At 39.1% G+C, this 288358-nt stretch overlaps 1 protein-coding gene and 1 non-coding gene across 4 annotated transcripts; both read right to left on the reverse strand.

Moving 5' to 3' along the window:
- Positions 1 to 1684: 1684 nt before the first annotated feature.
- LOC132504696 (U6 spliceosomal RNA) lies at positions 1685 to 1790 on the reverse strand. Its single transcript, XR_009535034.1, has one exon. It is a non-coding gene; the product is annotated as a U6 spliceosomal RNA (small nuclear RNA).
- An 8873-nt stretch (positions 1791 to 10663) lies between these two features.
- On the reverse strand, positions 10664 to 201346 carry MCTP2 (multiple C2 and transmembrane domain containing 2). Of its 3 annotated transcripts, XM_060170520.1 has the most exons (22): positions 200879 to 201346; positions 180174 to 180236; positions 178897 to 179005; positions 158189 to 158331; positions 157376 to 157452; positions 156774 to 156885; positions 152639 to 152674; positions 141546 to 141710; positions 139146 to 139276; positions 129611 to 129797; positions 126841 to 126934; positions 112981 to 113083; positions 111500 to 111602; positions 95999 to 96100; positions 93766 to 93840; positions 91344 to 91463; positions 48656 to 48778; positions 45671 to 45712; positions 32232 to 32341; positions 20074 to 20183; positions 14199 to 14296; positions 10664 to 12022 (listed from the first exon to the last, which is right to left on the reverse strand). In XM_060170520.1, the coding sequence occupies exons 1-22, from the start codon at positions 201344 to 201346 to the stop codon at positions 11954 to 11956; spliced, it is 2640 nt and encodes an 879-aa protein (XP_060026503.1). In that variant the 3' UTR covers positions 10664 to 11953. The 3 variants fall into 3 exon arrangements, with proteins under 3 accessions (XP_060026503.1, XP_060026505.1, XP_060026502.1); XM_060170522.1 differs by lacking the exon at positions 91344 to 91463; XM_060170519.1 differs by lacking the exons at positions 156774 to 156885; positions 157376 to 157452; positions 158189 to 158331; ... (1 more) ...; positions 180174 to 180236; positions 200879 to 201346 and having other exon boundaries at positions 139146 to 139211; positions 152639 to 152696.
- Between the last annotated feature and the right edge of the window lie 87012 nt (positions 201347 to 288358).

Raw genomic sequence — 288358 nt, forward strand, 5'->3', positions numbered from 1 at the left:
CTGATTCAAATTATAAACAAGAATGTTTATTACAAAACAATTAATACTAATATTAATCTTCATCTTGAACTCCCCAGCTTTCTTGTAGTACAAATCAAGGAAATAACTTTTCTTATTTTCAGCTGTACTACTCCACTAAAATATACAGGTTAATTAATATGTTAATGTTGTCTGTTGCAAATTACTTCAGATCTCTTTTTGGGAAAGGCCAGATGTAAATGATTAAGTAAATACTCAAACTGGGGTAGTCATAGGGTACACATATGTACAGCTTAATAAATCCCTATAAATACTGCCAACAGTTTCCCAGAGTGGATGAACTAATTTACACTTCTACTAGCAAAAATTGGTAGGAGCTAGGGAGAAATGGGAAAAGAAGACATTTGGAGCCCCAGGCCCCAGGAGGATGTGGATTTCAGAACTCCTAGGCAGTGTACATACTTGGTAGTAGTTGGTACTCAGAAGTTTCTCTCAACTGCATGAGTCCCCACAGAGGACGGAAGACAGAGGAGAACAAGTGACAGCTCACACAGGAGGTGCACCTCAGGACTTAGTTCCTAGTGGTATAAAGAATAGTATATAGCAGAGGTTCTCACCTGGGGGACATTTTGCCTCACCCCAACCCACCCCCCCAAAATTTGACAATATCTAGAGATACTTTTTTTTTTTTTTTGCAGTACGCGGGCCTCTCACTGTTGTGGCCTTTCCCGTTGTGGAGCACAGGCTCCGGACGCGCAGGCTCAGCGGCCATGGCTCACGGGCCCAGCCGCTCCGCGGCATGTGGGATCTTCTCGAACCGGGGCACGATCCCGTGTCCCCTGCATCGGCAGGCGGACTCTCAACCACTGCGCCACCAGGGAAGCCCTAGAGACACTTTTGATTGTCATATTTTGGCAGGATTGGGAGGTACTACAGGCATCTAATTGTCAGAAGCCAGGGATGCTGCTAAACATCACGCTGCCACTGCTCTGCATCAAAGAAGTATCCGGCTCCAAATAACAATAGTGCCAAGTTTGAGAAAACGTGCACGTACCCTTGAGGGGTAGAATGAAAAGAGGTACAGGAGAGGCTTCTGGGGCGCTGGTAATGTCAAGTTCCTTGACCTGGGTGCTGGTTTCATAATGATATTCAATTAGTAAAGATTCATCAAACTGCGCACTTGATATATGCACTTTTCTGCATATATATATATATATATATATATACATACACACATATATATACATCTTAATTTAATAAAAGCAGAGAGTGTGTGCCCGACACTGTCGAGTATTTATATTCTTTATTTAAAATCTGATAATTTGGGTGCTATTATTTCTAATCTAGAAATGAAGAAACTGGGGCTCCAGGAAGATTAGTGTGTTGCCCAGACATACAGTAAATTACCACCATAGTACCCAATCTTGGACTTGAACCTCTCTCTTTCTAGCTCCAGGTCATTGAGGTCACCCAAGCCAATAACAATCAAATGTTAATGAAAGGCAGTTGGAGGAAGGGAACTGGTTTTCATTTCGATATAGTCCAAATCTGGGCTCAACCAGCCCTCTGAGTTTTCAAATCCCCCCTTTTAAATTGCCTGTTTCAGGACGTGTAAAATGTTTGCCATCTTTGAGTTAGAGAATTGACAGCTGTAAAAGAGAGAAAGTGAGTGAAACACAGATTAAATAAGGTAACAATTGTATAGTTTATCAGTTTACGCTTCACAAATTTGCATGCCATCCTTTCACAGGGGCTGTGCTAATCTCTGTATCATTCCAATTTTAGTACATCAGTCTTTTATTTTTTTAATGTTTTATTTTTTTAACATCTTTGTTGGAGTATAATTGCTTTACAATGTTGTGTTAGTTTTTGCTGTTTAACAAAGTGAATAAGCTATACGTACACATATATTCTCAAATCCCCTCCCTCTTGCATCTCCCTCCCACCTTCCCTAGCCCAACCGTCTAGGTGGTCACAAAGCACTGAGCTGATCTCCCTGTGTTATGAGGCTGCTTCCCACTAGCTATCTATTTTACATTTAGTAGTGTATATATGTCCATGCCACTCTCTCACTTCAACCCAGCTTATCTTTCCCCCTCCCCGTGTCCTGAAGTCCATTCTCTACGTCTGCATCTTTATTCCTGTCTTGCCCCTTGGTTCTTCAGAACCATTTTTTTTTTTAGATTCCATACATATGTGCTAGCATATGGTATTTGTTTTTCTCTTTCTGACTTACTTCACTCTGTATGACAGACTCCAGGTCCATCCACCTCACTACAAATAACTCAATTTTGTTGCTTTTTATGGCTGAGTAATATTCCATTGTATATATGTGTCACATTTTCTTTATCCATTCAACTGTCGATGGACACTTAGGTTGTTTCCATGTCCTGGCTATTGTAAATAGTGCTGCAATGAACATTGTGGTACATGTCTCTTTTTGAATTATGGTTTTCTCAGGGTATATGCCCAGTAGTGCGATTGCTGGGTCGTATTGTAGTTCTAGTTTTAGTTTTTTAAGGAATCTCCGTACTGTTCTCCACAGTGGCTGTATCAATTTACATTCCCACCAACAGGGCAAGAGGGTTCCCTTTCTCCACACCCTCTCCAGCATTTATTGTTTGTAGATTTTTTTTAATTTTTTAATTTATTTTTTTATTTTTGGCTGCGTTGGGTCTTCCTTGCTGTGCAAGGGTTTTCTCTAGTTGCGGCGAGTGGGGGCTACTCTTCATTGCGATGAGCTGGCTTCTCATTGTGGTGGCTTATCTTGTTGTGGACCATGGGCTCTAGGCGCGCAGGCTTCAGTAGCTATGGTGCATGGGCTTAGTTGCTCCGCAGCATGTGGGATCTTCCCGGACCAGAGCTCGAACCTGTGTCCCCTGCATCGGCAGGTGGATTCCTAAACACTGCACCACCAGGGAAGTCCCTGTTTGTAGATTTTTTGATGATGGCCATTCTGACCGGTGCAAGAATATACAATGGAGAAAAGACAAGCTCTTCAATAAGTGGTGCTGGGAAAACTGGACAGCTACATGTAAAAGAATGAAATTAGAACACTCCCTAACACCATAGACAAAAATAAACTCAAAATGGATTAAAGACCTAAATGTAAGGCCAGACACTATAAAACTCTTAGAGGAAAACATAGGTGGAACACTCTATGACATAAATCACAGAAAGATCCCTTTTGACCCACCCCCTAGAGAAATGGAAATAAAAACAAAAATAAACAAATGGGATCTAATGACACTTAAAAGCTTTTGCACAGCAAAGGAAACCATAAACAAGATGAAAAGACAACCCTCAGAACGGGAGAAAATATTTGCAAACCAAGCAACTGACAAAGGATTCATCTCCAAAACACACAAGTAGCTCATGCAGTTCAATATCAAAAAAACAAACAACCCACTCCAAAAATGGGCAGAAGACCTAAATAGACATTTCTCCAAAGAAGATATACAGATTGCCAACAAACACATGAAAGGATGTTCAACATCACTAATCATTAGAAAAATGCAAATCAAAGCCTCCCACTTCTTATACCAGATTCGTGTCCAGCAACCTCCAGTTTCTGCCTGGGTGCAGCCCAACATAGAGTTTACGTAACATACAGGTGATTCATGCCTCGACTAAATAAAACCAATCTGCAGTCTCTCTTCACTGTGCCAGGAATGTTCCACTTGTCCCTGTTAACTTTGCTTGGCTGGACCACTGCTCTGGGTTGTGCAGACCTTTTGGGGATAAAAATGCCCGAACAAAAACAAACTCCCAGCAAGCATTTATTGGGTAGATGCATACTGAGTCAGTTAGGGCAGCTATTTATTATGCAGTTAAACAAATGATTTCATGTGTTTTCACTTTTCCAACCAGTTGTTTTGATCTGATAATGAAAATACATGGAGGGTAGAAGCTTGTATGTATTATTGTAATGAATTAAGGGAATGGAAAACCAACAGAAATTTTAGGATTTTTCAGCCTATATAGACTAGCTTAATAAAACATTTCCCAGAGAAAAGCTGGATCAGAAATAAATGAGTCGGATTCTGGCAATGAGCACGCTACTGACATTGGGCTCCTAGAAAAACACACCCTGCACCCTGATGTTTCAAATGCAGCAAGAGACAAACTTCTAATAGTTTACCTGAAAACACAGTTCTTGGGTTCTTAATTGGAGTCTTTGGATCAATTTTTGGAGATATGTGAAATTTCACAAAAACGTACGACTATACATGTGTATGTATATACATATTGAAGGAGTACAGAATATACCATTGTGACATAAAAATTATTTGGAGCTGAAGACATTTGAGAATCAACAGATGATTTCTTTTTTTTTTTTACGAACTCCTTTATCTGACTGGAAGCAGAGCTTCCAAAAGAACTCAGTTGTTTTAAATCCCCTGCCAAAGAGCAAACTAGGAAGGTTGACTCTTATCACCAGGGACAATGAAAAGGCACCACACCTAGACAGTCATTGCCACAAAACTATTCTATCTCCCATCCGTCTATTCTCCTAAGGGCCCATCTAATTTTCCTAAAAGTCATCTGTTTTCCCATGTGCTATTCCTCCCTTCTCCCCTCTAACAAGTCATTTGTCTTCCCATTTTACATGCCCTTCTCCTCCTTCCCTTCGCCTCTTAAGATGGTGTTTACGTCCCAAATTCAACCGCCCTCTTTGAGTCACATTTCTTTGTGAACTCCCTTACATGGTTAAAATCTGTTCTTTCTCTTGTTTATCTGTTAGTTGAGTTTAATTTGTAGGCCTCCAACTACTGAGCCTAAGAAGGTAAAGTTTTCACTTCAGCTATATATATATATATATATATATATATATATATATATATATGCATATATATGTATATACATACAGTCTCATCTATATCATCTATATTTATATCTATCATCTATCTCTATCATCCATTTATCATCTATCTATCTATCTACCTATCTATCATCATCTATCTCTATTTCTTCCCATGGGAGAGAAGACACATAGCCTTTCTCAGGAACCACAAAAATTCCATCACCTTTTTGCTCTACAAGCTTTAATATGTGAAAAGGGAAAAAAAATAACTCATGTGAGAGATGTTGTCCTAGGATGCCAGGCTCAATGAACCTAAGTATAAACTGTAAAAAGTTAAAATTTTCTGGAACACTTAGGATCCTGAGCTTTTATGGGTCAGTTTGCTCATGCAAAGCAACTTTTTAATGCTTCATCATGCAATCAGTTAGAAGTCATTTTTAGTACTCCTGATAATAAAGATTTTCTAAAACTGATGGTTGATTTAACATGAAATCGAATACTCAAAGGCAATAAGATTATGTAAGAACTGCCTTCTTTGGGTTTATCGTTTAAAGTGACTCCCAACTTTTACACAATTTTAAAGGTTTATTTGAAGGAGTTCTCTCTTTTCATGTTTAAAATACTTAACAGTGATTGGTCTTGGTTTCTTTCATTGTAAATTAGGGATAAAATTGTCATGCTTCATCGTTTTCCTTTTCTTTTTAGGAAACATGCAGGAAATTACATTAGTCTTAAGTTCAGGGAATTTCACAAAGTGAACAAGTTCATGTAACTAGAGTCCAAACCAAAACAACTGACCATTACCATCATCCCAGGAGCCCACTCATAGATTCTTTTAGTCACCATCCCCACAGCCTCCTAACTTCTAACACCATAGACTGTATTCTCCCTGTTTTTGAACTTGACATAAATGAAATCATACATTGCATTTATCTGTGCATCTGTCTTGTTCCTTTTGCTCAACATTATTTGTGAATTTTTTCCATGTTGTTGCATGTAACAGTTTTTCATTTCATTTCTCTATGTATTCCATTGTAGAGTCACAATTTACTGATCAACCCAGCGATTGATGGGTATCTATCTATATCTATCTATCTATCTATCTATCTATCTATATCTATATCTATCTATCATTCTATATACTGTTTTCAGTTTGGAATTATACAAGTAGCGCTGCTACAAATATTCTCGGGCATGCCTTTTATTGACATGCACATATCTATTGGTTATAAACCTAAGAGTAGATCTGGGGGAAGGGTCATAGGGTATTCATATAGCCAGCTTTAATAGATACTGCCAACCAGTTTTCCAAAGTGGTTGTACCAATTCATGTTCCCACCCACCAGCAAGTATGAGAATTTTTTCCCCATATTCTTGAGAATGTTTAATATTGACTTTCCTACTTTAGTTATTCTGGCTTTGTGCAATTGTATCATTTTGTGATTTCAGTTTGCATTTGCCTGATGACTAATGCTGTTAAGCACCTTCTTATATATTTTCTGGCCATTTGGATAGGCTCATTTGTACAGTGCCTGTTCAAGTCTTTTGCCCATTTTTCTACTGGGTTATCGGCCTTTTCATTGTAGAAATTCTTTACGTATTCCGGATAAGGATCCTTTGTCAGTTTACATATAGAGATTGCATATCTTCTCCCACTTTGTGGCTTATTTTTACACTCAGTCATATTTTTTGAGGAAAAGATTAATTGTAATGATCAACAACTTAACAATATTTTCCCTTTATGATTAGCATCTTGTCTCCAGTTTAAGAAATCTTTTTGCTTATCACATAGATGTGAAAATATTTTCCTATGTCTTTTTCTGAAATCTTTATTTTGCCATCCACTTTTGGACCTGCGAACTCATATGGAATTGATTCTTGTAAATTATATATGGAAGAGGTCGATTCATTTTATCCACATGGATACTAAAATAACCCAGCATCATTTTCCAAAAAGGTCTTTTCCCTACGCATTGCAAATATGTTACCTTTGACATAAATTAGATCACAGGTTACCAAATATGTGTGGGTCTGCTTCTGGTCTTTTCTACTTCTTTGATCTATTTGTCCACGCTTGTGCCAATACCACATTGTCTTAGTTACAATAGCTTTGTAATACATCTGGACATCTGCTAGTTACTACCTGTAAGATTGCTTTGACTATTCTTGAACTCTTGTATTTCCATATACATTTTAGAGTCAGCTGATTAATTTCTGCAAAAAAAAAAAAAAAAAACCTCTAATTTTTACCAGGCTTACATTCAATCTACTGACATCTTAATATATTGAACTTCTAATCCATGAACCCCATCATTTGTATATCTTCTTCCTTTCATTAATATTCTTCAGTTAGAGGCTTATATATCTTTCATAATTTTACATTTATATTCATAAGGGATTTTGGTAAGTTTCCATTCTTGTATCATCTTGTTGGGTTTGGGGATGAAGATTATCCTGGCCTCATAAAATGTGTAGAAGAGTGTAATCTTTTTTGCTGTTTTCTAGGAGAGTTTGTATAAGATCGGTGTTTTTTTTTTTTTTAATAAGTATTTAGAGGGAATATCATAGTTGCTTTTCAAAAAATTATTAAATGTGTTATTACATATAAAGCACCTAGAAAGTATCTGGCATTTGATAAGTGCTATAAAATGTTAACCGTTCTGATGTGCTTGACTATCGATTTTCCTGTGTAAATTATTACATTAAAATGCCGGAACAGAATGGCAGGTTTTATACAAAGAGACCTATATAAAGAGGTAATGTGCTTTAAGCCATTCTTGAGAAGTCACCCTTCAACTTTTATTCAATTTTCAATTGACTACTCATTATATTTTCAGAGAATATTCTATTTCGATTTTTCAACCATTCTGTTGCCATAAAAGTTAGATTAAGACTACATAAATGAGAGATGGGTTTTGACAGAACATAATTTTAAATAATGAATATAGTTAACTCCATCTCATACTCATGAAGAATTTTTTGTAGCTGATGGGTATACACTGAGTTCATGACACATCTAATTTTTTCTCTTACTACAATCATCCTGTAGCCCTTCTTTCATTCCCAATCTCTGCCCTCTCTCCCCCGTCTCCCTCCAGTGGAAATTTGCAAAGTTACCTCCATTCAGTCTCCACATTCTGACATCCACTCACGTCTCAACCCCGATCTTTTCTACTCCTACCGCTCCCCTGAAATGACTCGTTGCCAAGGTCCTCCCAAACTGCCATGTCATTACGGTCATCATTCTGTCCTCAATCTATGTGATCACAGTGGCATTTAGCACTACCGACCACATCTTTCTGGAAACATGCTCTATCCTTGAATTCTATGACAGCACATGCTTACTGCTTTCCTATTTAATTCAATTTCTATTTACAGTCTTAGCTGACTAATCTTTATATATATATATATATATATATGTGTGTGTGTGTGTGTGTGTGTGTGTGTGTGCGTGTGTGTGTTGAGTTCAATCTCTTAAAGCATGTAGCTTCATTCATCTTCTATGACTGTTGGCCCTTAAATGTATCTCTCACAAGTACAGTGTATTTCTTTTAGCTCCATTTCAGTCACCTCATAGACATCCCCGTTTGGAGGTTTCTCAAGCATCCCAAATTCAACGCCATCTAAAATTGGGCCCCTGCAGTTCTTCCCCTGGCTGCTCTTACAATCCTCTCTCTTGGTAAAAGGCAAGATGATCTTTCCAGACCCAGAGACAAGAGGACTGAGTGCCATCCTTGATCTACTCTCTCCCTCACCCCATAGTCAAGCAACTGTGAAGTCCTGCTCACTTTAATCTCTTAACCATTCTCTGATTTCACTTACATGTGTTTCTTTTTCCAGTGCCCTTATTTGAAAGTCCAGGCAAACATTAACTTATCAGGAGCTCTACAACTGGCTCTTCTCTGGTCATTCATAATTGCTTGTGTACCCACTGCAGTCAGAATGATCTCTTTAAAAGCTGAATCTGAGAATGTCATGCCATTGCTTGAAAATATCTGTTTAATGTCTGGCTCTACCAAGGGAATGTACTCTGTTTTGTTCAAGTATATCATCAACATTCAATATATGTTTGTTCAGTGATAAATAATAAGAAAAAGAATCAAAAATTGTTTTACAACCTACAAATAAACATTATATTTTCCTTTGACATGTAGGTAAGGACTTCTCCAAATATGACACTGTTTAGTTTAAAAGTTTATAATCAACATAGCCAGAGCTTTTATAAGTAATATCACATAGTATGAGGTGTGCACTTAATGCAAGAAATTATTTCCTGGGATTGAGCACACTAATTTATCCAGCTCAGGCCTCTGTTCTGAGAATCACACATGAAAGGGCAGAGAAAGAAATGTTTTCTATGACCTGGTCAGTTAATCATATATTTTCTGAGTGACTATTAGATGCCAGATAGGATGGGCTATCCAGTGGAGGGAAGTGGGAGTCAAGGCCTCTGGTAATTATGAGCGATGGCAGAATAAGGCAGATGCCAGAAAGATATCTAAGATGTCGGGGTGCAAAAGAGAAAGGTGGACTCTAATCCAGCCAAGGAACTAAGAAAACCAGTGTGGGTAGGAGACTTCTGAAAGCTCTGAAGGAGGTTAGGATTAATTTGGATAGAAACTGGGGAGAAAGTATTTACAGGGAAAAGAATAATCCGAATGAATATTGACCTGGCATAATGTAATTGGCACCATTACCTTGCCTTGTGAGAGGTTACAGAGGCCTCAGCTTGGGCGGTGGCTTGGGTGGTCACGAATGGAAATGTACAAAACATAAACGGACAAGATAATGTGTCAACACTGATCTACCAGATTTTATGGGTTGGGAGATGGTGATAAAAGCACGAGGAATGAAAAAAGGGATGCCAAGGGCCTCCCAGCACATAAGATGCCTGTGCCAATAAGGAATAACAAAGCTAGAAGGAGACTGTGGGGTTAGGGGTCCTGCACACATGGAGGGAAAGATAATGCTGAATTTCCGAACTGCTGAGGAAGAGATGCCTGTAAGACACCAAGCAGGACTGGAAGAACCAGGAGAGCTTGGCCAGACTTCAACATTCCTACTAAATTATCTTTAATCATCACACTGTGAAACCATAATCCATAAATTTTATCTAAAGCATCCCCAAATCTTTCATACGAGTTTGACTACTTGTATGAATCTTAACATTTCACTTGCAGATAGCATTCATTTTTAACATCCCATGCCTACTTAATTAACAACTGTTTTCCATACAGTTTGTTAAAGGTTCATTCTGTCCTTGCTCTTGCATCCCAGCTACTGTTTGTGTCCTAAACTTAATGCTGAAAATTCCAGTCGGACTACAGAAGAGATAAGTCTAACTAATGATGCCTTCTTTTCAGGCGAATTATTTCATTTTGAAATTCTATTGCAAGAGAATAACAATAAAGTATTGGTTCCACTTTTTAATAAATAAGGGGTTATTTTGCTGCTGAAAGTTTTCATTCAAATGACTGATCAGATCTCACGTGTCTGTTTAAAAATGTCTGACTTAGGTCCTTACAAAATGACAGACTATGATAAACTAGATGGTAGTTGGGAGTGAGACAATGAGGCATTGTTTACACAGAAGATTAACTGGTTTAACAAAAGAGGTTCTTGGGTATCTATTGTATGTACAACTCAGAGATTTACTGGAGCTTTTATAATTTCTGCAAGGTTCTTTTTCAGCCAGCTTCATTAACTTGAAGTAAATCAAATCATGCAGAAATCTGGCTCAGCCAGAAAGCAACCCAGGAAGATAGAATATGAAGAAAAACAGACACAGGATGATAAGGTTTAGAATCTTTGGCATTTTTCATAAACATTTTGTTTGAAGATTATTAAATTACAACCCAGAGAGGGAGAGAGAGGAAAAAAAAAAAAACAGTAAAACTCACTATTAGATCTTTTTACCTCAACTTTTCTTTACAATACATATATATATATTATATATATATATATATATAAATCTGCACATACAAAGTACGTGTCAACAAAATACAGTCTTTACAACTTAAACATTATTTGAACAGAAAGGTATTTGTATACATTTTATATATGCATAAAAATTGGGATTTTTACTTGGAGGGGGTTACAGTGAAACGATGAAGGCTGATATACTCAAAAAGACTTTGGGGGGGTACTTTTCTGGGAATGGGGTTCTGAGATATATTTTTATTATGTGTAGCCTATTTTGCTCAGGAACAAAAGATCCATTTGGATTGCTACAGCATTTTCACTTTCTTAAAAACGCAGGCAAATGAAGGGAGTATGACAATCAGATAAGCAGCCTCGTACATTGGTCCCTTGCTGCTCAGCCTTTATCTTTCAAAACACTTCTCAGAATTCATTCATTCATTCCCCTCCCCCTCTTTCTCAAGCTATAATATTGAGATTTTACTTGGGAGATAAGCAAAAAGTCAAGTCAGAAGAAATGGCTATTTGAGGCAACCACATACTTTCAGGAAACCTTCAGGTTTGGGGTGAATGATCCCTTGGGGCCTTCCTGGGACATCCATTGCCAGCAACGGACCATGATGCAGGCTGGCATCCAGCACCAAGCAGCTTACTGAAATTTTACATATAGGTCTTTGGTAATTAAAGCTGAAAGATCCCTAAAGAATTGGGCTAATCCTGGTAATTATTTTAAAAAATCTATTTATAATATATATTATTTGGGTGGACGGTGACTATCTATCAAGGACTTGTTAACTCAGAGAAGAAAACGGACTCATGAACAATCATCTGAAAGGAGTGTAGGGGTGGGGAGTGAAAATAACTGAATCTTAATGAGAATCTGTTGGATGTGTGAAAACGAGTTCAAAGTCATGCTCGAATCCAAGTGGCCTCCTGGCTGTTCTCAAGGAGGGTGCTCAGACCCATGGAAGCCTTGCTTTATCTCCTACTTGAGAAGGGATGTTAGTCATTTACCATCTCTGAGTTGCTCCCTTTTGCTGGGCTGACTCAAGATGCAACCAGGACACCCCTGCACACGGATGCACACACATGTGCGTGCATCTGTGCCACGAAGAAGGGGGAGGATACAGACAGGGCTCCACACAGCACGCATTTCAGACTGACACCACGGATACCACTGAACGAGAGAGGATATTGGTCTAATCAGCCCAACACGGAATCGGGTGCTGGCGTCCAAGGTCGGTGTGTGTCCTAGAGTGCGCTGCGCTTCTTCCGAAGGGGGCTCTGGCTGCTGCCGGGCTTCAACTCTGCATACTGCACCTGTGAAAACAGACAGACGTGACACTGGCAGTTAGGTAACCCTAGCTCACCACAGTGTGCTAATGGCTCCCCGAGGACACACCAAGGCAAAGGAAGGAAGGTTCAAAGGTAATGAATCATTTTCTAAACACAGGAACATGGAGGGATTAATTGCAGGAAGGATTTGAAGAGTCATGCATCATTTCTTGAAACCAAAATATTAAAAGCAGATTTTTCTAATGAGATGCATGGGTTTCTGGGTTTCTACCTGCTCTCAGCACTGCTAGATGGTTTTAGTTCTGTGTATGCCCGTGTTCAACCAGAGAAGAGCTTAATAACAGCCTCTTGGGAATGTTTATCTTAGTATATGATACAGCAACTTACTAAGAATTATTCATTTAGAAATATCTAAAATCTTGGGGAAAAAAATCTCTGCCAATTACATACATTTCTTTTGCCAGAGGGGGGAGAGATGTTGAAATTAACGCTGGCCCCAGACTAATAAAGATTTCTCTTATAAATGAATTTCATTTACAGTGTAATGGCTAAAACATCTGTGACAAATATAAGCACGTGGGGAGTCCCCAGTGGCAAACTGTCTACTGTGTTATTAGCAAGTGCTCTTGGAGATACACGGAGATCTTGCTAGCTTACTGTACATCTTCCTCAAATGCTGTTTTGTTGTATCCCTCTGTATTCACGCCAACTCCAACTGGATGACCTCGCTCAGGGCTGGTGCCCAAACTGTGCACAGATAATCCTTAGCAGGGGCTTGATGGGAATTTCCATTCTTCAAGGATGCAGGCACAAACTCACATTGTGACTCAAGTGATGGTATGTTGCAGTCGTATTGCTTTGGTGTGTGGGCTTTGATAGGCTGATGGTGGAATGGCTTTATTTAAAGTATTGTATTACAGACCACATGTGCTCACTATTTTGAGTATTTGTGCCAAACTCCCCAAGGACATCCTACCCCATCACATAAACTGAGCTACACTTGGTGGAAAGCAGATATGTGAAAAAAGCATGCTTTCTTTAGAGTGTCTTGTGAAGGTCCCCTAGGGGATGACACACCTGCCAATCTTCAAGGCCAAACAAACAGGGGCCAAGTTACTATTTTACAATCATGCAATGCAATGTTAACAAGGAAATTCATATTTATAGAATGCATTTTAATAGATAATTATATCATTAAATGAAAGTTAAAAGATAAAGCATCACAAGGTCTATTTTAATCTCTAGAAGTTGGAATGAAGAGGAAAGAAACTCTCCGGGGCCTTTCAGCCTTACGTCTCTGCAATCCACCCGGAGCTGCTGGGAAATGAATTATGGTACAGTGGCCTAGAAACTGATACTTGATTTGGGATTCTCTCAGACAATAAAAGATTGTGTCGTTGATCGTCATGATGGCATTTCATGCCACGGTCTCCCCATCTACCTATTCTATGATTTCTCTTCTCCATTAGAGAGGTCTTTGCCTGCCCTCCCGCCTCTGGATTTATAGCAGCCTGATCTGCAGGGGCCTGAATTAGGCTGCTCTATGGACTTTCCGGTATTGTTGCCTTGGTTAACCTCTGTGTATCCAAAGAAAAGGGACACTGCTGGACTAAGTGACCATTACCTGTGAATAATACTTCTGACTGATCTCAAATTATTGCATGCTGTCTCTGCCTCTATGTGTATTAGAGTAAGTGGGGGCTTTGCCCTCAGCATCTTTAAGTCTTCAAAGGGAAATGGATAGGAGGGTGGCCTAGGAGATAATCGGGGCAAAGAAGAATCAAAAGAGTAATCCTCTTGCCCCCTACTTCCCGTAGAATGCCTGCCATCCGGAAGAGGAGGAAAATAAGCAGGCCTCCCCCAGCTCTGGATCTCACGCTCTCCTACTCGCTGAGCCCATCTTATCCTCTTTGGGAAGGCAAACGATCAGAAAAGGGACAAACCTCACTGCACTACAGCCTCACAGTGTGAGTTCCAGATCATTCTTAAGTAGCTCTTTTTCAGGATAATTTTCCCCAATCATCTCATGCTTCTGGACAAAGGTTTTCTTGCCACCTCTTTGCAAGGCAGGCCTCTTTAAGGATTTTCTGATTCGTTATCTCAATGACTCACACAAGCACAGCCCTGTGCTCCTCTGGCTCTGAGGCAGGCCAGACTTCGGGGTCGGGGCCCCTGTTGGGGGTGAGCGTTCATTACATACCTTTTGAACATCAGACGGTACTCTGGAGAGGAAGTCTAGTAGCTCATTATTGTCGATGGCGTAGGGATTTCGAAACTTCTTAGTAAATTTATTTATGCCTGAAATACAGAAATATCGGGAGATCTCTGTATGTCTGCTGATGTCTCTCTATCCATCTATCTATCTTTAAAAACTCACCTGACTGGGACAGGGGAAGCAATCACAAGTAAAAATTAGTGTGAAAACAATTACTGGACCTCAAGTCATGCACACGTTGCTGTCATGTGGAATCATTCACAAATGTCTTTTCTTGGAGGAAGGAAAGGGGGATCATTGGAGAGGGGCTTTGCCTTCTTCAGCTGTGAAAATCCCATTACAATTCCATCAGCAGGGCGGCAGAAACACACACTAAAACTGTGGAGCTCACTGGTTTTTTGGACGACACTGATTAACAGCCTCCTTTGCTAGGAAAATGAATGTCCCAGATGGGAAAAGGCCTTCACTAGCCCAAACAAGTCTCTGCTTGGGAGCTCTGGACCAAACCTAGCAGCAGGAGGTGGAGGGTGGGAGTTGTTTTTCTGTTGTTAAAAAGAACCCACAAGAAATCTATCTCCCGCCCCCCGTCCAACTCATTTTCACAGGTTTCTCTTCTCTCACTGCAGAACAGAACTTGACATGTTGATTTTACTTTGATGCTGCAGGAAACTGTGAAAAGTTATTATTGGAAAATTATCTTACTGTGGTTGCTAGCTTAATTTATGGACCGTGGCACTGGTGCGAGGGTTTGGCGGGGCCATGAAGTCGGTGCTGATTTAGGACAATGGTAATTAGAAGGGGGTGTGACGTTTAACTTGTCCTTGGTGGCGGCACCTTGGGCACGTGGGCACGTCCAGGACAAGCTCTGCCCACGGTTCCCTCTTCAGAGGGAGGCGCCCCTCCACCAGCTTTTGTCTCCTACTCTGCTCCTAGGAGCTTCTTGGAGGTGTGTGTGCCTGTAGCCAGAGTTCATAAACGTGGTCTTTTCACTAAATGTCAACCCTTTGTGCCGAGTCTTAGAAGCAGAAGGTGGCCTTCTGAAGTTTGCCCACAGAGTCCTTGTTTATTAAGGACCATATCTGAAGTCCTTGTCAATCTCCGTGATGCTGAATGTTCACCTTGGTGGTACCCTGACTGGCTCTTACTCTGAAGGCAAGGTAACATTTACCTGTTCAATAGTCTACAACACAGTAGAGGTTTGATGTTTTTCTTCTCTCATTAAATATTATCTTGCCTTCATCTAAGAACTGGACTTTCGGCATGCCATTACACCTGACACAATGCCAAACTCCTGGTAGTTTCTTTAGAGAGGGTCGGGTTCACATCTGCTTGGCAAATGGGACCTGGCCATGTTCATAAGTCAAGGGTGCTTGTTGACTGGGCTGGGGAAGACTTCCTGCAAATAGCCCACTTTTTCTCAAGTCAGAGCCACTCTATGCCTTTCTTCCCTCTACCTCCACAGGCAGCTTCATGTTTCTAGCTAAAATTTCCCCCAGTGTTCCTTTAAAATACTCTCCACTGTGTTATTCTAAAGACATTTAATTGTAGCAGGGGCTTTCTGGCAAAAGAAAACAGACAAGGCAAAATGATGAAGGGAGACAAAGACGTATTGAGGAAAGATATATCTTCTATTGTTAATTATATATAGTGTGCGTATCTGGAGTCTTTACAATGAACAGCCAGGCAGGGATAATATCACAGCCGATCAAAACACTGCATTCTTAGTCACTGAGTAGATTATAAACCTGCCCAGTAGCTCAAATGCACCAATAAGGGCAGAAGAAGTCCACAAAGCACTCCGACAGTCTATGTTTGAAAAACTTTGTTAGAATAAAAATTATAAGGAACTCAGATTGTGTGCTTCAAAAGCACATCTTGTTTTTTTTAAGATGTCACAGGCTCAAATGTCAGTAATTCCACCATATTATCTACAGTGTAAAACCAAGTGTCAAGAGGGGATCATAGAGCCTGTGGTCATCTTTAAAGGGCAACTGGGCAAGGAACAAGGGTTTGGGAACAAGAATAGCTGGGTTCCAGTTCTGGCCTCACCATGTACTATTAGCTGTAGTTTCAGACAAATTACTTAACCTCCCTGAACCTTAGATTTCTTATATTAAAATTTGAATAATAAAGACCTATATTATATAGTTCCTTGGGTTGAAGGGAGAATCACATTGGACAACAAAGGCAAGAGGATTCTATAATCTGAAATTCCACCACAATGAAGGGGGCTACCATCATTACTGTAGATGTCAATAACCCAAGAAAACAAAGCAGGCGGTGATGGAAGAGTCTTTATACTGGCAGGTATGTGACTACATACCAAATTTGGAAGTTGTGGGTTTCTCCAGTAGCATGCTAGATGTACCTTTAGATTTTTTCACCTAAACAATACAGATAGAGCATATCTGCCGTAAATTTTTATGTTTTTTTTTTTAGCCAAAGAAAGAAAGTGGGATTTCAATACCAAGGGATTAACATTTGGGAAAGACACTATAATTTAATGATGATAGATTGAATAGATCAGTGGATTGGAATGAGCCCTCTGGTTAAAAAAATAAATCACTCGGAGAAAGAGAGAGGAAAAATCGCATGGCTGCTTTGCACGTATGGTCACTAGGGAATAGACACTTGAAACTGAATTAGAACACTTTATGAGTGACTGGCATGTAGCCCTAACTGCAAAATACTGGTGGGGATGGGCGAGATGGGGCAGAGGGTTCCTGCTTGCTCCTGTATCAAACACTAAGTGTCTTCCATGTGATATATATTGCACTATCAAATGGAGGTACAAAGTTAAATAGTCACAGTTTCTTTCAAGCAGCTCAAAATCTGGCTTGGAGAGTTTGTAATCTACCTGGGAAATCAGAAGTGGCTAAGATCAGAACTGAAAAAGTATAATTAGAGCATCTATGATGAAGAACAGAATGGAAGGAATATGGAAACCTCTCAAAAGGTACAGAAAACCTCCATGGGATCTAATCCTCAAAGGTGCCTTGCCTTCTAGAAACACATACAACAAACAAATGACCAAAATTCAGTAGATACAGTTTTCTAGAGAAAATTCCAGACATCCCTCTTAAACCACTTCTAACTTAATTTTCATAATTACACTCCCAAATAAGAGAGGTGGTGAGCTCAAAAAATGCCATCTATGTAGATCACAGGTATTAAACTTGCAGACTCATCCACTCATAAAATATTTGCCAAGTACCCACTAAAGATCTATTACCGATATGTAGCTGCACTAGGAATTATACGGTTGAAGAGGAAAGAAAGTATCTCACCATTTAAAACCTTACAATAAAGTTGGTGAGTCAAGGAATATTCCCCACAGCCATCATGAAATTAGGCTGCTTTCATAGACTTATGTTAAATAATTATGCTACTTAATAAATACTTATACAAAAATGTTATTTGGATGTAAAGAATAGGAAAATACAGAACACAGAGTTAAAAAATTTTGCTCCAAAAGGTTAAAAAACATCACACACAAAAATTTAAGGATCTTATCCACCACTTCAGGACTCAATGAAAATGAGTAACTTAGGATAAGAAATAGTCTTTTGATGCTTAATATGGTTAAAAGGAAAATTAGAAATTTAAGACGTATAAAGTTGTCTTCTTCTACATGATAAATTCTCTGCCAAGAATACGATCACGTAAGAGATGTGCAAAGGAAAGTCCTGGATCTGTGCTAGCTAATAACTAACTTGTCTTGGAAAAGAATAAATCCTAACAGAATGGCAGAATATATTCCATGATGGTATGTCAGGTTTTACATGATGAGAAGAGGCAACAGATCATGTGATAAGTCAAGGCTTATCTATGGTAAGCTCATCAATAAACTATAAACCTCTGTCTAAAACTAAAGAATGAGACACAGAACATAAAGATCAAAGGGTTATTTTCATCCAGGAGAGCATCTTAAACTCCATCCTATTTCATAATTTCATCCATAAGTTGAACAATAAATAGAACAATGTCTCATTAAGTAGATGCAAAAAGTTGGTGTTGAAAAGCTGTCAAGAACTTGGAGGATAAGATGAGAAGTCAAAGGGATGTGGGGTAAATTGAAAGATGGATTGGAATCCCAATACTGACAATCTAAGGAAGAAACATAGTATAGTCTTCTTTCTGGAGGGAGAGATGCAGAAAAGCAAATCAAGTATATACCAGAAGGATGAAGAAATCGTGCAACAGTGTTTAACAAGCTGACCGTCAACTCACACCAACTTTTTAAAAAGAGCAAAACACTGGCCAAATGCTTATAATTCTGGATCAAGTTCTTGTTAGGGTCAGACAACAGTTTTAAGATCTGTGTTTTAAATGTGATCAGCAAATGGATTGAGAAAACGAAAAACAAGAAAGAATGAGATTATTCAATCTATACAGATAACATTCAGTATATGAGTATTCAGGGAAATGCTTTTATAAAATATGTATTCCTTCTTAATCAATGGGCCTCTGAAAAGCTCCATGCTCTCCTTCCTAAAGGTCAAATATGGGCCAATGTGCTGAAACTGAAAAACACAACAGAAAAACAAACAAAAACTAAGCATGGATATGAGACGACTTTCTCCAAGAGTAAGAGTCATGAAGTATTCAAATGGACCCCTGAAGAGGGAGTTAGAATATCTTTTCCTTTTCTAGGGCTTGTTACAAAGGAGACAGACTTTATGTAATAGGATTTTCACCTCCTGGATAAAATAGAGAATGGATTATGAATGGATTAGGCTCTCTCAAAATCATTCTATTTCTGAAATGTTATGAGTTATTCCATTTTCCCCATGACTTTTCCCATTTCTGAATGTCTAGGTTTGGCCTTTCTCATCAGCAGGATTCTGCCTGGGTTCTCTTTGGAAATGGTCCACATTTAATGGTTTTAGAAATATTATAGCTCCCCCTCACCCTGGCATTTGCAGGCTTTCAGCTTTTGCTTACAGATGAATGCATCTCAACACAGTCACCTACATTTGGAACTTCTCTGAACCTCTCTTAACATCTGAAGATCCCTAGAAGTAACTATGGTTAAGAACTGAGCAGTGGTCACAGGAGCTGAGCAATGGAAAACGAGAACTCATAGATTCTTCCAGAAAAGTGTTGATTGCTTCTCCAATTAACTAACTGCAATGCACTCTCCTTATATCAACCCAACGCCCACCCAGCAACAGACACAACTATTCACGAAGTTGCTTGTAATTTTTCCAATTGCTAGCTTGAGTAGGAAATCAAGTCCTGAAATTTATTTCCAGTTTGCTGTTTTTGTTTCTACTTTTTTTAAAAGCAGCTGAACTTTATATAGGCTCACCATTTCCCCTGGTAAATAATAGCTTTTTCTTTCCTTTCAGGCACTGGTTAGGTAGTCACTGAGGGTCCCTCCCTTTCACCTCACTGCTTCTGGATTTAAGTATTGGGTTAGGTTATTTTTTTCCTTCCAGGGGAGATAAAGTGTCAGGAGCAGGCTAGCAGTGGCTAGATCTACTTTTACATAATATAAAGGGCAAGATGCAGGTGTTTGCTCACTCTGAATAACAGTGTTTCCTGAAAGTTACTGGGCCACAGCAGTATATTATTCAAGAGTATTTATGACTCTGAAAGCCCAAAGGGAAATAGCATGCACAATCACATTTTTATTTGATTGCAATTATGCAAGAGGTCTATAAATATCTATGCTAATCGTTCATGTAACTGGCCTTTTCAGGGAGGTCCTGGAAGTTTTTGTTCCCCCAATACTTTTCTTAATCTCATGTTTAATTGACAACAAGAGCACATTTAAAGTTTATAGCCACGCTTTAAAAATGAGTTATTGGTTCTTACCTGGAATTGATTGCTAGCAAAAGGACCGTGCCAAACTTACCCCAGATTAAAATGATGTACCGCAGTGGAATGAAATACAAAGTGATGGTGGCGACTGCCAGTATCAAACAGGCCAGGAAGGAAAGGAATGGGACCGTCCAGTTAAACGTGCTGTAGACAAACCACATACATGTCATTTTCTCTGAGGCTCAAGAACAGCTGTAGATTCATTTTGCCATGTTTACTTCTTAGTTTATACACATGAGAAAGGTCTATTGGAAAGGTTTCTTCTCAAAACTTGGAGATAAAAGTCTGCCAAACTGATTGGGCAGTAGAAAAACATTCTTGAGGAGAAAGTCACAAGACCGACTGCCATTCGGCTTGTCAGAATCTTGGTGACTTTGCCTTCCTGGAACCGACAGTACTGAAGAGACTTTGGCTCTCCAAAGTGATTAAACACTGCAATACTGTTATGTGGCTCTGTGCATGCAGAGCTTCAAAACGAAAGGTGAGTTAGGTCGCTTCAAAGTCAATATTTCTCTCTCAATTAACACATGGTTGCCAGTAAATACTGAGAAAACGGAGGATATTAGTACAGTGCTTTTGCATTTTTCTAATAACTTATATTTAGAATTTCCAGACTCACTGACTCCAGAAGGTTCATAATGCCCTGAAATGGGCTGGGGAGCATCTGGCTATAAACCATTACACCACCAACCCATAGACAATGTAGGGAATGTTGCCGTACATTATTTTCACAAGGCCCGTGGCTCCTTTTGTTCTATCTATTGCCTGCTTTGACTTGAGATCTAGAATATGGGATGTAGAACTGAATGTACTATGGAAATCCTTGCACAATCCTAGAAAGTGATCATTAAATCCAGTGCCCTGATGAGAGCTCATGAGTGTCTGGGGCATTTCTTCTTCTGGGCCTTCATCTTTACTGAGATGAAAGATTTATTTCTGTTGTCTGTTTTTTTGGTGGGGTGGGTGTTAGGGGATTTGGGAAGAGCAGCTTATAATAGTTATTGGGCATTTAATATGTGCCACTGTCCTAAGTTTTTTTTTATATATTTAGATTGTAATGCTCACAAGTAAGGATTATCCCCCTTTACAGATGAGCAAATCAAGCCTGAAATTAGGAGTTTGGTGTTAACATATACACACTACTATATATAAAATAGTTCAACAACAAGGACCTACTCTATAACACAGGGAACTATACTCAGTATCTTATAATAACCTATAATGGAAAAGAATCTGAAAAAGATATATATATACACACACACACACATATACATACACAACACTGTAAATTAACTATACTTCAATAACAAATTTAAAAGTATAAGAGCAATCCAGTTATACCTCACTCTCTTGTTAAAAATTGTTATTAATATTTTAAATCTTTGCCTATGGAGAGATACAATATTATGTACACATGTGTGTGTATTTAATGTCTCACTTCTTTAAATTATAAGCAAAGGTGAATGCATTTTAATATGACTTTTGGTCATTTTAATGTGTTTCTTAGTGATATCCAGCTTATTTCCTTGCCAGAGGCAACTATTTAGGGAAGTGCTTAAGAAAATTGATTTTATAAGCAAACTGACATGGGTTTGAGTTCAAGCTCTACCTCTAAAAGTTGAGTGACTAGAGGAAAGTGTTTCAATCAGTCTGAACAATAATTTATTCTCTAAAGAATGGGAATAATAATAATACCTATAGCATAGAGTTTTGCTAGAATTTAACAGGTACTTGCATTTACAATAGCTCTGATAACACGTGAAAGGTGGTTAGCTTAGTTTTCATATTAAATTTTTATCTTAAGTTTTGTTTCCAAAAAAAAAAAAGTTAGCTCTGCTTCTAGCACACTTGTAAAAACTCAAAAAAAAAAAAAAAAAGGAAAGAAGTTACTATTTGTCTATCCCCACCCCCCTTGATGTTTTCTTCAAATAAAATCTCTTTGGATACTGAAGAAATCAGTCCTTTGTCATATTTGTTGCAAACATTTTCCCAGTTTGTTGCTTTCTTGTCTTTTTAAAAAATCTTGTTTATAATTTTTTAAAGATAAAAATTATGTATTTTACATGACTAAATTCATCAATTTTTTTCCCTGTTGATTTTTAGATTTGGTATTTCTTGTAAAAGACTTCCCCCAGTCAAGTGACTTGACATCAAGAATTTGAATAATCAATATTTCCCCCACTCCTTTATCATATTGCTTTCTATGTTATTTTAAATGTCTACATATTTGTAGGTCCATTCCTGACTATTCTCTTCCATAGAAGAATTTGTAGTAGAACTTTTTAGTAGGCAACCTCACAATATTTGAGAAAATGTTATGGATGCCACAATTGCTCCTGTTATGCCAGGGCAAGAAATTTAACCTGCAAATATCTTTGCACAAGGACACAGGGATAGTACATGAATGTGTAATGCAGTATGGTTTGCAGTAGTTAAAAAAGAAAATAGCTTCAGTATCATCAATAAGATAATATCTAAATAAAATAAATATCTAAACTTATCTAAAGAGGAAAAACTAAATAGATTTACACTCTGCAATACAATACAGCTTAAAAAAACAATGAGAATATGAAAAGAACACCCACACAAACACCTTTGCCCTCAACACAGAGGCTCAAAGCTAGATACACTGAAAAACTAAGTTTCAGAAATATGTAAGTATGTATATATATACACACACACACACATACTGAGAAAACCTCTGGAGGATATACTCCAAACTGTGAATGATAGCTCAATATGATGGGGGGAGAGGGAAAGAAAGAGGGAAGATGGAGCTACAGAGAATAATGAGAAGCTTTCTGTTTGATTACTTTTATAATGGATGTATATCACATAATCAAAATAAATAAAAATATAAAATCAATAAATTAAAACTGAAATAAACAAGTAAAAACAAATACCAATCTGTGTGCCCTATTTCTGTTTTCGTTGTTGTTGCTGCTTTTTAAAGCAGCGACATAGTAAGTGTCAGATCCTGGATGCCAGTCCACAGGTAGGTAGCAATGAACCCATCTCTTTTCCATTAGGTGAGCCTAAGCAATGTACTCTACTTCTCTGTGCTTTAATTTTCCCATCTGTAAAGTGGGAATAATGACTTTGTACTTTATAGAGATGCTGAGGGGATTCAATGAATTAATAAATGTAAACCCCTTAAAAACAATATCTGGCACATAGTAATTATTCAGTAAGTGTTACTTAGCCTCATTTTTCTTGTTGTTATTGCACAAAAGTGACATAAATATGAAAAAAGCTAATTATATCAGGTAGCATTTTGAAGATAATAAAAACTATGGAAAATGCATGGAACTACTTTTTATAAAGAAATATACATTATGGCTCCTTTTCTAAAAATAGCAAACCTGCCTTTAAAAAAAGTTAAATAATAGCTAAATAATTTTTAATACCTTGAAAAAAAAGAGAAGGCCACCATTAGGCTGACATAAAAATAAGAAAACATCAGAGTATAAAATATATTGCAAGAATTCTGGAGATTACCAACCTCCAAAGTCAATTTCACTCTAATAATTTCTGCCAAATATTGAAATTTTGAACTCCTGCATCTGTTACCTGCATGGGGGGCAGAAGATAAAGCCTAGGGCCTCCACAAAGGAAGATTCAAGTAGAAGAACACTGCATAAAATTTACATTTTCAGGGTAAGGATGAATTGAGAGAGACAGACAGAAAGACAGAGACAAAAAAGGAAGAAAGGAAGGGAGGGACAAATCCACCATATATAAGTGGATGCAAAGAACTCTCTTGTGTGTCACGATGCTAGTGCCAGGATTTATCATCTGAGTTTATGCTACCAGTATACTCTGAAAAGCCTCAGCAAAAAATTTAATTAAAAAAAGAGATCCCAGTTTGAGTCACCCCAAAGTGACTCGAGCAATAATCCTCTCTAAGGAAATGCACTATCAACTCAGATATCTGAGTAAGCCTCACACACGCCCAAATCCAAGGAATATGAGTTCATAATTAAAACTGCAAAATATAAAAGGACACACAGCATCATGAGTAAGAGCCAGCAGAAGTAACAGCAAAATCCCAAACAAAAGTCTTCAAATACGGAAAGCAAACACAATGTGTTAAATAATAATGTTTAATAATTTAAAAGTCAAAAAACAGAGGCTTAAAAATATAGTCAAGGAAGAGATGATGAAAATGACCAAGAAGATTTGAAAACAAACTTTAAAAAGATATGCAGTGATTAAAGTTAAGACCCCCAGGGCTTCCCTGGTGGCACAGTGGTTGAGAGTCCGCCTGCCAATGCAGGAGACACCGGTTCGTGCCCTGGTCCGGGAAGATCCCACATGCCGCAGAGCGGCTGGGCCCGTGAGCCATGGCCGCTGAGCCTGCACGTCCGGAGCCTGTGCTCCGCAACGGGAGAGGCCACAGCAGTGAGAGGCCCGCGAACCGCAAACAAACAAACAAACAAATAAACAAAAAGTTAAGACCCCCATGCATGGATTAAACTGGATTTTAAATATCAGAGGAAATAAGGTTGTGCAAGATAGTCCAAAGAAAGTACTTAGAAGGCATCACAAAGAGCAAAAAGATAGAAGATGTCAAAGAGAAGAGACATGGAACATAGATTAATTGACTGAATTGACTGGGAAGATGATAATAGTAACAATTAATATTAGACTGTGGTAATAAGCCCTGCTGTAAACTCTAGGGTAACAACAACAACAGCAACAAAATAGCAAAAGGGTGCTTATATATAGAGGAAAACAGAAGAAAATTACAGAAAATAATGAAAAAAAAACCCAAATAACAGAGCAAGGGTAAAAAAGACACAATAAAAACCACAGATTTAAATCTAAGTATATCAGTAACCACATTAAATTTGCATGCACTACATGCTGCAAGTAAAATACAGTGACTCTCAGAAACAAGAGAGATATCTAAAACATAAACAGGTTGAAAGAAAGTGATAGAAAACTTGTATTATAAAGAAAGCACCAAAAGGAAGACGGTATAGCCACATCATTAGTTAAACAAGACATTAAGGCCAATTTTTAAAATCGGTCACTTTCTATTGATTAATGATCCAATTAAACAGGAAAATACAACAATTTTAACATGTACAAACCAAATAACATAACTTCAGAATATAGAAAGCAAAACCTGATCAAACTACAAAGAGTAGACAAATCCATGACCCCAATGGAAGGTTTTAACACACATCTTTAATTAATACAAGAAGAACCAAAAATAAAGACCAGTATGAGTATAAAAGATTTGAACACCATCAACAAATTAATCAATAAATGTATATAAAATAATACACTCAATAACCTTCTTTTCAAAAATTTATAAAAGTTGGCTATTTGTTAGAAATTAAACAATATACTTCTTGGCAAGGAAGAAATAAAAACAGAAATTAGAAAAAAGTTTTTACTAAATGTGAATTGATAATGAGTATCAGTGCCTAAATGTTTGGCATGGAGTTAAGCATTTAGGAAACTGTAGCGCTTTAAATGCTTACGTTAGGAAAACAGAAAGATTGAAAATAAATGATCTAGTTATCCATCTTAAAGAGTTAGAATAAGAATAATAAATTAATCTGAAAGAAAGTAGAAGCAAGAAAGTAATAAAAATAAAAGTAGTAATTAATGGAAAAGAAAACAGGCAACAGGGAAGATTAACAAAGGCAAATGATGGTTCTTGCTAAAGACTAACGATTGATAAGTGACTGTCAAGAAGAAAGAAGGGAAAACACAATTTTGAGCATAAAAAAGTGAACAATGCTACAGATTCTACTGTCATCAAAGACAGTAAGAGGATTTTATAAACAACTTCATGTCAAAAAGTAGAAAATTTAAATGAAATGGAAAAACTCTTAGAAAATGACAACTTAACAGAAACAGATATGAGAAGAAATAGAATAGCTGAACAGATCTCTATATATACTACAGAAACTGAATATTTAATTAAAATCTTCCCTGAAAGAAAACTCCAGGCCCAGATACTTCACTAGAAAATTATATAAAATCTTAAAGGAAGTAATTACAACAGGCTTACACAGACTCTTCCAGATAATGGTAAAGAGAGAACACTGCCCACCTATTGTATGAGTCTAGAATAACCTTCACACCATAAAGAATTTTCAAAAACAGAAAACTATATATCAAATCTCACTGATGGTCACAGCTGCAAAAATCCTAGGCAAAAAAACTGTAAATAAAATCCCAGCATATATAAAGAGATTGGATAGCATGATGAAGCTTTTATTCCAGAAATGTAAGATTGGTTTAATATTTGAAAATCAATCATAATAATATACCACATTAACAAAAATAGGAGAAAACAAAAACAACCATAAGGTTATCTCAATGAATGCAGAAAAATGTTTGACAAAACTCAACCTACATTCACGATAAAAACTCTCAGCAAACTAGGAATAAAAGGGAAATTCCTTAAGCTAATAAAGCACCTTTACAAAAACCTACAGAAAACAACATTCTTAAGGGTAAAATGTTGAAAGCTTTCTCTCTGAGATTGTGTATGAGAAAGGAATGTTCACCAACACCAATTCTGTTCAACACTGTACTGGAGCTCCTAGCCAGTACAATAAAGCAAGAAAACAAAGTAAAATGTATAAGGACTGAAAAATAAGAAAGAAAAAAAAATATTCCTAGATGATATGTTTATGTAATACAACAACCAGAATAATAATTTTCATATAAAAATTAAGATAATTAAGTTTATCAAGGTTGATAGATTCAAAGTCAATGTAGGAATATTAATTTCACTTTTATATCCCAGTAACAAACAGGTAGAGATGAAATCTGAAAAAAAAGATACCCTTTAAAATAGCATAAAACCGGGCTTCCCTGGTGGCGCAGTGGTTGAGAGTTCGCCTGCCAATGCAGGGGACACGGGTTCGTGCCCCGGTCCAGGAAGATCCCACATGCCGCAGAGCGGCTGGGACCGTGAGCCATGGCCGCTGAGCCTGTATGTCCGGAGCCTGTGCTCCGCAACGGGAGAGGCCACAACAGTGAGAGGCCCGCGTAATGCAAAAACAAACAAACAAACAAACAAAAATAGCATGAAACCAATCAAATACTTCAGACTATATCTCACAAAAATGTGTCAAATTTTTATACATAAAACTCTCAAATACTGAGGTAAATTAACGATGATCTAAGTAGATGAAGGAATATATTACATTCACATGTTAGAAAACATAAATTTTAACAAGATGTCATTTTTTTCCCAATTAATGCAATCCTTATAAAGATCTCAATGATCGTCTGCTTGTGTGCATGGTGTGTCACATGTGTTTATGTGTTGGATGCTAAAAGTGGAGATATGTACCAGACACATTCGTACACACACTGCCAGATTAGCCCTCCCAACAGCCAAGTCAGTTAAGTCATGTATTTTTCTCTTGGCAACCCACAGTTTTAGTGGTAAAATGTTTAAATGTTTCACAGTTTTTTAGAAATTTAAGACACAGAGGAAGAAGGTCAAAGCAATTTACCCAAAATAATACTCATAATAGTTAATATTTTTATGTGATTACTAAAGGCCATCCACTGGTTTAAACTCTTCATAGGTACTAATTCATCCAGAAATGTTATGAAGTAGGAATTATTATTATGCCCATTCTACAGATGAGAACTTGAGTCAGAAAAGGTAATAATTGGCCCCAATCACTTACTCCAGTATAAGTGGCAGAACTGGGATCTGAATCCAGAGAGTTGGCTCAAGAGCCTACACTCACTGTCTGTATAGTAGACATTTCAGAAAATGTAAGATGGCACATTTTACTCATTTAATCCACTGAATATTCCTGCTTGTAAGACTGAGGACTTAGTTCAAAGATACTGGCACTAACACTCAAAAACTTACTAGACCATCACTCCAGTTACCATGGAGTATCTTGTCTTTCATAGAATGCCCAAGATTGAAGAACTCTGATAAATCAAAGCTTTCCATCTCAAAATTAAACAATTTGTTAAATATTTTCATAGAAATCCCCGGACTTCCTGACTTGGCAGCTCCCTAAATTCTAAATAGGGAATCCCTGACTCAAACCTTTCAATGAATGAAAAAATCCAAGGAATCCCCATTCATTCATTCAACTCTTCAGGTTTACTAACACATCCTAAGAATGTCTTTGACAAAATTTCAAAACAAAACCCAGAAATTACTGTGATCACATCCAGTAAGGTGGGTAAAACTCCATCCTAGAGTTTCTCTCCCAACTGGGTGCCCCACTAGTTGACCTTTGTGTCAATGAAGTCATTATTTTCCTCATTTCCTAGGCATGGAAAAATGAAGTCCTCTGACTCTTCTACCCATGGAAACAGAAACGAGGGTCATAAAATCCTGTAGACCATTCTTTCGTGATTTACCCACATGATGCTTTCCTTCATACACGCATGGTGTTCACCACAGTTTGTGAACTCTCTCCTCACAACTGGCCTCCTGTCCTCACCTTGGTCTTTCTGCCTTCATTCTCTGTCCCTTAAACATGTAACTTTAGATAAAATATAAGATCCATCAATCTGTCATTCCCCACGTGCTCACCATCATTCAAACTTCACTTATCCTGCTTTCTCATCTTCGTTGCTTAATATTTCATAATATTACTTCAAAGAAGTTCTTCTTCCTAGGAGTGTGCCTTCTAAGCCTTACTCTGGAACATTTGCAGGGATGACTCCCCTGTCCTAGGTCTACCTTAATTTCATTACCTCCTCTGTGGAGATTTCTCTCACCACTCAAGGACACAAGTGTTGGAGCCACCACTCTATCGTAACAGGACATACAAGATACCTCAGTATTCTGACCGACCCTGTCTGCTGCCTGGGATAATATAAACGTCACATGTTAAGCAAATGTTAGCCTGATGCATGCATACATTTCAAACCTGTATACAATAAAAGAAGGTAATTAGAGAATGTAGAGAAAAGAAAATACCGTTCACTCCATGTAAATGCAAAATCATCAGGGTCTTTGCTGTCAGGAGCAGGGAAGCCTTGCTCTGAGAGATTTATGTAAGTCTATCTATTTGTTAGCTGCCAAAAGTTGGGGTAAAAGTTTTTCCTGGTCCTTATGCGCTGAATTACAATGGAATTCCAACAGAGTTACACATGACGTTGTACTTGAATGCCCAGTGGGAACTTTAAGGTCACTGTAGTAATGAATGGCCAAAGAATTAATAGGAGTTGAGCCTCATGTGCCTTCCTGTGTTGCAGCTGGGTAGAATAGTGCTCTGTTCATGGCTGAAAATACGTCTCAGACGTGGCCGCCACAGCTGTGTTGGGCACAGCCGCCGTCAAAAGCACTGTAGAGTTGGGGGCCTGTTTAAATCACTCTGACCTCTTCTCATCAGACACAGTTCCTTGACCATTATCAACTGCACAACAGCTACATTTGTCTATTAACAGACATTCAAACATGGAGATACTTTTACCAAAGAACATGGCCTTCTTGCCTCAGTCTTGCCCCCACTCCACATCCTCTTACCTTCTTTGCTGCCAGTACCTCCCTCACTCAATTTTTTTCATTTGCATTTCCATCCGCTCAAGGCCCTGCATGACCAGCCGCATCACCAGGCTCTGCCACGTCCATCCCCAGTGGCACAGACCTACTGACACCCCTCCATCTCCCTGTATCTAGCACAGTCTTGGGCTTTGAGCCTCTGCACAAAGGTGCCCACCTACTGAAGCCCCCATTCATCAACTCTGTGCCCAGCTAGCTCTTCTCATTCTCAGAGATGCTGATAAGTTGTTGCTTCTTCAGAACTTTCCTTTGTTTCTCTCTCTCTCCTACAACCTTCCTGGGATGTAGGACCTCCCCCCGCATCCTACCTAACCTCTACCTAGTATCAATGCTATTCTAATTGTCTTATTAGTGTTCTTCTCCCTCGTTGGAAAATAGATTCCTAGAGAGAGGGAAGTGGGGAGTGGCAAGATGGGGGTGGGGGTTTAAAAGGTACAAACTACTCTGTATAAAATAAATAAGCTACAGGAATATATTGTACAACACAGGGAGTATACCCAATATTTTATAATAACTTTAAATGGAATATAATCTATAAAAATTTACTATCTTGCACACCTGAAACTAATATACTATTGTAATCAACTATACCACAACAAAAAAAGAATTAAAAATAAAGTATTATTTATTTTAAAAAACACACAAAGAAAGAGAATAGATCCCCAGAGGATAATGACATTATAGTGTAAAGTGAGGAGGGGAAGTTCAAACCGAAGATCCATGGCTTACTCGTTGTGTGATCTGGGCTTCATATTTAATCATTCTGTACTTCAGTTTCTTCATCTGTAAAATGGGGATACTAACAATCCTTACTCTGTAGGGTTGTTGGAATCACTTAATCCAATTCCTTTAAGTAACTCCTTAAAGAAGTTGCTATGTAAAGGCCTTAGAACAGTATCTGGCTGGCACATGACATTAGTTGATGTTTCTATACCGCGGGCCTCTCACTGTTGTGGCCTCTCCCGTTGCGGAGTACAGGCTCCGGATGCGCAGGCTCAGTGGCCATGGCTCACGGGCCCAGCCACTCCACGGCATGTGGGATCTTCCCGGACCGGGGCACGAACCCGTGTCCCCTGCATCATCAGGCGGACTCTCAACCACTGTGCCACCAGGGAAGCCCACATTTCTCATTCTTAAACAAAGCCAGTGCCTGAAACTCAAACACTGATAGTTGAATGTGTGAATGAAGAATTATAAATGCTCTCTTCATCATTTCACTATTTTCTACTGTCACTTATGTTTTTGCTAAGCAATTTTGAGGGTACATTCAGGAATCATGTTTCAATTTATATGAAACCTAGAGAAATAAAGCAGATAAATATCAATGTACATGGCCAAAGCCCCCTACTGCTCTTTAATTTTTCTTGACATTGTTTGTGGGAATAACAATGTGTAAGTTCGGTAAAAACTCACTACATTTGAAGATGACTTTGAACCTGTTTTTTTTAAGCAAAAGAAACATGTTTGCTATGCCAACAATAAATGGACACTCAAGGGCAATTTCATGTAATAAGGGATGGAGGAATAGCATCAGTAACCACAGAAAGTTCCATATCAGCTGTTTATATTTCCTGATGTTAATCACCACTTATTGATTTTCCTGCATCTTGACAGACAAAATTTCACTTGGCTTTTAGCACTAATTTTAGTCTCTTCTTTACCCATGTAATTTCTAAATATTATGTTCTTTACTTAAAGAAACTAGAATGGCCAATAAAATAAGAAACAGTATTAATTAATCTTTAGAAAGAACAACATGGCTGACACAACTCTGGATTTAAAGGGGGAACAAACATCTACAATTCAAAAGAAAGAAAAAACCTGCTCTGTTCATTGGTATCATATGAAGACCAAGTTACGCAGAGTTCACAATGTATAAAACAAAATAAATAAAAAAATAAAAACATGAATCACAGAGAGTTTTTCTCAACTGAGACTCCATTAGAGAATTTAGCCTTTATGCCCTAATGTAGGTGGATGGCAAGCTATGGGTTGGAGCTGAGTCAAATCTAGCCTGACATCTGTTTTCATAAATAAAGGTTTATTGGAATACATATCACATCCATTCATTTACATATTAACTATCTGCTTTTACACTTAAACAAGGGAGCTGAGTAGCTGTGACACAAACCATAGAGTCCAAAGCTGAAAACATTTACTCTTGGTTCCTTTATGGAGAAAGTTTGTTGACCCCTGTCCTAAGCTGTCCATGTATGTGATGAATTAACTTTACATCTTTGCATCTGCAATGTTACTAGTTTGGTACCATTCTTTGGAGAACAGAGAAAAAAATTTCACTCAAGGCACTTACTGTATTCTGTGATTCAGATGAAAAAGCCTCCTTTAAAGCATATTTGCTTCCTTTTTTATTTCTGTATAGGACAATCTATTTTTTAATCTATAGCTTATCACTTAAACCAGAATATTTTTGAGAATGAATAGAGACACTATTAATAATTATGCTGGGACAACTGGTGTAAATTGGGCCATACAGCCACCCTGTGAAATTGACAAGCCCAAAGAACACACCAACCAAAGTTAAAAGGCCCAGACTGTTGCTTTTGTTTTTTCTTTGTTTTTGCATTTTCTGATCCTATCCTTCCTAAGACTCCCCACCCTCGTTTGTCCTAGTGGATGGCAGTTTCACTTCACAACAACACAAACGTAGAACTTACTTTTTTATTCTTTCTCCAAAAGAAGCTATCTCCTCCAAGATGTTCTGAACAGTTGAGACAATATCCTGTACCATATAGATTCTTTCAATTAAGCCCTTTTTCTCAGATTCCTAAGAAACATAAAAGATTTAACTCAGTTACTTCATTTTTATTGGTCTGCTATAGAAATTATTATGCCATATTATCATAGCATGGTTATTATCAACAGAGTGACTTCAGAAGATAAATTTACGTTTTTCACAACTTATTTATTGACTCCCCCAGATCCCTGCCTACTCGTGAGATGTGACCACTTGTAGTGTGCAAGCATGTCGCTACCTCAATATCATGAGCTGATAAAGGGGAGCCCCGCAGACAAAAGAACTTCATTTCCCTGTGGAGTTGCTGCTTCTCTCAGAGAATTCTGCAACCCTTTCCATTGGCTGACCCTGATTTCTTCTGTCTTCACAAGGTTAGCTTACTTACCCTTCTCTCATTAGTCCTTCAGAAAGGTTTCCAGCAGGTAACAATAAGGCATGTTGGATATCCAGATTTTGGAATATATGGAATTCAGCTTTCTAAGAATATTACCCTTACTTCGCTTATAGAAAACCTAAAATGTGTTTTACCATGTTAGGTAGCTAATGTTTATAAAAATAATTTAGAAATTACTCCCATATTGGAGAAAAGAGGATTCCCTGAAGAGTGGCATTTTCATGCTATTTCTTATATTCTGATACCATATCCTAGCTCCCTCATGAACTCTACTGTAACTGGGATTTAGTTAGTGTCTTCTTAGCTCAGGCCTAGCTGGGTCACTGTAGCTGTCACATCTAACATATAGTACCTAAAACCTCAAATAAATCTAACAAAACTTATTTCTTTTCTACCTAAAATTTTACTTGGGTTAGAATTGTACTAAATTATTGAGCAAATATCTTCTAAATTTGAGACCATTTCTATAATAATCTTCTTTGCAGCAAAAGAAAAAAAAATCATTCTCATCTTGTATTCTCTGTCCCATCAAACTGGACCCATGGATGGAAGAAGGGAAACACACCACCCCATACTGATTGCAGTGACTGGTAAAAGCACCAGTATGGCTGAAATGTCAAAGAGCACAAATTTCCCTTCTTGCATCTGCCCTTGTTTATGGAGCTACTGGCAGAAACAGAGCAAAGAGAGGGGCTGAGATTAGAATATACCATTGCTACCCCCTTTTGAGTAAGGGTGCTGGGCTGGTTTGAATAACTTCTTACCATCTGTTCTGTACCCATTTATGCCACCATTCTGTACAGAAGGAGAGGTCATACTCATTGCTTCCTCTTGCAAAGTCAAACTCATAAGACATTTTTACTTTTTCACTCTAATTTTAAATTTCCTCTTTCCCTTATTCTCTTACTGACTCTAATTCTTCAAGTCGTTTGCATCAAAAATTGGATAGACTGTCAGAGCGACTTAATTCATCTTCAGCAATCCACCAACATCTATTAATGGGCACAATGGTGAAAACCCATCTCTGTCTGCCACAGAAGCATTCATGTTTATAAAGGAGGATTTGAAAGCACCAGGGAATTTGACCCAAAGGGCAAAAGTGGCTTCCTCTTCTCAACAGTGTAGAGTTTAGGTCAAAACAATTTCTTGGAAAATGACTCAAATTTCCATGTGGCTCAATTTCATAAAAATTTCCTATTTTAGTTGACTGATTTTTTTTTCCCCTATGGAACAGCCAAATGTGGAGGTTCTGGTTGTGAAGAAAAGCCTGAGTTAGTACACGAAAATAATAAATGATTCTCACAATGTTCTTTTACTTTTTAATGAATTTGATGTTTTAGTTTGAATATTCAATATTTAAAGACTAGGCCAAAGAATTCCACTGTATCTAGGGTACCAGCATAATTTATGAACTGTATCTGTACACTTTTAAGAGTGAAAGTAATCAGAATTATAAATTTTTGAAATATTTATCAACTGACAACTTGGTTTATTAGATCTATAAAGTTATTTCATTAAATTTTCATAATATTGTTTCAAAATAAAAAAATATATTTTACATGCATTAGAACAAAAGAGATGTGCTTATATTATCTGAATTTTAAAATGATACATGAAGAATGATTATTCATACTACATATTCATATATTTAACTTGTTTCCTAGTTATATCTGTTCATAGTCCCATGTTAAGATTACTTTTCCAAAAAATGTACTTCTTTAATGTCATCTTTTCACTTATAATATTGCATAAAATTGTTCTTACTTATCTTCAGAATTGCACTTAATGGTCATTAAATTGACACCTTTAATTGACTCTACTGTAGGCCATAATTTTAATTACAAAAATACTCTCTCTCCAGGCACTGAGGTACCTTGAAAACTCACAACAAAAATGTGATACATGAAGAATATTCTCAATTCTATATTTTAAATATTGAAATCTGTATATATTTCTGCCCAAATAATTTCAAAGTCATGATATCTTGTATCCATTCATATGAACTTTCTCTGTCAATCTTTTTTCAAGATAAAACTTTAAATAAGTTGTCTCTATGATTCTCCACAAAATTTATGCTGAAAAATTAATGGCTTCTCAATTTCCTTCCATTCCTGGGTAGAATTTATATTTATCCTATTAAAAATCAAAAGATTTTTTTTATCCCACAAATTGAGATAATCCAAAGTGTAACTTCAGAACTTAAACACTGAATCGTGCACAAATAGGTCAACTATTTGACCTCACAGTTTGCTTTGTGCTGAATATCCCTTTCTTCCGTAAAGAAAAAAAAAATCAATATCTTTTATGCCAGTTCTTGTAAAATTCACTTCCATTTACTAAAGGCTTCCAAAGATGAAGTTACTTAGCATTTTCAGTCATGAAAAATTTTGATTAGGTCTTCCCTGGTGGCGCAGTGGTTGAGAGTTCGCCTGCCGATGCAGGCGACACGGGTTCGTGCCCCAGTCTGAGAAGATCCCACATGCCGCGGAGCGTCTGGGCCCGTGAGCCATGGCCGCTGAGCCTGCACGTCCGGAGCCTGCACTCCGCAACGGGAGAGGCCACAACAGTGAGAGGCCCGCGTACCGCAAAAAACAAACAAACAAAAAATTGGTTAAAAATATTCCAACTGGGCTTCCCTGGTGGCGCAGTGGTTGAGAGTCCGCCTGCCGATGCAGGGGACGCGGGTTCGTGCCCCGGTCCGGGAGGATCCCACATGCCGCGGAGCGGCTGCGCCTGTGGGCCATGGCCGCTGGGGCTGCGTGTCCGGATCCTGTGCTCCACAATGGGAGAGGCCACGGCAGTGAGAGGCCCGCGTACCGCAAAAAAAAAAAAAAAAAAATCCAACTGATATGACCAAAATGCAACAAACATTTAAAAGATTTCTTTTTTTCACAAGAGTTCAATAGCTTTGGGGAATGTTTAAGTTGACTGAGAGTTCTTCAAAGGTTTCAAACATTCTTAAAATCAGATTGATGGATGGACGACTGGCAGCAAAAACAAAGTGCACACTGCCATGCTGAAAGTATATTTTTATATCTGAACATATCTCTACCATGAAAACTGCTGTTGCTATCCCAACTCTGTATACATAAAATATTTATAAATGTGGACACTACAGCTTCTAATTCAATTGGTGGTGCATTACCACTTGTCTGTATGCGATCATGGATAATCAGGGCACCATGATCTATCAATTGTACATTTCTGCTTCAAAGATCCCTTCAATTTATATGAATATCTTATTAGCCATGATGCTGTGCTTCATCAAAATCTGCATTCACATTATCACTACAAAATTAAATAACCCTCAGTGCTAAATGTTTAAACTAAATTTACAATAGCATTCCTGATGTCAGAGATTTCATTGTTTGTAAAATTAACTTGCAAAAGCTTTATTTTGATTCCGTATAGTGGATGAAAAAAAATCATAATTTCAAGTCATCATGGTGGCGTATTGGAAAAGTTTTCAATTAGCAATAATCATGCCTCATTGATTGAGGCATTGTATGAGTACAACAATTTCAGAATTAACTTATTTGATATTCTGTTTGAATCATTTGATGGCATGCTAATAAGACTGGTATCATTTGACTCTTCACAAGGTTTTTAATATATTGATGCAATTGAAGTCAACACATTAATACCTTCCTTGCCCTTTTTCATACATGCATAATTAAACCTTGGAATGGAAGATGAGATAAATGTGGAAGAACAGTCATTTGATCTAAAAGAAAAGTCATGCTGCACAGAGAAATTTTTAAACACATCTTTCGGGCTGTGTAAATTAACATCATGTTTCCAGAAATAGTCTCCTAAAAGTAACTATTGACAGCTGAAGGCTCTTCAGCAGGTTTGTAACTTAAGTTTACATGTTTCAGTGATGTGATCATGGTCCCAGTGGTAGACAGTAAATGTGAACAGACATTCATCAGTTAGTCTGTCAACAATTATCTTGAGAAATGGATTGTCAGTACTTGATTATTCATTAAACATGTACTCTTTATTATTATTATTTACTCACTGAAAAAGCATTATCAAACAGTAAGAAGTAAGAAGTAAGATTCCAGGCTCCCAACTCCAGCAGAATGACCTAAAGGTCCAACTTATACTCCTGGCCTTCGTGAAATCTTTCCTAGGGATGCCAGTCCACACCAACTACAGTCTTGTTCTTTCAATTTGCATCACACCTCTACTCTTTTCATCATTCTAGTAGCAAATGTTCTTTTCACTCTCTACACTGCAAACTTTATCTTTTAAAACATGTACTATTGATTTCATGGGTCTTTAATTATATCTGCCAGTATACCAATGGACATGTTATATGTCTTTGATATTAGCATTTCCATTAATAGGAAACCAAGGTACAAACAGGTTAAGCGATGTGTCTATGTCCACATTTGTCTATGTTCACATATATGTGGCAGAGAATTCCAGTCCAGGACTATTAAGTCCAAAGGAAGAGTGGACATTTTCTAGTGGACATTTCACAAGGTACACATTCAGCTCACACTTGTTCTTTTTGTCATTTGCTTCTTTAGTGTCTATGGATCTCTGTTCTCTAGACTCACTATATAATACATGATTTGTAGACATTTCATTCAGTTACATATTTCTATCTACTGTTCATTTCCAGTATTATTTGCCCAGTTTTCATGAGAATGTATGTTAAATTACACTTTTTGAAAATATTTGGGGGAAAACATTTCTTTCCATTCTTACTTATTTTTTAACTTTTCTTGCTAAACATTTTAGCAAACTTTATGTATAATTTGCATAAAATACATACCATAATTTACATTACAACACAATGCATTCATTCTTACCTAGGAGCTGGAGTAGCCAGGGTTTACAACAGATGCAAAGTTAGGGGGAAAAAAACAAAAAAAAACTTAAGATGTACCAACTCCGCAGGCCTGCATATTTTATTAATCACAGGCTATGGAGTCAGAGGGAAGTGAGTTCAACATGGGTCTTGTCATCTACGAGCTTTGTGATCATGTCAAGTTCCTACTGGGTTCTGAGTCACAATTCTGCTATCTGGAAAAGGGAGATCATAATCCTGACTCTGACTGGAGTATTTGGAGAATTAAATATTGTATCATATGCAAATCATTTGGTACACTCCAGGTGCTTCCTAAACGTAAGTCCTTGCCCTTCAAGAATGCGAAGAGACAAAAGAACAAATAACCTTTTGTCTAGTTTAAAGAATCCTGGGGTTCATTTAAGTTTCAAAAGCAACGATCTTCCAGGACAAGTCTACTCATGTTGCCCTGCGTTGTATGAAAGATCATCTGGCAGTTCTATCTGCAACATGCTGGCTTTATTTACACATTTCAGATTGAACCAGGGAATGTGGTGATAACACAGTTTAGCAAACACAGCATTACATCTGCGGCTGCTACCAAATTGCCTAGGAAGAGTAACAGTGATTCATTCAGAAAAAGGAAACTGTTATCACATGTGCTTATATTTTTCCTTAACATATAAGGCTTTTAATTTATAGAGGGAAATGTGTAATAAAAATAGTGATGGCCACTGGTGTGATTAAACCAATGAACAAGATAATTGTGGCTGAACACGTATTTTTAGATTCCTACATTTCAGAAAGAATGTATTTTACTTCTCATTACTTGAAAAAAACACCAAGGCATAAGTAAAAGTTGCATGATTTAGGGCCTACTTTATGAGCAAATAGGTAATAACATATAACAGAAGAGATGAAAGCATGGAAATTTTCAGATCCAGACTTCAAATTTCAAAAGGTTCCTTTGCTTTGTTATATACTACAGAGAATGACTGTAAGAATAATAATGTAATTGCAATAATAATTGTAAGAAAAATAATGACCAACTCCAAATCTGTAACCTAAAAATGCATATTATTATATAAAATGTATGTAAGATCATCATTTTTTCACTGTCCTTTTGTTTATAAAATGTCAAAAAAAAAAAAGAAAAACAACACTGAGTCTTTAGTGGCTAAGTTTTAGAGACGGTTGTCTGAAGAACAAATAATGTGCCTGTGTTGTAACATGGTTGCTCTTTAAGAACAAAGCCAATAAATAAATAAATGAATCAGTCAGGCAGTGGATTTTTTCTTCTTCAAGGCTTTGTTGGCTTCCCCAATATCTCCAAAGAGCATAGCACTGTAGGTGCAATAAACTAGCTTCGAGCCTCTGGGAGAGAATTAACACCATCAAAATGAATTTACAGCTAAGAATTCATTATATAATCAGTATGCTACTTTAAATCTTTCCCACATGTTCTGGTTCAAGAAAAAAAATTCTCATTTCTCTATTAATTACCTAAGCAAAACCAAAGAGTTAGTCCTGAAAATTGACCACGTCAGGAAAGATCCTTGGGACATGCTTAAAAACTGAGTAGTATTTGTCACAGGATGCCCAGGATTCCCACAAGGGATTGATGCAAAATTTCTATCTCAGGATCGTCCCAGTAATGCCAACCACCCAGGGCAAAGATAACGCAAAAATACGACTTTAGACTTTAAGTGGGAATCTGTTTGGTCTGTTTCATCCCACTGAATATTAAAAGCCTGCAATTTGAAAACTTGAAGAATTATAAACATCAGAAATAGACTGAGTGGCATTTAGCAGGGAAAATAAAAAAAACCTCTCAGCATCTGTCATAACAAAGAATAAAAAGTAATATTTCTGATACACAAGATTAAAAATTGTTCTTTGGGAATCTGGCTTAATGCACTGGGAACTGTCTTTAAGGTTTCTTCCCATGAGCTATGTCCTGTGTGCATGGACGGACACACACACACACACACACACACACACACACACACACACACACCCCTTTATGGTATGCTATTAAAATGGGGGGAAAAGTCTGCAGTCTTTCAGGAGAATACTTCCTTCTCAAGTAGTATTTTTGCTTTGGGAAATGAATGTGAAACAGACTGGATTTTGAACCAGTATCATTTCTAAGTAGTTATAAACTGCTCTAACTATCTGTCCATTACATAGAGCCCTTCCTTCTACACTGACTGGTATTTACCAACATGTTTCTTTGGCCTGCAACAGGATTCTCATCAGGGATCAAATGAGAGGGCTGAAAAAGTAAAAGGAATAAACATCATCATGAGGAAGATGTTGAAAAAACACTTTTGAAAAATTGGGAACAATTTGGGAAAAAAAAATATTTGGAATTAGACCCTGGGAAGATTGATTTCCTTAAAAGTTTCTCTGAGCCAATTGACAGATGCCACGCCATTACAAGGCAAACAGGGCTAATGGTTTTCTATAACTGTCACTACCATAGGTAAACACACAATTAGCTGCAGTTGCTGATTTAGCTGTGTGCGTCCTTTATCTTTCTTTGAGGTGGGGGAATGAGGAGGGTAGAAGATAAAATATTTATCACCTAAGACTCAGCTCAAACATCACCTTTAGCAGTCCTGACTCACCCAGGCACTGCATCGCTAACACCCAACGTAGTATACAAATTTTGATGAAAGTAGCAATCACAGATACAGAGAAAATACTCCATAAATGTTGTCAATAATAATGCGGAAAAATGGACCAATAAATTAATGACATGTTTCCTTCATAACAATGTAACATAGTCCAAAATAAACAGGATTTAGATCAGAAGGGCTGGATTTGAGTCTCGCTACTATCCTGGCTGGGAAATCTCTGATGCATTATTATATTTCTCTTCACCTGGGTTAGTTCATTCGCATATGGGGAAAATAATATCAAATTTAGTGGTTTACTTTGAGTACTGAATGAGCTAAAGCCTATAAAAACAGCCTGCAAATTGTAAGCACTCTACAAATAAGAATAATCTTATAAATCTAATCATTTAAATAATTCTTACTCAAAATGGTCTCATTTTAAATTATTATTTTTGTGTCATTTATTACTTACTTTAAATTACTATATTCCCTTGAGGAAAAAGTGATGTCCCCACCTTTCTATCAATTATTTTGCAAATTATCTATCAATTACCTTGTAAACTCATTGGAAAATTGGGACTTAAGGCAAACCACACTGAAACAGAGTGGATTTCAATAGGAAATTCCTCTTGTAGGAATGGCTACTATCCTCAGAAAAATAATGACTTGTGGATAATTGAGATACAATGTCCAATGTATTCTATATTAGCATAATGTAAAACTTTTAGACCACAGCAAGATAAATATCCAGATGTAGTATAGTCTATAACGTCAGAGCACCAGTTAGTGCACATTAGCTAATAAAAGGATGGCTAATCCACCTAATTTATAGTCTGGCACATCATATTTCACAATATTTGGGAGTAGCCTACCAAGTATAATCCTTACAGTAGAAATCACAAAGAAAATCCATAAGTACTGGGGCTATTAGTGAACCTGGTAGCAGAATAATGCTTCAAATGTCAGATTGATAACATTTCTGGATTATTTCTGAAGGTAATGAAGCCAAACATTTTTAAGAATGGAAGTTTGAGTTTTTAAAAGGGATGTGAGCAAATCAGTGGTTCAGAGAAAAGACGGCAGGAAATAGGGAAGCCGATCCCTCTTCATGCAAAACATGCATAAACTGATCATTAAGAATTGGCTGGAATCCATTTTAATATTAAAGTCTTGGAAGTAAGATGGTACAGTTGAAATGTTAGCAATTAAATCACTTCATCACTGAATATAATATTAATTCAAATTAAAAGGAGTTACATCGGAACAACCATTTACTTTATTCCCCCGAAAATTATCCATAAGTAGGTCCTCTACAACATGCCCTGTATATAGACTGTATAGGCCTTGAAAATATGTGTGTATATTCAACTATTGTTAACCTTTCAAAGATATTACCTGACTTTTCATTTTCTTAAAAATATTACACCATCTTAAAGTACCATGGCTTAGTCAATAGTTACCAAAAAAAATCACTGATCAAACTAATTTGCTTTGTTTCTGACATTCTTAAGAAGGCACAAAGGAATCATAAACAAAACTACTCTATTAAATTGTAAGAAGACTTCTTCCAAGAACGAGTCTTCCCTGGTTGAGATACTATAGATCATCTTCTCTTTCTGAAACAAGAAAACACAGGGCATGAGCTATGCTGGCCCTGAACAACTCAACCAAGGGACTATGAGGTTAATTTACAACAAGAACTCCTAAATATTGATACATAATAAATATTGATATATACGCCACATCCTTCTCTCTCTAAGAAGGCTCTGCCTGGGTAATGATGAGTGAACTAATCTATTTGCAGGATGAAAATCATTTTTACAACTAAGATTGATGGTTTAAAATATACTTAAATTTTAATAATATCATCCTAATTTGTAAAAAGAGAATAGAGATATAATATTCATTTGCATCCTTTCATTATAAAATGTTCCACCACGTTCCATCATCAATCAACAAAAATGTATCAGATATTTCTTATTTTCTTAAAGGAAAACATCCATATCTGTTTTTCACCCATAACTGACATGAAAGGATGATCCCCACCCCCCCAAACACTGTAAAGCAATTGTGAACTCATTGATAATCTTAAAAGAACAGATGATTCAAGTCCTATTTCTGACAGCTGAGTTAAAAACAAACCAACCCACAATGCAGGCATCACAATGCAGTCTCTTTATGATAGCAATAGGCAGTTTTTTGTTTTTTTTTTTATTACATGTCCTTATGATTCTTTCTTCCTGATGTTACTAGTAAATGCTGAAATATTCTACCTAAGTGATTGTTGGGCTGGAAAAAAGAAAAGAAACTCTAATGCAAGTATTTATACCTTCTGCAATGAAAACAAGATATTATTGCCCTGCATGACCTTTCCTAAATATGAGATACAGCATTTTACACAATAGTTTCTTGGTTCACGCTTCAATTACTGACCTTTACTGTGTAGAAAATTAATGCAATTTTCATTGTAATCCGTCTGTACAAATAAGGTCCACATAGAAGAATTCCACATATGGAATCTAATACAAATAGGAAATGTCAGCTGATTGCTGTTGGCTGAACTTAGCCGTTATCTGTTTGTTCTGGGGTCCCCAGCAAACTCTACTTGTAACAAGCAATTTCTTGTGTGGAGCCATCAGGTATAAGAAAGAAAAATCTCCTCAAAGTTTAGTTTGTACATTTAGTTTCCTAAAAGCCAAAAAACTAGTGACCTGAAAGTTCTACATTGTAACTGAAAGTCCACAAAAAGAAAGGAAGGCAAAACTGTGGAGCCTAATTTGGTTTCTAAAAATGCAGGTCATTTTCCATGGACTTTCAACAATGAGAAGAAGCAAGAGGCTATAATGATGTCATTTTACAACCATCCCTGTTCCAGACAATAAAAAGATGACAGACCCCAGACCACGTACTGGCCTGTGCATCAGAGACAGGCAGAATATGGGAATGCGTCCATCTCCCAAGGAAGCTGTGCCAAGGGGCCGCAGCATGCTTTCATCTTCCACAGTCGTCCATGATGGTATTTGGTGGGAAGGGGTGCTGGCAATTAAGGAGTGTCACTTTCAAGATGGATTGTTTGGGTAGAAAGGAGTTCCTCTCCTCTTCTGGTTTGGAAGGAGACGGCTGTGTGTTTATAATCTGTAAACAGTTCATCTCTCACTGGGTGTGTTACAGTTCCCAGAAGCCCGTCTGTCATGTCGAACACACAACAGAAGCCAGAAGGGCGCTGTGGGGAAGCCCTTGGAGTCAGCACACTGTGGAGGGCAGTGGCCCAGGGCCTGTGTGCTGGAGGGACCCATCCCAGGCATGGGGGCTGCTCTACATGGAGAAGAAATGATGAAGTGTAATAATATATAGGTGGATGTATGCTCCCAAAGTCTTAAAAGTTGAAAACTGCTCTAGTTTACCCATCTCTTAGAGAAGTGAGAGTGAAGAGACGTGCAAAAAGACTGCAAAGTTTGCCAAAATCCCCTCACAATAGAAGGCTTGTGTTCAGCAGAAGAGGCACAAACAGAAGTCAACATTTCATTTCAGACTTATTCCTCTAGAAGTTTCCACAGAAATATGAAATTGAGGAAGCAAAACAAACATGGCCACGTGGGGCTATTAAAGGCCCTACAAACATACTACAATCAAAGTATCTCAAGAATGGAACGGCCCTGGAGGAGACATGAAGAACCCCAGAGCCAACGTCCTCAGTGTGGGATGGGCTGTGCTGCATCTGTTGCGTGGAGGGCTGTGCTTGGATGAACGCAAGAGCTCCCAGGCTCATGCATGTAGATGTAGATGTTGTAGTTCCAACTCAGTTATCCTTGCCCAGAAAAGCTTGATGCACAGCCCAAATGGCTCTACCTCCACACCCCCAGGCCCCCAGACAGCCCTTGAAGGACCACAATGGAAGGTTAGATGGTGAAAAACGCTGGTCTAGACTTTCATGGCTCAATCTGTTGCCTGACAGTTCATCGACACCACTTTTTCATCCATTGTCTTCTTGTTAGATGTCTCCTTTATCAGATGGAACAAAGCCCCATGGTCACAATTATCTCTCAAGGGTGGATGGCATCCTCCTTCCATGGGGTGGCCCGTTTACACAGACTTGGTCCAAGAGAAAGAAATCTTCTTCACTTCCAAACTTTGGTTAATAAAATTGATAATTATGCCTAATGTAGGTTTAAAATAATTTCATTACTACCTGTGTTTCCTTTGGTTAAACACCCCCTCATGCACATTAGCTTAGCTATGACCATTTTAATGTTCAAGGAGTTACATCACTCAGAAGCCACTCACGTCAATTCATCAAGAAGAAAGTTGCAGGCCTTCCCTGGTGGTGTAGTGGTTAAGAATCCACCTGCCAGTGCAGGGGATACGGGTTCAATCCCTGGTCCAGGAAGATCCCACATGCCATGGAGCAATGAAGCCGGTGCACCACAACTACAGAGCCTGTGCTCTAGAGCCCACGAGCCACAACTATTGAAGCCCGCGAACCTAGAGCCCGTGCTCTGCAACAAAGAGTAGCCCCTGCTCGCTGTAACTAGAGAAAGCCCGCGTGCAGCAACGAAGACCCAAAGCAGCCAAAAAATAAATAAATTAATTAATTAAAAAAAAAAAAAGAAGAAGAAAGTTGCATCTTGGGACCTTCATTCTAAAAAGCGTCAATTCCCTTTAAAAAAAATATACTTTATTACTTTGCTATTAATGATCATTTTAGCACAACAAATAAGATTTACTTTGTAATCTGCCCAGCATCCTTCAAATGGGCAAAACCATCTGGCTCGTTCAATTAATTTTAAGGCTGTCTGTGTCATGGAGCTAGTGTTTTTAAATTCGTTTCTATTTTCTGGACATTTTATATTGGATACTTAACTCTTAAGTTTCCCCCGTTCACCCCTTTCCTCTCCTGTCAGCCTTCTACACACTATCACCTTAGCCCCGTAGACCCATAGGTTCTAGGGGACTGGGCGGCCGTGAAGCTAGTAGCATCTCATTTGGCATTTCACTTTTTTTTTCTTTCATTTTATTCCAGAAGGTTTGTCTGAAAGCGTAATGACAACAAAAAGTAGCAGATTTGAGAGAATCTCCCAGGAGGAGAGAAAGGACAGATGTACACAGACGTGGAGCTGAAAACGTTGCCAGCAACAGCTGGGCAAGTGACAGGTTCTGAAGCGGGTGACCACCCTGCAGAGTGCAGACATGAGCCTAAAGGAATAGCGATTGCACTTGATTTACTTTTGACTTCCTGGGCTACCTTTCATCTACCTTTCATCCACCAAGGGGAAGGCTAATCTTTGCCTCAAATGACAGGCCTCCTAGAGGGATGCTTCTATAACATTTCAGTTATTCCTTATATTTCGTCCCTTTTCATCCTCATTTTAAGAATCTTAAAAAGGATACCCTTTATACATTATGAGAATATCGCTATACTGGTCACCCTATAGTAGTAAAAATATATATATATATATATATATATATATATAGCTTGACTCAACCGGCTAGAACACTGGAAGCAGTCATGTTCCCCCTTTGTGTCCTTTCTCGAGCACACCCACCTTGTCATCTTCATACTTCTCCTCATCTACGTCCGTGCTCTCCTGTAAGGAAAATCCATAATTTGTAATAAAACATCAACCGAAATTACCGACTACAAATGAAATGCATACTCATGCTTAAAGTTTTCCTATATCATTGCAACACTAGTCTTTTTAAAATATACTGTAGGGCTTCCCTGGTGGCGCAGTCGTTGGGGGTCCGCCTGCTGGTGCAGGGGGCATGGGTTTGTGCCCCAGTCCGGGAAGATCCCACATGCTGCGGAGCGGCTGGGCCCCTGAGCCATGGCCGCTGACCTGCACGTCCGGAGCCTGTGCTCCGCGACGGGAGAGGCCACAACAGTGAGAGGCCCGCGTACCACACACACACACACAAAAATACACTGTAACTTCTTTAAAAAGGACACTTTTAAAGTTAAGGGATGCCTTGCCAAGGTTGTAAACAATATGTATAATCTACATAAAACTGTTAAGTATAAATAAAGCTATTAGGGGAGTGCCTTTCGAAGGCAGCCAGCTTTAAAAATGCATTGCGGAGTTGTACTATCTGTAAACAGTTTTGTTCTGAGTCTGACAAATGAAGCAGCTGCTGTGTTAAGGCTGAGAACACCACACTCCGTCTGTGCTGGGCTCATTGTTAGAATGACTGCACTTTTCCTCTGGGTCCATTACCGAAACATTAGACAGTATTAAATGCATTAGTCTGAATGTAATCAATCTCAAGAATAAGCTACAGGTTTCTATACGGCATTCTTGTTTTCCTTGGGCTTCAGGGTTGGTGCGGGGCAGGTGAGGGAAGGAAACTCAAGGCTCAGATCTGGACTAAAGGGGGGACTGCCTTTAGTTCAGGGGCCCCAGCACCAGCTGTGCTGCACAGAGGCTTGTTCAGATTCATTTAGAGATCTTGGCTAGTTAACAGGTACACTTGAATCATATCACTGCTACATTTAAAAGCTAACACATGTTGGTACACAATCCAACGATTTGGTAGCTTCAAAAGAATGCTGGGTATCAGAAAACCAAGGACTATTTTCAGTTTGAACACTTACCTTTCTGCTTAACCTTGCAAAGGTCAGGCATGCTAATTAGATGCCATTGTTCCAATAGAAAAAAGAATGGTCAATATAATGCTTGTATAAGGGAGTAACTCTGAAGTATCCAGACAGTACTCTGCTATCCTCCATAAACCACTGAGCAATTTCTTCAGGTCTGGTACTGTATTACTTCCCAGAATTCCTAGGAGCTCTACCTAGCAGTCTGTGGGATACTTAACTGATGCTGGAGAACTAACCTATTCAATGATGACAACAAGCATGTTTCATAAAAGCACATGGATAAAAATGAATACAATGAAACATGTTATGGGAGGAAAAAACTCTGTAATGTAATTAGGAGTCAGAAGTCTTCATCTTGAGACAAAGTCTTCAGCTGGAGACATTGTTCCAGCACTGTTTTGCTGTGTGACTTTGAGCAAAATCACTTTGCCACTCTGAATGTTAGCTTTATGAAGCATGAAATGAAAACAGTAGTTCTTGACTCTTCATGGTTATGTTACCAAGATTAAATTAGGTAATAAATTAGAAAATGTTTAGTAAATTTAAAAGGTTTCATATACACACATACACATTTATATGCATACACACACAAGTACACTTATGTACCCATATTTACACACACACACATATATACATATATATACCTGCCTACAAATAAACATGTACACATACACACATATATACACATGCTATAAACATATACATATATATACCTGGGAAAATAAAATCTGATTAAAACTAAAAATGTTAGTTGACAGCACTTTTACAACAGATGCTTCTCTGTAAAAATTTCCCTCATCTGTACCTCTGTGAAACTTAGTCCTTACATAAACCTGTACTTTAAAGCTATTTATTTGTTACTTGGTTCTAGCATCTTCAGGCCCCTCATTTATTGATATATGCACATGCTTATTGCACTACACAATCAAAAACCAAACAGAACAGAATTTGGAATTTGTCTGAGGTTTTACTCCCGGCCATAACACTCATTTCCCCCATCCCAAATGAAACCAGAAACATTCCTTAAATATCCATTATTTCAGAGATGATTTTTTAAAATAATCAGAACATTTATAAGGAAAAATAAGTGAAGATGGTCAGCTTTTGAGTCTTAGAAAACCTAATGTGCAGGTGATTTTTCTAAAGGATGTTATCAGGTCTCAAGACCTTTGATTTTTGTTTTAAAAACTTGGTTCTTGAATCTGGAATGCCAAGATTATATCATAAAGCAAGTCTATAAATACAAGTTCCTTCTAACCCAGAGCAGAAAAAGATTCTATGGGCTGGGATAAGAGGGGTAGGGGAGGGAGAGCTGGGGAAAAATTAAGAAAAGTAAATGCTGGGCGATGTCTTTGAGAAGAGGCCTTGCCTGTGCTTCCTTTAACACCACGGCGAGTTTGAGAATTGCAAGAAAAACTTGGGCACTCAAGAACAGAGGGGCCCATGCCCACGCACTCTCTGATTTCCCTGGGGGTTGGCAAGCCTCAGAGCATCCCCTGAGGCTTCAGCCTAGAGGAGAATATCGCACAGGATAATTACATGGAGAGGCCTGAGGCAGCCTCCCAGTTGTGTGTGCCCTGAAGGGGCTCAAGGAGCCACCAAAGGCTTTTCTCTAGCGATTGAGAATCTCATTCCCAGGAACCTCATGGAGAACCAGATGGGCACGCAGACATGTGCTGCCCGCATGGAAATGCTGACCAAGAACCAGATGGCTCACTCAGGCTAAGAAGGCAGGCCAAGACTCAGGAACACGAGATGCTCTAGGAAGAAGACTCCAGATTACACATGATAAATATCTTCCCTGTAACATGAATACACGTGCAGTGTTGCTCCTCAGATGCAGGGGACTCAGGTCATGATTTGGTGGTGGTGGTTTACCGCTAACACATTTTTTCTTTAGTCAAATGTCAGAATTATTGGAATGTTTGCTCACCTGGCTGTCCTGGATGCTGCCAACCTTCCCCATTGTAGGTCCGATGAAATTGTAGACACAGAGGAGCGATAATGCCAGCGGGATCATGTACAGTTCAAAATTCCAGACAGTGACTAAAAACACCTGATTGGAAGACACAGACAAAATGACTGCTTGAAAAAACAGTATGGGAGCAATCTTCAATTCCTATTCATTGACTTAAGGAGATTAAACCCAGGACTCTCTATATAGTTCCAAATAGGTTAAAACACACACACATACACACACACACACACACACAAAGATACACACATGATGACTAACACAGTTTTAGAACTGGTAGCAGAATAAGGAAGACAGAGAAATGAGTTGGCCTGTCACACTCTGGAATAGAGTTCCCATATTTGGAAACCTCATTACCCTATCAACCTTATTCAGAGTTTTTTGCTGCTGGATTCAATGTACCAGAATTTAGGAAAAGTAGTGTGGAAAATCCAAAAGTCACGAAGAGGTTGGCCACAGGCCAAATTTTGACAACAGTGAAGTGTATATGAACTAGAAAGAATGATTACTTTTCAAAGAGGCTGCCAATGCTGAAAAATTCAAATATCTTGGATAAAAACTTCAGTTTTCTGAAGTCTCTTTAAAATAATTTCTTTTAATTTTATTGAAGTATAGTTGATTTACAATGTTGTATTAAGTTCTGCTGTACAGCAAAGTGACTCTGTTATATATATATATAATATATATATATATGTATATATTCTTTTTCATATTCTTTTCCATTATGGTTTGTCACAGAATGCTGAATATAGTTCCCTGTGCTATACAGTAGGACCTTGTTGTTTATCCATAAAAATCTTAAAATCTTCCCATTTTGAGGCTACATGGCCACAAGAAGATGATGATCAGTGTGAATCTTTGACACTTGAGGAGACATAAGGTTTATATTAGAAATAACATAAACAGTATCAAAATGTTGAGATCATTCTGGAATGTTTTTGTTCAATACTATGTTTTATAGATCTATTGGTGGTGTTATGTATAAATCAAGCATATTCATTTTACCTGATCTATGGTACCCCATTCCAATGAATATTCTGCAATTTTTCCATTATACTCTCTTATCAATGAAAACTTAGGTTGAAACAGTGTCTTGTTTTTTAATATAGTCAAACATATTAATCTTTGACTTTAGCATTTCTGCCATTTAATATTCAATGTTCTACTTAAGAAATCATATGCTACCCTGAGGTGATAAAGCAATTTCCTTGTGTTTTCTTCCAAAAGATAATTGTGTGTGTGTGGGTGTATGTGTGCGTGTGTGTTCCTTGTTTTGTCTCAAATGCTTTTTGGTTTATCGTTGGAAACAAGCATCTGATTTGAACTCCATCCTCACATATAGCCAACTTTTATTTTTATTTCAGTTTTTTAAATTGAACTAAAGTTGATTTACAACGTTGCATTAGTTTCAGGTGTACAGCAAAGTGATTCAGTTATACACACATATATATCTTTTTTTTTTCAGATTCTTTTCCCTTATTGGTTATTACAAAATATTGAGTACAGTCAACTTTCAGAATTAGATTACTGAAGGGATCCATACTTTGCTCACTGATCTACATGCCCACCTCTGTCACACATCAGCTTCCCACATGACTGTGTTGGTTGTTTACGGACCCTCTCATCCCTTCCACTGAATTATATTATTGTTCTTTCACCAAGACCATGTTGTTAAACAGCAGTTTAGTAACCAGATGATATCTGAGTGGGTAAGTCCCAATTACTTCACTATCAAAATTATCTCGGATCGTTCTTTGCCCTTTATCCTTCCACATGTATTTAAAAATCAATTTGCAACATTCTATAAAATTACTGGTGAAATTTTTATTCAGATAGCCTTTAATGTATATGTCAATTCAGAGAGAACTGAAATCCTGACATTGACCTTCTGAATTATAAGGACTGTTTATTTCTCCATATACTCAGGACTTCTTTTATGTTATCTCAAAATATCTTTTTTACTTTCACCATAATGATTTTGCATATGTTTTGTTATTTTTTGTAAGTAACTTAACACTTTTGATACTATTACAAATGGGGTCATTTTCAAATATGTATACTTTAGTTGGTTACTTCTAGGTACAGGAACATTGATTTATATGTTGTTCCCATTATTTCTGAGCCCTCTTATTGCTTGTTATGAGATTGCAAATGTATCATTTTGGAGATGTGGTGTGGAAAATCATAAACTGCAAATCATGACATTTTTCTTTAGCCTCCCAGTCTATACATTATATTTTGTTTTAGTGCTAAACCTCTATGTATTTTTTAATAAGTACAGAATTTTTGAAATACTTTTTGATTCGATGCAAATTATTACACTGTTGATGTCTTCCAGTCTATTAATTTGGTGTGCTTTACCAACTTTCTTTTATTTATTATTTCATAATATATATATTTTCCTATAATTTCCTAGCTTTATAAAGCTTTCTTTTTCTTTGACTTTTTTGTCTTGTTTTGTTTTATTATGAACAACATAGAGAAAAGTAGAGAAAACAGTACAGCAACTTCTCTACTATGTAAAACTAGTGATTTTCCTTATTGTTACCTATTTCCCTTTCCCTGTTCTTAAAGTTCTTTTAGGATTAGAGGTTTTAACTGTGTTCTAAAGGATTACTATTTCTTAATGTGTATCTACTGGATAAGTGGGGTTTTACTGTTCTTTTAAATTTCTAAATATAATTTCAAGTAAAAAGAGGCTGACCTAAAACTATTGAGAAAAAATAGGAAACAACATATTTTTGATTTATTTTCATCATCAACTATTTATAAAATGTCTTCAAAAAAATTACTTGTGCATCAACCAATACTAGAGAGACAGCTGTGTAGGACAAACACCTCATTTGCCATAATATTTGCCTCCACCAGGTATAGGTAAGTAAGCCCAGAGTGTTTTACAAAAAAAAAAAAAAAAAAGAGCCACATTTAAATATCACATTCAAAGGGCTTGAAACTCTTTTAGAGTGAGAGACTAGTACCTTCAGAAACATTTTAAAAATCAATGCCTAATTCCTACTTTTGTAATAAAGAATTAATTTCCTAGCAATAGCTTCTAGCAAAAACAAATAGAAACCCTTTGCAGGGAGGGGAGACCAATTATCTGAGAGTCTGAAACAAAGTTATTTAATTTTGCAGCGGAGTTGAAACCTTGGGAAAAGAACTCAGACCTGAATGGAGTCACTTTAACGTTTCTTGCACCTTTTGACTCAAGAGCAGCTGCAGACACAGAGATGATACCAGTTGGTACTCAACAGAAAAATTTGCCATCTTTCTGAATGAAGGATATAGGCAAAGGAGTCAGTGACAATTAGGGCCACCAGAGAGTGTACAAACACACTGGAAGGAGAGAGTAAGCAAAAGAAAATCCCAAATTCTATATGTGAACTCTGCTACGGTCTGTACCACACACATGGGGCAGACTCAAAGCAGTGTCTGAATTGGGATCAAAGTTGCCACCCACAGCAGGTGCGACCAAATGTGCAATTTGAGTCTAACAGGATTAATCCCTAGAGCAATCACTAAAGAACAAGCAGAGAAGAATAGATAAAAAGTCAACAGATGAATTAAAATGGAATTCTAAAAGGTAAGAAAAGGGAAATAGGAATAAGAAACATAGTAGACAAATATAAAACTAATAAAATGGTAACCTAAATTCAACATATCAATAATTACATTGAAAGTTAACAGAATAAACATTGCAAGCATAAAAGGTAGAGATGAGAATAAAACGAATAACTCTGTGGCAAAAACTTTGACCACTTAAACAAAGGAAAAATTTATTGAAAAATGCAACTTAACAAAATTGAACAAATGTCCCCACCAAGATAAATTCAGGTTCAAATGCTTTTACTGTTGAATTCTCTCAAACATTCAAAGAAGAAAGAACATTATGTTGGAGGGAACACTTCACAACCAATTTTATGAAGCCAGTGTTACCCTGATACCAAAACCTGACAAAGCCATTACAACAAAATAAACTACAGGCAAATATTCAACAGGAACAAAGATGCAAAAATCCTTAAGAAAATAATAGTGAACCAAATCAAGAAATATATGAAAAATATATACTACAGTGTGACCAAGTAGAATATGTTCCAAGAATGTAAGATTAGTTTCACATTAAAAAACAATGTAATTCACCACATTGACAGAAAGGAGAAAAAAACACTTGATTATTTCAATAGATGTGGAAAAAAATATTGACAAAAAATTCAACACTATTAATAAACAATGAATAGAAGGAATTTCCTCAATCTGATAAAGGACACTTACAAAAATCTTACAGTTATCGTATTTGATCATATTTGGCTATAGTTTGTAATATGTAAATTATGCTTTGAGAAGTTGCTTTTAAAAAAATCAACACTTGCTAGGAAGGAAATTTCTTAGGCATGCAACCACATGAATAAATCTCAAAAACACACTGAGAGAAAGAAGCCTTATACAAAAAAGAGCACATACTGTATGCCATTTAGATGAAGTTCTAGAACAGACAAAATGATTCTATGATGGAGAAAACTGCATGATTTCCTTCTAAAATTAGAAACAAGGTAGGGATGTCTGCTCTCACTACTCCTGTTCAGTATTGGACTGAATGTCCTAGCCATTGCAATGAAGGAAAATAAATGAAATAAAAGGCATAAGTATCAGAAAGGAGTAAAGCAATACCTTCTCTTTTCATTGATGACCTGACTTTTTACATAGAAAATCCTAAGGAATCTACAAAGCAAATCCTAGAAATAACAAATCCAGCAGTGACAGCGTATAAAGTTACTTTTTAAAACTCAATTATATTTTTAAAACTAGCAGCAAAAATCTGGAAAATAAAATTTAAGATTTTCCATTTACAGTAGAACCGAAGCCCATAAAATACATGGGAATAAAATTCACAAAACGTGAGCAAGATCTCTTCCCTGGAAATTATAAAATATTACTGAGGAACGTTACAGAATACAGAAAGAAGTGGACAGAAATGCCACTAGTTCATGGATTATAAGACTCAATATTGTTAAGATGGCAGTTCTTCACAAATTGATCCCCAGATGCAAGCAATCCCAATTTTGTAGAAATTGACAAGCTGATTCTGAATATTATATTGAAATGTAAATAACAGAATAATCAAGCAATTTTAAAAAATAAAGCTTATACTACTTAATTTAGTTTACTATAAAGCTATAGTAATGGAACAGAAAATAGAATCCACATATATGTAATTAACTGATCTCTAAGAAAGTTGCCAAGGTAATTCAATGGGAGAAAAGAGTGTCTTTTCAACAAATGGCCCTGGAACAACTGGATATATGTGTGGGGAAAAAAAAAATCACTAACCCTTACCACTTACCATATTTAGAAATTAAATAAATCATAATATCTAAAAGCAAATGCTAAAATTTCAAAACTTCTAGAATACACATATGAGAAAACCTCTGGCATAGGGGAGGGTAGGCCAAAGATTTCTTAGGACAAAAAAGCACAATAAAATAATGTAAATAAAATAAAAAGGAAACTTCATTGAAATTATTCTTCATTTGCTCTTTGGAAGACACAATTAAGAAATGAAAAAAAAAGTCACAAAATGGGAGAAAGTATTTTCTACACATATACTGAAAGAGAACATGTATCTGGAATATAAAAAGAATTCTTACAACTTAGTAAGAAGACAACTCAATAAAGATTGGTGAAATATTTGATCAGACTCTTCACGTACACACAAATCTATATGAATGTCTAAAAGCACATGGAAAGACATCCAACTTGATTAACCATCAGGAAAATGAAAATAACTCCTATGAAATAGCACATATTAGAAAGGCTAAAATTAAAAAATAAAACTGACAAGATATAAAGTGTTGACAATGTGGAACAACTGGAGGTCTTATACACTCCTGGTAGGAATACAAAATGATATCTGATTTGGGAAACCACATGGCAGCTTTTCAAAAAGTTGTGCATACACCTCTGTAATTCAAGCTCTCCTACTCCTAGATATTTAACATATGACCCAGAGACTTGCGCACAAATGTTCAGAACATGGCAGCTTCATTCCAAATAACAACAACAACAAAACTGGCAACAGCCCAAATGTCCAACAACAAGTGAATATAATATATCCATTCAAGGGAACAACTACTCAGAATTAAAACAGAACCACCCATAAAATGTCAGAATCAGTGAAGCCTGATTTCTCTGACACCAAGGAAGCTTCTCACCCCACCACGCAGGTTTCCCTATGTTCCATGATGCAGATGCTATGGTGACCCCATCTGAACCTTCCCCAAAAACGTAACTTTAAGAAATTACCTCAAATCTTCAGCTTACAAATATTTCTTCACTTTCTACCCCAAAATGTGTTTGCCATAATTTTTATGAAATTAGATATGAAGAATATAAGCATATCTATAGATATGAAGAATATAAGCATTCCAAATCATGAGGAAAAATGATTCATAAAGACACTTGCGTTTTCCTGGGGGAAAACCTAAAAACAGAAATACTATCTTAGGGAGTCAGTGGTTCCAAGGTAGCTGTGATTGAGGAACTTAGTCAGCATTGCCATAGACGAACATATCTCTTGAACGAATCCTCTAGGTATTGTTTCTTTAGGTAGGGCTGAGAAATATATTATCTTATGTCACAAAGAGTTTTAAAGAACAAATCAGGCTACATTTTTCTCAGGTTTCATTATGAAGTGGTCAATAAAATTGACCAACCAACCAATTATTAAATATCTTCTATACATCCAAGAGGATGCCTCACTATAAGGTAGTTAACTTGGAATACCAAATACAATAACATGGCTATTTTCCCAAATACTTCAGGATTTACTCATTTAAGATTATCTTAAAATTTTGTCCTACTGTCCCTTGAGAGTAGATTTAAGACTAGGAAATAGCTCAATTAAATGAAATCAAGTTTCTAAATAACCAGAAACATTGCATTTGTTAAAACAAATGAAACAAACATACAAAGTGTGATTATATAAATTAGCATTTTCCATTTGTGACCTACACATTGTTCATAATGTTTAAAAGAAATTGAACAATGGAATCAAGATCCTCATTTAAATATATATATATATTTGTTTATTTATATACACACACACACACACACACACATATATATATTATCGTAGGGGTGCTCATACAAAATCATGGATTATTTTATGTTTGTTCTCATAAATAGCTAAGGATGCCACAGAAATTTGGGGAGCTGCTCAATACAATCATTATTCAGAGTATAACTTTGACCCAACATTGGTCAGATTAACTAGGTGATCTCAAATTGCTACTCTACTTTGTAGTAGAATGACATAACTTAAGATAGCATATAAACACTAAGCATGTAATAACAAAATTAAATGTTCACTTGTGGTAGAAAATCTTTGAGAAACTTCTATATCAAGTTTCAGCTAATGGAAAATCTACTCTCTGTTTTAAGTTACCCATTCCTATATCCCTAAGTAAACACTGAATTGTAAGGAATAGAATAAAGAAGTCAAGATTCACCTCATAAAGTCAATTAAGGCTTAAGAGAAAATTATTATAAAAGTGGAACTGATTATTTTAGAAGAAAAACAGACAAAAATTAACCAAACATCTACCTGCCTGACTAGACTCCTGGGTTAAAATTGTATGGAGAAACAGCATCTCAAGAAGCACAAAGGAAGGGCTAGTTGATTTAGTTTGGTTAAGGCGCTGCTGCTTTAAAGCCCAATGACTTTGAATGAATATTCAAGGGGTTGGAAGATGTTTCGTTTGAAAAGTACTGAAGAGGGGTCTAACTTTCTGTGAAAACCACTGGTGTGGCCCCTATGACAAAGAAAATGAGAAAGAGAAGCACACACACACCTTTCAGAATATTGTGAAAATCAGTTCTTTTGTTACACTAAAGATTAAATCTAGACATTTGAAAACAGTGTCTCTTGAAATAATCAGTCTTTATGAACATCCATCCTGTATGTGTCTGGCCCAGATTGGGGGGGAGTCACACACAGATGATTATTTTAGAATAAAGGTATTGAGTACTGTGAAACAAACTATGCTAGTTCTGATCCAAAACACTCAAGGGTTAAACAAAGAGAAAACAATGCAACAATTTGTTCTTAATTTGACCACATGCAAGTTCATTTCTATGACAACAAATCAGTAAGTGGCCCCTTCTCAATAAAGTATACCTGGATTTATTGTCATTAAAAGAGAAAAACAGGGGCTTCCCCGGTGGCGCAGTTGTTGAGAGTCCGCCTGCCGATGCAGGGGACACGGGTTCGTGCCCTGGTCCGGGAAGATCCCACATGCCGCAGAGCGGCTGGGACCATGAGCCATGGCTGCTGAGCCTGCGCATCTGGAGCCTGTGCTCCGCAACGGGAGAGGCCACAGCAGTGAGAGGCCCGCGTACCGCAAAAAAAAAAAAAGAGAAAAACAAAATGCCTTATGTACCACCATAATAAAGCAAAACAATAGAAAATAAAAAAAAAAAAACCACCTACAGGTCATGTCATGCCCTTTCATCTGAATATTTTCTATTGCTTCCTGGCCTACCTTATGACATTTAGACCTCATAGTTTAACATCTAAGACCTTCCTCGAACTGACTGATACTTGACTATTTCATAAGCCAACACCCACCACACATCCTCGATTCCTAGTCATGTTGCACTATTTGCAGAACCCAAGAGATGAAATGGTGTCCAGGATTTTGCTTCTGAACACATCCTTCTCTCATGTAGGAAGCTACTGCTTGAACATTTCCTCACTCTGAAGTGTGACCCCCTCACTCTGACCCTGAGCACTAACACACTAACCCCATCTTTTTGTCACTGCTTTACTTCATGCATAAAATGATTGTCCCAGCATTTATTGAACACCTACCATGAACCACACTGATTTAGACACAACAGTGAACAAAACCAAGCAACCAACCAACAAACAAAACAGCCTTCATAGAGCTTACATTATATTTGGGGATTAGGGATGAGATTGATACATAAGTAAACTATATATTCTACATCATCAGATGGTAGGAACGGCTATGAGGAGGGTGACAAAAAACAAAACAGGAATGTAAGAAAGGGAATACCAGGCGATGGGGCTGGGACTGCAATTATAAGTAGAGTGGTTAGAGACAGCCTTGCTGAGAAGGGCAATATGTGGGCAAAGCCCTTGGAGAAGTGTGCAAATCTAGGTGAATAGAGTTTCTGGTCAGAAGAACAGCAAATCCAAAGGTCCGGAAATGGGAGTATGCCTAGTACGTTCAAGGAATAGTAAGAACCCCCTTGGCTGATAAAGAGTGAGCAAGAGGATTAGAAAGGCAAGAAGTGAGAAAGGAACAGGAGCCAGTTGTGGGCCTTGAAAAACTGGAAGACTGGATTGGTTCATTAATGGAGACAATAGTCTGTAGAAAGAACAGGTTTGGAGAAGGAGAGTCTGAGGCACCTATTAGACATCCCTGCAGAGACACAGAGTAGGCAATGGATAGAAGGTTTGGAGTTCAGAAAAGAGGCTAGGGCTAGAGGCACAGATTTGCATATTATCAGCATCCAGATGGTATTTAAAGGTATCAGACTGGATAATTTTAACAAGGAAATAACAGTAGAGAAACGGCCTACAAGTGTAGTGATCCCTAGAAAAGTGCAAATTTATGGGTTGGAGAAGATTAAAAGGAACCAGAAAAGGAGACTGAGGAGCAGTCAGAGCAAAAGAGATACACTGGGAGATTGTGCTGTCCTAGAAAACAAGATAAACAAAGAGGAGGGCAACAATACATTTCTAAATAAGATGGTCACTGAAAATTGGTCATTGGTGATTTGAAATGAGCAGCTGACTGGAGTGATAAGACAAAAATCAGATAACAGTGAGTTTAAGAGAGAACAGCAACACTACAGACAGTGAGTAGAGATAACTCTATGAAACAGTTTGATATAAAAAAGAGCAGAGAAACAGGGTGGAAGCTGGAAGGGGATGTAGCAACAATACAGGAGAGAGAGGGAGAAAAAAATGATGATGTAGGAAACAGAAGAAAGAAGAGTTGGAACAATATTTTTGAAACAGTGGGTAGGAGTAGGAGCCAGTGCACAGATGGAGGGTTGGTCTCCAGAAGCAACAATTCAGTGATTCACAGTTAAAGGAGGAAAAGCAGAGGATACGGACGTAGATGTTGGTAGGGGGATAGGTAGGTATGGTGAGGGCAAGATAGCAGTAGATGGGTACTTGTGTCAACCATGGTCATGATCTGAGTGAGGACAGGGAGAAGGTATTAGAGTTTGAGGACAGAAGAGAAGTTATAAAATAGTCTAGAAGAGAGGAAAAGAGAATGGCTCATAGAAATGTAATATAACTGTCAGGAGGCACTGTATGTTTTTCTCTAGCCATGCTTACTTGAGGTTGCTAATCAAGTATAATGAAGGTAGAGAAGGAAAGAAAATTATTTTTAAAATGGACCATGGAATCTGAGCTGGATTACTGGTGAGGAACAATATAAAGTGGAGAGGATAAAATTTAAATGCAATGGCTATGTTGATTAACAGATTATAAACAGCTGATAAGAAAATTAGTGAACTGAGAAATAATTCCAAAGAAGTTCTTCAGAATGGAGATGAGAGAAACAAAGATACAGATATGTAAGAGGTTAAAACACATGGAAGATAGAAACAAGAAGGTCTCACATACGTCTGATGGGTGTTGAGGGGGCAAAGGGTTAATGAGAGAATGGGGAAGCAATATATGAAGATACAATGCCTGAGGATTTTCCAGAACTGTTGAAATATACCATATAGGAAGATCCAAAAAACCCATATTAGGATAAATAAAGAAGAATTTAGGCCTAAAAATGTCATGGTAGAACAGAAGAATACTTGGGGAAAAAGTAGAAACATTCACAAGCAGCTAGAGAGAAAAGACAATTCAACTTCAAAGAAAAAGCAATTTGAGTGACTTTATATCTCAATGCAACAAGGGAAGCAAGGAGAGAGTAGAATAACTTAAATACATATGCTTTCAGTCTTTCAATTTGCAAACTTGTACCTAGCAAATTGTCTTACAAGTAAAACTGAGACTTTTCCAGAAAAGCATGAGCCAGCAGTGCTTATCACCCAAAGACCCTCATGAAAGTACATATAATAGATTTATTTCAAAGAGAAGGAAAATCATCCCTGGTATAAAAAGGCTGAACATGAGAATGTATGTGTTCAAAAGCAATGGTAAATGTGTATACCAGTCTAAATAAACATGGACGTATTAAAAAAAAAAGGTTTAATTTGTGTGTAATGAGACAATCTAGTAGTAAAACAGGGGACAGAAAAAGCCCATAAACTGGGAGAGGTATGGGTTGATTTGAAAAATTCTTAGACACCCTTGTTGTTAAGCCTGTATGTTAAGTAGACGTGTAAATTTCAGCTTTTCAGTATGAAGCTGAAGCTTTCTCTCATTCTTTCTGCATAAAACAAAATAACCCACAAAAAACAAACAGAAACCCCCCAAACAGCTGTAAAAACTGAATAATCTATACAAACTCTGTATGAAGACATTTAGGGAGAATCAAGGCATCCAGGACCTGAGGGGACAAGATCAAGGATAAGAGACAAATGCAGCGAGGTACATCTTAGTTTGCTATTGCTTTAACTCCTTCAGAGTTTTTTGTTATATTTTGTTTTATTTTTGCCAATTCACTGTGTAAGACAAGTGGCTGAGCACACAGGAGCAGTTTAGAGCTCGCTTCAATCTTAATTGTCTAGGGAGGTAAAAATTGGAGTGCAGGGGAACTATGGCAGCCAGGACTTGAAGGACGAAAGGAATCGCAGAGATGCAAGCCTGACATTCTGCATGCATGTTCCCTTGAGAAATTTACTGTTTCCTAAAGCATGTGAGGCTAGGATGAAAAGTTGAGGCCAAGCAGAAAGTGGGAACTAAAAGTTTTTGGCAATCACACTGAGTTGGGAAATAAAAACTGGAGGTTAAGGACTCTTAGAAAATAAGGGCTCTAGTAAACACTACAGAATTTTATTAAGACTCCTGAAGCACTAAGCATAGGGGTAAAACCAGAAATAGATCAATCCTCAAAATGCTTGAAATTCTTCCTACCTTGGATCATTTCAATCCCTAACTGGATCATTCTGACTTGCTAGACCCTCACTGCCTCCTCTACATCCTCTCTTGTGGAAAATAACATATTCCATATCCTCTAAAATGTTTTAATAAATCTTATCCAGTATTTGATAAAAAAAATAACCAGGTACGGTCAGGATTAAAAAACAATGACCAAAAATCAAGAGAAAAACAGACAATGAGAACAAAAAGTTTATTTAGATGTAAGAGTTACCAGTTATAAATTTTAAAATATCCATGATTAGGGCTTCCCTGGTGGCGCAGTGGTTGAGAGTCTGCCTGCCGATGCAGGGGACATGGGTTCGTGCCCCTGTCTGGGAAGATCCCACATGCCGCGGAGCGGCTAGGCCCGTGAGCCATGGCCACTGAGCCTGCGCGTCCGGAGCCTGTGCACCGCAACGGGAGAGGCCAAAACAGTGAGAGGCCCGCATACCGCAAAAAGTAAAATAAAATAAAATAAAATTTAAAAAAATATATATCCATGATTAATATATAATATATATGTGTATATTAATATATACATGAAAATGGATTAAAATAACATGGAGAATATCAGCAGAGAACTGGGGTCTATGAAGTAGAATCCAATGGAAATGGAAAATTTTTTTTAAAAAGATAAGTGAAATGAAGAGCTCACTAAATGAATTTAATAGCAGAGCAGAAAAGAGAGCATTTGTGATTTGGAGTATTAGTAGAAAATATCTATACTTAAAGCAGATATAAACATGATGACAAAATACACCAAAAAAAAAAAAAAAGCAGCTACATGGCACATTTAGAAAGTTTTAATTTAGATGTAAAAACTTGGAGTCCAGAAAAAGAGAGTAAGAGAGAAATGGGGAAAAGCTATAAATGATATTGAATGAGAATTTCCAAAAACCTAATATAAAAGCTGTGAAGTTACAGATTTAAAGAACCTCAAATAGGATGAAGGGGAAAAAAATCACAGGCAGGCATCTCATAGTAAAACTGCATATAATTCATGACGAAAAGAAAGGGGAAAAGTAGATATAGTGAAGTTTAAAGAAAAATCACATTTCCTCCACAATGAATAACAATCAAACTGACAACTGACTTTTTTTTTTTTTTTTTTTTTTTTTTTTGCGATACGTGGGCCTCTCACTGCTGTGGCCTCTCCCGTTGCAGAGCACAGGCTCCGGATGCACAGCCTCAGCAGCCATGGCTCACGGGCCCAGCCACTCCGTGGCATGTGGGATCTTCGCGGCTTGGGGCATGAACCCACGTCCTCTGCATCGGCAGGCGGACTCTCAACCACTGTGCCACCAGGGAAGCCCGACAACTGACTTTTCAATGGAAAAGATAACAGCCAGAAGGCAGTTAAAAAGAATCTGTATAATATAGGATTTATCTGCTCCTTGAATGTTTGGTAAAAACGTGTCTCTAAAGTTGCCTGGGCCTATGATTTGTTTTCTGGTAAGACATTAAACCACTGATCCAATTATTTAGTAGGTGTAGGACCATTCAAGTTCTCATTCTTTTTCAGTCATTTGGATACACTGTGGTACAAGTTTCATCTCTTTCATATATCTTTCAACATTTTAAGCATAAAACTTCATAATATCCTCATATGTTTAATCTCTGCCCATCTGAATTATCTCCCCATTCAATGCCTGCTGTTATTTATTTGTGTCTTTACTCTCTGTACATTGAAAACTCTCAGGAAAGAATAACACATTTTGTTAGTTTTTCAAAGAGACAGTTTTTAACTGTTATTCCTTTTTATTTTACACACATTTTCTACTTCACCAATTTTTCTCTTATTTTTATTTCTAATTTGGCTTCATTCTGCTGTTCTCTATCAATGGCACGATTCTGACAGTTAACTCAATAATTTTGATTCTGACTTATTTTCCATATTGGCTTTGTCTTGTTCTGTATTTTGTGAAACACATGTCAATTCTAACTATTACGTGGAAGAGCAAAATGCCAAGAAGAGCCTAGGCATTCTTGAAGATGAAAAACAAATTGGGAAGGACAATGCTAAATTCAAATGATGTTTCTGTAACATTGGTACTGGTGTAGACAAGAGACCAATGAATGGACAAGCCCACCTATATAAGGAAACCTGATTTACAATATAACCTGGTGGAAACTGTAGATCTCTGAGGAAAAGTAGAATATTCAAGAAATGGTACTGGATCAGTTGGTATCCAAAATACAAAAATGAAATCAATTCACAAGCAGATTTTAAAATTTAATATAAAAAGTAAAACCATAAAAAAATTAAAGAGCATCTTTATGACTTTGAGACTGGGAACGATCCCTCTACAGTGACACAAAATGCACAAACCACAGCAAAGATAATTAATAAATTTGACATTAAGTATCAGAATTTTGTTCATCAAAATATATAATGAAAAAAAATAAGCCACAAACTTGGAGAAGATATTTCTATTACAAAGACGTTCTATCTAGATTACATAAAACACCTCTACAAATCAATAAAAAGGTAGAGGGGGGAAGAAAATTAGGCAAAAGGAGAAAAAAGGAGTGGAAAGGTCCCCAAACCTATATATATTATTAGTAGTGAGGAAAATGGAAATTAAAACCACAACAAAGTATGACAACTCAAGAGATTGACACAACTTAGAAGTCATATAATGAGAAGAGTTTTCTAAGATGTAGAACACTGATAACTTTTATTTGATCCTGACGGTTCAGTAACTTGGGAAACGGTTACATTAACTATTAAGCAGAATGTGTATATCAGATAATCATTTTTACTCCTAGGTATACACTTGGGAGCAGTGGGTTTCAAACTTTAGCATGCATGGGAAATGCCAGAGGACTGGTGTAGACAAGATCTCTGGGCCCCACCTACAGTTCCTGGTTCAGCAGGATTGGGGAGGGGCCCGAGAAATTCATTTCAGCCAAGTTTCTAGGTGATGCTGATGCTACTCTCCAGGCACTACATATTGAGAGCCATTGCTCTAAAGTCTTGCACATGTCCGCCAGATGAAATGTACAACGTTGACAAGACCACTTTTCACAATAGCTGAAAAACAAGCAAACCAACCAACAAACAAAAAACCCCAATCAAGCCTGCAATCAATTCAAATACCTTTCTAGAGTAGAATGGATGAATAACTTATACATAAAGTTATATATCATACAGAATGAAGATATCTGACGGTCACATTTTGACCACATGGACGAAGGTCAAAAACAATACTGAGTGAATTAATTTGTAAGTCACAGAGTAAGACCTAAAAATATTACACAATTCCTTTATAAAATCTTAAAAAAGCAGACAAAATTGAATTACACTGTTCAAGATAGATACAAGGGTGGTAAAACCACAATGAGTAAATGACAGACATTCAGTGTTACCACTACTTCTGGGGATGAGGGAAGAAGGATTCAGTAATAAAGAGGCAGAGGAAGAACTCTAAAATAACGGGAGGGTGGGACCTGCAAGATGATGGAGAAGTAAGACATGGCGATCACCTTCCTCCCCACAGATACATCAAAAATGCATCTACATGTGGAAAAACTCCTACAGAACACATACTGAACGCTGGCAGAAGGCCTCAGACTTCCCAAAAGGCAAAAAAGTCCCCACATACCTGGGTAGGGCAAAAAAAAGACAAAAGCATAGGGACAGGACCTGCACCTCTGGGAGGGAGCTGTGAAGAAGGAAAGGTTTCCACACACTAGGAAGCCCCTTCGCGGGTGAAGATTGCAGGTGGCGGAGGGGGGGGGAGCTTCGGGGTCGCGGAGGAGAGCGCAGGGGTGAGGAGGGCAAAGCGGACAGATTCCTGCACAGAGGATGGGTGCTGACCGGCACTCACCAGCCCGAGAGGCTTGTCTGCTCACCCGCCAGGGCGGGAGGGGCGAAGAGCTGAGGATTAGGCTTCGGTCGGAGCGCAGGGAGAGGACTGGGGTTGGCGGCGTGAACACAGCCGGCAGGGGGTTAGTGCGCCACGGATGGCCGGGAGGGAGTCCGGGGAAAAGTGTGGAGCTGCAGAAGAGGCAAGAGACTTTTTCTTGCCTTTGTTTCCTGGTGTGCGAGGAGAGGGGATTAAAAGCGCCGCTTAAAGGAGCTCCAGAGACGGGCGCGAGCCGCAGCTATCAGCATGGACCCCAGAGACAGGCATGAGACGCTAAGGCTGCTGCCGTTACCACCAAGAAGCCTGTGTGCAAGCACAGGTCACTCTCCACACCGCCCCTTCCGGGGAGCCTGTGCAGCCCGCCACTGCCAGGGTCCTGTGATCCAGGGACAACTTCCCCGGGAGAACGCATGGCGCACCGCAGGCTAGTGCAACGTCACACTGGCCTCTGCCGCCGCAGGCTCGCCTCGCACTCCGTGCCCCGCACTCCATGCCGCTCCCTCCCCCCCAGCCTAAGTGAGCCAGAGCCCCGGAGTCAGCTGCTCCTTTAACCCTGTCCTGTCTGAGCAAAGAACAGACGCCCTCAGGCGATGTACATGCAGAGGCGGGGCCAAATCCAAAGCTGAGCGCCTAGGAGTTGTGCGAACAAAGAAGAGGAAGGGAAATTTCTCCCAGCAGCCTCAGGAGCAGCGGATTAAATCTCCACAATCAACTTGATGTATCCTGCATCTGTGGAATACCTGAATAGACAACGAATCATCCCAAATTGAGAAGGTGAACTTTGGGAGCAAGATAGACTATTTTTTTCCCCTTTTCCTCTTTTTGTGAGTGTGTATGTGTATGCTTCTGTGTGAGATTTTGTCTCTATAGCTTTGCTTTCACCATTTGTCCTAGGGTTCTGTCCGTCGTTTTTGTTTTTTTTTTTAACTTTAAAACTTTTTAAAAATAATTTTGATTTTTTATTTTAATAAATTTATTTTACTTTATCTTACTTTATTTTATCCTCTCCCTTCCTTCCTTCCTCCCTTCCTTCCTCCCTCCCTCCCTCCCTCCCTCTCTCTCTCTTTCTTTCTTTCTTTCTTTCTCCCTTTTATTCTGAGCCGTGTAGAGGACAGTCTCTTGGTGCTCCAGCCAGGCGTCAGGGCTGTGCCTCTGAGGTGGGAGAGCCAAGTTCAGGACATTAGTCCACAAGAGACCTTCCAGCTCCACGTAATATCAAACGGCGAAAACCTTCCAGAGATCTCCACCTCAGCAACAACACCCAGCTTCACTCAATGACCAGAAAGCTACAGTGCTGGACACCCTATGGCAAACAATTAGTAAGACAGGAACACTGCCACATCCATTAGCAGAGAGGCTGCCTAAAATCATAATAAGGCCACAGACACCCCAAAACACACCACCACACGTGGACCTGCCCACCAGAAAGACAAGATCCAGCCTCATCCACCAGAACATAGGCACTAGTCCCCTCCACCAGGAAACCTACACAACCCACTGAACCAACCTTAGCCACTGGGGACAGACACCAAAAACAACGGGAACTATGAACCTGCAGCCTGTGAAAAGGAGACCCCAAACACAGTAAGATAAGCAAAATGAGAAGACAGAAAAACACACAGCAGATGAAGGAGCAAGGTAAAAACCCACCAGACCTAACAAATGAAGAGGAAATAGGCAGCCTACCTTACCTGAAAAAGAATTCAGAATAATGATAGTAAAGATGATCCAAAATCTTGGAAATAGAATAGAGAAAATGTAAGAAACATTTAACAAGGACCTAAAAGAACTAAAGAGGAAACAAGCAATGATGCACAACACAATAAATGAAATTAAAAATACTCTAGATGGGATCAATAGCAGAATAACTGAGGCAGAAGAACGGATAAGTGACCTGGAAGATAAAATAGTGGAAATAATTACTGCAGAGTAAAATAAAGAAAAAATAATGAAAAGAACTGAGGACAGTCTCACAGAACTCTGGGACAACACTGAACGCACCAACATTTGAATTATAGGGGTCCCAGAAGAAGAAGAGAAAAAGAAAGGGACTGAGAAAATATTTCAAGAGATTATAGCTGAAAACTTCCCTAATAGAGGAAAGGAAATAGTTAATCAAGTCTAGGAAGCACAGAGAGTCCCATACAGGATAAATCCAAGGAGAAACATGCCAAGACACATATTAATCAAACTATCAAAAATTAAATACAAAGAAAACATATTAAAAGCAGCAAGGGAAAAACAACACACAAGGGAATCTCCATAAGGTTAACAGCTGATCTTTCAGCAGAAACTCTGAAAGCCAGAAGGGAGTGGCAGGACATATTTAAAGTGATGAAGGAGAAAAACCTACAACCAAGATTACTCTACCCAGCAGGATCTCATTCAGATTTGATGGAGAAATTAAAACCTTTAGAGACAAGCAAAAGCTGAGAGAGTTCAGCACCACCAAACCAGCTTTACAACAAATGCCAATGAAACTTCTCTAGGCAAGAAACACAAGAGAAGGAAAAGACCTACAATAACAAACCCAAAACAATTAAGAAATTGGGAATACGAACATACATATCGATAATTACCTTAAATGTAAATGGATTATATGCTCCCACCAAAAGACACAGACTGGCAGAATGGATACAAAAACAAGACCCGTATATATGCTATCTACAAGAGACCCACTTCAGACCTAGGGACACATACAGACTGAAAGTGAGGGGATAGAAAAAGATATTCCATGCAAATGGAAATCAGAAGAAAGCTGGAATAACAATTCTCATAACAGACAAAATAGACTTTAAGAAAAAGACTATTACAAGAGACAAAGAAGGACACTACATAATGATCAAGGGATCAATCCAAGAAGAAGATACAACAATTGTAAATATTTATGCACCCAACATAGGAGCACCTCAATACATAAGGCAAATACTAAGAGCCATAAAAGGGGAAATCGACAGTAACACAATCATAATAGGGGACTTTAACACCCCACTTTCACCAATGGACAGATCATCCAAAATGAAAATAAATAAGGAAGCACAAGCTTTAAATGATACATTAAACAAGATGGACTTAATTAATATGTATAGGACATTCCATCCAAAAACAACAGAATACACTTTCATTTCAAGTGTGCATGGAACATTCTCCAAGATAGATCATATCTTGGGTCACAAATCTAGCCGTGGTAAATTTAAGAAAATTGAAATTGTATCAAGTATCTTTTCCGACCAGAACTCTATGAGGCTAGATATCAATTACAGGAAAAGATCTGTAAAAAATACAAACACGTGGAGGCTAAACAATACATTACTTAATAACCAAGTGATCACTGAAGAATTCAAAGAGGAAATCAAAAAATACCTAGAAACAAATGACAATGGAGACATGATGACCCAAAACCTATGGGATGCAGCAAAAGCAGTTCTAAGAGGGAAGTTTATAGCAATACAATCCTAAAGAAACAGGAAACATCTCAAATAAACAATCTAACCTTGCACCTAAAGCAATTAGAGAAAGAAAGAACCAAAAAAACCCAAAGTTAGCAGAAGGAAATAAATCATAAAGATCAGATCAGAAATAAATGAAAAAGAAATGAAGGAAACAACAGCAAAGATCAATAAAACTAAAAGCTGGTTCTTTGAGAAGATAAACAAAATTGATAAACCATTAGCCAGACTCATCAAGAAAGATAGGGATAAGACCCAAATCAGTAGAATTAGAAATGAAAAAGGAGAAGTAACAACTGACACTGCAGAAATACAAATGAACATGAGAGATTACTATAAGCAATAAAATGGACAATCTGGAAGAAATAGACAAATTCTTAGAAACGCACAACATGCCGAGACTGAACCAGGAAGAAATAGAAAATATGAACAGACCCATCACAAGCACTGAAATTGAAACTGTGATTAAAAATCTTCCAACAAACAAAAGCCCAGGACCAGATGGCTTCACAGGCGAATTCTAGCAAACATTTAGAGAAGAGTTAACACCTATCCTTCTCAAACTCTTCCAAAGTATAGCAGAGGGAGGAACACTCCCAAACTCATTCTACGAGGCCACCATCACCCTGATACCAAAACCAGACAAAGATGTCACAAAGAAATAAAACTACAGGCCAACAGCACTGATGAACATAGATGCAAAAATCCTTAACAAAATACTAGCAAACAGAATCCAACAGCACATTAAAAGGATCATACACTATGATCATGTGGGGTTTATTCCAGGAATGCAAGGATTCTTCAATATCAATCAACGTGATACACCATATTAACGAACTGAAGGAGAAAAACCATATGATCATCTCAATGGATGCAGAGAAAGCTTTCGACAAAATTCAACACCCATTTATGATAAAAATCCTGCAGAAAGTAGGCCTAGAGGGAACTTTCTTCAACATAATAAAGGCCATATATGACAAACCCACAGCCAACATCGTCCTCAACAGTGAAAAACTGGAAACATTCCCACTAAGATCAGGAACAAGACAAGGTTGCCCACTCTCACCACTCTTATTCAACATAGTTTTGGAAGTTTTAGCCACAGCAATCAGAAAAGAAAAAGAAATAAAAGGAATACAAATCGGAAAAGAAGAAGTAAAGCTGTCAGTGTTTGCAGATGACATGATACTATACATAGAGAATCCTAAAGATGCTACCAGAAAACTACTAGAGCTAATCAATGAATTTGGTAAAGTAGCAGGATACAAAATTAATGTTCTTAAATCTCTTGCATTCCTATGCACTATCAACAAAAAATCTCAAAGAGAAATTAATGTAACACTCCCATTTACCACTGCAACAAAAAGAATAAAGTACCTAGGGAGAAACCTACATAAGGAGACAAAAGACCTGTATGCAGAAAACTATAAGACACTGATGATAGAAATTAAAGACGATACAGACAGATGGAGAGGTATACCATGTTCTTGGATTGGAAGAATCAACATTGTAAAAATGACTCTACTACCCAAAGCAATCTACAGATTCAATGCAATCCCTATCAAACTACCACTGGCATTTTCCACAGAACTGGAACAAAAAAATTCACAATTTGTATGGAAACCCAATAGACCTTGAATAGCCAAAGCAATCTTGAGAAAGAAAAATGGAGCTGGAGGAATCAGGTTCCTGGACTTCAGACTATACTACAAAGCTACAGTAATCAAGACAGTATGGTACTGGCACAAAAACAGAAAGATAGATCAATGGAACAGGATAGAAAGCCCAGAGATAAACCCATGCACATATGGTTATCTTATCTTTGATAAAGAAGGCAAAAATATACAATGGAGAAAAGACAACCTCTTCAATAGGTGGTGCTGGGAAAACTGGACAGCTACATGTAAAAGAATGAAACTAGAACACTTCCTAACACCATACACAGAAATAAACTCAATGCATTAAAGACCTAAATGTAAGGCAAGACATTATAAAATTCTTAGAGGAAAACAGAGGAAGAACACTCTATGACATAAATGACAGCAGGATCCTTTTTGACCCACCACATACAGAAATGGAAATAAAAGCAAAAATAAACAAATGGGACATAATGAAACTTAAAAGCTTTTGCACAGCAAAGAAAACCATAAACAAGACAAAAAGCCAACCCTCAGAATGGCAGAAAATATTTGCAAACGAAGCAAATGACAGAGGATTAATCTCCAAAATATGCAAGCAGCTCGTGCAGCTCAATATCAAAAAAACAAACAACCCAATCCAAAAATGGGCAGAAGACCTAAATAGACATTTCTCCACAGAAGATATACAGATTGCCAACAAACACATGAAAGGATGCTCAATATCACTAATCATTACAGAAATGCAAATCAAAATTACAATGAGGTATCACCTCACACCAGTCAGAATGGCCATCATAAAAAATCTACAAACAATAAATGCTGGGGAGGGTGTTGACAAAAGGGAACACTCTTGCACTGTTGGTGGGAATATAAATTGATACTCTCACTATGGAGAACAGTATGGAGGTTCCTTTAAAAACTAAAAATAGAACCACCATATCACGCAGCAATCTCACTACGGGGCATATACCCTGAGAAAAACCATAGTTCAAAAAGAGACATGGACCACAATGTTCTTTGCAGCACTATTTACAATAGTCAGGACATGAAACCAACCTAAATGTCCATTGACAGATGAATGGATAAAGAAGATGCAGCACGTATATGCAATGGAATATTTTTCAGCCGTAAAAAGAAATGAAATGAGCTATTTGTAGTGAGGTGGATGGACCTAGAATCTGTCATACAGAGTGAAGTAAGTCAGAAAGAGGAAAACAAATACCATATGCTAACACATATTTATGGAATATAAACAAAACAAGTGGTTCTGAGGAACCCACGGGCAAGACAGGAATAAAGACTCAGACATAGAGAATGGACTTGAGGACATGGGGAGGGGGAAGGGTAAGCTGGGACAAAGTGAGAGAGTGGCATGGACATATATACACTACCAAATGTAAAACAGATAGCTAGTCAGAAGCAGCTGCATAGCACAGGGAGGTCAGCTCAGTGCTTTATGACCACCTAGAGGGGTGGGATAGGGAGGGTGGGAGGGAGGGAGACGCAAGAGGGAGGGGATATGGGGATATAGGTATACATATAGATGATTCACTTTGTTATACGGCAGAAACCAAAACAATATTGTAAAGCAACTACACTCCAATAAAGATGTTTAAAAATAAATAAATAAAAATAAAATAATGGGAATTTTCATTGTTTAAGTTGAGTGGAAGTAAACAAGTGATTCTTATTCTTTAAAATGTACACGTATGTGCATGGTTTTATCAACTCCCTTGCATATACAATATATTTTATAATAAAATTTTTATGGCAGGTAACATACCACAGGAAATAATGGCTATGATTTTGCACTGACCTAGGAATGCCTTCCAAAGGCTTGGAATTAAGCGCTCCCAAGCAGCCACTTCTATTGTTTTACAGCTGCTATGAAGGACAAAGAGCTGATTTTGAAAGTGAGGAAGGCCAGGATGGGTGATAAAGAAGAAAAGGAGGAAAGACACCAACCAAACAACACACACACACTCACACATCAAAACTATGATGGGTACAAAAATGGGGGGTGATGCCGAGGTCCTGAGCAGCAGCTGTCAGTGTGCTTTTCTCACTTTCTCTATTATCGGCCTTGGGAATAAACGAGTAGCAGCATTCTTCCTAAAAGTCCCACCCCCATGACCCCTGACACCTCTCCCCCACACCTGTACAAATTCCTTTGTAGTCAACAGTGTTTAAAAAAAAAAAAAATCTGTGGTCTAATACATTTGTAGACACTGCATAAACATAATAGGACATGCAGATTTTTTTTTAACTCTGTCAAAACTTACTACTTGATACTTTTGTTTCCCCATCTTATCTGAGAAGGGGGATACAATTTGTTTTCCCATATCAGATATATTAATGTGTGAAACACTGCTTATTTTACATCAGTTTCAGAAATGGTAGCTACTGTCAGGGGTTACAGATCCAGATGCCCACAGGGGTCAGGGTAAAATATAAAGTACAGGAAGCCCGGGTGTAAGACCATAGGGAGCGTTGGGGACCAGAGTGTACTCAGATTGTAAACCTTCTCCAAGGGGTCCACCCCCTACTCAACTTTAGCTGACCGTCATCATGTGAGATTAGGTCTGATGTTACCCAGTATTCTGATTTTTCAAAAATTCATGACCGGAGTGAACTATTGTTGCATGCAACTTGGATGGATCTGAAAGCCATTACGCTGAGTGAAAAAAAAAAAGTGCATTTCAAAAGGTTACATAATATAAGATTCCTTCTATATGACATTCGTGAAGTGACAAAATGATGGTGATGAAGACAGATAAGTGGTTGCTAGGACTAGAGTTGGGGGTGTGTGAACATTAAGGGGCAATAAGAATGAGCTTGTTTGTGATGATAGAACTTTCCTAGAGACACAGGGAATAAGGCGTTGAGAAGGAAAACAATAGACCAGTTCGTGGAAAGACCTGTATGTCATGGTAGTAAGTTGAAGATGTGATCGTAAACTAAATGAGAAGTCTTTAATGGACTTTTTAAGAGAATAAAAATAACAGGATCAGATATTTAACTAGATAATTCTAATAGCAAATTACTCTTAATTATGGGAATGGGGTAAGGAAATGAGAAACTGAGAAAAATTTTAGAAAGAAACAGCAATAGCCCAGGAAAAAGGGCAAAATCACTTTTCTCTGGGATGCTGAGGGGTATTTTACAGAGAATATAGGCTTTTGTTGGTTCTTTAAACATGGCTTGTATTTTGGTTAACCGCAGGGAATCAAGTGGGGAAATGCCATGGATCTTATGCCCAGTAACATTCAGCCACTTACCAGGAACTACATCTGAGTCCTGGACAAACTTTCAAGTCACTCCTCGTCCCTTTACCCCTTTTGGTTGCCCTCTAGAACTAGCCCATCCATTCCTCTCCCCGTTGGGGTTCTGATACTCAAGATCTGCTGTGTGGAGAGGAACATAGCTTCCTCCTAGATGTCTGACCCTCCAGCCATACACTATGAGCACAGGGAAGCAGACAGAGCAAGCCAAATACCAACAGTCTCTCAAGTTACTACTAACATGTGACTTCTGTATATTTGTAATTACAGCCCTCTCAGCCATTCTCAGGTTTAAATGTCCATAATATATAAACTCTTCCCCCCTCCCCCCAAATGTATGCTAAATTAATTTCTATGCAAGGAACCAGCTCTTGCTTCAGAAATCCTTATCCAACAGAAAGCAACATAAATAGAAGATAGGCATGGTTGTGGTAGGCAGAATAATAGTACCCCAAAGATATCCACGTCCTATTCCCCGGACCTTGTGAATATGTTACACTGCAAAGAGAAATTAAGACTACTGATGGAGTTAAGGTTGCTGATCATCTGACTTTAACAAAGGAAGATCATCATGGATTATCTGGTTGAGTCTAATGTAATCAAAGGGTCTTTAAAAGTGGAAGATGGGGGCAGAAAAAGAAATTCCGGAAAAGATGTGAGGGCAGAAGCAAGGTCAGAGTGATGCCATGTGAGGATTGAACCTTGTGCCCTTGCTGGATATGATGCAGGAAGGGGCCATGAGCCAAGGAATGTGGGCAGCCTCTAGAAGCTGGAAAGGGAAAGGGAACATATTCTCCCCAAAATGGAACACAGCCTTTCCAACACCTTGATTTTAGTGCAGTGAGACCTGTGGTAGACTCCTGACCTCCAGAACAGGAAGATAATAAATTTGTGTTGTCTTAAGCCACTCATGTGTATGGTAACTTGTTACAATAGCAATAGAAAACTAATAAAGTAGTATAATGTAAAAAAGGTGAACACATCTAGGGAAATTATGAAAGGTTATCTAGACTGACCAGAAAACCAATTTTACACCTTTGGAAGGAACCACTGGGTCTAGGCAAGAAATTGTTTTTCCCAGTCCTTCCCAGTCCAGCCTCCACCTAGAAGGAGGTAAGGAGAAAACAGCACCAATCAAGGAAGAATGACTTTGGCAAACCTCAACTCAGATTGGGTCCAGAACTGTAAAGTCCTTTCCTGCTCTGACCCTCACTTTTCTCCCATCCTCTAACAAAACCTTTGTGCCTCGACATCATGCTCGAGCAACATACATAGAAAGTTTACCAAATCCAACATTGATTAACCACCTATTTTCTTGGGTGTCAGAATATACCACTTTTGGTGTTTATTTGGCATTGTCTTTGACTATTTCTACAAGACATGGAATGATCTGGTCACTTCATTGCGAGTTAAATCAAACTAGGTGTCTTGCCTTCTCTTAGAGTTAGTTCATCAATTAGTTCTAGGTTTGTGTGAGAATGATCACAACTGGTAGTTTATTCCCAATACTTTTGCAGAAAGATACCTGGATTATGTGTTCCCTACTTTTATTATCCTCTGTAACTGTTTGTAATTTTCAAACTGCCAATGTCACAATAACACTAAACTGAACACTTCTAGAAGAATGTAGCTTATTCCATTCTGATTTTAGAGGAAGTCTATACATAAAAAGTCCATAAAATACTAATATTAAATATAAATTGGAGACTTTTAGACTGTATTTTTCTAGACAGAGGTTTTGTTGACATTTATTTTCCCCTTTTGACTGTATAATGGGATTTTTTTAAAAACAGAAAAAAAATGATTCTAACTTGTATTTATGCATGCATTCCTTTCTAAATACATCATCATCTTTTCCCTCTTTTAAATATAAAGTATTTATTAAAATCCCATCATGTTAAGGTTTGTATCATGCTACCGGCCACTCTACACTTTACATTTCTTGATGATTCTAAATAAATGGGAACAAGTCAATCACCTGTAGCCCAATAAAAATCCTCATACCACTCATAAAGGCAGAACAGCTACTTTAAAAAGTAGAAAAGCACTAAACTAAATGAGACAAAGAAAACATGTAATGTGCTGCAACTATTGGCTTTTTCACCCAGAATGATCATCATTCCAGGTCTAGAACCAGACAGTAAATTTCTCATTATGCGTTTTTGCTGAAGCTAGCAATTGAGCAGTGGAAAGTCTGATTTTGGTAAATACACCTTTCAAAGCCATCAGCAAATTATCTGCTCTGATTAAAGGATGTTCATGTGACTTTGGTCACATGAACATCAGGCTGCAATTCTGACTAAAAACTTCAACTGAACACTTAAGACTTATTCCTTCATATTCACAGAAAGATTGGATCAGAATGAATACAGGAAAAACGCTCTGGGTAATAAAGCAAGTGTATCTAATTAGCATTAGCACAGTGATGGAATAAAGCAGTTCACTGTATTAAGTTCCTCCACTTACAGCTTTATTTCTGGCACTCAAAGAAGCAGGGTTGCAATATGTTCACATTAAGCCTGCAGTAGCTCTTTACATGTTCAGTGTGCTTAAAATAGACTAAGGTGCCTTAACTCGAGAACTCTCCCACAGGGGTTAGTGAGCAATGCTCTTTATAGCAAAGAACAATTCCCTTAGGAATTGGATCAAGAATGTCTTGGATGGTCTCCCATTACTCGGATAGGCTACCTATTTGCTTAATCAAAAAGAAAATTGTGCTTGTATCAGAGCCACACATCCTTGCCACTAAAAACAAAATTGATGCCAAGTTTGGATCTTCCTTTCCTTTAAAAATGCTCTTAGGAGTCCTGAGTTTATTTTGATGAGGAATCCAAGCAGCTTTCCGACAAAGCTGAGACATCACTATAAACCGGGAAGGAACACAAAATATGGTCTTTAAGCACGTATGTGCACACATACATACACACACACACACACACACACACACACACACACACACACACACCATTGACATTCAAACAATCTTTTGCTCACCAAAATAATAGTTCAAATCAAAACCCAGCAAGTACGAATTCAATTTTTGGCCTGTTATGTTTAAAATCTGTTGCATCATGTAAGTAAATGTTCCCAAAACAACCACCAAAATTCCTGAAACAACAATGATCTTATTTAAAGACGCTGTGTGAATTTTAATGTTTTTCCTTTCAAACAAAAAATAATAAGTTTGATGACATGAATAGAAAATAAAGTCTTCCTCAGCTTTTTTAGGATCAGATTCATTTAAGCACAGAATGAAAATATTTTAAAAGGCCCTTTAAAATCCAAGAGGCAGATGTTCAGGTAAAAGCAAAGCCAGGGGGCTGTTTATTTCAATAAAGCTATTATATGTGCTGCTCCGAATTAGGAGTGGCACTGAGACTAGGGCATGTCTAAACCATCACCACCTGTTTGCCCTGAAAAATCAATTAAAGTCACACTTTCATAGCACGGCCTTTCTAACCAATAAAACTTAGACAGCTTCATCGTGAGACTTGAGTTGCTCGGAGGGAGTGTACTTGAAACCCAAACCCTTAGTCTCACATTCCTGCCCTGCTTGCATTCATATAAACGAACCACAGTAAAACTAGCCTTCAGGGGCAGTGGTAGAAATCAGAGGGAGAAAGAGACGAAAACAGGAGAGAAAAAGAGAGAGATTCTGACTTCTATTGGTTTCATACTGAGAATCATACCTCCTTTTGGTGAATTCCTTCTTCAAAGGCTCTTTTTTCCCCCCTTTTCTTTTTTTATCCTTCAGAACAGAATCCTGTGCTACATTTTCTGTGCAGTAGAAGAGATCCAACTTTGCCAGTTGAAAGCAAGGGCAGGAAAGCCATCCCAAGTGTTTTAGTAATTAAACGAATATGCATAATGAACCATATGCCCAAAGGGCCTGTTCTTCATGTGGGCCAGATTTTTGTTTGAATTTTTAATTTTTATATACAGATGAAACATTCAGTGTAATCTACCAACAGTGCAAGGGAACATACAATAAGACGAAGTGCGAGGGACAGTCTACATAGGAGCAGGAACGAGAGACACTGGAGAAATTCTCTCCTGAAGATGTTGATTCCAATGTGTTTTTCCCCCTCTAGCAATAGTTCTCGTCGTCTGCTCAGCCTTCAGGAGACACACATAACGCATACACTGACAGCTTTACACAATATGAGTAAAATACAGTGCCGTCAGCTGAAAAGTGTGAAAATCCCGTGGGACAAACAAGGATTTCTTAAAAAAAAAAAAAAAAAATCCATCTACACCCATCATTCAGACTACCATCTTGAATTACAGGGAATCCTCCCAAGTCTCTTTTGGAAGCTACATAAATATATTGCAGGCTCTAGGCCACATATATTAGCAATTTGAACCGATCTAAGAGGAATTCTTACCTCTCAATGATGCAACTGCACATGGTGGGCGGAATATGCTCAGGGTGAAATGCAAGCTTGCCCTCCCCACTCCTACAGAGAGGCAGACTATGAATTTAAGGAATGCAATATCGTATCTGCAACATACAGATTCCCGGGATTTCCTAAACTCCCATCATGGAAGAATTGGTATAAGCTTCCTTCAAGCTTTTCGGTGTCATTTAGAAAATACTAAGTTAAAATCAAAGCAATGTAAGAGATACAGAGTCTGATAAAATTATATCTCAGCTTCCAGACACCACAGAGGAATGAGTAAGCATTCTTTAATGCGGAGAGGAGAGGTTTTTAAAAATGTGTTTGCACAACGTATGATATTTATAATGATGGTCTGGACAAAGTTATCAGGTCCTACGTGTGGGTCAGTCTTGTACGTGCCTACTTTAGGATAAACATTTCAGAATGGAGTGTGTGTGTGTGTGTGTGTGTGTATTGGTGGGGGAAGCAGCACAGAGGAAATGCTAAAGTCCACTATTCTTTACTTCTTTAACGGAAATAACTTCAATGCAAAATGCCACACTGGCCCTTATGTCATTGAGAAAAGATTATGAAAACAAACCTAATCAAAAGTCAAAGTGAAGCCTTGGATTTCTTTCAGCCCCCCTTTTTGAACGTGGATACACTGTTGTTTTCACAATGTAAACACCAGAGATGGAATGCAAAGCATTTAAAGAGCAAGTCATAATGGAGCTGTAAATAACATCTCTCCTTGCTTTCACTATTAATTCAGAGTTTATGCCTTTGACACTGGCGAGGCTACTTGATCTAGTGGTCTCAGTGGAAAGACAGATAAACTTCAACTGCAGGCAGAAGACAAAAATTGACAAGGAGCATCACCTTTCCTGACTGTTTAAATCCTTTAAGGAAGTGTCAGAGCAATTAGAGAGGGAGTGTAATCTTTGCAGAGTGCATTAACACTCATCTGACCTCCCAGACAATAGATCAGACCTCAGACACATAATGCTTCCCTAAGGCTTTTTAGCCAGTGTATTTGATCTCTTAGTCACTGCGTGTGTGTGACTATAGGTATCGTCCATGTAGAAGGCATTATTCATTAGCACTACTGTCCACTGGCTCCAACACTGGACGGCAATCAAGCAAAAAGCAGGAAAATCACCAGAATCCACGGTATTCGGTATTTCCTGTATCCACTATTTCATGTACCTTTAAGATGGGGGGTGAGGGTGAGTCCAGACTGGAAAATCATCTTTCACCATTCTCTTATTATTTTTTAAAGCTACAGACTTCGCTCTGTAAAAGTGAATTAGTTACATTAATCTGAATAGGTTACTGATGAGCATCCGGTATGCGTGGCAGGGGTGGGGCGTGGAGGGGGGAGGTGACCTCCAAAACACTGGATGCTTTTTGTCTATAAAATGAACTTTGGAATAGATTTGTTGATAAAAAGCACCATGGGTGATAAACAACACTGTGATATGCAAAAGAAGGCAAAGGGGGGAAATCAAATAAACTTCTTGCACTGCAAGCTTTTAAATCTTCATCTATCCTGCAGGTTACGCAGCAGGACACACTGGTAAGGCAATAACCTATTTCCTGATGAACACATCCTGTTCCAACTGCTAATCTCACAGTGGAGGCTTGGCTTTTACCATTCATTATAAACATTTTCAAGAACTGCTTACCACGATATATTTTTTAATGGATTAGATTTTGGTCAGTTGCTAACAGAGCACAGAATTGAATATCCTTTATGTGAAGGCAGCAAAACAGGTTTTCCGAGGGTCTGACTTGCTTTCCACTCTTCCCCCTCATGAGTAATTGGAATAGCAATTGAAACAGAATATTAGAAGGCTAGAAGGTTTCTTTTCTTTTCTCTTTTTCCCCCTCTTCTATTATAAGAAATTCTGTATTCGACGGTACAGTATACAAGACCTTATTGGTTTTGAACTTCACCATAAGACTTAGTGAAATGTTCAGGAGACAAAGACTGAATTTCACGTAATTTGCTCAAGACCATCACAGTTGTCTGCTGATGACACTCAACATCTAAAGCCTAAAGCATTTAAACCAAAATAATTACATTTTCTAGAATCAAGGCAGTTCCCCTTGAAAATGTGCACTGCAAAGGTTTTTTAAATGAGGCTACATGAAAAGACGAGAGCTGAAAATTAGCTTTATGTTTAAGCAAATCACTTTAGAGTTTGCATCTTTGAACACAAACTTAAGAAAAAATGGCAAGTGAAAACATACATTCACAATAAGCAATTTAAGAACTTTTGAACCTCAACTAGCAGGAAAGAAAGATCTACTGAATGTTTTAACTTTGCTTGAAGAAAGCCTAATATCTAAAATAAAATAATTGAAAAAGTGTTATCATATCCACTATGTAATTTCTAGTGTTTTCAAACAAACTGTTTATGTTGCCTTTTTATTGTTGGGTAAAATAAATAGCTTTCAAAGAATTTGTGATTCCTCTCAGATTAAAACTAACCTTCAACAATTAGCTAAGGAAGGAAATGTCCTCTGGAAGCAACTGATGTGATACTCTGATACATAAGCAAACACTGACACACATACACCCACACAGCACTACCCTTATACAACTTAATACTCAATAGCAAAAGATTTTATGAACCTAACTAATGGCACAGGCATCAAATTTTAGCTATATGTTAAAAAAAGTAAAATAAAAATTAAAAAAACAGGCTTAAAATGGTTATTTGTCATATAAAATCTGGACCAGCTCGGCAATAACCTAGATCTCATCTCTTGTGCATAAAGATGAAAACGCCATAAAATATCTGAGAAAATTTTTATAAAAACAGAGATTACACAACATGGACATTTGAATTTTTTCTAATGTAATGATTTCGGCTTGTAGATGACTGTATCAAATTAAAAATAAATTACTGAAATTAAAATCCCCAAGAAACAGTGCACAGAAATTTACTTTGGGATTTTTATCATTTATGAGATTCTATCGCCACCTGCAGGACTGTCTTTAAGTAAACTCCAGCAATGGAAAGGCTATTTGCTATCCCTTCTCTTTTTTTTTTTTTTTTTTTTTTGCGGTACGCGGGCCTCTCACTGCTGTGGCCTCTGCCGTTGCGGAGCACAGGCTCCGGATGCGCAGGCTCAGCAGCCATGGCTCACGGGCCCAGCCGCTCCGCGGCACGAACCTGTGTCCCCTGCATCGGCAGGCGGACTCTCAACCACTGTGCCACCAGGGAAGCCCTATCCCTTCTCTTTTCCCTTTTCCTTTCTCTCCTCTTCCTCCTCCTCTGCCCCCCTCCCCCTTGTATATGTTCGTGCGTGTGTGTATGCACATGCACAGAATTTCCTGGAAATCAATTATTTTTCTCTTGGAATGTGTACATTACTAAAAGTCTAAAAATCATGAAATGCAAAATAAAATGTATGGAAAGAGGTATAGGCGACTGAGGCCACAGGTGGCTAATTTTTTAACAGCTAAACACACATCACATTTTCCTATTTTGCAAAGTAGAATCTGGAGCACAAATTAGCCTACAGAAATTTCCTTACCAGAAATGTGAGGACTTCAATGGTTTCCAAGGAAAGCCACTTTTGCTACGGAATAATTGACAATAAAGTTTATAATTGCATGTACCTGGCTTATACCAGAGCAGAAGAAATGTTGCTATTGGCAAATTCATGCTTAGTATTCTGTTGCTCTTTAAACAAAAGATAAAATTTGAGACAGTATTTCACTAAAAGTGTTATTGTAGCCCAATAAAGTAAGAACAAGTTGAACAGCAGAAGTCAAAACTTAAACACCCAGAACATGCAAGCAGATTATCATCATCATCCTCACGTCATCATCTTTAGCGGCAGCAGCACTACCCCTCAAGTCTTAATGAGGAAGATTCATCTGCTGTAAGAAAAGCCCACATGAAGTAGCAGATATTACAGATATTTGTTCCTCCAGGGCATATTACCCCTCTGAGTAGCAGCTCTCCAGACTTATAAAATATTTTCCAAATGTAAGACTTGCAGAAAAGTATGTTTTAAAAAAAATTTTTAATAACCCAATCTGTGGACACTGTTTAAATACAGCTCATACTCATGAACTAAAACCATAATTGCAAAATTTATGACCACAAAAGCCACACACTGTAAAAATGGTATAAGGACTGAAAATCCTCTGTTCTAACAGGCCAGGAGAAAAATCACCTTCCCGAAGCCTTCAGTTTCTTCCCCCATGAATGAACGTAAAGACCCTCTGACTTAACATTCTATAGCTCCATGCTTTTCCAGACTTAAAATCGTAGCCATGGAGGTCTCAACACCAATTGAGCTAATGAGTATATTTCTTTCTTTTTATTTTTCCCTGACAAAGTGAAGTATCCCTGGCAACGAGTGGAAACAAAAAAAAATTTTAAAGCTAGGCCAGATATAGAAAAGTCATTTTAAAGGGCTAAAAAACATGGATTTGGGTTATAAGAAAATCCCAGGGAGACTAAAACAGTCTGTAAACACTGTACAGGAACATCGTTTAAAAGATGACATAATGAACTGGCTGTTTGATTTAATTGTCTTCCTATCTTTTTAAATAAAATTGGGAGCTACAGTATCAGTCCAATGAAAACTACCCCCTCCAAATTAGCGCTGTTATTTCAAAAACCAATGATACAACTCCAAGCTCGGCGGAGAGGTAGCAAAACACAACTTCCTGAATTATAAATCAAATGGCAAAAGTAAGACACAGTATAGTAAACCCTAACCAGACCACAAAGAAGGTTTCTCTCCATAAACATCAGATCAGGCAGCTAGAATGATTACCAGGCTCTCTTGTAACTGTCATCTGTGGTGGGTCTAATTACAGGCTGTCCGGCAAGCATGCCCGCATCACACAGCAATAAAAGGGCCAGCGGCTTGCCAAGCCCAGTCAGACAACGGAAAGCACGCGCCACCTGATGGGGAGCCCCAAAGATCAGCCAGAGAGACTAATAAAGATGACAGCTTCCAAACAAATGACAAAGCTCGGACCACCAAAAAGGCAGTATCAAATTAGCCCGAAATGTAAGTGCTGAGCATGGTTCTTCAACAGATCAAAACTGAAGCAGGAAATGGGTCCTGACTGTTTTCAGACACACCAGCACTCTATTCCTCCCTTCCAATCCTCTCTCTTTTATTTCTAAATCTTCTTTTCCATTTTTGCATCAGACAAAATGTTTGCACATCCAGGTGTCATATATAGCAACAGATGGAGTGGGGGGGAAAGCACTCAGCTCTGTAAGAATCAAAAATAAATCCCTCCAGATTCAAGGGCTGTTTATCTGGGTTAGAGATTTGCCAACCCCTCTCCTCCAAGTCTGCTTAGTGTTGACTGTCTTTTGGACATTTTGCTGCAAATTTGCACCATCACCACCCCACCCCACCCCCGCCACCATGGGCAGGGTCGAGAAAAAGGTGGGAAAATGCACATCAGAAAAGATTATGATTAAGTTGTTCAGTTGTCTTTGAATTTTACCCTCTGGTGGGGTCATAGATTGCTATGGTCAGAGGAGTAGTTGGAATACAAACAAACAGTATCTGGTAATAGATGGTCTGCTTGAGTTCCAGTATTCTTCTAAGAAGCATTGATGAGATATCTGCAACGTACTCAGCACCATCATAAGCGGTAAGGACGTACACACAGATAAAAGACGGGGTCTCTGTCATTCAATCTGTAGCTCACAGTGTCTTAACATAATCCTTCAATCATATGGCTACGTTACACTGAATGATTTTTTTAGCATATGACATTAACCTGAAATATTAAAATAAAATCCCTCCTATTTTGATATAAAGAACTTAATTTATTAGGTCAAACATGAAAAGTACTATCACAGCCTTAAAGGCAGAATCACATAATTTGGAATTTGGTGGTTCCATGCACATTAATCAGCCCTAGAGATAGTTGACCCTTGTACATTAATTACACGACACAGAATACAATTGTCTGCATTTCTACCCCATTCTCGAACAGGTCCTCCACATCCTTTGCAATGAAACAGCAACTCTGTGTGTGTGTGTCTGTGTGGGTACCTGTACCCACTTCAGTGAAGCTTTCAGCAATTGTGTGTGTGTGTTTGTGTGTGTACCTGTACCCACTTCGGCGAAGCTTTTCTCTGAGTTAGGAGAGCAACACCCTAACCTCCCAATAGTTATATCAGCTAATAATTCCTACCCACATTTGTAGCTCACTTTATATGTTTAAAATAGTTCCATGCTTATTATTTAATTTGCTCTCCAAAGGGCAAACTTAATTTTTCTTACGGTGTGCTTTATTAAGTAAAAGTTTACTGCTTTGGTTTCAAATATAAGAGGAGGACAGTGGAGGGAAGCTGGGGGAGAGAAAGAAAGGGTACAGCAAAGGAGGTGGAGAGGGATACTGGGGAGAGGCTGGGAGGCTGGCGGATGGGGTGAGAAGGGAGAGAGAGGGAGAGATGAAGGGGGGAAGAGAAGAAAAGAGGGGAGGACGACAGATGGTTGGATGACTTACTATGATCATTTCATCTCTGTATCTCAGTATCTAGCAGTGTATGAGACACTGGACAAACAATGATTGTGGAAAGGGAGGGACGGAGGGAGGAAGAGGGGCAAGCTTGAAGGAGGCAGTGAAGCACTGGTTTGGTCAAGGAGGGACATGATCACTGAAGTCTTTTCTTCATCTAAGATTTAAGCTCCTAAATTCAGGATCAAGTTCAAATTAACCGTAGGGTATCTCTGGACAGCAGAGAGAACTAGACTGAGTTCTCTGGAATCTGTAAAGGACAATGGCTCCTAACCAGAAAATTCACAGAAGGCAAAAAATGTGTACTTGCACGTACATCTCAATAGAAAGCTTAGGAAAGGCAGCAGGTAGAGACAGAGAGTCTCCATACAGGGCCTGGACCTATCAGAACCATTCACTTATTACCCAGCAGGGCCGTGTGAAGACTGACAACATATGCTATTCTGGGATTTTAAAACATGAAGATCTAATGCTTACTATTCAAAATTGGGATGCTCCAAAATACCAGCTGATTTCATTCAGTATAGCTAGGATTCTGCCTGGAAATGCAATTCAATTATCAAGTTGAAAATATAAACATGAAATATACTAAAATAGCTAAGAGTGTCCTTTTAAATTTTCAATAGATAATCTTTTAATGCAATTACTGTAATTTTATTAAATGGCATAATTAGTTAATGCCTGAGAAGTTGTCAATAGAAGGTGAAATTATGTTGTAAAAAATTATAATCACAATGTGCAATAATGGATTGTTCTTATGGAAAAAAAATACTGAAAAAGAACTTTAAAGTATTTTTAAAAGTATGTTAGGTAGTCCACTGCGAAAAGGAAGATTTTGGAAATCATTGTACAAATGTTAAATAAAACGAATAATAAACTGGCAAATATTTTAAGCATTTAATGTAATATATTTATACATTTTTGCATGTAAGTATATATACGTAACATTTAAGATGCCTAAAAAATTTTCTCCAGACAAAATGGTGACTGTAACTGTGGATTTTTTTTCAGTTTAACTGTTAATCTTTAAGCAGCAACTGCACAAACACCCACCAAACAGGCAGTGATGCCTGCTGTGCACATCCGATTGTGACTTCTGGTGGATGTGGAAACAGCCACCAAAAGTTGAATCAAATGCAGTGCATCTAATTGTGAATAAACTGGTGATATAATTTTTTAAAAAAAAAAGAAAAATTTTTTAGACCCAGTTAACACATAAATATCTAAAGCATCAAAAAGACAACTGACCAGCACTATTTAAATCGTCCAATCTGAAAACAAAACATCCAGTGTAATTGTCATCTGTACCAAAGTAAGTTCAATCTGAATGTCCTGTGGGCCACAGAAGGGATTATAAACAGGGACACTCCGCAAGGTCTCATGAAATTTTTATCAAATCTTTCTTAGAAAACTTTCAGCAGCGAAACTTTTTGCTTCCCAAATGCCCTCTGCTTCTCAGTGTTTTGTGTGTGAGTGTGTGTACGCACATATGTGTGTGATGGAAGGGTTCGTTCTGTTACAGTTGTTATTGTTTTTAAGTTCAATGTGAAATCATTTCACACTTCTCAAAATTCTAGGATCCCTAAAAGCTAAGAATTCTATATATGTTAAATAGGGGCTATCACTAAGAAAGTGGAGAATTGTATTTTAACCCTATTGGGGAGCGGGACAGTTGATTGATGCTTTAAATTATGTATCATATTGCAGGCCCTGTCAACTCTGAAGAATTAATTCTTCATTTTCTTACAATCCAAAAATGCAGGAAAAAAAGTCACAGATGTTAAAAGCATAGCTTTATGAAAATACCCATTGATATATGGTAGACTTAGATTGCTTTTTAACATCAAAGGTCCCAGTAAAATTTTAATAAATAAGGAATCCATCAATGCCCCCATAGACTCCTCTCCCTCAACGCAAGAGGCGAGGGCCTTAAAGAGTGGTGGAAAACCAAACTACATAAATGCAATCCTTTTTGGCAGCATTGGGAGACCTTTGCTATTAAAATAATTTTCTGATGATGCCAACTGTCAAGTAAATGTTTCCTGCCATATGAAAAAATTTATGCCATAATATAACCTTAGGTCTTTTTATAGACAATATTTGGGGCTTGTATATAAAGTAGAATTACCCAAGAGAAAAACAAATCAAAAAGACTCATACAGATGATTGCTTCTACAATACAAATACCACAATGCAAAATTATCTTTTGAAAACAAACTCAATTCCTCTTAACTATCATCAAATAACGTATTTGCACTAGACATGGGAATATATCGTACAATAGAGCACCCTTCCCACAGTAGAAATATGAGCCAATTTCTCTGAAAGCCACTGTTTTAAGATATTTTGTAGTAATTTACTAATGTAGATAGTTACTCATCTCCACTACTAGCCCTTATTCTGCACAACCTGGAACTCTTGAAGATCTGAAAACTACAGATTCCTTCCATGGCTCCTTCCTTTAGTTGTTTTCACTCTTCACTCTCCCCTTGAAAGCTCTTCAACATCATCTAAGAGCTTCCTCCAAAAGCGGGAAAAGATAACTCAGACCTCAATTTGGGGCTTAGCCTAGAACCAAGCACTGAGGTTTTCCAGACCATCAAGCTGAATTCCACGGATGTCATAAGCATGAGATTCCCACGGTCTGGGCTGTTCCCCAAAGATGCCAGAGACATTTCTACCTTTCACTTCTTTAATTTTACTCCATCTCTTGTGAATATAATGACTATGTCTGAGAAGTATTCTTACCCATATAATAAGGATTTCTTTCTCCCAAAGCATCTTGGAATAGGCTTAACTTCCATTTATAACATCTAGATATTATACATATCTGAAATGACTCATATGGTTGTCCCTAGAGCCATGATATCTATCTAAATACAAGGATCGTGATCACTGAATCCTGGGCGTCAATGACAGGCAGTGTAGCCCAGTGTTTACATGCATGGACTCTAAATCCTGATGGTCTGGGTTTAAATCTCAGCTCTGTCTCTTAAAAGCATATGAGCTCTGACACTTTAACCTTTATTTAACTTCTATGGGCTTATTTTTCTTATCTGTAAAAAGAAGGAAATACTGATCCTGGCATCTACATCAGCAGCTTGTTATGAGAATTAAGTGAATTAACACTTATAACATGCTTTAGGACAGTACCTGACACATAGTAATCACTGAAACAACAAAAGCCATTAATTATCCCTAGAGTTCAAAGCCTGTGACTGGGAATGACCACGGGCATGTATACAAAATACCACGTATATTTACAAATCCATTCATAGGGAAATATACAGATGTGCTTCTTCTAGGCATGATGTTTCAGTTATAGGTCTCTGTCCATAAGTTGATATCTTATATTCATTTATCTTTCAATTGGAAAAACTGAGAATGTGAACTTTTGAGTGAAAAACAATTATCTTTAGCTTAAAGCAAGTAAAGCTCAGAAAACACATTAAAAAAAATCTAGAAAACTTAGAGGAAGGAGAAAGACTCAAAAGAGGTAATGACACGGGGAGGGGGAAGGGTAAGCTGGGATGAAGTGAGAGAGTGGCATGGACATATATACACTACCAAATGTAAAATAGATAGCTAGTGGGAAGCAGCCGCATAGCACAGGGAGATCAGCTGGGTGCTTTGTGACCACCTAGAGGGGTGGGATAGGGAGGGTTGGGAGGGAGCCGCAAGAGGGAGGAGATATGGGGACATATGTATATGTATAGCTGATTCCCTTTGTTATAAAGCAGAAACTAACACACCATGTAAAGCAATTATACTCCAATAAAGATGTTAAAAAAAATTAAGCCTATAGAAGTATGATTTGGAATCTGACTACTCTAAACAAGTTCACATTCAGTGACCTACTGTATAGCACAGGGAACTATATTCAATACCTTGTAATAACCTATAATAGAAAAGAATCTGAAAAAGAATAGACATATATATATGTATAACTGAATCACTTGGTTGTACACCTGAAACTAACACAACATTGTAAATCAACTATACTTCAATAATAGTCCACTTTTAATTTCTTACAATAACAATGAATTAAACAGTATATAGTAACAGTCACGTGGCAGGTGTCAGGAAATGGAAGATAACGTTCTTCTCTTAGTATTGGGAGAACAACCACCCACGTTAAGTGGAGAGGGGATTAATCCTCTGGTGGGGGAGGTTAATGCTTAGACAGTCTAGCAAGATAAATTTTCTCATGTTTGTTCATCCACTTCTGACCGGACACCACAGGACCTAGATCTTAACAGGATGCTTTCCTTTAACTCCTGCTTTCAACAAGATACGATATATTCATACATACATCCACAGGATCCCTTAGAAAATGTATGGCTTGCTTTCATAAAGTCTTAAGATTAACAACCAGAATATACTAAACATGATCCTATAACATTCCTGCTTTGTATCAACTGAAAATAGAAACATGAACATGATGTTAGTAAAGCAATTTCATGTTACCTGACAAAACAGAAGTGAAAAATTCCTATGTTTCTGCCCTTAGCTTGTGGTGCTGTACCTCTAGGGGAAGGAAAAGCCCCAATGGAGACAGGTTTAGCCAAAACGGTTCTTTTCACACCTGTGCAGTGAACCCTCAAAGAGCACTGATCCTAATTTCTAATAGAGAAAGGCCTTCACATGCAGTCCTATTGTTTAATAAATTCTTGGCTTAAGACCTTGCTTCAGACCAGCACGAAACTGCCCTGCCCCTGAAATGCCAAGGCAAGTGGACGAAGCATGAACAAAGTACCACATGGATGGATAAAGACCCGGAGCAGCATTCTGTCCTCAGTAGATCATAGGAGAACATCAGTGTGTACTGTACCACCAAGACAAACACAGTGTTCTCAGTAGTGGAGTGAGGGAGCGAAGCCAGGCTTCAGCAACACAGTCTCCCCATTCCTCCCTCTCTGGCCCAGGTCACCCGAGGATCCAACATTCTTCAGAAAGACAACCCTGAACAGAGTCCTACAGAGTCAGGGGCACAGCCAGTGGCAGCCCACAGGCCTGGAATCACCCTTCAGCACTCCACAAGAAGCTAGCGTTAAGTCTGTAAGCAAGAGCCATGAAAGCAAAAATGTTTTCTGAAAAATATGAAGGCTTGGCTACCCATGATCTTATTAAAGAAAATAAGAGAGGCTACAGTGCATTTTTTATTTTATCCTAGAATGTATTTTTCTTTATATGTTCTCGCTTTAAGAGCAGAAATAGTTTTGGAGTGACCATCATGATGGTAGCAACAAAAACATTCTCTAATGAAATTACACATCATCAGCTTAGAGAGGGGAGATACCTACGTCTCTACATCTGCAGTATCTCTGAGATCCACCATGGCTGGTCAAAGTAAATGTGAGATAAACATTCAAAAGTAGAGTTTCAAGTGAAAACAGAAAACTAAGTGTATCTGAATGAAGCTGTCTTTATTTCAGTACCTTCAGGACAACCTAGAGAGAGAAAGAACGAATGCACAGAACGGATGCACAGGCCCCATCCACACCTGCAGTGGGGCCTCCCACCGTCTCATAAACTCAGGACCCTTGCAAAATTACATTTTGGCAAACCAGCAAGAAGAGCACTCCTCTATCTTTCGTTCCTTGGGCCTCAGGGATTTTAAAGGAGGATGTGCTAGCCTGCCTCTGGCAGCCAGCCTGGCAGAGGGCTGTGCGGTGCGGTGTCAGCAAGGAGGGTCCACTCAGGTCCCAGGCCACGCAGAAGTGGCCCCAATGCCAAGGCTCCCTTCCCGTTTAGAAGCCCCCTCTATGAAACAACTTATTTCTATTCATTGTTGTAATCTTTCTTCAGATCAGGCTGACAGCCCATTAATCATTTCTGTCATCCCCCTACATAATCCAGTGCAACAGATCTCTGTTTTTCTAAAAATCTCAGTGCCAGAAACTAAGCTCAAGAAAGAGGAAATCCTTCTTCCTCCAAGGGACTGGCCGGGGTGCTGACTGGAAGAAGCCACCAATCATGTTGACTTGCCTCGTTTGCCCAAAATCACACAGAACATTCCCTGGAAAGTTTGTAGAGAGGACTCAGGTGGGAAACAGAGGCAGGGAGGCTGAAGAGGAACCCAACACACGAAGTCCCCAGCTGAGGAGAATGTGAGAAAGGGAAGTGGATAAATCAGTGCCAAGTCAACGGCAGATAGGGATTAATAAAATCCTTCTTAATTTTGTTTTCAAGCCCAATTGTTCTAGCAACTTTAAAACAAAGAAAAAGTATATTAAACGCCAAGGCCGCAGCCATCACAGGGCTTCTACCTCCTGAACCAATGAAAAACTAACATTAACTAAAGATAAAACAAAGTGCTAAAATGGCTAAGAAAAAGCCTCTTATGGAGCCAGTATACAGCTTGCATAATAAAGGTGGGAGTGACCTCCAACCCACTGACCTCTGGGACTGATTTTTTTTTTTTTAATGTGGATAAGCCTGGTGGGTAAGAGAGAGCATGGATGATAGAAACCAGAAGACAAAAGAGCCGTGATCATGACTCAACCACTCACACATCGTATTAGGTCCTACTGTGATCTTTGCACAGTGCAGAAGTTAATGGCATAATACAAAAGGCACAAGATTAGCAGTCGAGCAAATTGGTTTCTCCTCCCATGCCTGACGCTACCAATCTGATCAATGACAAGTGCCTTTACAGAGGAGGGAGGATGCCCAGAGATGTAAAGTGAGGACATTATGCTGACTTTCGAGTCCTTACAAGATTCTTGGACTCTCTGGTTGACCTAGGTGGTTTTAAGATCTCATGCAGTTCTGAGATTCCGTGATTTTATTATGCTCATAAGGAAAGGCCAACTCTTATTATAAGAATGTATTTCACAGACAGTGGTTCTCCTTTGTGGTGTTGAGTCAACTTGTAATGTGTAGTAATCAGTTACGTCTCAAGAGGTTTGATCTGAATAAATGTTTTTTTTATACCAAAGCTTGCCAATGATTTACTTAAAACATAAATTAGAGTGATTTAGTCTTCATTTAGTTATGTGATTTTTCAACTGCCATTTTTCAGAAAACACTGGCCCTCATGAGTACAGAAGGAGACAAACACATTGTGGGTACTATACGAATGGTTTATAATAACCACCACAAAAACATTTAAAAATGCATAGAACACTGGCTCTCTTTACCTTATCAAGAGATAGTATATAAGTATGATTTGGCTAATTTAAGGGATTTCCAAGGGTAAATCCGACAAGTATGGTCTTGGAAAGACACCTCCTACATAATCTCCTATGTCATAATATATTTTAGAAAGATGAATGACTATCCTTTTTTTTTAAAGTTTCCTTACCAGTGTAAACTTCAGCTATGTTGAATGTGCCTCATTCTGCTTCACGTAAGTAAAATAAAACCCATCTGCATTTGGACTTGGGGCTCAGAAGCAAATAAGTTGAACATAAAAAAGGAAGCTTACCACGAATGCTACTGTACTTCTCAATGTGGATTCCCACCGGAAGCAGCTTGTAAGGAACTGTACTATATTCCAGACTGTCATGGTGAGTCTTTTCACTCGGTCTACATCTCTTGATAAGATCTGATTAAAAAAATGGAAAACAGAGAACTAGGTTTAAACACTCCAAATATTCTCTTTAGATCAGACAGCTTGGTCATTTAAATTATATTCTGTATAACTGCCAATGAACAAAACAGTAAAAATGAAGAGTCCTAATACTTTCTCTAAAGTTCATTTTTAAACTATGATCATCCTGGGAGGAAAAGAAAATCCAATGCATTTTATAGCTCCTTTGAAGGTGAATAGGCTGTTTCAATAATGTTCAGCACAAAACTGAGCTGGTAAAAAATACAGCAGTCAGGGGACTTCCCTGATGGCGCAGTGGTTAAGAATCCACCTGTCAATGCAGGGAACACGGGTTCGATCCATGGTCTGGGAAGATCCCCCATGCCGTGGAACAACTAAGCCCATGTACCACAACTACTGAGCCTGTGCTCTAGAGTCTGCGAGCCACAACTACTGAGCCCACGCGCCACAACTACAAAGGCCTGAGCATCCTAGAGTCCACGCGCCACAACTACTGAGCCTGCGTGCTGCAACTACTGAAGCCCGCGCACCTAGAGCCCGTGCTCCGCGACAAGAGAAGCCACCAGTGAGAAGCCCGCCCACCGCAACAAAGAGTAGCCCCCACTCGCCTCAACTAGAGAAAGCCCACACACAGCAACAAAGACCCAACGCAGCCAAAACAAACAAACAAACAAAAAACCCAGCAGTCAGGCATGTGAAATGTGTGTGTGTGTGTGTGTTTGAGAGAGACAGAATGGAATGAGGGACTATGTTGCTTAGTTTGGAAGGAAATGGGTAGATTTACAGTAGAAATGTACATGTACTCTAGCTCATCTAATCCAGAAGAAAAAGTCTATTCTATAGGAAAGTAAAGCTCTGGAAAGGAAATCCGGCTCTCCTACCTCTTTGCTGTGTGACCTTGGGCCAGTTTCTTAACCTCTCTCTTATTCAATGGGGTTGACAGGAGTGCTAACCTTGTAGGTTGTGAAGAGAATTAAAGGGCTTAGAAGAGAGCCTGGCACATACTAAGTGATTTTAAGTATTTGTGTCATGAGCACAAGTTTCAACTTTATAAAAATCTGGGGACACTTAGTGCTGAGAGGAACTTGGGGAGAAACCTAACATACCCCAGGGTCTCAGCCCCAAAACTCCCGGTGCTCTCAGAGCCCAAAGCCACCCAACGCGGAGGTCCTGTTTGGCAAAGGAAATGTCTTTTCTCCCAGTTGTAGGTAGATTCATTTCAATTTGTTTGCAAAGCAGCTGTGCCACCTACCTCAACTCAGGTTTTAACTTTCAAGTAAACAGAGCAAAAGGCAATAATAACAACAATAATAAAGCCATTTACTCAGATTACACAAAATAAATATTACACTCAATGTTACGCAGACCAAAACAAAACATTTGGACGTCCCCTTCAGAAGAGGTTTAAGGCCTTTCCCGAGGGTGTCCAGAAGTTCATGGGAAACCAAAGGATGATAAGATGCCTTTATATTTAACTTGCTTTCTGTAATCCACAGCTGCTCACCCCACAGGAAGTGGTGGAAGTAATAAACACTTTAAAAAGGGGACACTTTGTTCTTTGCTACACAACTGAAGAGGGACAGTAAGTACAGAGTGAAATCCTGAACTGTGTCTGAATAGGACAGGGAGGGGCTCTGAAAAGAACTGTAAAGGTCATGTTAAAAAATAAATAAAATGTGAAACTTCCTCTACTTGGCCCTGATCTTCACTTTTTGTTGAACTGATGAGAGAGGAGTTAAGGGCAATAGGCAGAGGGAGTGAGAGTTAATAGGAGGTAAAATGCCAACACAATCCAAATTTAGGCAAAAAAAAGTGGTAGGGGCAGGTATCAGTGAATCTGAGGCTGGACATCTCGAAAGATCAACTGGGTTAATTCCATGATGAACTCCACTGGCAGAATGCCTCCCTGAAATGTTGAAAGATGGAGACTAAAATGGCTGTGATTAAAGGAGGGTAGGTGGGGCAAGTAAGTTCAAGAGAAGGTTTATGGCTTGATGCTCAGAATTTTTGTTTAAAAAATGGTTCAGGGGATGAATGGAGGGCTGACACCCTCTGCAGCATCCAATAGATATGTTCTGAGTCTTTCCCTTCTTACTGAGCCCAACTGAAGTCCTTGTCTAGGGAGAGAAGGAGAGATAGAGGAAGGAGTGGAGAGATGGGGAGACAAGCGGGGAGAGGGAGGAGGGAGAGAGGAAAACAGAGAAGGAGGGTGAGATGCAACCAAGTCATGACCAGTAAGTACTCTGGGTGCTGGGTGCCGACTGTACCAACAAGCCAGTTTACTGCACTGACCTACCTTTTTGGACAGCTTGCGGCTATCTTCAACAAAGCGCTTTTCTCTGGGAGTAAAGGTCCGAATACTTGCTTTGATCTAGAAAGACACCAGTGTTAAAAGGGGCAGCATTGAGATAGACTTCACTCTCTTCTTTTTCTAATAATTGAGAAGCTCTGGAAACCAATACCTTCTGACCCTAAGGGCGCGGGGTTAGGGGTTTGGGGGGTGGCAGAGACATGGTGGGTACCCGGAGCTCTGCATGGGTCTCCGGAGTCTCATTTCATGAGCATCACTCGGGTAGGTCACACTGGAGATTCCAGAGTGTTGTTTCCACATTGCAAATCAAAGAGATATTTTAAACCACTGCAGAGATGGGGCTCATGAAGTCCTCAAACCAAAGTCTCTAAAAAAGTAAAACTTCCTTTCACATCAAAGTTTTGAACTACTCTACTCTTTGCCAGTAATACCTTGCATGTGAAAATCAGTTTCCGGCTTATAAAAACATCTTTTCCAAAGAGAATCTCATTTCCTCTCAATGATCCAGAAAAATAAGTAAATGAGTCATTTTAGCCCAGCTTTCAGGGAATAAACTGAGGGTCAGAGAGATTTCATGGTTTATCCAAATCACTAAACTGAGGAAAACCTGAAAGAACAAAATTCAAGTCCTTCTCCTCTACATCAGATGGACAACTAGAACATTACTTAACAGTTTTTAATTTAAGGCTGTTTTTCCCCCTAAAACTCAAGTTTTACCTGTGTGCATGGTCTATATACAAGTACCTGCCAGAAGAAAAGAGGAGATGAAGGGTGATCTGTGTGCAACACACACATATGATCTCCTGAAGGGAAAGGTTAAGAAATGGGGGAAAAGAGGAAGTAACAACAGACCCCATACTGGAGGCTGTGCCCAGAGTTCTAACATTCCCAGGAATAAAATATAAAACTTCCCTGCCATTGATTTTATGAATAATCTCTTAAAGATAGTAAACAATCAGCAATGCAGCATCGGGATAATTGAGAAGTCAGAAAGATCTGGATCTGGATCCCGACTCACTCATTTATCAGCAAATCAGCTCCCCTGTTTAATTCCATTTGCTCATCATAAGATGGCATTCATGATAGCTAGGGACCAGGCTTATTGCGGGGATGAAATGAAATAGTATCAGAGCCTGGCCCATCGTAGATGGCCAATAAATGGCTCCCGTTCTTCTAATTATTGTAAAAGTGCCATTATGCTACATTCATTTACCCCACTAACTGGATTAACCTGTGCTCTCCCTTCCCTTTCTAGAACTTACTGCTGATACTATGACAAGGAATGCTCACAGCTAAGTAAGCCATGTCTGCGCACGCCTAGGGATTTCTGCTCCTGGCACTTGAATAGTATGCCCATCTAGAACCAACTGTGCTAATTCGCAAACCTGTTTATGCCCATTTTACCCGTTACTATAATTCTATATTAATTATATAAATTATTGAAATACAGATCAAAAGACTTGAAATCGATGTTGCTCTAGAAAGTCTTGAGAAAGGTCAGTGACTAAAAAGATACTGCTATTGAGGTGATGATTTTATGGAAAAATAATCAGGAGGAATTCCACATTCAGATTGTTCTGTGAGTGTTTTTTAAAAAAATATCTCTACTTTCAAGAAACTGAAATTAGAAATCATAGATGTTACGGGTGTATTTATGCAAGGAATATGCTGTAGAACTAAAAATAACATGTCCATGCTATTTAAAAAAAGGTTTTAGGCCCACACCTAAAAATTGGCAAGTGAATGTAATATTTATGTATTTTATTTATATTAAACTAAAAGTTTAAGATACATTTTAAAAAAAATCCTCCTTTAACTGTAGTTTTCAATTGAGTAACTACCTGTCTTGATAGTGTTGGACAGCAGGACATCTACTATAATAATTAAATAACATGTGAGAGGCTTGAAGATCTCTCTGTCCAACAGCCAACTGTTGCCTCGGAAGAAGATTAAAGGTAATATAGCTAAGAACCTAATTTTCCTCTTATTTTTTTTTCCCTTGACATTTATTGAGAATTACACACCATCAATTCTACTGGTCCAACAGGATTAATACCAGACTGTCCAGCACTGATTTTTCTTGGCTCAGTTTTAAAACACTATTTTCTTTGTAGCTGCAAAAATTCTGAAACATTTTACATTGATTTGAATCTCTCCAGGCTGGTCACCTTTTACTTTCCATAGAGAGAAGCTGGGACATATGTCCAGTTAGACCTACCGGATTATATATGAGGTCCATCTCCAAGTAAATAACTCCTTTAAAAGCTTGTTCTAAATCTTTATTCTTCAACACGTAACAGTTTGTCTGTCCGTCTCGAATCTGTCATAAACAATAGATAAAATACAGACTTTCTATGGGATTTAAACTGAACGAGCTGACAAAATTGAAAATGCAGAACGTATACACAGATGAAGCCAATATTAAGCAAATATTAAAACTATGTAAATATTAAATCATAAATCAACTTTTAATTCTAGAGTGCTGCTATAACTGATAAGAAGATAAAGTAACCATCACCAGGCTGAAACTGATATACGAGAGGAAAATTAGTGGTACAAATGATTACTAAGCCTACCAGGGTTTTCATTCAAAAATCCCAGAGGTTAAACATTTTTATTTGTTAAAAAATGATGAATATTCTACAAAATTTCTGGCAAGTACTACTCAAGATTGCCAAGGTCATGGGAAAAAGGAAAAACTTGGAAACTGCCACAGTCAGAAGACTAAGATTAGATGATAAAATGCAATGTGGTACCCTGGGTTGGATCCTGGAACAGAAAAAGGACATTAGTGGAAAAACTGGTGAAATCTAAATAAAGACCAGAGTTTAGTTAATAGTAATGTACAATGTCAGCTTTTTTTTTTAGTTTTGATAAATGCATCATGGCAATGTAAGATGTTAACATTAGAGGAAACTAGGTGAGGATAGATGGAAACTCTGTATCACTTTGCAAATTTTCTGTAAACCTAGAATTATTCCAAAATAAAAAGGTTATAAAATAAGATGTTTTATTTATTTATAATATGCTATTTTATTTTATAAAAATATAAAATATTTTATACAATATTTTATAAAATATTGCCTTGTAAAATATTGCCTTATAAAATATTATTTTATACAAATATTATTTTATACAAATACTACGAAATATTTTAAAGAAATGAATAAAGGAACGAGTTTTCTAAAAATGACCAGTGATCCACAGCCAAGGTGCAATGCAAATTAAATAAATCAGCACAGCTAAAGTTGAGGTCAAAATACAAGAACATTTCAAAAGAACAATGTGCTGATAAACCTACAAAATAAACAACTTCTTCTGATAGCATCTCTCAGCCAAGCATGTCACATCAATGCCACATACCAATCTACCTGTGGACCCCAGCGTGTGAGGCATCTAAGAAAAAATCCCCTGTATCATTTTGGAAATGACTTGGCTCCCATTATGGCATCTTCTTTTCAGATTTGATAGCAGCAATACTTATATTATACAGAGTGGTAGTATATGCATTTAACTTCTGGCTTATTCGAAGCATATCTGTTAACTCCAACAGGGCAGAGCAAAACTTGAGCTGACCAAAAGCTCCATTTGGGATTGTAATGATCAAACATCTGAAATAACATAGGAAATTTGAGGGCATGAAATCTGAGCCATATTTTAAATGACTATTGCTGTCACTACAAGAATCCAGCACAAGTGTTCTTATAAACAGTGGTGGAGATGAGTTGAATAAGTCACGGGGGGGAAACAGAGCCATTCCACTTTACAAGGGAGAGGTCACCTTCCTTCCCAAAATCACCCCACCTCTCTCAAATTGAATAGGTTTTAAACAGAAAGATGGTTTTCCTGGCCAGTGGCTAAGAGGAAGGGGGTACCCCATAAAGACCTGGCTTCCTTCCTAAACGGTATCCAAACAGGATTCTGAGCTTCCTCTTTTATCCACTGTCTCACTTAATAAATTGTGGGTGTTAAAGTTGAAAGAAATAAATACAAAAACAGCATATGACAATTTGCCAAGCTGACTTTGGTCCAGTTTAGTTTTGCCTCAACCCATAATCATTGTACTGTTATCTTAAAATTTCCATGATTTCTTAAGGGTTAGGAAGGGCAACAGAAGAACAAGAGGTATCAGTATAAAAAGAAATATTTTATAGTCAAAGAAGTTTTTTTTGGGTAAATGATCGTTTCCTCTTTCTCAATGTCCTTGAATTGTGTCAGCAAAGCACAGAATCCACCTAGGACATTAAAGAAGTTTTTAAAGCTAGAGATATAATTAAGGCTACTCATGTTTGGCACTTTCATATATTATTTTAAAATATATAAATTGTAAGTTTAAAAATTTGTAAAAAGATTGAAAAATTATAGGAAATAAAAAAGTCCCTTTGAATGTCCATAAATAACCACAATTCTTTCTCTGAGAAGGAAATTAGATAGGGATTTGGCACGTACCCTTTCTAAATTTTTATTGAGAATTTATATTCATAAATATATCCTTGAAGAAAGTATTTTACATTTTTTTGTGTTTCAAACTGTATATATTTTGTAATTTCATTCTGTATGTATCAATAGTATTTGGTAATGTGTCTGTATTAGTATATAGATCAGCCTCATTTCTTTAAACTGCTATGTAAAATTCAAAATCTGAATAAACCACAATTTATGAACCCTTCTATTTATGAATATTTGGTTGATTCCACTTTTCAGTCTGTCCTCTATAAGAATATCTTTTGGGAAAAGATAAACTGAGAGATAGAGGAAATACACTACTTTGTATTTGGGATATGCTTGGGTTAAGAACAGACCAATGCATTTGAATATTTAGTGTTATAATTAAACACTGAGATAGTAACCAAAGAAACTATTTGTTAAATATTTTCATTTTCCATGGTGTTTATATAATTGAACTTAAAACACATGAATACAGGATAAAAAGTTCGGTAACACCCCAACTTGCCAAACTCCTACATGACAGTATTTATATAATAAATGAAAGCTAAACATATGTTTTTCCAGTCAAGAACTATATTTATTTATACTTAACTCTGAAAATTATTTCTAGCATTTCATAATGTTAAAACCTCTATGAAATAGGACAACTAAAGCACAGCTAAAAGAAAACTTAGAGCAAAGAATCTATATATACTTTTGTCTTTAGGTATGAGATAGTCACTTCAATTAAGACTTAAGTTTAATTCTGAGAACTCTATCACCCAAGGCAAACTGTGACAAATGGAAATCTCGAAGTTCAACTGGAGAGTCTTCCTGGGCTGACATCGGGGAGGATTTCATTTCACTCAGATAGAAGGATGAAATAATAGATAATGTCCTTAAGTTTAGTGTTACAAGAAAACTCTTCAAATTGACTTATCACACACCTTTACATACTTGCCTTTCCATAGGTGAGGAGTACAGATATCAGGCAATAATTTGGGGAAGGCATCTCTGCAGGACAGTTATAAAGATTTAACCTAATTAGCAATTAAACTTCCATAATTAGGGAAATGGGCATTTCCATGTTCCTTTACATTATTTTCAGAAACAAAATGATATATCAGAAAGCTAACCATGCTAACCGTGAATTCTTGGTTACATCAGACAGCGAACGAAAGAGCACAGGAAGTCTGTTTCTGAGTAATGATTCAGGATTTCAGAGCCAGAGAACAAGTTACAGAGAAGGTAGTCTGGTTTAGATTTTAATCTGACCTGAAGTTATCTTTAACCTATGCAATTTTTCTCTATCTAAAAGAATTTTAAATCTGCTTACACAAGCTTTAAGCATGGTAAATATGAAGAATTTTTAAAAAGTTTGGTGATAAAACTAATTTTTGAGCCAAAGAGATACTACATTCATTATATTAGAAAACAAAACTTTTTAAATTGGCATATAACAAAGGTTAGTATGTGGGACAGAGAAAAAATATTTTTCTCAGCTGGAACTCTTTTTAAAGAATTCTCATTATTTAAAAAAAAACAAGAAAAATAGAGAATTCTCATTATTATGCTTTACTGTAAAGTTTTGATGTGACAAGATATCAACTAATTCAACAGCAAAGTTAATCAGAATCGATATGAAGGAATAAAACCATCAGTTGCTTTAAGGAGAAAAGATACACATTTAACATCAAAATCCTAACTGAAGAGTCATATTGATCCTCCCCAGCCCCCAATTCGACCTTCATGTGAATAAATGGAGAACATTTGGGTGTAAACAAGTGTTATTCTATCAGAAGCTTTTCATTGCATGCAAAAGGGAAAATAATGTGACATAACAATACAGCAGGTGATCCCCACTAATGCACATGCAAGATGACTCCAACAAAATGTGATGTGAACAGACACATATTCACATGTGATATGTGGCTAGGAGAGAAGAAAAGTAAATATCCTTTACTTGGTAGTGATTCTATTCACATCCCCAGTTGGAAACACGCCTGTTTACCACCGCAGGAGTTACAAACAGCACGAGAGATTGAAAAGCCCATAAGGTCACTGTTTGCCCTGACACAGTCAACCACCAGCCAGTAGAGGCAGCACTGAACTCATCACCCCAGCTCTCCACATACAACTCACCTTTCTCTGTACAAGGCAATCCAACCCACCCATTGCCTGAATCCAAAACCCAGCACTGAACTTTGGTAAAGGCAGAAAACCCTGCTGTACCCAAAATGTATTATCAACTCCTCTCCCTGAAATAGAAGCTGTCTTTACAAAGTAATATTTACTAATTGTAAGAATGGTGTACAATTTACAAAAATAGCTTAAAAAAAGGAAAAAAAATGTAACTTTTACAATATTCCATTTTTTAACAAACAGATCTCTAATTTTTAATGTACTTTTATAAATATTTATCTTATGAAAATAGGATCATAGTATATTGGATGAAGTTTGGGACTCCTTAGAGGCAGATGAAGTGAGTTTAAATTCTGGCTCTGCCTCAGAGTGGCTGGGTAACTTTGGATAAGTTACATAACTCCTCTCTTCTTCAGTTTCCTAATCTGTAAAGTGTGAGTTAAAAAAAAAAAAGGATACATATCTCAGCAGTTGTTGTGAAATAATCAGCAAAAAGCAGTAAGAACAGTGACAAGTACACAGAAATTGCTTATTAAATAACATGATTTTTTCTGTCTTACTTTCATTTATGTACTTTTTAATCACTCGTGTTTTAAACTTAAAAAAAGTATGGGAAACATTCTCCAATGTAAAAATCGATTCTCCATAATTTAGAATGGTTCTTCATCTTAAGAATATTCTATAATTAGCTTAACCAATCTTCCATTGTAACTAAGATTGTTTCCAATTTTTAACAACTGTAAACACTGTGATGGTTTAACACATAGATATCTTTGTGCTTCCATGATGCATTCCTAAAAATAAAGTCTTAGAGGTGGAGTTATTGAGTCATATGGTACACCTATTTTTATCGTTTCGGCAAGTATCGCCAATTTGCTCTCCTAAAACGTTGTATTAATTTATACTCCTAGCCTCAGTGAATGAGCCTGTCCGTTTCCTTCCAATGTTGCCAACCATAGGCATTTTTACTTAATATACAGCAATTTCATAGGAATAAAATGGCCTCAGGTTGTTTTAATATGTGCTTTTTTTATATAACTAATGAAACTGAACATTTTCTGTCGTATGTTTATTAACAGTGGGCCATGGTAGGACCGTGAAACCAGACAGACTTCACTTTAATTCCCATTTCTGGCGTTTAGCATCTGTGTGACCATGGGTAATTACTGTATCTCTCCAAGCCCCAGCTGCCTCTCTAAAATAGATATCTAGAATATAAATGCTCAGAGATATGTGTCTATTAAATTTTAATCCAAGGTGCCTTATAGGAGGCTGGTAGCAGGTCATGCTCCCTCCAAAAGCATCTGAGAGAGTCCTTTGACTACACTTAATCATCACTGCTCATGAAAAATCTTGACTATATTTCTTAATCTGACTGCTTAAAGTAATTTGGTAATTTAAGCTACTAAAACAAGGGTGATGAAGATAAGAGCTTACACTTTAAGTGCTTCCTGTGTGCTACTGTACTCTTTCTACATTTACCAAACCATTTAAATCCTCACCACAGACCTCCAACACAGGTACTGTGATAATTTTCATTTCATAGAGGAGGAAACAGAAACAGAAATGTCAAGTAAGGTGTCAAAAGTCACATAGCCAGTTAATGGAGAAGACTGGGGGCTAACCCAGGTGATCTGGCTCCCTCTTCTGCACTTTAAAAAAATAAATAAATTTATTTATTTGGCTGCATTGGGTCTTCATTGCAGCTCGCGGGCTTTCTCTAGTTGCGGCGAGTGGGGGCTACTCTTCAATGAGGTGTCCGGGCTCTAGGCACACAGAATGTAGCACGCAGGCTCAGCAGTTGTGGCGCACGGGCTTAGCTGCTCTGCGGCATGTGGGATCTTCCCGGACCAGGGCTCGAACCCGTGTCCCCTGCATTGGCAGGCAGATTCTTAAGTACTGCACCACCAGGGAAGCCCCCTCTTCTGCATTTTTAACAACCACGATGGTGGTTGAATAAAGCATGAGCCATTCATATGCTTATTAGCTATACAGATTTCTGCTTCCTTGATTTAAATTTTCTGTTAGGTTGAATTGTCTTTTCCATATTGATCAAAAAAAAAACACTTTTATATTAGTGCTGGCATCTATTTGTTTTATGCTGCAAGTATTTTTTACCAACCTATCCTTTGTCTTTTAATCTTCTATGGAAATTTTTGTTTTCACCATGACATCTTAAATCTTTCTTCCTTTATCATTCCTGTTTTTCAGTTTGTTTATGTAGCACTTCCCATTATTTTAATAGTTTTATTTACGGAACTATAAATAAACAAATATTTATTTATTTTGTTTCAAGCATTTGACCTTTAATTCACCTTGAAATAGTTACTGTGTTTGGTGTAACATGCCGATGCATTTTTCCCTGATGGATAAGCGACCAACTTACCTCAGAATCACTTATATAGTGATCACTTAGTTTATCCTCTCAATGACTTCATGTTTCAAGTTTATCATATATTAAATTTCTCAATTAGTCTTTTTTTCATGTCCTTCAGTATAGTTCAGAAATTCCTCACATAGTTAAGCATTATAGCATTTTTTTGTTTCCTGTTATACTCTTTAATTTTTTTTTTAGGTTTTTCAGATTTTTTTTTTTAGGTTTTTCTTTAGGTTTTTAAGATTTCTATTGGGTATGGGCACTGGTTTTCATTTTCTTAATTTTGATATTGTTTATATATAACTGACCTTTTTTTATTCTAATACAGTGTCTATTAATTTTCTTTATATTTACAGATATTATCAGCTAGTACTTGCAAATAATGTGTTTCCTTCATTCAAATATCATTTATTTCTCTTACATTTTTGCATTGGCTGGATCTGACCTAAAAGGTTTAATTTTAATAGTTAATTCATAAGTATATAAGCTCATTAAATTCTTGCAACAATCCTAGCAGTAGAAACTACTGTTATTTTCATTTTAAAAATGAGGAACTAGAGCAGCTTCCCTGGTGGTCCAGTGATTAAGACTCCAGGCTTCCACTGCAGAGGGTGTGGGTTCCACCCCTGGTCGGGGAAGTTCCACATGCCACGAGGTGTGCCCAAAAAAAAAAAAAAATGAGACACTAGAATAACTATCTCTAGTGTTTCAGCAGTAAGTCTTAATGTTTGTGATACTTCTGATAGATATCATTCATCATGTTAAGGCACTGCTCATCATTTACTAATTTATTAGACTATTTTTTCATAATCAAGAATGGATGTTAAATTTTATCAAGTATACCTTCTACATCTATTGAGATTGTCAAGGTGTTTTTTTTTCTTAACTCAATAATATAAATTACACAATTAGATTTCCTAATGTGTTCAATCTTACTGATGTTCCATGAAAGGTATATAATTTGCTTTTTTTTTTAAATGTGTTTTTTTTAATATCAGAATTATTTTAGTCTCAGGGAATGATTTCACACATTTTCCATTTTCTTTTATGTTCTCAATAAACTTCAATAACATTTAAGAATTGCCTGTGCAGTTAAGGTTTCAAAACTCATGTTCATTAAATGATTGAAATGTGTTATTTTCTTATTCGGGGGAGGGGAGTATGCAGGGAGAAAAGGGTGGAGTTATTTGATAACTGTTTCTGATACTTCCATCATTAATGATTTTCACTAAACAGTGCATTTAATACCTGATATTCAAGTTCCTCTAATTATATTTTTAAAGATAATTTCCTTGATATTTTTATACATTAATTTCTTCAAATGGGGTACTGTATTATATTTTTAGTTAACTTGGGGAGATTTTTATACCTTTACAATACCTAAGTCTTCCCAAGGTATGTCTCTATATTTATTAACGTTTTCTCTCATACTTAGTAAAATTCAGTTATGTTCTTCATAGCAATCCCCATATTTCTTGTTGTTCACTCATTCTTAATAGCATATGTTTTCCCTTTCTTTCATTAGCCTTGTAAATGGCTTGCCTGTATCACTGGTTTTGGGGGGAACTAATACTTGGATTGATCAAATACACTGTTTAAATACTTTCTATGTAATTGCTCGTTTATTAATCTTCATAAATTTCTTTATAATTTTCTCAGTTTTCTTTATTTTAGTTCGTTTTGTTGAGATGTTTAATTGATTTTCAACCTTGTTGTTCAATTATAAAACCATTCACGTAACTTCCCTGGTGGTCCAGTGGTAAAGACACTGTGCTTCCACTGCAGGGGGTACAAGTTCGATCCCTGGTCAGGAAACTAAGATCCTACAGGCCCTGTGGTGCAGCCAAAAAAAACTTCCTCTGAATAACACTTTTGGCCCTTACCCATAGTTTTTATATATTGTATTTCATTGTTAGTTACTAAGAAGTTTATAGTTGCAGTTTTGGTATCTACATTAGCTACCTGAGATTTTTTTTCTACCAAGGGTTTTGATACTTGTTTCATTTTTGTTATTTATTTCTCTGTGCTGTGATCACAGTACAGGTTCTGCCTTTTTGAAATCTATTGAAGCGTTTTGGACCCACAACATAATCAACAATTAAACAAGTTAAGTGGGTATGTGAACAGAATATTTTATGTATTTATGTGTGTGTCTACCCATACATATGTTGGACAAAGCTTACGGCTGATTCTCTAGTCTAAGAACCACCATTTTAGTTTGTTTAAAATTCACCTGAGAACTTGCTAAAAAAATAAAAACAAAAGAGATTCCAGGGTTTCATCATCAGAAATTTAGTAGCTGTGGAATCATGTGCAAGGACTTTCGCTATTAGCATACACTTCATGGAACTTGGAATTTCAAAGACTTGGCACTTTAAAACATCACTTCAAAGCTTTGTTTTTTGTTTGATTTTTAAAAGCTAGATAGATAATATACGTTATTTTTCTGCGATTCCAATTTTGTAATTTTTCTGGTCTTTCAAATATTATATATATATGTATGTATATACATACGCACACACACATTTCCATGGGAAGTCATTCACAAAAAGTTCCTGTCTTTATAACTTTATTGATAATCAAATTATTTTGTAACTCATAAAATAGCCTCCTCTGTATGTTTCTCACTTACCTTTTATTTACATTTATGTGTTACACTTTTGTTCATCCATTTTAGTATTGCCATGTTTGAGGTGTCTCATCTAGAAGAAGCACTTAGATTTTACTCTTTCACTCATTATGAGAGGTTTTTCCATTTAATAGAAAAGTTTAACCCAGTCAACGTTTACCATCAGGTAAAATCAGGATAAGCTCAGATTTATACTTTCTATCTTCCCGTTATAGGACAGTAGAGGAATCCCACTAGTCATTCTTCTTTCTCCCTTGGCCTGTCGTAACCAAATATCATCCACCTTCTACACCAGTTATGGTTCATGATAATTCCAGCATATTCATGGCACCCTTTGCTGGTTTCCAAGGCCAACAGAAAAATGTGCCTTATCTTCCTTTACTTCAATGAACATGTTGGACCAGGATTAGATGAGGGAGAGAGTTGAATGTTTGTGTCCAAAAATCACCATTTTGCCCTGTTAAATTTTGTATTTGGTTATACATCCATAAACATTTATGTAAAGTAAAATAAATATTATATATTTCAATGGCCAAAATTTCAGCATTAACTTAAAAAAATATGATTAAGAATGTCCAGTACAATGTGCAAAATCCATCATAGGTGAGAGTTGGGCAAATACTTAATTGGAAATGCAAATGAAGATGTGCATGGACATTTATTTGGTACAGCAATTATAGAAAATTTATCCCATAAAGCTAATTAAGTGAGGCTGTTATTGGTGCACCTAGTTACCGTGCACTGGCTTCACAGAGAAAGCTAAGGGCTGCATGAAGGCCTGTGCTTCTGATATAAATTCACATATGCATGTTGGCACAGCTTACACAAGAGGACTCAAATTTGTTTCAAAATGTAGGACCTGGGCTTCCCTGGTGGCGCAGCGGTTGAGAGTCCGCCTGCCGATGCAGGGGACACGGGTTCGTGCCCCGGTCCAGGAAGATCCCACATGCCGCGGAGCGGCTAGGCCCATGAGCCATGGCCGCTGAGCCTGCGCGTCCGGAGCCTGTGCTCTGCAACGGGAGAGGCCACAACAGTGAGAGGCCCGAGTACCGGAAAAAAAAAAAAAAAAAAAAATAGGACCTCATCAAATTGAGATGACTTCTCCATAGATAGTAGGAAATAACAACAAACAGATGCTTTTCCTATTTTACAGAAAGCTGATTTTCAAAGTCTTCCAAAATTGACCCATTAGATAATTAATTCTAGGAGGGTAAACACATGTTTAAATAAGAAGGATGAGAAGAACTTAGCCAGATTTTCACCACAAAATCAAGATCACTTAATTGAGAATAGCAATGAAAAATAAATCTACTGAACTGGATAATTATTAGGAGACAATGTCAATGTTGGGAATGTTTTAAAACTAAAACATTCCTACTGTTTTCCAATGTATATTTACTATATTATTGATTAGAAGATTTTTGGAAGAATGTGGAAATGTACAAATATTAAAAGTTTTCAGGACTTCCCTGGTGGTACAGTGGTTAAGACTCCACACTTCCACTGCAGAGGGCACAGGTTAGATCCCTGGTGGGGGAAGTTCCCTGTGGTGCGGCCAAAGAAAAAATTTTTTTTCAGATTATAATCCAATCCAACTGCAATTTTCTACTGCTTTTAATCATGAGTAAAAAGTTTTGCATATCTATATAATCATTCTAAAAAACTGTTTTTTAAAAAGTTGAACAGAAATGAAATCTATGGAAGGATGGCTCACTGTCCTGTATTTTTTCAATTCTGATGTATATCTGAGCACATGTATATGCTTTGAACAATTCACCACCATTAATAAATATACTGATTTTAGAATATGAATTTTAAGGGAGCCAAGAGTCGTCCAATATATTCACCCTGATTAAAAGATATAGTGAATTCAGAACAGGCTCTTTATTTAACAGGCTGAAATGCACTTAGCACATTACCATTTCGAGAGAGTAAAAGTTGAAGTACTTCCAATACTTTACACTTAGACGTTTTAAAATGTAGTTTGCATTTTCTCTGAAAGTGTAAATCAAGTTTTAGTTATGACTTGATTAAAGAAAACATGTTCTCACAAAAATTACGCACACTCTAAGAAATACAATTTTTGTTTTTAAATACGAAACAAGGTATTATAGGACACTGTTCCATATCCTATAGAGGTAATAGTGAAGTACCAACGAATCTATTTTTATGACTAAAAATATTAAAAAAGCAGGGAAATAAATCCTTTTCCTAAGAGGCATAGAACACAGAATTGAAGGGTTTTCTCTCTGATGCTTTTTTTCTGGAGTTAAAACCAATTCCTCCAGGAAGTCTTCCTCCCCTATAATTGCTTCACACAGGAGCCAAGCTTTCTTCCTAGTTAACTGCTCTGTTATATCCATGCCAAAGCCTGCAGATAATCCCCCCTCACAGAACAGGCCCCAAACTCTCTCTACCCCTCCTGAGCTGCACTCTCCAGCCTCCCTGTTCACACTGAGAGCTAGGCACCAAGGTTGCTCTTTGCTTCCAGAATGTGGCCTCTCCTTTACCCTGCTGTTTCTCTGCTCATGCTTTCCCCTCTGCTTGGAATGACCTTCATTCTTCACCTCACCCAGCAGTCCCTATCAACACCATACTCCTTCCTGGCCAGCTCAGACTCCCCACTTTCTAAAGTCTTCCCAAAGTTAAATTCAGCCCTCCCACCTTGCATTTTCCTGTTCCTTTTATAGGGCACCTAACATTTTCAGTCATCTCACAGGCATCTCCCATGAAATGCAAGTCTTTACTTAACTCTGTATCCCACCTGCCCCCCTGCCCCCCACCTCCACTGCACTGAGCCCAGTGGCTGCACAAAACAGATCTTGGTTATGGCTTTTGGCACAATATTTACTTAACAGCTACTCACTATGGCAGCACAGCATCCTCTTAGGATGGGTCTGATATGAGACTGCCTAATTCAAACCCAGCCTCCCGTACTTACCAGCTACAGGTCTTTCTTTGCCTCAGTTTCCTCGTTTGTAGATGGTCATAATAATAAAGCATGCCTCACTAGGCTGTCATAGAATTAATGATGGTAAGTGCACAGCACAGGGCTCTAGGTAAGTATTGCTCAATAGACATTAAATAAAGAAAAAACCTAGACCTAAATACATTTTAAAATATACCCTCTAAATCACAAGTTAGAATTATTTTAAAATAATTATAAATATAAACAAAATTTATAAATATAAATACTATAGATATAAGTAATATAATTTTTTTTAAAAATCAAATGATCAATGAAATAACAAACAAAATTTGCCTGTTACAGATACTGAGGGTTATGGCCTTTTTTTCTATCACATTTATATCTACACTTTAGGTAGGGAATCATTTCATTTGGAGAAGGTATGTTGCGGGTGTATCGGGAAGAGCCCACACAGATCTTATGTAAGATCTGATCACTTTCCCAATCTACTGGTCAAAGCATCAGAAATAAATATGAACTGAAACAGCCATGCTGAACAACAACTACTGAAATGTCTTATTCAGCTCAACATCCCTGGGCCCCCAAAGTCCCTAAGGGGAAACATGGCTCAGGCCACACTGCCTTTACACAGTGGAGACCTTTCAGATCTGGGCTTATTTCTCCACGTGCTACATTTATATTAGAAACAAGCAGTATAAACCAAGTCAAACACTCCCTGGCTGGAAACCTCCCTGTGGTTTCCCATCACCACTAAGAAAGAGCCAAAGTCCTTCTAACTTTCAGGTTGTCAGCGTCCTACAAGGTCCTCTTCCACGCCACCCTATCCCCTATTCTTTCCTATCTCACATTTGCTATTCTCTACTCACTCTATTCCAACCACATTGCTCTGCTATTTTTGGAATTTGACAGTCAAGGCCTGGCCTTGGAACCTTTGAACTTGAAGATTTCCTGCCTGGAAGAGTTTCCCCAGATATCCTCCTGGTTTGGTTTTCTCCCCTCCCTTACTTACTTAAGTTCTCAGTCAAATGTTCCCTTTCCAGTGAGGTAATCGCTGCCTGAACCACGGAAAATTGCATCCCTTCCCCACACACATCCTCTTGGAGGCCCCTCCCCCTGCTTCATTTTCTACATAGCACTTTTCACCATCTAACCTACTGTGCATTGCTTTTTTTTTTTTTTTTTTCTGGTTTGTATATTGCCTCCTGCACTCAAAAGATAAGTTCCAGGAGAGGACATAGCTTCACTGCGATCATTGTTAGAACATTACCACCTAAAACAATTCTTGGCACACACTGAACACTTGATAAATATTTATCAAATGAATGCTTAGATTGTGGGGCAGCTTATCAGCAACCTGAAAAATTAAGGGGGCTAATGGGCTTGCCTGCATTGAAACAAAGTCTTTCACAAATCCCTCTATCTTGTATTTTGAAGGATATAGTTTGAAAGCTCTATTAATTTAGGTCAATGGTTCTCCACTCCACCGGGAGTGACTCTGCCCCCTTCAGAGCACCGGGCGATGTTGCAAGACATCTTTGGTTATCACAACAGTGATGGGTGGATAGGTGCTACTGGCATCTAGTGGGTAGAGGTCAGGGATGCTGCTAAACTTCATACAGTGCATAGGACAGTCCCCGCAGCAGAGAATGATCCGTCCAACAATGTCAGGAGTGCTGAGGTTGAGAAAACCTAAACCTGATTTAGCCAGAGGTAATTTCTTAGATCTAACTCCACAGCGTATAGCGATTGTACATTCCTTGGGAGGGAGGAAAGAAAGTCAGTCAACTTGTTGGTATTCTAGGAAGACCAAACACACAAAATGTTTACATGCGAAACAGAGGGAGGTTAATAAAGATACGAAGTGGCGTTCACCCAGCAAGGAATCAAACATGCTACTAAGGATTTATCTATAAAACAAGAGGAGAAATGTCCAAAAAAAATAAATGTTAGAGAGAAAGGACACTAAATTCTAATGGAGAGCTTTGGTTCCTTGTCCCTTTAGACCTCTTTAAAATTGTGCGCCATGTTCTTGTTACATGTATGCTTTTAGGAATAACTGACAAAGTTGTAATAAAAAAAAAAAAAAGGAGGGAAATCCCACATCACCATCTCCTCTCTGAGAGCCGGCGTGGCTTGCTGCTGGTGGCTCAGAACATTCGGCAGCAGCCAGCTCTGCAAGGGAGCAGCTGCTCCACCATGCTCTTCAAGTAACATCAGGGATATGAGAACTTGGGGAGAAATTAACCAAGCAATCAAAAAGATAAGAGATATTGAGAGGTGCAGCGTTTCCCCCTCTGTAAACACCATGTGAGCTAGTCTAATCTCATGGATAAATTACAGACTGCTCCAGCCACAAAAATGCACTAAGAGCTTTGGGAAAATAAGTCTTTGGGAAGAAAGAAATAAAGCCTTCCTCACTGATAAACGCCGTTACAACTCTACCACACATTGTATGAATGGCTGGATGAAAAACTGAAATTTTCTCCTCTAGAAGAGTACATTTGGCATAAACATAAATGCCCAATTAATAGGTGAATTCAGATCCCAGCTTTCTACCTCTGCCCATGTAAAGACATTGTATGATGCTCTGAATTTTATAGGGTATTTTATTTTCATTCAGCTCTTAGCTCACTCTGACACATTGCCTTTTAAGGGGACTACCAAAACAGCACTCTTTTTCCAAGAGAGGCTCTCTGCTTTTTCCCACAAAGCACTTTTGGAGACTGAAAACAAACGGGACTACTAAAAAGACAAACAGAATTTTTGAGAGAATGGTCTTTAGTGGAATTGAGAACAACTATGCAGTTACCAGCAAGTAATCTTTGAAGAAATGGGCAGTAAGGAAGCAATGAAGAAAAACATGGATGTTTTTCATTCACCAATGGAAAATCAGTCATAGATATGTATTCCCTGAAACAAAAGAGAAACTCCTATCTTAAGATGGAAAGACTGAGCGTGGATTGAAAGACCGGTCAAAATGTTTTGGTTGGTTAGATCAATACGCAATTGACACACAGAGAAAATTATGTGACTTTACATCTGAAACTACTGAAAGTACTGGAGAAGGATAAGGAATAAAACAGCTGTTTCCTGCTATAGCTGGGAGGATTCCCCCCCCCGCCCCCAGATTGACAAAGATAAAGCAACTCTAGACCATAGAAACTTGTCAACTGTAAAATGACTCACACACTGTGTATTAACGAAGGTAACTTACAGACAGCAAGGGAATGGCAACTTTCCCAAGAAAATCAGGGGGTTTATCTCCATCTTCATCAAACACAGTCACTTCCAAAACATCATGAATATCTTTAACGGGACTGAAACAAGAAACACACCATGCGTTAGATACAAAAACACAAAAGTGAAGTCTGTTCCATGAAGATCTGAAAACACGGTTTCACTAATTAAATCTGTATGTCCTCAGAGTATAAAAGTACCATTTAATTAAATTCCAAAAATTAAATCAAACTGACTATTCCCAAACCTTCCATCAGAGAAGATTCAGACATCCATATGGAAAAAAAAGTCAACTTTTTTACTATGACATTTTCCATGTATATGTGTACTCAAGGGCAGAACTGTTAAAGAAACAGGATAAAGAAAGAGAACAGGGGACAGAATAAGGAGGACAGTGATTTCAAAGTAGCTTCCAAATGAGAAGAACAAAAATCAGATTTACTTTACTTTAAACTAATGAAGAATTCCCTAAAAAAAAAAAAAAAGGTCAAAATCACTATTTGCCGAGATCCCTAGATAGCATCCTATTGTTGAAACACAGAGTACTAAAAGTCTCATGCATATTTACATACTTATAAACAGTTTTTATGTTGACCGGAAGCCAGACATTGGCTACAATGAAACACGGAGCCATGGTCATTGGCAGGGTGTTGACCAAACCAGAGACTTGCATATGGCAATTTGCAAACCTGCTTAGCACAGTTAATCCTCTTCTCATAGATCCTTGGGAAGTTTCTGCTTGGGAACCACCAATTCCATTCAATACGAACTATATTCTTTCAGTTATAAGCACAGACAGAGCATTTCTTCAGTGTTGTGAGGCCAGGGTACCACCATTTCACCCAAATTCTAAAAGGGGCCTCCCCCTTGATGGCCAGACGCCTTGGAATCTAAAGCAAACTAGGAATATACCCAGCCTCCTAAATGCCTGAGTCTGAAAAGTGAACATCACTACGGAGCAGGTCATTCAGAGAATCTGGAATATAAGGGGACTTTGGGAGTCCTTGAGGAATTGCAGATAATCTATATGTTCCAAAAGACTCTGGCAGGATACAAGCCTTCAGATATTAAAATAATGTTGTACCATATAAGCTCCTTGAATTAAAGACAGGTCTACATTTGTAATTTCCTTTAACCCAGGAATGAAGTAGTCTGGATTTATGGAAGCTTCCTTCTACTCACAGATTAATTTAGTCACTAAAAGACCTACTTTACAAATGCCTCTCCTATAACACTCCCTTGCAGTTCCAAATGGTCTCTTCTATTATTAACACTATACTCTATAAAATGAAAGCATAAAAGGTTTTCAGAAAAAGACAAACAATAAACTTCACTCTTTGCCCATAAAAATGGACAGAAAGGTCCACTCAAGAACCCCAGACTGCCCCAAACATATCAGGGATAATTGGTCTCTGAGTTCAAGCTGCTCTTTGATATTCCAGGGGCTAAAGTACTTACAATGTAAAAACTTTGTTCCACTCAGGGTTGAGGTTTTTGTAAATGGTATGTGTCTGAAGTCGGTCATTTCCCAACTCCAACAAGCAAAAGGGATCGCTCTTCCCTGCAAAGAGAACACAGACGTGGGTCAGAGACAAAGGAATCTCCTTGGTCAGAGGCAAGTGAATCTCAAAAGTGACAGAGGCAAAGTGAACAAAAGTCATGCACTTTTTTTCCAATTATTATTATTTTTTTAAATTTTATATTGCAGTATAGTTGATTTACAATGCTGTGTTAGTTTCAGGTGTACAGCAAAGTGATTCAGTTATACATATATCTATATCTATTCTTTTTCCGATTCTTTTCCCATTTAGGTTACGATAGAATACTGAGTAGAGTTCCCTGTACTATACAGTAGGTCCTTGTTGATTGTATATTTTATGTATAGTAGTGTGTATATGTTAATCCCAAACTCCTAATTTATCCCTCACCCCACCTTTCCCCTTTGGTAACTGTAAATTTGTTTTCTAAATCTATGAGTCTGTTTCTGTTTTGTAAATAAGTTCATTTGTATCATTTTTTAGATTCCACATATTGTAACAATAAAATTGGGCTTGCTGATAGAGAACAGACTTGTGGTTGCCAAGGGGGAGGGGATGTGAGGGAGGGATGGATTGGGAGTTTGGGGTTAGCAGATGCAAACTATTAGATATAGAATGGATAAACAACAAAGTCCTACTGTATATTCAATACCCTGTGATAAACCATAATGAAAAAGAATATGAAAAAGAATGTGTATATATATATATGTATAACCATCACTTTGCTGTACAGCAGAAATTAACACAGCACTGTAAATCAACTACACTTCAATTAAAAAAAAAATTGTGCTTGCTAAAAGATTGGACGTGAGCCTCTCTTGTTAGCAAGCCGTGTAAGCCCTGTGTGGGAATTGGGGAGGTGGACAGACATATAGGTGTCAGCACACTTATTGGACTGGGACTGACACACAACCCAGATGCAGCCTTGAGAGCAATGGTAACACTGGTTTCACAAGAGCAGGTGTCAATGTGGCATGTTAGAGAGTCCAAGTTTGTGTTTTGTTTCAAAACAGAAGCACATCTCTGTTTCCTTCCTAAATTCTCTTTGAGCCAATATAATTCTTTTTTCTTGTTTTGGCCACATTGTGTCTTAGCTGCGGCACGCGGGGTCTTCGTTGAGGCATGCGGGATCTTCTGTTGCAGCACGCAGGCTCTTTGCTGTGGCACGTGGGCTTCTCTCTAGTTGCGGTGTGCGGGTTTTCTCCCTCTAGTCACGGCGCACAGGCTCTTTGCTGTGGCACGCGGGCTTCTCTCTAGTTGTGGTGTGCGGGTTTTCTCCCTCTAGTTGTGGCACTCAGGCTCCAGAGCGCACGGGCTCTATAGTTTGCAGCACACGGGCTCTCTCGTTGAGCCACACGAGCTCAGTAGTTGTGGCGCACGGGCTTAGTTGCCTCGCGGCATGGGGGATCCTAGTTCCCCGACCAGGGATCGAACCCGCATCCCCTGCATTGGAAGGGGGCTTCTTTACCACTGGACCACCAGGGAAGGCCCTGAATGGATATAATTACTCGTCTACGACTGGAAGTCTATGATAACTTACATGCTTCTACGAGGTGATAAGAGAAATGAGAAAAAGTGTAACCATGGGTTTAGGAGTTAAAACTCTGCTCTGGAGTGAGTGGCCACACACACATATGATCTTATATATTTAGTAAATGGTGAGAATACACATGGGACATTTTTGGTGCTCAGACACATGTAGAAGTCTAATTTCATAAGGTTAAGTTCAAAGTTTTTATCTTAAAAAATAATGAAGCTTAACCTTTACTTCTCCCATCTCACCTCCTCTTCTTCCACCCTACCTCACACAGCCTCCAAAAGAAAAAAATAAAAAGATTAAAAAATCCTGAATCCAAAGGGGCACACAGAAAGCTACCGCATAAGAAGTCTCTCCCCTTCTGTTGGGATTGGCAGAGGGATCCAGAGTTGAAACCGTCAGGGTCTTTAACGTTCGCAGGACGTGAACACACGGCCTACCTCTGCGCACACTGGCACTTTACAAAGTGGTGTGTACTAAATTAATTGGGAGCAAAAGGACAGACATGCCTCCAACAAATGGCCAAGGAATCCCAGACCAGGGCCTAACTCAGACAGTGCTCAGGCCACTTGACCTACTGGCCTACCATTCAGGTCACTGAACCTACATCTAATTCACTTAATAACCGGGAGCTCTGAAGTACTGCAAGTCATTAGAGAGACACATGTGCAGGAGCCAGCATGAAGATGATATTTCAAAAAAGGAAGAAAAGAAGAGCAGCTGCATGGCTAAGAGTCAGTGTTAAACAGGAGATTCCATTCAGCTGACTAGTGGCCTGGACACTTAGATGCCTGGCCAAAGCTTTTAAGTCAAGGCTATTATCTCAGTGGCCAGCAGACAGTGATCGAGCCATGGACACAGATGAATGCGTTGGGGTCGTCACTTACAAATAATGGAAATGATCCCTGTCTAAATTTAGCAGAAAAGGAATTTATTAAAATAATAGCAAGCAGCTCTCAGGATCAGACCACAGATTGGAGAATCAGGCTGGAAAAATCACTGGAGACCAAAGAATGCTGAGGCACAGAACCTCAGTCAATCTCTCACCCCAGGAAAAGTCTGGCATGGCCTCTGCTTCCCAGGAAAACTGGCCCCACCAACACTTCCGACCCCAGCCCCTAAATGTAGCTGCTTCTAATATGAATTCTCCACTCCCGCTTCTTTGCCTCACTTGATGTAGATGTAAAGGGATCGCCCCTGCCTAGCAAATCCTCATGCCCTAACTTCCAGGGCTCAGAAAGGGAGTACATATTGGCTTTCCACCACATGAAAGTGGCTCTGAGACCTTCCCCAAAACATTCGATGAGAAGCACCCCAAACCTAGAAGGGGTTTCAGATGTTGGGCAGCCCAAATCAAACACACACACAAATCCATCTGCATCTGTAAAGAGTCTTGCTTCTTTAAGACATTTTACTCAGCCATCAAAAAGTGAAAAAATGCCATTTGCAGCAACATGGATGGACCTAGAGATTATCATACTAAGTGAACTGAGTCAGATAGAGAAAGACAAATATCACATGATATCATTTACTTACGGAATCTAAAAAAAAAAAGGATACATTTTGTAATTTTGTTTCTAGTTGTGGCCTCTTCTTTTCTGCCTAGATAAATTCCTTTAGCATTTGTTGTAAAGCTGGTTCAAAAGAATTTGATACAAATGAACTTATTTGCCACATATAAATAGACTCACCAACATAGAAAACTTCGGTTACTTACACAGTTACCAAAGGGGATGGAGGTGGGGAGATAAATTCGGAATTTGGGATTACCACACTACTATATAAAACAGATAAACAACAAGGACCTACTGGATAGCACAGGAACTATATTCCATAGCTCATAATAACCTATAATGGAAAAGAATCTGATTCACATGTGTATAACTGAATCACTCTGCTGTGCACTTGAAACTAACTCAACACTGTATATTCACTACACTTCAATTTTTTTAAAAAGGCAGTGTAAGTCTGGGACTGTGTTTCACGGGGCACAGGGTAGGGGTTGGGTGACAGTGCAAAAGGTCATGACATCTCTCGAGTAACATGAAAAGAACATGAACATGAAAGAACACACATGTTCTCATCCTCAACCCAAGCTGAAAGCACTACTTAACCGTTTGTCAGACTGTTGGGAGGTGTCAGGGCTGCTCCTCCAGAGACACTGACATGCCATCCCACCAGCACTTGCTCGGGGGGAACCGTCTGACGCTTGTAATGAAAGCCCGGGGGCTCCTCCACAGGGACGTGGAGAGGGTCCGGGCCTGTACCTGCACAGGTGGGCTGAGCCCTGCCTACCCCACCCCTCTCCAGCACACTCTTCCGCTATCCCAGCTAATAAGGAACAGCCTTCCTTCCAGGAACTGGGAACTTCAGTTGTGTGTCTCCAAGGAACACACTGCGCCGACTCTCTGAAGATAATTCCGTCAAAGCTCATTAAAATGCTGCATTTATTAATATGACAGTATAAACAGGCAGAGAGGAGGAAGAAGAAGCGAAGACATTAACACATTTATAGAGTAATGTATATACACTTTAGGATTGATTTCTTGCCCTTCAAAGATTCCAGATAGACAGGGACTTTCAAAAAAAATTTAAATGATGAGTATTTTTATTCAATCATGATAAAACGATCTCCCATCACAAATGTTTCCCAAGAGTGCCAAGCAAACAGTACCAGACAAAGTGACATATATACACTTGGGTCTGCACTTTTGCTCTTTGCTCCACCTGTTTTTACAGGTAAAACATCTAGATGACCTCTTCTACATCCAGATGCCGTGTCACCTTGACACGGCTACACCACTGGTGATTCCGATTCACAGTGGGGTGGTGTTTCAGCGCCTTGCTCTCAATAGCCTTTGCTATTTTTGAACAGCATGTTAAAATTCATTTGTATTCCTTGAATGGCAAGTGGAGGTTCCTCGTTTAAATAATTTTACCTTTATATTAGTTACAGAAGTTGAATGACAAGCAATAAAAGTATTTTAGAGGTCAAATCATTCATCCAACAAATATTTATTAAGCGCCCATTCTGCTCTTGGCACTGAACCAGGCCGGCCCCAATGTACACAGACCACCAAGTCATTACCTTCAAGGAACTCTCATAATAATTATGATTTTCAGCAAATGTCACCTTTCCAGTGAAAACTTCGCTCACACCCTCTGCCAGAGGGCTAAGCTGTTCCCCTCTGTGATCTCCAACTGTATATTTTCCTTGCCCCTTTTCCACTGCACACCTGTACATCTCTGTTCTGTATTTAGCCCTGTATTTCATTGAAGGGGCCCATTGCAGGCACAACCAAGGTATGCGTGCCCCTCTCATGCCCTGTGAAGAGTGTCCTGGCCCAGTGACAGAAGGCAGCAGGGGACTTTGGGCTCTGCTGATGGGTGTTGGCTGGAGGGAGCCAGGCTCCTCCCACTCTGTGCAAAAAACGATGCTTCATGCAGGTTCTCCTTTAATCTTCACGTCCATTCTATGAGGTAAGGTATGTCTGTGCCATTTTGCAGGTGAGGAAACTAAAGTTCAGAGACATTTAAGTTGGTTGGTTAAAGTCCAGAAAGATTTCACAGTGGAGGTGAATTCTAAGCAAGGTTTAGGAGGAGACTGATTCGGTTAAAAGAAATGGGTAGGTCCTTGCTGAGGAGATAGGGACAGATCGGAGCCTAACATTCATTAAGTAGATGGATAGATAGATAATAGATAGACAGATACAGATATCGATACATATATATGCATATATACAGCTAAAGAGTGGTGATCAGGAAATATAAGATATGGGTGGATAAAGGAAGAGACTGGCTGGAAGCCTGGAAGGCCATGACTGGTGCCGTTTTTAAAAATTTTATTTCTTTTTACTTATCAAGCAGCCAGGAGCCACCAAAGACTGTCAACACAAGGGGCAAGACTTTCTAGAGGAAGGTAATTCCTGAAGCTAACTGTGGAGCATTATAGCTCAGGCTAGGGGCGGATGTGGGAGTGGGGACAACAGCCACTCCAGACTTCATTTCCAAAATCTCTCCCTTCAATTCTTGCCCCCAACCGTCTGTTGATAAACCTTACTTTTGCATATTGGAGCCAATTCTAGTGTTCATCCTGAAAATCTGTGTTCTCTGACAACTTATCCCACACCATCCATCCTGATCTATCTCCTATTTCCTAACCTTTATCAAGTTGGCGTGTCTGTGCCCCACCCCTGACCAGCACATAGAGGTACGGGGCTCAGTCATGCTTCCTAACTCTGCGTGTGGAATGGCTTCTTCCTGCAATGCTCTTTCAAGCCCTGCTCCTCTCCAAAAAAAAAAAAAAAAAAAAAAAAACAGGACCAACTAACCTCCGAGGCCTAGTTCAAGATGCATCATCTGCATGGAACTTTCTCTGCCACCTTAAACTCCAGGGAGCTCCCCACTCAGTCTCCTATGATCATTAGTTTGGGCATCATAATGCCACACCGTATGATGTACCTGCTCCTCCCTTCAACAAATAATTTATGGTTTCCTAAAATGTGGAAAGTACTGTGCTGGGCTGTGAGACGGATTTTAAAGAAAGAGAAAACACTGATCTCTATTCCTTCTGGACCTAACTTTCAAGTATCTCCTGCCTTCCCGAGTGGGTTGCAAGCATCTTTAATCCAAACAATGGCCTCGGTGGCATCCTGCAGATGAAGACGGATCGCTTCACCGCGGCAGACATCCAGAGCTGGGGACAGACAGGTCTCACTTAGGACTGTGAGGTCTGCAAAGGAAGAGGACACTATTGCTGAAATGTTTTTTAACTACATTTCTGATGTTGTAATATTCTAGCACCAACAAGAACTGATGACATGAGAATTTTTCCTTCCTCTAATTCCATTCCCCTGTCACCGCTCAAGCTCCATAAAGCACCATCATCCGCTGAATCTGCCTAACATCTCCCCATTTTCAGTCTTGCACCCCCAAAATCCCTGCTCTTTGCAGCCACCAGAATAAACTTGTATTTAAGTTCATATCGGATCATATCAGTTCCCTACTTAAAAATGTCTCTAATTTCTTCACCTGGACGCCATGTTCCTATATAATCCGGTCCCACCTAATAACAATAGCCTCCTTGCCCCTAAGGGTCTCCTTGCTCTGTTCTCCAGTTCCACTTGCTTTTCTGCATGTCTTGGGAAAGCCCTGCAGGCTTTGGAACATGCTGTTCCCTCATTTGAAAACTTCTTTTCCTTCAGCTCTACTGTGCTAATCCCTCCTTATCCCTGACACCTCAGCTAAAACACCACTTCCTGCAGGAACACCAGTCAGGTGTCCCTTTAATGAACCTGGACACCTGTTCTTGACCTTGACAGTATCACTGTCTTTAGATGCCACTGGGTTAGCAGTCATTCCATGTGAAGGCAGGGACCAATTCCTCTCCCCCACCATGTCACCAGGACCCACCACAGGCTCACACACAGAGGAGGTATGCTGGCTGAGTAAATGAAGAGCGTACTAAGATGCCAGCCAGTAAGATCAGTTGTTAATCAATGAACTGAACTCATTCACTCACAAGGTACCAGGTAAGCTCCAAACTGCTAAATCTTCGATAAACTCCCAAACTTTACATCAACTAGAGTTCATGTTCCTTGGCAGACCGCTAAAGCAGACGGCCTGCCAGGGCAGATTTGTATCGTTTTTTACGTGTTTTTAAAAAGTTGTTCTTGACTTGGGCTCATCTAGCCATGAGGTTCTCATGAAAATTAAGAGCACTGAATCACTATGGTTGAGCTTCCTAGAAATTCAATTACAGTCAACCCTTTGAAAAGGGGGCATCTTTAAGAGGGGACATATTGCTATGAATATAGCTTCAAACAGCAGACAATGAAAACAAACTAGAAAATGGACATGTGACTTAAAATTCCCAATGAACAACAACCATAGGACTATTTTATTTCTCTTTCGATACAAGCAGTCTTATGTTTCAATAAAACCCAAAACAACAGAAAACAAAGCTAGTGTTATAATTTACAGAAACTACTCAAACGTCAGTATTACAGCATATGGCTGGAAGATCTCTACACTATAATATGGTATCTAACTGCAGTATTTTGGTCAACAGTTTCTCAAAACAGCACTTTTATATACAACAAAAAATTGAGCTCATAAAAGCATTTTATATCGATAAAACTATTATCCATATTATCAAAATGTGAATACAAGCACTAAACTGGTTTAAGTAAGAGAATTTTCCTACCATGAAGCATGTTTTTTCTTCACTTTTATCAGGCAATAGAAACAGAAACAAAAAGAAACAAACATCATAGAGTGGTAACTATAGATTTCTAAAAGTGGTTGAAAAGCTAAAAGTGATTAGCAATGCTGATATTTCCAACATTATTTAAAATTAGAGAAATCATAAACAAAATACCAAGAAGACAATAACCTGTGAAATTCCCCAGGTCAACTCTACTCTAAAAAAATAAATTTAATAAAGAATGGGAATAGCATTTATTGAGCATGTAATATGTGTCAGGTATGCTCATTTAGGTTTTAATTTAACTCTCAAAATACCCATGAGAAGCTGGAGGCTTAAGTGGACCCAAGGCTGGTACACATCTGTTTCTATACATCTTCTATACCGTAATACATGGGGATTAAAATGAAAGGCAGCTACCATAAAAATTAAGAGCAAATAAAATGGGGAATAATTTTCATTTTCAGTGAATAAATTATTGAGCTGAAGATTAATTTACCCAAAGCATGAGTTTCAGTCTCTTGGAAAGGGATCATGTACTTAATGAATGAATGGAGAACTTTACCAGTCATGGGAGAGCAACCCTGCGTGTGGAACAGAGAGCTCCTCCTAATGGCATTGCCAAGGAACCACTCAACTAAAAATGCCACCCAATTTTGAGCAAGGTCCTCATTCACATCAATGATACTCACTGCCCCCTAGAGAAGGAAGAGTGAAGTGATCACAAGCTCCCTACAGGTAGGTGTGTCAGATCTGTAGTAGATGCTCAATGAACATTTCTTGTAGATCACTAGATCTACCCACCAAGGTGACTTTTCTTAAATTAAGACAAACTCAAAAAGCATTTGGAAAACTACACTGGGCTCCCTGAAAAGAAGTATGGAGTTCTTGAATTAAATGTCTTTGTTCTCCTGGATCAGGCACTGTTATGGCTCCTGACATGCTTATTTATCACATAAGACTACTTCCCCATAACCCATATTTTTTGTTTGAAAACATAGTCTTTTCCATTCCTCTGATAAAGATTCTCTAATTACAAGATTCTGTTAACTTGGTAGTTGTCTTACTCACATTGGAAACAGAGAAAGGGTCCAAGTGACAATCTTACAGCCAAGAAGTCAAAAAAATCCCGATATATTTGGAAAATTTTTGTGTTTTATGGGTGGGTTTTGTATGGCAAAAAGTAACAAAAAATCGCAATGATAAAAAGACCCCTGGAGAACAGTAACTCCAAATTGTGAGGAAAGATGGTTATTTCCAGTTTTGTTCCTTCGTTGCCTCCTGATAATTCCCCAGCTTCTCATCATGACATAGAGCGTATTATGACAGGAACATGAAAAATTAAGATGGGATTGTGCTATACCAAAAGAAGGGCTGTTGAGACCCACACCCTATTATGCTATGTTGTTAGAACACTTACTATCATCCTATATGGAGGTGGGCTTGCAATGCTGTTCTCCTTGCTCTTTTGCCACTGCTGGCATGACGAGGTAAAGAAAACTCTCCTAAGCTTCTATCGCCCCTATTTTATGTCAGAATACTTAATGGCTAGGGTCATCTTGGTGGTGTTAACACGGTGGAGGAATAAATTGGAGGAAGACTAAAGAATAACCCATCCTGCCACTGGAAGATTCGTTAAGGAGAAGGGTGTTAATATATAAGAACTCTTTTAGAACAAAATTAATATACAGAAAGCTTAATTAGTAGGGAGGAAGATGTGTGAAACCCACACTTTGATTCTAAGAATATAAGAGAAGGATCACTGACTAAGTGCTGAATTTTGGCAGGTGCGTTATGCAAATAGAGGCCGTGATGGTTTCAGTACTGATACACGGAAGGAGCCCCTCCGTCGTACAATTCTGGAAGCTTCCCCACAATATTCTATCAATTATAACAAGGCTATCCAGAACATTTCTCCGTGTATGCGCTGAACACAGTAAATACTTTCCTACTCTTCACTGGTGGATCTCCCAATAGGTAAGATAAGCATTGCCATTTGTACTGAAATACAATTCTGATCAGAAAATATTTCAGTTCCCTATTTTTCTGTTTACCTATTATCTACTTGATTACCTTTTTATAGCCTATGAGACAAACTGCATTGTTTTTGTTTGGTTTTTATTGCTTTCTTCTCAAAACAGCTGAGTTCTAAGACTAGTGGCAGCTGAGTGAAGTATGTTGCTCTCATTAAACATTACCAACAGCTGTGTTCACCTTGAGTTTCAAAGTACAATTTATCATCTGTTTTGTGAATCAAGGCTATGGCCTTGTTTACTACAGAAGCACTGACATCAGGCAGGATAACCTATTACTTAAAAATTTTAGGTTACATTGGACACAAGGTGTTTGTGAGACAAATGCTTTAATAAAAATATCTGACAGGCTTTTCTATTAGAATAACTGTGTATGGCTATCCATATCTCATATTGGCTGTAGAGAACATTAAAATATCTTTCACCAATTTTAGACTGCAAGAGAAGTTAATTACCTCCGATTCTTTAAAATAAAAAGTCTTCTCACTTATATACAAACAAATGTCAGATACACACACAAAAATGCCAAGCTATATATAAATTTAAATTTATTAATTCTAGGGTAGGTTCAATCACACAATAAAATAGCATATTTAGAAAAGAATGAATTAGTTTCAAAAATAATAAATTGTCTTTTCTACACACTAGAACACTGAAGCCTTTATCTTTTATAAATATCTTAATATTGGTAACATATCTAGATTTAGGTTATTAATATCTTATAACATTTGGAAAGCTACACTAATTGTTTTCTTTATATAAAAAAGTTAAGGGCTTCCCTGGTGGCACAGTGGTTGGGAGCCCGCCTGCCGATGCAGGGGACGTGGGTTCATGCCCCGGTCCAGGAGGATCCCACATGCCCCGGAGCGGCTGGGCCCGTGGGCCATGGCCGCTGAGCCTGCGCGTCCGGAGCCTCTGCTCCGCAACGGGAGAGGCCACGGCGGTGAGAGGCCCGTGTACCGCAAAAAAAAAAAAAAAAGTTAAATTTTTAATTACAAAGAAGTTCACCTTAGTGCCTGTATATATATAATCTATATATATGATATATATTATTCCAATATTCTAAAGTACTAGCAAAGTAATGAGGATTCAACGTCCCCCAAGTTTAATTTATTTTTACAGCTACATAATCATAACATCAATAACCACTCATGAGGAATATCCACCTAACTTTGATCCGATTAGCATAAGTGACTGATATTTTCTTTTTCTAATTGCTACTTGCAAATATATAGATAACTTTAAAACTGGCAAACCACTGATCGCAGGGCTGCCAAGTGCTTTCATTTCTCCTCTAGGACAAAAGCTCCCTGCACTCTGCAAACCGTAACCTTCACCTCCATATGGACCACTGCCAAGATCTGCTCCCATGGACTTTTGTTTTATCAGAGTCCCTGAATCTAAGTTGAAGCATCAGTTATTATGGTTATTTGGTATTGTTTTCAAGAAACAAACAATTACAGAAAAAAAAAAACCCACAAAACTATCATGAAAAAAAGTAGGGATGTTGGAATGTTCCCTTTTGCACTGTCTAAAACGACCACCATTCTTTGAGAATGTGCCTGGTTATTCAGAGTAAATGCAGTTCTTTTTAATTTGCAGGAGTGAATACTTTGTTCCCTGAGCAAGTGCAATGAAACACTCAGTTATAAGGCAAGGCTGACTGGAAAATGCTGGGTATAATGCTGGTTATTCTTTAAATGTTTCCGGCACTGGCAATGATGAGTACCTCTTCTGATCCATGATCAAGTGAAGCTGGCATTTTTTTTTCTGCATAATCAAGTGAATTGGTAACAATAATAACAGTAATAATGTATGAGTCGCCACTATATGATATGATCGCTAACATCTCGGAGGCATTAATTACATCTCTACTGCTACCTCACAGCAACCTGAATCCACTTCTTTTTTCACATAGAAAAGTTACTTTACAACTCTCTGGACTAGGTCCACTTTGTTGCCCTAAAGCAACACCTTGGTTTGGAAGAGACTGGATGAGGCTACCAACCTATAAAGAACATTAGACTGTGAAATTTGATTCTAAGAATAAAGATCGATATGGTCTAAAGACATGCTTAGCTAATGACAAGTATCTTTGTTTCAATTCAGAAGAGTGATGATTTTCTCATAAATAATACAGATATAGTAAAACACCAGGGCATTTAGCTAAATCGCTTAGCATTATTTGGCTTCTAACCACTGCTTTTTGTTCATGGAATCCTCAGGTACTCACCACCTTCATCCACTCCAAAACTATCTACTGAATATCTTGAAGATAAAGAAAATGACAAAATGGTAGCATTTTGCCCCAAAATTATTCTCCTGAAAAGTGGGTTTTGCCTTATCATCTGATCTTTATAAAAAACTTCCATTTTCCAGGTTTCTCTCCGATACACTTTAATAGTCAAAGTACTCTTTGGAGAACTCACATTGGCCTGAAACAACCTCCATCAATACTAGTTTTGGGGGTGTTTTATGGAAGTCACCTGATAGGAAGCATAAACTAAGGTAAGTTTTTAAAAAGTATTTCCACATATGGATGTAGTTGTACACAAGCCTTTTAAAAAAACGTTTAATGCATTTCAATTAGTTCCTGGCGAACACAAAATACACAACTACAGAAAGAATATTTGAAAATACTGCTTGAAAGCATAAATGAGTTCTTGGCACCTGAGACATCAACAATCACAGATTCAAACAGTGTTGTATCTAAACACTGAGATGGAAGTAAAACACAATTTGCTCTGGAAAACTGGTCGATAACTCTACCTGTGCTTTAGTGATGAAAAAACTACTGTCAAAGGCACATGAAACGTCTGAATTAAGCATTTTCATAAACTGTAAGTTTCAGAAGGAAAATTTCTAAATCAATCTAAGACTATATAAACATTTGCAAGTAAACTGATGAATATTACAAGTCATTACTGAAGTATTTCATCCACAACCCTGAGAATTTATATATTCATATTGGCTGAAAAAGCATTTTTGGATATTCTCACTAGGCATTTCCTTAAAGTTGAGATCACCTTATTTGGGGGGCTTATAGAGTAGTGATTTCCATTGGTTCATTTTTTGAAGGAGGTTGAGGAGAACTCTATTTTTTTAAGCTAAGTTCATATATCCCATCATTTTTGTAATATAAAGTGCTTCTAATTAACATTCTCTTTTCCAGAGTTTGAGCTACCTCAAACTCAGAAGTTCAGAGGTTACACAAATATAGAGTAGACCACATTCTAAAATTGATATAACAACAACAAAAATGCACCACTGCATTAACAGATAGATCCATGTTGTGTAATAGTCTTCATATTCATCAATTTACTTGGTAAATAGCATCTGTCATATAGGTGCTTAAATTGTTAGTCAGTACAAGGGGGTAATTCGGCAATGAGTGGAGAGGCATCCTCTGATCAGACACTGGAACGTTTGGATTACCCTCCTCCACAGTCAAGCATAATTCAGCACAAAGCATGTCAGTTCCAGCCTCTGTCTATAAGTTCCAGGTAGTGAAGCACCGAGAGAGATTTTGTACATAACAATGGCAATGGCAAAGTGGTTCCATGGCCAAGACCTTGGCTACTGTTACAGAGAAGTGCCAGCCAGCCAGATTTAGGACCCATGTACTGTACCCTGTGAAGAATAAAACACTGTCTGCACACAGCGCTGCAAGAAGTCAAATCTGCCTTCTGAGGTCCTATAGAAAAGCTTGACCAAATACTCAACAAATAAAGAAGTCACGACGTGAATCATCCACAAATATCTTTGAAAGCTAATGGACGAGCACATTATCTAATCGTAGGAAAATTACTTGAAAAAGATAATTTTGCGAAAAATGTGAAGTGAGAGAACTTGTTGTCTGCACCTTTTTTTCTTCTGTGACTCTGACTGAAAGAGTATGACTGCTCTGTACATGCTTCTACTTAGTAAAACATTTCACTCTGCCACCGGATCACTTCAAAGCAGGAAATAAACAAAAATGAATAAAAAGATGAAAATTTTCTATACCTGAGAAATCTGCTGCTAAGAGATCTACCGCCTTTAAAACCTTCACTTGTAAAATGCCGACGTCCTTCATATTTTTCAGGGAGTTCCGTAAGCTCTGGGGGGGGAGAAAAGTAGATCACAAATGAACATAGCTTTCTAATATACTGTTTAATGCCAAAAAGTCCCTATAGGAAGTACCTTCTAGATTTATCATCATCTTTCTCATGCAATGCTAAGAAAAGTTCCAATGTGCATTGCATCAGTCAACAGGAAACTTAGGCATTTGCAGCAACCAGATTAAAAGTGACTGAGAATTAATTAACTCCCCTTTCAAAATAAACAAATTACAAAGCACATGCAATCTACTTTTAACATCACCCCCTGGCGATAGTACAGACATCCCACCGGGAAAATGGGTGTAGAACTACATTCATTCTCTTTTCCCCCTTTCTCTTTAATGAAACTTTTAAATCATCCGAAAAGGCAACATTATTCTGACCTAGTTAGAACAAACTTTATGGATATCAGAGGACTAAACTTGGACCCTCCGTAGATACTTATTACTACCAGAAAGAGAGTAGGGATGGAAATGGAATGAATTTTCTAGTCCATGTTACAGCCAGCTCATTAGAGACTGAGCATCTAGTACTGCTCTGTAATCACATTTACTTTCATTTTTAGTTTGCATGTGCCAAAGCTCTAATATATCTACTGATAATTCTTAAGCATGTATAGAAATATTTAGATGTCTAAGCACATTGCCTTCTTTAGAAATTGTGCATGAGATAAGAGGTAAGCAAATAAATGCTCTTTGCATGCCTCCAAAACACGTTTGCTGAAAAAGATGCTGCTTTCAGACCTTTAGATACAGTATTTCCGTCATCATTAGATAACTAAAAACCTGTGGTAAGTGGACCCCAGGGATTTATGGAAGGGTAGTAAAATCCTTGTTATTTAGGCATTTCAGGAAAGAATAACAAAAGCTTAATAATAGCTAAGGTTTGCCTAACGTAAACCTTAGGAAGCATCATTCCTAAGAACTTTTGGAAGTTGTTTCTTCAAACAGTATTTTCAATCTTAAAAAAAACAAACAGAAGAAAAACTAGTGTTTAAGCTAAAATGGAAACATCTGAGATAAAGTACTTTCATAATTTAGAGGCAAAATGCCTTTGAAGATTATCTATTCTTAAAACCTAAAAAACAAATCCAGGGGTCCGGAACTTGTGTCTTGTAACACAGTATCTTTCCCTCTAGCATGCCGGTCAGCTCCTTAGCTAAAAAAAAAAAAAAAAAAAAATTGATATTTTTATTTTGATTACTGGCTTTTCAAATCTCTTTTCAATCAGTATCCCTCGAATCCTGAGACATTATTCAAAGCAGTCATTATGATCTTACCTAATGTCACCTTATAAATGCATGACACTCCTCATGAATTTGGTAAATTGTGCAATTTATCCATGGGAAAGTTTGGGGAAGTGTTTTATTTTCACTTGCTTAACTAAAGTCATCAAAGAGCATATTAAAAGTGGATTTTGTCAAAACTTCTTTAGAGTACATCTACCTTGCATGCAGAATCTTGTGTTGTCATTAAGATGTGTGGCTAGGCTCTGTACTCCTGAAGATAAAGGTTTATTCAATTAATCAATACGCCTGCACAGTGAAGGAGTCTGGAGGCACTAAAGTTTATGCTGAGAATAATATTCCCATTAAATAGGTATTCATCTTTGCTTCACTTCCATGCCACTTTCCTAAAACATGCCTTTCGTGTGTGTGGCAATAAAATAAATGTATTGATTCACAAAGAAGATGGAATAAAACGAGAATGCAAATAAAGACACCTAGAAAGCCAGAGCACAAAAAATAATGACAAGGACAAAGCCATTTGATTTAAAAATGCTGAGTGGTCTTTTAAGCAAATTGCAACTACTTAGGCAAAAATCACAAACTGCTCTTATCCAGGGTAGTATGGAATAAGTCTTTCTTTCATGCCTGTCTACGGCTTGGCTTTGCTTTATGAGACACAAGCGCTTTCTCACTTGATCTTAAGAGGTTCTAGAAAAGTATCTACAACATGGCAAACATTAATATTTGTTTTTTTAAAAAGCAGCTTTTGTGAACTTATATTAAAATTCCTAAAAATGATACAAATGAACTTACTTACAAAATAGAAACAGACTCACAGACTTGGAAAACAAACTTATGGTTACCAAAGGGAAAACGTGGTGGGGAGAAATAAATTAGGAGTTTGGGATTAACATATACACACTGCTATATGTAAAACAGAAAATCAACAAGGACCTACTATATAGCACAGGGAACTATACTCAATATTCTGTAGTAACCTATATGGGAAAAGAATCTGAAAAAGAATGGATATATGTGTACGTATAACTGAATCACTTAGCTGTACACCTAAAACTAACACAACATTGCAAATCAACTATATTCCAAAATAAAAAGTAAAATAAAATTCTTATTTACATATACAGACATGCTAAACAACCTTTTGCCCCCTTGAGGATTTCAATTTTCTCCAAAGAGATCCAGGATACTAAAAACTCAAATACCTTTCTTTTGGCTTTTAAAATAGGAAGGCAAACTCTAATCTACTGTCACCTTCTCACTAATGCATTAACCTCTAGGGCTGATGTCTTGTTTTAGGAGACATACCATTAAACTTTGGACAAAGATCTCTTTGGAGGCAGTTTTTCAATTCATAGACTTTGTTTCAACTTAGAAGTGGGGGTGGGTGCGGGGGTCGGGAGCGGGTGTAGCAAGGCAAAGCACTCACGAATCGCTGGGCGATCTGCTTTCTCTCGCTGGGATCTGCCAAGGGGCACACACACAGATCTGAGACGGAGACTCCCGCGCAGGGCGTGAGGGTGACCAGCATCAAGAGTGTCCCCAGGCAGCTCTCCAGAGGCAGCTCCAGGCAGTTGGCTTGCTTCAGTGGGAGGGCTGAGATATCCACTTTACACCTGGAGAAGTTGCAGGAATCAGAGACAGAAAAGAGATTAACGCGTGGCAGCTGCTGAACCTCCAAAGCACCTGATTTTCATTCCATCCTCCCCATGAAACCTCACGCTGTCTGGGCATGGGCGATTCCAGTTACTAGAATCCAGCGATTCCAGTTACTAGAAGAGGTGGCAATTAGAGCTTTTGCATGTAATAAATTCATCAAGTATTTCTACTGGAAACACATTTATATATGGGCTGGTTGAGTAGTGAAGGTTGCAAGGGCTCCCCTGGCTGGTAACACTCCATCCCAGCCTAACACACCCTGAATGAAGGAGAGAAAGTGATCAAGGAAAAACAAAGAAAAGGCAGCGCGGAGAAAGTGGCAAATGAACCTGAGAAGCAGCAGATCTTTGACAAATAAGGTCTGCAGAGAAACGATGAGATCAAGAACGAGGAAGAAAACAGTTTCAAAGTTTCAACACTATGGATGCCGGCTCTAGAAGGCTGCTCTGGGCTGCTCTTGGCTGGTCTTCTACCGGCAAAGAGAATAAGAGACATTGGTTCAAAAAAAAAGGAAGAAAAGATAGGAGCTTTGCAAGCTGGAGAGGGTTAATGGAGAAACCACTTTCTTCTAGATTAATGCCGACTGGCCAGTTTTTATTTAAAGAAATGTGTTAAGGTGTTTTCCTAATAGGCATAGTTCCACAGGATTTCCCCAGGTGGGTTTCTGTTAGACAAATGGAGCGTGAAGTGCTACTGATGGATCCCATTTTGGCGGCACTGCCAGAAAAGGCTGCACCCATCTGCTATAAATTGCATGTTTTCCGCCTCTTAACAGTCAATGTTCTGGCGATGTTGAAAACCTCAAACACACTTAAATACAGAAGCAAACACCCATAAGGGGGGCGCTGAGGTGCTAAGCCATTTATTTGCTTTGACACGAAAAGTCTGGGATTGCCTGGACCACACTTGCTTTGTTTATGTGCAGGTAGGTGAGGTAGGCAGGGCTGAGCGGAGTGAGGGAGGGTAGTGTGTGTTTTTCGTTCTCATTTGCCATCTCTAGTTTTTGAATAAGATGACTATTCAAGACATTATTTAAAAATGGAAGCACGGCCTCAGAATGTCTGACAGGAATGGATTCTTACCCTTAATCATCAATGGACTTTGTAAGTTTGCAGATAATAGGAAATAGGTAAACTTACTTTATATATAAAGCAAAGACAATTTTGAGCCACATGGATATGGAAAATGTTCCAGTTCAATAAATTTAAAAGAAAGCTTGCAATCCCTTCCCCAAAAAACATCAATATTAAAGGTCTATACCAGCTTTTACCACAGAAAATATTTTAATAGTGATATGTACCTATAAAATTAAATATATGTGGGTATTTACTTCCTAATTACCAAAAGCGATTCCAGTTACTAGAAGAGGTGGCAATTAGAGCTTTTGCATGTAATAAATTCATCAAGTATTTCTACTGGAAACACATTTATATATATATATATTTTTTTTAATAACCCTCTATGATTTGAATCAAAACAATCTTTTTTTCTGTGCAATAAGGGATATTTCAAAGTTAAAGTTCACTACTGTGAAAATAGGGGTTAGTAAATATTTCATAAGTATGTAAATGGGGAATTAATTTTGCTTGGAAAGAAAGAAATGTCAAGTGCTTTAACTGTGCCATTTCTACAAAACTAAGTACCCGCAAATTCTGAACAAGTATAGCAGTAGTTCATCTGCTTAGGAATACTTTGCTAAGCATTATTTTCCACTGTTATATACATTTTCATTTAATAAACCTCTTTCTTACGGAAAGACGAATGATCCGAATTTGTAAGACTTTTCTCTGGTGGTCACCTCCATTAGTCCAAAGTAGCAATAACCTATTTATGACACATTCATTTTAATATCATTAATAATGGCAGTTTTGTCCTTTGAAGTTTACCTTTCTGTTGTGGTGGTGGTTTTATTTATCTTCTGAACAAAGGAAAAGTTACAGGATCTCTGAGAGCAAATAATGTTTGGGAGTCAAAAATGATGTATAATGAGGAAATAATAATTTTTTTCTTGGATAATTCAAAATGGACCTGACAGTAATTCTAAAAAAGTCATCTAAAAAGACTGTGAGCAATATTAGCATATTTACAGTAACTCTGCACACTCTCCTCCTGACTGTCCAAAGGCACAGCTTACTTGAACAGAGCAGTTTATTAACTTAAACAAGTGTGAATCACATCTCAGATGAAATGCAAACTAAATATTGAATTTTGTCTCAGAAATTACACATTTTCACAAACTTTTCAGTCATTTCTGCCCACTGTGAAACTTTTCCACCTATCCCAGTTTTAAAGATTATTTCGATAACGAAGAAAGAAACCCTGCACAAAACATAGCCTTGCCTATTTTAGATAAAAGAGCCCCATAAACACCAGATGGGGGATTTCAGGACAAACTTAATGGATTCTACATTCCCAGTTAACTAATGAGTGAATTCAATCAAATACTTACTTTTACTTTCTTAGTGACTTGAAAGAGCAAATTAAATTGATACATAGGCATCAGGCCAATCAAAATTAAACCTTGATCCTTCTGCACATAGATTATGACCCAGTTTCTTAGGGTCCCTGCCCCATCACATGAATTAATTGATTCTTAAAACACTGATGTCTTTAGTTTTATGAATTAATGTAAAGCTACCTTCTCCCTAGTGTTAACCGCCCGCTCTAAGGATGACTTTCTAGAACTGAACTGCTCTATCCACCTGGCTTCCCCATTCATTTTCACATTCTGGAAGACAGAAGGAAAGATGGGAGTAAGAAGAAATGAATCTCATACAAAACCCTTTCCTCCAGGCCTCCCATTTTTCTCTGTTTCAACCTCAGTCCCCATGGCTTCAGCTCATCCTCACATCTGAAGGAGAACCAGAATGTTCGGGAGGTTAGCCAGAGGCTGAAGAAATATTTACATTAACACCAAGCTAGGAACTAGCTTGTATGATCAGCAAAAGCAGTAGAAGGAAAAAAAAAAAATTAAGGACTTTTCTTCCAGAATTTCAGAATACTTTTACCACAATACTCATTGAATCTTCTAAAGAAAGGTTAAGTATCATATGAACTAAATGGCTTTCTTTAGTTTCAAGTAAAGATAAATACTCTAAAATCTTTAAGATATAATCATTCTGAAATATATTCATCAAAGACATGTTTAATATAAAAAATCTTGAAAGGAGACTCTGGGCTGCTTCCTTAATTTTCTATAGGGTACCAGATTCTACCCTGAGAAAGTACGAAATAATTTGGTCAGTCTCTTCATTTTTTCTCATTGCTACTGAAGCACTACAGAATCTGCTGTTCTTTCCCAAGGCTTTCTGTTAACTGTTTAGTTACCAGTTCTGGGAAAAGTGCAGGGTTGGCCCCTAAGAATGCCTAGGAGAAGAGATCCAGCCCAGCTTCCTGGGCAAATCAAAACACCTCCTCCTCCCTTCCTTCTCATTCTTATAAACAATACTTGCTCACTCATTGATTCCAGAATTTTACAGGTGTTGTTATATATTCTCTTTCTCTTCCATTTTGTATCCCCTAAGTTTCTTCCCAAGCTCTACCCAAATGGCAGCCTTGTATGAGCATTGATGAAAACTGAGCTTACTACTATGGATGCAAATTTTGCTTGAAAAATAACCTCAGTTTTCAGATATGTGGTTTAAAGGGCTCTCATAATGAGTGTTCCAATGATCATTAAAAACCACACCAATATTAATAAGTGATAGGAACTAAGACCATTTTTTCTGTGAAGGGCAAGACAGTAAATATGTTTTTAGTTTGTTGGCCACCTGGTCTCTTGCAACTACTCAGCTCTCTTCTTGTAGCATGAAAGCAGTAATAGACAATGTACACAAATGAACAAGGCTGTTTTCCAATAAAACTTTACTCAAAAACAAGCAGCCATCTGCATTTGGCCCATGGGCCCTAGTTTGCTGGCCCCTAACCTGGAGAAATGCCAGTCATTCAGCCGTGGTGAATTATAGCAATGGAAGTATTTAAAAATTTTTTCCCAGGTTGGTAGCTGACAGTACAAACGCATTGATAAAGGTATCAAGAAATACTGACCTGAGAATAATTTAAAAGAAAAAATAAATTTTAACTCACCATGGCCCACGAGACTCCGGCCAACATATCTAAAGACACGTTTGTTAACAAAAACCGATAAAGCAATAAAACTTATAAAACTATTCTTCTATCTGAGGAAACAATGTGGAAAACACGTGCTCAGGGCATCCACGTAAAACACATGAGTAATGAGCACTAGCAAATTAGGTCTATTCCCGTGGCATCATGTGTGACTCCACAGGCAAGGGGGGTGACCGTGTTTGGACCATCGTTCAGCAGGTGCTACACGCTGGCCCTTAGGTGACCAGGAAATCCTCATTCCGAAGTCAGAACTTAGACCATTCAGTCCGAAAGAGCTCCACTACGATAACAAGCTTTGCATTAGGAACATAAAGTAGCAGAGCACTAATGCATCTGTGTCTAGCCAGGAGCTGCTGCTGTTCATCTGCAGGTCATGGAATCCAATGGTTTTGTGACCTCACTCCTGCCTTCCTCTCTAGTTTGATCGCATGACATCACCCACCCTTCTCGTTCCTTTCCAGTTTCTCAGAATGTGTTCTCCCTCCTCTCTAAGCCTTTGTCCATGTGGTCCCATCTTCCTGGAAAGTTCTTCCTCCTTGTCAGGCTAACCACCACTCATGTTACAGGTCTCAGCTTAGACTCTCTTCTTCCAGGAAGCTGCCCTTCCACCCCCAAGACGCTGTCCACAACCTAGTGCCTGAGGACAGGATCCACCTCTGAACCCCCAGCACTTGGCAGGATGTCTGATACACGAGGTGCTCTACATTTGTTGAATAAAATGAACGAACGGACAAATGCATCCCAGTGGCAAAATAAAATTCCAAGTCAAAAACTCCAAATTATAAAGTCAGTGTTTTTTTTTTTTTGTTAACCAACCAAATATTCTGTAGTGTCTATTTCCTCCCCTATCTAAAAAAAGAAGGGGAAATAAATATATATACTAGGTGCCTCCCAGATTGAAAAGTCTGCGGTTCTATTCACCTGGAGGAAACAAGGACTAAATTACTTCTTTTTTTCCTCTGCAAGCTTTTTTTTTTCTCTGCATATATTAAAGCCAGCCCCTCTGGCCCACAGGCAGTTAATGTGCTGATTTAGCGTTGTTTCTGACCTCCTGTTCCTGTCTTTCTCCATTAATCCCACCGCATTTTAATGTTTTAATTCAACACATAATTTTACCATATCAGTCAGCCAAACCTGCTTAAGTTCCACTTGCCATGATAGCTTTTAACCTCTTATTCATTACCATAATTCTATGCTTTATATTATAGACTGGTCAGCTTTTCACTTAAATGCAAGGGGAAGAAAAGGGTGCTAGAGTTTTAAAAGCTGTACATCTCAGAGGCTAAGGAAGGCGGTGAACAGGAAGAAAATGGTGGCTGCGTCATGCCTGGCTGTAAGAGCAGATCAGCGACATGGGGTGCAGACTGTCCAAAGAAATCCTCTAGCCCTGATTCCCCTCTGCACCACAGTCACCAGTAAACTGGTAGCACGTCAGAGCCACTTTCTGAGGCACCGCGTGGGGCTGACGATTGGCTCTGAGGCAGCCCAGTTAAAATGAACTTGTGCATTCTCATTCTTAAGTTTCCAAACTAAATTAAGTCTAGAATATTCTGTGACAAATTAATCTCCGGAATCACAGGGAAATGTAAAATATACTTTAAGAAAATGATACGATCATGTTGAAATGGCACAGGTTGACAAGGGGGTTAATCTGTATTTCTACTCTTGCCATTTTGTTTAAAAGTTGGGGCAGGTTATATTTAGCTTTATTTCTTACTCCTCCCTAAAAATTCTGTCTCTAGACCACCGATGGACTCAAAAGACTGGATTATTTTGGTCCATGAATAAACAGCTGAATTAGTGTAGGCACCCTGGTCTGGGAGGGCTGTTGGGTTTGCCCAAGCACCTTCATCTTACCAGCCCTGACTTCCTCAGGAGTTACCTGTGGCTCAGTGGAAGGGATTTCAGAAAGTTCCCCGTGACTCAGGAGAGCCTGGAGGAGGCTGGTTACCAGGCGGGGGTGGGCCATGCCTGAACCATCACCAAGCCAGCAACCCACCAATGCCAACGTGATTTCTCTTCACATAACTGACCACTACTCCAGCTTTCTGTCCACAGCTACAAAACCCAGTATTGTTCAGGCTAATTGACACTGCTCAGATCTCCAGTCAACGAATGTCCTTCCCACCATGTCCTGGAAGACAGTCACTGCTCACTTCTACCAAAAAATATAAAAAATGTCTCTCCTGTTTTGAAGAAACAAAAATATGCTGAATTTTAACTAGTGTTTCAGTTACTTAAATGACACAATTTTAGTTGCAAATGTTGTGGGGATCTATAGTTACCATCCAGAAAAAAAATCTCAAAATTAATAGGAATAATAATAGCTACCAACAAGAGACATTGTTGCCAACTGCCATGATGACCTGCAAATTGGTGGAAAACGCCATTACACAAACAGAAAACCACAAAATCACTGCCCAAGGTCACGCACCTAGCAAACACCGTGGTTACCAGCCAGCCCAGGAAGTACAACTCAAAGGCTGGTGTTCCTTCCCTCATATCAAACTGCCCGGCAGAGGACTTTCTTAGGCCGTGCAGAACTTTAAATTACTAGCATCAAGGTGTTATCCAAACACAAAATATGAGACAGGTCTGAGGACAGTTATGACTCATTCAACATTGTCAAAGACCCTTCTCATGCAAAAAGTTATTTCCCAACAGTTGGGAGATAAAATAACTGAGGCTTAGAATTACAACAAAGAACAGGAAAACAATAAGTGAACATTTTCAAATAAGAAGGAACGGTAAGTAACAGGTCTGTGATACGCATATGCCAGCACAATCTCTCTTTTAACTCTGACAAGAAGTATGTATTTTAGGGTAGGTCTCACCCCACCTGGAAGTTCACTCAGGGTAATGCTGTGTAGCCAACTCCCAAGAGATACTTTTGTTATCTTTTGTACCTTAGGAGAGGAAAAAGGAAAAGGATACAAAAAAAAAAAAAAAAATCCTTTAAAATCCATGAAAAGGAAGGACAGAATGACCACTGGGGCAGGTATACATCTAAGTTACAAACAGGAAATAGCTCAAATAATAAATGACAAAACATGGCATAAGAGGGACATCTCCAATTATTCTTTGTGTCTGTAAAGAAACTTAACACTCATTTGGAAAAGCGTTTCCTATTATGTGAAAGAAACATAACAGCACAATGACATGCAGAATGAAAGGCCATTATTTTCTGCACCTACTAAAATAACACGCTGGCCATCCATCACTGGGGGCCCAAATTCCCACCATTCAGATAACGCTTTGGGACACAGAGTTCTCTGCATTTGTGCATTTACGTGACTTATTCCTGCTCTGCTGGCTAGCACAAAGTTTCTGACCCTCCTACCATGGGTGTTGGCAGGGCACTGGGGTGTCACGGTGGTGACCAGGGTGGGAGACACTGGCAAGACTCTGAGGTGTCTCAGTTACCCCACGGGGGAGAGGGTTGGGGGGAGACTAGTAAGGCATCTGACAGGCAAAATCTGTCAAATGGTTGACCACAGGAAGACCTCTCTCCTGGGTTGGAGAGTGTGACATGACCTAGTTTGGTACCCCAAAACACAAACCTGGCCCTGGAGATCTCCAAGGAAGCATGGCTACTACCTGCTAGAGCAGCACAGAGCTGGGGACGAGAGGGCTGTGCAAAGCAATGTAACCAGGGCCACGACACGTGGAGGGAAAAGCACCCATGTCTCAGTCAGCAGTGCTGCTCTCCTAGCAGGTGTTTGGACATGTGTGGATGAGCCGTCAGTATGTGTGTGTGTGTCTTCCACAGGATAATTGGGGAATGTAGCTGGCATCAGGTGGGTGAGGGCCAGGTTTATTAGGCACCTGGAACATGCCCGGCCGTCCCATGAGACAAGGTGCCTCTGCTGAGAAGCATGGGAGGAATGTTCCATGGCCTCCAAACTCCCACCTGTCTATCTTAGGAGGAGCCACTGAGGTGGGACAGGGTAACGGCAGCAAAAAGAGCTGACGTTCCGTGCACCAGGCTCTGCTAAGTGTTTTACACAGAAAAAGCACTGCATCAGGTATCGGGTTAGCTGGGGCTCATCCCATTTCTGCCCCTAAATTCCTTGCTGACGGAAAAAACATGACTTCTCTGGGCCTCTGGACTTCTTCATCTATAAAATGAAGGGGTTCTACTGGATGAGTGTTTTCAATCTTTCATTTTCAGCAGGAAACTCTTCCCTCGAATGGAGCTCTACCAATGTAGAGCACAGGTAAAAGTGGAGATGCTCTGGTTTCAGGAGACCCCCGTTCTCCAAGGTGACCCCAAGGCATCTCCCTGAACCCAGGGTTCCAGAGAACTTGGTTTGAAAAAGCCCACAAACAGCCGTTGAGAGTCCTTTAAATGCTTATACTTAGGACTGGTGGACAAACTGTATGCATATGGGCTGAACAAAAGGCAGTGGTTTGGTGGGAAAAACTTGGTCTTTGAAAACACAGAATCCTGACTCTCGCACTCACTGCTCTGAAGCCTACAGCGAAGATGTATGCAAACCTTTTGCACTCCATTTCCTCATCTATAAAACAAAAATAATACCACGAACTTGCAGGGCTATCAGAAAGATCAGAGATGCACGCTTCCACCAGCATCTCCTTCATGCTCAAACTGGAGCAGTCACAGTTCAGGCACAATTGCATTTAACTATTCTTACTACAATCCTATAAGGAAGCAATAGTACTTACACTACTTTTTATTATGTACGAGTGAGCCCCTCAATTAAGTTGGGAAGGTCCAAAGTAAAGAAATAAAACAAATCTGGCCTCAATAGATTTCATTATGATTTGCCACAAAGTTCATCAAGGACACTGACAAGTTTCCATCAATTTGGGACACCCAGCTTCACAGTGTTACTAAATTATATGGTATTTCACTAAGTAGCAAAACCCAAATCATAGGGTGCATTGGACACTTATACCAACATTTCCCAAAGAGTCTGAGATGGTACATTATCTTTCTTTAGAGACTTCCTGGCACATACAATTTTCTTCTGTTGTAATCAATACTAAATTAAAAAAATGAAAAAACTTTCCCCAGGTTAGGGCCCAGCTAACTTATGGCTCCTTGGGGTGGGGATATGAGGTTTTATTCTAAGCTCAAACAGATAAAGATATTCCCTCAGACCAGCCTCAATGCAGACACATCTCCCACCGTTTAAAAAGCAGAGCAGACTCACGTGCCCAGACGTTCCTCGTGCTTTTTGCTGTCCTTTCCCCACACTTCAATGTCCAAAATGCCCATCCTGTCAGAGAAGTAGTGAAAGTCAAACTGTTCCTGCCACTGCGGATTTGCACTCTTACACAGTGTCTAGAAAACATGCAGTTATATTATTTATTTTCTTAAAATGGCATTCATTGCTACAGCAACTACACATTCATTTCATTTCTAAACAGCAGGAGATCATAATTATGGTTATGATTGCTCTTATAAAGTTAAACTTTTCTTTTTGGAAACGAAAGGGACTTCAAGGTTCCAGGAATTGGCAAAACATCATACTCTTTTAGCTGACTCCCCAGACTTACTAATTTATCCGCCAAATTTGGAGAAACACTGTTATCCCAAAAGAAACCATAAATGTTATATATATATAAAACACATACTTTTGATATATATATATTTATTATATAATATTTTTACACACATACAATAATGACTATTGAGATATGCTCTCTATATATTTCAATAGACATTTTACAGTTGTTCTCTCTTATGAAAGATACTAATTGGTTAACCAAATGGAAGTAACATTTTTATTGGCACATCCATTCAGTGCTGGCTTAAGAACTATATGAATTAACAGTCTGGGGTCTTAATTATTAACATCTGTCAGATGCATTACATGAGAAACCCATAACCTGTAGGCCGCTGCCTATTTTTAAATCCAAGTTTACTGAACCCCGTCACTAGAATGAGAGGAAGACTATGAAATTCCACTGCAGCCAAACCTAAAAATTAACAAGCATGGTCTGAAAACTCCACAAGTGTTCCTGTGTTCTCCGAAAGTGATTTCAAATTGCTTGTGTGTTTGATTCATTGGCAGGACTTTCATTTTTGTTTCAATTACACAGAGATTCAATTTGTGAATAAAAAGTGAGCAAAAACGCAGGCCACTAAGTATCAGGACCTCAGGGCCAACTATTAAATCCTGGGGCCAAATATCCCCGTGTGAGAAAACAGGGACTGCTCAGATCTCAGCTACAGCCAACATCACGTAACATCATTTACGCTGTTTTTCATCATCATTGGGCTTAAATATATCAGATCACGGCATTTTGAAACCATGAAGGAAAAAAAAACCTATTAGACCACAAATTAAGTGCAATATTCCCCAAGGGGGAACGTAGCAGATACTGGACTAATTCTACACTTCCCCTTAGTCTAAAAGGGTACGTGTGCTTAGTGATGAATAATTTTTCTATAAATCCTTACCCTGACCCTGGATCATTAAAGGAATCTTAGTGGAGAGCTGTGGTCATCCTGGATATACTCACTGTGAGGTACAGCCTAAAACTGCCTGGTTAAAATAATTATCTGTATATTTCTGCTGTAACTTGTCTTCCATTTTTTGCATTTCTTATAATAAACGATTCTTCAATAAGAGCTTCAATTCTCTACTCCTTGTGGAGTAAATGACATTTCATATTTGATTCTGCACTGAAAATTGTGCAGCAGAGAAAACCTCTTGCCCCCCTAAATCATTTTCTAACTAGTCTGCTTCAGTTAAGTCCTCTACACTCAAAAGCCCAAACTGCAAATATCCTCAGGCCTATTTTCAAAATCTTCCACCGATGTTTTTCTTCCTATGTGGCTTTTGGCAAATGACTTAACTTTCAAGTACCCTAGTTCCCTCAATCCATAAAACATAGGAAATATTTCTGTCTGACAGTTATGTAAAACTAATTAATTACCATGGTTTGGAGACTAGTGTTTTTGAAATAAAAACCACACCAAATTACTGAGATTAAAAATTAAATGGAAGTTGGATCAGCAGAGTAAGATGATTGATTTTTAAAGACGGCTAAAAAAAGCCATTACCTTTGGTCAAAACAAATCACTTTTAATACTTTTTAGATAGTTTAAAAAAATCACAGCAAAAAAACCCCCAGCAGCACTAGATGTCTATTTTTAGTGTTCATACCAACAAGTTAGAGAAAGCCCGGAGTACATAATTTTGAAAACATGTTTAGTTAACTCAAATATTTTAATCCAACTATAACATATTATACCATTTTATTTTTATACGATGTTGAAAGCATTTAGTAATCCTTTTCCCTCATTCTCTGAAACACAGTTTGCTTATTTTCAAAACAAAAATAAGCCATGCATTCAAACCTATTATTTAATAAGCTTTCTCTAGCTTTAGTTTAGTATATTAAAATAGATTATACTAAGCGATCAAATATCCATATTAATAGACTGCACCTATACAATTATCTTGTTTTCTGGGTTGCTCCTAATACAGTTAGGAGGGTTAAAAATAAATTCTGTTCTTGTGAAGTTTAGAGTGGGAAAATATTTTTTTCCATTGTTTTAATCTTAAAGATATTGTTCTCCTTAAGGAACTGACAGAACTTACCTTACTTTTATACCTCTGATCTCCTAGTTTTAACTGGACAAACATCTCTGTCATGCTTCCTCCTGAGACATTCTTTCCTTCCAACAAAGTTATACTTATAATCCCATTCCAGAGTTGGTTCTTTTTCAAGAACTCTGAGAGCCGGAGGTTGCGTATCAAAGAGGACTAAAGCAAAAAATAAAGATAACATATAAACTCGCTGATAATTCTTGAGTGTGACTTTGGTGATCAGAGGAATTCCAGCTTTCAATATTTGATTAGAAATAGCACTCCCTGCCTGGTAAAAGTGTTAATATTCTTCACTGGCTTTGCAAACCTGCAATCACAGTTATGTGACTTCCTTCTCAAGCATTGGACTTGAAACATATAGCAAAGCACAAATTCGAACAACACTTGCATTTGGCACTGGCCTGTACTCCCACCTAGATGTGCTCTTTGGTAGCAATCCTTCAGCTGGGCCTTTGGCTATTTTAATAGTAGGAAGGGAAGAAAGGCATTCTGGGAAATAGAGATATAAGAACGAGGCACTACTTTTCAGGGAAACAAAATACCTCTGGGCATTTAGAAATTATGGTTTTGAATTTATCCTTCACACTTGAATCTGTCCCCACTTCCCTTTATTCCTTGGGCTACGACTAAAAAGCCTAACACCACTGTGAGATTCACAACTCCAGATATAGCCTGTAATCGGCTAGCCAGCCAAATGAGCTTTGCAGAGGGAAGGCTGCGTAAAGAACACAGCCCCATGGCTGGGACCCAGTAGGGGTTCAGTAACTTGTTACCTTATTTTTGTTTCCTTTTCTACATTGTATTACTCACACACACCTTAAACAGAACATAGAAAAAGGCAAATATCCCCTATTATTAAATTATAAAGAGGCCAAGCACACTTTAATTTCCATTATGTAAATTTTCGAACACACACAAAGATAGAACAACAAACCTCCATGTGCTTATTTATCAGATTCGACATTTTGTCAACCTTATTTCACCTATCCTTTCACTATTTTTTTTTTCTGCCTGAAATATTTGAAAGCAAAATCCTTGTTTGTTTTTACATAAGAACCATGCTATGATCACACTCAACACAAGTAACCATCATTCCTTTAATACTGTTAAATGCCCTGAAGGTCTCAACAGTGTCTTTTTATGGTTAGTTAGTTTGTTTGAGTGAGGATCCCCGACACGATCTGCAGGCTGCATGCAGTCCAGGCTGCGGAGTTCATTCACGTTCTCCGTTCAATAAGTGAAATGGCACAGAGTGTGGACGGCTTGATTTGAGGGAGAAATAAATGGGCTGAAGAAGGTAGACGGTGTCGAGGATCATAGTAAAGCAATGAATTTCTAACACTATATATTCATTCCTGTCATCTGCTCACTCTATCTTCGAGATCATTTAGGCATCAATTTGCTCGGTTTGATGACCAGTTAGTCACAATTTATCACAACACACAGTATGTCAGTGCCATGTTAATTACATGCCAGCTTACCTCATCCAACACACGTCACTCCACCACCCTTAATAAATGATGCAATAACGCCAAGTGTTTGGATCCTTTTATGATTTCCTTAAACAAAATACTTTTAAGGAAATCTGTACTCCCAACTTCATATCTGTGTTGCTTTTCTCTTGAAATTGGAATTCACACAAATGCACACACACACACACACAAATGCACACATACACACAGGGGTTTGGAGGTGCTGAAACAGAGCAGGAAAGGGAGATGGGAAAATAAGTAATTTTTTTAAAAAAGAAAAAAACCCTCTCCTCTGGAAAACATGAACACTTCTTTCTCTAACTTCTATTTGCAGTTGGGTTGTGGACAGAATATATTCAATAATGAAGGTGTAGGAAATAAAGTTAAGTAATTTTATATTTGCTAAAAACAATGCACACCATCACAATATATAGACAGATACATATATAAATATGTATATAATCTATATGTGTGCATACAGATGTAGTACACTTAATACATTCTCTAGCTTAGTAAGCACACGGGCTGAACATTTCTATCTTTAAAAAGAAAATGAGATTTTGATTCATATATCCTGCTGCACTTTCCTTTTTTATGTTTTTTTCTTCTTAAAGTTCGACTTGCCAACCAACAAGCTGAAGCATGACCTGTCCCATGGCTATGCTTCAAAGTTCCGACAGATATATTCCTCCCTAAACACTGCAACTATTTCAAAATCCTTTTTATAAAGAAGGGAGTAATGTCCACAAGGGATCAAAGGGCATCCTACAGTCTGGCAATTGCCTAAGAAAAATGGCAGTGCTTCCATGAAATATGCCCTAAAATAATTTTGCGGCTTGGTATGTCCTAATTTCAAATTGGATGTTTATCTTGGAAAGGCTTCTAACTTGTCCATAAAACAGTCCCACTTAGCTCTATGAGCTCTGTGAAAATGGAATCCAAAGCTGGTTATTAAGGGGGCCCAGAGATAGGTTCCATATGGCAGAACAGCATGGGAGGGCAAGGCAAAGGCCTACATCAGGCCCGGCTTGGCTGGAGCTCCTGATCTATCCACGGACACTCGTTGCGTTACACTCTAACATCTGGATTATTGCTTGCAATGTCCCTGGGAAATATCCACTTTCCATCAAAGCTTTTATCTATCTCAGTCGGACTTTGAACATTTTAGTATTTAACACAGTCATGTTTGATGTGATGGACTTGCTCTTTGCTGTCCAAGATTTTTTTTTTTCCTTACTAAAAGCGGGGTAGGAAAAGAGAAGTATTTATTGCACAGTTCACAGATAGAAAAGGACACAGGACCATTAGCCTACTTATTTCACCCTAAGTATTTCTGCAAAGCCCACTATAAGGTTATGTCCAAAAAAAGTTTCACTTGCGAGCGATGCAGTCTAGGATATGAGTATGAGCTTTAAAGATGTTTCTTAACTACTTTCGCATTTCTCTTCCACCCTTGAGACTTGTGATGAGGCTTAAGAGCAGGGTCTGTGGTTGTGGGCGGCATCCGGGCCATCCCATGTGTGCTCTGATGCAGATCTGGGCTATCCAAATCTTTTGTGCTTGTCAAAAGCTCCCTTTCTCCCCACCATAAATCGACTCCTCCGCACTCACTCTGTTAGCTCAATAGCTCAGGTTTTCATGACCGTGCCCGAGCCCTATATGTGAAATTTGTCATCTTAATGCAGCTTGGAATGTGAAAGCAGAGAAGGAAATGACCCATCAAAAGGAGAAACCCACCCCACCTGAGCTGAAACAAACACCAGGAGATAGAGCAAAGCTTCTGGGTCCCGACCCTAATTTCTCAGCAGACATAATGGATAAAATATAGTACATCAGGGTTTTGTTATTTTTCTCCTGCCTCCCAGAAGATCAGAACCTTTTACTATTTCTACGTGGATTCATTCATAGGCTCTCTTCCTTGGCCCTCACCCCACCAAATCCACACCCAGAAAAAGTGACTTTCTTTTGAAACATGCAACTTAGTTATGACTAGTGAAAACAAGGTGTGATATTTAACTTTAAAACATACTAGCTTTTGTAAAAATGAAACAGATTCCAAAACATTAATATGCTTCCAGGTCACGAAAATTTCACAGGAAGGAAGGGAAGAAAGGGAGAAAGACTGAAAGTATAGGCTGTGGAGCGTCTGCTCACTTCCAACAGGTGCAGAATTCTCAGGAGTTTTTGATCTAGGAATAGACTCTCAAAACAGTGAATAGATTTTCCTTCCTGGGACATAAAAAGCAGATTGCAGCTTGGCAACATGCATTATTTGAGGATTTTGGCCAAGTGGCATGCTGTGAAGACAGCAATGTGGACTCCAGTACCCTGATTCCCAGTGTGGCTACAAAGGAAACCCTGGGATAGTGGACCTGTCAGCTCAATGCCTCCTGTCCGTCCCAAGCCAGGGAGAATAGCAGAGAGGTCAGAAGTAAAGAAGGATCCTGATAGGAGGGCACAGAGTCCAGAAGCTGGGGCCATAGCCTGCAGTTATCAAAAGCAATGTTATATTCAGTGATGCCACAGTCCATAACTAACTATGCTGACCAATACCACGGGGTAAGAATTCAAAGAACTCCCTTGGGTGACAAAAAAACACCAAAACATTAAAAAAATTAAAATTAAAAATAGGGGTGGGACTTCCCTGGAGGTCCAATGGTTGAGGCTCCGTGCTCCCAATGCCCAGGGTTTGATCCCTGGGCAGGGAACTAGATCCCACATGCATGCCACAACTGAGAGTCTGCATGCTGCAACTAAGACCTGGTGCAGCAAAATAAATTAATAAATAAATATTAAAAAAAAATAGGGGCATTGAGAAAATGTTTTTACAAGGTTTTTGTACTAGGCCTACCTTACTGCTGCCAATTACTGTATGGGTACCTTTTAGATCATCTCAGTGATGGAGATTTAAAAGTATGTGTTCCGATGTTGCCAATCCATCTTATTTTGACTCTCATTAATTATTTTTCCTGAGTCATTGTGAGAAAGTAGGGAGTCAAGGAGACAAATGCATGAAAAAAAAGAAAGGAACTAACTTTGTAAGCAAAATGAGGAGTAAAGCAAGATTCCAACTATGTTGGCAATGCTTAGAAAAACTAAGGAAGAACATTCAGTCTATAAAAGGTTTCCCTGAAATATTCCTTCCAAGCTTTTTCAATATGTAAAACTACTTCTCATTGTCAACAGCCTTTATAGCATGACATGAGAAGATCCATACGTTCATGCAACAGGCTTCCAGAAAGCTGCTACTCGACAGCTCCTTATATCATCTGAAGAGAACCCTGTAGGCATAAATTCTCCTAGAACTACACAAACATTTTTGCATAGGATATAAAGGAAGCCTTTTAAATTTCCCACAGGGGAATGGACATGAAAGATGAGATTTATATTTATAGATGAAAACTATTTCACAGTCCCAAGGATATGAATAATCTGTGTGCACAAAGACGTTAGCTCTAAAAGGATTATATTAATTTTTTTTAATTAAAAGGGAATATCCTCACTCCATGTTTGAACTTAAAAATAAAAATTAGACTAAGAGAAGATTTCTAAAAATTGATAAAGTCCATAAATACCCAATGATTCTCAGGGTCTGGACTGAGGGGGGGGGGAAATGAAGGCCATGTGATTCAACAAGGTTTTCCTTTTTGCCCTGACCTCTAGAAAGCTCAATATTAAATGCTGGGCTCATATACGATAATATTCATCGACTAGTATTTCTTGATTCACATGGGTCATCCTGCGGGCCTTCATGTCTGTGTTCCGTATTTCTATGTCTCTCCTTCACTTAAAATAGGTTAAGGGCACCCCTATACGAGACTGGGACTAGGGTGAGGCAAGTGAGGCATTCGGGGTGAAACATTTAAGGAGGTGCTCACTTCTCAGTCTTCTGCAAGGGCAGGGCTGGCCCCTGAGCCCGAGTGCCTTCTCACGTTTTACACCCCAGGCGCCTCACCTGCCTCACCCTAATCCCAGACAAACCTAAGATTTAGCAGTGCTCCCCACTGCTCTACAAGGCCTGCCCCTCTAACATCCCTGGCTTTGCCTCCTACTTTCCCTAGCATCCCACGCCATACCCTAACCCTCACCAGTGGCTCTCAAACATCACTATGCTTCCGAATCACCTGGAAGCCTTGCTAAAAGATGGCTGGGCCCCGTTTCCAGAGTTTCTGATCTCAGAGGCCTGAAATGGAGGCCCAACATCCACATTTCAGAAAATGTCCAGGTGGCGCTGATGGTGTTGGCCCAGGGGCTCTCCTTTGGAACTGATAACAAAGAATTCAGAGCACTTGCCATGCACCACATTATTTTATAAATGTCCTGTCTCAATTCACTTCCTCCTCCTTCTCATCTGGTGAGATTCACTCCAGCTTTCTCGGTCCCCAGCCTTCAATCCACCCCACCCACCTGTAAAGCCAAGATAAGGGCCTAGTCTCTGAATATCCCCACCTCCTCACTCTCACCTCTCCTAATCCCTTATCAGTTATGATGGCCAACTCTTGTCTCCGAATTCTCAGGACAGTGTTCCTGACAATATAGTATGTGCTCAGTAGTGAGAGGCTTTTTTTTTTTTTTTTTTTGGCCAAAACTGAACCTAATGTCACTGAGAGGAGAGATCTGATGCAAAGTTTAGGAAGGAAGTGGCTCTGTTCTTCTGGGCTGGAGACACACAAGGTTTGAGAGTTCTAACAGATCCAAGGTCTTACCTGAGCGTGACTGAAGCCCACAGAAATGAGGAAAGCCTCTAGAAACCATTCTGCTCAGGGTGATGCTGACCTAGACTTCAAAACAAGGCAGTAGAAGCATCGGGGTTAAGATATTTAGACGTGTGCCCGTGCAGTGTCACTTCTAGATAGACAGGCAGGCATGTAGGTAGGTAGAAAGCGAGATAGGCATACAGACAGACAGACAAATAAATTAGGTAGATATATAGATGAGATAGATAGGTATATGGATGTATATGGCTGTTTGGGGTATACCATTCTCCAATCCTTCAAATTTAACCAAGAAAACAAAAAAGTAAAAGGTATTACTAAGGGTGGGCATTTGAGTTAGGAATGTCTCAAAATGAAAAGGAACCAACCAAACAAAAAGCATTCTATTAATTGGGAAAGTGGTCCAGGCACAATACTTTCAGTTTAGTTCTACAAATGGACCACACTTCTTGCAAGGGGTTTTGCTTGTGCTACTTCCTGGGCTTATAGCGAAAGAAGGGACATGGGTCCACCTAGAGAAAGGTACAGTGACAGAGGGCATTTACCAGTAAGGTGGGAGGAGTGGCATCTCTTCCAGTTTGAGCAGCTTCTTCTCAACCCAAAACTATAGGACAGACAAAACAATCATCCAAACTTCCTCCTGGTTCTTACCTGGGCTCTGGTCACAAAGCACATCATGATATGTAGTTGGATAGATAGGTAGATGATAGATAGATAGACAGACAGGTAGATAGATAGATAGATAGGCAGACGGACAGACAGAGCTTCCCTCCAAGTTCTCTGACTGTCCTCTTTCAATTTAAGTTCCTCCACATTAAACTAGCTCCTACAGGAGCTAAATATGCTAAAACCACACTTCTAAAGCCACCGGAGTCCCAGCCCTGCAAAGTGCTTCAACCTGCAATGAGGTCTTCAGTGAACTTGGCCCACGTGTTAGAAGCAATATTGACAAGGTCAACCTGTATAACTGAATCAAAGTCAAAAGCACAACCACAATAATTTGCTGAGACTTCCCAGACTTCACTCATTTGGCCAGACAGCTAACCCACAGACACAGCCACCCCCGGGGCAGCAGCCTATGGGTGGGGTCACAACTGACAAGGATGCCACGTCACCCCCTGGCAAGACAGCGTATAGTCACAAGACCCAACCAGCATCCCATCACAGGGGGCTGCTGGGTGATGAGGCTGAGAATGGCACACTTCAAAAAGCCCAAGTGGACAAGCCAGTAGAGAAAGGAGGCGCTGGCCCATGCAACAGACAGCTCTCCGGGTTCAAGACCAACCTCAGCAAAACACTGCTACTACTAACTCCACCTTTCTGAGACTGCCTACCTGTTCTGAGTCCTAGATGTCAGAGAGCTAGAAACAGAGGCGCAGACAGAGCCCAAGGGAAAAAGAGAAAGTGGAAAAGGGGAAAGAAGACAAGGGAGGACATAACCTAAATTCAGGCCGAACCCTCACCATGTAATTCATGACTCTTACCAAGTCATGACACTGAAATAAAGTATCCAAAAAAGCCGAAAGCAAGAGCGTAGCCCCTATATTTTGTCAGGGAATACAACAGGAAAAGAGAACCATTCCAGGTACTACGAACAGAGGGAATATAATGCGGAGAACAGGTGATGGAAAAGCTGAGACGCCAAATAGAGTATATGGAGAAAAGTTAAGGTCAGTGACAGGAGGAAGCAGCCAGCACTCTTAGGCTGGAGTGAGGGCGGGGCGGGCAGACTTTCTGTAAAGTTCCAGGTAGTAAGAATTAGGGTCTGCCCCAAGTACTCAACTCTGCCACGTCAGCCAGAGGCAGTGCATACACAAATGAGTGCAGCTGCGTTCCGATCAAACTTTATTTGCAGAAGCAGACACAGGGCTGAATTTTGCACTCAGGCTGAAGTTCAATGACCCCTGGGCTAGAGAGAGAAAAAGAGTAAATGCTAGGATCAGGGTACAGAAAAAAAATGTTGCACTAGGTACAGGGATGTCTTCTACCTTAAACGGCTGACACATAATTGCATAAAACAATGGGTCAGAAGAGGGGCCATGTGAGAATAAATACTTATCTCAGTGCAAATTATCTAAAATGAAGAAAATCCATAACTAAAAGGGCACTGTGGTCACTCATAATACAGTCCCAAATGAAAGGGCAAGGGTGTGGTCTGTATATACGCAGATTTTCTGAATACAGTCAGTGACCCATCAATTCCGTATTTTATCATCGTGTTTTTATCCCATTAGACTATTTGATGTAAGAGAAGTAACTGCTGTTAATTTTCTATCTCTGTAACTATTATATACATTAGAAAGTGAGAAGTAAGGTTTGGAAACAGATCTATTCACAGAAAAGATTGTGCATAGTAAATATCTAAAAAGAAGTAGTTATCTGATTCAGGTCCTTTTAAGTAAGTTTTTCAGTTCTCTCTTTAAAAGGGTCATTAGAAGGAAAACAAAGGCTTTTGTATGAAACCTAAAGCTATTTTTTAAAGGCGATCTCTGTGTATTTACTGTATTAAAATCAAGGTCAGTATCAAAATCAAGGAAACGGGGAATTCTCTGGCAGTCCAGTGGTTAGGACTCTGTGCTTTCACTGCAGAGGGTGCAGGTTCAATCCCTGGTTGGGGAACTAAGCCCATGAGAGACCAAAAAAAAAGAAAAAAGAAAAATTCAGGAAATGCTTTAGAAGACAGTCCACAAAGACTCTGCCGTTCTGGGTCCCTCTAGATGATGCAAAATTATAAACTTATGGGTCTAAGAGCAATTATTTAAATAAAGTTAAGTTATTATAAGAATAAGATTGAGGTGAAAGAGTCAATGACATTTTATAGGTAATACATCACTTAGGGCTAGTGAAATTTTAGATACTCATAGTAAGTAATCTTCCTTATATTAAACTTCTGTTACCTAATTTTTAAATATAATATGGAAATCCTAAAAGAGAAGCTTATAGTTTAAAAATACCAAGATAGGTTGATCAGGGTATTTTAACTACTTACACAGAAGGTTAATCACAGAGTCTATAGATTTTCCACATGACTCATTTTCATAAGCTAAATTAGAAGCTATCTCATGTTTTCCTCCCAAACTGCAAACTCTAAGCTGCAAAATATCAACCTAACAATTGAAACTCTTCACCAATATATAAATGGCATCTCTCATATAAGATAGCAAGTAGCTTTCAATGACCTATATTCATCTAAGGTTTTACTAAACATTGTATTAGGTTTGGGCATTTAGTCTCTGAGCCCAGTGCACTGAAGTCAAAATTCTAGAAACGACAATGACAGGGAAAAAAGAAGATGACAGTTCCAGGATCCTCTGTTCCTTTCATATTTTTGATAACATTTTTCCTCCCCCTCTTCATTCCTTTGACTGTTCTTCCTCACCTCTCCTGTCATCCCCTAGACTCCCATATTCCCCAAGCTCACAATTTTTCTTTCTAGCCTTTATGTTCTTCCGCAAACTGCCAGTGCTCTTCCACAGGCCGGATGTCCCTAACTAAAGATGGTTATTGATGTACAGTACCAGTGTTTTAGTGCTGCAGCAGAATCAATAAATGAGAAAATACTGCTTTGTCAGGTTTCGCCAGAGCATGCTGGGAAACTTTACCGCTGCGAATGGTTACAGCAACTCTTAATACATGAGAGGGAGAGCCGGGCGCCCTTCTGTGCAGAGAAATGATGTTCTTCTACCCTCTAGTGACTATAAAGGAATAAGACAAAAGCTGGAGGAATTTTTTGAGACCACTTCACATGATTATTTATTGCCTCTGAAGTTTATTTCTAAAAAGAACCAGAGTCTTGGAAACCAAGTGAACAGGTAGGATTAAAAAAAAAAAAACACCTTAGCCTGGTTATTTTTAAAGTGCTCAAAAATGCAAAGGATATACATTTTAGGAAGAGTCAGAACTTTGATTCCTCTGGATTTGAAAAAGCAAGGTTTAGAAAGTTTACCTTCTTTCCTAGGAACTAGTCAGGTTACAAATCTCTCCTTCTCTCTCTTTCACATACACACACTCTTACAAACACACGGAATCTTTGTTTCAATCTCCTTATTTTATAGAGAAGTAAACAACTGCAGTGTGGTGAGGTTAGAAATGAGAGATGGCATATAACTGTGTACACATGTGTGTGTATAAATAAATGCATATACAGAGATTGCCCACACACCCTCCCCTCATACACGGACACATCACGGCCACCTCCATCTTGGTTATTCCTCTTTTAAAAGCAGTAGACCTGCTAAAGTAAGTTATACATAATATTTTTGGTTTTGTTTACATTTACATTAATTTTGACATTGAGTCACTTAAGTTACAATGTGTTACCTTAATAACCTAATAATAACAAACACATCCCTACCTTGGTACACCTATACTTTTTATAAATTGCACAGAAGTATATAATTGTTTAAAAAGAAAAGATACTAACAATGTAAAAAAGTCACCGGTATTTCATGGAGAAATCTTTAAAGAAACACTCACAAAAAAAAAAAAAAGGTAAAATAAAAGTAATATAAAAAAGATTGATAAAATATACCATGTATTCTTCTCAATCTTTTCACTGCCCTTATAACAGTTTCCACCTAATGGTAAATAGCTTTCTAAAGGACTAAATCTAACTGCACTACAACTCCAAATAATTCAAGCTTAATGAAGTGTAACATTCTAACACGGCCGGTACATATAAAATGTCAACACTAAAACAAGTGTAAGTTCAAACATCTGGCTATGCCCTTATTAAATGAAATTTTAAAAGGGAGTTTGTTTCCTTTTTACTCATAACAGCAGTAAGAGGAAAAGAAAGCCTTTCCATGTAAAGGTTGGATAATAATCTTGTCTACATTGGTCTTTGCTACAAAGGTGAACCACATGATGTAAAGAAAAAAAAAACAGCTATATTTACCTTGCTGGCGCTTAACTGCTTCCGATCTGACCAACGCTAAGGATTATGTCCATTGAATCGTGAAAAATGGCAAAATAAAAGAGAGAAATAGAGCCGTTAACAACACGATGATGTTACCATGCTAGTTAGATGGTGCAGACTACATTCAAACAACTGACACCCACATTCTGAGGTTTCAGAGAAAACACATTTGAGCAAGAAAATAGTTAGAAACCTAGAAAAATCACATTTCTGTGGTTGTGTTACATCATTTTCTCACAGTATTCAAAAATGAAAAAACAAGGACATAGAATACTGCTCAGTCCTTACAAGTACATTTATGTTTTTATTTGCCTGAAAACACTCTAATTTTACCTCGAAAAGCAATGTGGAAAGGCAGGTTTTTCCTACCTGAAATACCCAGATAGCATTATAAAAATGTTTAAGAAATTCATGGACAAAGTTAGTTCATGTTTACGTTTCTGTAGTTTTAGATACTAGAAAAAATAATTCCATTGCCCTCTGCTGAGAAAATCTCAATATTCGAAGTAATAGGAAAAAACAATCTGAGTCATTTCTTCACAATGAAGAAAAATAGGCTAGTGTACCAGTGAGGGAGGGAAGAAAAAAATGTTCTGAACAGCCAGTAACTTCATCACTGTTCTCTTTTGATCTCTCATTTGTTGAGCTAAGACTGCTGAATTTCGTCTACAAGTAAAGTTCTCTCCTAACAAAATCCTCTCATTACTCCTGTCACCGTCCAGTACTGCAAAGCTCTACTCTGGCTGGTTAACCAGCTAACTGGATGTTAAAACTTGGAAAAATTTGGCAGATTACAACTCAATTATGAATCTAATTGAGCAGCCCATGGTAACTATTATGATTAAGGAAAAAAATGCCTTTAGGCAAATGATCTATCCACATTGCCAATAAGTCTCCCCAGGAAATTAGAAACCAGAAAACAAATTGTCTTTGGGGAAAATCCACTTATATTCCAGGGACCAGCAAGTAGAAACGCTGGTACAAAAATGTCTTGAAAATATTCTTCAGGAAAAACACTTTCCCTGGTGAAACTGGAAGCTCAACCACTCAGCATGTGACCCAGAGTTATAGATACTACAATCTGGGTATTAAAATCAGTTCTTTTTGTATTTTCCCAACAACATATGAACAAATATTTTCACCCAGAACAACCACTAAAATTAATCACCATCTTGTAGGTACACATGGCTATTCCTACATAGCCTTTTGAAATACAATTCATTTGATTTTTATATCACCAAAGATTTAAAAATACATAAGGAAATGACTGGAAAATGAGTATTACTGTCTGCTTACTACAGTACTAAGAGCTACCATATATCGGGTGTCTACTCCGTGCTAAGCACTATATTTGATCATGCTGGTCTTCACAAACCTATAAAATAGATAATCTTTCTTTTAAATCCGCATTTCACAAATTGTAGCTGAGAATTAAGTAATTCTGTGAATTTGATCTGATCAGTTAACTTCTCAAAACTAAAAATAGTGGAGTCGGGATTCAAACCCAGGCAGTCTGATGACAGAGCTCATAATTATAACTAAAATCCTATTTTTGCTGAGAAAAAGAGACAGAGGGCAGGTGTATCAGCCCTCCACCTAGTGCCCTACCTCCTAACTGTACCATGCCCGTATGCACTTAAATCCCTGGCCCTGAGGGTCAATTCACAGACATTTTGCACATGTTAAGATTTTTATTGGCTTGGCTCTAAAGCAACGAAGACTGCCTCAATGACAACGGGAAGAAATATGGGTACAAAACCAAGAATTCAAACTGAAATCTCTCTATCAGGCTTTAAATGAAAATGGAAATTTATAAACAAATTATTCCCAAATAATCTCAGTCCCCCGTGTTAGTTACCCCATTTAAAAACCCAATAGAAGAATATCTTTAAATACTAACTTAAACTCAATGAAAAGATCAACAGTTTTCTGATACTTACTCTATCCAAAGGGCCCCTGATGTGCACTGTTAAGTTGAATAGCCACACATGGCCAAGGATAAATTATTCCTTGCTCAGGTATACTTTGAACAAGTATATAAACAGAAAAATAACACTACCAGTCAGAACAAATAGAACAGGCATTACCATTATTATTATTTCTATAATACCCCATTTTATTATATATGTACATCTATATACACACACATACATATACATGGATATGTATATATATGTATGTACACTCGTATATATAGTAAATAGATTGTACACTAGACCCTGCCAGACAAGCAAAGAACGAAGAAAATGAGAAATCGTACCAGCAAGGAGATAATGCGTACCATCTGACAAACTCTCAAAAACAGGGCGTGGAGGAGTCAAGGAAAGAAGGGCCAAACTAAATAGGATGACAAGTGTGTCTCCTTTTAGGGCTCTGAAAAGATAGGCTTTGAGATGTTTTCCAAAAACAAACTCAAGCTGCATTGAGTATTAATTGCTCTGCAATTTGAAATAAATTTTGACTGAAATGGCTCTACTTAAAAACTCCAAATTTTGGCAATATTTCAACATATTTTAAGTGACAGTAGTACTGCTAAATATGATCCAATACACTACAGAAAAATCCACATGTGGAATAAATACACAGCTATTATGCAGCTGAAATATGCAGCTATCTTCCTGAGGTCATTATCCAAGTTTACAAACCCCACTTAAATATGTAAGAAATTTTCAGAACGTATCAGCTGGCAATTATGCAACCACGTGGCAAATAATATGCTCATTTCCATGGCATGTCATCGCAACCTGGCATCCAGCTCAAGGAACCGGTCACCTACTGGATGCCCTGCCACTGAATCCGATGGCAATGCCATCAAAACTAAGAGAAGTTAAAGGAAGTCCCTCGCCACTATGTTGGGTAGAAAAAAAAATATTTTTGACATCAATTTAAGACATTTTAGCATCAAAATATCAATGTTATTGAGGCCTCAGGTTTTAACATTGCCACTTCTTAATTAATAAATGGAGATCTCCCCCCCCCAAAGTTATCATCAAGTAAATGCTCATAAGTAAAGAATTCAGATTAAAAATAGCAACTGTTTAGTTGACCCTCTGGCAATTGAAAAATCACTGTGCAGTTTTTTTTTGTTTGTTTTTTTTACTCCTTTAAACTATCCTCAGTGAGTTTACTAGTAAATCACTCATGATTTTCATCATGAAAATAAATTACAACTAACTGCAAAGGTAATGTCAAAATGAAGAATATTCTCCACACTGACCCCACTGACTCAATTCAAGAGGTATTATTGGAGGCCTACTTTATAAACAGGCTTCAGATTTTCATACCAGATTCTAAACATGCTGAAATTTTAACACATCTTAGTCCTTTTTCAAGTAGCTGTTTTTAATTGGCTTTTTAAATGCCTTTCAAAAAAATGACAATCCAAGATGCTTTCATTCTCATTTTCATTCTTGGAATTTTAAGGTATAATACCAGAATATAAAACAAGATTATGGTTTGTATTCACATACTTGCTCCTAAAAACAGAGTCCCCATCATACTGTCACAAAATCCAATGCTTTTTGATGTTACAGACATCTTTAATAGGTAATGCATTAACTAGAAATTACCATGTAACAGACTAGAGAATATTAAATGTGTGTCTTCCCAGAAGAACTCTCAATAGAAAATTTGGTAGCTAAAAGAAAAAGGAAGATGAAACGGAAATGCTGCAAATGTATACTTGATTACCTTAGTAATGTACCACACAATGACTAAATCCTGGGAACAGCTTTTCATAACTAAATAATGCCTAAGTCATCTAGTACCTAAGAAAACAGTAAATGGAAACCTTAACATTTAGAAAAAGCATATTTTGTATGATCTGTGACAAGCAAACCATAAGCAGCAAACACACTTAATAACAGCAATAGTATTATTGCTACAATATTAGTAATGTTTACATCCCTAGCCAAAATAGAGATCATTCCTTACTGGATTTCTTTCCAGGTTTCCAAAAGAAAGGGTGTACATTATCACAGATAGGTACTTTAAGTTTCTATACAGTTTTTCCCCCTACCCAAATAAATACAAAAATGTCAGCCATCTGGCAACCCAATTATCAAAGAAAAGTTGCAATGGAGAATTTTAAAAAGAACAAAAGGGTCACACTCACGTGTCTCTTGAAATCACACTGTTTTACTACTAGGCTCAAATTTAATACAATCACTCCCATGTCATCTTCTAAACTGTTTGGATCTTCCAATTTTAAAATATGTTCAGTCGTCCTATAAGCAAAAAGCAACAAATGATGGTAGCACTTATTGGTAGTACTTTATAGCCTTAGAATACATCAGGAGCTTATGATAAAAAATCTCCTACCCCTGAACAGGGGTGAGACACAAGTTAAAAAAAGCACCAGATTCAGTGAAAATAAACCAACCATCTTCAGGGGTAGAGAAACTGTTTGGCATTGCCTAATTCAACAGTTGGTCAACTGATTCTTCTCCCCTACTGCCCAAAGAAAATGTAAATACTTGTTTTAATTTTAAGGTAAGTAGGTTAATGAACACGAAAGTACAAAATTCAATACACCTTTTAGGTTATGTTATAGAAGATGTAATATCTGACCAATATATATTTGGGAGCTAAAAAGCAAAAATTATAGCAAAACTCACATTTTAAAGCACTCTTTCATTTATTCTGATTTTGTAATTTGATTATCTTGAGTTCCCTCTAAAATTCACTAATAACAACTAGATGGTAAAATTACAATACCTGTTAAGCTCAAGATCACTCAGAACGACAAATGCAGAACCCATGAAATCAGATGTAGTTAAATCTCGATCATACACCTACAAAGAAGAAGGAGGCCAGTAACACACATTAATATGGCAAACCAACTGAGTATATCAAAGTATGGATAAATGCAATAGGCTGGGAATTTTGAATTCAGTCTTCTAGATCTAAAAATAATTTGCACAGTATAAAGAAGAATTTAACCAAGCTGATGGGGAGAACAAAATTATTCAAACCTGTGCATTTTGCTTACTATGGCCAAAATAACAGAAAATACTTTTAAGGCAGTATTCATATGCGTTAAGATATTATGCACAATGGACCACTCTCTGTAGTTTAAATGGTCTCTCATTAAAATTTAGTATTTTCCGCAGTGAGCAAATCCGCCAATTAATAGAAATTTGCTAAATATTCTATAGCAATCCCATCCTGCACTCAACTCATGCAGTTTTAACCCAGATGTTAGAGCAATTGATGCTTACAACCTGTAGCTTAAAGCTCTCTGAGAAAGGCTTTAGTACTTGTCACCACTGCACCGGCAGTAATATTTCTTCCACATTCAGTAAGTTTAAATACAATCAATGGAGATATTATTTTCACTCTGCTAGATCTGAGAGTAACATACAGTTTGACCAAGGGTATAAAGAATCCCTTCCATAGTTATATTTTTAAGCCAGTGCTTAGGAATGATACAAGAATAAATTTGGGGAAGTTGACTTTTAAGAGGGCGAAGATGGCTGAGAAATAAATGTTTTTAATAAAAGAGCAGATTTGAAAGTCATCTGGGATTACCTTCACACGCAGCTTTTGATCAAGGCTTTGTATTGGCAATAAGACTACTTCGTCCCAAACTGGGTTCAAGTTCTTATATATGACTTTACTTTTGTACAGAGTCTTCCCATTCAGCTTAAATTTCACATAGGGATCACTCGTGCCTTTAAATGAAAAAGAGAGCAAGACAGGTTTTTAAAATATACGTAAAAAGCCTAGGATCTCCATTAAATAAAGATTCTTTCCACGCTCTCCAGGCTCAGAGCACTTCACTGAGCACACCCAGAACAAATGTCTCCCTGCACAGAGACTGAAGGCCCCAGAGGTGGAGAGGGGAGAGAAGTGAAACAATCTGGGGTAAATGACTGATTCTTCTTTGCCTTTCCTGGTAGAATATAAATGGGCTCCTTGAGCTTTCTCTGTTTGGTTTCATCGTGGGTATGTCATCACTCTCCTACCCACAAAAAATTCAAGAAATAAAATCCACCAGCACCAGCCAAGCATCTCAGGAGTCCTGGGGAGAAGCCCACTCCTCCTAAGAATGGCAGTGAGTCAGTAAAAAGGGAAAGAAACCATTTTCAAACATTTGGCCAGATGGCTGACTCAACAGAATCCTGTACTTTATAATATAATCATAATAAATCAATCAATCCCTGGAACCACCGACTCAGAAGCCCAGGGACTCGGACCCCAGAACCAGGGGTGTGGAGATTAAACTGACAAAGTTGCCATTCTTCGCCCCACCCTCCGCACCTGCGGTAAAGCAGAGAACATTGTCTCCCCCTGGAGAGCTGAACACCCCTCAACAAGGCCCTCCGACCCGCTGGCCTCGGGCCAACACCCTTGACCTGCTGCCTCTTCCCGGGAAGCTTTGAAAAGGAAAGAATAATGTCCCGCTATAGCCACTATGTCCAAAGCAGAAAGAAGGGCCGATGATGGACCCTTCCCCACATTTTTCAGATCAGTTGAGGAAAAAAACATGCCCACAAACATAATACCAGGCTTAATGTGTTGTGCAAGTGTTCCATCATACTCGGGACACAGAACAGAGACTGGGACATGCTTGCACATTACTACCTAGTGAAGGATGAATAAAGGAGGCACAAATAAATGAATAATCCACGAGGGCATGAATGAAGGCTAGCCGATAATGCTACAAAGAAAGGAAAAAAATCTAATTGGGGGAGGTATGCTGGTAGAATTCGTGAACCAGACTCTGAATAAGTGCTCAAAGACCAACAGTCTATTTTGTTCACTGACACATTCCAGGTGCCTTGGACAATGCCCAACAGAGACCTCTACAGATTTACTGACATGAGTTCTTGATATTAAAGTCAAGCCAATGTAGTCTAAGAATATTACATCAAAAATTAATTAGGCTACTCTGTTACAAACACTTCCAACTCGTTAATACCCACCATGAATTATTTCAATCATTTTTTTTTTCAGCTCTTTCTGAGGTTTCTGCAGGACGGACAACTCCTGAACATGAATGCAATTCTTATACTAACTATTCTAACTGAGAGTCACATCCCTTGGGGGCAAGATAATACACATTGGCTAAAAGTCTTAACAGAATAACCAAGGTATCATTTGGATAATTCAGCCATTCCAGCATGGCAAGGCTGCTAACTTTAAAACAAAGAAATCAAGTTACAAATATACACATATACATATTCGACACTCACGTTGTAAGTTTGGCAACAAAGGGGCAGAAACCCAGCAGTTTTACTTTAAACCTGGACACACGCGTACTCGCACACGCTTAAGCAGCAATTCTGAGCAGGATAGTAAAAATGAAGGCATTCCCAGCCATTCAGTGGAATAGTCACTAGTGAGTCAGTAATCTGTCCACACCCCCTCTTTGAGAGTACAAGAGAACACCTGCGGCAAGTCAGATTTTAACAGTCATTCTGATATATATAGATAAAAAAAAAAAAAAAAGTGGGGGGAAAACTCTAATAAAAAGAGGCCTTTAATTAAATGAAATTGCCACTCTGGGATCAGGTCTTCATGCTTGTCAGCGTGCTCTCAAAATAAACATCTCAAAACCGGGCCTCGGTGGTGTCACTTTCTCACAGGCAAAGCATACTGGGTAATCCCCAGGCATCTTGACAGCTACATAATGTTCAAACTGTTTCACGGGTGAATGGCAGCAGTTGCGTGAAAGAAAATATTAATGTCTGGAATTAATAGAAAAAGGGACCGGGGTTTACAAAGCCAAACAAGGAACCAGGGTGTCAAGTGAGTACAGCGTTAATTGTTAATTGTTAGGGAAAATTTGAGAAGGGGGGGCAGGGGGCACGTAGTGATTTTTTCTCTCTGAGCCTAAGTGCCTCACTGTCAGGCAAGTGACATCTTAACTAGGCAGGTTCTGAAAAGGGGTCGTGGCTCAGGAAGGCAATGCCCAGATTATACAAATGATGAGATGACACCTGAATGGGTGGACTTTAACCTTTTTTTCACAGGGCGCTTCATAAACAATGAGGCTCCTTGGAATAAAGAGGTAGTGTGGGGCTTCCCTGGTGGCGCAGTGGTTGAGAGTCCGCCTGCCGATGCAGGGGACACGGGTTCGTGCCCCGGTCCGGGAAGATCCCACATGCTGCGGAGCGGCTGGGCCCGTGAGCCATGGCCGCTGAGCCTGCGCGTCCGGAGCCTGTGCTCCACAACGGGAGAGGCCACAACGGTGAGAGGCCCGCGTACCGCAAAAAAAAAAAAAAAAAAAGAGGTAGTGTGGAACTTTGGGAGGAGAATGAAACTAGGAGGCCAGAGACGGTGCCTCTCTCCTGGGGTCGCCACCCGTCCTGCCATGTGGACTCAACAGAGTCACGGAGCCTCAAATTTAGAATATGTAGCCATCACACATCCAGAGCCGGAGCTTCCTGCTCCCGTGCAAAAGGTACTGTGGTTCTGGGTGTGCTGAGACAGACTGACAGCCACGCACTGGTCCTCCGGAAATGCTGTGCCAGTTCACACTCCCGACAACGCGGGACAGTCCTTATTTCTGCACAGATGCTATGGATGGCCACGCCTCCCCTGACCCTGTACCTGTCAGGCCTGCTAACATCACTCACATGCCACAAACACAGGTTGCCTCAGAGCATGGCTCAGTGTTACTGAGTACTAAGGGGGACGGCAAAGGAAGATCCACCCCAGAGCCTTTTCTTCTGTACCTGGCGGGCAGCGGGCAGATGGTATATATAACCCAAGGTCCAAGAGGTAAGTGTCAAAATAGAATAGAACTTGGGGGGTATGCTAGTTCACAGGCGGGAAAGGTTAGCTCCAGCTGGGGTATCCGTGGAGGCTGAAATAAAGGAGATGGGAATTGAAACATGGGCGGATCTGGCCAAGCAGAAAAGGACTGAGGCCATGTGGGCTGGAGGAACCGGCACTGAAAGGGGAAAGAGGCCAAAATGACTAGATCTGTGCGGTGCCAAGCAAGCATTTCAATTCATCCAGAAATTAAGGGGATAAAATGTATAATGAGAAAGTTAAAAACCCCGGTTTTGAGTCAGACTGAAGTGCCTTAAAAGTCACAAAATAAGGAATTAAGTTTTTGTTCTGTAAGAAATATAGTTTTGGTTTTCTTGTTCTCTTTTTTTAATTTTTTTAACAAGTGTAATACATGCTCATGATTCTGAAAGGTATGAAATGAAAACTCTCCACCCTCTTAATCTTTCCTCATTCCCATTCCTCATATGCACCAGTTTCTTGAGTGTCTTACAGGAAAAAATACAAGAATTGTTCTTAACTCGAATGTAATCATAATAAATGCACTGGACTCTGTGCTTTCACAACTAAAGTACCTTGAAGCTCTGTTCACATCAGCAATACAGATTCACCAGGTTTTTTTTCCTTTTATCAACTGCATACATTTTCATTGTGTTCTTGTATCTTAATTTATGTAACTAGTTACCAAATAATAAACATTTACATCACTTCCAATTTTTTTTTTTTTTTTTACTAGCACAAACAATACTACAACAAGCATCTTTGTATGACTATCTCTGAGTTCATATGTGATTATATTAAAAAAGAATAGCAGGGCTTCCCTGGTGGCGCAGTGGTTGGGGGTCCGCCTGCCAGTGCAGGGGACATGAGTTCAGGCGCTGGTCAGGGGAGATTCCACATGCCGCGGAGTGGCTGGACCCGTGTGCCATGGCTGCTGAGACTGCTCTCTAGAGCCCGCGAGCCACAGCTGCTGAAGCCCATGCCCCTGGAGCCTGTGCTCCGCAGCGAGAGAGGCCACCGCGATGAGAGGCCCGCGTACCGTGGTAGGGGTTGGCCCCCTCTCGCCGTGGCTGGAGAGGGCCCACACAGGGGCGGAGACCCAATACAGCCAAAAATAAATAAATAAAATAAATAAATTTATTTAAAAAAGAAAACTGCAAGGGCAAATGAATGTGTCTTTTCTGGTTCTGACAGCCATTGTCAAATTGTTCTTCCAAAGTCTGTCAAAATTTACACTTCCACCAAGAATATACGTTTTGTATTTTTTTCTTTACATGCTCACCAATATTTGATGTCATAAACCTTTACTTTGAACAAACGGCAGGTAAAAAAAATAGTATCTCCATTTTTCTCTATCATTAACATTTACAGTAAAGCTTAGGATTTTTCATATTTTAGTGACCTACATTTGTCTTTCTTTGTCAGGGAAATTCTCACTGATATAATTCACCCATTTTTCTATGGGCTCAAGGTTTTGTCTTTTGCTTATGGATTTGAATGAGCCCTTAATTATGGAAAGCAGCCATTGGCTGTAAATCTTGTCATACTTTGTTTAGACTTACCTTACTTCTTGCAATAAGTTATTTCCATTTTTATTTAGGCAAATTTACCAGTTTTATTTATGGCACTGTCGTTTAACATTCTGCTTAGAAGAATTTTTCTCACTAAAGGATTTTCAGTTAGTTCAGCCATGTTTCTTTCCACTGATTTTGCAGCTTTTCGTTTTTGACACTTAACTCTTTGGTCCATCTGGAATTATTTTAGTGTGAGAGGGAGGGAAATTCAGGTTTACTTATGAGTAGGAGAGTAAAATGATCAGAGCCACGCTTCAGAAATATAAATCTGGCAGCAGCTTATAATTTAGAAGGAAGAAGAAAAAGGCTAAAGCGAAGAAACCTGGTAGTTGAGATAACACAGCACCGGGGAGTTGAGGAGATAGCTATACCCAAATTATAAGAAGCACCGATCCAGGGTTTCACAGAGCATGATCCATGGAACACTCATACCTCGAGGTGCTCCATGGACTGAAAGGGTTATGTCATCAAAACCACTGGGAGAAGCTGTTTACTCTTTCCTTACTTGGAACTTCCCTATGTAGAGTAAAATATTAAACACTGCTAAGAACTGTATTAATGACAAACAAGCAATAATAAAAACAGCCTAAAACTTTTCTACTCTGTATTTCATAAAATTATTTAAATATAGAAAACATTTTACTTGGGGCACCTATGAACGTACCATTAAACTCCTCCAAATCAAAGCTCTGGAAGGTGAGATGCATGCCCAGAGTTGCCTAATATGCATGGTAGGTGAATTATATGAAGATACGATAAATGAATAAACTTTGAAGTAAAATGGGCATGGTGGATTAAACTCCCAGACCTTCCTTTCAGTAACTGTATAACCTTAGGCATCGTAATTTCCTCAAGCCTTACCATCTTCACCTGTAGATGGAAAAACGCCAGCTTTGTAGAATTATCTTGAGAACTGAATGAACCACTATACTTCGGTAACAAGAGGCTCCAAACATTTACACAGTATGTGCTTCTATTTATAGTATTACCACTCAATCAATTTAAAAGGGGAGAGTGTGTAACAATGTATGCAGTACTAATTAAATATTCATTTACTTTATTTTAGCTGTCCAAGTAACATGCACTGATAATTTGTCTCTATATGTCCCTTCTAAAGGTGTGATGTTTATAACCCCTTCTGTCTTCAAAAGTTGAACAGCAAATTCCTTATGTTATATACTTCTCACAGGGATCCCATGTGGTTTGGGAAAATTTCATGAAACAATCTGAGCTGTCTTGGAAGGAATGGGCCATTTAAAATCTGAAAGTCACTAAGTATTCATGAGTACTAGCTACTGCCCCACCTACAGTCCTAAGGGGATTCATTAGGATTTCAGAGAACTTTGCAGGTATAATCTTATGAAAATAACAGGCAGCTCAATAAGAAGGACACATAACTCAAGTTTATCATCAGGAGAGAGTCATCAAGAACCATCATATTTGAAGATTCTGTTCTCTTGGCATTCGATTTATCAACCCAAGGGGCTATTACCGGATTGTGTGTGTTATGGAAAAGATGGGCAGTATTAACAGGTGAAGTGGTTGAATAGAACAGATAAAATCACATGGACTGGCTCAAGAACTAGCCCAATATGCAAAGAAGATACATCTGTAATGAAACTCCAATTACCAACACCTTCTCTTTGCTTTTTCTAGTATAACAGCTCATGGCCATGGTAGTAGAAAAAGCAGAAAGTCAAGATTAATTAAAAAAAGAAAGAAAGGAAGGAAGGAAGGAAGGAAGGAAGGAAGGAAGGAAGGAAGGAAGGAAGGAAGGAAGGAAGGAAGGAAGGAAGGAAATTACCACCATCTAGAAAAGCTTACTATCTTGGTATGCACCGAGACTTTACACACACACACTTTCCACAAAAAGGAATCAGACTCCATATTGTATTCTTTTACCTGCCTTCTTCAGTCAATAACACATCTGTCCCCTTCCATGCCCGTAAGTATATTTCTATAAATCAGTTTAATGGCCATTTATGTATCTATTTGTGTGTGTGTGTGTGTGTGTGTATATATATATATATATATATATATACACACACACATATGCACTATATCATATAGTTTATGTACTATATCATATAGGTTTTTAAAACTAGCATTCCTAATTTAAACTAAAAATCCAATGCATTGAATGCGAAAGCTGTATTTGTAGACAAAACCTAGTTATTTGTCACCAGCAAAGCTCATTCACCAAGTTAGAAACTTCAGCCATATAGCGTCTCCAAAAGAAACGTGGTCTTAAGCTAGAAAAGTTTCCTAATTAAATGCATTTCTCAGAGTTGTTTGTTTATGAAAGGAAATGATCTCCATAATTTTACACAAAGTTCACATTCTGTAATACCTGAGAACTTTTCTCAGGGGATATTAAGAGTTCAGTTTCAAGTCAATAATTATTTACTAAGTCTTTAGGGAAACTGAGATACACATAGATGAATTCATTCTGCATAAAAAGTATTTGAACACATATGAAAAGCATAAATTTGACTTTTTTCCTATCCTCTGGCTTAAGAGTAATAAGATTCATTATATTTATACACATATCTTTAGACTCTTTGCAATATATATACCTATTTGGAATGTTTCTTCTTGCCAGAAAAAGAAGTAAATCTGAGTTGTTTTCATATGGGATCCATAAGTTCTGACTTTCTCCAAGGGTGGCTAAATAAGAGCCAGACGTGATTTCAGAAAACAAGCGAGTGATGATTTTTCAACAGCTGCTGCTGCCCTCTAGCAGTTACACTGAGATTTCCAGAGCAAGCCATGTCCAATTGCAGCTTTCTTAACAGACCCCTTCAGAAACCATAATGGGCCTTATGGAAACTCAAGGGCATTTTTCCTCAGTCCCATGGGACAGGAGAAACAACTTTCCCTTTATAGAGCACAGTCTACTTTACTTAAGAGAGCAGGAGATTCAAGTCTAGCAGAATTCCAAGCCAGGCTTTATCCACTACAATTAAATAAAGGGAACATGCACATTCCCCTTCTCCTGCACATGGTGGCTACATGCTTCTGTTTTTTTGGTACCAGCCTCAGAAGAACAGTTTCCTCCCAGACCATCTAAAGGCCTTGCTGGCCACCTTCTGTCACTTAGCACATCCTGGTTGAACCACTCCTGAACTTTTCTCCCAGTGAGATTGACTCTCCTCCTCTTGGGGAGCCCACCATGGACAACAGTTCAGCGGCACCTTGGACAAGGCTTGCCCATGGCTGGACCCTGTGATGTAGTGTACAAAATTCACCGAAATCCTTTTTTTTTTTTTTTTTTTTTTTTTTTTTTGCGGTACGCGGGCCTCTCACTGTTGTGGCCTCTCCCGTTGTGGAGCACAGGCTCCGGACGCGCAGGCTTAGCGGCCATGGCTCACAGGCCCAGCTGCTCCACGGCATGTGGGATCCTCCTGGACCGGGGCACGAACCCGTGTCCCCTGCATCGGCAGGCGGACTCTCAACCACTGCGCCACAAGGGAAGCCCGCAATCCATTTTTTTGAAAGATCATCCAGTGGCCAACTTACAGTGAGACTGAGGATCTGAATTTACCAATTTTACCAAAACTTGCTTATTTTTAACTATTTATAAAGTTTTACCAAAACTGTTTATTTTGACTATTTTTAAAGTTTGTATAGAATAAACAAGGGGAATTAAGAGAGCTGTGGAGAGTGAGGTCCTCATGGGGCCTTCAGATTCTCCCCCTGTACCATGCTCCCCCCAAAACTCCCTTCACCCCACCCACCCCACCCCAAGACTTCCCTACCTGCCCTACTCTCTGCCTGCTCACCACCTCTGTTCCCCCTAATATTCTTTTTCTGTCTTTAGTCATCCCCTTTGTGGGATCTTCAGCTTAGGCCAGGCCATGTCCATTCCTTTCTATCATTTTCTTTGGCCTGAGACAAATTAAATATTATTTAAGATGCTGTTCTGGTTTTGTCTTCAGGGCCGATTAACTAATATGACCCAGAGACCTTCCAAAGTTGTTTTTTTGTTTGTTTGTTTGTTTTGTTTTGTCGTTTGTTTGGGGGGTACACGGGCCTCGCACTGTTGTGGCCTCTCCCGTTGCGGAGCACAGGCTCCGGACGCGCAGGCTCAGCGGCCATGGCTCACGGGCCCAGCTGCTCCGCGGCATGTGGGATCCTCCCGGACCGGGGCACGAACCCACGTCCCCTGCATGGGCAGGCGGACTCTCAACCACTGCGCCACCAGGGATAGCCCCAAAGTTGTTTTTAAAAGTTCTCATCCAATAATGTTATACACTTAATTTTCTAAATAGATGAATGAAGAACATTGTCAATATACTGATGGATACAGTAAATGGGCCATTTGGTGAGTAACTGAACAAACTGGCTTTTGTTGAAGTGGTCACTACGAAGAGATGCCTGCACCCCTATTCTTGATGAGGTGATCAGAAGTACACAGGGGTGTAAACTCGGCTCCCCATCCCTGTTGCGGGACCTTGGCAGGCTACCAAAACCCACCAAGTGGAGGAAATCCAACTGCTACCTGGGCTTCAGGATGGGTGTTTGCATCTTTAAAGTTTCAAGTTTGCTAATGAATGAGCATCCTTCTGAATAAGCTCACCAGATGTGTCTTCGTTGCTCCCACACAAGCACACCAATGATTGAGCGCCATCTGGTGCTCAGAGTAGGTACTCCAATGCGAAGCAAAGCCCCAATTTTTGCAAAATAAGAAGTATTGACTGTGACCCTTCAGTACAGTACAACTGTGATGTGGTGCTGGCACTGGAACAAAACAACACATCCATAGGAATCAAAGAGAAATCCAAGACGCAGACCCTCATATGGACTGCATTTTAATACCCAATTAAGAAGTGGCCATCAAATCATTAGGGAAAGGAAAATGTAGTCCTAGTTAATTAAATACCCATTTGGCAAAAAGTAAAACTAAGTTCCGACTCTGGGCCAAGAAATCAAAATAAACTTGATACAGATCAAAGAGATTAATGAAAAAAATGTAAAACCAGACAGAAAAGAATATAGGTTAATGCATCTCTCTCAAGAGAGAAAAGGCCTTTCAAGGTACAAAAGCATAGGATGCAAGGAAGAAAGGAAACTCTCCAGAATAAAATTGTAAGACTGGAAAAGAGGTTTGCCACAAAAACTTTATAAACAAAATTAAAAGGCAAATGACAACGCAGCAAAATATACATGAACATATCCAGGAACCAGGAGAATAAGCCACAGAGATGGATGGAGTTGGCTGTGTACAAAAGAGAAGCAAATATCTCTTAACCAAATATATCTCAGGTCCAAATTTCTCTGCATAAATTAGAACAAAACCAAGACGATACTTCTTCTTTATCAAAATTGACATAGATAAGCTACACACAGTGGAGCTGAGAAACGGGAAGTGGAACACTCATATGCTCCTGGTGGGTGAGCAAAATAGAGGTGTTTTCTCAAGAGTGAACTGGCAATTCTGTTAAGTAGAATCTTGAGATGTCAGATCATGTGACAGAAAACATCCAATTCACTGCAATACATGACTTGCAAAGAAATAAAGTTTGACGCACAGATGTAGGTACAAGAATGTTTTCTGCAGCGTTATTACTAGTAATTAAAATCTGGAATGATAACCTAAACTGGCACATTAATTAAACAAAGAAAGGTGTACTACTGCTTTTAATCTCTTCTCAAAATAGAGCTTTTAAAATACAGAAAAAAATATACATGTGAAGCAAAAATAGCAAATCATCAAGTAATCTGAAGTCAGATCCTATTTTACTTTAGAACTCAGTATTTTTTAAAAAATCAGATCAGTGTAGTACATTCAGTAAAAAATTTCAATAAGTAATGACCTACTGGGATGACTTCATCCACACCAAGCTTTCCCATGTTGGTCGCTATGAAACTTGAGGGGCATCTTCTGAGACAAATTTAAGATGAAGAAAATAAAAGCATCAATTCACAATGGGGTTCTTATTCAAATAATGCACCCTTAAAAACTAGTGTCTCTTTCATTTCTGCTGTGGCACTGACAAGAAAGCAGGAACTGGTCTCAGAAAACAACCTTAACCAACCCTTTGCCCTGCTGGCAGTGGGCAGGGGGTGAGGAGTACAAAATCTAAAGAGAGGGCTTCCCTGGTGGCGCAGTGGTTGAGAGTCCGCCTGCCAAGGCAGGGGACACGGGTCCGTGCCCCGGTCCGGGAAGATCCCACATGCCGCGGAGCAGCTGCGCCCATGAGCCATGGCCGCTGAGCCTGCGCGTCCGGAGCCTGTGCTCCGCAACGGGAGAAGCCACAACAGTGAGAGGCCCACGTACCGCAAAAAAAAAAAATCTAAAGAGAAAAACAAGAGGTATGCAAACGGTGGGACAAATTATCAAGAAACTGGGAAGAAGGGCCCTAATAAAATTGGCGTAAATGCCACAAGTCATTGCCTTTCCCAGAGGGAAAACACAGAAATAAAACCGAAAGGAGAATAACTAGAACCAGACACAGCAATAATAATAGCTCGTGGCCACTGTACATGGCTATGTCACCCCTCCCACACACACATCCCCATAAGCACACGCACCAGGTTAAACCCCATCATCACTGCTGGATGATGTCTGAGCTGGTATTCAAACTCAGAAGATCTGTGCCCCGAGTCTGTGACTCTGACCCACTGTCCAGTGCCCCCAACACTTCCCATCCTAGCACAAACAAGGTCATCTGTGTTGGGCAGCACAGAGTATACCGAAGAGACTGCTGAGGGGCTGGCCCAAGCCCACAGAGCTGCCCGGAGGCAGAGGGGTGAACCCTCAGTGCATCCCATTCACAGCACACCTGCTGGGAAGCTACACGGCTGATCCTCAGCATATAACACAGAGTTCTAGAAACATCCAGCCTGTCCCCCAATCACAGCTGCAATGAGGAGAATGTTCCTCTCTAGGTCTAATACAAGAGCATCCTTTCCTTTTTAAAGAAGAAATATATAATCATAGAAATGGTACAACCTTTAAAATCAGCCTACTAAATCACAAGAGGCAAACAGGACCCAAATCAGAGGTGCCTGACATTTGAATGTTTTGGTAGCAGTTTCGTAATTTATTAAACCCCTATTGCATGGCCAACTTTTCACACTAGTGGGAGATCTTTAAAAATTTTTGTCTAAACCATTCCTTTCAAATAGGAAAATGACTTATCCAATGCATTCTTCCTATAATCTGCAAAAGTACCTGTCCCTGCTCTAAAAACAGCTGTCCCAGTCTACCTGGGCTGGGATTAGAGAACCGTTTGCTGGATGAATGGGTCACGAAGTGTAATTGCCTAAAACTCACATCAAGAAGACGACCATGAACCCTCAGCCCTCTGGCCTACAGCTGAAGTGATATGTACGCCCTAGTGATGTTGCAGTGAACTCCTGCAGTGGACTTTTCTTTCCCTTTTGCAGTATTGAAATGTGGCCACCAGAGGGCATCAGCAACCTAGTATGCTAGTGCACAGCAGGACACTATGCAACCACCCTTCACATCAACCGAAAACACAGGGTTTCAATGAAAGGGCTGTTGTTTTCCAGGAATTAATGCTCCGGGATTTAAGCTTTGAGTGGTGCATTTTTTCCAAGACAAGAGGCCTGCCCATGTCACGTGGTGCTCATGCCAGGCCTAGAAAACAGGGCTGCTGGCATTAGCAATACCAGTTCGAGGACACCAAAATATTTTCTTGGCCGCATTCCCTTTCATGGGACACTGAGCCAGGGTTCAACACTCTCTATATGTCAACCAAACTGTGAAGCAGTTAGACTTAAAATGAATTGGTTCTTTTTTTGTTATTGAGCTGTATGAGCTGCTTGTAAATTTTGGAGATTAATCCTTTGTCAGTTGCTTCATTTGCAAATATTTTCTCCCATTTAATTCAAAAAGAGTCATGTACCAAAATGTTCATTGCAGCTCTATTTACAATAACCAGGAGATGGAAGCAATCTAAGTGTCCATCATCGGATGAATGGATAAAGAAGATGTGGCTCATATATACAATGGAATATTACTCAGCCAGAAAAAGAAACGAAATTGAGTTATTTGTAGTGAGGTGGATGGACCTAGAGTCTGTCATACAGAGTGAAGTAAGTCAGAAAGAGAAAGACAAATACCGTATGCTAACACATATATATGGAATCTAAGAAAAAAAAATGTCATGAAGAACCTACAGGTAAGATGGGAATAAAGACACAGACCTACTAGAGAATGGACTTGAGGACATGGGGAGGGGGAAGGGTAAGCTGTGACAAAGTGAGAGAGTGGCATGGACATATATACACTACCAAACATAAAATAGATAGCTAGTGGGAAGCAGCCACATGGCACAGGGAGATCAGCTCCATGCTTTGTGACCACCTAGAGGGGTGGGATAGGAAGGGTGGGAGGGAGGGAGACGCAAGAGGGAAGAGATATGGGAACATATGTATATGTATAACTGATTCACTTTGTTATAAAGCAGAAACTAACACACCATTGTAAAGCAATTATACTCCAATAAAGATGTAAATCAATAAATCAATAAATCAATAAATAAAATGAATTGGTCCTACCACATTCCTTCTGCTTTACCAATCTCGAAATTATGGACCCCCAAGAGTTAACCAGACAATGGCTCAGACGGAGAACTTAATACAGGTGTCTGGTTTGGTCAAAAACAATACAGTCTGTAGAACCTCCCAGAAAAAGAGTGGGAAGGAAACGGAAAATATAAAGGAGTAAAAGGAAGAAGCTGGGATGAGGGAGAGGAGTGGAAAGATAGAGCAAAGGAAAATTAGGTGACAGAAAAGGAGGGAATGTGTGACCAGCAGACAGGCAACAGGGAATAACCGGGACAGAGCAGAGAGACAGGGAGGGCTCGGGTTTTCTCCTAGAGATGGCTTGGGAAGATGGGCTTCAGGAAGTGCCTGGGCATTTTACAGCATCCAAGTAAGGCTCATTCCTAGAAAGACCACTGTAGCAACCCAAGTTGCCCAGCAAAGGAAAAAAAAAAAAAAAAGAGGCTGTTTAGCACAGAACTCTCCAACAGTGGGTCAAGTCTAGTCAAAGCTGAAGGACTACACACCAGGGAATTGAAGAGAAATTCCTGAGGAACTGGAAAATGACCTGTAAGAGGCAATCTTCTCAACGTGGCCACACTTCCAGAGGGACCTCATCAAAACCTCTCAGTGCTCCATGATACTGGTCTTACATCCACAGTGACTCATAGATAGACAGGCATGATCATGACAGCGAGGTGAGTTACTGCTTAGTCACTCACTAACTCCAGTTCTTTTTCATGAGCTGTGGGTTTTGCTGGGTATACTCAGTGTGTACACACACACACACACACACACACACACACACACACACACACACACACACATTCCCCTATCTATTCTGTACAAGGAATAGAGGAGTTGACAGCTAAAGACCCTGGGATGCTCTGGGTGGCGACTACATAATAGTACGTTCCTGACACCATCGCTAGACCTGTACATTGTTTAGAATTAGCAACTTCCTAGTATAACAAACTTTACCAAATCTCCCAGAAAATCTCAAAATCACAACTTGATAGTCTACTTAACAAACCAGCCCTGTGTCTGAGCCAGAGAAGTGAGAGATTTAGATAAAATGTTCACAGCACTCTTTACACCAGGGAAAGCCATCGTCCAGCCCCTAGCTGATGGATTCATAACCCTGTGAGAAGTTGGGGGGATCCCTGTTTCTGAGAGGCTCTCCTCCTTCTTTCTGGATGGGCCGAGTGACAAAGTTTCCAGTCCTCAATCACAAACCCTAAAAGGGCCTTTGAACATCCTTTCTTTAGGTATGTCAGAAACATCTTTTCCTGAGAGAGATATGATGACTTTTCACTTTACTGCCCAGTGAAAATATAGGGGGGAAAAATGACTTTTTACTACCCAACATCTCTAGATTTTTCTGCATTATTTTATGTCACATTACTGAGATGTTTTCCAGATACTTCATTTGAAAACATGAGCTTCACAACTTGATCACTTCCTCATTAGCTTATACCTTCTTATTTTAAATAAAGATGTACTTGGCTACTCTAAAAAGCAGCTTCTCCAAGAGAAAATCCAAAATCAGATCATGATATTCTAGACTGAGGTCAGCAAATTTTGGACATGGGTAAAATCCAGCCTCGTGCCTGTTTTTAGAAATAAAGTTGTACTGGAGCCTGGTCACGTCCACTGGCTTACATATTATCTATGGCTGTTTGGTCACTAGACCAGCAGAGTAACTGTCACTAAGTTTATGGACCTATGCCCCATAAACTCTAAAATATTCATTTCTGTCCCTGTACAGAAAAGGTTTGCCAACCCATGTTCTAGATGGAATGTTACCTACGCAGCAATGATTATGTAATAATCCAAAGAAAATGGTGACCTCTTCCCTCAGCAGGGAATGATTCATGAAAAAATTTTTTTTCTCCCTAAAAATTCACAAAGAGTGATGGCACAATTGGGTTAAATATCCTGGAGCAGGTCCTCTGTAGTCAACGGTGCAACACATTTCAACAACACTTTGAAGGCATCCCTGTCATAAGTGAAATCAATATTTGATCAAATTGATTATATTTTAGACAAATATAAAATACATGATTGAATATATGTAAAATAAAACATAAATCAACTCCTATGCTGAAGACAGGGCATAAAGAGAGAGCACAAGGGTACTGACAAATTAACCCAAACTAAGAGCCAAGTGTCCAAGGTCACTGATGGGAAAGCTGACACGGATCACAGGAACCAGCTCTGCAGTGGGAGTCAGGATCATGGGCCAAGTTCATTATCATTATTCATTAATTACCATAACACGCACACTATCATTTGTTGACTATTTTCTCTATGTACGGCACTATGTTATATACACTTTCTTTTTTTCAGTTCTTACAACTACATTATAAGGCAAGCTACATCATGCCCATTTTGCAGATGGGTAAGTTCCACTTGAGAGTGAGTGAGTCGCCATCGGAAATCACAAGCCAAGAAGTAGATTGTCATGTCTCATTCCTCCTCTTGTCCCCCAGAACCACCTATTCTGGTGAGTCCTGCCTCAGCCACTGCCTCCCTGCAAGTCCCTGGTCAAGTCACTTAGTCTCTGTATTTCAATCACCTGAATTAGGACTTCTGTTAAATGGGTTGCTTGTATGTAAGTCTTTTTTCTGGACTCTATCACTAGGTCCCAGTCGAGTACCAGTGTGATGCTCATCTCACTGAAGGGACTGAATAAACGCTTGCTGAGTCAAGGTGTGCGTGAAGGAACTCTGTTCCCCCCTGGGAAGATGTTTTCCCTTTCACGATAGTCTTTAATACTCCTTGCCTTTAAGTCCGGCACTTAAGTTGGGTTTCCCTAATGAAGAACTAAAATGTATTAAAAGCATTCTATGTATAAACCTCCAGTACGGCACAGTAGGGCATACGAAGATGAATAAAACGGTTACCCAGCTAATATAGCACTAATAGTAACAGGGATGACCAGGCATTTATCCAATTGAGGGTAAAGGTGTATGGTTTATAGAGGTAAAATTTTCATAGGACCGAGATGACAGGGAGCTTATGTCCGTGAAAAATATAAAAGACTAGATAGAAATGCCATGTGAATAGATCTTGAAGGATATTTAGTACTGAAACTATCGGCTATCGATCCCATATCCAGAGAATCGGAGAACATGTGATACAGCATAGTGTAAATTCATAGATAATTCACAAGTCCTTTTATATTTGGTACTTTGGCACATCACACCGTTCTCTGTACCTAATTATGTTAATGAGGTGAATACCACGTTAAATTATGTTCAGAGAATACAACTTGAGTAAGAGTGCAAACGCATAATGAGGTCCGGCCCCAAGAGAAGAAAACGCTGTGTCTAATCGGGAATTGAAACTCTCCCTACCAGGAGAAGCACGTGTTTCTGCTCAAGTGCTCCCACCCAGTGTCTAGAGCAGTGGTCCTCACAAGGTGGTTCCTGGACCAGCTGCATCGTGATCACTTGGGAACTTGTCAGAAATGTAAGTTCTCGGGCCACACCCCAGACCTACTGAATCAGAACCTCTGGGGGTGGGCAATGTGTATTTTCATAAGCCCTCTAGGTTGTTCTGATACTCACTCAAATTTGAGAACTACTGGCCGAAAGGACTGTGCTGGATAAAATTCTGAGGGTGGGCTGGGCTCCATAGAAAGTATTGGCATAGCGATAAGCCATGTCAGTCCGGGGCAAAAGAGGCAAGCACAGGCGCCAGTGACTATGATCCCTGCACAGATCAACAGTGGACACCAAACATGCCCTGATCACTACCTTAATACTTGTGAAAATCGAGCAGTCCTGAACACAGTCACAGTAAGGAAGGCACACCACACTGCAAAGTCCAAAAGAAGCACTTGCTGAGAGGGGGATGTTTTCTTAATAGATAATGATTAATCTTCCCAATAAATAAAAGAGACAGGAACAATGTTACTGGTTGTAAAAGATATAGGTGCTGAAACAGGTTATGATCTAGATGGCTTACTAGGTATTTATCCTTGGATTATATCAGGTTGACACAAGATAAAGCCAAATGTCATATGATGCTTAACTCGGATGAAACTACAAAGAGAGAGATGGTATTGACGGGATTAGAGCACAGATTACAGTCTCTCCTTTGGCCCTGAAGCAGCGAGGTGTGGAGTAGCACACAAAAACCCTATTGTTTCGGTCATTTTCTGATGTAGGCAATGGCTCCCCCGTCATCTGCCAAGTTTACTGACTGTCTCCTGAGTATCTGTTGTAAGGGTACTGGTGTGATATATCAAGGGTGGTGTGGCCAGATCACTCACATCAATTAGGGATAAATAATCAGAACAGATGGCAAAACTGGAAAAGGGGCAGCTGGTCCTGGAAGAGGTCCAAGGCCTAGGCACAGCCCCGAAGTTACACACTATATTGGAGCTTTCCAAAAATTTACAACAGGACGTGTATTTTAAAGGTTTAGAGCACTTTCTTTCCAGTAGAGTTAAATGTGCTCTCTGTGGAACACAGTTCCAATCTCCAGATAAACTGTTCCAAATCGAGCTCCATAATGATCATCATTTGACAGAAGCATCCACTGGACACTGCAGGTTCTGAGCAAGAGTCAGGATATTTGTGGGCAGGCACCTCACTCTAGTTTATGATCGTGTCCCTCAGATGTGATTTCAGGTACAAAATTGCTATCTGCCCCAAATCATTCAAAATAACCTGAAGAGAGCCATCTATTAAGATGCAGACATTTATAATAATAGTACACAATGACAGTACACAAGAAGTTGCACAACTGATGGATAAGAAATTATAACTTTGACAGAAAACACTATTTACCAACAAGTAGAAAGTGAAATTTGTTCACCATTTTGAAAGCCTGAGAAATTACGAAAAGACAGAGAGAGAGAGAGAGAGAGACAGACAGAAAAGAGAAAGATAGTAATTTTGTTTTTAGAAAGTGGGTATATGCAGATCTAAAAGATGGAAGTCGGTGAGATCAGATTGATGGAAGAACCCACAGTCCAAAACAGAGCAGTAGAAAGTCACAGCAGAAAACGTTTCAGGGGCAGAGGTGGGCCAAGAGGATAGGATGGCAGGTGAACCAGGGATGCTCCAGCTTGGAGGCAGTGGATACAGGAAGCAGAAGATGGCCTGAGCAAGTACCACGGTGACTGCTTGGCACAGCACACACAGAGCAGCTGGATGGCCCAGCACTGCCCTGTCCCTTTGGTGCCGAGCAGTGACCAGCAAAGGCACTTGCAAGCAGGAAACGTGAGCATGGGCAGGAAGCCATTGAGGAAGGTTTTCCATGACGGGGCATCACCAGGAGCCGGCCTGAACGACTGGCTCTCCCTGTCTGGCTGCATGTCCCAACCCTGCTTATGCTCAGTGAAGTCAGGACACAGTAAGTAAAAACAGCATCCTTAGACGGCAACAGGGACACACAAATAAAAAGAGGAGCGGAAAACACAACCCAAGGATATCCGAGGGAGAAAGCACCAAACGGGAGATTTTCAACGTATACTTAATGCTCTCAAAGCTGACGGCAACCTCTCATGCATGAAATAGCCTGTTCTAAAAATGAGAAAAAAAAAAATGCCAACTCAAAAGATGAACAGAATATCACAATGGTCATAACAACTGACGAGAAAACAGTGAGCTGGAAGGCCCGGCTGAGGAATTCTTCCTGAAAAAAAAAAGTAATGGCAAGAATGAGGAAGAAGAAGTAGACACAGAAGTACACAGAAGACAAATGGAAGGGAGACCCATCCTCCGTTTCACAGTTTTTCCAAAACAAAGTAGAGAGGAACTAGCAGGACAGACTGGCAAAGACCTGGAGAAAGACACAAAATTGTTTAGAATAAAAAGGTCCCACCTACTAAAAGAAATAAATGAAAAGAGACAACAAAGGAAAAACAGATATATTTACCTGTAATGAGATGTAAAACCTCAGAAGGACAAAAGAGGCCATAAAAATGAGGGGTAAACAGCAGACTGGCGAAGAAAAATTGCAACACCCAACAAACAAATGAATGCTGAAAATTTTAAAGACTCACAAAAATTTAGAAGGAAAAGCTCGATGGAAAACTGGGCAAAGGATACAGAGAGCCATTCACAGGAGAGGAACTACAAAGGGCCATGTTCATCACCATCATAATCCACGAAGCACGACTTAAAACAAGTGGACACTTGACCTAGAAGATTGCCAAAAACTAAGCAGAGTGATAAAAGGAAATATTCAATGGCGACAAGGTAGGGAACACATAACCATAGTGTAGGAGAGGACATACCCTGTACCTTTTAGGGGGCCATGTACCAGTATCTCTTACATTTGAAAATGTGCATCTTCAGGATCCTGTAATTGCATTTCTAGGTTCTGTCCTGAGCTGCTCACAATAGTTAACTTTTATTAAGTGCTAGAAGCCCAACAAAGTTTAAGTCACTACCTTCAATCCTCCTAAAAGCCTATAAGGTAGGTCATTACTAATGTTCTTGTTTTACAGATGGGGAACCTCAGTCACAGGGGGATCCAGGAGCATTTCTTAAATCAAATAGCAATAAATGGAAAAAACTGAGCCCAGGCAGTCTGGCTCCACTGTCTGCTCTTAAACATACACTATTTTTAATCTAAGATATATTCCTATCTGTGTATGGAGCCATACACAGTATGTTTATTACAGCATCATTTATATGGCTGATAAAGTAAGAAAAAACTATCATCAGCAGAGAAACAGATACTTAACACAGCATACTATGGAATACTATTAGTATTTAAAAGAAGGGAGATATAGTTATGTGGAAAAGCATGGAAAATCTTTAATTCATATCGTAAAGTTTAAAAAAAGTTAGTGCAGAATATGGAATATGCAGAATAATACTGCAGAATAACGATATTAAGATATCACTTTAATTAAGAAATATACGTGTGTGTCAATGCACAGAAAGAGGTAGCAAAGGTGAACAGATCAATCACATATGTTATAACATCATAACAGATGTTACCCAGAGGGAGGGGAGTCCAGTGGGATTTCAGGGCAGGAAGGAGGGTGGTTCAAAGGGCATTTCCATCTATGCGTATGTTTGCTAACTTAGATCAAGAATGTATTTACATATTTCTCATGGATAATTAAACTAGGATTAAGGAAACATTTTCTTTAGCAGTTGTTATATACCAGCCATAAAGCACTTACAGCGATCTTATTTCATTCTACAATAACTTTATGTGATCATCAATATTTGATTATTATTAATCATAAAAAAAGGACAGTAAGATTCCATGTGTTTCAATAACTCAATGCAAATACCTTGATACCTGGAGAAGCTCAGATTTGAGCTCCAGTCTAGCACCAGCCATGCTGAGATGGAAAAAGGTGACTAGCAAGGTTGACAGGAGAGTTGAGGGGAAGAGGTCTGCAGGCTACCAAGGGCGCCCAGAGCCAGGCCTTACCACAGCGATCCCGGACCACCAGGTTCCGGCCTTCTTTCAGGTGGATGGTGAGGAGGTAGGCGAAAGGGTTGGGCAGGTTACTCAAGCCGTCGCCGGCTTCCCCGAGAGTCTGCACAGAGGGAGAAGCCATTGAAGTCAGTTGTCTTAGGCCCAAGAAACAGAATGTCGGAAACACTTCTTCATTTAAGGAAAAAAGATGATCACTGTAATGGCGAATCTGTGAGTGTCATCCTCCACTCCCACCCACCCATGTCGATGACATGGTTACACTGTTTTTTATCCTTCTCCCCAGTGGGATTCTATGAGAATTCATGACAATAGCTTCACAGTATTAACTTCCCAAGAAGAAGCAGGTAAGTTGCATGCCGACATCTGACATCCCCCTAAACTCACCCATGCCCTGCAGGATCCTTATCCTACAGCTCCCAGTGGAGGACCCAGAGAGGATATACAATGCAGAAGTCCAGCTATGGAGCGGGGTCCCACGAGCCTGGTCCACACCTCTCAGCTCGGATGTGCGATGTCTCCCTCCTCTTCTCCCCTCAGCCCACAAACCCCCATCAGTTCAGGTACACCTCCTGCACATGTAACAAAAACACTCCCATTCACAACTACTCAGCTGATCACCTACTAATCCATGTCCAGCCAACAAGAGCCCCACACCTGGGTCCATATGGGAGACACTTCCTCTCTGCTCTCCTGCCTGTGGCATATTTTTCTTTCACTCCCTGGTCCCCATTATAGTGTTTCCTACACTTACTCACACAGTCTCACCTCCCACCAAGTTCACTTTTCCTCTCCAGGAATGCATCAACTCCTACAAGCCACAACATCAAATTCAGTTTCTGAATATTTCTTAAACGAATCCAATTCAAGTTTTGAAAAGAGCAAATTTGTGTCATTTGGGAGAAAAAGTACAAATAAAATGATTTATTGTTCATTTATTTGAATTTCAATGAATCGATCTGTGGCTAAGTCACTCTCCACAGCGTTCTTTTGAAAGTTCCTCGTCCACATTTCAAAGCACATCAAAATGGCTTTGTCTCCTGTACCATCTCACTCAATTTCATGGCTCTGTATTTTTAGAAGAATCTATCCCACTCTGACAAATCAATAGACACTGAATTCATCTTTTCCAGACACAATTTGAAAGGCCTGTCTTGTGGGTGGTAACAGTTCGGGATCCTTTAGAAATAAAAGAGGCAAAGATCCAAACATTTGATAAGAAATATTTATAGCATTTACTTTAGTATTTGTTTTTAAGGAATGTCACTTACAGATAGCTCTTTGAAACGTTGGGATGTCAGAGAAGCATTCAGATCACCACTTCCACAGAGCTTCTGTAAACAAGAAGAAAAAATAATAATAACCCTGCTTTTAAAAAACCAAAAGAGTATCAACCTACAAGGATATCCTTTATCGGGTGTTTCCCTTTGAAGCTGCCATTTGCATAGTCAAATGCAGGCTGCCTTCCGGAGTGTGTGGCAAGTCTCGGCAGTAAAAGGCTGACTCACTGGAGTCCATCTGGTTGCAGCCTCTGCCCTCTTAGTCATTGATCAGCATGTGGATAAGGCCGACTCCGCTCTCCTGAAGGGCCGCTGAGGCATCCGTAGTTCATCCAGGTCATTAGCGTGTCAGCAACTTTGTCCCAGGGGAGGCAGTGTGAGCAGCAGGGCCATCCTGCCAGGTCCCTCCATCGAGGACCTGCCTGGTCCCCCAGCCGTCAAAGAGAAAAGGGCTATCAGGTACCAGAGACCGGAGTTTATCAGTCTAGTAGGACACATTTCAAATGTGACCACAAAGACCTTCCTCCAACCATAACCTCATGGGTCTAGCAACTGTACAAGAGCCAACCAAAGAGTAAGGAAATGCAACTTCTCAACAAATGATCTCAGACTGGGGGGTGTCTATGTTTCCTACTTAAATATGCCTCTGACAACCTAGGAAATGATGCCACCAGGCACTGAAGTGAGCGCGGTTCGGCAGTTAGTATGGGACGCAGTAAACATTTGCATTCTATCAGGTTTTATATGTACCAATGTGGGGTCCAGAGGAGCTCTGGGATTTTATGAAGGTTCTGGGTTAGATGTGAGGATAGCTACCTGCATGGAAAGGCAAAGTGGAAGGGAAGGGATTAAAAGGTCTCCCAGCATTTTAGGGATGTTCCCGTTTGTCGGACACATTAGCCAGGGCTGCTTTCCTGTGGGAAAACATGAGATTTCTCCCTCCAAACAAGGCTGAGTAACTCTGAAGTTATGAAATTTAGATACAGGCAGCAGGCCTGCAGAGATTGCTTAGATGACCATGAAGCTTTGAGGGGGCGAAGATGGGGAACAGATGCACTGTGGTCATTGGTCCTTCCCACCCACAGCAAAGATCAGGGAGATTGTGGCGCAATTCAGAGATCCTGCTTGGATGGAAGGCAGGTTGCCTTCCAAGACATTCTCTGTCTCTCTCTCTCTCTCCCTGTCTCTCTATCAAGTGGAGTTCAGGCAGCAACAGAACCTGGATTCTACAACAATAGGGCATTTCTTCAGGCCCTAAGAGGGCTGACAAAGGGCTGCAAACAAGCAGGGCTCTTTGGTCTACCCCCTCTGCATGCAGTGACACCAAGAAATGCTGCAGCGAGGCAGAAACGAGCCCTGATCACAAGTCGGCGTGGAGCCTCCCAAGCCCTCACCAGGGAGCAGAGAAGCCCTATGGCTGTTTGTATCTGTGCTTCTCCCATCACATCTGCCCCTTTCTCCCAGTCCCAGCTCGAATGTCCCTTTACTGTGAATACATTTCATTCAATTCAAATTCACACAGGACCCAGGGTGATTTCAGACACTTGGATCTTTCTCTAAGGACCCCAGCACTTCAGTCACTGGTGCCCCCTGGCTCTGGAAGGATCACCACTGCCCAGCTGGGCAAAGAGCCCTCACTCTCAATGTGGGCTCGACCTGACAGCAGACAAGGAAGGAGGCAGCTGGGCCTCTGTTGGTCACCTTCCCGTCCATTTCCCGGTGGGTACCTCCTACTTGTGTTATGTGTAAAATGACACCTGGGGGAGTGGGACAGGACGGCCTGAAGACCGCTCTATGACGACAATCAAATCTTACTCAACTCTCCCAATTTCAAAAGATTTCTCCTCATGCCTTTTACACTATTACTCTCCTCATGATTATCTCCTGGAAGCTCAGCGATTCCTCTTCTGCCTGATCTGCAAAACCCAAAATACTTCGATCAGGTCTTCATGTGTAGAACCAACAAGTAACATCAGCTGTCTGATCTTCTGCAGCCTGATCACCCCGTTAGTGTCTCCAGTTTTATGAAACGAATCAACGTTCCACTTAACCAATCCTGTTTGAAGGCAGTTCTGTAAAACTGCCAGTGTTGGGATCAGAATTCCTGTTTAAAGTGCATGGTCCCGTATCTTCTACTGTCACCTTCTGCTGTCAAACAGAAGAGTGAATGTTTCTTAAAAACCATCACTCCTCAGACCAACACACCATACACACCCTCCCAAGGGAGCCTCCCTGTACTTAATGATCACGTTCATTCAGTGACAAAATAAGCCCACATCACCACCATCATTTACACACTATCAAAAATGAACACGGAGCTTTTATTCAAATACTCAATAAGTCTTCCACTTAGAACAACGTGGAAATTAAATGTGAAGAATGACATTAATTCAACATTATGGCTCGTTTTACTCACAGAAGTCACAGAACTTAAAGTTATGATTCCCACAGCCGCCGTAACTGTCACACGCCGTGTATACACACCGAGGAAGGAAAGTGATCACCATAAAGATGCCAGGAAAGGCTACAGCAGTACAGGAGTACCGGGTTACAGCTGCTGGGGGACACATAACTTTGAGTATTCCTGACACTCTGCATGGAACTGAAGGTATTATTCACTGAGTAGAAGTTGCATTATTTTCAGCTTCTTTGTAAACCTAGTAACTACATCACTGAATTTTTCATTAAAAAAGTACAATTAGTATTTTTCTTACAGGAATCCCTGGTATCTGTCATCATGAGATTTTTTTTTTTTGATGTTCTCAACAAGCAAAATCAAGCACTCTAATTTTTCTTTTTAAATTTTACTTTAAAAAATTAATACACAGTGAAATTGACTTTTTACGTGTGTACAATGAGATGACTTTTTTACACGTGTATATATTTGTGTAACTACCACCACTATTGGGGCATAAAACAGTTCCCCCAGAAAACTCCTGCATGCAATCCTACTGTTATCATATTGTTCCCTCACCCCTAATCCATGGCAGTCATTGACCTGTCCTCACCCTATAGCTTCATCTTTTTCCATAATGTCATATAAATGGAATACATGCAAACTTGACACTGGCTGACATCTTTCACTTGGCCCAATGCCTTTGAAATCCATTCAAGTTGGCAACTGTATAAATAGTTCTTTTTTTTTAATTACTGAATAGTATTCCATCATTATGAGTGTACCATAGTTTGTTTATCCATTAAGCACTGCTTTTAACCATTTTAAACAAATGTTTCCAAGGACGTACTCAGGAAAAGACAAATAATCTTGAATATCATCAATGCTGAGAAGTCTTAATATGACAAAACTCTCTAATTATACACAAACATTCAGAAAGTCAGCATTAACATGTTGGCATGAGGCTAGTCATCTCTCACACAACTCTCACTGTTACCTTTTAGATAAGTGGGATTTGTGTGTGTGTCTGTGTGTGGGTGTGTGTGTATGTATTTAATGACAGCAAATTTATATTGCTATTTCCATTTTATCTTGCTAAGGTGAAATTCATGGGAAGGTATGTAAATACATACAAGGTAATACATACAAGACTACAAATGTATTAACATGAGGAGATACCAGAATGGATGGGTCAATTATTTAAAACAAAAAGAAAATCTCCTCTAGCCACCAAGGATCTTAAGAACAAGACACTGATGTGAAAAAACATTTTCTTTTGTGTACACTAAATGTGATCTTGTACAAATATCACCTCCCACGTGGCCGTCTGAAGGATCTCAGCACGAAGAATTCACAGGAAGTTAAATAATAAGTGATGTAAACAATCACTGGCTGTTTAAACTTTACTGGAAGAAGACATAAACCCACATGCAGGAAAGCTAAATAAGAGTAACACATTGGCTGAGAAGATCACTTAAGATTTTCTTTGGGAAATACTCTATTCAAGTACATGAGTATAGCAAATGATATATATTGATGATACATATTTAGTTAATTACTTAACCCACATCTATTTCTAAGAATGTGAATACTCAGGAAGAGCATACTCACAAACACAAATACCTACAGGGGAAAGGAAGCAGCAAAAGGAGCAAAGGGGCTCAGATGGCTAGACAGACCATTAAGCGATGCTTGGATACAGTGATAGAAGTAAAACAACTCACATGACAATCAGAGGTCAAAATTAGAACGCCCCTTCAGAAAAATTCAGGTCTACCAAATGGCTGAGTTTACTCGTAATCAAATTTTTTTCAATACATCTTTATTGGAGTATAATTGTTTCACAATGCTGTGTTAGTTTCTGTTATACAACAATGTGAATAAGGCATATGTATACATACATCCCCATATCCCCTCCCTCTTTTTTTTTTTTTTTTTTTTTTTTTTTTTTTGGTGGTACGTGGGCCTCTCACTGTTGTGGCCTCTCCCGCTGCAGAGCACAGCCTCCAGACGCGCAGGCCCAGCGGCCATGGCTCACGGGCCCAGCCGCTCCGCGACATGTGGGATCTTCCCGGACCGGGGCACGAACCCGTGTCCCCTGCATCGGCAGGTGTACTCTCAAACACTGCGCCACCAGGGAAGCCCTATCCCCTCCCTCTTGAGCCTCCCGCCCACCCTCCCTATCCCACCCCTCTAGGTGGTCACAAAGCACCGAGCTGATCTCCCTGTGCTACGCGGCTGCTTCCCACCAGCTACCTATTTTACATTTGCGAGTGTATATATGTCAGTGCTCCTCTCACTTTGCTGCAGCTTCCACCTCCCCCACCGTGTCCTCAAGTCCATTCTCTATGTCTGTGTCTTTATTCCTGTCCTGCTCCTAGGTTCATCAGAACCATTTTTTTTTTTACATTCCACATATATGTGTTAGCATATGGTATTTGTTATTCTCTCTCTGACTTACTTCACTCTGTATGACAGTCTCTAGGTCCATCCACCTCACTACAAATAACTCAATTTCGTTTCTTTTTATGGCTGAGTAATATTCCATTGTGTATATGTGCCACATCTTCTTTACCCATTCATCTGTCAATGGACACTTAGGCTGCTTCCATGTCCTGGCTATTGTAAAGAGTGCTGCAATGAACATTGTGACACATGTCTCTTTTTGAATTATGGCATTCGTAGGGTATATGCCCAGTAGTGGGATTGCTGGGTCATATGGTAGTTCTATTTTTAGTTTCTTAAGGAACCTCCATACTGTTCTCCATAGTGGCTGTATCAATTTACATTCCCACAACAGTGCAAGAGGGTTCCCTTTTCACCACACCCTTTCCAGCATTTATTGTTGCTAGATTTTCTGATAATGGTCATTCTGACCAGTGTGAGGTGATACCTCATAGTTTTGATTTGTATTTCTCTAATAATTAGTGATGTTGAGCATCTTCTCATGTGCCTCTTCGCAACCTGTATGTCTTCTTTGGTGAAATGTCTATTTAGGTCTTCTGACCATTTTTTAATTGGGTTGTTTGTTTTTTTGATATTGAGCTCCATGAGCTGTTTGTATATTTTGGAGATTAATCCTTTGTCAGTTGTTTCATTTGCAAATATTTTCTCCCATTCTGAGGGTTGTCCTTTTGTCTTGTTTATGGTTTCCTTGGCTGTGCAAAAGCTTTTAAGTTCAATTAGGTCACATTTGTTTATTTTTGTTCTTATTTTCATTACTCTAGGAGGTGGGTCAAAAAAAATTTTGCTGTGGTTTATGTCGAAGAGTGTTTTTCCTGTTTTCCTCTAAGAGTTTTATTGTGTCTGGACTTACATTTAGGTCTTTAATCCATTTTGAGTTTATTTTTGTGTATGGTGTTAGGGAGTGTTCTAATTTCATTCTTTTACATATAGCTATCCAGTTTTCCCAGCACCACTTATTGCAGATGCTGTCTTTTCTCCATTGTATATTCTTGCCTCCTTTGTTGTAAATTAGGTGTCCATATGTGTGTGGGTTTATCTCTGGGCATTCTATCCTATCTCATTTATCTATATTTCTGTTTTTGTGCCAGTACCATACTGTATTGATTACTGTATCTTTGTAGTATAGTTTGAAGTCGGGGAGCCTGATTCCTCTAGCTCCATTTCTCTTTCTCAAGATTGCTTTGGCTATTAGGGATCTTTTTTTTTTAATTTTTATTTATTTTTTTTCATCTTTATTGGAGTATAATTGCTTTACAATGGTGTGTTAGTTTCTGCTTTATAACAAAGTGAATCAGTTATACATATACATATGTTCCCATATCTCTTCCCTCTTGCGTCTCCCTCCCTCCCACCCTCCCTATCCCACCCCCCTAGGTGGTCACAAAGCACGGAGCTGATCTCCCTGTGCTATGCGGCTGCTTCCCACTAGCTATCTATTTTACGTTTGGTAGTGTATACATGTTCATGTCACTCTCTCGCTTTGTCCCAGCTTACCCTTCCCCCTCCCCATATCCTCAAGTCCATTCTCTAGTAGGTCTGTGTCTTTATTCCTATCAGGGTCTTTTTTGTTTCCATACGAATTGTAAAATTTTTTGTTCTAATACTGTGAAGAATGCCGTTGGTAGTTTGATAGGGATTGCACTGAATCCGTAGATTGCTTTGGGTAGTACAGTCATTTTCACAATATTGATTCTTCCAATCCAACAGCATGGTATATTTCTCCATCTGTTTGTCATCTTTGATTTATTTCATCAGTGTTTTACAGTTTTCTGAGTACAAGTCTTTTGCCTCCTTAGGTAGGTTTATTCCTAGATATTTTACTCCTTTTGTTGCAATGGTAAATGGGATTGTTCCCTTAATTTCTCCTTCTGATTTTTCGTTGTTAGTGTATAGGAATGCAAGAGATTTCTGTGCATTAATTTTGTAACCTGCAACTTTACCAAACTCATTGATTAGTTCTAGCAGTCTTCGATGGCATCTTTAGGATTTTCTATGTATGGTAACATGTCATCTGCAAACACTGACAGTTTTACATCTTCTTTTCTGATTTGTATTCCTTTTATTTCTTTTTCTTCTCTGACTGCCTTGCCTAGGACTTCCAAAACTATGTTGAATAAGAGTGGTGAGAGTGGACATCCTTGTCTTGTTCCTGATATTAGCAGAAATGCTTTCAGTTTTTCACCATTGAGTACAATGTTTGCTGTGGGTTTGTCATATATGGCCTTTATTATGTTGAAGTAGGTTCCCTCTATGCCCATTTTCTGGAGAGTTTTTATCATAAATGGGTGTTGAATTTTGTCAAAAGCTATTTCTGCACGTATTGAGATGATCATATGGTTTTATTACTTAATTTGTTAATATGGTGTATCACATGGATTGCTTTGCATATACTGAAGAATCCTGGCACCCCTGGGATAAATCCCACTAGATCATTGTGTATGATCCTTTTAATATGTTGTTGGATTCTGTTTGCTAGTATTTTGTTGAGGATTTCTACATCTATGCTCATCAGTGATATTGGTTTATAATTTTCTTTTTTTGTGACATCTTTTCCTGGTTTTAGTATCAGGGTGATGGTGGCTTCATATAATGAATTTGGGAATGCTTCTCCCTCTGAAATTTTTTGGAAGAGTTTGAGAAGGACTGGTGTTAGCTCTTCTCTAAATAGTTGATAGAATTCACCTGTGAAGCCATCTGGTCCTGGACTTTTCTTTGCTGGAAGGTTTTTAATTATAGTTTCAATTTCATTACTTGTGATTGGTCTGTTTATATTTTCTAATTCTTCCTGGTTCCATCTTGGAAAATTGTAACTTTCTAAGAATTTGTCCATTTCTTTGTGATTGTCCATTTTATTGGCATATAGTAGTTTGTAGTAGTCTCTTATAATCCTTTGTATTTCTGTGTGCCAGTTGTGTTTTCTCCTTTTTCGTTTCTAATTTTATTGATTTGCGTCCTCTCTCTTTTTTTCCTTGATGGGTCTGGCTAAGGGTATATCAATTTTGTTTATCTTCTCAAAGAACCAGCTTTTAGTTTTATTGATCTTTGCTATTGTTTCCTACATTTCTTTTCCATTTATTTCTGATCTGGTCTTTATGATTTCTTTCCTTCTACTGACTTGGAGGTTTTTTTTGTTCTTCCTTCTCTAGTTGCTTTAGGTGTAGTGTTAGATTGTTTATTTGAGATTTTTCTTGTTTCTTGACGTGAGATTGAATTCCTATAAACTTCCCTTTTAGAACTGCTTTTGCTGCATTCCATAGGTTTTGGGTTGTCATGTTTTCGTTGTCATTTGTTTCTATTTATTTTTTAATTTCTTCTTTGATTTCTTCAGTGATCTCTTGGTTATTTAGTAGCATACTCTTTAGCCTCCATGTATTTCTTTTTTACTGTTTTTTTTTCCCCTGTAATTGATTTCCACTGTGGTCCAAAAAGATGCTTGATATGATTTCAATTTTCTTAAATTTTCCGAGACTTGAGTTGTGACCAAAGATGTGACCTATCCTAGAGAATGTTCCATGTGCACTTGAGGAGAAAGTGTATTCTGCCCCTTTCGGGTGGAACGTTCTATAAATTATCAATTAAATCTATCAGGTCTATTGTGTCATTTAAAGCTTGTGTTTTCTCATTTATTTTCTGTTTGCATGATCTGTCCATTTGTGTAAGTGGAGTATTAAAGTCCCCTACTATTATTGTGTTACTGTCGTTTTCCCCTTTCATGGTTGTTAGCATTTGCCTTATGTGTTGAGGTGCTCCTATGTTGGGTGCATAAACATATATAATTGTTATATCTTCTTCTTGGATTGATCCCTTGATCATTATGTAGTGTCCTTCCTTATCTCTTGTAACAGTCTTTATTTTAAAGTCTATTTTATCTGATACAAGTATTGCTACTCCAGATTTCTTTTGATCTTCATTCGCATGGTATATCTTTCCCCATCCCTTCACTTCAGTCTGTATGTGTCACTAGGTCTGAAGTGGGTCTCTTGTAGACAGCATATATATGGGGCTTGTTTTTGTAACCATTCAGCCAATCTGTGTCTTTTGGTTGGGGCATTTAATACATTTACATGCAAGGTTATTATTGATATGTATGTTCCTATTACCATTTTCTTAATTGTTTGGGGTTTGTTTTTGTGGGTCGTTTTCTTCTCTTGTGTTTCCTGCCTAGAGAAGTTTCTTTAGCATTTGTTGTAAAGCTGGTTTGGTGGTGCTGAATTCTCTTAGCTTTTGCTTACCTGAAAAGCTTTTGATTTCTCCATCGAATCTGAATGAGATCCTTGCTGGGTAGAGTAATCTTGGTTGTAGGTTTTTCTCTTTCCTCAGTTTAAGTATATCCTGCCACTCCCTCTGACCTGCAGAGTTTCTGCTGAAAACTCAGCTGATAACCTTATGGGGATAACTTTGTATGTTATTTTTTGTTTTTCTCCTGCTGCTTTTAATATTTTTTCTTTGAATTTAATTTTTGTTAGTTTGATTAATACGTGTCTTGGTGTGTTTCTCCTAGGGTTTATCCTGTACGGGACTCTCTGCGCTTCCTGGACTTGGGTGACAATTTCCTTTCCCATATTAGGGAAGTTTTACACTATAATCTCTTTAAATATTTTCTCAGAACCTTTCTTTTTCTCTTCTTCCTCTGGCACCCCTATAATTTGAATGTTGGTGCGTTTAGTGTTGTCCCAGAGGTCTCTGAGATTGTTTTCAATTCTTTTCCTTCTTTTTTCTTTATTCTGCTCCTTGGCAGTTATTTCCACCATTTTGTCTTCCAGCTCACTTATTCGTTCTTCTGCCTCAGTTATTCTGTTATTGATTCCTTCTAGTGTATTTTTCATTTCAGTTATGTGTTGTTCATCTCTGTTTGTTCTCTAGTTCTTCTAGATCTTTATTAAACATTTCTTGTATTTTCTCAATCGTTGCCTCCATTCTATTTCTAAGATTCTGGATCATCTTCACTGTCATTACTCTGAATTATTTTTCAGGTAGATTGCCTATCTCCTCTTCATTTATTTGGTCGTGTAGGTTTTTACCTTGCTCCTTCATTTGTGACATACTTTTTTGCTGTCTTATTTTTTTGTTTTTTGATGGGTGGGACTGTGTTCCTGTCTTACTGGGTGTTTGGCCTAAGGCTTCCAACACTGGAGCTTATAGGTTGTTGGGTAGAGCTGGTTCTTGGTGCCAAGATGATGACCTCTGGCAGACATCACTCTGATGAATATTCCCTGGGGTCTGAGGTTCTCTGTTAGACCAGTGGTTCAGATTTGGAGCTCCCACCACACAAGCTTCGGCCCAACCCCTGCCTCGTGAACCAAGATTCTGTAAGCTGTGCAGGGTGGCAAAAAAAAAAAAAAAAAAAAAAAGAGAGAGAAAAAAGGAGAACAATAACAAAAAGTAAAAACTAAAATCAGACTAGGAAACTAACAGGTATGTTAGAAAGAGTATAAAAATAAAAATATAGATGAAACAACAACTGGAAGGGAAAACAGAACCACAATAGTAAAATAGAGGAGAAGAAAAAAAAAGGGGAAAAAAAGGTGGAAAAGTCCTTGGCTGTGGAGGGTAGGGCCTAGGCAGAGGCAGGGTTTGGGCAGCCAGCAGGGCCTATGCTTAGGACCCACAGGGCTGTGGGGGGTGTGGGGGCTGGGGCTTAGGCTCAACGGAACAGAAGGGGCCCCGGCCTATGGTCTCATAGGGTGGGGGACCCCGCCTGGGAGCCCAGCAGGCTTCCAGGGCCTGAGTGGGTAGGGCAAACACTCTCCACTCCTCTCCCGCTCCTCTGGTCCTGGAAGGCCCCTCCTGCCTGCCTCTCCTGTTCTCCCCCGGCCTCCCTCCTGTGCCCCCAGGACCAACACGGCCTGGAGGGGGCCTCTGAGGGCATAGGACTTGGCCCAAGAGCCAGGTAGACTTTCCGGGCCTATTAGGCAAGAGAAATGCTCAGTGCACTCCCCCATGATCTGAGCCCCCAAGGGTCCATCCAAGCATGGTGCCCCTCCCCCCCCAGCCACCCCTCAAGGGTGCCAGAACTCTTCATCCTCCACTTCTCCTCCCCCCTCAGTCCCCCCATGTCCAACCAGTTCCCTTGGGGATTCCTCCCATCTCCATGGGCATCAAGGTCCCCCGCCAGCATCCGGCAGGCACCCTAGTTGTGGGGAGACGTGAACTCCGCGTCTTCCCACGCTGTCATGTTGACTCCACCCTCCATATTCAATTTTTATACAACTTTTTAGGAGGTTATTGATCATACAATCAAGGTATACACATTTCTTTTTCCCCACCCCCAAGATTGTTCACTTAAACTGATTACCCTGGAATATTATCTAATATACAGAATATAAGTCAGGTGTGTGTATGTGCATGTGTGTGTATACACATATTCACTACCTATCCACCAGCAAAGTAAAGCCCAACACTTGTTTTTATAAAGTTTGAACTTTCAAACCCAGCCCCACCTATTCATTTATACATTGCCTATGTACAGATCTCTATATATTTCTACGGCTAATTTCATGCTACAACACCAGAGTTGAGTAGTTACCACAGAGAGAGATCTATGGCTCACAAAGCTGGACCTATGCATTACCGGGTCCTTTACAGAAAATGTTTGCAACCTTGGTATAATGAACTTTTCTTACCATATTCAGTAATATTTCCTTACTGACCTTCCATAATTGTTTTCATTACCATTAGCAGTAGATACTTTAAAAGATTAACAGTGCCCCCTTTACTCTGCTTAGTAGTTCATAACTGACAAACACACACACTCCTATTAACTTCTTATAAGGAGTCTATGGGCTGTCATTAGTAATTTACAATGTACAAATTGGGAGCCAGAGCTAAGAGGCTAGATGGTTGCCAAAGAGAAGCAAGAGAGTTAGCCCTTCATCTGAGTCCTGGGTATCCACTCTTCACTGAACCACAACTGTGCCCAAAACCAGAAGAATGCAAAAGCAGGACACCTCATCTGACATACAGGCAGGCAGCTCTGCCCAGTAGTAGACAAAACTCTGGCATCACAGAGACCTGGATTTGACTTCCACTTCTGCTACTTCTTGGCTCTGTGTCCTTGAAAAGTTTACTTACTTAAAGTCCACGACCATGGGAACATCTCTAAAAGGGGCATAAAAAAAATCCTTATAAGTTATTAGGAGAAAAATTCATTCATTCAAAGCTATCTACTGCGTACCATCTTTGGGTCGGACACTGCACAAGGCTCTTTGTATAAAGAGTGAGCCCAATAGATGTGGTCCAATGAGATGACATTTACATTGCACTTTGCAGAGTTTCTTACACATAACCTCTCAGAGTGCTACTGGATTGGTGTTGCCACTATTATTTTTATTATTATGAGGACAGTGGATGTGTTTGGGAAGACTGGAGAAAACAACTCAATGAAGGTGGTCAGCAACCCAAGTCCCTCCCTTCATTCTGACCATCCCTTCCTCACTGACACTGTTATGATGACAGATAGACAATCAAGGTATAACATATCTCGGGACACTGCTGTCTTCCCCTCTCCACACAGCTTATCAACCTGTGCCCACTTCCTCCACAGTTCCGATCCGAGGCAAACCCACTTATTGCTATTCCCGGTGTTCACAGCAGGTACAGCAAGCACCGCTATATGCTATTGATTCTTCCCGCCCTGCCTGTGAGCAACACGGCACCAAGCCCATAGGGTTCCTTTGAAACTGCTCATCCAGCACCCTGGGTAGTTGTTATGGTAGCAGAGTTGCCTGGCAGGATGGGAAAGCCCACGTGATACATCCTCAGAAGTAACTGACACCTCCTACCATCCTCTCCAGTCACACTGCTTTCCTGCTCTTCCTGACAAATACCAGGCACACTCCTGCCTTCCTGGAACCTGCACACTGGCTGTTCTCTCCTTTAGAAATGCTTTGTCTCCAGATACGCACATGACTTGCTTCCTTGCCTCCTCTAGGACTTTTTGTAAGTGTTATCTTCTCAGAAGAGATATTTCCTGACCACTGTGTTCAAAATGGTCACACCTCCACCTGAGCACTCCTCTGCTTTATTTTTCTCCATTACATCTATCACTTTCTGAATATATCTGTAGCCCACTGCCATCTAGAACAGGATCTCCATGAGGAAATATCCTGTTGTCTCTTTTGTTGACTGCTGTGTCCCCGGTGCCTCAGGACAGGATCAGCACGTAGTAGGTATGGGAAGGAGGGGTGGAAAAAGAAAAAAGGGGTCAATCCCATGAAGCACCCTGGGACATGGTTTACATATTTGTCTCACTGACCCCATTTATGTTGAGCAATGATTTCTGAGACAAAATAAAAATAGTAAAGAACACGTAATTGAAGTGTAGAGAAATTGACGCACTTGTTTAATTCTGAAAGCCGTAGGTTGTTTCCTCTCCTCTCTGGTTTGTCATTTTGCTTCTCTGTGGTCACTAAACTGAAGCTCTGTGGTTGCCAAGCAGTTTCTGGAACTGTCCCAACAGGGTACTTCTCTAAACCACTCAACTCATCCACTTACACTTGCACCAAAGTGAGTTGCTTAAAACTCCAACTGTCAAATAAAGTGTTAGGGAAGGATGTACCCCATTGTGGGATTACATGGATGGTGGGGCGGGGATGGTAATAATCCTTCCATTCAGGATTACTGGCTATAGACCATGATAATAAGCCATTCCACCACCATAATTATCCCTGCATTTAAAAGGGCACAGTGGACAAAGAAAAACATACATCTTCCCTTGATGATCAACATTTTTTAGATTACCAGCTCTGAGTTCTCCCAACATGCAGATGTGCATTTCTCTAAAGCCCTAATGTACACAGTTTTATGCACAGGCTTTGGATTCAAACAGTACTGGATTTAGATCCTGGCTCTGACACTTACTAGCTGGATAACATTAGGCAAGTCATTCAACCTCCTTGGCCCTCAATTTCATGCTGAAAAGGTAACGATAAAAATAATAACGGTAATAAATACCACCATAATCATAGCAGTGAGTCCTTGTTAGGCACTTGTGACTGCCATGTACTGGGCTAAGAGCATTCTATTTTGCTAGCATCATGAACAGCAACCGTAACTACTCGGATTTACTCCCCAACCACTTGGGTCTTAACCTCAAAACACATCCTCTTCAGGCCTTTCCGACCACATACTCAGAGCAACCACTCCCCTCTCACTTCAACTGGTTGGTTATCTAGCACTCTCTAGAGACTGCCTCGTAGTGTTGGTCACTGTTTCCAGTACCTCATCTAATCTCAATTCCATCATCAACACTGGAGATGAGAACCAGAGGGGACTCTCTGTATTCTCTAAACACTTAACTGATTTTCCAAGGCATGAGAAAGTATCTTGCAAAATAACTACTGGCGGGGAGAATGCTGACACAAGAAGGAAGTAAGAAAAAAATAGCAAGATAAGAAGAAAAGAAGGAAAAATAAGCTACTCTCCCTCTGAGTCTCCTTAATTTTAGTTTCTTCATATTGAATCTGACATTTGAGAACTCCTTCAGAACTCATCTACCCACTCAGGGCCTCCATGTATCACCACCTTCCCCAACCAAACTGAATTTCTTATGGCCCCACAGCACCTAGCAGTCAACTTCAGACACAAAGTGAATCAAAATATTTTACATAAGCAAGGTTTACAGAAAGGCTGGGAGAAGAAGAAGACAGCTTCCAATCTGACAAGAGAGGCTGACTTCTACACAACTAACCAAATACAAGGTGGTGGTGGTGTTTGGCAGTAGGGTGAGATGCCCTAACTGCCTCCTAAGCCCCAAGTCTTGGTGATAAGACCAATGGAAATGAAACGGTAAGACTACCTTTTGCCCATCAGAGGTGGGACATACACAGCCACCTTACTGGAGACAATCTTGTTGTCAGGCAACCATCATAGGCTATCAGTCTGAGTAAAAGTGACAACATACAACTATGGTAATAGTTGTTAATAAAATTACGTGTCAACCACAAAAAGGGAGAGGTCCTGCAAGGAAGCCTAGGTAAAAGTTTGGACCTGCCCATTTGAACCCTATGGAGGGAAGAGGAAGCCTATCCCACAGGACTTTAGGAATCTCGGCTTCATTGGCAAAGCAGGTTGGCATGTGGAGATGGATGCAATGGGTCCTAGCAAACAAACTGTGTGTCAAGTTCTCATCTACAGCTCAATCCCTCCTGTGAAATGGACAGCACACCAGTGTAGAACCTACCCGTTGTCCGTTCAGTGATTCATAGAGCAACGTCCTGACTCTATGTGACTTCTCATGTAAGCTGACTTCAGGGAGTTAATACACCTAACATGGATTTTTCAAGTATTTCCAGGCCCTGAAATAATTCTTTTTCCCAGCAAGTTAATGAAGTAGGTGTTGATTATGCTCTGGCTTCCAAAGTAACTTGACAGCATTGAAACAATGAGCTATTAATGTCAAAATGAGCATTAGAGTTTATATAGTACTTAATTCTCACTAAAAATTAGTTGTGATTGTCATTTGCAGCTTAGTCCCATGATCATTTGTTTATCATGAGTCGGTCCTCAGAGCCAGGGGGCCACTGGACAGTTAATACAGGTCTTGGAACTTGCGACCTTCTTAGGGTCTTATTCAACGACACTCTTGCCCAGCACCAATATGCCTTCACATCTCAACCTCCTCTACCTGTTCTAATCCCTTTCTCTCTACAGACTTCTACAGAAAGCAGGATGAGGTCAGCGCTCAGCAACAGTAAAAGTAGCGATGCTTGCAAATGAAGGCAGGAGGGTCATATTGACTGTAGAGTTGGGAAAAGCACCACAGAGAAGGAAGATTTCAGCTGGGCCTTGAAAGATGAGAGGAAGGAAGAAAAAAGGGAGGAGAAGATGTAACATGGATAAATGAAAATTTCATAGAACATTAGAAGTAAAGGAAGTAAAACAGTCCAGCATGACTCACAGTTTTTTTTCCTCTTGAGCAAATAGGTGAATAATGGCGATGTTGCCAAGAAACGATGGTCTGTATTTGGGGGGAACTCCAGGTAGACAGTGAATTCTGTCATGAGACAAGGGTTCTGTGGGGTATCAAGTACAATATGAATCCAGGGCTCAAGAAAGAGTCTGGAGACATGGAAGCAACCTAAATGTCCATCAACAGATGAATGGATAAAGAAGAGTTGGTACGTATATACAATGGAATATTACTCAGCCATAAAAAGGAATGAAATTGGGTCATTTGTAAAGACGTGGATGGACGTAGAGAGTGTCATACAGAGTGAAGTAAGCCAGAAAGAGAAAAACAAATATTGTATATTAACTCATATATGTGGAATCTATAAAAATGGTATAGGTAACCTTACTTGCAAAGCAGACATAGAGACACAGACACAGAGATCAAATGTATGGATACCAAGGGGGAAGTGGTGGTGGGATAAACTGGGAGATTGGGACTGACATACACACACAACTATGTATAAAATAGACAACTAATGAGAACCAGCTGTATAGCACAGGGAACTCTACTTAATGCTCTGTGGTGACCTAAATGGGAAGGAAATCCAAAAAAGAGGTGGTATATGTATACATACAGCTGATTCATTTTGCTATACAGTAGAAACTAACGTAACATTGTAAAGCAACTATACGCCAATAAAAATTAATTTTAAAAAAAAGAGAGAGAGAGAGTCTAGAGAACCCCTTCTACCGGTGTGTCGTTTATTCTAAACCTACCTCCTCCCGTTTTGGTTTTATGGATGGTTGGAGCACCTGCACTGACTATTCCAGTCTCCACCTGGTCTCTACGTTCTCACATCCATTATTCCTCTTCCCTCACACTTAAATTTCTTTGCCTCAAATTCTTTCCCCCGTAACTGTCAGCCAACACTTCATTTCCTTTGCTGACACTGGCAGGACTAGAAAGTGACTGCACGACATTCAGGCAATACTGCTGAAGCTCAACCTGGCACCAAGGCATCAGGCACTAAAACGTGAGACAAACCCCCATGGGTGCCTGAGACCACAGATGTTCCATCTCTCAACGCCCTCTGGAAAGCTCCACACGAAATAAGTTACACCAAGGATACTGGCAAACATCCTATTAAACTCGTTGTCCCCTGGGCTTGTCACATGCTAATCCCTACCTTCTTCCTCATTTCCTCCCCCATTTCATGAAAGCCGTAGAACTCTGTTTGCTCTTCATTAGGAAGAAACAGATAAACCAGATCTGAGACAAGGACTAACCAACTCCAGAACTCACAGATGACAGGAATTCAGCAGGACTTCCATTCATTTTATTTTTTTTAATAATTTTTATTGGAGTATAGTTGCTTTACAATGTTGTGTTAGTTTCTCCTATACCACAAAGTAAATCAGCTATGTGTGTGTGTGTGTGTGTGTGTGTGTATATATATATATATCCCTCTTTTTTTGGATTTCCTTCTCATTTAGGTCACCACAGAGAATTGAATAGAGTTCCCTGTGTATATTTTATACATAGTAGTGTATATATGTCAGTCCCAATCTCCCAGTTCATTCCACCCCCCTTCCCCCCTTGGTATCCATATGTTTGTTCTCTACATCTATGTCTCTATTTCTGCTTTGCAAATAAGTTCATCTGTACCATTTTTCTAGATTCCACATATGTGATATTATACGATATTTGTTTTTCACTTTCTGACTTACTTCACTCTGTATGACAATCTCTAGGTCCATCCATGTCTCTGCAAATGGCACAAAAACTACCATGTGACCCAGCAATCCCACTCCTGGGTATATACCCAGAGAAAACCAAAATTCAAAAAGATACATGCACCCCAATGTTCACTGCTGCACTATTTATAATAGCCAGGTCATGGAAGCAACCTAAATGTCCATAAACAGAGGAATGGATAAAGAAGATGTGGTACATATGTACAATGGAATATGACTCAGCCATAAAAAGGAACGAAATTGTGCCATTTGCAGAGACATGGAAGGATTTCCATTCATTTTAAAAATACATAAAGAACAGACTTGTGGTTGCCAAGGGGGAGGGGTTTGGGGGAGGGAAGAGGTGGGAGGTTGGGGTTAGCAGATGTAAGCTTTTATATAGAGAATGGATAAAAAACAAGGTCCTACTGTATAGTATAGAGAACTATATTCAATATCCTATGACAAACTACAATTGAAAAGAATATTTTAAAAAAGAATGTGTATATATGTACATATATATGTATAACTGAATCACTTTGCTGCACAGCAGAAATTAACACAACACTGCAAATTAACTATACTTCAATAAAAAATGTTTTAATTCATAGATAATAAATTCAGATTTTAAATGAGTATTCAACTTGGGCTCTACACCTGTCTAAATCTCTCTATATCTTCAGTCAATACTATATAAAAAAGAGTTCCTTGATGGTATGATGAGTTTTTTCCAACAGCACAAAAAAATGCTGACTTTAAATCATAAACTGAAGAGAAGTCAAAGAGAAGACACTAAGAAAAGCCCTATGAATGCACACACTGCCATCATTGATTTCTCTATTAAAAAAACATTGATGAAAAAAAAAAAAAAAAAAACATTGATGGAGCACATACCATGGGCCAGGCACGGAGCTGGGCCCTGAGCAAAGACAAGTTAGACAAGACTTCCCCAGTCACACCACCCGAAAATTAACATAGCCTAGTGCAAAAGAGAAGCAAGGGAGGGGCTAACTTCTGTGCCAAGTGATGAACTGGATCCTCAGGTAGTGGGAGCAGCCCACCCAATACAGGGGGAGGGAGAGGAACGGGGGAGGAGCAGTGGGTAGGTGAGATAGTGCACCTGACCACAAGTGATCCTACAGGCCTGATGAGCTACAGCCCTGTCTCTCCATCCTCTGCAAACAGCTCACCAAGCAGATAAATGGCAATGAGGGGCCACGGAAGGCAGACTCAGTCTGTCTATGTCAATTATTTTTAGGGCAGGAGAAGAGCAGCAGATTCTTTTTCAAGAAAGAAGTTTTTAGTTGTTGTTGTTTGTTTGTTTGTTTAATGGCTGAGTTAAATCACACTACCCAGAATAACCTAAAGGACTGCACATTCCAAGCTCTTCTGCATTTAGCTGGAGAAGAGAAAATAACCACTACCACCCATCTGCAAACCATCCATCCTCCACCATCACATCACTGACAGCCCTCAGCACAGCCCACAGTCACTGCAGATACACGTCATGTCAGAAAGCCCTCCAGCCTTTATTCAAGGAAGAGCAGAATGCTCACCACCCTTGACCACCACCCATCCACACTTCAGGCCTGTGTTTGTCATATTTCCTCACCTATCAAATCCTACTTATCCTCTGTGCCAACTTGAACACTGTCTCACACATGACAAGCCCTTGGATCCCCACATATGATCTCCTCCAACCTCTGAGCTGCCAGGAGAAAGGCTTGAATGTTTTGTACAGACAGCCAGCCCCAATATCTCTTTGCCTCTTATGCTACAATTAATGCTATGTCCTAATAGATCACAACTTGAAGGCAGGGTCACATTCTTATCCATCTCTTATTTCCAATAGAATCTTTATGATGCCCGAGTTAGAGCAGGCATTAAATATTTATAGTCAGCGAAATAGTTTAACAGCACTAACTTTTAAAACAACTTACTCTAACTTGAGTTTGTTAGCCTATCAAGGCCAAGAAGCCCTCCTATTTTTTTTCTGGTCAGTTAATAAGTAACAAGAAGATAAAGATTAACATTAGTATACAATTTAACATCTTACCTCCTTCATACTAAACTATGAATTAGGAACTACGTTTAAAAATTCACTTAATTTATATTTTGATTAGTGGAAAAAGATATTTCAAATTTACAAATAACAGTAAACATCATAAAAAAAGTTACAAAAACAATTTCATAAATGTTAATGGTTATGAAACTAATAGTTAAGTCATTTAATGGTTAATGGTATCTTAACATAATAATGCTTCCGAAAGAATATGGTCTTCAAATATCCACAGTCCCACTCCCCAGTGAAATCTAATTGTATGGCATAATTAAGAGGCTTTGGTTCTAAAAATAAAATCAAAATTCCTAGTGGAATAACCAGTTTTGTCCATAATTATAACACTAACCTAGAATATAAAAAAATTAAGCCATTGCCTCAACACTGAAACCTACTTCCAGTGCCATAAATGTAAGATTTTTTTTAAAAACTGATTAAACCGATTATCCTTATAGTTATAGTTGGTCATCTGATGATTACGTTTAAATTAAATTCATCCTAGAAATATAATATTTGCCGCATAATTATATTTGGTTATTTTTACCTTATAGAAATACTAAAGCTTTACAAAAATCACTGAACTGATAAGAATTTGTTTCCTTTAATATTTGGCTTTCTTTTCATTTTTAGAGGAGGCAAGTGAAGTTGCCCACAGGTAAGTGTGCACAGGAGCAGACACTCACGCAGGTACGTACTTGTGAAGGAGAAGAGAGTTCCAACTCTCTGGCAGTCAAAAGGAGACACATATTCTTACATTTCTTAGGAATGTGAATATGCATTTTTGTCTGTGGGTAGTGGAGACAGAGAGATAGAAACAGACACACATTTCAGCAAAAAGTTAAAGTTATGCTCTTGATTTCTTTGCCAGGAGATGGAAAAAGGAAAACTCATCCAACAGGGCTTTTAATGCCTTGAAGTATTCTAGGAAGGTTATTGGTAATAATTTCAAAAGACATAGAGGTCAACCCCCAAACAAATGGGAACACTTGGTGCAATCAATATTACCTTCGTTTAAATTCTTATAAATGACATCCTCTCCATGCAAGCTAACCACAAAAATAAATCCTAACCAAATTTTTCAAGGGCACTGAATACACTTTTAAAAAAAGAAAAAAGACAGACAAACAGGAAAATGCCCAGCCCTGGTCTCACCTCTGGCCCTTCTGGCGCATCCTCTCCAAGGGGAGTTTTCTGGAGCACATCAAAGATGCCATTGCTGGAAGCCCTCCTGTCCTCGGCAGGAGAGGCATAGGTCTCCTGGGAGTCTGTTTCCACTACATGGAAGTGGCCTGCTTCTTCCTGGCTCCATTCCAATTCTTCTTCAGACTGTTTCAAAGAGCTACTGCTACTTTTGGGAATGATCCCTGCAGTCGACAGGCTGCTAGGCACCGAGGTGTAGGACGACTGGGGCCGGGAGTAAGGCCGCCCCTCCGGGGCCAAGGCCTCAGCCTCCAGGAGGTCAGGGACGGAGAGGCTGAGGCGACGGTCCAGACAATGCCTGGCCCGTAAGTCCAGGGGTTTGTCTGAGTTCTTTTTCACCTTCCTCTTGCTCAGGTTGATTAACAAAGGCCTGGTCCGCTGTTTTAACGAGTCCCAGACAGAAGGTTTATCCAGATCCATGGCTGCATGAAGACCCAGGAAGTCACTCTGGGAAAGAGTGCGTCTCTACAGGCCCTTCCTAGGAAAGAGAAGACAAAAAGAAAGAACATGAAGTTGCTGTCAGGGCACATCAAAGTGGAAAACATGACTCAAGAATCTTACCCTTCCATTAAGTGATCAAGATCGAAACATTTGATTGGTAACATCTACAAATATCAGGAAAAGCATTCTTTTGGAACTGAATTTTTAAGATCTTTTTATCAGAGTAGTTACAGAAAAGTTAAAGCAATGAACGCATGAAACTATAAGGTTGACACAAAAAATGTGACATTAAAAGACTGTTTTCTGAGTTTGGTTTATTTCACTCATTGTACTCCAGGTTCATCTTTGTTGCTGCAAATGACAGAATTTCCTTCTTTTTATGACTAACTAATATCCCACTGTATATACCACATTTTCTTTATCTATTCATGCTTCAATGGCCATCTAGGTTTTTTTCCAAATTTTGGCTACTGTGAATAATGCTGCAGTGAAAAGGGATGCAGATATCTCTTGGATATACTGATTTCATTTCCTTTGAATACATACCCAGAAATGGGATAGCTGGTTTAATTCTAGTTTTTCGTTGTTTAAGGAACTTCCATATTGTTTTCCATAATAACTAGACCAATGTATATTTCCACCAACAGTGTGTAAATGTTCCCTATTCGCCACACCCTCGCCAACACTCATCTCTTTGTCTTTTTTATTTTTATAATCACCATGTATTTTTGAAATTTGCTAAGAGAGTAGATCTTAGGTGTTCTCAGCACACACACACACATAAAAATGGTAAGTATATGAGGTAATGGAGATATTAATTAACTTGATTGTGGTACTCATTTTGTAATGTATATTAAATTGACCACTGTATACCTTAAATATATGCAATTTTTATTTGTCAATTATACCTTAATAAACCTTGGGGAAAAAACAGGAATAAAAAGTAAATAAGAAGGCTTCTTTCTTATCTCCTCTCGAGAGAAAGCAGAGCAAAAGACATTTACTAGAAAAATAACAGCATCTTTTAACCAGTATGTTCAAGGGAGTCCCTTTCTATGTCTCTAAACCCAGAGTCAGCAAACAATTTCAGTACAAGGCCAGTTAGTAAATATTGTAGACTTTGAGCGTGAGATGGTGGTCAAACTACTCAACTCTGTTGTTGTGACACCAAAGGAAACATAGATAATACCAAAATGAAAGAGTGTACCTGTGTTCCAATGAAACTTTATTTATAAAAACAGGCAGCAGACTGTGGTTTGTCAATCCTGCTTTAAGCTTATCATCTTCCCTTCAAGAGTGAAGTGTGCACTTTGAAGGACAAACAACTGCTCATATCAAATAGGATTCCATCTAGTATCTTTAAAATTTATATTAAAATAAGAGTGAGAGGTCTGCCCTTATTCCAGTGTACCAGATCAGAAGAACTGGCAAAACTTCTATAATGGAAATCTTAAGAAAAGCCACCTTCAGAGCTGCAGCTTGAGAATGAAAGATTTAGAGAAAATGTTTCCCACGAACAGTTGGGTGTGAGTGATAGGAATGCTTCACAGACAAATATGATACATTATGGTGAATGCCATGCAAGAAAGGAAGTAATTTAAGATATAACAAGGCGGACGCATTAGGAACCAGATTAAAATCAAATTTGGAGCAATAACCCTTATTCTCTGTGTCAAGTGCCTCAGAATAAATCTTTCCAATATGAAAAAGTACAGTGCGGTCAAGTCACTCTAATTTGGCCTGTACTCACATTGCCACATTTGGCTGAGGACAAAAAAGACCAAGAACCATGGCAAAAAGCATTTTCAAAAATCAAGGACTTCATGCATTTGTACCCAGCCCAGGATATTTAGTCATTGGGAAGTCACTGCCTTCTGAAGATCAGGACAATATGACTCTACAGCTCTACAGCATCCCAGGATGAACTTGTTATCTTCAGTAGGCAATGCGGAGATGAATGGATTCTAGAGACAGACTCCACAGGTTGGAATTTTACTTTTTTATGTTCTACTTAGGTGTACTATCACACTAAGTCTCAATTTTTTCACCTATCCACTGGGGATTGTATCACCTAGTTTATAGACAAAATGAGATAAAGTGTTAAGCCCCAGTGTCTGAGTATCTGATACAGAGAAAGTGTTCAGTCAGGAAAAGCTACTTTTTATTACTACTGATAATACTATCATAATGTCATATTTTGATATCTTAACTCAAGTTACTTAAGAGCTGTCTCATTATTATTTCCATTCTTATACATAAGTTTAAATATAACTACCTCATAGGGATCTTGTGAGGACTGAATGAGTTAGTCCATAAAAAGTACTTAGAATAATGCTTCACATAGAGTAAATATTTAATATTACAATGTTACCCAGCTTTTAAATTCATTTCATCCTGGGTCATTCCTGCTTTAAAATTTTTAAGTATTTTACAACTCTATGCTGCTTTTAAAACTGCTACTCTAAACATAAATTTGTATTTCACATTAGCAAGACACAAGTACATTATTTAATTCACATCTTATAGTTTAACTTGCAAATATGCTCAAAACGATTGTTTCTCTGTTCATCTAGAAATATTTTTACTCAATCTGCATTTCATGGAGTGTTACATAGATATCCATTAGATCTAGTTGGTTGACAGTTTAGTTCTTTTATACTCTACTACTTGTTATTATTGAACAGGTGTTCGTATTTTAGCTATAACTGTGAATTTGTCTATTTCTCCTTTCAGTTATGTCAGTCTTTGCTTCTGTATTTTGAAGGTCTGTTGTTTTTCTTTTATTTTTATTCATGGAAAGGCATTTTATTTTAAATATGGCAGTGTGTACATGTTAATCCCAAACTCCCAATCTATCCCTCTCCACAACCCTTCCCCCCACCCGCCAACCCCGGTAACCGTAAGTTCATAAGTTCATGTCTCTAAGTCTGTGAGTCTGTTTCTGTTTTGTAAATAAGTTCATTTGTATCATATTTTTTAGATTCTGCATATAAGCAATATCGTATGCTATTTGTCTTTCTCTGTCTGACCTACTTCACTTAGTATGATAATCTCCAGGTCCATCCATGTGGCTGCAAATGGCATTATTTCATTCTTTTTAATGGCTGAGTAATATTCCATTGTATATATGTATCACATCTTCTTTATCCATTCATCTGTCGATGGATATTTAGGTTGCTTCCACGTCTTGGCTATTGTAAACAGTGCTGCACTGAACACTGCGGTGCATGTCTCCTTTCAAACCATGTTTTTCTCTGGATATATATGCAAAAGTGGGATTGCTGAATCATATGGTACCTCTATTTTTAGTTTTTTAAGGAACCTCCATACTGTTCTCCATAGTGGCTGTACCAATTTACATTGTCACCAACAGTGTAAGAGGGTTCCCTTTTCTCCACACACTCTCCAGCATTTACTGTTTGCAGATTTTTTGATGATGGCCATTCTGACTGGTGTGAGGTGATATCTCACTGTAGTTTTGATTTGCATTTCTCTAATAATTAGTGATGTTGAGCATCTTTTCATGTGCCTCTTGGCCATCTGTATGTCTTATTTGGAGAAATGTCTCTTTAGGTTTTCTGCCCACTTTTTGATTGGGTTGTTTGTTGTTTTGATATTGAGCTGCATGAGCTGTTTGTAAATTTTGGAGACTAATTCCTTGTCAGTTGCATTATTTGCAAATATTTTCTCCCATTCTGTGGATTATCTTTTTGTTTTCTTTATGATTTCCTTTGCTGTGCAAAAGCTTTTGAGTTTAATTAGGTCTCATTTCTTTTTTGTTTTTTTTCCATTACTCTGGGAGACAGAAAAAGATATTGCTGCGATTTATGTCAAAGAGTGTTCTACCTATGTTTTCCTCTTAGAATTTTATAGTATCTGGTCTTACATCTAGGTCTTTAGTCCATTTTGAGTGTATTTTTGTGTATGGTGTTAAAGAATGTTCTAATTTCATTTTTTTACATGTAGCTGTCCCTTTTACCCAGCACCATTTATTGCAAGACTGTCTTTCCTCCATTTTACAGTCTTCCCAACTTTGTCATAGATTAATTGGCCATAGGTGCATGGGTTTATTTCTGGGCTTTCTATCCTGTTCCATTGATATTTATTTCTGTTTTTGTGCCAGTAGTGAACTATTGTTTTTTGTATACATGTCACAGTTAAAACAGTTCTCTTCTTGCTGTCTAAATCCATTCTGACAATCTCTACTTTGTAGTTGGTTTGTTTAGACCATTTACATTTAATGTAATAATTGATATGTTTGTACTTAGGTCTAGGATTTTATTGTTTCCTGTTTGTTTCCTCTGCTACTTGTTCAGTTTCCTCTTTCCCGCACTGTTTAGATTTAAACATTTTCTTAGTGTGACATTTTAATTTATCAATTGTGATTTTTTGACTATATCTCCTCATGTAAATTTTTGGTGGTTGATCTAGGGGTTACAACATGCAGAGTTAACCTTTTATCCTTTACTTGGAATCAATAATTCAGCACTCCAATTGGATTAGAAAAACCAAACCACAAGCATTTGTTTGCTATTGCTGCTATATTTTTTTAAAAAACCCACAAACTTAGTGGTTTATTGAGATAAATTTATTACTTTTCAATTCTGGATGTCAGAAGTCCAATACACATTTCATCAAGCTAAAATCAAGGTGTTGACAAAGCTGCATAATTTCCTGGAAGCTCTGTAGAAAAATCTGTGTCTTGGTCATTCCACACAAAAAAGTCCTCATTTTCTTGCTGGCTATCAGCTGAAGGCCTATTGCAACTTCTAAAGGCTGCCTAAGTGCCTTGGCTCTCTTCTTCACCTTTAAAGACAGAAACTGCCATGAGAGTCCTTCTTAACACTGCAGCTCTCTGATGCAGTCTTCTGCCTTCCTCTTCCATTTTGAAGGACTCATGTGACATGACTGGGTGAACCAGGATAGTATATTCTTCCCATCACAAGATTTGCAGCCATAAAAAGAAAAAAAAAGAACTTTGTAGAGTCGTTTAACATCTTTATTGGAGTATAACTGCTTCACAATGGTGTGTTAGTTTCTGCTTTATAACAAAGTGAATCAGGTGTACATATACATATATCCCCATATCTCCTACCTCTTTCGTCTCCCTCCCACCCTCCGTATCCCACCCCTCTACATGGACACAAAGCACCGAGCTGACCTCCCTGTGCTATGCGGCTGCTTCCCACTAGCTATCTGTTTTACATTTGGTAGTGTATATATGTCCCTGCAACTCTCTAACTTCATCCCAGCTTATCCTTCCCCCTTCCCGTGTTCTCAAGTCCATACTCTATGTCTGCGACTTTATTCCTGTCCTGCCCCTAGGTTCTTCATAACAATTGTTTTTTTTTTTAGATTCCATATACTTGTGTTAGCATACGGTATTTGTTTTTCTCTTTCTGACTTACTTCACTCGGTATGACAGTCTCTAGGTCCATCCACCTCACTGCAAATCACCCAATTTAGTTTATTTTTATGGCTGAGTAGTATTCCATTGTATATATGTGCCACATCTTCTTTATCCATTCATCTGTCAATGGACACTTAGGTTGCTTCCATGTCCTGGCTATAGTAAATAGAGCTGCAATCAACATTGTGGTACATGACCCTTTATAAATTATGGTTTTCTCAGGGTATATGTCAAGTAGTGGGATTGCTGGGTCATATGGTAGTTCTATTTTTATTTTAAAGAACCTCCATAGTATTCTCCATAGTGGTTTTTTCAATTTACATTCCCACCAACAGTGCAAGAAAGTTCCCTTTTCTATACACCCTCTCCAGCATTTACTGTTTGTAGATTTTTTGATGATCGCAATTCTGACAGGTGTGAGGTGATACCTCATTGTACTTCTGATTTGCATTTCTCTAACGATTAGAGATGTTGAGCATCCTTTCATGTGTTTGTTGTCAATCTGTATATCTTCTATGGAGAAACGTCTATTTAGGTCTTCTGCCCATTTTTGGATTGGGTTGTTTGTTTTTCTGATATTGAGCTGCTTGTAAATTTTTGGAATTGATCCTTTGTCAGTTGCTTCATTTGCAAATATCTTCTCCCATTCTGAAGGTTGTCTTTTCATCTTATTTAAACTTTCCTTTGCTTTGCAAAAGCTTTTAAGTTTCATTAGGTCCCATTTGTTTATTTTTGTTTTTATTTCCATTTCTCTAGGAGGTGGGTCAAAAAGGATCTTGCTGTGATTTATGTCATAGAGTGTTCTGCCTATCTTTTCCTCTAAGAGTTTTATAGTATATGGCCTTACATTTAGGTCTTTAATCCATTTTAAGTTTATTTTTGTGTATGGCATTAGGAAGTGTTCTAATTTCATTCTTTTACATGTAGCTGTCCAGTTTTCCCAGCACCACTTACTGAAGAGGATGTCCTTTCTCCATTGTATGTTCTTGTCTCCTTTATCAAAGATAAGGTGACCAAATGTGTGTGGGTTTATCTCTGGGCTTTCTATCCTGTTCCATTGATCTATATTTCTGTTTTTGTGCCAGCACCAAACTGTATTCATTACGGTAGCTTTGTAGTATAGTCTGAAGTCTGGGAGCCTGATTCCTCCAACTCCATTTTCCTTTCTCAAGATTATTTTGGCTATTCGGGGTCTTTTGTGTTTCCATACAAATTGTGAAATTTTTTGTTCTAGTTCTGTAAAAAATGCCATTGGTAGTTTGATAGGGATTGCATTGAATCTGTAGATTGCTTTGGGTAGTATAGTCATTTTCACAATGTTGATTCTTCCACTCCAAGAGCAGAGTATATCTCCCCATCTGCTTGTATCATTTTTAATTTCTTTCATGAGTTTCTTATAGTTTTCTGCATACAGGTCTTTTGTCTCCTTAGGTAGGTTTATTCCTATGTATTTTATTATTTTTCTTGCAACTGTAAATGGGACTGTTTCCTTAATATATTTTTCAGATTTTTCATCACTAGTGTATAGGAATGTAGGAGACTTCTGTTCATTAATTTTTTATCCTGCTACTTCACCAAATTCATTGATTAGCTCTAGTAGTTGTCTGGTAGCATCTTTAGGATTCCCTGTGTAGAGTAGCATGTCATCTGCAAACATTGACAGCTTTACTTCTTCTTTTCTGATTTGGACTCCTTTTAATTCTATTTCCTCTCTGATTGCTGTGGCTAAAACTTCCAAAACTATGTTGAATAACAGTGGTGAGAGTGGGCAACCTTGTCTTCTTCCTGATCGTAGAGGAAATGGTTTCAATTTTTCACTGTTGAGAATGATGCTGGCTGTGGGTTTGTCATATATGGCCTTTATTATGTTGAGGTAAGTTGCCTCTATGCCTACTTTCTGGAGGGTTTTTTTTTTTTTCATAAGTGGGTGTTGAATTTTGTCAAACACTTTTCTGCATCTATTGAGATGATCATATGGTTTTTCTTCAATTTGTTAATATAGTGTATCACATTGATTTGTGTATACTGAAGAATCCTTGCATTCTTGGGATAAACCTCACTTGATCATGGTGTATGATCCTTTTAATGTCCAGTTGGATTCTATTTGCTAGTATTTTGTTAAGGATTTTTGCATCTATGTTCATCAGTGATATTGGCCTGTAGTTTTCTTTTTTTGTGACATCTTTGTCTGGTTTTGGTATCAGGGTGATGGTGGCCTCATAGAATGAGTTTGGGTGTTTTCCTCCCTCTGCTATATTTTGTAAGAGTTTAAAAAGGATAGATGTTAGCTCTTTCATAAATGTTTGACAGAATTCGCCTGTGAAGCCATCTGGTCCTGGGCTTTTGTTTGTTGGAAGATTTTTAATCACAGTTTCAATTTCAGTTATTGTGATTGGTCTGTTTATATTTTCTATTTCTTCCTGGATCAGTCTTGGAAGGCTGTGGTTTTCTAAGAATTTGTGCATTTCTTCCAGTTTGTGCATTTTATTGGCATATAGTTGCTTGTATTAATCTCTCAAGATCTTTTGTATTTCTACAGTGTCAGTTGTTACTTCTACTTTTTCTTTTCTAATTCTATTGATTTGAGTATTTTCCTTTTTCTTGATAGGTCTGGCTAATGCATTATCAGTTTTCTTTATCTTCTCAAAGAACCAGCTTTTAGTTTTATTGATCTTTGCTATCGTTTCCTTCATTTCTTTTTCATTTATTACTGATCTGACCTTTATAATTTCTTTCATTCTACAAACTTTGGGGTTTTTTTAATCTTCTTTTTCTAATTGTTTTAGGTGTAAGGTTAGGTTGTTTATTTGAGATGGTTCTTTTTATCTTTTTTTTTTTTTTTTTTTTTTTGCGCTACGCAGGCCTCTCACTGTTGTGGCCTCTCCCGTTGCAGAGCACAGGCTCTGGAAGAGCAGGCTCAGCATCCATGGCTCACAGGCCTAGCGGCTCCGTGGAATGTGCGATCTTCCCGGACCAGGGCAGGAACCTGTGTCCCCTGCATTGGCAGGTGGACTCTCGATCACTGCGCCACCAGGGAAGCCCAGTTCTTGTTTCTTGAGGTAGGACTGTATTGCTATAAAATTCCCTCTTAGAAGTGCTTTTGCTGCATCCCATAGGATTTGGGTCATCGTGTTTTCACTGTCATTTGTTTCTAGGTATTTTCTGATTTCCTCCTTGATTTCTTCAGTTATCTCTTGGTTATTTAGTAGTGTATTGTTTAGCCTCCATGTGTTTCTATTTTTTACAGATTTTTTCCTGTGACTGATATCTAGTCTTATAGTGCTGGGGTTAGAAAAGATACTTGATACAATTTCAATTTTCTTAAATTTACCAAGGTTTGATTTGTGACCCAAGATATGATCTATCCTGCAGAATGTTCCATGAGCACTTGAGAAGAGAGTATATTCTGTTGTTTTGTGATGGAATGTCCTATAAATATCAATTAAGTCCATCTTGTTTAATGTATCATTTAAAGCTTGTGTTTCCTTATTTATTTTCATTTTGGATGATCTGCTCCTTGGTGAAAGTGGGGTGTTAAAGTCCCCTACTATGATTGTGTTACTCTCGATTTCCCCTTTTATGGCTGCTAGCATTTGCCTTATGTATTGAGGAGCTTCTATGTTGGGTTCATAAATATTTACAGTTGTTATATCTTCTTCTTTGATCCCGTGATCATTATGTAGTGTCCTCCTTTGTCTGTTGTAATCGTTTTTATTTTAAAGTCTATTTTGTCTGATATGAGAATTGCTACTCCAGCTTTCTTTTGATTTCTATGTGCATAGAATATCTTTTTCAATCCCCTCACTTTCAGTCTGTATGTGTCCCTAGGTCTGAAGTGGGTCTCTTGTAGAGAGTATATATATAGGTCTAGTTTTTGTATCCATTCAGCCAGTCTATGTCTTTTGGTTGGAGCATTTAATCCATTTACATTTAAGGTAATTATTGATATTTATTTCCCTATTACCATTTTCTTACTTGATTTTGGGTTTGTTACTGTAGGTCTTTTCCTTCTCTTGTGTTTGCTGCCTAGAGAAGTTCCTTTAGCATTTTTTGTAAAGCTGGTTTGGTGGTGCTGAATTTTCTTAGCTTTTGGTTTTCTGTAAAGGTTTTAATTTCTCCATTGAATCTGAATGAGATGTGTGCTGGGTAGAGTAATCTTGGATGTAGGTTTTTCCCTTTCATCACTTTAAATATGTCCTACCACTCCGTTCTGGCTTGCAGAGTTTCTGCTGAAAGATCAGCTGTTAACCTTATGGGGAATCCCTTGTATGTTATTTGTTGTTTTTCCCTTCTGCTTTTAATATTATTTCTTTGTACTTAATTTTTGATTGTTTGATTAATATGTGTCTTGGCATGTTTCTCCTTGGATTTATCCTGTATGGAACTCTCCGTGCTTCCCAGACTTGATTAACTATTTCCTTTCCCATATTAGGGACGTTTTCCACTATAATCTCTTGAAATATTTTCTCAGTCCCTTTCTTTTTCTCTTCTTCTTCTGGGACCCCTAAAATTCGAATTATGGTGCAGTTAATGTTGTCCCAGAGGTCTCTGAGACTGTCTTCAATTCTGATCATTGTTTTTTCTTTATTCTGCTCTGTGATAGTTATTTCCACTATTTTATCTTCCAGGTCACTTATCCATTCCTCTGCCTCAGTAATTCTGCCACTGATTCCTTCTAGAGAATTTTTAATTTCATTTATTATGTTGTTCATTATTCTTTGTTTGCTCTTGAGTTCTTCTAGGTCCTTGTTAAACATTTCTTGTATTTTCTCCATTCTACTTCCAAGATTTTGGATCATCTTTACTATCATTACTCTGAATTCTTTTTCAGGTAGATTGCCTATTTCCTCTTCAGTTGTTTGGTCTGGTGGGTTTTTACTTTGCTCCTTCATCTGCTGTGTGTTTCTCTGTCTTCTCATTTTGCATATCTTACTGTGTTTGGGGTCTCCTATTTGCAGCCTGCAGGTTCGTAGTTCACACTATTTTTGGTGTTTGCCCCCAGTGGCTAAGGTTGGTTCAGTGGGTTGTGTAGGCTTCCTGTTGGAAGGCACTAGTGCCTGCGTTCTGGGGGATGAGACTGGATCTTGTCTTTCTGGTGGGCAGGACCACGTCCGGTGGTGTGTTTTGGGGTGTCTGTGACCTTATTATGATTTTAGGCAGCCTCTGCTAATGGGTGGGGTTGTGTTCCTGTTTTGCTCGTTGTTTGGCATAGAGTGTCCAGCACTGTACCTTCCTGGTCTTTGAATGGAGCTGGGTCTTAGCTTTGAGATGGAGATCTCTGGGAGAGCATTTGCTATTTGGTATTACATGAGGCTGGGAGGTCTCTGGTGGACCAATGACCTGAACTCAGCTCTCCCACCTAAGAGGCTTAGGCCTGACACTTGGCCGGAGCACCAAGACCCTGTCAGCCACACGGCTCAGAAGATAAGGGAGAAAAAAAATAGAAAGAAAGAAAGAAAATAAATAAAATAAAGTTATTAAAATAAAAAATTAAAAAACACATTATTAAAAATTTTAAAAAAGAAGGAACGAAGAGAGCAACCAAACCAATAAACAAATCCACCAATGATAACAAGTGCTAAAAGCTATACAAAAAAAAAACAAAAACAAAAAACAGACAGACAGAACCCTAGGACAAATGGTAAAAGCAAAGCTATACAGACAAAATCACACAAAGAAGCATACGCATACACATACACACTCACAAAAACAAAAAAAGGAAAAAATATACTTATCTATGCATATAAAAAAAAAGGAAGCGAGCAACCAAATCTACCAATGATAATAAGCTCTATATACTAAACTAAGATAAACAAAAACCAGAAACAACAAATTAGATGCAGAAAGCATACTCCAAGCCTACAGGTGCTCCCATAGTCCACCTCCTCAATTTTGGGATGATTCGTTGTCTATTCAGGTATTCCACACATGCAGCGTACATCAAGTTGATTGTGGAGATTTAATCTACTGCTCCTGAGGCTGCTGGGAGAGATTTCCCTTTCTCTTATTTGTTCGCACAGCTCCTGGGGTTTAACTTTGGATTTGGCCCTGCCTCTGCGTGTAGGTCGCCTGAGGGCGTCTGTTCCAGCCCAGACAGGACGGGGTTAAAGGAGAAGCTGATTCGGGGGCTCTGGCTCACTCAGGCCGGGCGGAGGGAGGGGTACAGAATGCAGGGCGAGCCTGTGGCAGCAGAGGCCAGCATGACATTGCACCAGCCTGAGGCACACTGTGTGTTCTCCTGGGGAAGTTGTCGCTGGATCATGAGACCGTGGCAGTAGCGGGCTGCACAGGTTCCCAGTAGCGGAAGTGTGGATAGTGACCTGTGCTTGCACAGAGGATTCTTGGTGGCTGCAGTAGCAGCCTTAGTGTTTCATGCCCGACTCTGGTGTCAGCGCTGTTAGCCTCAGCTTGTGCCTGTCTCTAGAGCTCGTTTAGGCAGTGCTCTGAATTCCCTCCCCTCGCGCACCCCGAAACAATGGTCTCTTGCCTCTTAGGCAGGTGCAGACTTTCTCCCGGACTCCCTCCAGGCTAGCTGTGGCTCACTAGCCCCCTTCAGTCTGTGTTCACCCAGCCAACCCCAGTCCTCTCCCTGGGGTCTGACCTCTGAAGCCCGAGCCTCAGCTTCCAGCCCCCACCCACCCCAGTGGTTGAGCAGACAAGCCTCTCAGGCTGGTGAGTGCAGGTCGGCACTGATCCTCTGTGCGGGAATCTCTCCACTTTGCCCTCTGTACCCCTGTTGCTAGCGCTTTCCTCCATGGCTCCGATGCGTCTTCCCTGTCCACCCCGTCTCCGCCAGTGAAGGGGCTTCCTAGCATGTGGAAACTTTTCCTCCTTCACAGCTCCCACCTAGAGGTGCAGGTCCCATCCCTATTCTTTTGTCTCTGTTTTTTCTTTTTCTTTTGCCCTACCCAGGTATGTGGGGAGTTTCTTGTCTTTTGGGAGCTCTGCGGTCTTCTGCCAGTGCTCAGTAGGTGTTCTGTAGGAGTTGTCCCACATGCAGATGTATTTCTGGTGTATTTGTAGGGAGGAAGGTGATCTCCACGTCTTACTCCTCCGCCATCTTGAAGGTCTCCCCCCACATCGTTCTTTTTGCCATTTATTGTAACATATTCATTCACAGGACTTGGGGATTAGCATGTAGATACTGGACGTGGGGCGGGGACAGGGGGAGATTATTCTGCCTTCCATACCACCATATAGGTTTCCTCATCATCTCCCTTTTATAAAGTTCTTACATATTACATCTAAATACATTGAAAATTCCCATCAGACAATGTTTTACTTTGATTAAAATGATGAACCACTTTTTTAATAATTCAAGAAGAGAAAATTTTGTTATATTTACCATTTCCTGAGTGTATATTTCTTTGGATTTATCTTGTCTGGGATTAGCTTAGCTTCTGGAATTTATAGGTTCATCTCTTTTGCCAGCCTTGGAAAGTTTTCAGCTATTATTATTTCTTGGAATGTTTTTTAGCAACACACTCTTCTTTCCTTCTGAGCCTCTAATCATACAAACATTATGCCTTTTTGTTATTCTCCAACAGTTCAAGGGTCTCTTCAATATTTTTCCTCTCCTTTATTAACAACGGATAATTTCTACTGACTTATTTTCAAGTTTGCTGATTCTTTCCTCTGTCACCACCATTCTGTTACTGAATCCATACAGCGAGGGTCTTTTTCATTTTTGGTGTGGGGGGTGCAGGGTAGAGAGGCTACTGTATTTTTTAATTCTAAAATTTCCATTTGGTTTACTTCATATTTCCTATTTCTTTACTGATTACTTCCTATTTTAACTTTTATTTCAGGATTTAAGATTATTCATTTGAGCACTTTTACAATAGTTGCTTTAAAGTTATCTTTTCTTTGTCATCTGTTGTCTTTTCCCACGTGATCTGAGATTTTTGTAGTACTTCATACGCCCATATGGAACGTGCCTTGTTTAAATCTATGGTGAATGCTGATATTTTTTTATCAGGCACTTGATTTGGTTAGCTTCTGGCCACTAATTCCAACCCACCTCTATGGGCTGTAGTTGCAATATCAGTTCCATTTTCAAAAGCTATGTAGGGCCATTCAGATTTACACTGGGTGTGCACCATGTAGAGATCAGTCTGGGACTCGGGTGACATTCTATTCATTAATTCCATCCTCAAAGCCCTTGGTATGCTAATAAGGATGAGATCCAAGCATTTGCAGATTATAGTGAGTCTAGGAGTTCACAGGTTCATGGGTTTATTTCCAAAGCCCCTCCTTCTCACCTGTCTCCGCTGATACTTTCTGGTACCCTGGAACATCCCTTGTCACTCCTCCAATCAGCAACAACCCACTTCTATGACTGCACCAGAGTAGCAGGAGGATCGAGAGGGGGTGGGGGGAAACAAGCAATTGTTTAGCCCTGTCTTTCATAACTATAGCTTTACCAGATAGACAGGATGTTCCCTTAACTCATTGGCTCCTGCAGTTTCCCACTGCCAGCTGCTTCTGCTGCTACTGCCTCTTGCCACAAGATTGCCAGGGAGCTGGGGCATGACAAAACCAAGAAACAGGAGACAAAAAGGATGGGAGTATTCTCCCTTCTCTCAGAGCTTTAGGGCTTCCCTTTTCTACTCCTTGAGCCAGAACTAGAAGTGTCTCCTGGATTTCCATCTGTGTTCCAATACTGATTCAGGATTTTGGACTGCACTGAATTCAAGCTGTGGGATTAGCAGAGAAAAATACTGTAAGCCCATCTCTAGTTCAGTGGTATTTCATTCTAGTATTCTTCCTTATTGCTGATATTTACTTTTCAAAGAACTCAACTAGCTTCAACTGGCATTTTATCCAGTTTCATGTTTGTATTCATTGGGGAAAAAAGGTTGGAGTGGTTTTATTCAATTTTACCTGGAACCAGAATTCTTTTAGTAAGTTTTGCAAAAGCATTTTAACCAATTTCCCCAAGTGTGCAATGCCAAGTGTACTGAACTACAAACATATAAACACAAAAGACATGTGCCCAGGAAAAAAAACGTAATCTTAAGGGTGTACATAAAGCTAATACACTGTTAGACTGTGGTCTCTTTGATGCTTGAAAACGTCATCCCTCCAATTCACAATGCATTCTTCAGAATAAAGGAAACTTACAAATCTAAGGTTTGAAGAAAATGACAGTGAGGTAAATCCAACTAAGTATTAAAATATACTGAGTTTTCTTCATCTCAAAGGATACTTAAAAACAAACAAACATATGTGTTCCATTTTCTACAATGACAAAAGTTCATAGGTTATTGTCATAAACACCCAAAGGGCCACAAGTTAAAATATAACCCACGCTCTGCAAACCATCAGCACTAGAAGCAGAATCTCTTCGTAAAACAACATACCTATGCTACCCTACCGGTTAAATTTCAGCTTTCATTTATTGAACAAAAATAAGTATTCGGTTTCTTCAAAATACTAAAGGCAGGACAAGGTCTTTACAGGAAACAGCCCCAAGCCAAGGAGACTAATGGAAGCTTCATTTATTATGGTTTTAACCCAGACATCCTCCCCAGCTGGCTGGTAGCAACTGGCCAAATGGGAAAAGAACAAACCTTTTAAATTTCAGCTCAAAAGTTTCTGATTGAACCTGGACCACAACCCCTATCTGAATGAGAAACTCAAGAAAGGAAAGAGGTTCTGAGAATGACAACAGCATAAGTTATCATTATGTGTATCAGAGCTATTCAGTAACATTAACTCAAATTGTGCTTCTCAAAGCTCTCCTTTAGTGTAAATGTGATGAAAAGGGTTTGTTTTCACAATCTAAATATCAATTCCAATGACAAAGCAGCAGGTAGTTATTATGAGTCAGAATGTGTCATTACTGAGACATCTTTTTAGTTAACCACAATATCTTTTTTCTTACCAGTAGAAAGAAAATTTCCTACCACATTCTCTTAAAATAGGGGGGGAAATATCTAAACTAAATTCAATGAAAGTGAAAATCTGATGGTGTACGCTTATCTTATGGGAAAAGACAAAGGCAAATAAAATTCTAAAGAAGGATTATTCAGTATTCTGATAGAACAGAGTAAGAGTCTGTACACCTGGGTATATTTAATTGTGCTTGTAGCAGAAATAATCCCCCCCACCCTTATCTAAAGGAGACTATCATTAGGGAAAGGTCTCTCGAGATCAGTTCCATATAAAGGACAGATGATTCTCTGCTTTTATAGTCAATTCGGTTTTTTTCTTCTAAAATACAGCCTCCCAATCTATCATCCAACTTGTCACTAAATTTGTGAGCCAACTGAGAGAAGGGAGATCATTCCATATACCAGACATCTATTAAAAAAATATATCATGGAGACAGAAATCCCTCCAAAATTAGGATCAACAAAAAGGACTAGATGCATTTTTCAGTCCCACTACATATGTTCTTGGAAAGAAACAAAATGTATTAATAGAGAAATAGGTTCTGTCTCCTCTGGTTAATGCCATACCTGGCCACACTACTAGTCTCTTAAAAAATCTCATCTACAGAAGAAAAGAAACCTCAGAATTTCTTACCTCTTTATCAATCACTCCTAATTCATAGGCTGTGCTTGGAGAAGATTAGAGGAAAGGAGAGGAAGGGGCTAGGGTTTCTGAAGCATCAAATACATGTACTTTCACTTTAATTCCATCTCTGACAGCATATCCACAGTTACCATCTTGCCCTGAAATGACCAGAATGAGTTTAATAAAAGGTATACATGATTCTTAAATGAGCCCTGAGTTAACATTCCATTCCAAAAGAATAAAGAAATTGCACAGAGAAGCATAAGTAGCTAGCTTTTAAAAGGCCTGTGTGCAAGGTTATTCCTTGGTTGGCATCTGGAAGGAACTTGGAGTTGGAAGGTTTCCCCCACCAAACTAAGTGACAAGAGCAGCTCACTGTTCCTAAACCATGTATGCAAACAATTTGTCTTATGCTAAACACCCACTTCCTTTCTAAGAGTCTGGAAATGAAATACACACTAGGCAGAGGGGGCCTATGTGACCAGTTCCAAGCACAAATCTACTTCAAAAATCTCTCTAATGAGCTTCCCTGGTAGACAACATTTCACAGGTGCTGTCACACCTCCCCACTAGAGGAATCAAGCCTGTCCTAAGTGACTCCACTGGGAGAGGACTCTTGGAAGCTTACATCTGGTTTCCTCCAGACCCTCCTATGCACTTTTCTCTTCATTGATTTTGTTGTGTATCTTTCCTACAGGAAATCATAGCTAAGAGTATGACAAAATGCTGAGTCCTTCTAGAGAACCACCTGAACTGAGGGCAGTCTTAGGAATCCTTGACACAGAAATGTTAATAAAGAACTCAATGCTTTAACATAAGTTGCCAAAATGGACAGATTTGGAAGAAACAAAATATTCTAAATGATTCTGATTCATTCCTTAGTAAGAGTAACTGAAAGAAAACAAACCAGATCTTTAAAAAAAAAAAAAAAGACTAAGAAGAAAGAATAAGTGAAATCTCATTATAGCATTAAAATTTTTTTAATATAAGCATGAAAAGACAGGCAGCTCAACTTAACAATAAACAGATGGGTCTGCAAGGAGGGTAGGAAGGACATGAGATGAGAAATGGTCAATTAAATCAGTGGTATTCTATGGGCCAGGCTTAACTGTGAGTGGTGTTTGCCCATCCAGAAACATTCAAGTGGAACCAGAAACACAACAGCTAAGAAGGAATAACTCAACTTCAGGGGGCAGGTGGTGCTCTGTCAGAAAAAGCTGGGCCAGTTTGGTGTTGAACATCCTGAAAGACAACTCAGTGCTAACAGGGAACACAGAGACCATGCAGGCCTTGGTCCTTCCAAGGGTTTCTACCATCTGTCCTTAACCAAAGTATCTCTGTCTAGAGTTCTGGCAGGGATGGATGGCCTAAGTAACATTCTGTAATTTGGGGATTTACCTTTATCCTATGAGAAGTGGGAGAGAGAAGGATACAATGATTACTAGGTACTCATCATTTCTGGAAGCTACAGAATTCTCTATAGTCAGTGTGAACACTGACTCTCAGACTTCATAAATGTAAATTTCTTCAGCACTCTTTTTCACTTTAATTGCACTTAGAGAAGTTAAGTCAATTTAATAAGCTAAGAAGTAGCTCACCACCATGTCAAGTACCAGTCCCTCCTCATTTGATGTCTCTTGTTTTATTGCCATATTCTTTGTTAGGATCCAGTGAGATCATATCCATCAAACCGCTCTGCAAACGTTAAATACTAAGTAAGTGGGTTTTAACATTATAACTCCTACACTGAGGTCTTCTCTAATCTTTCCTGACTTTTCTTGATCTAAAGAGTTTATTTCATTGATTGGTCTGTTTGTTTACTGTTTTATTGATTTCACCCTGACATTGCTTATATACCTTAGTTCATAATCATTTTTAGATCTCTGGACCTAGTAACTCCACTCAAACTTTCTCAGCCTTGGTTATGTATTCCTACTTCCACTCTTGTTATTTTATTACACTTAGTTTTCTTTGGTTACTTTCTAAAAAAAAATTAGCCCTATGAATATATATAGAAAATTTTATAACACACAGGTACTGGTATAATAAAAACTTACCGGCAATTACATTTCCTGTATGCTTCTTTCTGACTTTCCCATCATGCCCTGACAGAAGTAACCACTATTCTAAAATTATATTTATCACATGCAGTTATTTTGTAAGATGTCATTCAGGGATATATAATACCGTACTATTTTTCATAATTATAAACTGTATTTTATAATGCTCTTATAAAATGCTCTTATTTTTTTTACAGTAATGCATAATTATTTTATCATGTCAACTCAGAGGTACCTGAGGGAAACAATAATCTTCCTCTATCCTTTTTTTAAATTTTTAAAATATTTCATACAATTTTTGAAGGTTACTTTCCATTTACAGTTATTACAAAATATTGGCTATATTCTCCATGTTGTATAATACATCCTTGAGCTATGCTTTTATTACTTTTTTATAAATTTATTTATTTATTGGCTGCATTGGGCCTTCACTGCTGCAAGCGGGCTTTCTCTAGTTGTGGTGAGCAGGGGCTACTCTTCGTTGCAGCGCGCAGGCTTCTCATTGTGGTGGCTTCTCTTTGTTGCAGAGCACAGGCTCTAGGTGCACGGGCTTCAGTAGCTGCAGCACACGGGCTCAGCAGTTGTGGCTCACGGGCTCTAGAGTGCAGGCTCAGTAGTTGTGCTGCACGGGCTTAGTTGCTCTGCGGCATGTGGGATTTTCCTGGACCAGGGCTGGAACCTGTGTCCCCTACATTGGTAGGCGGATTCTTAACCACTGTGCCACCAGGGAAGTCCAAGCTTTTAAATCAACATCTCCTTCAAGAATTTTATCCACAATGATAAATGTAGCTTTATTAACCTCATTTTAACAGTCATATCCTATTTCCATTGTCAGAAGATGCTACATTGTACTTAATTTCCCTGCAGATGGATACTTAAGATGCTTACTATATTTTACAACTACAGAGTTACACAAAGCTCTAAAGAAGATTCTCAGATGTGTCTTCTGATGCATAAGTCAATTTCTCCCAGAGTTTTCAATCAGCCATGGACTGCCCCACTAGAAGTGATTAGAAATGTTTGAAGAATGTTTGGATGTTTGAATGACCATGATATAGGGGGCATGACTCACACACAGTGGGATATGAATGATACCCCAGAAGAGAGGCTTACTCTGCCCAAATTACCAGTAAGGTCCCAATAAGAAACACCGTATCTCAGAGTTGAATTGTTGGTTTGCAGCTTGTATGGATCCTAAAGTTGACTCATGAGGTATTGCCAAATTGCTCTTCAAAGTAGGTATATTAATTAATACACCCAACGTCAGCCAGTAATTTCCTACTGTGCAACATCTTTGCCTGCACCTAGTATTGCAAGATTTTTTACCATTTGCCAATCTGAAATTGTGAAAGGGGATCCATTATTCTCTTAGGATGATAGCTTTGGAGTTTTTCTTATTTATTTGAAATGGTACTTTAAACATTCTAATAATAATGCTTTCTTAGTATCTTTTGTTACAAAACTTTTCACCCAATATCTAGCCGTTTTAAAAGAAAAAAAAATTATTATTACAGTACCAAGATTCACATGTATAAAAAAACTTGGTGAGCTGAATTTATAAATACTTTTCTTTGCAGGTTGTGTTTTTGTGTGTGGCATATATCTACGGAGTATGGTTTTAAAACCCTCAAGGTCACACATACATTCTCATATAACTTCTTGGAAAAGCTCTAAAGTTTTGCTTTTCACAATCTTTATCCTGAATTGTTTGCTTATGGTTTAAGGTGGGGATGATATTTTATTTTTTATCCATAGGATAATCAAACTTCAAAGCATCTTTTATTGAAAAGACCTATCCTAACTCCCAGTGACCTACAAGTCCATCTCTATCAGGTATATAATTTCCATAAATAAGGTCTCTACCTGTTTATCTATATCTGTGCCAATATCTCATAATAATTAATTCCTATAGGTTTGTAGTAAGTCTTGATATCTATTTGGGTAAGCCCCCCACCTTGCTGTAGTCCTTCAGATCAATTTCTTTTCTTCTTTGTTCTTCCATGTAAATTTTAGAATCCATTTGTCTAATATCCCCACCCCCAAATAAAAGCAGTGGAGATTTTGATTGGCAATTTTTTTTTACAAATTAATCTAAGAACAGCTTCATGATATCATTCTCTTCCTAGCCATGAATATGGTTACTTTCTATATATCTTTTTTTTGTTGTAATAGACTTTAATCTTTAGAGCAATTTTAGTATACAGAGTAACTGCAAAAGTACAGAGTTCCCTCCTATCTCCTCTTACTCCCTATACACAGTATCCCCAATTGTTAAGATCTACCATTAATGTGGTTACAATGGACAAACCATTATTGACACATTATTATTAACTAAAGTCCATAATTTACCTTAGCATTCACTTTTGTGTTGTACAGTTCTATGAGCTTGGACAAATGTATAATGTCATGTGCCTGCCATCACACTATCATACAGAATTGTCTCAACTGTTCCAAAAATCTCCTGTGTTCTACCTATCCATTCTTCCCTCCCCTCTCCTCCCCAACCCTGGCAATCATTGATCTTTTCATTATCCCTAGCTCTGTCTTTTCCAGAATGTCATATAGTTGGAAATACACTTTACATAGCCTTCTCAGACTGGCTTCCTTTTTTTTTTTTCAGTGTGATTTGTTTTTTTTTATTTTTATTTATTTTTTTAACATCTTTATTAGAGTATAATTACTTTACAATGGTGTGTTAGTTTCTGCTTTATAAAAAAAGTGAATCAGTTACACATATACATGTATCCCCATGTCTCTTCCCTCTTGCGTCTCCCTCCCGCCCACCCTCCCTATCCCACCCCTCTAGGTGGTCACAAAGCACCGAGCTAGCTCTCTGTGCTATGCGGCTGCTTCCCACTAGCTATCTATTTTACATTTGGTAGTGTATATATGTCCATGCCACTCTCTCACTTTGTCCCAGCTTACCCTTCCCCTTCCCAATAGCCTCAAGTCCATTCTCTAGTAGGTCTGTGTCTTTATTCCCATCTTGCCCCTAGGTTCTTCATGACCATTTCCTTTTCCTTAGATTCCATATATATGTGTTAGCATATGATATTTGTTTTTCTCTTTCTGAATTCCTTCACTCTGTATGACAGATGCAAGGTCCATCCATCTCACTACAAATAACTCAATTTCGGGTTTTTTTGTGGCTGAATAATATTCCATTGTATATATGTACCACATCTTCTTTATCCATTCATCTGTCGATGGACACTTAGGTTGCTTCCATGTCCTGGCTATTGTAAATAGTGCCGCAATGAGCATTGTGGTACATGACTCTTTTTGAATTATGGTTTACTCAGGGTATATGCCCAGGAGTGGGATTGCTGGGTCGTATGGTAGTTCTATTTTTAGTTTTTTAAGGAACCTCCATACTGTTCTCCATAGTGGCTGTATCAATTTACATTCCCACCAACAGTGCAAGAGGGTTCCCTTTTCTCCACACCCTCTCCTGCATTTATCGTTCGTAGATTTTTTGATGATGCCCATTCTGACTGGTGTGAGATGATATCTCATTGTAGTTTTGATTTGCATTTCTCTAATGATTAGTGATGTTGAGCATTCTTTCATGTGTCGGTTGGCAATCTGTATATCTTCTTTGGAGAAATGTCTATTTAGGTCTTCTGCCCATTTTTGGACTGGGTTGTTTGTTTTTTTGATATTGAGCTGTATGAGCTGCTTATATATTTTGGAGATTAATCCTTTGTCCGTTGCTTCATTTGCAATGATTTTCTCCCATTCGGAGGGTTGTCTTTTCGTCTTGTTTATGGTTTCCTTTGCTGTGCAAAAGATTTTAAGTTTCATTAGGTCCCATTTGTTTATTTTTGTTTTTATTTCCATTTCTCCAGGAGGTGGGTCAAAAAGGATCTTGCTGTGGTTTATTTCAAAGAGTGTTCTTCTTATGTTTTCCTCTAAGAGTTTTATAGTGTCTGGCCTTACATGTAGGTCTTTAATGCATTTTGAGTTTATTTTTGTGTATGGTGTTAGGGAGTGTTCTAATTTCATTCTTTTACATGTAGCTGTACAGTTTTCCCAACACCACTATTGAAGAGGCTGTCCTTTCTCCACTGTACATTCCTGCCTCCTTTATCAAAGATAAGGTGACCATATGTGCGTGGGTTTATCTCTGGGCTTTCTATCCTGTTCCATTGATCTATCTTTCTGTTTCTGTGCCAGTACCATACTGTCAGACTGGCTTCTTGCACTTCTGCATTTAATTTTCCTCCATGCCTTTTGTGGCTTGATAGACAGCTCATTTATTTTTATTGCTGAATAATATTCCATTGTGTGGATATACCACAGTTTGTTTATCCACTCAACTACTGAAGAACATCTTGGTTGCTTCCAATTTTTGGCAATTATGGCTATAAACATCTCTGTGAGGTTTTTGCACAGGCATAAGTATTCAACTCATTTAGGTAAATACTAAGATCACTGAATCATGTGGTATCTATACAACTTTAAACAGTCTTTAGTAATCATCAGTTACATTGTTTAAACTTTCTCAATAAGCATCTTGCCCATATTTTGCTAAATCAATTGCTAGGTAACTCATAGTTTTGAAGTTATTGACATTTTTATTATATTTTCATTATGAGCTGCTGTATATAGAAAATTAAGTCAATTGTTTTTATATTGTTTTATATTGTTATAAATGTATTCTAATTCCAACCACCTTGTTGAGGTCATTTATTAACTCTAATAATGTGTTTGTAAATTATAATTAATTCTGGTTTTCAGTTTAAGCCACTAAATTAGTTTCAAATGATGAAAATTTTGACTCATCTTTTCTAAAATAACTATTTTTCCTTCCTGCACTGACCAGTGTTTCCAATTCAATATGTAATAGTCTACTGGTAATATGCTTTATCTCTTATTTTCTTGATCAGTCTTTCAAGGGGCTTATTAGTTTTTTAATCTTTCTAAAACTAACTTTTCCTTTATTGATTTATTGATTTCTGTTCTTAATTTTACTCTTTCCTTCTTCCTATACCCTCTGAGTTTAAGTTTCTTTTCTTCATTTAAATTCTTGGTATGGAAAATTAGATACTGATTTTCAGACTGTACTCTTATTTAAGCATTTGTTATAAAGTTACCTTTAAGCACTGAGTTAGCTGCATCCCATGAGTATTATGTCAAATTACCATTACCATTTAATGCAAAATACTTCCTAATTTCTATATTAAGTTCTTCTATGATACATAGGTTTTTCTAGAGGTACAGTGCTTAATTTCTTTAAAAAATGAGATTGTCTAGTTATCTTTATGTTATTGATTTCTAAGCTTAATTCCTAATGATTAAATCAGAAAGAAAATCCTGATGTTTTCATTCCTCTACAATTGCAGGCTTTCTTTATGGCCCAGCTTACAGTCAGTTCTGCAGTTCCGGGTTCTATATATGTCAGTCAGTTGAAGCTGTTTGTGTTGTTTAGAGCTGTCTTCTCACTTTTTTGTCTTCTTGTTCTATTAATAGAGAAAAGCGGGCAGGTATTGAGAAACCGTAATGATGTCGAGTTGACAGGACTCAATAAAGGGGATAAGAAAGAGGAGATGTCGGGATTGAGTCCAGCCCAATTAAAGTGTACTAGAGCCATTCACTCAAAAGTCCAGATTTTGAAGGGAAATCCGGAGCTCAGTCTTGGCTTCTTTGTGTTTGAGAAGTTCAGCCGGAGAAGCCAAGTTGTCATCTGGGCACAGGATTGTGGAGCTAAGAGAGAGGTCAGGTCTAGAGACAGACTTTGCAGATTGACATTCTGATGACAATTGGGAGCATAGCAGTGGATAAGATTGACAAGAAGAGTACAAAATGGAAAAATGGGATGAGCCTTAAGCAACTCCAGCACTTAATCTGTTAGAGCAGGATAAGCTTGCAAAGGAGACTAAAATTACATAGCCAGAGAGGAAACAAATAGTGTGGCGTTACCTTATGACAAATAGAACCGGCAACAGAGAAGACAAAGGAAGAATGTGTTATAGAGGAAGTGGTTAAGAGCATCAAGTGCTGCTTGCAGGCAAGTTAACATCAGCCCTAAAAGCATCCATGTGGTGCAAGAGAGATTACTGGTAATCTTCGAATGACATGTGTTGGTGGCAGGAGGGGGAAGGTTCAGAAGGAAGTGGGAAAGGAAGAAAAGGAGGCAACAGATTAACTGATTTTCAAAAAATTGGGCTGAAGGAGAAGAGGGGTATAGGTCAAGTTGTGAGACTTGATCATACCTAGAGGTATATCAATGTAACACTCATGCTAAAGGTACATGTTTCTCTGGCTACGGCACTCAATGAATATTTACTTGCTGACTGAATTGCTACCCACCACTTGCCAACACACACACACACACACACACACACACACACACACACACACACACACACACACACACACTCACTCACTCACTCACTCTTCCTTGATTCCCTTATCAGAATATTTATTATCTGTCATGCAGCTATAGACCCCAGTTTTGAAAATCAAGCACTATCCAACAAATAATCTCATGAGTTTTAACAATACACACTGGGTATAAGAGAAGGTAATTCATATTTTCACAAAACCTATCAGAGAAATATTTGGACCTATCAATGGCAAGAAGGAAATTTTACATGCAAATACCTATCTTTTAAATAAGCATCCTGCACAGTTTATCATTCCCCTAATCCCAAAACATAAAGCCAGTGCTTTTTTTTTAATAACGTAACCCTTAAAAGCATTTCCCAAGTCCATGTCTATATCAAGAGAAGCAGCAAATATCTATCATCTAGCCAGAGAACAATTATAACTCCTCCAAGCAGATAAGAAAACTCAATCATTCTAATATGCTATGGATAACATTATTGATGACCTCTAGAAATTTTGCAACCAATTTCAAAACACGTACTCCAAGATAATCACATCATTATTCCCTTAAAGCAGTCTCTTATAAAAATAAAAGGATCATGCTTTCCTCAGTTAAAAGTGAAGGAAGAATCACAGAGTTGAATGAGTAGAGAGTAGAGAAATTCGATTCTTAGACAACCTGGTGTCTGTTATCTTTTTCAATGTTTCTCAAAATTGTTTAGATGGAGAGATTCCCATAAATGATTAATTCCATCATCTGGATTAGAAACTATTTACTAGAAAGTATAACTTTATTACACACACACACACACACATACACACACAGTCACTCTCTCACACACACAGCATATGTACACAAGCCAATCATAACTTCTTCTCTTTTGTTATTTTTAATAAGTCATTCATTCAATAATCATTTATTGGCATCTATGTACTAGGGGATATTAAATTGGGGATTCATCAGTGAACAAAACAAGAGTCCTTGCTTTCATGAAATGTATGCCCTAGGGACTTCCCTGGTGGTCCAGTGGTTAAGACTTCACCTTCCAATGCAGGAGGTGCGGGTTCGATCCCTGGTCAGGGAGCTAAGATCCCACATGCCTCGCAGCCAAAAAAACAAAACATAAAACAGAAGCAATACTGTAACAAATTCAGTAAAGACTTTATAAAAAATGGTCCACATCAAGAAAATCTTGAAAAAAAAATGTTCTACTTGAAAGAGATAGACAATGAGCAAAAAAATATTTGGTATGTTGGGTGATGGTAAGGGAAAGAACAAGAGCTGAAGGGAAGGGGTGGCTGCTGAGAGCCAGGCTGCCATTTTTTATATCTTATATCAGGAAAGCCTCCTTCAGATAAAGTGAGCAGAGAACAAAAGGAAGGAAGTGAGGGAGGCGTGCCAAGTGGATGCATGTAGAGGAAGAGCCTTCCGCACAGAAGAAAGAACAAGTGCAGAAGGTCCAGAGACAGGCTGATCTCTCGGGGAGATGGAGAAACAGACAGAAGGCCAGAGTGCGACTGGAGCAGAGGCAGGAAGGAGAACTGCAGGAGATGAGTTCAGAGGGGAGTAGGTCAGATCAGGCCAAGTCCTTGTAGGTCACTGCCAGGATCCTGGGTTTTACACTGAGTAGGCTGGAAAGCCACTCGTGCTAATGATGCCTTGCTACTTCCTACTATGTATCTGGTCCCGTGTTCACTGCTTTACTTCCACCATCAGCGATGTTCACCATGATCTTATACAATATGCACTTTTACTCCAATTTTACAGGTGAGGAAAATGCAACTTGTTCAGGTCCACAGTGCTGGGAACTGAAACACAGGCTCATCTAGGTCAGCACTGCTCAGTGGCAGGGGGGGATATTACTAGCATTTGGAGCAGGACAATTCTTCATTGTATGGGACTGTTTTACACATTGTAGGATAGCAGTTATCAATGCCATACCTCACCTTCAAATGCCAGCAATGTCCCCTCATCCTCTGACAATCAGAAACATCATACATATTTTCAGAAGCCCTCAACAGGCACACTACCCCCACTAGCTGGAACCACTAGTACAGTCCCTGCCCACCCTCCCTTGTTCTACCCTGCTAGCAGAAAGCTGGTGATTGGAACAAAATTTGTAAGAAAAAGGGATGCATGAGTAAAACACTTTAAAGTTGAACCATCTTCTCTGTTGAAACCATTTGTTTTGGGCATTCCCCCCCTCTTATTTAAAACTCTGAAACAGCACTGTTAAATATCAGAGCTGGAATACAAATGTCTGGGACAGAGAATAACATAATATTCTTCAGAATATTGAGAGCTGAGCCTTCAAGTCCTTGGAATAATAAAAATGTGCCTGTGTGCTTGGGAGTAAAATGGGCTCTTTGGAAAACACTCAGGTGAGATTTTCTTTGGAACTATATATATGAAAATGTGCTTAGAGAAATAACTAACACGAAATACTAGGAAACTGTCCGCAGCAATGCATGGTCATACACATGTGAGCCTGATAAATTCAATCCTTATCAAAGTTGCTATATCCACTTGAGAGTACTTATATAAGAAACACCAAAAATTAATACTGAGACATCAGTTTTCAATAACTCTTTATAAAGCAGTCACTGAAAAGATTTGACCCAAGACACTCAAAGTTATAGGGATAAATCTGTATTATTATCTGTCTGAGATATTAATTATGCTTCCATTGGAATTTGATGAGAGCTTGAAAATTGGCAGAACTTGAAACCAAGCCCAAATCTTTATAATGCGATCACTGAAATGATATGACCCAAGATAACCAAAGTTGTAGGGATAAGTCTATATTATTATCTGTCTAACACATTAATTATGCTTACAACTGAATTTGAAGAGAGTTTGAAAATTGGCAGAATTTGAAACCAAGCCCAACCAAGCCTAACTGCTTCGACAGGAGGCATTTCAGTGGGCACTTCAGAAGTGACGAACTAAAAGAAGGCATAGTGATGTAACTAATTTAATAAGCAATTAAAAAGTCCTTATACGAATAGCTTAAACAATAATATCAATAACAGGGTTCTGCCAATTGATCCCCAATTCAGAACTGAAAAGCTGGCAAATATGCTTTTCTTAAGTCCTAAAAAAACTACCCAAACACCTTACATACCAAAAGATTATAAATTAGAGTCTTTTTAAAATAATAATTTTTTCAAGACTGACTCTACTCTTTCTTATCCCCTACAACTCAATCAACATAGAATGTTACCTGAGTGCCTGCTGGTTCTTATCCGAGTGGCAAGAAACCTGCCCACAAGAAGTTCATGATCTAACAGTAAGAGTTCAGCAGGGAGCAAAGTAGTGTGTAATGCATACTACGAATATGCAGAAATAGAACTGGGACGGTATTTAATGAGGTGTTAATCCTACAGTCTATACAAACGAAGGCAGTGAAGGGGAAAAGCAAGGTGGAAGACTTCCTCAAGAAAAAGAGAAGTGATAACAACAAATTAAAGAATTAAAAAGAGAAAAATGAACGTAAGACCATGCCCATACCATCACATTCAAAACTAAACCAACTAGCTTCTAGAACAACCCAAAACAAACAAACAAACAAGCAAATGCAAAAAATGGACAACACAAAGTGCTGGCGAGAATGCTGAGCAACTGGAGCTTTCCTGTGTTGCTGATAGGAATGCAAACTGGTACAAACACTTAGGAAAACAGTTTGATAGTTTCCTATACAATTAAACATACACTTACCACATGGCCCAACAATCCCACTTATAGGTATTCACTCAACGGAAATTGAAACAGATGTCCATACAATGACCTGTACATGAGTTTATGGAAATTGTTTTCAGAATTAACCAAAAACTTAACACAACCCAACTCTCCATAAACTAGTGAATGGATTTTAAAGATATGGTACATCCATACAATGGAACACTACTCAGCAATAAAAAGGAAGGAACTTTTTTTTTTTTTTTTTTTTGCGGTACGCGGGCCTCTCAGTGTTGCGGCCTCTCCCGTTGCGGAGCACAGGCTCCGGACGCGCAGGCTCAGCGGCCATGGCTCACGGGCCCAACCGCTCCGCGGCATGCGGGATCTTCCCGGACCGGGGCACGAACCCGTGTCCCCTGCATCGGCAGGCAGACTCTCAACCACTGCGTCACTAGGGAAGCCCAGGAAGGAACTTTTAATATACAAAACAAAACAGATATCAACATAAAAGCATTATGTTAAGTGAAAGAAGCCAAACACAAAAGGCTATATACTGTATGATACCATCTTTTATGACCTTCTGGAAAAGGGAAACCTATGTGGACAGAAACAAGATCAGTGGTGGCTGGGGAAAAGGAGGGGATTAACTACAAGAGGACAAGGGAACTTTAGGGGTGATAAGAAACAGTCTATACCATGTTTGTGGTGGTGGTTGCACAACTGTTTCTCTCAAACTCAGACAACTATTTACCTCCAAAGGGCAAATTTTAGTCTATGTATATTACACCTCAATAAAACTAATCATTAAAAAAAAACAAAAAAAAACTGAACTGGATTTTAACCACACTACAAGGCAGTTCTTTAAAACAAACCGAAATGATGCAATTCACCCGAGTACTTTCTGGTCCTTGCCAGTCCCGCCACTGTGGAGAGTCATATGTCACAATGTCACTCTTCCAATCTTACAAATCCCTCAAACACCACCAGCAGCCCCTTTTGCACTGTACTTCAAGAATGCCTTACATTGTTCTAAATGAGGAATTGCATTTACCTATTTCATTTTCTGATTTAGCTCATTTACTCCTTCCCTTTATAAGTTAATACTGGTAAGGTGGGTCTGACCCAAATGCCAGATGTCAGAAGAGAGAGTCTGATCTCTCAATACAGGATATTTCTTACTGGCCTCGTGCCTGTGCTGCTTCCCTCCCTACCTCTCGCCTCCTCTTCTGCTCCTCACATTACACACACCCACAGGCAGTGGTCTCCAAAGTTGAGTGTACGTATCTCAGCGTGGGCAGGAATTAAGTAGCAGAACTTCTATGTATAGTTATCTTTATTTTTAAACTGAGAAGAATTAACCATTGCTAAACTTAATATACGGGTTGATTCACTCATTTGACAACATTTACTGAGCCACGAATTTGTGCCAAGAATGGATCAAAGTGCTGGCAACGCCACAATGAACAAAACAAAGTCCCTGAACTCAGGAAGTGTGCATCCTGAAGGAGGAGACAGATAAGAAATTATAATAATAAAAATACAAACAAACCAAAAAGTATACACATGCAATTCCCTTAGTGAAAGTCAGGAAAGGGAAGAGAATGTGGTCCCCACACCTAATCCATATATCAGCCAATCACAAGCGATTTTGAGCTGCTCTGAGGGGAAAATGGAAATTTCACAGCACAGAGATCACAGGCCACAGGTTCTCAGGATCCCTGTGCTGCAAACTGAGAAACTCGTGTGTGTGTGTGTGTGTGTGTGTGTGTGTGTGTGTGTGTGTGTGTGTAAGTGCGCACGCATGCGTGCACACCCACACAACTGGCTGAAGACATTTAAAGATGTTGTCAAGTTTTACTGAAAAAGATCCTTGTAAAGAAACTATGGGCTAAAGAGAACGCTGATAATTAAGCACAGGCAAAAGGAACAGAGTGGTACTTAGCCTCCTAAAATGAGCTTTTTAATAAAACCATTAAGTGATTATAAATGTTAAGGATTCTGTTTAATCACATTGCTCTTAGTAACAATAGCATTTAGTTCTCAATACATCAGATGAGAATAAAAGGGGTTTTTATATTTATAATATGTTTTAAGATGTTTATATACTGCTAATCCCATCTCCACCTCATCCCTCCTTTTTTAAACTTCTTTATGAAGGCATAATTTACATAACAGAAAAGTCATCCATTTTAAGTGTGTAATTGAATGAATAATATTTAGTGAATTTTCTGAGTTATGCAACTACCTCTACAATCTACTTTGAGAACAGTCATCCTTTTTCAACCTCTTCTTAATGCACATTATAATGTATAAATTACATGAGTTTTGAACTTCATATATGCGATCTACAGGTAAACAAATGCATACACAAGGGTATGTATTTTTAAATATTTAATAATCAAGGGGCATGAACCAAAAGCATGGAGTATATGGCTTTAGGGCCCCAGCCACTGTGTCCTCCAAGTCCATGTGGCCCCATACACAAGCCACCCTAGACTCAGCCCCTTTATCTGCCTCTTATGCCTTCAGTATCTATACAGAACACCCAATGCCTTTTTCTGCACTAGAGCTGCATGTCTGTGATCCACGATAAAATCAGGGGAAGAGCAAACACAGGGCTCTTGTAGAGACAGGTGTTTTGGCAATCACATCATCAGAAGCAGGGATTCCACAGCAGGGTTAGCATCTCGGCGCTAGACCTGGAGATCTGAAATCAATGACATAACACCCAGCCTCCAAGATTCCAAGGTGAGAGAGAGACACGGGTACACACAAACGTATTACAAGTAATTACACAAACGTATTACAAGTAACTGGCATCTGAATACCAAGGGGTCCTATGAAGAACCAAGAAAGAAATGACTCAATTCCGGAAATAGCTGTGCACTCCCTGAACAATTGCTTTTATGTAAAAGATAATGAGAATCAGGCCTTTCTTTTTGGGAACTGGTCAACTCAGGGCCAAATTGAGAGTTTCTCTCTCCCTAACCCAACAGTTTGTTGTAGCATCACCTCAGCTTCACCTTTTCACACTTTGGAACTTTTCACCTTAATTCTTTTCCTTAAATTTTTTTGGGGGGTGTTGTTTTTGTTGGTGGTGCATCATCAAATCCTTAAGAAAAGTGAAAAGGCGAGTTGAATATGGATAACTGAGTGGATTGATAGTGAGGGCTTACGCACCAACTCCTGTCTTAAATATCTGATATATATTAGATATCATATAATACGTTATTATAACCATTTTATAGAGAAGAAAAGAATGTGCAAAAAAGCTGAGGAGCCCTGCCCGAGGGCAGGCAGGTAGTAAGTGATAGAGCCAAAATTTGAACCCAGGACATGGGAACGCACAGCCTACTTTCTTCATCACCACACTCTTAATGTCTCCCAACTCAGAGACTAGGACAGGATGGGGAAGCTAACTGCAGGGTCATAGCAGGCCAAAGGCAATTCACTCGTGCAAGTGGAGGCAGGGACTGTGACCCAGAAGAGGTGAGAAACATCTAACAGTCTCAAAGTGTTAGCATCAGGTAGAGAATCCAGCCCTTCCCAGTAGGAAACCTTAGCTCTACTCACTTCTACCAGATCCAGCTCTTGGGAAGGAACAGTTTAACTACTCAACTTGTCATTCAAGGCATACATGTGGCCTAAATATTACTTTATTCTAACTACAGTTGAGCCTCATTATTCATGAATTTTGTATCTGTGAATTCGCCTACTCAATAAAATGTATTTGTAACCCCAGCAGCACTTTCCAGGTCCATTCATGGACCTGCCACAGGGTGACAAAAAATTGGAGTTGCCCAATGCACGCGTTCCCAGTAGCGGTCAAACAAGGTGAGGTTCTCGCTTCCTGTCTCAGATCTCATACCGTAAACAAATAACCATTTTGTGGTTCACTGAGTGCCACTTTTTCGCATTTTTTGCTTTTTCATGGCCATCCTGCTGTTTATAATGGCCCCAGACACAGTGTTGCAGTGCAGTCTAATGTCCCTAAGCCCAAGTAGGCTATGCTGTGCCTTGTGGAGAAAATAGCTGTGGGAGATATGCTTTGTTCAGGCATGAGTTACAGAGCTGTTGGCTGTGAGTTCAATGTTAATGAGTCAATAATATATATTAAATAAGGTATCTTTAAACAGAAACACATATAAAACAAGGTTATGTATTAATAGGTCGACAAAATGTGACCAGAGGCTTACAGGAACCTATTCCTGTATTTCCCTTGAGTAATGACCCATTATTCACTAATTGAGTGATCATGGTGACTTTCTAAAAGATAACTATAGTGAATAATGAGAATCAACTCTATGTCTCTTTGGATAGACATTTTGTCCAGTCAGTTATTCAGCCAAAAACCCAAGTGCATAATGTGTCCTGTCCTGCTTAGAAAACAGGTTTATGGTCACAAAGATTTAAGTCAAGAGTCTGTTTTGTACTATAAAGAAGAAGAATAATCTGTTTTTCCACAGAGGACTTATATGCCCAATTTATTTTGCAACTAAAGTAATCGAACACAAATCTTTTAAAATACACTTTGAGAAGCAATAAATATGTTAACTGCATATTAAATGGAACCTACAAACACTGCAGCTATGACTTACATAAATCTTGTAGCCATTGTTGAATTTGTTTTCACAATTAAAGTTAAAATTAAGAGCAAGTTTATAGACCATTGATCTTGACAAATGATGCTAGGCCAATATGTTTCCAGCAATGTCCTAGTCATCTCCCAAAAGAAACAGTTCATATTATAAGTTGCTATAAAACAGACTACAGAATACAATAACTAAAACACACACACACTGCACAAATTAAAGCCACAATCCTCAAATAATTCTTTGCAAAGGAAGCTCAGCTAGCAAACACTGCATATATTAAAGGGTACCATGAAATAACGTAATGGTAACTGCATAATAAGAATACTGTAAAGTTTCAATACTGGTACTTAATAACACTAAAACAGTTTATGTGACTTTAACCAAAACTTCTTTAAGCATAATTTATTTTTTATCTTTTAAAATAAGCTAAATTACTCTGAATAAAAGAATATAGATTATATTGCTTGAATAAAATGTATAATGACAGTAATTAGAGGGGAAGAATATAAATCATTAACTTATTAATTTCCCAAAAGTAATGAAGTATCTGTCTAATCAGATTGACATATACAAGAAATTATGAAATAAATATTGTTTCCTATTCAACAAAGTTTTATAACCTCATATAGATGACAGTCTTAATGGGATGTTCCATCCAAAGTTATGCATAATGGGAAACACATTTATCACTAGTTTTAAACTATGGCATGAAATCATTCCAAAAAGACTTAAATACCAGTCAAGCAGGAACTTTATTTAATAGCCTAGTATATGGTTAGAAAAACTATTCCTTTTATTAACATAACCTAACTAATACTATCTATGTCCACTAATAGAGACACTATTTGGAATATCAAAATAATCAACTTCATATGCCGGGATTTCACAAGGTCGGACCTCAGTGCAAATATCTCACTGTGGGGTGGAGGGGAGTAACAACAGTTTCTGAGAATGTACTATGTTCCTGGTACTCAGAACGTGTCACAAACTTAATTTATAGAATACTCATAAAAATCCTGCAGAGATTATGAATAATCATTCAAATCTCTACTTTACAGATTAACTTGCCCTGAGTCAACAGTGTTGCTTTTGGTGGCAGAGTTGTCACTAAAACCCACAGCTGCCTAGCTCAGGATCCATGTGCTTTGTACTCTGCCAGGCCGTTTTACCAGTCAAGTAATAAAGTAGTCAACTAAATTAACAGTTTGAACTTGGAATGAAATACAGGGTTTTCTCTGAGCCTCTGCCTCTCTTCCCAAGCCTCTCTCCTCTGCAAACCCTCTTCTACACCCCCAGAGCAATGGTCTTACCAAAGTAGAGATAGAATCCCCTGTAATGGCTCCTGCACTGCCTGTGGGAAAAAGTTCACAGTCCTTCATGTGGCATTTGAAACCCCATTGCATATCTGGCTACAACCTGTATGCCCAGCCATTCCACCTGTGCTGAGGGGTGAGAGAAGATGAGGGCCCAGTAAGAAAAGAAGGACTGGAATGGTCAGTCTAAAAGCATGCCAGCCTGTCAAGGGGGGCTCCACCCTATGATCAAGAGATGAGGAGATCGGGCTTCCCTGGTGGCGCAGTGGTTGAGAGTCCGCCTACCGATGCAGGGGACACGGGTTCGTGCCCTGGTCCGGGAAGATCCCACATGCCGTGGAGCGGCTGGGCCCGTGAGCCATGGCCGCTGAGCCTGCGCGTCCGGAGCCTGTGCTCCGCCACGGGAGAGGCCACAACAGTGAGAGGCCCGCGTACCGCAAAAAAAAAAAAAAAAGACGAGGAGATGATGCCAACAGCTGAAGAGCAGGAACGCTGGGTGGACCTTGTCTCAGTGGGCAGCTTGCAGCCTCAGGAAGGAATGACAAAGAGATGCTGGAGCATTCTCAAATTGAATACACATGCTGGAGGAGCCCCACTGGATTCTGAGTTAAGAGGAATTTTGCTTAGCCTTTTTATCTCCACTGAGATGCTCAGTGACCAGAATCCCCAGGAAAGGTCCAGCAAGGTTCTGAGGGTAGAGGAAACAGAGATAATGAGGGTAGAAGCAGGGCTGACATAAGTAGGACAGTCTTAGAGGCAGGGGTAGAGTCTCTTCATATATTCCTGAGATAAGGCAAATGATCCAGCTGGTAACTAGCAAAAGGGGGATGGGAGGTTGAGAAAGATAAAGAACAACGAGGTGAAAGGCTCCTCAGCAAATGTATGGGATCTGGAAAGGGCAATTATCTGGCAGTGAGGAGGGTATTACAGGTTAGACTGGAGTCATCTACTGTTCAATCCTATCATCATAAGGCAGAAATGACCATATTGGCACAAGTGAGCAAATCAGCGCAGGTACACTCTTTTCCACGGCAGAGATTTGAGTAAAGCCTTTTTAAGTAATCAAGACCCTCAGAATGCAGGTATCCTTTAAAAGAATGGTCTTACAGCAAGAACCAGAACAACAGGGCGATTTAGGCTTCAAAGAAGCAAGAGCGGCACATTCCCACATTCCTTATATGAAACTCTTGGGCCAGGTTTGTCTCGGAATATAGAACTTAAAATTTTAGTAAGTGTTGTGTATTGTGTAACAACCTAAATGGTATTTGAGTCAGCATCCCATAATCAAACATAAGATTCACACTAAATGACACAGAGACCAAATAGCCTCCTAAGAGTTCAGGTCAGAATTTGGAACCAAATAAAATTTTTTAAAAACTTTCCATTTCCAAAAAATCTTTCCGTTTTCAAGAGGCATAAAGCAGCAGTAACAGCCGCAGGAATAGAACAAAAACAGAAATAGACGTGGAACATGAACTTCTGCATTCTGATCACCACCCCACACCAGGCACCCTATGCACTCTAACATGTTATGAAGAATGAAGAATGCAGTGAGTTTAGCAGATGACTTTCAGGACCATTGGCAGATTACTCTCTCTCCAGCCTCCCTGTGCAGAGTCTGAGCACCTTTTCATGGTGCATTTTCACGGAGATCCTGCAAACCCATGAGGCTCAGGGGAGGCAGTCCCCAGGATGCACTGAGCCTGCCCCATGGAGGGACCAGAACAGCCATGGGATGTGCACAGAAAACACTGGGACTTCCATTCAGACTGATCTAATGTGTCCTTTTAATTTCTATTTTTGTGAATGTTTAATAATACATGTACTATCAATACCACAGCACATGTACATAATTTGTAAGTAAACATTGGGTGTGCCTGCTCAAAAAGTATCCACTAATAGGATGTCTGACCAAAAGAGCATGCAGAGAACATTTCTAGAGCACCTGGACAGTGAGATCCTTTAATCTGCTGGAAAAAAAAAAAAAAAAAAAGCCTGTAATACTAAGAAAAGAATTTGTTTTTCCCCTTTAGGCAACGACTATTTTCAGAACTGTGTCTCTTCTCTCAGAAAAATGTATCAGGTAACAATGTAATACAAACCAGACAAGCTTAAATAGGCAAGGTGCTTGTTTTGAAAGAAAACATCCAAGTGTGATTTAAACAGGGTTTTCAGTAAACACTGCTGCCACCTCTGCTAAAGGGTGTTTCTCTTGGGGAATTTTAATTTCAGCAAATGATCTCATTTGTCTCAAGTTTACCCTAACATTTACAAACTACACTATACACTGCTTCCTGTTGCTTCCTCCGGCCCATTCATATAATTTGCATTTTCAAAAGTAGACACAGATGCCTTTCTCTGGACCCAGGTGATGAGGCAGAGGTAGGGAAAAAAAAAAAAAAAAAAAAGATTTGCATCTCCTTTGAGAAAGGAGTCGCTCATTATTAGAGCAGAAATTCAAGCTTACAACATTAAAATAAACCCATTTAACATAAAGTGGGGTTACAAAAATCTGGTTCACTGAAGCCTTGATTTAGCAGTGAATAAGAGACGGGAGTTAGAAACCCTCATGAGATTGAAGCGCAATGAAAGGTCAATGTGCCAAATGGACCATAAATATTCTTTAAATGGTGACATTTCCAAAACAAAACAAGTTTTCTCTGTAATTCTTTCAGTTCATTGTAGTGAACATGCAGCACTGTTGCAGATGCAAAATGTACAGGAGATAAGGTTGAATTCGGTCTGATCTATCATAAACTCTGAAAGTTCTTTTAAATGGACTCCCAGGAACAGCTTCCCAAGCCTGACTTGACCTCTTGTATATTCAACCATTCAGTGGCCAAATCAATCAGAGGGATCTCCTCTCTTGAAGTGGGGATATATATGCATGGAGGGGGCGATGGAGCCATTTCACAGAGGAAGAAGGAACATAGGAGCAGACATCTAAGTGACAAGGAGGAAGAGAAACACTGGCTCTTTGGGGAAGAGGACTCTAGACAGAGGGGAGAGTGGATGCAAAGCCCAAATCCAGAAGCATGCTCCCTGTATCCTAGGAAGAGCAAAGAAGTCAACACAGCCAGACCTGCAGGACCCAGTGGGCAGTAGGAAGAGATGACATCGGAGAAGAGGTTGGCCCGACAAAGACTTTAGATTTTATTTTAAGTAAGCTGGGAAGTCAATGCAGCAGGGAGGGAGAGGGGAGGGGAGGGGGAGGTCGGTAAGAGGATGGATCTTATTCGGTGTATATTTTAAGGACCATACTGGGTGCTGTGGAGACTCCGTCTCACACAAGAGTCAGAGGAGTGAGACAAGCTTAAAGGATCAAAGGTTCTTTGGTTTACTATTCACTTTTTCGTTTTGAGTTTTCTGATTATTCAGATTTCAATAAAGCGTATCCATAAATCCTACACCACATCTTCCATTATCCACTGCCTATTCCATCCACGCAGGAAATGAGAACATGAGAGATTACACTTCCTCTCAAAAAGGTCTATGCAGGAAACAAGAACCTGAGAAAGTTACACTTCCTCTCAAAAAGGTCCTTTACTTCACTGAGAATCACGCTCACAGAAAAGAGACCAATCCCTAAGCCAGCTGCCTTCCTGATATTCACTAGGGACATTATAATGGCCTGTCAATCTAAATAATGCCATGCAAATTTTTGCAAGTATTTACTGGGACTTTCCTTTTTGTCTGAAAGGAGCCCCATATTTTGTAGGCGAACAGCTTAAGGACAAAGTAAAATATATCATCAATAAAAGTTGTTATTCCTTCAACAGACATGGGAGGAGGGGATGGGTGCTTGTATTTTATTCTTACCATACGTCAAGAAGTGTTCTGGAAACTAGAATGTGGCTGTGAAGAAAAGACAAAACTCTTCATGGGACACTTAAGAAAAATCATCCCTGCTAAAATTCACACTGTGACATACTTACAGAGAGAGAAGTCCAGCAGCAAAGTCGATAGAACACATGTTCCCCAAGATCACGCCATAGCTGTCAAACATTGTATTAACCCCCTACTGTCGTGAGTGATTATTTCTTTCATACCAGCTCCCCCAACTTTACTTTATTCTTCCCGTCTCCTGAGCAAAAATTACTGGAATAGTCAATTGTTAAACTGCCCTGGTTTCAGGACAGCACACAGCATGGAGGTGGTCCCAGCCTCCCCTGGTTCTTCCTTAAAACCATCCAGCATAAACCCAGAGAGACCTCCTCCAATCCCTTCTACTAAAACACCCCAGGATTCCTCACGGTGTACACTCTCGCTGCTTGGAGGTCTTTATCTAAACGGAATTTATCACTACTCAGGGAAAACAGGTACAAATAAAATAAATAATTATTAAAATATTATTATGTTAGATGGTGATAAGTGCTATGACAAAAACAAAACTGCTAAAAAAAAAAAATTAAGTCAACTTTCTAGCCATTTACATCCAAATGATTGCTAATACCAAAGATCTCAGTCCCACAGAAGAAAATCTCTCTACTTGAAACAGTAACAAATCTAAAAAGATCTTCTAATCCTGTTTCTCTCTTAGGTCTCCAAAGTGCCTGGCTGACCAAACTTGAAACTTAGCAGTCTTCTGTAAAGATATATTAGAAATGATTTCAGTCAACAGTCCTGACTAGACTGATCATTTCACCAGGAAATTCAGTGTGTAGCTATAAGCTCAAAATGTTAGGGACTATTTTTAAAGTATTAATCAATGCTATTTATTGAAAGTTGTCTTTAGAAAGGGGAGATCTCCCAATGGGCGATTCAGAAAAGTTGTGTTTCCATCAACCCCAGCTTTGCCATCATATTACTGACCCTTCCCAAGCGTAATACATCTTTTACAAAAATGCTAGATTAAACCTATCTGAAAACTTCAAGCTTTAGAAAATGATACAGTGACACTGTTGAAATTACAAGCAATGCAACAGAGTTTGAAAATTCTCTCTGGTAAAGTCATTAGTTTCTAAATAAAGAGTCATCAGTTTCTAAATAGAGTCATCAATCATCTAAGGTTGTGCTCAATGATAAAGTAATGTTTACTCTCATAAGGACAAGAATGACAGTTTAAATTCATTCATTTATCCAACAAATATGTCTACAACTTAGTATTTATCAGAACATAAAATCTGTGTTTTCTTAACATTTGTATAGCTGAGTTTCGTTGATCTCAACTTCATCCACATATGAAATAACTGCTTCAAGAAAACATACGTTGGACACATTTGTCAAATTTCCAAATCAAGTGGGTAGTTAGTTCAAGAATGATAAATAGTGACCCTTTGTTTTGTGATAACTATAGGCAAGCCCTCTACTGAATACTTTTTCTCTAAGAGTTTGCTGAATCCTCACAACCATAATAGAGGTACACAAAATTACTCTGATTAAACATGAGAGTAAATCAAGGATTAGAAATATTAAGCAAATCATCAGCTAGTAAGCGGCAGTACCAGGATTTAAACCAGCTTCTCTCTTACCACAAAATCTGTGCTTATACCTTAAGCTACACTGCCATCACTAACTAGGGATCACCAAATCTCTCTTCTGTGTAAATCAGTCAAAATTATAAAATAAGAATTTAAAAAAAAACAAAGAGACATGGTGGATGACATAATTATTGATGCATTAGAGTGAAAAAGAATACAGAAAATTACAAAGGCTAATTAAATAGTGATGGTATTTAAATACCCTATGAAATAAGCAGCAATAATAAACAGAAGCAAGTGGAAAGTAACTATTAAAATATCCAAATGCTATGAAGAAATCATGTGCTGTCACCAATCCACCATCGAAGTATTTAAAGATTTCTATCATGTCACCCACCATTGCCCCGTCATTTCAGTGCACACATGTGCAACCCTGATTTATACAGTTTGAAATCTGAGTCATTGAAGGTGAAAGTAAACAGTGTGCTCTAGAGCATAAAAAGCCACGTTAAAAGCAGATGTTGGTTTCAACCCACCAATGAGCTAAAACAATACCAGATTTTTTTTTTAACTAATGAGAAAACTTTCTTTTTCCATCTTTGGATTTTAAGGGTTACAACTCCATGAATACTGAAACAGAATTAGATCTTTGACATGAAAAGGAACTATCACACTGTTCATGTTTTTATGAGTTTTTTTTTTTTTTTAAAAACTGGGGTGCAGTGGTAATGAGGGTATGATTTTTCTTCCCTAGGTATTAGCTCAAGGAATAAAATATACACTTGTCATTCTCCTGAGGCACTCAATTCAGTAGGAGAGAGAACAAAACAATTTCAATACAGTGTGATCTATGAGGTATTAAGAATAAGATGCTAATAGAGCACTTCAGATGGATCAACCCATCATGGTAAGGGCACAGACCAAGGAGATGGCAATTAGAATAGAGATGAGAGGACTAGTTGAGAAGCTGAAATATGTTGTCTATTTGCTTACATGTGTTGGGCGGGTAGGAGTAAGGCAAAGGCAGATGTCAAAGGTTTCTAGACAGGCAGCAGGGAATCCATGGAAACTACCAATGAACACAGGAAAGTAAAAGCAAGAGCCATTTACAGAAAACAAGATGAATTCCACGTTGAATATCTTCAGTCAGAAGGACTGATAAGTTATCAAATTGGAGATAGACTACATAGCCCAACTGGCTGTCCAAGTTTACAGTTTAAAAACAAGGTTTGGACAGAAATGAAGAGGATAGGAACCCTCCCCCTTTCCCAAGCCAGTGTGTAAAGTAAAAAGAAAACAAGATTAGGGACAAGATTAGAACCATAGGGATCACATACTTTTAGTGGCAGCACAGAGAAAAGACAACTTGGAATAAAAACTGAGCACTCTCCAGAGAGGCACAGGAGAGCTAGGGAGGAAAAGGGAGCCATCAAGGAAGCTGAGACAGGAAAGAGTTTCAAAGAGGGAGAGACCAACCATTTCAAATATCTCAGAGAAGTCGGCTGAAGAGAGCTAAAGTGCATCCATTGTTTTTGGCTATTGGGAGGGAAGTAGAGCCCTCGGGAACACAGAAGCCAGAATGCAGAGCACTGAGAAGGCAGGAAAGGAAGATATGACAAGAGACGACCTCTCAAGAAGCTTTGCTGTGAAGAGGAGAGAAATTCTCCGTAGTCTTATGCCAGCGACAATGTAATAAATAGTATTATCTGATTAAAATAGGTTAAATTTTCAAAATCAAACTCATAACTTAAGACTAAGTGAAAGTTGTAAATATATAAAATTCAGATTTTAATCGTAGACACCTCAAAAATCTCACCATTTCCTTTTCCCCTCAACGTTAAAGTTTTCATGTTGTATTTTGATGGTAGGCAATCCTACCTAGTCTGAAGAGACCCTGGATTACACTTACATCCTTAGGTCACAGGTTAAAAACTTCAGAATTAGAAAAGATTTCAGCCGTTTTACTTTCAGAGACAAGAAAACTATAAACCAGAGACATGAATGAAAAAACTGTGATTTATTTTTCTCCTCCCTGTGGCACCCAGTGCAGCCATCAGCGCTTGGCAGAGGTCTAATTCACATCTGTTAAATGGAACTGAAGGTCAGATGGCTAATTAGGATAGAGACTTGGCTAACATCCACATCTTTTGCCTCTCCAGGTAATTTTTTTTCAATGACAATTCAAAAGGTCGTGTTTTGCACCTATAGTAAACTTTTAAAACATCATTAATCATTAGGGAAATGCAAATCAAAATTACAATGAAATACCACCTCACACCCATTAGGATGGCCACTATTAAAAAAATAACAGGGGCTTCCCTGGTGGCTCAGTGGTTGAGAGTCTGCCTGCCGATGCAGGGGACACGGGTTTGTGCCCCGGTCTGGGAAGGTCCCACATGCCGCGGAGCGGCTGGGCCCGTGAGCCATGGCCGCTTGAGCCTGCACGTCCGGAGCCTGTGCTCCGCAATGGGAGAGGCCCACGTACCGCAAAAAAAAAAAAAAAAAGAAAGAAAGAAAGAAAGAAAGAAAGAAATGGGTAGGGTGGTAAATTTTATGTTATGTTGATTTTCTGACAATTCAAAAATTTTAAATAAGTTATAAAATTGATTTTTAAGCCTAGTTGGAGTGAATAGATGGATCTATAAAGTGATACCATTTAAGAGGATGTATTAGGTAAAATAATAAGACAAGTGTGTCTGTAGCAGGGTCCAAATCTCAGGTGATCATGGGTGCCACAGAAGAAAAACAGGAACACAGGCAGATGAGTTGTGGTGGAGGATGAGGCAAGCCAGAGAGCACACAGGACTCCCTGGAGCAAAGGTCCTCCCCACTGTGGCCAAGGGCTGTCCCAGCACTCTGGTTTTTCAAGAGATGCTCCCAGTCCAAATAGCTGTGTGAAATTTCCACATTTCCATACACTGTCAATCAAACAAAAGTCACCCAAGAGCCACAATTTTCAAATCAATTTCTACAGTCGTGTTTCTTATGTCAGTATATAAATATCTACATATTGCTTCTAATTTGGATAGGATACTTGCTAAAACTTGACTAGGTGGACATTTTCTATGGCTTCTCACTCTATAAATACTCAGCACTGATTCACATTTAATAACACAATGAAAAGAGCTTTTTTCCCCAGAAAGGATCATTTTTGTACTAAAATTGTTGGGCTATGCTGTCGATTTTGCTCTCTTAGTCCCTTCGTGCTGGATTCTATAAATAAGCATACAAATCAAATGTATAGTTTCAGGCCACATTTCTTCATTTTATGATTGTGCTCTGAGTGATCTCACCTCGCAGAGCTCATGGCATTTCATACAGCTGAGATACAAAGACCCTCTCTGAGCTACTAAAAGGAAAAATACACAACTCTCAGTCCCCATCGTGAAGTATAAATTCACTTAGATAAATTTGTTTTCAAGGTTATTCCACTGTGTTAGTTCTTTAGAGAGCCCAGTGATTTGCCTTAATGTGTTTTTATATTTAGAGTATATTAAAGAAAATCCATACAAAATCACATGGTTCATAGCCTTCTCTACTAACTCCCTATACATGCTCACCACGTGAAAATTTAAATTACCCCTTGATCACAGGTGAAGAACAGAATGCATCGCACAGTTTGCACAAGGGGACAATCAGGTTAATATAAAATATAAATGTACTATAAGCCTAGGAAACTTAGCACAGAATGCATATTATTTCAGTGATGTATTTGTAGAGATACACACACTCGTGAACAGAAATGTGAACCACTAATCTTCATTAATGCTGCCATTAAAAATTAGTTCTCTGATGCTATGTAGCCACCTGGAACATGATTTATGATATAATTTTAAAAGGAAAACACACAAACTGAAATTGTACCTAATCTATGTTTGCAGCTCTAGAAAGTGATGTGTAAGTATGGACTAGGCTAGAAGGAAACACAGAAAAACTGTGAAAGGCTAGTTTTTTCAACACAGAGAATACCTGCTTTCTTTCTGAATTTTTAGTTTGTATTCTCTTTAGTATTGACATCATGCTGTTTGCATAATAGATACACATAAAAATAAAAGCAATGTGTACAACGGTATTTTGTGGATGTGTGTGTCTGTGTGTGCTTTCCTCCAACATAAAGGAAAAGTTCAACCCCAGATTATCTTGGATGACAGCTAGGTTTCTGATGACCAGCTCAGATCAACTGATGGCAGCTGCCTGAAGAGCTGTTATTGCAAAGGATTCTGAGGCTCAGTGGCAAATATGATGTCATCAACATGAATATCTGCCATGGGCTTCAGAAGGGGAACAAATGCTCTATGCCAGCTATTTGCCCTCTCTGTCTCGGCACTAATATCAGAAACGTGGATCCTGTGGAAGGACCAAGGGTATTCTACAGCTTTCCTTAGAACAATCAACTCAAGAGGCCTTAGCAACTCAAAACATGACATAGCTAATTAGTTCTTATCTAACAGCCAATGTAGAAAAGTCCATGTATACAGTTTTAGAATTTAATATTCTAAAAATAAATTCTTAAAAATGAACGCAGTCACTTCATTGACATGGTACAGACACGTGCTAGGGAATCAGGACAGACATCTACTTAATCTGTCTTATTATTAGGTTGCTGTAATTCCTACTTATCTGCAATAAAATGTTTTCATGTTATTGCCTCTGTGCAGAACAGAAGTCTCCAAAGAGAGAAGAGCCTGAATAAGCATTTATCTACAAAACCCAGGGTGTGAGTAGCATCTAAGTTTGGGGTTAATATTTTATTTAATAAATGTCTGCTTCCCTATAAGGTTGTAATTCTGATAACCATTCTCTTCTACGGTAAAGGAGAAAACGGCACTGTTCTGTACTTAGAGTTAATCAACAAGAAATACAGAGTACCAGCTCAAGCCCCCGTGGCAGCGTTGACACCGTTGGGTGAGTTCCCTGACCATAAAGGGTTCTCGATTCAGACACTTGAAGCTTTGCAAAGCCTCATCGGCTGCTTTCATTCGTTTTCTATAAATACACAAAACAATTCAAACTTCAGAAAAGACAGAAAAAGCCTAAAAATAATCCATAGTTGAAAAGAGTCAGAATGAAAAAAGAGGAAGCTCTAATTTCCAGCAGGTGTATTGACACCAGTGGGCAGAATCTTGACCATGTGAGAATACGGCAGGCTGGTGTGTCATTTACAGAAAGCTAAAGGCATCAAGTGAAATCACACGTGTATTAGGCATGAGCGGAAAGTTAAAGTAAGCTCTGGGCTCACCTAATCAGCCAGGATAATTGGAAAGTAAACACAGAAGAGCTCTTATTAGGGGTAAAGTTCAGTTGACATGGGTTGTATGTATGCCAGGAGGAAGGCTCACCAACCCAGAGTGAACACCTGGCCTGGGAGAAGCCATCATTTCCAGAATGTTCAGTTTTACCAGGTCTAATGTTCATGCCTGAATGCAGGAGACTGCTGCAGCCCCAGAGCAAGGAGAAAAATGGGTGTAGCAAATATTTAGGATGAAGGTCTAGGGAGTTTTGGTTCGAGGTTGTTATATAATCTGTTCTCCCCACAGATCAAACACTGGCTCTTTCAGATCTCAGATCCAGCATCGCTTCCTTAGCAAGCCTGACCCTAACCCTAACCCAGAACCTGACCCTCTAGTACGAAGCTGCATTTCTGCACCATAATCTCTTGTCACACCTGACATTCAGCGTGGCCTTGATGATCAAAATTATCTCATCAGTTTGTTTACTTGGTCTCCCCAATCCACCTCCCACCCCCCACAATAATTAAGTCCTCTGAGGAGATGGGGCTGTATTTGCCTGGTCCACATCTGCAACTTCAGCACAATACCTGGCCTTAGCAGCAGAAGGAAGGAAGGAAGGAAGGAAGGAAGGAAGGAAGGGAGGGAGGAAGGGAGGGAGGAAGGAACAAACGAACTCAGACGGCAATTCCTCTACTACTATCGTGACTAAATATTTCCCAGAACTCCAAGCCTGCCTAGAGACCAGTATATTCCATCAACCTGAAAAGTCTCACAATGCGTAAGCTCTTTAATACATGTTTAATCATTCATTAAATAACACTGGGCAATATATTTATTGCTCTGTGATAGGATGTGTGAGCAGTTTCACGTATCTTATACAGAGCATTAAATCAGTCCTGACACAGCCTCATTAGAGACCTGGGTGTCATCATGCTGAGGGTGGAGCATGTTTTACCTGCCTGCCCTTCCCCTCTGGTTTTCCCCATTCATTTCATAATGGAATGATTCACTCCTCTTATCAACTTTATAAAATCACAGTCTGCAGGTTGACGATGAAACCCACCTAATTCATCTCTGAAACCCTCAACCAAGAACTGAAAGATCCTAGAACTGGGCATGACCGCAAAAGCCTACAAACCCAGGCCCTTTCCTCTCTTCCCATCAATGTTTGGATTTCAGTCATCTAAGATGCTCCTCAATCCTGAGGCTCCTGGAGATAGCCAGGGTCCCCTAGCAGGTCAGGACCAAGTAAAGACAACAGGTGAGGCTTCCAAGATGCATTCATGAGGAACTAATTTATGTGCACCTGATCACCTCTGAACTGATCCAAATGTCTGAATCAAATAAGGAAAACTGCTATAAATGGATTAAAATTCATCAGTCACATATACACACACACATGCATACACCAAGCACCAAACCTTTCCTTGCCTGAGAAAGGATTTTAAGGAGGGATAAATTAGGAGTTTGGGATTAACATTTACACACTACTATATATAAAACAAATAACCAACAAGGACGTACTGTATAACACAGAAAACTGTACTCAATATTTTGTAATAACCTATTAAGGAAAAGAATTGATACATGTATATGTATAACTGAATCACTTTGCTGTACACCTGAAACTAACACAACATTGTAAATCAACTATATTTCAATTTATAAAATAAAATTTAGTTCAAAACAGAACTGTTAATTTTTTTTTAAAGTTTAAAGAGAGGTTTTTAAAATATAGATTATTGGCTATTTCCTACACTCATGTGAAATACGCTTTATTTGAAGAATATATTTCTAAAACTCTCAGTGGTGCATTAAAGTGACATTTGCCCAGATCACAGAACTTTTTGTCTCAAAATACCCAAAGGGATTACTCACTCTCAGAATGTAGTCAGCACACATTTATAAAGCATTCCATTATAGCAGCATCTCTCAAATGAAAAGGTAGAGAACACTATATTATCAATATTAAAACCATCTAATCTCTTAAAAAGGTTATATCGATTCTTCCCCCACCACTCTGATTCCATCAATGCCAGTGTCAGATCCATGAAGTGGCCGCTATCATGTAACAGCTTAAATTCATAATTCCCAAATGAACTTTCCTAATTTTCTACACTCTCTCAACCCATGCACTTTGCAATTCATTTACTAGAACATCAGCTAGGAAAAGGCTTGGAGTGATCAGACGTATCCGAACAAATCTTCCCACTGAGCTAAAATACTGCAAATGAGTTTTTAAATACGAAGCAATAGTGAGGTTTTATTAAGATGGGCAAACAGGACACCTTCTAGGTCTTTTCAGCCAAAATAAGCCTCCCCACCATCAATGTTATAAAAACAACAGCAACAGCAGCAGCTACTGTAACTACTCCATACATGAGGCATTAGGGGTAACAGACGTCACGCACCAACCACTTTAAGTGCATCTGTCGTTTAATCCTCATAACCCTATAAGGTAGGTACTATTAGAAGCCTCATTCACTGACGGGTAAACTAAGGCACAGAAAGTTTAAGTAACTTGCCCAGCAGCACACAGTCAATATGTAGCAGAGCCAAGATTCAGGCCCAACAGCCCAACTCCACGTTCTTGATCTTTATGCAACCTTGTCCCCCAGTCTCTGTCACTTCATCTCCTGCTTCATGGTACCTAGTCCTAAAACATGCAGCATCGCAAAGGGTCCTTCAGCAAAGTTCCAGGAGGCCACACGCTATGAAAGGAACAGAGATAAACAGTGCAGATCTCTCCTGGCGACCTCTACAAGCCTTTGAGGGTCACTTCCTCTCCAACCTTCCAGACTCAGATCGCATTTTCCCTCGCATCAGCCTAAAACAGACCTCACCTGCCTTTAAAAAAAAAAATCCTCTCTGTTCCCAAGAGGGTGCCACTAATAATCTTTTCACAAAGATGGATCTTGACTCTCCAAGGAGATAAGCTTTTTGAAAGTAGGAACCACTTCTATTTTCTCTATTGCCCCGTATAAACAGAAAATCACAGCTAATCGTTCCTTTTTTCTTTCTTTCTTTCTTTTTTTTTTGCAATCAGAAATGTAGGCATGTGAACCCAATAAAGACACTGATTAGCTGTCACCTTCCAAAGACACCCTTCCAAGGTATTCTTTCATCCATATATATTTAGGCAACATTGTCAGGTTTCCCCCAGGAGTTGGCTGGGCTTTCATCAAATTATACTGTAATCACCAAGAAAGTGCTAAATCCAGCACAATCAATAGAACGTGTACATGACCAATATCCACTTTCTGCTCTCAAGACTTACTTAAAAATGCAAAAGTGAAAAACACCTTAAAAGTGAAAGTAAAAATCTAAAATTAAAAAAAAACAAAGGAAGGATGATGTCTCATCTCTAAAAAGAACGGCCTCAAGGTGGGTAAAAAGGACTGAATTTGATAAATTTTATTGCTCCCTAAAATGTGTCTCCAGTTAGTTTTTGAAATACTGTCATTTAGTACCAGCTCCTACTCATGCTTCCTGCCCTACTCCTTCTTACTCTTATTCTGGTTGGAAGAAAATACAGAACAAAGCATCAGCAGTGCCGAGGGGCCTGATCTCTGGGAAAAACTCCCATAACACTGTGGGCACTCACTTCCCCAAACCTCTGCAGGCTTACTCATTACCAAGTACCCAGACTCCCTCTTTTCCTTGAATAACAGGAATGTATAAAGTACTTATTACATACAAGGCACTCCGCAGGGATTATTATTAATCGTCACAGCACCTCAAGGTAAGGATTTTTATCTCCATTTTACAAATAATGAACCCAAGCTTTGGAGATGATGAAGTCCTACAAATGGCAGAGTTGACATTTGAGCCCAGGTTGGTCTGAATTCCAAACCCTGGCTCTTCCCAGTAACTGGGTCATGATGAGTTAAGTGAGCCACAGAGTGGGGTCCCATAGCCAGCCTACTGGGGTGGAGGTTTCTGAAGTGGTCCCACCCCATGCCTACCTCATCCGAGGTGGCCTCCAGGAAGGCTCGTTGAGTAGATAGAATCTTGGAAACTTTTCTCTCCTTAATCATATCAACTAGCAGGCACTGTAGTGCCACTGTAGTATTTCCAGACCTCTAACAGAGAAGATGTTTGGCTGGTAAAATCTGATAATAAATACCGGAGACTTTTTAAAAGCTTTAAAATGTTAAAGAAATTCAAAGTATTTTTAATATTCTCATGTCCAAGGATGACTTCTTTTTAAATGACATCTTAAATACAACAAAAAAAGGCCTGTTATCTCACCATCCAATTAACCCTGGCAATATTTTTTCAAGGTATGCCTTTAGGAAATTGTAATTGTGCAGAGAAGCTCACAACGAAAAGTGACTCAGCCCAGACTAGACCATTTCCAAAAAGTAACCACTGGTAAGTTTCTAATGCTCATTTCCAGAACAACAACAACAACAAAATATATATATATATATATATATACACACACACACACATTCATATACTAGCGCATAGTAACAGTATAAATACGTGTGTATGTAAAGGGGTTTTGCTCTATACTATTTTATACCATGCTTTATCACATAATGTTAAAAGCAACAATAAAACCAATGTTTTATAAATTCTAAGTCAGTTAGCTCTGACTCATAGCCACTACCAAAAAAAACAATATTTCAAGGCAGGGGCTGGTTTTCCAATTGGCTAGATTCGGAATGTTATTACAAACCACAAAAACTACCAAAATCACACTGACAAGACATCCAGAACTGGTCAGCAAAATCTGCATTAAAAAAATAGTTTAACCGGGCTTCCCTGGTGGCGCAGTGGTTGAGAGTCCCCCTGCCGATGCAGGGGACACGGGTTCGTGCCCCGGTCCGGGAAGATCCCACATGCCGCGGAGCGGCTGGACTCGTGAGCCATGGCCGCTGAGCCTGCACGTCCAGAGCCTGTGCTCCGTAACGGGAGAGGCCCCAACAGTGAGAGGCCCACGTACCACAAAAAAAAAAAAAAAAAAAAAAAATAGTTTAACCAAAGCACCAACTTATCTTTCATTATATATGAATGTCTGTTATGTTTCTTATTGGAATGAATGCAGATGACACTAATAATCATTCTGTTCAAAAGCACAGGACATCAATTCGCAGGGTGCTAGGGAGCTTACCTTAAACCCTCTCCATTCCCACTTCCACCACATCAGCTTCAGCATCTGCTGTCACATCCTACGAGGCCACAGGCTCTACGTCCACTAAAGGAGGGTTCTTAGGAGGTATGGCATAAGCAGAATGTCCAGCACAAGTAACTCCAGTTTCTCCAAGACCACATCAAACAGAACATCAACCTCATCCGTCTACTGTGGACCCTTAAAAGATCTCATTTGATAAATGGGCCTAATGCTCAGAAATAAATGAGTAACAAAAAAGCACCTAGATTTGATCAATTCCACCACAGGAATTTTACTTGGATTTTGAAATGTCAACATCTGCATGTACTTAAAAGCTTACATCAATTTAAAAACACAAAAACACTGTGAGGTAGCTCTCCTGTGAACACTAGGGAATTACGCATGGTGTTTAGATGGAAGGGACCAGCTGCTTTGCTCCGCAAATCTATTACAACAATTACGTGTTTTATGCATCACTTGGGTCAGATAAAGGGGAGAGACCTTTCCAGAATATCCAGATTCATGTATTCACAATCTTTGGGCATGAAACTGCTCTAAAGCAATATATTTATCAAGACCATGCCAAATCCATGTCCAGAAGAGGGTCTAGCAGGATTCCAGGGCTTCGCCGATGTGAAAGGTGAAAGGTTTCAACTATGCCTTCACCCTGGGAAGGCGCAGAGCAGCTGCTTCCAACCCCAGGCTGCAGGGAAATTCCTGGAGTCTTATTTGGAACAGGTCTTGTAGATTCTCTGGTCTTGTGGTTAAACAGCTTCACTGGGAAGCAAGGCAGAGTGGAATGGTTGAAATAGCACTGGCTGGAATGGAAGAGTAGGAAAAAAACTAGAATTCCATCCAATTGTGTAACCCTGAACAAGTTATCGGGCTTCTCTGAGTCTCACTGTTTTCTTCTATTAAAAGGGGATGACTCCTACCTAGGAGGGTCCCTGACAGGATTAGAGTAAATAAGATAATGCTCCCACCTAACAGCAGCTCAGCAGTGGCAGGCAGCTAGCACACCAAACGAAGTGAATCGCAGCTGAGCCTGCAGGACCTGTAAACTAGGAAAAGCCAAAAACTCCTTCCATTAAAGGAAAAAAACACTATCAATGAAATGGCACATATTGGCGATTGAACCCCAAAACTAAGCAATAAATGAGTGATTTAGGATCTTGAGCACATGGTGACAAAGCTAGAAATGACACAAGACTGGAAGTTGAAAAAAAGTAGTTAATAAAGCAACTGAATATTAATCTGTTATTATGACCAGGGCCACGCCTCGGTGTTTAAACTTCTGTGTGTGTGTGTTTTTAAAACATTTAAGAACAATTCCTCATGTACCTCTTCAGCTCTGCTATGTCTTCTTTTTCAGATATTAACACAGGAAACTTCCTGAAAGCCTTCTTTCTCATTCTTGGCTAAAGCTAAGTATCTCTGTGCCAGCTCACCTGAGATTAAAGAGAGTGAAAGAAATGTCAGAGAAATTCTACCTGTTTCGACAGGCCTAGAACGCTGAAGGCAACTTGTGCCAAGGATTCCTAACGAGATCCAAAACACTAAACTATGTAGAAAGTGCGTGACAAATAGAAGAGGAGATAAGGAAAATGGGGGTAAAGTGTCTGAGAAGATGGAGATAGTGAATTACGGAGCCTGGTCCAGCAACAGACAAGAAACTATAGGACAAAAAGTAACAGATACAGGGCTTCCCTGGTGGCGCAGTGGTTGAGAGTCCGCCTGCCGATGCAGGGGACACGGGTTCGTGCCCTGGTCCGGGAAGATCCCACATGCCGCGGAGCGGCTGGGCCCGTGAGCCATGGCCGCTGAGCCTGTGCGTCCGGAGCCCGTGCTCCGCAACGGGAGAGGCCACAACAGTGAGATGCCCGCGTACCACAAAAAATAATAATAATAATAAAATAAATAAATAAAAAGTAACAGATACATTTTACCTGACAGATTGGACAGATTTTGTTACCAACATATGAGGGTAAAGAAGCTTCCAGCATCTCTGGGCCCCAGGTGGTTCATGAAGGGCCATCAGGAGGTGAAAGGGCTGACCCTAAAGGCATTTCCAAACTACAAACCTAGAAAGCTAAGCTAATTTTACATATTTATATATAATCTTTCACATTAGGCAAGACTATCATAGCAATAACGTTAGCTATTGTTCAGGTAATGCAATGTTCTTTTCTGACATACTACCTAAGTTCTCAGACTAACCCTCAACATCTTTCATAATGCTAAAAATAGTCCTCCTCACAACCGAAAAGTATTACACAATCATTATATTTGTTTGTTTCTAGTTTGGTTTGGGTTTTGCGGGGGAGGAGTGGTTGTTTTGTTTGTTTTTTGTGGGTTTTTTGGGTTTTGCTTCTTGGATCTGAACATGGTCACAGTCACACAGATAAAAGTTGATATGGAATTTAAGGGAAAAAAAAAAAGTTCATGAAGAACCTAGGGGTAAGATGGGAATAAAGACACAGACCTACTAGAGAATGGACTTGAGGATATGGGGAGGGGGAAGGGTAAGCTGTGACAAAGCGAGAGAGTGGCATGGACATACATACACTACCAAACGTAAGGTAGATAGCTAGTGGGAAGCAGCCGCATAGCACAGGGAGGTCAGCTCGGTGCTTTGTGACCGCCTGGAAGGGTGGGATAGGGAGGGTGGGAGGGAGGGAGACGCAAGAGGGAAGAGATATGGGAACATATGTATATGTATAACTGGTTCACTTTGTTATAGAGCAGAAACTAACACACCATTGTAAAGCAATTATACTCCAATAAAGATGTAAAAAAAAAAGTTGAATACTTTCTTTTGGGTTTCCCTGATCAATTCACAGCTCTCATGAACATTCTCTTTTATTAGCTGACTCTTAATGGACAAAACAGGCTATTCCAAACTTTCAGTTCCTCAAAAGCATCCATCCGTTTCTCAGAACAACCTCTCTGATCCTTCCAAATCTTCTTCCTGGCTGAGGTGCCTGCCCATCCTTCCTGCTAAGCACTGGCAGCCCTGCCCCTGGAGGCGTCCTTCACTACTTAACTCCTACCACCCACTGTGCCTTTATCCTTAACTAACAGCACACTTCATTGTACTCACCTGTCAAGCTGTCTGACTTCCCCTCTAGGCTCTAAGGAGACAGAGCTCTCTGCTTTATTCACAAGGAAAACTCTAGCACATAGCATGCATAATACACAATTAATAGCTTTTGGATAAAAGAACAAATATTTATGTATTTCAGGTACTTTCTAACACATGTTTTAAACAAGCCATCAGCTTAACTCTGAGCACCTAAGAAAACCTGTATCTTCTATACAAATGAATCTTGTAACATCTGTATCGGTAGCAGCTACAAAAGAGCCCTGGCCAATCTACCTGGCATGTACTATCTACCTGTATGTATGCATATGTGTATGCATGCATGTATGTGTATATGTGTGTGTATCTGTGTGTATGTACACATATGGCCAATCTACATGATATGATTCATTTACCATAAACATGATACACAAATGATAAATGAGTGTTTTTAATAATACAACATAACAAATTAAGAGGAAAGATGGTACGGCATTTTAACTTGTGACAATAAGATGGGCTCAAAATCTGAAGACCAGCTTTCCGCAAGCCCCTTGTCACTCTCCTGCCTGGCCTGCTTTCCACACTGAGGGCCTCCTCCCATGGGCCAGAGCTCAGGCTGTCAAACTCGCAAAGGCCAGAGTGGAGGATTCATCTCCACCCTCTGAAGAAAGTGTAGAAGTAAACCTTTTTCATCTTTTCACGTCAAAGGAATTGGAGTGCGTTGCTATCCTGCCTACTCAGGAGAAATGCCCACATTTCCTCCGCGACCTGCTTCTCACTTACCACACTGCTTGGGAGACAGCATTTTTCAACTGCTGATAGTACTCCCCCACTGAATTATTCAGTTCTCCGACCAGCTGCATTATCCTATCAGTCTACCCAAATCTCTACCTTGGAGTCATCCACACATTTCAAACTCACAACATCCACGAAACTCACGATTATTCTCTAGAAAACCGTCTTCTCTAGTCCTGACTTGTGTTACTGGCACCAACCTGGGGGCCCAAGACACAAACCTCAGCCCCAAGCAATCTCTCTCTCGCCACCCACATCCACCTGGTCACCTCTGTGACCTCCCAGATCTCTCTCAGATCCTTCCACACCTCTGCTTCCCTACTGCCTTACACTAAGCCCTATAACCTCAGTCCTGAACTATGGTAACATCTTAACTCCTCTCTTGACAACTCACTGCCAGAATTAGGGCATCTAACTCTGTTCACCTGTAACATCGCAGAGCAAGTTTTCCGTTCCTAGTCCATAGGGATCACATCTGGCTGATCACCACTGCATTTCCTTCAAGTGCCTAACATAAATGCTTAGCACAACCAAGCAAGCAAAAATGACCACATGAATGAATGAACGCACGAGTGAGACAGCCAGTACTCTCAGAATTGCATTCTACTGCTTGCCATAACTCAGATTAATGTTTGTCTAAGTATTTGTCTCTGGAGAAGAAGTAAATGAGGTAGGAGACAGATGGGCCCCTGGGCCGGACAGCTGGTGTTTGTTAAGTGGAGTAAAACTGAAGCTTTGTTCTCACCCAGACACTCCAAGGACGAAGCTAGTAGCAGAAGCTGAGCTCTGCTGAAGTAAAGAGATAAGATGACCACTCCTGAGGTCAAGGGAAACTTCCCTGTCTACACACGCACAGGAAGCCTCCTTGGGGTTCAAAAACGGAGCAGCACCACCCCATAGTGAGTGTGGACATGCACCCACAGGCCTCTGCAGTGAAATCCATCTTAGCAAAACGATGTGCACATTGGGGCTTCCCTGGTGGCACAGTGGTTAAGAATCCGTCTGCCAATGCAGGGGACACGGGTTGGAGCCCTGGTCCGGGAAGATCCCACATACAGTAAAGCAACTAAGCCCATGGGCCACAACTACTGAGCCTGCACTCTAGAGCCCACGAGTCACAACTACTGAGCCCAAGTGCCACAACTACTGAAGCCCGCACGCCTAGAGCCAGTGCTCCACAACAAGAGAAGCCACCTCAATGAGAAGCCCGTGTACTGCAACGAAGAGTAGCCCCCAGTCGCCGCAACTAGAGAAAAGCCCATGCGCAGCAACGAAGACCCAACACAGCCAAAAATAAAATAAATTTATATACTACAAAATAAAAAAAAAGATGTGCACCCATGTTGGGGAGGGTCCTAGAACAAGTCAGATGTGGGAAAGGCAACAAAATAATTGCCCAAAGGTAAACAAAGACCTGAAAGAACTGTCCTATATAAGGGATTTAAATCACCTCTTTACTGCTCTCCTCCTCATTAGAGAGGACGCCCATACCCTTTCTCTCTGGGTGTATATTTCTGCCTTGCTTCTAACTTAAATAAATAAACTGTTTCTCTGTGTGCTCTCCCATACATTATGCTGTGTCTCTAATAATAAACTTTGCACCTGTTTTTACAGTTTATGCCTCCTTGAAACATTCTTGCTTTCAGTGGGGGTAAGAGCCAGGGCCACTTTGCTTCTAGGTGGTCTGGTGGCTAGGATTCCTGGTTTTCATCCAGGCTACCCAGGTCCAGGTCCTGGGCAGGAAACTAAGATCTCTCTTCAGGACAGCTCACTGCTGTCTCTCCGGGATCATAAAGAATTAGTAATCTGAGGCTCACACCCAAAAGCAAACCGTCATTCTACACAGACACATGTACTCATATCTACAGCTATATATTTTTTACATGCTGCCTAGCAAGATGGAGCTATTCCATGATAAAATGTACTGAATTGTGGAGAATGATTTTTTTTCAGAAAGAAAAGAAAACTAAAAATGCAAAGTACAGTTCTTCTAGATACCTTCCAGGACATGATGAACAAACACACCATCATCTTCAAGTCCTCTGTGGCCTGGGGAGGGGGGTTGGCCTTTAGAAGAGAGGTCCCTGTGCTAATATCCTGATCAAATCCTAGTATTCCGAAACAAGGCCACCTTCCACAATCATCCCCTGGGGCAATCCATGTAAGCCCATCATCATGCTGGGGAAAGAGGTGCTCCATGTTATGTAATCATATATACACAATCGTATCCATTTACTTATGAAATTCTCAAAATTTGCACTTGGAGTGAATGACAGTAACATTCTTCCTCTCTCATCTGGCAATCTGTCCCTAAAGGAAAACTTGCTAACCCCAAGTGGTCAGCAAATTCCATGGGCCATTCCAAGCAGTTCCAGGCCTGCCTTCCAGACCTCTCCCACAAGGCCAACACAAAACAACAACAGTGATGGAAACTCTCCCAGACCTTCCCAGAGAGGGAAGATGGGCGCTGGAACCACGCTGCCTGTGCCTGAATCCTGGCTGAACTGCTTTCCAATCATGTGACCTGGGACAACACCTTTGTCTCTCTGTGCCTTAGTTTTCTCACATTTAAATGGAGTGATCTGCATGTCCATCTCAAAAGTGGACAGGACCTCAGGAAAAGGCAACAATTAACAGAAAGGCAGATTAGAAATAGCCCAAGGGGAAAAACACAGGTAAACAACAAGGTCCTACTGTATAGCACAGGGAGCTATACTCAATATCCTGTAATAAACCATAATGGAAAAGAATATGTATATATATGTACAACTGAATCACTCTGCTATACATCAGAAACTAACACAGCATTGTAAATCAATAAAAAAGAGGAAGAGCCTAAGTAAATAAATAAATAAATTATTGGAGTGATAACAGCTCTCTCTCTGGGGTCGTAATGATGATTAAGAGAGTTAATATTTCTTAATCACAATGCCTGGCACCATCTAAGTGCTCCATAAATGTCAGTGATAGTAAGGTAAGTTATACTACAATAATAATATATTAGCCTTAGTACCAATCTTACTCCTCTCCTTTCATCTTCCCAAGGGATTCTATGCCCTACCAGTTCTCTTAAACACTACAAGCAACGGTTCTCAAACTTTAGAGCATACACCGGAATCATCTGGAAGGCTTCTTAAAACACAGATTGCTATGCCAGAGACACAGAGCTTCTGATTCAGGGGGCCTGGGATGGGGCCTGAGAACACACATTTTTAACAAGTTAATCTCAGATGCATGGGTGCTGCTTGGTTTGGAAAGACATGTGGAAAAATACTAAGGGGCCTCCCTGCATCAGTGGAGGACAGTGTGTGGGTCCAAACCTCCAAGGCTTTCTATGGCCCTCCACATCCCTAGACTGCCCTTCCCGGACTCTTCCATCTCAGTATCTCCACCCACAATTCCCAACTCAGCTCAAGCATCAAGACCTCTGTGCTGGCGCCAACACTGTACTATCATCAATGACATCAGCTCCAAGAGACCAGGTGCTCCCTGGCAATCAGAACCCGGCCTTACCCAGTGCATGGGACATAGAAAACCCTCGATAAACGGTACCACAGAATGAAAGCTGGGACGGCCAACAGTCGAAGGCATCCCTGGAGAACCAACCAAACTGGAAGGTCTTAGACATCATCAGGGGCCTTCCTCTCAGAACTGTTCACTGGACATGAAGTGCCCTGAGACCCCAGTGAGCCCAGGATCTCCTCCGCCCCAGTCGGCAGCTTTTCTGCTCAGTGGACCATGGGTCCTCTGCCTCCAACCACAACTGTCGCTCCCACTCTTTGAAGGTAACAGAGCTTCATTTTCTGGACTCTCACTGGCATGGGCCAACGAGTGCTACAAGCTGCTGGGAAATGCTGAGTGTTCTCAGAGAGAAGGTTACAATCAGGAAGCATTTTTTTTTTCTAGGAAGCATTTTTATGTAAGCGTTTCTGGTAAATGACCCAACAAGATCTCTGCAGAAAGAGATAGCAATCTCCAGCAAACGGCTACAATTCCTTTTTCCATTCTAAATAGGCATTCACTTTCATAGCTAATTTTGTATTATTTTTCTTCACAAGGATACCCATATTGTTTACCTTTCAGGTCTCCCAAAATCTGGATCTGCCCGTTTCACACCTCCTGCATACACTGCTCCTTGGCCCTTCGGCTCTTCTGTGAATTTCTCTAAATCATTACACACCCTGCTCCTTCATTAAAGCATCTTAAACAAGTCAAGCACACTTTTATAAACATCTGCTAGGCAGGATTTCAAATGCTTTTAGAAAGAAGTTCAAGGTGTCTTGTCGATTTCTCGGTCAAATGAAGATAGAGGGAAAAACAAATGTGCCAAGCAGGATCCAGGCAAAATATCTACCTGATCCTCCCAACAGAGGCAAAAAGCCTTTGTTCAACAAAAAACACTTTCTTCAACACCTGAAGATAATTTCAATATGAAACCCCTCAATTTTTGTGTGTAATTACCAACAGTTATAAGGAAGGTTTTCAGAGAGCAAGTGTTCTCCATGTCAGGAAATATTATTTAAAATTCTAAGTACTATTTTCATTCTCATTCTACACAGTATAATAATTTTAATTTGAAAAATCACTTGTGTGGTTTACATGCACTTAAAGAAACCGTCAGTTGAGCTGTTATGGCTCATTTACTCAAAAGACTAAACTGGAATTTTAGGATTCCTTCCTAAATAAGCACGTTGACATACTTACACTTCTAGAGATAGATTTAAGGAAAACTATATATATCTTTTCAAATAAATATTCATGATTATAGATTTATACACACACACAGTCTTTTCTAGGTGACAAAGGTGGCCTCTATTCACCTGTAAGCTATAAAAGGAAATTAAGATGAAATATGTTAAAGCACATGGATAAGAAAATTAGCTGATACTTCAGCATATGAATAATATGAATATTAGTGGATACTTCAATGTGTAATACACAAGGAATACATATAAAGTTTTACTACTTTGCCCAACTTGGCTATATTAGGTCCTTAAAAATATGTTAAGGAAGATACAGAATAAATTTTATATTTTTTAAAATAGCTGTCCATCTTCTTGTCCCAGATTGGTTTCAGTTTAACAAGGAGAATGAAAACAAACAATGCTCGTTTTATTCATGGTGGTTACTTTAACTCTCAGGATGTGGATTGTTTTGTGAACATAAATTTGAAGTAGTATTTCCATTAAATCTGCAGATTTACACTATCTGTCTCACAGTAACTTGCAATAGTGAAAAAGCATGGGTTCTGCACTCAGAAATATCCACACTCAACTCCCAGGTCCACCAGTTACTGTGAACAAATTCCTGGATTCTTCCCTGCCTCAGTTTCTCATCTGTACAGAGGAAGTAACACCTACTTTGTATATTTTACGCAAGTTTTTAAGTAAAGTGACCAGCATGGTGCTTGGCACAGAGTTGATTCTTACCAGCCTTAGTTTAAGGATGGTTTTGGATAATCCTTGTCACTCTGGATGAGAGACCAGGCTAATGATAAATATTCTCCAAAGATTTTCATTTTCCCTGCATTTAAAATGCTTATTACCAGAGATCAAAGAGGTACCGTAAAGACAAAAGCACCACGTGCCACTGCTCTCTTTCTAAACACCCCCCTGTGAGAAACGACTGCCCTAAAATTCCCTTTTGTATCCACACCTGTGCTACCACACAGCACATCAGCCTGGCCCTCATAGAGATCCCCCCCTTAACAGGCGTGCAACAAATATCAGTTAAATTGAAATGCTGCTGACCCAAGCAAAAACTGAACGCTAATGGAAATCGCAATCCACAGACCTGTTTGTGATTCGGTGTGTCGATGAAACAGGTTTTCTAGAGTCCCCAGGTTCACCGGGAGGCTGTTTGGTAACTTTAAGTTCCCGATGCCGATGGAACTTCTAGAACAGACTTAGGTAAGCACCTAGACACAGGTGAAACCTTCACACAGCGCGCATAAATTCATTCAGACATTCTAATCCACTTCATGGAAACCCAACCATATTTAAAAGCCATCAACGCACCATTTGCTTAACAAATGGACAGTGCACTGGGGAACTAATTGCGGAAGCAATTGCCTCTCAAGGTCGCCACCACCATCACGATATATATATATATACTTTTTAATGTGACAAGACACTCTGGAACCTACACAATTATCAGAAGGCTTTCAACTCTCGTGGGGGGGTGAGCAAATGTCCGCGCAAGGAACCGAAGCGGACTCTCCGGGTCTTCACGAAGGGAGCGCATCCAATCCCACCCAAGTGAGGGACTGACCTCTGCACAAAGAGTCCCGGAGGTGGCAGTGACAAACTCCGCTGCGACCCAAGGAGACCTAATGAAGGTCCTTTAAAATGCAAAGAAATCCTAGGGCAGGCTGCCCTCCCCCGGTGCGCCCTCCAGCACTCCGGTCCTCGACATACCTTTCTGACTGAACCGGCAGCTCCGGAATTAGCAGCTCCACTGAATTCCCTTCCCGGTCGGTCAGGTTCCCCAAGTCCCCGGTTCTGTTGGCAGCGGACACCCCTCCACCCCCCAAAGGAGAGAGCCACTGGCGACCCGGTGCTCCGCCCGCGCCCGCGGCCAGGTGAACCCCGCACCGCCCTCACCAGTCCGAGGCCGCGTCCCAGGGGATGCAGAGAGGCCGGCGCACGCCGCTCACCTGCGCGGGCCCCGTCGCCGCCGCTGCCGTAGCCGCTTGCACGCGCCAGGAGCCGCCGAGACGCGGCGAGAGCGGGCGCATCTCCTGAGGCAGCCAGACTTCCTCGGCCCCGCCTCTTACCGGCCACGCCTCCAGCTACCCCGAGAGCCTGCCCAGCCTCCAGGCGGAGGAGGCGGCCGCGCGTCACCTTGGGGCCCCGTCTCACCCGACCCGGCCCTGACGCCGCAGCGGGAAGCTCCGGCGGCTGCTGAGAGAAGGGGCCGCCGCTGGATTCCGGGTAATGGCTGGGTGAAGAGAAAGAGGTTACCCGCAACTCCTTCGTCTGGGTTGAGTCACAGGAAAAGGAAGATGTGTCCAAAAAGTCTGGCAGTGACTAAAAGAGTTGAGTTTCTTCACGATTTAGTTCAGAGTAAGAACAAAGTGTGGATAAGTGTGGTTGGCACTCAAGAGGACAAGTGCGGCTGGCAAAGTTGTAATTGCTTAATTAATCACTTGTCTTCGCTATTGCGCAGAGGCGCGCACCTTGTTCCCTTCGCTCCCTAAAAGATCAATGGGAAGGGAACAGCCTCCGTTTTTACCACCCTGACCCTGGCAAGAGGTACCAGAGGCAGGCAAGCCATGAAACCTGTGCCACGTGCGCGCGACTGTGGGTGAAACCCCGTTTCTGAGCCTAAGTTCCTCATTTCTAAAGATTAGGTGACATTCGTGCCCAGCGAGCTGCCGGAACACTCAAAGAGTCCCTTAAAGAGAGACTAAGTGCGATGACTGGCACTAAGGCATTCAGTAAACATTTGCTTTTGTTCCTTTCCCTTGATTTTTTTTTTCTTCCTTTCTTTTTCTTCTTTTCCCGCTATAATCTTGCACTTTATTTACTGCTTATCTCTGCCCGGTCACTTTTTTTTCTCATCTATTAATGAGCCTGCATCTACTGGGCACCGAGTCTGTGCCCTGCAAGGCGTTGGGCGCTTTAAAAGGAGATGTTCTGGTAAGATCCCTGCCCTCTGGGAGGTCAGGAACTCACAAGACACCACCCCACCCCACCCCCCGCCACGAAACAGCTTTGAAATTAGATACAAGAGAGTTAAAGAAACCCGCTAATTGAGTGTTGGACAGACCTGCTAGGCCGTTCTGTAGGTAATTGTGTTAAACCAGCTACTTCACTTAATGTCTCTGAATTTCAACTCTCCCCTCCCCCAAAAAACAAAAACAAAACAAAAACAAAAAAACCTGGGATTAAAATAATAAGCTGTTGCACAGATTCTGAGAAATAATTAATTTACATAAATTAGTAGAATCAGAGAAACTGGAGGTAAATGGCAAATCTGGGCTTTTTTCCACTGTGCTCTCCCTGCTGCTACATCCCCTACCTGAGAGAACAGAGGTAACAGGGAAAATAAAGCAGCAAAAAAAGAGGAGGAGCATTGGGTAGGAGAAATAGCAACCAGACCTTTAAAGCCGACTAAGGATACAACTGAATTAAAATAGTAAATGAACCCACACAAAAAAGCTTTTTGCTTCTAACTCCTGCCGCAGTGGAGTTCCTGTTCTGTGGGTCCTGCAGCCTAACCGCAGGTTGCAAATGACTAACAGCATTTTTCAGTCATTAAATGCTGCAGAAAGTGAAACATCGAAAGATCACAGAAATCTAAGCTCATACCTCCTCTCCTCCCTCTCATGACAATACCTTCTTCTGTCCATCTTCCTTGTTTGTTTGTTTTTTTTAATTGCCCAGACATGTTACCTGCTTCTTTGTAATATGTTCCACCCAGGGAACAATATTGTTCCTTTAACCAGTTTAACTTCACTGTATAACCACAAGCAGCACTTAGAACAGCAGCTAGACTCATATAGGTGGCTGATAAATTTTCAATACACTGTTGTTACATTTAAAAAGGGTTTGAACCAAGTCTTATGGGCACTGTCAATGACGTCATAATTGTTACTTTATTTAAAAAAAAGAATCTCCTGCATTTATAATAGGTGGTCTTCGCTGTCTCGCCTTCTTAATTCACATGAGCAACGAGATATTTGGCCTCTGAAGAAACAACCCTATTGTCAATATGATAATTGAACATATGCTTGGTTGCGTGGCAATCTAATAATTTCAATGTTTAAAATTTGAAATGGCAGATGTGTCTTCTAGGGGTCCGATGTGCTTTTTTGCTGTCACAGCCAATGTACCTGTTGTGCCTTCAGAAGCACTGCCATAGAGGTATATTAGCAACTGTGGTGCCTGTTTAAATGAGTCAGAGCAGTTTAAACAGGACGAGTTACAATGTTTGTAGTCACCTGAAATCTCTGCTCAGGGGATTAAAGGAGTCTTCTGTAAAAGAGAGAAAACGTGTCTGTAAGTGCAGAGGAGCAAGAACTCCAGCTCCTTTCTGGTCCTAGGAAATCAGGACAGACCTCCTTGTGTCATCCTAGCAGAGCTGGCCAGGCAGTCAGACCAGTCCAGCTCGAATTGAAGGACTCAAGGCTAATCTTGGGAGTACCACTCCCTTGGATGTCCAAGAAAAAGGTTTCTGAGTTCTGCTAACAAAGGTATTAAGGGCTTGGCACCTAGCATATCTCATCTTCATTAGTGCTTCTTATCATTTTGGGGCCAATAAAAGCTAAAGTAGAAAATCAATTGAGATATAAACATAAATCTGGAACTATTAGGAGGTGAAACCAATGCCATGGTTAAGGCAAAATTTAGTTCATGAGTCACGTGGCAAATGTTTAGTGTGCGCTGTAAGGAAGAAGCATGTGTACTTTGTTACGTGGCATTGAGAAAACGGCATTTCTTTTATTGTCAGTGCAAATAGGCTTTGTCATTATATTTACTTGGTTAGGGATTTTTTTTCCCATCTTTTAATTGTCATGGCAGATTATAGAAAGCATATTCCCTTTTTATAGTGGCAGTTGTGGAGAGACCAAATTTAGTGACTCACACCAGACCCCAGCTCTGCCACTTAACTAGATGTGTGTTTTCCTGCAGGTGGCTAGTAGGGTTTCAGTTTCTTGAACAAAGGAGTGGCCCCAACAGAAAAGGAGTGTTACTTTCTAATTACTCAGAAAGAAGACTTATTATAAAACCTTTCTTTGGAAACCAAGTATTTAATTGTCTTATTAATAATAATCCTATGTAGCAAATTATTTAAAATACCTAAGCATATATTTAATACAAGCTGATTAGCTAGAAATATGCACAGGTACTAAGTTGCTAAAAATTACATTTTTATGGATATTATGCTTTCTACAAGTGAGAATTTCTATGACCAGGATGAACATGTGCTAATAGTTGCTTTTAAAAAGTTAAAATTATTAGAGACATGGAGGGTAAATCTTAAAAGCTTTAATCCCCTGTTCATCTGATGGGTTAAGCAGACCCAAATTTACCGCTTTCAGGTGAAGCTTGACCTGGCTCAAGGGTTCTCGCTTATCACCAACATGTCTGGTGATGTGAATTCCATCCATCTAGCTAAGTGCTTAGACCTTCTTCCAAAGTAAACCAGATCAGGAATGCATTTCACACTGTACATCATTGCTGTGGCTCCCTGTGGAATCACTTTTCTAGAATGTGCTCTACTGTGTTTCTACTGGTGATAGTGAAGAGCATCTCAGGATCAGCCCTGAGAAGTGGGTTGTTGAATTTACACTGAAAATGTTAGTCAGGGTCATTGTTTTTAAAATTACAGTGATCAAGCTAGAAGTTGTCCATCATCTCAGGAATGCTAATCTAGACTTTCCCACAGCAGTCTGTTTGCATCCTCTGGGTTCCATAAGTAACTCAAGTGAATTTGTTTTCCTCTCTAATTTGACTGTGAGAATGCTTAGGGTGACCTATCTCTGTCAAATGTTCAGAAATGCTTTTTCATATGTTGTATAATAGAGTTATATTTTTCTAACTTACTGTCCTAAGTCTGAGATGAAACGAAAGGAATTTTCAAGCCCAGGGTATTAAGATAACAATTGATTTTTCCATGCAATAAGATGTACATCCATCGACACATTTGTCTGCATAACGTCCACTGAGCAGCGACACCCAGGGCCACACACTAGGATGCTTACAGGGGCCAGGCTGGTGAGATCAATGTGTGACTGTGGCCACATTCAAGAAAATAGAGACTGTCAAAACCTGCAGAGCACATGCCCACCTAAAGGCATTCAAATTCTATTCTTGTTAACTTCTCTGCTGGCCAAAGCATGCAGGTGGCCAGATGCCAGGTAGCCATTTGTGTCCCCGATCAACAATGTATCCGAGCTCTAAGATAAACACTGTGGATATAAGATAAATAAAATATGATAGCTTCTGCCCTCCAGGGATTCACATTTTGCTGTGGGAAAAGATATGTAAACAAATAAGTAGGACAGATTTTCAGAGGGAAAAGTCTCTGACAGCAGCACCTGCAGGGCCCAGGGAGTAAAGTACAGCGTCAGGTGCAGGAGACCAGGTAGAAAATATATAAGAGAATTAGCAGGAGCGGTGACTCCACGCAGCCCCAAGGGCTGAGAAAGGAGATCCTGATGGGTGAAGCCTAGCTCACAGTACTGGGATGAACCCATACTCAACAGGCAAGAGAAGATCAATTCAGGGAATGAAGCCAGACCTGCTCAGCAATATTTCCATAATTGTTCACTCAAGTAATCAGAAAATTTAAATATAGATACATAGAGAGAAATAATAACAACACTTTTGGTTGAAGACATTAACAAGTTTTGGACTTGAAGCCTCCAGTCTGTCTTTGTGACCTCCTGGGACATATAATTTGAATTAAGTTTTAATTCAGCCTCCAATTACTGGCTTTTATGATGACCTACAAAGAAAATACAGAATCACTAATGAATGGATTGAAGAGTACTTAGGAAACACATGGGGCTTTATTACGTGCATAATAACACTATTTTCAAGCTGGCTTGGTATACAATTACCTGCTTTACTGATGTACATCTATAGAATGACTATTGTTGCCACTTCCTGAAAAAATCTGGGCCCAAAATAGAGAATAAAACAGTAAGAAATTTGATCTCAAAACTAATTTCTTAGTTTCCAGTATACAGGTGTTAACTCTTTTTTTTTATTATTGGGAAATACCTAACTATACTAAAAAATTATACATTCTATAAAGGACTTCTTTTGAAAAATAGCTTTGCTTAGTTTGAACTACTATTATGTTGATTTTAAAATGAAGAACGGGAAGGATAAAACCCTATCTGGTTCAACACAAAATATATTTTAGATCATTTAAAAGGAAGAGAGTTTGGGGCTTCCCTGGTGGGGCAGTGGTTGAGAGTCCGCCTGCCGATGCAGGGGACACGGGTTCATGCCACTGTCCAGGAGGATCCCACATGCCGCGGAGCGGCTGGGCCCGTGAGCCATGGCCGCTGAGCCTGCGCGTCCAGAGCCTGTGCTCCGCAGCGGGAGAGGCCACAACAGTGAGAGGCCCGCGTACCGCAAAAATAAATAAATAAAAGAGTTCTTTGCAAGAATTAATGTTTTTTGTTAACATGCAGTATCTTTATAACATGAGCCCAAGATGGAAGTTACAATTATCTGTGTACAATAAAGCATCTTTCCATCAATAAAGCATTGTTCCATCAATGTCTTTTTCTCATTTGCTAACACAACATTCTGCTCATGGTTTCCTATACAGACCCCTTGATTCCCCATCTCTCCTATTACCTGACTGATTCTTTCCCTCTGAGTCTTAGACTCCTTGTGGCCAAATTCTATCCCCCTCAAAGCTCACATAAAATATTATCTCCTCTGTAAAGAATCCCCTCATTTCTCAACCCAAAGCAATCCCTCTCTCCCGAGAACTCGCATAGCAATATCCTTATCAATCTTGTAATGCTTCAATCAGGAACAATTGCCTCGGGGCTTCACTGGTGGCGCAGTGGTTAAGAATCCGCCTGCTCATGCAGGTTAGTTTGAACTACTATGACCTGTGACCTGTGTCATGCAGGACACAGGTTTGAGACCTGGTCCGCGAAGATCCCACATGCCGCAGAGCAACTAAGCCCGTGCGCCACGACTACTGAAGCCCATACACCTAGAGCCCGTGTTCCGCAACAAGAGAAGCACTGCAATGAGAAGCCCGCACACCGCAACGAGTAGCCCCTGCTCGCCACAACTAGAGAAAGCCCGCACACAGCAACAAAGACCCAACAGCCAAAAATAAATAAAATAAATTTATATTAAAAAAAAAGAAAAACAACAATTGCCTCTATCTTTATAAAATAGTTATTTTGGGTACCTGTCTTATCTTTCAAACATTCATTTGTTTCACAGATATTTCTGGAATATCTACTTTGTGTGAGGATAATCTATAGAATATAAGATTTTATTTCCAATTCGTATATATACCCAATGTATTAGTTATCTATCGATGTGTAACGAATTACCCCAAAACTCAGTGGCTGAAAGCAAGACATTTATTGTTGCAGAGTTTCTATAGGACAGGAATCCTGATGTGGCTTAGATAGGTGTTTCTGGTTCAGGATCTCTCATGAGGCTATAGTCAGGCTGTCTGCCAGGGATGCAGTCCCCTCAAGGCTGAAATGGGGCTGGAGAATTTCCTTCAAAACTCACTCACATGGTTGCGGGCAGACCATAATCCCTCGCCATATGAGCTACTCCCTGGTAGCTGTGTGTACCCCTGTCATGGCAACTGGTAATCAAACAGAGAAAGAAACAGACCAAGATGGAAACCATCATCATTTTATAACCTAGTCTTGGAAATGACATCTCATCACTTCTGCCACGCTCTCTACATTAGATACAAAAGTTCATCACATATACAGGGGGAGGAGATTACACAAGGGCATGAACACCAGGAAGCCAAGTTTATAAATTCAGAGGCTTCCTATCGTGCCTAATTAGCACAACAAATATACAGTAAGTGTCCGATGAATAATCTGTCTAGGGTTTGTTGAGATTCTTCAACTTGAAAGTTATAGTTGTCATCAAATTTGGATATGATGAAAATTTTTCAGTCATTATTTCTTAAAACATTTTTATGACCCTATTTCTTTTTTTTTTGGAACACCCGTTCCATTCATATGAGGCCACTTAATATTCTCCCACAGCTCACAAGTGATCTGTTCATTTCTTTCTTCTTTAGGCTTCTATTCTCTGTATGTTTCATTTTGGATAGTTTCCATTTCTATATGGTCAGGCTAATTAATTTTTTTCCCTGCAATTGTCTTATCTGCTGTAAATTCTATCCAATGTATTTTTCATCACAGACATTTTATATTTCATCTTGAGAATTTGTATTTTCATCTTTTGTATGCCCTTTATGTTTCTTATTATCATGCTTTCTGCTACTTTGTTGAATGTAGAGCGTATATTAATAATACTGTTTTATCCTACTTCTAATCCTTATCTTCTGTTTCATTTCTGGTTTTTTTCCTGTTGATTAATTTTCCTATCTATTGTGGGTTTTTTTCCCTGGCTTCTCTGCATGCCTAATAAATCTTGATTCAATGTCATGCAGTATGAATTTTATGTTGTTGAGTGCTGAATTTTTAAAATATTATTCCTTTGAATATCTGGGGACTTTTTTCTGAAATGAAGATGAGTTACTTAGAAATACGTTTATTCCCTTGAGGGTTTTTTTTCAAGCTTTGTTGGATGGATCCAGAACAGTCTCTAGTCTAGAGTTATCCTCTCTGAGGATTCTAGCCCATGTGTTAGGACAACTTTCCTTACTGTCTTAGGGGAACTTGACTATTCCCGGCCCTGTATTAGCTGCAAGGGTTGCTCCACCTACGCCTTCTGGTGGTTCTTTCCTGTTCTTGGCAGTTTCCTTATGCACATGAGCTAATCAGTGTTTGGCCAAATGCTCGAGGGGAATCTTTTGTAGATCCCTGTGTCTCTCCTGTCTTTCTCTTTCTCTCTTTCCCTATAGATCTTTCCTCTGTAAATTCCCCCCGTAAATGATGGCCACCTTGGCCTTCCTAATCTCTCCTTAAATCAGAGAAGCTCCAGGGCTCTGCTTGATCTCCCGTCCCTGGGCTGTGACCTGGAAACTCTCCAGACAGTAAGCGGGGACAATAATAGGGCTTACCTCATTTATATCCTTTTCCTCAGGGATCATGGTACTGTGCTGTTCGTTGTCCAATGCCTGAAAAACGTTGTTTCATATATTTTGGTGGTTCTTTTTTTTCCAGGTATAGGAGAGCAAATCTAGTTTCCTTTATTCCATCGTGGCCAGAAGCTGAAGTACAGTCCTATAGAAACTTGATTTGATCTCAAACGTATAACCTCTCAGTGACCTGTATGATATTTATTCTATACAAGAGAAGAAACTTGACTAAACATTTTTTATGGAAAATTTTATTCAAGACAAATTGAGGATTATAACCTGAGAACAGCCTCCAAGAAAGCTCTGAGAATAATTCCAGAAACTGGACTAAAATTTTAAAAATCTGACACTAGGAGTCAGACTATCTGAGTTGATAACTCTTCACCAAATTATAGTGTCATTTTTTTGATCAGTCAAATGCTTGAAGAAATTGGACCAGATCAAAGTTCTTAGTACTTTCACCCCCAAGTTTACTGTGTTACTATTATTATTTTCAATTTGGTTACAATGAATATCTTACTGATTGCTCTGATAAGCGGGTCCAGCCCTCTTGTAAATGTCTGATGAACAATCTGTGTAGGGTTTGTTGAGCTTCTTAAACCTGAGAGTCAATCAGCACCCAGTCAGAGAACAGATAGCCATGACATCAGTGTTGATTCACTGAGTTGATCCAATTTCAGCCAAAAGCAAGGAAGCAACATCTTAGCCTATACAGTCTTATTATGGGAAATAGTCTCTCTTTAAATGTAAGCCTTTATGAGTCTAGGGCTCAAATCTTATCAATCTTTGCCTCAGTTACTAAATAGTATCTTTACTTTTAACTAGGGTTCTTTTTTTTTTTTTTTTTATTTCAGACTTCACTCAAGGCTTGCCACTCTGAATACTGGCCAATCTTTTCAATGTCAATCGGGCACATTTCCAGGTCCCAGTGACACCTAGCAAAACTTCTAGGTCAGGACCCTGCTTCTTATCCTCTTTGAAATATACCAAGAACATGCTGATTTTTTCTCAAGACACTTGGACAAGAGCTCATTGCATTCTAGATTAATGTAACCTAAAGTAATTTGACCACCAAGTGTGAAGTCACTGAGCGACTTTGCCTTTCAAGGTAACTGGCAGATAATCAAAGATATGACTCACGATCCAAAGCACTCACGCATCTTTCATTTGTAAGCCAAACAAAGGTGGGAATATATCATCAAAAGTTTTCTATAGAAGTGGCAGGTTCTCTATTACTGTACTCAAATGAGTAACTCCAGTACATTCAAGCTGTCTTTGGCTAACAGTGTTCCTTTCCTTCCCAAATCCAGTCCAGTGGCTCCTGTTACACAATTGGACTTCACCACTTCTAAAGCCATTTGCAACTTAATATCAGTCATGCACATTTTCATTTCAAATTAGCTCTTTGTCCTGATTTATCCGTATATTTCCATGGAATTATTACTCAAGTTGATCATTCCTTTTTCTGTTTACCCAATGTTTCCTATAATCTGAATGACAAAATTTCAAATTTGAGTCTCTAGAACCTTGTACTCTTAGTTGTTTTTTTGACCCACTGTGGTCATAAACAATAGATTTATGCAATATACATAAGCAATAGAGAACAAAAACAACAATAAACAAATAACAAATAGAAAATACTGGTATAAACTATAAGCTCAAGTTCAGCTACTTATCAGCTAGTGACTTTGAGCAAATTAATTTCCCTTATGTGTGTTGGAATTACTATCTACATCAGACTAGTGTAAAGGTAATAAATATTTTGAATATATCAAAGCCAAAGCAGATTCTCAATAAATTGAATATTTGGATATTATCATGATGATAATGATGATGAAGATGATAAAGCTCATACTGTGTAATTCTTTTTTTCCTCAAATTCATTGTTTTTTTTCAATATTTTATTATGAAAAATTTCAAACATACAACATACCTGTAAGACTTACCATGAAAACCTGTGTATCTACCACCTAGATTCCACTACACATTTTATTACACATCTAAACAACTGTATCTCTCTGCCCATAGACCATTAATTTTGGACACATTTCAAAATAAACTGCAGACATCCTTACACATTCCCCGCCATGTGTACTTTTAACTAGAGTTCTTTTTACTTTGACTAGAATTTTTTCTTTTGATATAAATCTTATATACATTCAAGTGTATAAGTATTAAGAGTACATTTCCTGAGTTTTTTTTTTTTCTTTTCTTTTTTTTTTTTTTGCGGTACGTGGGCCTCTCACTGTTGTGGCCTTTCCCGCTGCGGAGCACAGGCTCCGGACGCGCAGGCTCAGCGGCCGTGGCTCACGGGCCCAGCCGCTCCGCGGCATGTGGGATCCTCCCAGACCGGGGCACGAACCCGTGTCCCCTGCATGGGCAGGCGGACTCTCAACCACTGCGCCACCAGGGAAGCCCATTTCCTGAGTTTTGATTAATAAGTACATCTCTGCAACCAAGATATAGGACATCTCTTTCACCCTCCAAAATTACTTCATGTCCCTCCCCAGTCAGTACTTCCCTCTCCACTCACACACATGCATACACAAACACATATGCTTACACACACACACACACAAACATGCACAGACAGGCTGCCTTGGCTCTACCGTTTTGTTCATCACCAATTCGTTTTGCCTATTGTCTAGATACAGCGGTCCCCAACCTTGTTGGAACCAGGGACTGGTTTCGTGGAAGACAATTTTTCCACCGACGGGGGTGAGGGGGAATGGCGGTAATGCGGTAATGCAAGCGATAGGGAGTGATGGTGAGCGACAGATGAAGCTTCGCTCACTCGCCCACAGCTCACCTCCTGCTGTGCGGCTTGGTTCCTAACAGGCTGCGGACCAGTACCAGGGTTGGGGACCCCCGGTCTACAACATCAAATAAATGGGATGATACATTTGTACTCTTTTGTGTAAAGGTCTTTTTTCACTCATAGTTTATGAGATTTCATCCACTCTGCCATGTGTTTCAGTAGTTAATCCTTTTGTTGCTGAGTAATATATATTCTATTGCACAAATACGTCACACATGTTTATCCATTCTATCAGTGGATATCTGACTGTCTCCAGATTGAGGCTTTTCTGAGAAAAGTTTCCATGAACTTGTTTGAATAAGCCTTTCTGTGGACGTATATGTTTCTTTATTAGGTTCTTAGTTCATAGGGATTAGATGTTGTTCCTTTCTGTTTTATTCCCCAAATACCTACTGTAATGCTGAACAGAGAAGCGTACACACACAGAAACACACACACACACACACACACACACACACACACACACACACACACCCTTAATTGCAAGACTAAAAGAAGAAAAGAAAAGGTGACTAGTTCTTTTGCTCCTCTATCCAAGGAAGGTCTTTTGTGAGCTAACAAGTATATAAATGTCAGATTTTTAATTTCTATAATTTTGTGAAAAATTACAGTCTTAATCCTGTAATGAACGGGTAAGCATACCCCCCTATTTTATTGAACATGATGATCCAGTATCATTGCTTAGTTAATAAATTTTATAAAACAACAGTTGACCTAATTGACAAGGATCCAAGAAGTCAATTAGCTGAAGCCATTAAAGTCAGAGACCTTGTGCAAAATTTTAGGAACCTCAGGTTCAGAATGCTGGTCTCAGGTGCACTGCTAATGACACCCAGGTCCTCCTAAACTCAAAGTTGCATCATGCTTTTTTATATTTTTCTTTAAAGTGCTCTGATGGGCTGTTTGAAGCAGAAAGCTGCCCTGATGACATCCAGCTGGGACATGGAGTTGGTGCAGGATTTCAGAAAGAGTTCTGAGTCTGGAGGGTGGGAGTCTAAGTTCTAAAAGAAAGTCTGATATGCTTTTAACATGCCACTTTGGAAAAGCCCCTCAGCAACTCCCAGCAGCTTCAGTTTTCCAGTAGTAAATGAGGGCAGGGGGCTGAATGATCATTAAACTATGATGGTGATTAATGAAGGCAATTTTAGAATGTTATCACAAATGAAATAACTATACTCCATCCCGTCTTCTCTTTTGAATTGCCTTGGGATTTCTGATTACAACTTTATCTCAGTTCTCCAGTAATTGTAATGTAAGAGTTACTTTTATTGAGTGATACTGTGTGCTTGACCCAGGTTGCCATGCAAATTGCTCTCCCGGTCCCATGATCATGTAGGCAATACATTCAGGAGTTTGAACCTAGTCCAGTCTGAACCTAAAATCTTTGGTCTTAAGCATTACCTTTGGGTAATGCTTCACATAGGCCTTTGGGGACAGCATGAGCTCCTTGACTGTTTGGATAGTTAGCAGGTATGCATTAAGGATTACTGTTGCTAACGGTAAACTACCTCCGCTACAGACTTCTCAGCATCCTTTAAATGGCAATGATTGCTTCTGGCTCTGTAGCCGCAAAGTAGCTACATTTCCTCCTAAGCAACGACTGGCTGGGTTCTGGCTCTTAATGGATAAGGCCACAGCTGCCTCCCACAGGAAAATAGTGCTGACCTTACATTGGAAGTTTCATCCTTCTTTACAGCTCTATGAAGACCTTCAGTAGGCAGCCCAATGTCTTTGTTGAATTTCGTCTCAGTTTGCAAGATTTCTTCCTTGCATTTTTGAAATGCAGTGTCAATTCTATTTGATGAACGTTTACTACATATCTTAAATCAGGATAGGCATTGGGAATGCAAAGATGAGTAAAATAATATGCACATCCTTATTAAAGGATAATTTTCCCCAAATGGTAAAATTGTGACTCCTATACAGATGTCAAGTGAACATGTGTCCAGAGATTTTATTTAAACCCTTATTAATGAGAGGAACCTGCTAAAATGCTACAGCTAAATGTTCAAAGAGGAAAACAAAACAAAATAATTTATATGGGTGTTGGTTTGCAAACTGGACCCCATACACGGAGGGCAGGGAGCGATGGAAGAATGAGGCAGACTACACCAGATCGCTAGCAGTTTTAATAAGCAAGAGAAGTTACACCGGAGGCTTGTCTTGGGAGGCTATAGAACCAGTATAGTATCTCCTTACCGGCCTGCCAGAATTTTAAGTTTATATAGAGACCTTAATGGGACTCAGATGGTCTCAGCAACACTTTATGCTCTCAAGGCTACATCCTTGAAAATGTTTCCCACTGTGGGAAAGGTGGACAGAGCGTACATTCCAAAAACAGGGAAGGTACGAGGAGCCTCTCTTTGCCCAGGTCCAGCTCGAGGGTCAACTTGAGGTCACATCCACTCAATGACCTCTTCCAACAATGGAGTAAAAGAATCTTGAAATGAATTTGCCAATGGATGCAAAACCACCTTTTCCAAAGGTAGAGAGGAGAGTGGTCCCTCCGCAAGACAGAATTAATTTGCATAACTATACAGAAGGATTATTTTGCATTGCTATGAATTATCTAAAAATAATCAAGTTATAAAGTAGTTCAAGGGCAATGAGAGGTTAAAATCAGATCTTCTGGAAGGATTTGCTCTAGGCAATGCATAATTTTCCATGGAAACACACCTTTTTCTCTGCACCTTAATGAAAAAAGATAGTAACATTTATTGAGTACCTGTGAAATGCTCCCAGGAACTTTGGAAGATTAGTTAGCAGTACCTAATTTGATTAAAGCACAGCTTAGAGAAATGTTTAGAGCCCCTGCTAGTAAGTTGGAAAGCTGAGATTTATTTATACTATATCTGATGATTCTAAAGACTATTTTTCAATTTATAGACTACTGCCTCACAAGGAAATCAAGGTGTAATGGATGGGACAGTTGCATAAACAGTAATTATATGCTGTGTGTTACATTGGATATGTGTTTGCACAAGTGGGGGGCACACAAAAAAATCCAGTGTTACCTTTTCCCTTGTGTAGCTCTTTATGTCCCATAGATTTGGGAACTTACATTTTTCTAAAGATTTTCATTTTTTAATTCAAATTACTTGTTAGTTTCACCTGACTTTCCAACTTTTTTTTTTTGGAAGCCAACAATGAAATTTAGAGCAAAAAGGCCAAGATTTAAGAACATCATATGCTTAGATAAGTTTACCTATTTCATTTATTTACCCATCATCCTTGTCAGTATAAATTTTCTTTTTAAATACTTGTTTCAACAAGGTACAAACATCCTTTTTCAGAATAATTTTTGAGCTTCTCTAATAACCTTTCTGTTTTAGGGTAATTTTAGATTAACAGAAAAGTTGCAAAGATAGTACAGAGTTCCTGAACACCCTTCATCCTGGTTCCCTCATTGGTAATGTCATAAAACACCATGATACATTTGTCACAGTTAAAGAACTGACATTGGTATTTACTATCAGCTAAACTCCAGAGTTTAAATTTCATCAATTTTTCCATTAATGGGCTGTTTCTGTTCCAGGATCTAGTCCAGGGTACCACATTACATTTAGCCGTCACTTCTCCCAGTCTCCTCTGATCTGTGACAGTTTCCTGGTTTTGACCTTGACAGCCTTGAGGAGTACTGGCCAGGTGTACTTAGAATGTCCTCCAATCTAGGTTGGTCTTTTTTTTTTTTCTTTTGATTAGACTGGGGTCTAGCTGTTTTTGTTTGTTTTTTGTTTTTGGTGTTTGTTTTTGGCACAAGTATCACCTAGGTGAAGTACCTTTATTGTCACATCTTATCAGGAGGTGTACAGTGTAGGGTGCATGATATCCAAATGACATCACTGGTGTTGTTAACCTTTAACGTACTGTAATTTCTCAGAACTTTTAAGAATACTTTTGGATCTTGTTTGAGGACTTCATCACTAGTATGAAGAGCACGAAGTTTAGGAGGTGGATATGGTTCTCTGCTCTGCACTCTGGCAGTTTCCACTGTACACGAGTCAACGACCTGGCATGCTCTACTGTCAATATCCTTCTCCAAACGGTAAAGGACAAGAAAAATCACCAGCCCTATTAAGTGGTGCTGGGTTTATCCTTGCACAACCCAGAGCAGGAGGAACACAGGCTTCCAGTAATCTGCAAAGAAGCTCTGCTAAGTCATGCCTCGCCCCTCCTATGGCAAGCCCTGTAGAGTGTGAGGGCATTTCTTACGCAAAGGCACAGCCCCATCACAATGACATAAAAGGCCTAGGTAAGTTTCAAAATTAAGGAGACCCAGCTGTGTCTCAGAGACTCAGCCTCCCCCAGTCCTTCTGGACTCATCCTGTGGTTTTTGATAGGTTTTATAGAAGTTTCTGTTGCCCTCTTTTCAAGAATAAAAGGATCACATCTCAGACAGACCCTCCTCCATGAATTCATATGGCAAAGGTATTTTCTAAAATACACGTACGATGGACTAAAAATAACCTCTTTCTTTTTAAGTCTTATCTTTTTTTCTTATATGGCTCTACATAGGCAGTTTTCTTTATAGAGATGCCAGATTTTAAGGAAATAAATCTCTGCATGCATGGGTCTTTTCATATAAAACAGAGCTCTTTTATTTTTAGGTGAGTTTGAGAGGGGATAAGGAACAAAGAGAAGTAAACATATATTTTTATTTGCTTATTTTATGGGTGGGTTAAAATAGGCTATGCCTACTTCCACTTAGGACAAATGCTAAAGGAGAGTGAATGCCCCATATTAAAGGAATACACTTGAATAAATAAAGTTTGGCATTAGCCTGCTGTCTCCTACTTCCACTTCTCACAGGCTGAAGCCCAGGGGAGGGAGAGGAACAAGGATTTGCAAATGACAAGGATTTGTTGCCAGGGATTACAACTTAACTATGGAACACAAATCTCAGTGGTATCTATAGATGGGCTTTTGTTGTGTTTGCTGTTTTAATTGGAGAGTAGGAAGACTTGTACAGATAGAACCATTTAACTAAATCTTAAAAAAGAAAATGTTTAGTGAGTCTACTAACTGGTTGAATTCCATTTCAGTTAGAGACTAACTTAGAAGGAATTGTCAAAGCACTCTTTCTCAGGACATTGTAAACTTTAAAATCAATTTTGTTCAACTGTATTAAATGTGTCATTATTAGAAATGGATACTACACTAGGATTTGTTATAACTCTTACTTGAAAAAATTGAGGTATGGCTGACCTGTAATACATACTAAGTATACCTATTAAGGTGTACAATTTAATAAGTTTTAATTTATTTATACATCCATAAAACCATCACCACAATCAAGGCAGTGAACATATCAATCACCCGCAAAAGTTTCCATGTGCCCCTTTGCAATCCCTTCCTTGCTTTCTATAACTATAGATTAATTTACATTTCTTAGAGTTTATGTAAATGGAGTCATACAGAATTTTTATCTGGCTTCTTTCACTCAGTATTATTACTGCAAGATTCATCCAGGTTGAAGTGTATACCAATGGCTAATTTATTATTGCTGAGTTGTTTCCATGGTATGGATACACTATACTTTGTTTATCTAATTATTTGGTGATGGACATTTGAGTTCTTTCCATCTTACAGCAATTACAAATAAAGTTGCTATGAATATTTGTGTACAAATATCTGAAAGAACATAGGCTTTCTTTTCTCTTGAGCAAATAACTAGGAGTAGAATGAATGGCTCGTATGGTACCAGTATGTTTAATTTTTAAAGTAATTGCCAATTATTTTCCAAAGTGGATGTACCATTTTACATTCCCAATGGCAGTATATGAGCACTCCAATTTCTCCAACTACTTGCCAGCACTCGGTATGGTTTTAAATTTTAGCCATTCCAGTAGGTATGCAGTAGCTTTAATTTGCATAGAATTAATGATTTGTGATGTTTAGCATGTTTGCATGTACTAATTGGCCATTCATATATCTACCATGATAAAGTGTTTGAGAAATTTTTTGCCCGCTTACAAAATTGTGTTGTTTGTTATTGCTGGGTTTTGAGAATTCTTTATGTACATGTATTCTGGATTCAAGTGCTTTATCAGATCTAGGCTTTACAAATATCCTCCCAGTCTTGGCTTGTATTTTTATTCACCCAACAGAGCAGACATTTCAAAACTTTGATGAAGTCAATTAAAAAATCATTTACTTATAATCATACTTTGATGTATCTAAAAAAAAAGTATTTGCCTAATATTAGGTCACAAAGACTTTCTCCTATGTTTTCTTCTCGAAGTTTCATAGTTTTAGGTTTTACATTTAGATCCATAATTAATTTGGTCTCAGTTTTTTAGTATGTGTTATGGACCAAAGTTATTTTTTTGTTTTTAATTTCACATACGTATATCCAATTTTTTCAGACTTTCCTTTCTCCACTGAATTGCTTTTGCAGCTTTGTCAAAAACCAATGCTGATCAACTATACTCCAATAAAAATTAAAAATTAAATAAAATAAATTAAAATAGGAAAAAATCAGTGGTGCATATATGTGTCCATATATCTATTTCTGGACTCTATTCTGTTCAATTGATCTATTGATCAATTTGTTTATCTTAATCTATTTGTTTATCTTGACACTAATATGGCAGTCTTGATTTCTGGAGCTTATAATGAGTTTTAAAGTCTGGTGGTGTTAGTGCTGCAAATTAGTTTTTCTTTTCCAAAGCTGTTTTAGATGTCTAGGTTCTTTGCATTTGCATATGAGTTTTAGAAGCAGCTTGTCCTTTTTCACAAAGAAGTTTGTGGAAATTTTGATTGGAATTGTGTTAATCTATAGATCAACTGGGGGAGAGCAATAGCTTAAAAGTATTGAGTCTTCCAACACATAAATAAGAAAATATATCTCCATATTTTTTAGGCCTCCTTTAATTTCTCTCAACAAGGTTTTGTGGTTTTCATGATACAGATATTATACATCTTTGGTTAGATTTATAACTAAATAGTTTATCTTTTTTTTTTTTTTTTTTTTTTGCGGTAAGCAGGCCTCTCACTGTTGTGGCCTCTCCCGTTGCAGAGCACAGGCTCCGGACACACAGGCTCAGAGGCCATGGCTCATGGGCCTAGCCACTCCACGGCATGTGGGATCTTCCCGGACCGGGGCACGAACCCGTGTCCCCTGCATGGGCAGGCGGACTCTCAACCACTGCGCCACCAGGGAAGCCCTAAATAGTTCATTTTTAAATAATTGTAGATGCTATTGTTTTATAAATTTCAATTTTTGATTGTTGTCAGTATATATATACATATATATATACACACATTATATATATATATATATATATACACACACACACACACACATATAGAGTCAATTAAATTTTCCACATAGATGATCATACCATCCAGGAATAAAAACTGTTTGTTTTTCTGTTTTCCTTTTAAATTGGCTAGATTTTATTTCTCTTCTGGTTTTGCTGCACTGGAAACAGCCCCCTGTTCACTGTTGAATATAAGTGGTGAGAGCAGTCATCATTGCGTTTTCCCAGTCTTAGGGGAACAGCATTTAGTATTTCACCATTAAGTGTGATGTTAACTATAGAATATCAGGTTGAAGATGTTCACTTTTGTTCCTGGTTTGCTGAAGTTTTCTTAAGCCAAGAATGGATTTTGAATTTTGTCAGATGCTTTTTCTGCATTTGTTGAGATTATTCTGTTTTTTCTTTTTAAATTGGTTAACATGGCTATGTTAACGAACCAGTGCATACCTGGATAAACCCTCTTGGTCATGGTAGATTATCCTTTTTATATATTGTTAGATTCAATTTGCTAAACCTTGTTTAGAATTTTTGCATCACTGAGCATGAAGGATATTAATCGATTACCTTCCTTTCTTGCAATGCCTTTGTCTGGTTCTACTATCAGGGTAATGCTGACTTCATAGAATGAGTTGGGAAGTATTAGTTTTCTTTTGCTGCATACAAAATAAGTGCATGTTTCCTGGCTTAAAACAATACAGTTTATTAGCTCAGCATCCCATTGTGGGCTGGCTGCATACTCTGCTCAGCATATCATGAGGCTGGAAGCAAGATATTGGCTGGACTGGGATCTTACCCAGAGGCTTGGGGGGAAACCTCCACTTCCATGCTCATTCTTGTTCATAGGATTCAGTTCCTTGCAGTTGTAGGACTGATGTCTCTGCTTCCTTGCTAGCTGTCAGGCCATTCTCATCTCCTAGGGTCTCCTCATATTCCTTGCCACATGCCCCCCTCTGTCTTCAAGCCAGCAACAGTGCAACAGATCCAATTTCTGTTTCAAGTCTTTCTCATTTCCTCCTCTGTGACTTGCCTGAGAAAAAGCTCTACTTCTAAAGACCTGCCCAGATAATCTCCCCACCTTCAATTCAACTAATCTGGGATGTTAATTGCATTCTGTCACAGTAATACCTGGATTATTTTTTGGTTGAATGACTGAGAGAAGGTGTGTGTACACCAGGGGCTGGAAACTTATAGGGCCACCTTGAAATTCTGCCTACTACAGACAGTTTGTGTTTATTTGTGCATTATTTCTTCCTTAAATATTTGCTAGAATGTACCAGTGAAGCCACTTGGGCTTGGAGTTTCCTTTGAAGAGAAGTTTTTAACTAAAATTTCAATTTTTCAAATAGTCAAATGATATATTTCTTCTTGCATGAGGTTTATTAGTTTGTGCCTTTCAAGAAATTTGTCTAGTTAAACTATATTGTTGGATTTATTGTTGGTGTAGTTATTTATAAATTTTCCTTGATATGCACTAACATCTTGATATGCACTAACATCTGTAGAATCAGTTGTGATAAAATCTGACCCATTTGTCTCTTCTCTCTTTTTTTCACATCAAGTCTGACTAGTTTATCAATATTATATGCTCTTGATCTTCTCAAATAATTTCAGTTTCATTTATTTTCTCTATTTTCTATTTCACTGAGTTCTATTTTTATCTTTATTATTTTTTTCCTACTTACTTTGAGTTTAATGTGGTCCCCCTTTTTTCCTAGATTCTTAAAGAAGAAACATAGGTCACTGACTTAAGAAAGTTGTTCTGTTTAACAGAATTGTTTAGTACTATAAATATCACCCTAATGTTATTTTATGGTATTCAACAAATTCTACTATGCTGTGTTTTCATTTTCTTTTTCCATTTAAAATGTTTCCTAATTATCCTTTTAATTGCTTCTTTGACACATGGATTACTTAGATGTGTGTTACTTAGTTTCCATATTTTAGGGGTTTTCAAGAGATCTTTCTGTGTTTGAATTCTAATTTAATTATAAATTTATCATAGAACATGCTTTGCATGATTTGAATCTTTTTTAATTCATTGAAACTTGTTTTCTGGCCCAAATTATATCTTCATAAATGTTCCATGTGTGGTTGAAAAGAATGTGTATTCTGATGTTTTGAAGTGGATTGTTCTACATGTGTAAAATAAGTCAAGTTTGTCGATAATTTTGTTCAACATTTTTACATCCTTGTTGATTTTGTGCCTGCTTATTCTATCAATTATTGAGGAAGGCGTATAAAAATCTCTGACTATATTTTTTAATTTATCTCTTTCTCTGCAATTTCAGTAGATTTTACCTCGTGAATTTTATTTTATTTATGGATTTATATTTTAGTTGCACCGCATGGCTTGCAGGATCTTAGTTCCCTGAACCCGGGCCCTCGGCAGTGAAAAGGCAGAGTCCTAACCACTGGAACGTCAGGGAATTCTCTGAATTTTAAAGCTTAGTTAGATACATAAACATTTCATATTTTTTGTCCTCTTGATTGACATTTTTATCATTACAAAGTTACCTTATTTATTGCTACTAATATTCTTTGAAATTTACTTTGTGGGATATTAATATACCCACTCCACTTTTTTTTAGTGCATGTGTAGTTTATCTTTTCCATTATTTTATTTCTAAATTATTTGCATCCTTTATAAAGTTCACTTCTCTTAGACAGCATATAGGTGGATCTTGCTTTTTTTATCCAATCTAACATTTTGCTTTTTAATTGGAACGTTTGGGCTATTTACATTTACTATGATTATAGATATAATTAGACTTAAATCTATTATCTTGCTATTGATTTTCTATTTGTCCCATCTGTTCATTGTTCCCTTTCTCTCTTTTTCTACCTTCTTTGGGATTAATTGAATATATTGTGATTCCATTTTGTCTCCTTTTGGGTCATTAGCTGTACTATTTGTTTTGTTATTTCAGTCATCACTTTAGGATTTGTCTTGAACCTATCACAGTCTACCTTCAAGTGATGTCACACCACTTTATATGTAGTGTAAAACCTATAATAACACACTTCCATTTCTAGTCTCCTGCCTTTTGTGCTATTTTTATACATTTTACTTAATAATAAAAGTGAACAAATGTAAAGGTAAGAAGGAAGAAGGGAGGAAGCAAGGGAAGGAGGGAGGAAGGAAGAAGGGAGGGGGGAAGGAGAGTGAGAGGGAAGGAGGGAGGGAGGGAGGGAAGGGAAAAGGAAAAAAGGAAGACCGGGGTTGGGGAGAGAGAAAAAAAATAGAACTGTAATCACTTATCTATAATTACAAAACCCAAGAAGCTCTTCAACCCGGAAGATTTTCACAATACATTTTATAGCACTATCTGACCTAATCTGAGTTGATTTGGTGGCAAAGCCTGACCTGAAGTGACATGAGGCTAATTATGGCCTTTATCACTGTTAGTGTAATTATTCATACATTTTGCCACAGAAAGTTGTGTGGAAAGAGTTAACATGGCAGGCCTGAGATTGCTCTCCTTAGAAAGGCCTGCATGCAAGGTTCCCGCTTTCCTGGGAACTTGGATTCAGGGGGCTGCTTCCATTCCATCACATACGAGTGACTCACTGTGCTAAACCTGCATAGAAACCATGTGGTGTAGGCCAAAAACGTGTCTTTTTCTTCCAGGAGTCTTGAATTTTGGTATGTACTAGGCTGAGGGTGTTTATGTGTCGAGTCCCCAGTAAAAACTCTGGTCACTGAATCTCTGATGAGCTTCTGTGGCAGACAACATTTCACATGTGTTGTCACAATTTGTAGCTGGAGAAATTAAGCACATCCTGTGTGTCTCTTCTGGGAGGCGACTCTTGGAGGCTTATGCCTGGTCTCCTCTGGACTTTGCCTCTTGAACCTTTTATCATTGCTGATTGTGCTTTGTGTCCTTTTGTTGTAATAAGTCATAGCCATGAGCACAACTATATGCTGAGTTCTGTGAATCTTACTAGCAAATCGCTAGTCCTAGAGGTGTTCTTGGGAACACCTGACATGAAAGTGAATCTGATTGATTAAGGGGTGCTTCTCTAGAATTTGCTGGGATTGTTATGTAGCATATGCTATATTGTCTGTATAATTTATCTAAAATCCCCAAATTCCAAATTCTGAATTCCAGTGTATGTGACCTGTGATTTTGGATAAAATGATTGTATAACCATGTCCACAAACACATATACAATAAAATATAAATAGTTTGCATATATAGTTGAGATAACCTACTGGTCCTTTCCAGGTAGGATAAACCATGATACCTTAAGCCAGGATGATGATGATAAAAGTGCTAGTGATGTAATAATAATAGCAACAACAACAGCTAATATTTTTTAAGCTTTCATGCCCAAAGTCAGACACTTTACAACCTCCACAATAACTCAGCAAAGTACATATTATTATGATTCCTTGTTTTTTCTGTTGCAAATAAACTAAGGCTCAAAGAGGTTATAAAATGTAACCAACATCAAAAATTCACAAGGTTTGGAGACTGGATTTCAACCCAGGTTCGTCTGGCTGGGTGTCTGAACCCTAATCACAATGCCACAGGAAGCAACTAGGCACTCTACAAAGTTCATTTCTTTATTTTCTTTCATTAGCTCTGTCTCCATCGCTCACAGACTCCCTTCTGGGATTTCCACTAGCCTGTGCCTCAAGCTTACTGACAGCATTACGCACAGATCATTTGCTTTCCTCGGTGCTGCTCGTTGGCAGCAGAAAATGTGCTTTGGTGTTCCCTCACTGGGCTTTGTTCCTTCACCAGGTAATCACTACCATATGTCACATACCCTTTCACACAAGTGACCTCATACTGTATTAAATAATTTCCTGAGCGCAGATAAAGGCAAAGTTGATCAAGCCCACTTAGAGGGAAAGAAATCAAGTCACTTAACAGACGAGAAAAGTAAGGGAATTAGAATGGAATCTAGAACTCAGGTCTTAAACAAGGCTAGGACTTGGCTGGCCAGAGGGATGGGTTTAAAATTGAGCTGCCTTCTGCATGCTGTGTACTTAATGTCCTGGGCTCATAGCTCTTTGGGAAGGTCATCTGTAGCTGGTGTGAAAAACATAACCAGGGACTTATGGTGAAAGGCTTACAGAAGAGGGGACACTGAACTAAGAATCAAGAGATCTAGGTCCTGTCAGTGAAATTCTACTTCCTTTTGGTGTGACATGGGGCATGTCACGTAGCTTTACCACTGACAACAAAATAATGTTCTTCCAATTGACCTCTCAAGTCTCCTCCCACTCAAAAACTCTCTGATCATCCAAAATAAACTTTCTGGGTCAAAATAGGTCTCATAAGAGGCATCTGAAGAAAGAAAGGCTATTTTGTCAGTTGGATATTCTTCTTAAAGGACTATTATTAAAGTCAATATCTGGGGCAGGATTCCTAAGGGCCTCTCTATCCCCATGCTCTGAGGCTTGTGTTTTCTTCAAATGTCCTCCAATCTTTATGAGGTTTCAGAGGGTCTGAGAGAACAGTGTCAGAGTCTTAATGTTCTAGGAGACAGCAAGTTTGGTCTTGAGTGCATCACTTAGAAAACAACAGACAGGAAATAAATCTGATTTCATTTCCTTTGGGGAATAAATTATTTTGTCCTTAGTAAGGACATTTTGATAAATATTTCAATATTTAAAACCGCATAAGGCTTTTTGTTTAATGGCTGCACCGGGGATTATCACCAAAGACACAGGAGGCAATAAATTACAGCTAAGAAAGCACTAGACTTGGAGAAAATGAGAGGGTTTGGATGCTCACAACATGGCTTACGAACTATGTGACGTGAGGTGGTGACATACCACTGTGAGTGACCCCATGCTCAGGTGAAGTCAGGGTGGAAAGGCCAGCTCTGCCTGTCTTGCCGAGTTGTTGAGATGGATGAAGTGGGGTGCTCCATGGGACCTACGTGTCGGTGCAGCCCACAGAGTGGGTCCCAAGAGGTTCAATTCTAATGTCTAAATGCTACTTGGAAAGACCTTGAGGACAGGAATTATCACTGTGTTCATTTTTCTGCCTACAAGGTTACCTGTTTCAGTTTGGACACTGTGATGGTTAGTTTAATGCATCAACTTGACCGGCCATGGGATGCCCAGGTATCTGATTACACACTATTTCTGAGTATGTCCGTGAGGGTGTTTCCAGAAAAGATAAGCATTTGAATTGGTGAACTGAGTAAAGCAGATCACCCTCCCCAACGTAGGAGAGCATCATTCAATCCATTGAGATTCCGAATGGAACAAAAAGACAGAGGAAGTTTGAATTCATTCATTGCCTGACTGTTGAGCTGGGATGTTGATCTTCTCTTGCCCTCAGAACTCCTGCTTCTCAGGCCTTCAGGCCCAAACTGGAATCTATACCGTCAGCTCTCAGGTCTTCAAATTATACCACTGGCTTTCCTGGATCTCCAGCTTGTAGATTTAAGCCTCCATAATCACATAAGCCAATTCCTTATATTAACTCATATACCTATGTACATAAATTATATCTATCTATCTATCTATTCCTCTATGGGTTCTCTTTCTCTGGAGAACCCTGACTAATACAGACGCTAAGCAGGAAGAGAAAGTCCAGAATGATCGATAATCAGCTAAGTAATGATTCAAGGAATTATTAATAATGCTGATGTTAATAACAGCAACAGCAAGTTAAATGCATTGAATGCTTACAACATGCATCCTGGCTCTTAGTCCTTTGGATACATTAATTTTTTAAACTTATTACAGTAACATAGGAGGTAGGTTACTACCTCTGCTAGTATCTGCATTGAACAGAGGAGGATATTGAAGTCCAAAGGGGTTGAACCCACAGCGGTAAGTGATAGAGCTACATTTCCAACTGAGGTCTGATTTTAGAGTCCATTTTGACAAACAAAGCAAGGAGCTAGCCTCACAGCAAGAACAGGTATGGGAAGGAATCATCCTCAGAAATAAGTAGGTAAAAACTTGATACTTAAAATTTTGAGAATTGAGAGAGTCTGTAGTCCTACAAATTATCCTGATGTGAGGAAGCTAAATCCCAGGGCAAAGAGAATTTAGACAAAAAAGAGAATTGTACGGAGAATAAAATGGCAACCCTTCTCTTGGTCTTTCTGGTTAAGAGTTATTACCTTCTTGTTAAGGAGGGAATGAATATCTGTATCAGAACTTCACCATGGGGGGGACCTTCAAGATGGCGGGGGAGTAAGACATGGAGATCACCTTCCTCCCCACAGGTACATCAAAAATACATCTACATGTGGAATAACTCCTACAGAACACCCACTGATGCTGGTAGAAGACCTCAGACTTCCCAAAAGGTGGGGAACAGATGCTCTCAGGCGACCTACATGCAGAGGCAGGACAAGATCCAAAGCTGGACCCCAGGAGCTGTGCGAACAAAGAAGAGAAAGGGAAATTTCTCCCAGCAGCCTCAGGAGCAGCACAATCAACACAATCAACTCCACAATCAGCTTGATGTACCTGCATCTGTGGAATACCTGAATGGACAATGAATCATCCCAAATTGAGGCGGTGGACTTTGGGAGCAACTGTAGACTTGGAGTTTGTTTCTGCATCTAATTTGTTTCTGGTTTTATGTTTATCTTAGTTTAGTATTTAGAGCTTATAATCATTGGTAGATTTGTTTATTGATTTGGTTGCTCTCTTCCTTTTCATATATATATATTTCCTTTTTCCCGTTTTGTGAGTGTGTGTGTGTATGTTTCTTTGTGTGATTTTGTCTGCAGAGTTTTGCTTTTAGCATTTGTCCTAGGGTTCTGTCTATCTGGTTTTTTGTGTTTTTTTCAGTATAGTTTTTAGTACTTGTTATCATTGGTGGATTTGCTTATTGGTTTGGTTGCTCTCTTCTTTCTTTTTTTAATTACTTTTTTATTTTTTTAATTTTAATAATATATATATATTTTCTTTTAATAACTTTATTTTATTTAATTTATTCTTTCTTTCTTTTTTTTTCTCTCCCTTTTCTTCTGAGCCTTGTGGCTGATAGGGTCTTGGTGCTCTGGCCAGCTGTCAGGCCTGAGCTTCTAACGTGGGAGAGCTGAGTTCAGGACATTAGTCCACACCAATGGACATTGGTCCAGGACCAAATGGTGAAATATCAAATGGCAAAAGGTATCCCAGAGATCTCCATCTCAATGCTAAGATCCAGCTCCACTCAATGACCAGCTAGCTACAGTGCTGGATACTCCATGCCAAGCACCTAGCAAGACAGGAACACAACCCCACCCATCGGCAGAGAGGCTGCCTAAAATCATAATAAGTTCACAGACACCCCAAAACACACCACAGGATGCAGTCCTGCGCACCAGAAAGACAAGATCCAGCCTCATCCACCAGAACACAGGCACCAGTCCCCTCCACCAGGAAGCCTACACAACCCACTGAACCAACCTTAGCCACTGGGGGCAGACACCAAAAATAATGTGAACTACGAACCTGCAGCCTGGGAAAAGGAGACCTCAAATGCAGTAAGTTAAGCAAAATGAGAAGACAGAGAAATACAGAGCAGAGGAAGGAGCAAAGTAAAAACCCACCAGAACGAACAAATGAAGAAGAAAGAGGCAGTCTACCTGAAAAAAGAATTCAGAGTAATGATAGTAAGATGATCCAAAATCTTGGAAATAGAATGGAGAAAATACAAGA

Source organism: Lagenorhynchus albirostris, chromosome 1 (assembly GCF_949774975.1).
Source record: "Lagenorhynchus albirostris chromosome 1, mLagAlb1.1, whole genome shotgun sequence".
Taxonomy (NCBI): Eukaryota; Metazoa; Chordata; class Mammalia; order Artiodactyla; family Delphinidae; genus Lagenorhynchus; species Lagenorhynchus albirostris.

What these genes read in the sequence shown, in the direction of transcription:
- MCTP2 (XM_060170520.1), bottom strand. Translation starts at nt 201,346, where the DNA reads ATGGATCTGGATAAACCTTCTGTCTGGGACTCGTTAAAACAGCGGACC. An exon ending in GGTGGTCCGGGATCGCTGTG is followed by an intron (nt 158,332 to 178,896) that starts GTAAGGCCTGGC and finishes TTTCATTTAAAG; the next exon opens with GCACGAGTGATCCCTATGTG. An exon ending in TTGCCATTCCCTTGCTGTCT is followed by an intron (nt 96,101 to 111,499) that starts GTAAGTTACCTT and finishes TGTTTATGACAG; the next exon opens with ATTCGAGACGGACAGACAAA.